This window comes from Chiloscyllium plagiosum, unplaced genomic scaffold (genome assembly GCF_037043375.1).
Source record: "Chiloscyllium plagiosum isolate Xiang-an unplaced genomic scaffold, Cpla_swu_hap1 HiC_scaffold_45, whole genome shotgun sequence".
Lineage (NCBI taxonomy): Eukaryota > Metazoa > Chordata > Chondrichthyes > Orectolobiformes > Hemiscylliidae > Chiloscyllium > Chiloscyllium plagiosum.
This window is the reverse complement of record NW_028270183.1, coordinates 55684346-55972703: the sequence shown is the minus strand read 5'-3', so window position 1 is coordinate 55972703 and position 288358 is coordinate 55684346.

Here is a 288358-nt window from a genome sequence, read left to right as displayed (position 1 = left end):
CCTTCCCACTCTCCTTCCCCCCTCCTTCCCGCCGCCTTCTTCTCCCTCTCCTTTCCCGTCTCCTTCCCTCCATCACCTTCCCACTTATCCTTCCCTCTCTCCTTCCCCATCACATTCCGTCTCTCCTTCCCTCCGTCTGCTTCCCCCTCTCCTTCCCCCTCTCCTTTCCCACCTCATTCCCCCCTCCTTCCCTCCGTCTGCTTCCCCCTCTCCTTCCCTCCATCTCCTTCCCCCTCTCCTATCCCTCTCCTTCCCTCCATCTCCTTCCCCGTCTCCTCCTCCCTCTCCTTCCCTCCATATCCTTCCTCCTTTCCTCGCCCCATCCTCCCCCCTCTCCACCCCTCTCTCCTTCCCCCTCTCCTGCCCCTCTCCTCCCCCTCTCCTTCCCTCAGTCTCCTTACCCCTCTCCTCCCCACTCTCCTTCCATCCGTCTCCTTCCCTGTCTCCTCCCCCTCCTACCCCTCTTCTTCTCCCTATCCTTCCCTCCGCCTCCATCACCCTCTCCTTCCCTCCGTCTCCAACCCCATCTCTTTCCCCCTCTCCTTCCCTTCTCCTTCTACCTCTCCTCCACCCTCTACCTTCCCCCTCCTCCATACTCTCCTTCCCCCTCTCCTTCCCTCTGTCTCCTTAACCCTCTCTTACCCCCTCCCTTCCCTCCATCTCCTTCCACCTCTCCTTCCCTCCATCTCCTTCGCCTCTCCTTCCCACCATCTCCTTCCTCCTCTCGTTTCAACTCTCCATCCCTCCGTCACCTTCACCTCTCCTGCCCTCACCCCTGCCCACTCCTTCCCACTTCTCCTTCCCCTTCTCTCCTTACCTTCTCCTTCCCCTTATCCTTCGCCCGATTCATCCCCCTCACCTTCCCACTCTCCTTCCTCCCTCTCCTTCCTCCCCACTCCTCCCCACATCACCTTCCCCTTCTCCTTTCCCACCACTCCTTCCCCCTCACCTTCCCTGTCTCCTCCCCTGTCTCCTCCCCTGTCTCCTCACCACCTCGTTCGCTCACTCATTCCCTCCATTTCCGTCCCCTTCTCCTTACCGCTCTCCTTCCCCCTCTCATTCCCACTCTCCTTCCTTCCGTCTCCTTCCCACTTCTCCTTCCCCCTTCCCTCCGTCTTCTTCTCCATCTCCTTCCCCCTCTCCTTCCCACTCTCCTTACCCGTCTCCTTCCCTCCGTCACCTTCCCCCTCCTCCATCCCCCTCTCCATCCTCATTCTCTCATTCCCTCCGTCTCTCCTTCCTGTCTTTCCTCCCCTCTATCCTTCTCTCCTCTCTCCTACTCCCCTCTCTCCTTCTCTCCCAACTCCTTCACCCCGTAACCCCCACTCCTTCCCCCGTCTCCTTCCCCCACTACTTCACCCTACCCCTTCCCCCCAAACCCCTCGCCTTCCCCCATTCCTTCCCCTTCTCCTTCCCCATCTCCTCCACCATCTCCTTCCCCCTCTCCTCCCTCCTCTCCTTTCCGCCTCTTTCCCTCCGTTTCCTTCCCCCTCCCCTTCCCCCTCTCCTTCCCTCCGTCTCCTTTCCCCTCTTCTTCCCCCTCTCCTTCCCTCCGTCTCCTTCCCCTCTCCTCCCCCCACTCCTCTCCCCTCCTTCCCCGTCTCTTTCCCCACCTCTCCTTCCCCCTCTCCTTCCAACATCCTTCGCTCTCTCCTTCCCCCCTCCTTCCCCTACTTCCCCCTCTTCTTCACACCCTCTCCTTCCCCCACACTCCATCACCCCATTCCTTCCCCTTCTCCTTCCCCTTCTCCTTTTCCCTCTCCTTCTCCCTCTTCTTCCCAACTCTCCTTTACCCCTTTCCTTCCCCCTCCTCCATCCCCCTCTCCATCCCCACTCTCTCATTCCCTCCCTCTCTCCTTCCTGTCATTCCTCCCGTCTATCCTTCTCTCCTCTCTCATACTCCCGTCTCTCCTTCTCCCCCAACTCCTGCCCCCCTAAACTCCACTCCTTCCCCCGTCTCCTTCCCCCCACTCCTTCACCTTTCCCCTTCCCGCCAAACCCCACACCTACCCCCATTCCTTCCCACACTCCTTCCCCATCTCCTTCCGCCACTTCTCCCCAATCTCCTTCCCTGCTTCTCCTTCCCATTCTCCTAACCCCTCTCCTTCCCCCTCTCCTTCCCCTATCCTTCACTCCATCTCGTCCTGCTGATCTGATCAGCTTTATCCTGTTTTCCTGATCCTGCGCCTTCAATCACTGCATTTTTCAGATCCTCATTCAGAATTCCTGGAGCTCTGTAACTGGCCTGGAACAATGTGTTGAAAGTCCAATTGCAGTCCATACGGGGTACCTTTCCCACTGCCCTGCTCCCACGGCCTGCAATGCTGCAGGCTGAGCAGACAACCCGAAGCACAATGATGAGCTCCTTCCGGCCCACGGCCCTCTTTCTCACTGAATGAAGACAATCGCCTGAAGCAGAATCCAGCTTTTGTTTGAGCCTTAAATACCTGACTCTGTCTCACTGAGTGAAGATTGGACTCAGAAACAGAAATGAAATCAACTTCCTATCTGCATTGTGTCACTCATTAAGATCTCTGTGTATCTGAGTTCAGGTCATTTGATTGGAGACTGAGGATAGCAGGTCCCCAGTGAAATGTAAGGAATGGTGGAGGAGCTCACTGAGGGACATCTCTCAAAGTGAGAATCTGAAAGATGCTATTCCACATTGGAAGAGTTTAAGGGGAATTGATGGTTCAGAAAAATGTTATACGGATATTTGTAAAACTTAGGAACTCTGACTGTTTTGAGGCTGGAGTTTATTTTATCCTTGTATAGATTTGACACATTAATCCTCCCTTCTCAACACTACAGAAGCTGTTAGAACTGTTCAGGGTTACCAGCGGCTTCTGTAATTATTTTAGGTTCCTGACGGGAGCAGTCTCTCACTTTTCGAACAAAACAAACCCATCCTTGTGCTGCAACCAATATTTCAATAAGAAATGGGAAGCAGCAGAGGGGAAAGCTTCCGAGATGCCAAGCAATGCTGCCCGGTTCCATACTGCAACTCACAGAAACCATCGCCAGGAAAAGCAAGGATCAATCTGGCAGATTCGTTTTACCACAATGAAAGATTTATTTCTTCGATTTATCCCAATGCCTTACCCTTGCAAGGCTGTTTATAAACTACAACACTGCGATGGCTGGGAATCAAACCCGGGTCAACTGCTTCGAAGGCAGCTATGCTCACCACCATACCACCGTCACCCTGCTAGCGGCTCCCTCCCCATTCCCAAACACACTTAACAAGGTCGTGATCATTGCCAACTGGATTGGGGCTGAAATCCGAACAAGACATTGCTGGGGAAGCTAAGCAGGTCTGACAGCACCAGATTCAGAAGCCTTCAGTTCTGAAGAACAATCCCTGGATCTGAAAGGTTCCCTCCCCACAGATGCTGCCAGACATGCTGAGCTTCCCAGAAATTTCTGTGCTGTCTCTCAGATCTGCAGCATCTGCAGTTCTTTGTTGGAAATAAAGCAAACGTTGAACAACCGAAGGGGATATTGGGTCAGGTGATAGTCTCTCTCATCCATAGAGGCAGATGGGAAGGAGCATGGAATCATAGAATTCCTATAGTGTGGAAACCGGCCATTCGGCGCATCATGCAGCCCTCCAACCCCCCCCCCCCCCCCCCCCCCCCCGCTACCCTATCCCTGTAACCCCGCATTTCTCATGGGTAATCCACCTAAGCTACACATCTCTGGTCAGTATGGACAATTTAGCATGGTCAACCCACCCTAGCCTGCACATCTCAGGACTGTGGGAGGAAACTGGAGCGGATGGAGGGAACCCACACAGACCCGGGCAGAATATACAAACCCCACACAGACAGTCTTCAATCAGAGAGGCATCTGGGGAATTGGAGAGGTTTAGACAGGGAGTCCAGGCGGTTAGACTGGCGTGTGAATGATGGACCAAACAGCCTGATCTCAGTGCTGTAAAACCTCTACAGTAACATGACTCCCTACATGCAGCATTCATCACAGTTTGTATTGTGTGTTAATCCGTCCTGTTATTGACCTTTTTCTGAATGAAATGGATGGAGAAGGGTTGTTTGTGCATTCAGTCAGATCTGTGTATTGGTGGGTCAGGAGCATCATACTCAATAACAACAGGGGGAGGGCGGATTGAATTCCTGCCCCTTACAAATCCCATTGCAACATGCCATTTCCTCATGGATTTTATTTGGTTTAAGATGTTTTATTGTTAATACCAACACAATATATTGATGCTCTTCTGTGCATGTTATGAATTTGGACAGAGTGACACCTCATTTTTGTGTGAACAATCGGAATATCAAGGAGTCGGATTGGGGAATGTACCCAGTCACAGAAACAGGAACAGGGAGATGTCATTCCCTCTGAAATAAACACCGGCCATGCTAAGAAATCTGATAAGGTCACGCAGCATCTATCGGGAGAAGCGAAAGGTTAACCAGTGTGTTATGAGGGTGGGGGGGATTCGGCAGAGTGGAAGGATGTTAGAAAAGTAATGATTTCTGAACAATTAGAATGGGGGTAACGCTGAAGAAAGAAGGAGATGGTTTGTAATAGAGTGAGGCTGCAGAGATTTAATGATAAACGGTTTCATGAAACCAACTCCAAAGGGATTGGGAATTGATTCAGTAAACATCGAAGAGCTCAGGAAATGTGAGCAGGAGGAGACTTTAAAGCCTGTTTTAACTGTTCAGTCTGTTCTGGCAGTCAATCCAATCAGAGCTGGTTTGTGATTTCAAATCCGGTTTCCTGTCCACTCCCCATACCCCGTGACTCCATGAGACACTGGCAATCTGTCTCTTCCAATCTGAAATGTACTCAGTGTGGGAGCATCCACAATCCTCAGGGAGAGAGAATATTAAAAATCAGAGGCCTTAGAGTGAAGCGCTGTCTCCTCATCTCAGTCCCAAAAAACCCGCCCCTTATCCTGAGAGGGTGGCGATCAAAACCAGATGAACTGCAGATGCTGTAACATTAACGCTGATTTCCCTGTTCAGATGCTGCCAGACATGCTGAGCTTTTCCAGCAACTCCTGAGACTGTGTTATTCTGTTTCAGATTCCCAGACCCACAGGATTAATTTCTTAGCATCTTCCCTATCAAGCCTCTTCACAATCTGAGATATTCCAATGAAATCGCCTTTCAATTTTCTAGAATATAGACCCAATTTATTCAGAAGCTCAGCACTGGAGCACACGGGTCCCAAATGCTGAGCTTTATTTTGTGATTCAGTAATGTGTTTGGGTCATTGCCGCTGGGTCACCGCGGATTGCTCAGATATAATTGCTCTGGTGAAGGTGACGGTGAGTTATTGCCTTGAACTGCTGCCATTTATTTGGTGCAGATAAACCCACAATGATGTAAGGGAGGGAGTTCCAGGATTTCCAACTAATGGCACTTTTGGGGCTGAGATGTTTTTACAAGCCAGGGTGGGGAGTGGCTTGATGTGGAATTGCCAACTGGTGATGTTCCCGTGTATCTGCTGTGTTCAGTGTTCCACATGATAGTGCCGTGGGTCTGGAAGCCGCTCTGGAAGGAACCTTGGGGAATTTCTCCAGTGCATCTTGTCTGTGGTACACACTGCTGCTACCTGAGTGTCGGTGGTGGAGAAGGGGTGCTTGTGGCTGTGATGCTGAGCACGTTTATTCCACCTAATTATGGAGAACACAACTACTCTCCATCATCATCAGTCCATTTCACAGACGGACACCCAGTGATTACACGGATCTATTGTACCAGTCTGTTAATTGTACAAATGACCATGAGATTTTAAATAGAATCCCCTCTTCCCTGACAATGGGCTGAGGGACATCCCGTGACTGTTGCACTTTCTCATGGACATTCCATCTGTAAAAGCTGGGAATGAGCGGATGGGACACAGCCTGTGTTACAGATGGTTACACTCAGGGCACTGTCACTTTCTGCACACCGATTCGTGAGTTTTTTTGCACGTGTCTCTCTGAATGTGTGTGCGCATTATCGTGTGTGTTTCTGTCTCTGTGTTTCCGTCTGTATCTACCCATCTATCACTAAGTATCAGTGTCTGTGTGAGTATGTGTGTGTCTCATTGTGTGTATTAGTGAGTGTCTCCATTTTTATGTAAATTTGCGTCTGTATCTCTCTGCAGGGGCTCCGTCTTGTTTTGGGAGCTGTATGTATTGAAAAGGGCCTTAAACTCGCCTCTATCTGTATCTCTGTCTATTTCTCTTATTTTTAAAGTTAAACAATGCTTTTGGTCATGTTGATGCGCGCGCGTGTGTGTGTCTGTGTGTGTGTGATAGATGTCAATACATACAGATACTCAGAGACACACACAGAGATGTGCAGAGAAACATACAGCAGCACATAGAGAGAAAAATACAATCACACAGGGATACACGCACAAACACAGACAGATATTGGAGACAGCAAAGTGAAAACACTGACAGAATTCCTTGTTCCTAAAACTAAATGAGAAATTAAAAGTTTTTATCGTAATATTTGCCTTTACTCGAAAGTTGTCCATTATTTTAGCTGGATGGCTGTGCCTTTAACAAATTTGTGATGGAAATAAGAAAACGTGGGTTAGTTGACAGAGTGCGAGGTTATATTTGAAAGGTGAAAACAATTTGAATCAATGAACCACTTTTGGCCATCCCTGAGTTTTCCAGTCTTATCAAAATGGCCGCTGATGCTGGTGAATTGGGGCGAAGTGCTGTCTTGTTCCAGGATGCTGAGTTAGGAATTGTGAAACCTGGAGGATGTTGCTATTAGAAACAATACCAGTCATTGGAAAAAATCCTCTTTCATAGGAAAGGGGGCTTTGGGATTACTGTTGGCTCTTCAGCACTTTGAAGTCTATACAACAAAGAATAATGAAATACTAAATGACACTGATTGTAATCCACTGGCCTTCTTTAAAAAGTTTCAAATAAACAATGCAAGACTGTTCCGATTGAATCTTTTGTTGTCACCATTTTATGTAAACGTCATACACAGTACTGGATAACTTAATGTGAATTCAGATTGATTGCCCCAAGAGGCAGATGCTGGAATATGTAAGAGATTGAAGGAATGCTATGATTGCATAACATTGCAAGAAGGGAGAAAGAATAAATAAATTGCAGGTTTTAAAAATAAATGTGCATCATGTATTTTGCAAGTAAACGCATTTTTGAATTGGCATTTTAGTTTTCTCAGGGCGACTGCAAATCAAAACCATTTTTTAAAAAGCTTGAGTTTAATTCTGGACTAAAATGTGAAAAGAGCGACCTTACAAACAGACGATGAGTGAAAGATTGCTGCACGGTTTGACAGCAATTCACCTGAGAGTGACCCAATGATTGAAGTCTGGTTGGAGGTGAACGGAGTTATTCACAGATGGAACTTTCGTTTGAAAGAAGGAGCTGATTGATAATTGGCCACTAGTTCACATATGACAAAGGCTGCCTGATCGGTTCTCAGGCGGCTAAACAGCTTGGGACCCTGAACAAGATACAGAGAAGTCTTCAGCTGCTCAAGAGCTCTCTCTCTGTTCTCTGCAGTGAAAGGCAGTTTAATCCTGAAGAAACATGGTTTATTTTTGTTTCAGCTGTTTCTATGAGTTCTGCCTTTTTAATGAGTGTATTAGGGACTGTCTGTAAGTTTGAATGAGTCCTTCTACCTTTTGTAAATCAATCAGAGCCTGCAAGATGCAATGCAGAAATTTACCAAGGCTCCAAAGGAAGTACATTCCAAAGACATGACAACGAAGAAATGGAGGGGCTGGGGAAACAGGTGAATGGGAAGGTTATGACATGGAGCCGTTATCAAACTTGATCAAATGAAGAGTGCAGGATTAGGTATATCTAAAAGTAAGGTGTCAACCTGGTGAAGTTACAACACAGAAATACTTGCATGTCAGAAACCATGAGCAGCAACATAAGTGACTCCTGAACCCATGGATCAGACATAAGCTCTGCAGTCCTGCCACCTCCCATCATGAATGATGGGGACAATTTAATAAATCATTTCTTTCACTTGTATGTCGAGACTGAGGGTGATCGAATAGATCCTTATCAAATTATGACAGGCATGGATGTAATGGATAGTCAAAGTCTTTTACACAGGCTACAGGAGACATAGGTTTAAGGATTTATAGACCAGACCAGACCCAAACCTGTTGGTGAGGAGCTTTGATTTTATTTGATAATTATGATTGTGACATATACCGAGACACAGTGAATAGTATTGTTCTGTGTGATATTCAGTACAAATCATGCCTTATATAAGGACATCGGGTTAATATAGTGTTGTGGCCATAGAACAGGTGCAGAGAAGGATGAACTCTACTATATGACAGGCTCAGTCATACGTCTGATAACAGCAGGGAAGAAACTGCTCCTGAACCTATTGGCACATGTTTACAAACTTTTGTATCTTCTGTCCAATGGAAGAGGGTGGAAGAGAGTAATGGCGTGTGGGAGGGGCCTTTGATTATGATGGCTGCTTTCCTGAAGCAGTGGGAAGTCGAGACCGAGTCAGATGGAAGGAAATGTGATTTGGGTGATGGACTGGGTTGGGTTATGCCTCTCTCTAATTTCTTGCAGTACGGAAAGAGCAGGTACCATACCAAGGTGTGATGCATCTGAATAGGATGCTTTCTACAGTACAATATACAAATTGTTCAGAGTCATTGCCGAAATGCTAAACTTCCTTCACCTTCTGAGGAAGTAGAGGCGTTGATGAGCTTTCTTGGCTGTAGAGGTGACATGGATGGACTGATTGTTGGTAATAATAATTCCTCAGAACTTGAAGCTCTCAATCACCTCCACCTCAGCACCAATGACAGAGACAAGGGTATGTCCTTCAGTCCACTTCCTGAAGTCAATGACCAGTTCCTTTGTCTTGCTGACATTGATGGAGAGATTGTTGTCTTTACACCATGCCACTAAGCTGTCTTCCCTGTACTCTGTCCCACCTTTGTTTGAGATCCTACCCACAATGATGGTGTCATTAGCTAATCTGTAAATTGAGTTGGAGCTGAATCTGGCCATACAGACATGAGAGGGGAAGAAATTTAGAAGGGAGCTGAGTACACAGCCTTGCAGGGCACCAGTATTGCGGATTATTATAGAGGAGGTATTCTCAACCATCCTTATTGATTCTGATCAGCAGGTCAGAAAGTTGCGGATCCAGTTGCAGAGGTGAGGAAAGAGTCCCAGGGCTCAGACTGTGTCGCTGAGTCTTGTTGGCATTATGGTGATCAAGGCAGAGCTAAAGTCAATATATAGGAGTCTGACGTAGGTGTCCTTGTTATCCAGACGTTCCTGAGATGAATTAAGGGGTGGAAGATTGCATCTCCATGGATCTATTTCGATGGAAGGTGAATTATAGTAGACCACGGCATTCTGGGAGGCTGGAGTTAATGTGTGCCAATCCTAACCTCTCAAAGCACTTCATAGATGAGTTCAGCCATGACTGTACTAAATATCGGAGCGGGCTCGAGGGGCCGAATTCCTGACTGCGGCTCCTTTTTCTTGTGTATGGTTGTTTCTTACAGCACAGAGGGAGATATGTTACCGAATGGCCCTGGCAGTCAATGAAGATTCAAATACACAAGTGCGTCAGTGTGACACTTGATAAATGGCTGTTTTCTGGATAAAATGCTCGTGATTCCACACCAAAACTCTGACAGATTCTGAACAAGGCCACACACCTACAATTCAGTAGCCAATCTGTCATCTTACCTTTCGGATATTTCTGTCATTTTTAATGGTTGAAGTTTGGAAAGTCAGACAGACTGCTGACATTTTTAATTATCTCAGGGCACTGACTTTAAACAGATTCTTGAATCCATATGTTAATCAATTGAAACATTGTAACAGACTTCTCCATATCCTGCTTTTGCAGTTTAATTTGGAAATTAACATTTCCACAATGCAGGAATACATGAATGGAAAAGACTTTTCATTCATTTGCCCCTCTCCTGTGCTGACTGAATTCCAGACTCAAACTGAAGCCTTGTCTGTTCCTGCACCCAGTTTAACATTGTACCATTTAGTTTAGATTGTCCGTCCTAAACAATCTCGCTTAATTTCATCTACAGGATGCCGAGAGATGACAATGTGCAAAGTGTAAGGTGTGTTTTAATCTGCAAAGCAGGAGAAATGTTTTCAGAAGTGTCAGTCATTTAGCCATTTTAGATCTGTTCAAAGCAGCCATTTCATGTTAGCACAGCACTGACAGTGACTTGAAAAACAGGGAAAGGCAAGAGCGAGTGGGGAGTTGGGAGTCCATGTGCAAGTGAATGCATCGTAGATTCACAGAACTATAGCTGCACAGCTCGGGTTCAATGACCAGGGAAATGACTCAAGCCCAGGATGGTGTCACTAGGATTTAGAAAGATCTGAAATGATATAAGTTTGAAATTTATGACAGGAACTGTTGAGTTAGATAGGGAAAAATACTTTAGTTGCTTCTGGAGGCTCATTGTCTAGTAACCTAACAATAGACTGGAACCCATTGGAAACTCAGGCCGTGTTCAGCATGAGGTTAGGTTTTGTTTAAATCACCCGATACTGTCCCCATCAAACTCTCGCAGAAAAGGGTCCGCATGGGATTAGGTTCTGGATCAGTGGTTCTGGAAGAGCACAGCAATTCAGGCAGCATCCGAGGACAGGCAAAATCGACTTTTCGGGCAAAAACCCTTCATCAGGAATAAAGGCAGAGAGCCTGAAGCGTGGAGAGATAAGCTAGAGGAGGGTGGGGGTGGGGATAGAGTAGCATAGAGTACAATAGGTAAGTGGGGAGGAGATGAAGGTGATAGGTCAGGGAGGAGAGGGTGGAGTGGATAGGTGGAAAAGGAGCTGGGCAGGTCGGACAAGTCCGGACAAGTCATGGGGATCATGTTGCTGGAGGTTAGAAACTAGGATGAGGTGGGGGAAGGGGAAATGAGGAAGCTGTTGAAGTCCACATTGATGCCCTGGGGTTGAAGTGTTCCGGAGTGGAAGATGAGGCGTTCTTCTTCCATGCGTCTGGTGGTGAGGGAGTGGCGGTGGAGGAGGCCCAGCACCTCCATATCCTCGGCAGAGTGGGAGGGGGAGTTGAAATGTTGAGCCACGGGGCGGTGTGGTTGGTTGGTGCGGGTGTCCCAGAGATGTTTCCTGAAGCGCTCTGCTAGGAGGCGCCCAGTCTCCCCAATGTAGAGGAGACCGCATCGGGAGCAACGGATACAATAAATGATATTAGTGGATGTGCAGGTAAAACTTTGATGGATGTGGAAGGCTCCTTTAGGGCCTTGGATGGAGGTGAGGGAGGAGGTTTGGGCACAGGTTTTACTGTTCCAGCGGTGGCAGGGGAAAGTGCCAGGATGGGAGGGTGGGTCGTAGGGGGGCGTGGACCTGACCAGGTAGTCACGGAGGGAATGGTCTTTGCGGAAGGCGGAGAGGGGTGGGGAGGGAAATATATCCCTGGTGGTGGGGTCTGTTTGGAGGTGGCGGAAATGTCGGCGGATGATTTGGTTTATGCGAAGGTTGGTAGGGTGGAAGGTGAGCACCAGGGGCGTTCTGTCCTTGTTGCGGTTGGAGGGGTTGGGTCTGAGGGCGGAGGTGCGGGATGTGGACTATATGCGTTGGAGGGCATCTTTAACCACGTGGGAAGGGAAATTGCGGTCTCTAAAGAAGGAGGCCATCTGGTGTGTTCTATGGTGGAACTGCTCCTCGTGGGAGCAGATACAGCGGAGGCGGAGGAATTGGGAATACGGGATGGCATTTTTGCAAGAGGTAGGGTGGGAAGAGGTGTAATCCAGGTAGCTGTGGGAGTCGGTGGGTTTGTAGAAAATGTCAGTGTCAAGTCGGTCGTCACTGATGGAGATGGAGAGGTCCAGGAAGGGGAGGGAGGTGTCAGAGATGGTCCAGGTAAATTTAAGGTCAGGGTGGAATGTGTTGGTGAAGTTGATGAATTGCCCAACTTCCTCGCGGGAGCACGAGGTGGCGCCAATGCAGTCATCAATGTAGTGGAGGAAGAGGTGGGGAGTGGTGCCGGTGTAATTACGGAAGATCAACTGCTCTACGTAGCCAACAAAGAGACAGGCATAGCTGGGGTCCATACGTGTGCCCATGGCTACCCCTTTGGTCTGGAGGAAGTGGGAGGATTCAAAGGAGAAATTGTTAAGGGTGAGGACCAGTTCAGAGTAAAGCTTCCACTACACTGTCCCCATCAACCAATCCCAGGACAGATACAATATGGAGTATGATGAAGAGCAAAACTCTCTTTACATGGCCCCCATGAAACCCTTCCAGGATAGGGACCACAAGACCATAAGATAATAGGGCATCTGAGCGGAAGAAAGGCCATTCAGTTCATTGAGTCCATTCCGCCATTTAATCATGGCTGCTGGGCGTTTCAATTCCACTTACTCACACGCTCCCTGTGGCCCTTATTTCCTTGCGAGATAATTTCCATGTCTTCTTATTTTCATTCCAAATTGACTCCCTCTAATTTTAAAGCTGTCCCCATGGGTCCTAATCTCCCCGTCTAACTGAAACAACTTCCCAGCATCCACCCTTTCTTCGCCATGCATTATCTTGTAAGTTTATATTCGCTCTCCCCTCAACCTTCTAAACTCAAATGAATACAATCCCAGGATCCTCAGCCATTCGTATGTTAGGCCTACCATTCCAGGGATCATCCGTGTGAATCTCTGCTGGACATGCTCCAGTGCCAGTATGTCCTTCCCGAGATATGGGGCGCAAGATTGGACACAGTATTGTAAATGGGGCCTAACCAGAGCTTTATAAAGTCTCAGAAACATATTGCTGCTTTTACATTCCAACCCTCTTGAGATAAATGACATTATATTTGCTTTCTTAACCACAGACTCAACCTAGAAGTCAACCTTTACAGAATCCTGGACTAGCACTCCCAGATCCCTTTGTAGTTTGGCTTTACGACTTTTCTCACCGTTTCAAAAATAGTCCATGCCTGTATTCTGTTTTCCAAAGTGCAACACCTTACATTTGTTCACATTGAATTTAATTAGCCATTTCCTGGGCTACTCTCCTAAACTGCCTTATTCTTTCTGCAGCCTCCCCACCTCCTCAGTACTATCTGCTTGTCCACCTAACTTCGTATCATCGGCGATCTTTTCCAGAATACCCCCAGTCCCTTCATCCAGATAATTAATATAAAAAGCGAACAGCTGCAGTCCCAACACTGAACCCTGTTGGACACCACTTGTCACTAACTGTCATTCTGAAGAAGAACCTTTTATCCCACCTCTCTGCCTTCAACCAAACCTGAATCCATGCCAGTAACTCACCTCGAACACTATAGGCCTTTACCTTACTCAGCAGCCTCCCATGAGGCACCTTATCAATGACCTTTTGGTAGTCTAGATCGATAACAATCACAGAGACTACAAAAAATTTTCTCCATATCACCAAAGACTGATTGTCTTCCATCCACTGGTGTCCCGGTCTTGTGTGGGTCACAGATTGAGCTCTGAAACATCTCCAGGACGATCCCATCCTGTACCTGTGGCCGTGGCTCTGTATCAGTGTCTGTAAGTCTCCCTGTTTCTAAAAGTACCTCCATTCCCTACAAAGCCGGATAAATTCCAAAATAGTTCGATTCCCTGTAAAACATTTTGGGATACCCTTAAGATATAAAACAGAAAGTGCTTTTTACTGCCCACTCCTCCGTTTAAATGAGGATATTCAGTGTATTTCTGCTACATTTATATTGACTGTAAATCAGACAGAACTTAGAAGGGCTCATGACTGAAACGTCAATTCTCCTGTTCCTTGGATGCTGCCTGACCTGCTGCGCTTTTCCAGCAACACATTTTCAGCTCATTTACGCTGGGCCCCAATATTTTAAACCTAAACAAAACAGGAATTGCTGCAAATACTCCACGGGTTTGGCAGAGTCTGTGGGTGAGAAATCAGAGTTCATGTTTCAGCTCCAGTGCCCCTCTTCCAGGACAGAAATGTTACCTCTACTCCCTAAACTGGGAAACTTTATCTTTTTCTTTTGGTCCTCTTGACGTCTGCGAAATATTCTATCTTATCTGATCTCTCTGACCGATTTACATCTCTAGAACGGTTGCCTTTGGTCCTCCATGGTCATTTCTTTCCCATCACCCACGGGATTTTGAGCTTTTGTCGGATTTATGCAGTGATCAGTTCAATAATTCTGGAAACTGGATATTTCACCGCTCTTTTGAACTGAGCTCTGAACTTGGACAGAGTTGCCATATAAATAAGGGTGTTTGTACAGCAACTTACATTACGCAGCATGTATCCAATTTGTTCAAAGGTATCATAGTCATTACCGTTTAAGTACCGATCTGGGACATCAAGGATATATAAAACATATACCAGCCAGAGAAATATGAAATTTCCAGATATCGTGAAGAGTAAAATCACTGCCTTAATTCTACTCTTCATCTCGGGGTCAACCTGCTTCCCTTCCTTACTCTGACCCCGCAGTCCCTTACGGACTTGACTTGACTTAAATAAAATGCCTGCGATTGTCAGAACATTGAGGAACACAATGAAAAGGAATGGCCCCAATGGGGTTAGAGCCACAGCAAATGAGCGGAATCCAATCCAGCGAGAGTCAGTGAAGTAGCTTCGCTTATTCCTGCAGTAAAATGGTATCTTCCTGATTTTCTTTTGGGCTCAAATCTAAAATACCAAGGAACATTTTTTAAACAAAGCAAAATACCGGTTATTGAGAGAATTGCAGAGGTGTTTTTCCCAGTGCAATATTTAGTTTTCAGTTTGTTGCAATAAAAGATGACAAACCGATCGAAGGTAAATGCGACGGTGAACCAGACAGAACAGTCTTTGGACGCACGGATCAGGACATTGGTGATACTGCACACAGGAGTGATGTCGAGGAAACAAAATGGGTAATAATAAAAGCGAAGTTGCCTGAGTATGACCTCACTGATAATGACCAATAGGTCTGCTGCTGCCATGGCCACCAGATAGCGTGTTGTGCAGGTAGCAAGGCCACACTTTCCCTGGGATAGAATCATGATAGCCACGAAATTCACTGTCAGAAGGATAAAGGAAAAACGACTTAATATTAATGAGCACCCTTTTCTGTATAAGTTTACAAGCAATCTGCATTGTTGCTACAACAGAATAAAGATCAACCAGTCGTCACAAAAAATTGTGATGTAAATTGTCAAACTGTAACTTGCCAGTTTGTAGGTTAAATACAAACAGTCAAATGGCGCACAGCAGACGGAATCCAGGATACCAGTCATGAAAGTTGCCACCAAAACATGTAACATTCAGCAGGGAGAATTTACACCACATGCAGCAATGATTCCCTGAAGAACAGTCCACACAGCTGGAGAATATGAATTGGATGACTCCACATGATAGGAATGTACTAAAATTTAGTACAGTCTTTTCTTTTCATTCATGGGATGTGGGCATTTCTGGTGAGGTCAGCATCTATTACCCCTTGCTAAATGCGAAGGGACAATTCAGATTCAATTACTTTTCGGTGGAGTCAATTGTAGGCCATACCCTACCTTCTGAAAAGGGAAGTAACTCTCTTCAGTGAGTCCTTGGATTAATTTATGAGGAGGAAAAAAATCAACAGAGTGCTGAAATATCAAAACAGGGCAGATTTAAATCAATTGTCATGAAAGTGAAAAGCTGTATTGGGGAAGGGGGAGAAAGCTTTTTTTATGATCGGTTTGAGGGTAGATGCGGTTCAACAATAAAGGGATGATGATCCTAGGCAGTGATAATGCATGCTGTTAAAATGTGATTTCCAGGTGGAGGTAAATGCTTCATGTGCAAGCACAATGAAAGATGAGGGATTTGGGATTGTTGTAAATCTGGTCAAGTGCAAACCCCAATCACCTGAAAATATGATGAAAAATGACAGGATGATCCTGTTGGTTGAACCAGCATTGTGGTTGCATGGAAATAGAGGTAACAGTAACAAGATACCATTACAAACCCCGGCAAAACTGCACTAATTCAACACATACCATCCAGAAGATAACTGTAGTAAATTGCCACTGGATTGTTTACTTTCAATATGGATTCCTGCAAGCTTTTGAAAATTAATAACATGCTGTTCATCATTCAGTTCGAAATGTACAGGAAGTATACAAAGGCAAAATGTCGAGTTAAACTGGGTGTTGTTCAGAAGCTCGGCGGATTCCACAGAGCACCTTTAGTAAAATAAACTGTCCAGGCATACACTGTAAATTCAGTGTTCCAGAAGATTTCTTGTGGACAGGTATCTAAATTGAAAGAAACTACTACAGAGAGTTGTGAACACAGGCCAGATCATACACAAGCCAACCTTCCATCCATTGACTGAATGTACATTTCTTGTTGCCGGAGAAAGCCAGCCAACACAATTAAAGACCCTCCCACCCCGGTTAAACTCTCCTCCAACCTCTTCCGTCAGCCAGGAGATACAAAACCATAAACACACAGAACAATATATTCAAGACTTGCTTCGTCCCCATAGTTATTTGAATTCTGAATGGACCTCTCAAATTTTCAACCTAATGTTGATCTTGCTTCTTGTGTACCTTCCTTGCAGCTGTACCTCTGTATTCCTCACTCTGTTCAATCACCCGTTGGCCTTTGCGTCTTTCTATGAAACATTCGCTGGACTGCAAGCAAAACACGTTTTCCCCCCGCAATACAGAGGTAAATGTGACAATCTAATAGTAAATTATATCAAATCAACTCAGGGTTGAGAAAAAAGGTAAACGGCAGAGTTGGTGTAAGAGTAACCCCGTCTATCAGCAGAGCCAGTGGAATACCTTGTGAGGCAAGACACATTGCATGGTGTCTATAGCTGAACAGTGCGAAATACCTGAGGATGGCTTGCTCAATGTTTGGCGGTGGGTTGCTACAATTTCAAAGGGACTGGCATGGAATGCTGCATCACTGGGAAAGTTGCTGAACTGGCAGAGATGCTGCAAAAGCAAAAAGATACCCCGAAAAGTAACAGAGTTTGGGACAATTGCAGTCAGGTTCGCTGTTGGAGACAATGGCTCCGGGGGAAGTATAGGTTGAAAATACAATGGTCCAGTGGGAGTTGGAGACGGCTTGGAGACATAGAGACTTACAGCACAGAAAACAAAAATGCACTTTGTCCAGTAGAATCCATGAAACGATTGCCTCACAATTCTCATCCAATTTTCCAGCATTAGGTCCATAACCCGGGCATTCCAAGTGCACAAAGTTTGGGAGAAGATTTGTAGCTCGGGTGCTCGTTGTTGTGGTTCTGTTCGCCGAGCTGGGAATTTGTGTTGTAGACGTTTCGTCCCCTGTCTAGGTGACATCCTCAGTGCTTGGGAGCCTCCTGTGAAGCGCTTCTGTGCTGTTTCCTCCGGCATTTATAGTGGCCTGTCTCTGCCGCTTCCGGTTGTCAGTTCCAGCTATCCGCTGTAGTGGCTGCTAGTCTCATCCACAGACTCTATCAACAAACACCTGGACCCAATATACCGGCCACTACAGCGGACAGACGGAACTGACAACCGGAAGCGGCAGAGACAGGCCACTATAAATGCCGGAGGAAACAGCACTGAAGCGCTTCACAGGAGGGGCTCCCAAGCACTGAGGATGTCACCTAGACAGGGGACGAAACGTTTGCAAGACAAATTCCCAGCTCGGCGAACAGAACCACAACAATTCCAAGTGTACATTTAGAGAGTTCTATGCTATCGGGGATCTGCTTCTCCTACCCTTTCAGGAAGTAAGTTCCACATTGTCACAACACTTCCGGTGGAAAACTCAAACCAGACCACAAATGGGGAAAACATATTTCCTTCTGTGCTGTCTATGTCTCTTATAACAATATACTTTTAAATGATGCCCCCTACCAATCTCCCCTGCTCCAAGGAAAACAATCCCAGTCCATCCAGTCTTCCTTCATACCCAAAACATTACTACCTTGGAGTCTTCCTGGAAAGTCTCCACCTTCTTTCAGGCAATCAAAGCACTCCAACATTCTCGCTGTAGCCTAGACAATACTTTATACAGTGCCAACATATTGTCCTGATCCTAAACTCTATATCTTGCATTTAAAACCAAAAAATCCCAATACCTTCTCAACCATTTCATCGACCTGTCCTATTACTTTAAGGTCTTCATGTGCACCAAGATACCTCTGATTCAGTGTTTCCCACGTTTCTATATTCATAATGTACCCCTTGGGTTCTGTGTCCCGCCAAGTGCATCAGCTGACATTCATGGATTGAATTCCATTTTCCAACATTTTTTTGCATTCCCAGTGAACTTATCCTGGAAATCCCGTGATATGCAGAGTTCACAGCATTTCCGAGTACCACCTTTTATCGTTCATTGAACATGGAACTCTGTAATTTCCTTGTTTCCATCTTCAATACATCCGAATGCTCTGACATGGATTTACTTAAACGTTTCTGCTCTCGGTCTAATCACACTCGATCCTATTCTCACAGTTTAGAACTTTGATTTTCCCCTCATTCTTGTCTTTTTCCTTGTTAATCTTGAGTTATGATTACTGCCTGCAAAATGCTTCCTCACTGAGAGGTCAGCCCAGCTTCATTACCGAAAAATAAATCCAGGATCACTGTCAAAGTGGGGGAAGGTAAAGGAACAGTCTGGGATTAGCCAGGTGAAGCTATGAACTGTGTTGTAGGAAAGAGAGATTTAAAAATCCTCCAGTTTATCCAGCAGGCAGCAACAGAAGGATAAGTGATTACAACAGCTGCCAAATGTTCCAGACTCAGAGGATAAGCAGGAACACCCAGGATAAGAGACGGATTATGGGGTGGGGGAGATATGCCAATCAGAATGGCAGAGAACTGGAATCTAATAAATAATATCCAACATGAACATTCGGGGGGAAGCTATGGGAAATCGTCGAGGGCCATTTGACAGAAAATGATATGCTCTCTCAGGGAGAATAGCTCGTGACCATTGTGGGTTTAAGGAATGCTCAGGTTTGCTGTATATTTTACAGTCCAGCGGATAACCACGGTCAGAAAGGAAAGTAATCCTCAGCGTGTACCTTTGTACTCATTCGGAAAAAAAAAACTACTTGCAGGTGGGACACGGGAAGCGGAATGAGGAATGTCATGTAAATTCCAATGTTTAACAAGTCCGAGGGAACTGGTATTTATTTTTAATTCTATTTCGATCCTATATTTTGGAATCCAAGAATGTACACTTGACCATTGGACTTGTCTGTCCTCATAGGGACACACTCCATCCACAAACAGCAGACTCCACTGCAGATTACAGCTTTGAACCGAGACACGGATGGAACGAGCTGTGAGAGGGAGTGGTGATGGTGGGTAAAATTAAAACATTTGAAAGGCATGGGTATATGAACGGGAAGAATTTAGAAGGAAATGGGCCAAATGCTGGCAAACGGGATTAGGTTAATTTGCGATAGCTGTTCAGGATGGAGGATTTGACAAAGGGGCCGTTTCTGTGCTGCATGATTCTATAAGAAGAAAATCATTCCTCAAATCTTCATCACTCCCATAATTGGTAAGGTCAATCCGTGATCCTCAACAGTTACCCAAGCCGACAGTGGATTCTGAACATTCAACAGTCAGAGGTAACAGAATCTGAAAGCCACACGGTATAAAGGAGATTAACCAGCTGAAACCCCTTTTACTGTAGTGCTCCCTAAAGTAGGAAGGAGGAAATGTGCTGCTATCAATATAACTGCACAAACACAGATACACGCAGGAATGTGAGAACACTGGGTTTATGAGATCCACTGCACTGACTGACCAAGATCCATTGCAGTTCTATGTTTGCTGCCATTTCCAGTAACTACTTTCCTGAAGGTGGCCTCCAGTCTCAGATGCGATTCAGGAGTTCACTACATTTGACTAAGGGTGGTCATGTTGTAAAGCAATGAAACAACAGAATTTTTAAATATCTAATTTAACTCTATGACATTTCAACTAGGGAGTGGAGAAAACATTGAATATTACATCAGTATGCAAATCTCTTAATTAACAAGGAAAACCAAGAGAGATGTCATTCACAAATTGTAAATAAATATAAACACTTACCAGGAACACCAATGTTGGCAAGAATCATGTAGAAAACTTTCCTGGCTAATTGAATTGGCAGATGCATTTTCAATTTAGACTGGCAATCCTTTATCCTTGCAGATTAAAATGCAAGCATTAAACTCTGCGGTGTTACATTCTCTGCGTGTTTCCAATATATTCTGTGTGATCTCCACTTGGAGATTGTTGTTTCAGCTCTGATGATGACAACTTTATCATTCCCAGTTGGTCGAAGATGTTTATCGCTGAAATTAGATTGTGACAGGGAAGGGATGGCCTCATCTAGGGACGAATCATCATTGGAAACTGCGTTAATTAGAAAAACCCAGTAATTCTCGCCACTTTATGAACAGAGAGGCAGCTTGCTGTTGTAACAATGCTGCCTTCATATAAAGAGATTGCATTGCTTTCTAATGCATGAATGTTATTTTGATTGCTGCATCTATCTTGTATTCCTCTGCCTTAATGCACCGCTAACATCGAAATTTGCTTTCTAATTTGTGTTGGATTTTTGTCCAGCAGCTTGGTGTTGAGGGAATGTACCTCACATTGTCTCCATGACATCAGTCATGACTATTTATTATATGAATCCCTAACATTAGCGAGTCCTCCACCGTAGCTCTACCATGGGCTGTCATTACCCATGTCTCAGATAAGTCCCATCATCCTAGATTACTTGTAGGAATGTAGTTGACCTGTCATTGTACCATGTCCGTCCCCTCTCTGTGTTGGAGAAATTCAGGTCCCCTTATTGTCACCCTCCTGCCGTCGCATGGATTTGTTTTTCCCAGTTGCTGATGCAATACCGTTCTGGTATAATCTAGTTCCAAACCAGGCTCAGACGGATCATTTTAGCTCCTCACAAAGTATTCTATGCTTTTTTTTTGAAATCATCTCATTCTGCCATTTACTTATTTGACAATAACCTGAGTGTCCGTTTGCCTTCCTCCTCTCTGGGAGGGGGTTAGCTCAACTCCATTTTAGTGGGCCAGATAACCCACAATTTTGAGGGCACCTATTAAATAAAATCACTTCCAAACGAAACGGAAATGCCCAGCTTCTCCAAGCTATCAACATAGCTAACATCCGCATTCCTGGGACAATTCTTTTAAAGCTGTGCAGCGTTCACACATCCCTTGGAAAGTTCGGTGCTCAGGTCTATATGCGCCCCAGAAGGGCAGCATATTCCAAAGTACTTCAGGATCCCATTTCATAAGCAGTTTCTGACATCAGTATTGGCTCAGAAATGTTTGACAGGTCAGGTCATATTGGGACCACAGATGGAACCTCCATGTCCCAAACCAGAAGCTGAGAAACCAAAGAGAATCTGCTCCGGCCCAGGGAGAAGCGGATAGCATTGAACCACATTGGGAATGGGACAGTATGGAGACGCACTTGGTGCCCTGTACAACAGTGACAGAAATTAACTTGTTTCAGACTGGCAGATCAATTGAAATGTAAGGGACAGCCTTTGCACTGGCTCGGGTTCACACATAATTGTGGGCTTTCAAGATCGAGACACTGTCAGCGGGGAATGTGTCATTCTGCTGGAGTGGTTCCTCTCAAACTGCCACACACAGTGCACCACAATGTGCTATTTGATCTGTTCAGATCAGCGAACACCATCACTTCACTCTGACTCTGTGCCAAAATGCTCAATAGAACCCTACCTCTGTGTAATTGGCAGCTAACATTGCTATCAATCTGGCCAGAAACACCTCACCCTGGTGGAGACATTGTCATGATGTGTCTTTTGAAATTGCCCAGGTTCCTTCAGTTACAACTGTGTCTGCAGGAACAGGGAAATTACAGCCCGTTACAGCAGTTGAAGGGGAGGTGGAGATTTGGAACAATCCATCACAATTCAGAATCATAGAATGCTACAGCTGTTATAGTACTGAACAAACTAATACACACATTGTATTTGTGAGGGCTCTGTGCAATGATAACCAGGCTAATTTCACCACCTACCTTTCATTAAGTGTGCTCTAATTCCCGGTAATTCCCCATTATATTTCACTGAGTTAACCAGACGATGCTAAAAAAAGAGAATTCAAATGTCATTGTTGGACAGATTGTGGCACAAATCCTATTTCCTCATTAACAATTGGTTCCTTTGCCAGGTATCACCGGTCCATCCTTACTTTTTACTATGATCAATGTAACCTGTCAGTGTCCCTTGTTGAACACACTGTCAGAGAGAGCCAGGGACTTGAGACAGATGACAGCACGGAAAGCAGCCACGTGGCGTTTCGGGTTTGTCTCAGTGAAGCCCAATCAACGTTGCGCCTGAAGAAGCTTGAACCAGCTTAGATCATCCATCACAAGCACTCTCTCAATTGATCAATCTTTTTCCTTCAAAGAAATTCTCTCAAATTGAGCAAGGTACAACCTTCACTGAGAAACCCATGCTGACTCTCCTGGATTAATCACTCCCTGTTGAAATAACTATTTAGAGAATCTCTGAGAGTTTTGCCAGCTCTGGAAGTATAACAGCAGCTGGTATCCCATCCTCAAACGTTTGGAAAACCTCTGACAGATGGATCTCATTGACGTCATCTCGGGGTTATCCATTGAACATCGCTTCAAAGGTGCCACCATGCGATGGCTGAGTTCTGAACCCATCCAACTGCTTGTAAGGCAGCCATGCTGCCACTATACGCCCATCCCCCTCCCAGCTGGGTGCTTGCTATTCTCAAACATACTTAACAACACCGCCATCATCACCAATTGAATTGGGGCTGAATTAAAACTAGAAATAGCTGGTGAAGCTCAGCAAGACTGGCAGCATCAGCAAGAGAATCATTATCAGGGCAGAGCAGTAGTTATGAACTATATGGTCTTCAGTAAGGCATTCCACTAGGTTCCCCAATGGGAGACTAGTTAGCAAGGTTAGATCACATGGAATACAGGAAGAATTAGTCATTTGGATACAGCTCAAAGGTAGAAGATAGAGAATGGTGGTGGAGAGTTGTTATTTCTGTCCGGAGGCCTGTGACCAGTGTAGTGCCACAAGATCGGTGCTGGGTCCACTACATCTCGTCATTATATAAATGATTTGGATGTGAGCATGAGAGGCACAGTTAGTAAGTTTGCAGATGGCAACGAAATTGGAGGGGTAGTGGACAGCAAAGAAGGTTACCTCAGATTACAACAGGATCTTGATCAGATGTGCCAGTGGGCTGAGAAGTGGCAGATGGTGTTTAAGTTAGATTAGTGTGAGGTGCAGCATTTTGGGAAAGCAAATCTTAGCAGGACTTATACATTTAATGCTAAGATGCTGGGGGGTCTTGCTGAACAAAGGGACCTTGGAGAGCAGGTTCATAGCTCCTTGAAGGTGGAGTAGCAGTTAGATCGGATAGTGATGAAGACTTTTGGTATGCTTTTCTTTATTGGTCAGAGCATTGAATAGAGAAGTTGGGCTGTCATGTTGTGGCTGTACAGGACATTGGTTAGGCCACTGTTGGAATATTGCGTGCTGTTTTGGTCTCCTTCCTATCGGAAAGATGTTGTGAAACTTGAAAGGGTTCAGAAAAGATTTTCAAGGATGTTGTTAGGGTTGGAGGATTTGAGCTATAGGGAGAGAGGTTAAATAGGCAGCAGCTGTTTTCACTGCAGTGCCTGAGGCTGAGGGGTGACCTTACAGAGATTTATAAAATCACGAGGGGTATGCATAGGATAAATAAACAATGTATCTTCCCTGGTGTGGGGATGTCCAGAATTAGAGGGCATAGTTTTACGGTGAGATGGAATGAGCTCCCAGAGGAAGTGGTGGAGGCTAGTACAATCGCAACATTTAAGAGGCATTTGGATGGATATATGAATAGGAAGGGTTTGGAGGGATATGGATCTGGTGATGGCAGGTGGGACTAGATTGGTTGGGATATGTGGTCAACATGGACGGGTTGGACCGAAGGGTCTGTTTTCGTGCTGTACATCTCTATGACTCTATGGCAAGGGCAGCAGCTACTTAGGAACACCACCAGCTTCAAGTTGCCCTCCAAGACACTCACCACCCTCACTTGGAAATATACCGGTATTCCTTGACAGTTGTTGGGTCAAAATCCTGGAAATCCCTCCCTATCGACACTGTGGGTGAACTCACAGCAAGTGGACTGCAGCGATTCAAGAAGGCAGCTCAACACCACCTTCTCAAGAGCAAATATGGATGGGCTATCAAGGCTGGCCAAGCCAGAGATGGCCAAGTCCCACAAATGAATTTTAAAAACCCAGAGAATCTGACATGTTAGTGTGGGACCAATGTTCAATATTTTCAAACTGTAATGATATTGTCAGTCTCTCTTGCTTTTTCAGGTTTATATAGTCAACGTCAGTGCTGTGGTAACACAAACTGGCTGCCGGGAACACACGTAACATGTCTGCCTGACCCATTTGGCTATGGAATTATGTCAGCAAGGGAGAGGGAGGGTGTCAAAAGCCATTTCCATGTCTGCATCCTGTGTGGTTATGCCCTATCCCTAAATCAAGTGTTTATCAAATCCCACTCTGACCTGCTGGGAGTTCAAATTGTGTGTTGTCTACAAATAAAAGACAATACTGCATCTCCAAATAAACAAAGCTGTAGGATGTAACGTTGTGTGTTTGTTGGTGTCATTGTAGTTACACAGGATTGAAGATAAATTAGACAGTGCGAGATAGACAGCACTGTAACCAGCATGGGGATAGTGCCATTATAAAAGGAGTCGAGATTGTGGTGCTGGAAAAACACAGCAGCTCAGGCAGTATCCGAGGAGCAGGAAAATCGACGTTTCGGGCAAAAGCCCTTCATCATGAATCCCTCGACTTCAATCTCCAGCATCTGCAGTTCTCACTTCCGCCCTATTATAAAAGGATATTAATATCTTCAGTGAATGGGGAAAACAGAGGGGAACGGTGTTCAAAGTAGGCAAATGGGGAGTCACCTAAAGTAGTGAAGTTTATGACTTCAAGACGTAATGGTCGGCATGGACGGGTTGGAATGAATGGCCTGTTTCCATGCTGTACATCTCTATGACTCTATGACTATCAAAGGAAACTGATCACAGATCAATTAAAATGTCTCAGTGCAGACTAACAATAATCTGATACCTTTTCCTCACTGTCCCACACGGATTCCTGGTAAAATAGGGAACACATCATTTGTTGGTGGAACGAGCAGGTTAACTTCCTGTGATTTAACCTCTCTCCAATTCCCTTTCCAAGTTATCTCTGCCGAGTCAATGTTTAAATCTAACACTGACCTGATCTGATGCCATTTGGAAATCCGAATTTCCTTCTGTCCCTTCCTGCCTGGTGCTCACTGTGTGAGGGTCTGCCTGATTCTCTCCCATCTTTCAGAACACATGGAAACCTCCACATACAGGAGTTGAATCCTGTCTGGCTCAGCTCATTGTTAAGTTGGTCCATGGTGGGTACTTTCTCCCTTGATTTCTCTCCTCTCATGTCCGGTTGTTCTGTATATAAATAATCAACTCCCCTCAATTCTATTCCAGTCTATAACACACTCTCGGGTTTCTAGTATTCTGTGTATAAACCAGCCCGACCACTTTGACTACTTCCAGTCTGTCACTCTCTCTCGGGTCTCTGTTTTTTTATGCGCAAATCACCACAAAACCCTCAGTTAGATTCCAAACAGTGACTCAATCATGGCCTTCCATTGTTCGATATACAAACCATCCTGAATTCCTCAATAGTATTCCAATATGTAACTCACTCCCATGTATCTGTGGCAATTTATGTAGACCATCTCAAACCCCTTGAATAGATTCCAGCCTGTAAGTAACTCCTGGATATCAGTTATTCTACATATAACCCTCCTCAAAGCCCACAAGTAGATTCCAGTTTGCAACTCACAGTTGATAATCTGTTCTTTTTATAAATAAACCTCCTGATCCATCAATTCGATTCCAATCTGTAACTCACACTTGTTTATCGGTTATTCTAAATATAAACCACCCCAAAACCTTTGATTTGATTCCAGTCTGTAACACACTCCTGAGGATCTGTTATTCTACATATACACCACCCCGCATCCCTTGATAAAATTCCAATCTGTAACTGATTTCAATTTATCCATGGCTCTCTACATAAACCACCTCAAACCCTCAGTCAGACTTTGATCTGCAATTCATGGCTCGGTATGTTTTATTCTGTAGAAAAACTACCATGACCCAAATCGATTCGATTCCAATGTGGAACTCACTTCCATAAGTCTGTGCTTCCTTTTCTGAAACACCCCAAATGGTGCAAATGGGGGTAAGCATAGTGCAGGAAAACGGGTCAGCATGGACCAGTTGAATCGAAGGACCTGTTTCCGTGCTGTATGACTCTATAATTTCTATCATCTCGATAACTCACTCCTGAATAACTGTTACTCTGTATAAAAACCACATTGAACTGTTCAGTTCGATTCCAGTCTGTAACACAGTCCTGGGTACCTGACACACGGTGTATAAAGCATCCCGATACACTTGCAACTCATTCCCAGGCATCAGTTACTGGATGGATGAATCAACACCCAAAGCTCGATTAGATTCAAATCTGTAACTCACTCCCCTGTATCTGTCATTATGTATACAACGTCTACTCCCGAACCCCACATCACCCCATTCCCCACTCCCCACCCCAACACCAATTAGATTCTTGTCTGTAACTCTCTTCTGAACTCTACGTTATTCCATATATAAATCCTCCCGAACTCAATTAGATTCCTGTCTGCACTCAATCTCCAGTACCTGTTACTCTCTGTGTAAGTCCCCACGGAACCCTCAATTAGGTTCCATGCTGTAACTCACTCCTGGGTATGTGTTATTTGATATATAGACCTCCTGAACCTATACTGAGTGGAAGAGTGAGTGAGAACGAGTGAGAGAACGTAAGTGTGCATGTGTGTGGGTGTGTGAAAACGTGTGAGTATGGGAGCGTGTGAGTGTATGAGCATGTATGTGTGAGTGTTTTTGTGTTACTGTTTGTTTACGTATGTGTTAGCGCATGTATAGGTGTCAGCTCATGTGTGAGATTGTGTCTGTATGTGTGAGGGAGTTAGGAGTTCCAGCATAAAATCATTGACACTCAAACCTTTCACTCAAATGGACACACACACACACACACACACACACACACACACACAGACACACACACACACACAGACACATACACACACACGCATACACACAGAAATAGGCACATTTGATGGAAATATAGAGATAGAAGATGGACATGGAGAGTTATATCTGGGAGTCACACTAGAAGCAAGAATATTCTGAGACAGAACCTCAGCTAATAAACCCACGATCTGCCCAGTCCTCTTTGTCGGGCTGGTGGGGCGGGGGTCAGAGAATCTTACATGTCAGTGTGGGACCAATGTTCAATAATCACAAACTGTACTGATGTTGCTCCTCTCTCTTGCTTTTCCCTCTTTGTAACGTCCATGCTAGTGCTGTGCTTACATGAATTGTCTGCCGGGAACATACTGGTATAGATTGTGTATGGGAGAAAGTGATAGTGAGATTGAGTATGGGAGAGAGTGAGATTGTCTATGAGAGAGTTGGCAAGATTGAGTATGAGGAAGAGTGACATTGTGTTTGACAGAGAGAGACAGTGAGACTGTGCATGTGAGACAGAAATAGTTTCTGTATGAGAGGGAAACATGGTGAGACTGTGTATGAGAGAGGGTGAGAAACTGGTATAATGTATGAGACAGATGATGAGATTCTGCATGAGAAAGAAAAATAGTGAGATTGTGCATGAGAGAGATTATTGGGTTCTCAGTTAGTCCACATGTAAAGCACCCCAATCCCCTTGATTACATTCCAGTCTGTGCACCATTCATGAGTATCTGTTCTTCTATAAATGAACACTCCAAAACCCACGATAAAATTCCAATGTGTAACTAACTTTCAATCATCTGTTATTCTAAATATGAATCACCCCGATCATCTCTATAAGTTTCCAGTCAGTAACTCACTCCTGGGTATTTGTTATTCTATGTATAAACCTCCTCAAATCCTTCCACATATTCCAGCCTGTGTCTCACTCTCAAGTATCTGTGATTCGATATATAAAAAGCTCAAACTCCTCAATTAGATTCGCTGCCCAGTATTGGTTAGTCAGTATGTGAGCCACACATTCGACTATACCCCGATCTGTAACTCACTCACTGGCACCTGCTACTCTGTCGAGAAAGTAGCCCAAATCCCTCAGATGGATTTCAGTCTGAAACTCACTCCCTGTTGTGTTCTGAAATACATAAACTCGCTGACACCATCGATGAAATCCCAGTCTCTAACTCAGTATAAACTGAACGGGCGAATATTAAATTGGGAGCAGGAACAGAGAAAGCTGGAGTTTAATTTCCGCTACATTCTGTTTCTCCAGAAACATTAATTTGATGGAGTGCAGCGGTTCAATAAGGCAGCTCCCTCCCACCTTCTCAAGGGCAGATGGGAATGGGGGGATAAATGCTGGACCCAGCCAGTGATGCTCACATCCCTTTCCCTTCCTGATCACTCACTACCCCTGCAGACTGAGTCTGCAGACACAGCAAGGCTTCCTCACTTCCCCAGTCCCATGTCCTGGTAATAATTGGCAAATCATCCTAATATTTGATGACACCATTACGTTAGCTTTCTGTGATTTCTGTACACGGATCCAGAAAATAATGTGTAATACTGGAGTACAAGAGGACATGACCCACGAATGCAGGGCCCCGGTCATTCCCTCTCCCTCTCTCTCTGTCTCTCTCTCCCACACACATAAACACACATGCACACATACAGAGTTACTGAGGGGCAAGAAATAACAGAGGAAAATTAGCATTTTCAAATATTAAAGCTCCGTTAAACAATCCCGGGAGTGGTTGATCGAGACAGCGTGGAGAGAGAGAGAGCTTGACTCAGTATCTAACCCGGTGCTGGCCCTGCCCTTGGAGGGGTTGATGGGGATACAGTAAAGGCAGCTTCATTGTGTATCTAACCCCATCCTTTCCCTGCCCTGAGAGTGTTTGATGGGGACAGTTTGTAGCATAGGAACAGGAGCAGGCCATTCAGCCCCTCGACCCTGTTCCATCAGTCAATGGCATCATGGTTGATGTGTGGCCTAACTCCACATTCCTTCCTTTGGCCCATATCCCTCAATGTCTTCACTGATTTAACCTGAACAAGTGATGCAGCTTTGCCCATTTACCCAGTCTATCAATATCCCTTTGTAATGTTAAGGTACCATCTGCACTGTCTACAATGCTGCCTAACTTTGTACCTCACCCCGTGCTGTCCCTATCCTGTGTGTGTTCGGGAGGTACAGTGCAGATGGATCTTTATTCTGTATCTAGCCCCATGTTATACCTGTCCTGGGAGTATTTGATGTGGACAATATGGAGGGAGATTTACTCTATATATAGCCCCATGTTGTCCCTGTCCTGGGAGTGTTCGATGTGGACAATATGGAAAGATCTTGACTCTGTATCGAACCCCATTCTCCCCAGACTCTGGGAGATTCAGGTGGAGAAATTGCCGCTGAACACATAATCTGTATCTAGCCCAGTGATGGAACTGCCCTGAGTGTGTTTGATGTGAACAGGATGGGGGAAGTGGGAGATTTGATCAGTAACTATCGCCACACTGAACATGGCCTGGGAATGTGAAAAGCTGCAGTGTATAGGGAGGTTTACTCTCATCTAACTGTATTCTCTACCTGACCTGGAGATTTAAATGGGTACAGTTTAAATAATGCTTTACTTTGTCTGAACCCTGTACTCCCGCTGCCCGGGACAGTTTGCTGGGAACACTGCTTAACCTCTGCGATATGGATCCTATGAAGACTGATGGGAGACAGCGTAAATGGAATTGTCAGGGTTCAATTCCTTCACGTGGATGAGAGAAGGTCTCCAATTGGAATTGTGAGAAAAAGTCATGCCCTTGGGACTGAAGGGTCAGTAACAGAATGAAGAAACCATTGGCTCAGTGACAGCAGACAAGATAGAGGGTAATGAGGGTTTCAGGCTGGAGGCAGGTACAGGTACACGCAAAGGAATCTGAGACACAATTTTTATACACAGAAGGTTTTGGGTGTGCGGAATGATTTGCCAAAGTCTGGTATACTCACAACATTGTTGCCAGGGTTGGAGAGTTTAAGCTAAGGAGTGAGGCTGAACAGGCTGGGGCTGTTTTTCCTGGAGCGTCGGAGGTTGAGGGGTGACCTTATAGAGGTTGACAAAATTATGAGGAGGCTAAATAGACAAAGTCTTTTCCTTGGGGTCGGAGTGTCCAGAACTAGCGGGCATGGGTTTAGGGTGAGAGAGGAAAGATATAAAAGAGACCTAAGGGGCAACAGTTTCACCCAGGGGGTGGTACAGAATGAGCTGCCAGAGGAAATGGTGGAGGCTGGTACAATTGCAACATTTAAGAGGCATTTGGATGGGTATATGAATAGGAAGGGTTTGGTGGGATATGGGCCGGATACTGGCAGGTGGAGGTAGATTGGGTTGGGACATCTGTTCGGCATGGAGGTTTGTATCGCTCACTGATTTAACCTGAACAACTTTGCCCATTTACCCAGTCTGTCAATATCTCTTTGTAATGTCAGGGTCTGTTTCCATGCTGTAAATCTCTATGACTCTATTTAAAAGGCATCTGGATGGGATGTAGACAGGGAGGGTTTGAAGGGGTAAGGGACAAATGTTGGCAAATATAACTAGATTAATTTCAGTTATCTGGTCAGCAGGGACAAGCTGGAATGCAGGGTCTGTTTCTGTGCTCAGCACCTCCGAAATCCTGATGAAGGACTTTTGCCCGAAACGTCGATTTTCCTGCTCCTCGGATGTTACCTGATTTGATGTGCTTTTCCAGCAACACTCTGATCTAAGCTCTGAAATGCACTCTTTCAGAGTTCCATCAACCTCATGCCATGCAATTGAAGGCACTTCTACTGCCTTCCGAAGATACACAAAGCCAACACCCCAGGATGTCCCATCATATTAGGCAATGGGATCCATTGTGGGAACCTCACTGCCAATGTCAAATGCATCTAGAAAGCCATGAGCCGGGGTACCCCCAGCTTCTGCCACGACAGAACATTGGGACACAGGCAGATTTCAACCTCACACCTTCAAGGCTGAATCTGAGCTGAGGTGGCAACTAGTGGTAAAGATTTACCTGAGAATTTAGCTATTTTTACATACGTTTTATATATGAAAGAACAAAATCTAACATGGTATTTCTAAAAGTATACAGACTGAACAGACAATTCACTTTTATTTTTAAATATGTCATTTCAGTCGCATCACCCTGTAATCTTTTGCTATAAATTCTGTGTCGTATGATGTTAGGCTCCACAACCACCTGATGAAGGTACAGCGCTCCAAAAGCTAGTGCTATCAAATAAGCCTGTTGGACTATAACCTGATGTTGTGTGATTATTTAACTTTGTCCACCCCAGTCTAACACTGGCACCTCCAAATCTTTATTACATATTGTTTACACTAACTCACACGCAGTTCAGGTCAGTTTAGCACAATGACCCTGTTCCTCTTTTTGTGAGGTTCCCTGTGTATATTAACATGTATAATGGGCCCCGAGATGATGAATACATTTCCTTATCCTCTCAGTTTAAACAGTTGAACATATCAGTTTGAAGCCAATGGAAGAGGAGATTGTATTTTTTCTGTAAAATTTCAGTGCAGAACGTTCAGCCATAAACTGTTTTTGCAAAAGTGGGGATTGAATGCAATTCTCACTGAGCAACATTAATACAGCAAACACAATTCCGAGTTACTGTTATCAATTGGTTAAGGAGCTGGGATGAAAAAAAAACACTTGTGGTGTCGTGCCGTGACTCAGTTTGTTCACTTGTCGACATCATAAACAGCCCATCAAGATTTCACATCGTAGTGGTGCCTGTGTATTTTACCAAATGCATGGTTGTTTCAAAATCTCCCAAGTCAGTTTTGCCCGTCAGTCAACCATGCGTCCTGTTTGAGTGTCAGCCTGTTTTGGTGACCCTCGTCTGATAGGAGAAAGTGAGTACTGCAGATGCTGGAGATCAGAGCTGAAAATGTGTTGCTGGAAAAGCGCAGCAGGTCAGGCAGCATCCAAGGAGCAGGAGAATCGACTTTTCGGGCATGAGCCCTTCTTCAGGAATAATAAGGGCCTGAAGAAAGGCTCATGCCCGAAACGTCGATTCTCCTGCTCCTTCGATGCTGCCTGACCTGCTGCGCTTTTCCAGCAACACGTTTTCAGATTCGACCCTCGTCTGTTTCCTGGTTTCGATCCTCCAGTAGATATTGTTTCTTCCGAACTATTAATTCAATCTGGAGTTTCCTTCCTGCGTTTGACAAGAACTTCTGCTTGTACTCCTCCTTTATTACGCCTCGTTCATTTCCAGTTTGTTGGGAATAACGAGGTGGGCCAGGAGACATGGCAGGCTTGCCGGGGAATGTTGCAGTGATGGCGCAGACAGCAATAGCTGTTCACCCTAATTCTCTGCTGTCAACATTCATTCATTCCACACCAACAGGAAATACTTCATTGCACTCCTGTCGTTGTGGTTCGCACTGTGATTGCGGTTTCTTTTCTTATGGATTATGAATTATATTTAGAACTCGAAAGGATCATAATATTTGGAGGAAGGAATGACTCCTCACCTCAGGCATAAGTATCAGGCGCATTATTCGGAGAATGTGAGCCTAATCCCACACATGCTACCGAGAGGGCAGAAAGCCTGTTAGCTGGTCCACTCTCAATTTGTCTCCGAATGTCAGACTTTTCAAAGAGCAGAAATGGGAAATGAGGAATATGGGCAGACCGAGAGTTCGAGAATGTGAAAGAGGGTCAGGTGCATGCACAGAGAAAGAAAGACATATGGAGACGCATATTGAGGGAGATACTGAAAGAAACAATTCTCCAATCGACATGGCTGCTGACTGACAGAAACAAATAATAAAAAAAAGGTAACTATTAAGCACAGCCTTTCACCAGCTCCGAGCAACGGAAGGATTCTTACAGCCAACAAAGTCATTTTGAATTTTCAACATTGATGGTTGTAAGCTAATGAAAGATTTTGGTAAATATCCTGACAGGGAAAACTGATCATTTTACCAAAAATATAATACAGAAATGTCTAAGTAACCTCGCTCCGCCGATATGAAGCATTAACTCTGTTTCTCTCCACTGTCGTACTAAGTTTTTCTATCAAACATTGGTTTTGGTTCCGATTTCAAACATCTGCAGTCCTTTGTTTCATGTTATTCTTAACAACGTTTGAGACAAAACCAATGACCTGACGGCTTCAGAAAATCGGTCAGAAATACTGATAGCAAGATATCTTTGCAGAACGCAACGCCCATTCCCTGACCAGGAATCACCATTTCCCCTTCTGAGAGTGCACCAACTCCTAACCGTGAGATTAAAAGGGAAGGCAACAGAAGCTGTCGCATTTATTCTCAATGAAACCACTTATGCATTTCATTTTGCTTCATTTTCGCTGCACATTAGTTTCTCGTTGTCTTCGAGGTTTTTATTAACACAATAGGAAAATACCATTCGGCCCATCGTGCAGTATGGCTCATCAGATAGCCATCTGTTTTCGATCCAGTGTCCAGCTTTGACAGGATACCTTGTGTGTTCTGATGTTTTCAACGCAAAATTCAGAAAAATATTATCCCTGCGATCTTAAACGAGACAACAATGGGAGTGAGTTATATACCATCATACTGAAGTGAAATCCCCTCGAACAACACATTCACATTTTCACCCATAGAGTGAGTCACAGACACACGTGCCAGGAGGTGGGGGGGAGGAGGGCAGAGGTTTCGGGATTATACCAGCTCCTTGTGCTTCAGTACCGCTCTCCACCGACTTAAGACCAACCCCCACCCCTCCCCCTACACCCCCACCCCCCCACACACACAAGTTTCTCCGACAAAAGGCAGCTTTAGGAGCAACTAAAGTCAGTTTTACAGACAATGAGAGATGTTGCGTTGAGCTGGAATTTAAAATGGACAATTGCCTCACATGCAACTTTCAAATTTGAAAACACACTGATCCAAAGTCTGCAGCTCCTCAACATCTGTCGCACATTGAGGTGCATTACTACCAAATTCGGGACCCACTGATCCAATCCCTGCAGCACATTGCACACAAATCAGGAAGGATTCGAACCACCAAAAGTCAGAGGCATTATCCATTACGTCACTGGCCCAACGGCAGCCGGAGGTACGACAAGTAGTCGATATGAAATTGAAACATGGACATCTGGGGAAACAGTATTCACAAGGTGAACAATCAGAAAAAATAATTATCGTCACTGTTTCACATCGGATGTCCCACTTCGTGAAGCAATGTCTTTCAATAGCCAAGGAAACATATTTGCCCTCAGGTACCTGCTTCCGGGTCGCCTGAGCCTCTGCTGGAAGTTGCCATCATTTTATTCACAGTCACTCCGCGATTTTTTGATTTACTCCAGTGAAATATCTTTTCAAAACTTGCGTCATGATCCTTTCCAGTCAAGACCCTGAGCCAGTCCAGAGAGAAACCTCTGTTGGTTTGAATCCCGCGATGGAGAATCAGACGAGATGAACAGCGCCTTTTAGTGGTGGAATCCCTTCAGTGCAATCTCACGCCTCAAAACCTGTTCTGTACATTCCTGCATTACACCTACTGACCAACATCAGATCACCACAGGTCCACTTTCTTTACTTTGAAACCCAAGGCGATCATATGTGGCTTTGCAAAATTGAAGAGAGAAACGTTGTTGCCGAAGGTGGTAATGAAGGGATGGACAGGCACAAGGGTGTGTACAATTCAGGTCGCTTTGGATACTGTCAGCATTACCGGGGGCCCGTGCTGAGGAGTCAAAGTTTGTATCGTCCAGACATGGATATAGTTCCTATTCAGGGAATGAAGGTTTAATTCTCTTCATGTGAATTGTCTGACTTAAAACGCATTCCTCGTTCCACACAGAAGACATACCGGGATCCCTCCAGAATCAGCCCAGTGATTGCTTGAACCATGTAGAAGGGCAATGACAGCGGACAGATACGATAGTGACCCCTTCAAATCTCCCTCCAATCATTTCACCTTCCTGATTGGAAATATGTTGTGTTCCTTCAGTGTCTCTTGGTGTAAATCCAGGAAATCCCGCGCTTGCAACATAATGGCTGTACCTCCGTGTGAAGGAGTTCAATGGTTCACAAAAGCAACTCATCTCCTCCATCTCTGTGGGATTTAGGGATGGACAGCGAGTCCTATTCCATTAAGTGATATCTTTATCCCAGGAATGCATTCTTAAATGTGGTAGGTTCCAATCGGTAGTAAGTTGGGAAGTGGAGCAGGGAAGTGAAATTGACGTGAATAACAATGATGACTGGGAGGCATGAGGCAGGAAGTGAGTCTGCATCTGGTGGTGCAAGGCTCAGTGTCACTGCTAATGGGTTAGCCTTTACTGCAAACTGTTTACATTGGCTCACACACCATTCCTGGTCAATTCATGGCAATGACACTGTTCCTCTTCGTGTGAGATTCCCTCTTGTGTATTAAAGCCGTCAATACGCCCCAAGAGGATGAAAAATGTTCCCTTTGTCCTGTCAGCTTAAACAGATACAAATATCTGTTTGAAACCAATGCAAGAGAAGATTGCCCTTTTATGTGCCTTTGCATTGAAGAACGATCAATCGTGAAATGTCTGGTTTTGCAAAAGAAGGGTTTGATTGCAAATCACACTGAGTAATATTGATACAGAAATGTATTTCCGAGTTACTGTGCTCATATGGTTAATGAACTGCACATATGGACGTTGCTTAGTTATTTAAAACCCCTCCTTGGTAAGCAGCTGACCATAGAGTCCAATCACAGTTGCGCCCGCTTGTTGTATTGAAAGTTCGTAGGTTCACCTTTTATAAAGTGTCGTGTTGCTGATGAAGCGACTCAGCATCCTGTTTGAGTTCGAGCCTGTTATGGTTTGGCAAACCCACTCCTTTTTCCTGGTTTAGTTCCAGCAGTGCATGTGTTCCTTCCTAACCAATACGTCAACCTAGAGTTTCTTACTGCTGTTCCAAAAACACTCCTTCTTCTCCTTCACTTTTATTCTCTCTCCTTCATTCCAAGTTTGGTGGGAATAACGAGGTGAGGCAGAAGACACTGCAGAAAGGCCGTGGAATGTTGTGGTCATGGCATAGAAACCACGAGTGGATCACCCTTATTCTCTGCTGTCGCCATTCATTCATTTTAGGGCATCATTAATGTTTCCACTTTCTCCTATAGTTAGTTTATTTTCCTTTGGATAAGAAATGCAACTTTAATTTCGAAAGGGTTACAATATTTTGAGGAAGAAATGGCCCCTTGTATCACATCCAAGTGCCAGACGTATTATCCGTAGAATGTGAGCCATGTTGTGCAGTCTCCTGCCAGGTTCCAGAAAACCTCTCAGCAGCTCCATTCTCAAACTATCCCCGAACGTCAGGCTTTTCATAGAGTAGGAATGGGAAATGAGGGATATTGGCAAATAAAGGGTCAAAGAATATGAAAAAGGGTGAGGTAGATACACAGAGATAAAGACAGGAAATTAGAGGCCCATCTGGAGGTAGACACTGAACGAATCAGATCTCGGGTCGACATGGCTGCTAACTGGCAAAAAATAAAAGATTTTGATAACAATCCTCATTCGACAGATAAAACAGACTATTATCCCGGCACTGTGGTCTAGAAATGAAGAACTAATCTGGTTCTGACGTTGTGTATCATTGTCTCTGTTTCTCTCCACAGATGTTGCCTGGACTATTCAGTTTGCACGTCAATTCTTGTTTTTGGTTCAGATTTCCAACATCTGCATCTCTTGGTTTTCTGTTCAACTTTAAAACCGTTGGAAAAATGGTCAGAAATAATCATACCACGATGTGTGTGCAGAACAAAGCACGCATTCCTTGACCGGGAATAGAACCCGTGTCCCGGCGGCGATAGCGCCAAATGCTGGCTACTAGACTACAAGGGAAGGCAGAAGGCGCCCTTACATTTATCCAGAAAACTGAATTAGTGACTGTTTGAGAGCAGGAGTCAAGCAGTTCATCTGAGGTTGTAAATCTTCTCATTCCTGTTGTTGACTGAATGAGCGGTAACCATGCCTTCTGCTTGGAAACTCGAATATGTGAACTGCTCCAAATCATGACTGAGGTTTTCTGGTTTTGGTTCACGCAGGTTTAGAAATGCTAGGGTCCAAATGAGGCGTTTCAGAGCCTACTTTGGGATACATTTGACAGAGATGACATCAGGTAACCGGTGTTCGCTGTGACCCGAGCAAATGAGAGCTTACCTTGTCACTGAACCAGGATGCCTTCACATGTAAAGCAAATGCGATAGTTTTGGTGCAGAAAGGATCAGTCCTGGTAACTGTACCCTTAAAATGGACGGCAGGAGAAGATCTACAATTCGACTCATATCGTCGACCCAGGAGGAGAGAAACTTAGTTGAGAATGTGGTGCTGGAAAAGCACATCTGGTCAGGCAGCATCCGAGCAGCAGGAGAACCGCCGTTTGTTTTCGGAGCGTTTCATCATCTCCAGCCCTCACTTTATCCGAGGAGAGAAACTGAACAAAGTTTGACACAGCAATTAATCGGAATGGTATTCCTTTTCACCATGGCAGCAGATGTGGGCTAGCAAATTCAAAGCCAGGTTTGCTGATGACAACAACCAGCAGGAACGCTCCATTCCCACCAATCTACCTGTCCCAAGGGAACAAAGTAGCTCCTGTCTGGTTTGAACTAGAGATGTTTCGGGTGTGACCCAAATGGAACAACGAGGTCACAACCGAGCCACCGAGCCAGCTGCTCTTTATCCAACACTGACATTTCCGTTCCGAATAGACCAATGTTGGCCAGGGATATTAGCATGATTGAAAAAAAAAAGATATCACGTGAAAATGCTCAGGAAATACTGACAAACAGGTTACCAGGTTTGCCGAGTTTGGAATGTAGGGCGAGGCTGAATAGGCGCAGGCAATTTTCCTTGTAGCGCCGAGACAGAGGAATGTTCATAACTGCACTCTTAAACAGGATGGCCAGCAGGGCTGTAGACATCGCCACATATTCACAGCCACAGCGCAGTGACATTTGAAAAGAAATTCACGCAGCAGTTATTTGGAATGATACTTCTTTTCACCACTAGAGTAGTGCTGGGCGAGTAAATGCAAAACAAGGTTTGCTGATGAGGCTGCAATAAAGCCCCATCGATCACCATCTGGAAAACTGTCGCCCTTAAAGCGGGAACAACAATATTTCAGCTCAGCTCTGAACGAGGCCACTTTCTGCAGAAACTGATGCTTCTACTCTCGAGAAAGGTATCAGGGCCCGCCGACTGCATTCTTCAAAATAGTGATTATCTGTGCTGGAAACATCCACCTATATTCTGAACAGGAAGAATGTGTACCGAATAAAACCGTACACGGCAATTAATTGGACTTGCATTCCCTTTCACGACAACGGCAGGAATGGGCAGTGACATACAGAGTAAGGTTTACTGACCAGGTCAGAAAGCAATTACCTCCACCTATGTTCACACACAAGCCAATCGTTCTTCCTGCCGGATATTTGAAGCACCGATCCTTCCCATGGGAGGTGAAGGTGATTACTGCTCCGCCGCAGAAACACAGTGGGGCCAGAGACCTGATCGAGCTGTCCCCCAGCGGCGATTGCGTGTTCAGAACAGATTGGGTTTGTCGTGCGGGACTGAAACTCAGCTCGGTCACCCAGAGGCACAGTGTAACAGCCGCCAGCAGATGTGGAGGGGTTTGGGGCGGATGCAGACCCTGTCTGGGAAAAAAGACTGGGTCCTAAATTTAGGGGGAATGAGTGTTACAGGGAGAAGACTGGAGAATGGGATTGAGAACGGTAATAGCCATGATCGAATGGCAGAGCAGACTATGGGCTGAAAGCTCTAACCGTCATCCTATACCTTCCGGTCTCTGGGCATCTGGTATCTAAGGAAATAGAAACAGAGTTAATTGTTCATTTTCAAGTTCTTCGGTCATAAATGGGCAAAGTGAGAGATGGGACAGATCTGATACAAATTTAAAAGCTGGGAAAATGGTTGGAGAGGAAAATAAAATAAAAGAGAAGCTGAGTATAAAGTTGGAAGTCAGAAGATAGTAAATAAAAAGGAAGAGTTCACTAATACAGAGGGAGATGGACATGCAAAAAGAAATGTCACTAGTCCCGAAGTCTTAACACTTTTCCTTTCCATAATGCGCGCAGACCTGCTGAGATTTTCCAGCAATTTCATTTGTTGGTTCCGAAACAGAAGATGGGAGTGATCCTGGACCAATCCCCTCACATGCTCTGGGGATGTGAGACTTACCCGTTCACCCAGATCACTTCTGTCCCACTGTTAAACCTCACAATCCTGCCCCACTCCCACCCCTGTTACTGACAATAAACTGTTCATTACCGTCAACCCCCATGAGCACATAAGATCATTTTCCGTGTGAATTGTGAAACGTTCAGGGCGAGTTCCCTTCGGTTTCCATCAGAACGGTCTGAATCACTTCATTTTGGTTCAGGACCATTTTACATTGAGCGGTCACTGTCAGACCCCGCCCCCCCCCCCCAACAAGTAGCCATTCGCGTTCTGTGTCTCTGAGCACTCTGTTTGGTGGACGTTTGGAGTGGAATCTGACGTTTTGAAAGGGACACAATTCATCGTATATTCGACCGCACTGATAAACTTGTCACTGGCACTTCCACGAAAGTGGAGACAGATTTCACTCAGAAACCGCCGTGTGATCAAACGCAGTCGGATCGACGTGTCAAAAACGACCCCTGCACTGGGTTGCAATCCTGCAAGTGGAGCAGAGGGCTGGATTTCTTTAAAGGAGTGAAAGGGCCCATCGTGAGGCTTGAACCTACGGCCCTGAGATTAAGCATCTCATGCTCTACCGACTAAAGTAGCTGGGCCTGGCTGACGATTGATTAGTGTGTCATTTCATACTGAGCATATTTCACCTGGCATTGCAATTTGCAAGGATCCAGTTCATTCCTCCCAATCACAAATGTCATCTTTCACACTTTCCATTTCTCAGCTAGTATTCCTTCAGAACATTATTATCTATTTAGCACTTTTCTCTGGATTTAAGGTGCAATATAAATATTTTCATATTATTATCCTCATCTTTAGGTGGCCGGAGTGATTCCCAGTCACTCTGGCAGACGGTAAATCAATTGGGAAATTCCCTAAGGAAACCCAATCATTCCTGTTTCGGATGTAAGCAATCCCACCTGCTGACGAGACAGAGTCCTCACAGTCAGCACTTTCTCTGTCCTTCCTGCCAACAACTATCCCCACTTCTTATTTGCGAGACAGGAGTTTTGTTTATGAAACATTCCAAGGACAGGATCAATCTTCTGAAGCCGTTCCCAATTTAAAGTGGAATTGTTTTCCTTCTCACACGGGAAGAGCCGTTCCTGGGGAAGGATTTTCCATGTGCTGTGTCCCAGGGCTGAGCAGGAAGCCGCTGATTGAAGCTGCAGTAGCCGCTTTCTGTTGGCAGCGGGGCCTTGGAGAGATTGGGGCCACATCCAGCTGCGGAGTTCTCGTGGTTGCAGTGTCGGTACATGGTTGGTCTCAATGATGGAACTGAAATCATTGAGGCTCGGTGCTAAGGGCAGGCTCGAACCACCAAACTTTCAGCCAAACGCGCTGAGTATTTGATACACAGAAACTGGCACCAAAGTTTCCACATATTCATCGTAAAGCAGTGCAGATGAGGGGGCTCCGACAGCAAAGGGTCCCACTGTTTTCAGAGTCAGTCTGGATTAGAGGCCTGACCGGTTGCAAACACAACAACGAAAACGTACAGGGCCTGCTCAGTTCCTCAGCCTGCAGGAAAACAGCCGCGATATTGGTAGCAATGGGATTCGAACCCACAACCCAATAGAGACAGGCGCTTAAACGCAGGGCCGTAGACCTCTCAGCCACGCCACCCTACAGGCAAGGAGCGCTCAAAATTGTCATTACTAATGTTTCAGCGTCGCTTCACTTCAGGCACTAACAGATCGTGCATTCAGTAACCAACGTGGTGCAATTTAGAAAGTATTTGAAAGGGTTTGCAAGTTTTGCACTGTTTGGACAATAGCACGAAGCTGAATAGGCTTCGACAGTTTTCCCTGGGGATTCAGGGCTGAGGAATGGCCTTACAGAATTTTATAAAGTCATGAGGCAGACGGTCAGAGAAAAGAGTCAGGGAGTAATTTTTACATAAATTCATACAGCTTTTGAGCTCAAGATTTCGACATGAATGCATGCAGTTTTTGAGAAAAGTACAATGTAACTCTCCAAGTACAAATTCACCCACAAAATATGTGTGCATGTGGGTCTTTGTCTGTCTGTGTGTGTGTGTCTGTCTGGGGTGGGGGTTGTGAGTGTGAGAAAGTGTGTGTGTGTGTGTCTGTGTGTGTAGTGAGTTCAGAGTGTCTTAAGTCTGTGAGGGGATGCATGTGTGAGTGTGGGAGTGTGTGTTTCTATAAAGCTGTGCGAGGGAGTCTGTGTGCGCGTCTGTGTGTACCTGTGTCCGCGAGTGTGTGTGTGTGTGTGTGTAGGAATATCTGTGTGTGTGCAGTGCAATGGTGATCACCTGTAATGTGACATGAACCCAAGGTCCCGGTTGAGGCCCTCCCAATGGGTACCGAACTTAGCTATCAGCCTCTGCTCGGCCACTTTTCTCTGCTGCCTGTCCCGAAGTCCACCTTGGAGGATGGTCACGCGAAGGTCCGAGGCTGAATGTCCCTGACCGTTGAAGTGTTCCCCAACTGGGAGGGAACCCTCCTGTTGTGCGGTGCCCATTCATCTGTTGACGTAGCCTTTGCTGGGTTTCCCCAATGTACCATGCCTCCGGGCATTCTTGCCTGCAACGTATAAGATAGAAAACATTGGCTGAGTCACATGAGTACCTGCCAGGCAAAAGGTGGGAGGTGATCCAATGCGTAATAGTGCTATCCATGTCCACAATCAGACACGTCTTGCCGCATGAATTTATGTAAAACTCCATTATCTCTCTTTTTAGATTAGAATCAATCTAAACATCATGGCATAGACAGATAACACAGGGGTGGATTCTGGATCAGTGGTGCTGGAAGAGCACAGCAGTTCAGTCAGCATCCAAGGAGCATCGGGCAAATACCCTTCATCAGGATTAAAGGCAGTGAGACTGAAGAGTGGAGAGATAAACTAGAGGAGGGTGGGGGTTGGGAGAAAGTAGCATAGAGTACAGTGGGTGAGTGGGGGAGGGGATGAAGGTGATAGGTCAGGGAGGAGAGGGTGGAGTGGATAGGTGGAAAAAGAGACAGGCAGGTAGGACAAGTCCGGACAACTCATGGGTATAGTGCTGAGCTGGAAGTTTGGAACTAGGGTGAGGTGGGGAAGGGGAAATGAGGAAACTGTTGAAGTCCACATTGATGCCCTGGGGTTGAAGAGTTCCGAAGCGGAAGATGAGGCATTCATCCTCCAGGCGTCTGGTGGTGAGGGAGGTGCGGTGAAGGAGGCCCAGGACCTCCATGTCTTCGGCAGAGTGGGAGGGGGAGTTGAAATGTTGGGCCACAGGGCGGTTGGTTGATTGGTGCGGGTGTCCCGGAGATGTTGCATAAAGTGCTCTGCTAGGAGGCAACCAGTCTCCCCAATGTAGAGGAGACCGCATCGGGAGCAACGGATACAATAAATGTTATTAGTGGATGTTCAAGTAAAACTTTGGTGGATGTGGAAAGCTCCTTTAAAGGTTGGATAGAGATGAGGGAGGAGGTGTGGGCACAGGTTTTACAGTTCTTGCGGTGGCAGGGGAAGTGCCAGGATGGGAGGGGGGCGTGGACCTGACCAGGTAGTCACGGAGGGAACGGTCTTTGCAGAAGGCGGAATGGGGTGGTGAGGGAAAAATATCCCTGGTGGTGGGGTCTTTTTTGAGTTGGCGGAAATGTCGGCGGATGATTTGGTTTATGTGAAGGTTGGTAGGGTGGAAGGTGAGCACCAGGGTTGTTCTGTCCTTGTTACCGTTGGAGGGGTGGGGTCTGAGGGCGGAGGTGCGGGATGTGGACGAGATGCGTTGGAGGGCATCTTTAACCACGTGGAAAGAGAAATTTCAGTCTTGAAAGAAGGAGGCCATCTGGTGTGTTCTATGGTGGAACTGGTCCTTCTGGGAGCAGATACGGCGGAGGTGGAGGAATTGGGAATACGGGATGGCATTTTTGCAAGAGGTAGCGTGGGGCACTGACTCTGGGCTGGCTGGTTAAATGAATAGATATAATCAGGAGATTTAGCACCTGTTCAGTTTAGGGCATTGACACTGTGCCTTCTGGTTAAATGTATAAATCCAGTATATTTAGCGACTCCTCAGTTTTGGGCACTCTCTCAGTTCTGGCTGATTAAATAAATATATATATCCAGGAGATTTAGAGTCTCCTCAGTTTCGGGCACAGACTCGGTGCTGGCTGTTTAAATATATATATATAACCAGGAGACTGAGAGTCTCCAAAGTTTATGGCACTGACTGTGGGCTGTTGGCTTAAAAAAATACATATAACTAGAAGATTTACAGTCTCCCCAGTTTAGGGTTCAGATTATGTGCTGGATAGATTAATATATATAGAGAGAGAGCCGGGTGATTTCGAGTCTCCTCAGTTTAGGGCATTGCCGTTTTGCTGTCTGTTTAAATACATTTTTCCAGGATATTTAGAGTCTCTTCAGTTTCGAGCACTGACTCTGGGCTGGCTGTGTCAATATACATAACCAGGAGATGTAGAGAATCCTCACTTTATGTCACTGACTCTGTGCTGGCTGGTTAAATATATGCATGTCACCAGGAGATTTAAATTCTGTTCAATTTAGGGCACGGACTCTGTGCTGGCTGGTTAAATATCTGCATGTAACCAGGCGATTTAAATTCTGTTCAATTTAGGGCACGGACTCTGTGCTGGCTGGTTAAATGTATATGGCCAGGTGGGTTAAAGTTGTTGTGGTTCTGTTCGCCGAGCCGGTGTACTGCAGTGTGTTGTGGCCCTTTTGAATAGTGTCCTGATGCAGCTTCGTTTGTGTGTGTTGGTGTCGTTACTTTCATAGTTTAGGACTTGGTCTGTGTGTGTGGCTTTCCTGTATATTCTTCTGGCCACAACACACTGCAGTACACCAGAACTGCAAAAAGAAGAAGAGGAACACCTATACAAGGTATTCGCCAAAAATGGATACCCACGCAACTTCATCAGCAGATGCCTAATAGAAAGACCACGGAACGAAGGCATACCACAACCAAAAGGACTAGCCACACTACCATACATTAGGAGCATCTCGGAACTGACTACCAGACTACTGAGACCCCTAGGACTCATAACGGCACACAAACCAACAGCCACGCTCAGACAACAACTCACCAGAACAAAGGAGCCGATACCCAACATGAACAAGACGAATGTCGTGTACAAAATACCATGCAAGGACTGCACTAAACACTATATAGGACAAACAGGAAGACAGCTAACAATCCGCATACATAAACATCAACTAGCCACGAAACGACACGACCAGCTATCCTTAGTAGCCACACACGCAGACAACAAGCAACATGAATTCGACTGGGACAGCACAACTATCATAGGGCAAGCCAGTCAGAGAACAGCCAGGGAATTCCTAGAAGCATGGCATTCATCCACAAACTCCATCAACAAACACATCGACCTGGACCCAATATACCAACCGCTACGGCGGACAGCTGAAACTGACTACCGGAAGTGGCAGGGACAGACCACTATAAACACCGGAGGAAACATCAAAGAAGCGCTTCGCAGGAGGCTCCCAAGCACTGATGATGTCGCCTAGCCAGGGGACGAAACGTTTGCAACAAAAACTTCCAGCTCGGCGAACAGAACCACAACAACGAGCACCCGAGCTACAAATCTTCGCACAAACTTTGAGGGTTAGAGTCTCCTCAGTTTGCGATACTGACTCTGGGCTGGCTGGTTAAACAAATAGTTATAACCAGGAGATTTAGTGTCTGTTCAGTTTAGGGCAATGGCTCTGTGCCTGCTGTTTAAATATATATAATCAGGATATTTAGGGTGTCCCCAGTTTTGGGCACTGGCTCTCAACTCTATGATTAAATAAACATACATAACGAGGAGATTCAGAATCGCCTCAGTTAATGCACTGATTGCGGTCTGGCGGATTAAATAACTAGATATAACTAGATTTAGAGTCGCCTCAGTTTCCGGTTCAGACTATGTGCTGAATTTATAAATACACATAAATTACCAGGAGATTTTAAGTCTCCTCAGTTAAGGGCACTGACTCTGTGCCATCGGTTTAAATATATATATAACCTGGAAATTTAGAGTCTCCTCAGTTTGAGCACTGACTCTGTGTTAGCTGGTTAAACAGAAATATACAACCTGGAGATTTAGAGTCTCCTCTGGTGAGAGCACTGACTCTGTGCTGTCTGTTTAAATATATATAACCACGAGATTCAGATTCTCCTCAGTCAAGGCAGAGACTCTGTGCAGGGTGGTTAAATAAACATGCATATCCAGGAGATTTAAATTCTCCACGCGTTCGGGCACTCTCATTGTGCTGGCTGGTTACATAAACATATATATAATCAGGAGATTTAGGATCTCCTCAGTTTAGGCACTGACTCTGTGCTGACTGGTTTAATATATATAACCAGGGGATTTAGTGTCTGCTCATTTTCGGGCACTGACTCTGTGCTGTGTATTAAAATATACATACCCAGGAGATTTAGAGTCTACTCAGTTATGGGCACAGCCAGCACATTTTCTGAACCCTAAAATGAGGAGACTCTAAATGTCCTGGTTTCATATATTTATTTAACCAGCCAAAACAGAGTCAGCACTGACTTTTTGCTGGCTGACTAATTTCAAAACAACAGGAGATTTAGAGTGTCCTCAGTAAAGGGCACTGTCTGTGTGCTGTCTGTTTAAATATATATAACCAGAAATTTAGAGTCTCCTCATTTTAAGGCACTGACTCTGTGCTTGCTGATTGATTACCAGGAGATTTAGAGTCTCCTCATTTCAAGGAACTGACTCTGTGCTGTCTGTTTAAATATATATAAAGGCGCTTTAGTGTCTCCGCAGTTAAGGCACTGACTCTGTGCTGGCTGGTTAATTATATATTACCAAGAGATTTAGAGTCTCCTCAGTTTCGGGCACTGATTTTCTCGTTTATATATATGTATTTTTTTCATCCATCACATAGTCTGAGCCCTAAACTGAGGTGACTCGAAATCTCCTGGTTATATATTTATTTAACCCACCAGTCTCAGTCAGTGCCCGAAACAAAGGGGACTCTAAATATCCTGGTTAGATGTTTTTACTTAACCAGCCAGCCCAGAGTCAGTGCCCTACAATAAGCAACCTCTAAATCTCCTGGTTCTGTATATTTATCTAGTCAGCCAGCACAGTCAGTGCACCAAAATGAGGAGACTCAATCTCCTGGTTGTATATATTTAACTAGCAAACACAGTCAGTTCCCTAACCTGAGGAGACACTAAATCTCCTGATTATATATTTATTTAACCAGGCAGCATAGAGTCAGTAACCCTAAACTGAGGAGACTCTGAATCTTCTGATTTCATATATTCATGTATTTATCTCTTCAGCACATAGTCTGAGCCCTAAACTGAGGAAATTGTAAATCTCCGAGTTATATAAATTTATTAAACCGGCCAGCTCACAATCAGTTACCTAATCTGAGGAGTCTATAAATATCCTGGTTATATATATTTAACCAGACATCACCGAATCAGTGCCCTTAACTGAGGAGTCACTAAATCTCCTGGTTACATATAACCACCTAGCACAGAGTCAGTGCCCGAAAATGAGCAGACTCTAAATGCCCTGATTACATAGAACATAGAACATAGAAGAATACAGCGCAGTACAGGCCCTTCGGCCCTCGATGTTGCGCCGATCTAAGCCCACATAACCTACACTAGCCTACTATCCTCCATATGCCTATCCAATGCCCGCTTAAATGCCCATAATGAGGGAGAGTCCACCACTGCTACTGGCAGGGCATTCCATGAACTCACGACTCGCTGAGTAAAGAACCTACCCCTAACATCTTTCCTATACCTACTCCCCCTTAATTTAAAGCTATGCCCCCTTGTAATAGCTGACTCCATACGTGGAAAAAGATTCTCACTGTCGACCCTATCTAAACCCCTAATTATCTTATACACCTCTATCAAGTCACCCCTAAACCTTCTTTTCTCCAATGAAAACAACCCCAAGTGCCTCAGCCTTTCCTCATACGATCTTTCCACCATACCAGGCAACATCCTGGTAAACCTCCTCTGCACCCGTTCCAGTGCCTCCACATCCTTCCTTTAGTATGGCGACCAAAACTGCACACAATACTCCAGATGCGGCCGCACCAGAGTCTTATACAACTGCAACATGACCTCAGTACTCCGGAACTCAGTTCCTCTACCAATAAAAGCCAGTACGCCATATGCCTTCTTCACCACACTATTTACCTGGGTGGCAACTTTCAAAGATTTGTGTACATGGACACCAAGATCCCTCTGCTGATCCACACTACCAAGTATCCGACCGTTAGCCCAGTACCCCATCTTTTTATTACTCTTACCAAAGTGAATCACCTCACGCTTAGCTACATTGAACTCCATTTGCCACCTTTCTGCCCAGTTCTGCAGCTTATCTATATCCCGCTGTAACCTGCCACATCCTTCCTCACTGTCTCAACTCCTCCGACTTTCGTATCATCCGCAAACTTGCTCACCCAACCTTCTAACCCCTCTCCAGGTCATTTATAAAAATGACAAACAGAAATGGTCCCAAAACAGATCCTTGTGGAACACCGCTAGTGACGGCACTCCAAGATGAACCTTTGCCATCAATTACTACCCTCTGTCTTCTTCCAGCCAGCCAACTCCTAATCCAAACCTCCAACTCACCCTCAATGCCATACCTCCGTATTTTTTGCAGTAGTCTACCATGGGGAACCTTATCAAACGCCTTACTAAAATCCATATACACCACATCTACTGCTTTCCCCTCGTCCACCTCCTTAGTCACATTCTCAAAGAATTCAATAAGGTTTGTGAGGCACGACCTGCCCTTGACAAAACCATGATGACTATCCTTGATCACATTATTCCTATCCAGATGTTCATAAATCCTATCCCTTACAATTCTCTCTAAGATTTTGCCCACAACAGAAGTGAGACTCACCGGCCTATAGTTACTAGGGTTATCCCTACTCCCCTTCTTGAACAAGGGAACCACATTTGCTAGCCTCCAATCTTCTGGCACTACTCCTGTAGACTACGAGGACATAAAAATCAAGGCCAATGGCTCTGCAATCTCCTCCCTTGCTTCCCAGAGAATCCTGGGATAAATGCCATCAGGCCCAGGGGACTTATCTATTTTCACCCTTTACATAATTTCCAACACCTCTTCTCTACATACCTCAAAGCCATCCATTCTATTTAATTTTGACTCAGTACTCACATTGACAACAATGTCCTGTTCCTGATTGAATACTGACGAAAAGTATTCATTCAGTGTCTCCCCAATCTCTTCAGCCTCTACACGCAACTTCCCACTACTATCCTTGACTGGACCTATTCCTACCCTAGTCATTCTTTTATTCCTGACATACCTGTAGAAAGCCTTAGGGTTTTCCCTAATCCTATCAATTAAGGACCTTTCATGTGCCCTCCTTGCTGCTCTTAGCTCTCTCTTCAGGTCCTTCCTGGCTACCTTATAACTCTCAATCGCCCCAATTGAACCTTCACGCCTCATCTTTACATAGGCCGCCCTCTTCCATTTAACAAGGGATTCCAATTCCTTATTAAACCACGGCTCCCTCACACGACCCTTTCCTCCCTGCCTGACGGGCACATACTTATCAAGGACATCAATAGTTGCTCCTTGAACAAGCTCCATACATCAATTACACCCTTGCCTTGAAGCTTACTTTTCCAGGCCACACATCCTAAGTCATGCCTCACAGCATCATAATTTCCCTGCCCCCATCTATAACTCTTGCCCTGTAGTGCACACTTATCCCTCTCCATCACTGGAGTAAAAGTCACCGAATTGTGGTCACTGTCCCCAAAGTGCTCACCTACCTCTAATTCTAACACCTGGCCTGGTTCATTACCCAGAACCAAATCCAGTATGGCCTCACCTCTTGTTGGCCTATCTACATATTGTGTCAGGAAACATATATTTATTTAACTCACCAGCAGAAATTCAGTGCACGAAACTTAGAAGACTTTAAATCTTCTGGTTATATACATTAAACCAGCCAACACACTGTCAGTGCCCTAAACTAGAGACTCTACATCTCCTGGTTGTAACTATTTATTTAACCAGCCAGCACAGAGTATGTGCCCCAAACTAAGGAGACTCGAAATATTCTCGTTCTGAAACATTTAATCAGCCACAATACAATCAGTGCCCCAAACTGAGGAGACTCTTAATCTCCTGGTTATTAAAACCTGGTTATCCATCTTGCACGTAATCTGAGCCCTAAAGTGAGGAGAATCTAAATCTCCTGGTCCTATATATTTATTTAACCAGCCAGCACAGGGTCAGTGCCCTAAATTGTGGAGCATTTAAATCTCCTGGATGTACATGTTTATTTAACCATCCGGCATAGAGTCAGTGCCCGAGACTGAGGAGATTCTGAATCTCGTGGTTTGACATATTTATTTAACTAGACAGTAGAAAGTTCGTGCCCTGAACTGAGGAGACTCTAAACCACCTCGTTATATCTAGTTTTTTAACCAGCCATCCCAGAGTGAGTGCCCCAAACTGAGGAGAGTCTAAATATCCTGGTTATACAAATATGAACCAGCCACCACACAGTCAATGCCCTCAACTGAGGAGACCTAAAAAGTCCTGGTTATTTCCAATTAACCAGCCAGCACAGAGTCAGTGCCCAAAACTGAGGAGACTCTAAATACTCTGATTATAAAAGTTTTAACCAGCCACAACACAGTCAGTTCCAGAAAATGAGGAGACTCTAAATCTCCTGGTTATGTATATTTAAATACACAGCACATAGTCAGTGCCTTAGAATGAGCAGACACTAAAACCCCTGGTGAAATATATTTATTTAATCAGCCATCATAGAATCAGTACCCTAAACTGACGAGACTCTAAATCTCCTGATTCTATATAATTATATAACCAGCCAACCCAGTGTCAGTGCTCTAATCTGAGGAGTCTATAAATATCCTTGTTATATATATTTAACCAGACATCACAGAATCAGTGCCCTTAACTGAGGAGACTCTAAATCTCCTGGTTACATATATTTATTTAACTCACCTGCAGAAAGTCAGTGCCCTAAACTGAGAAGACTCAATCTCGTGATTTTATATACATTAAACCAGCCAACGCACAGTCAGTGCCCGAAACTAGAGATTCTAAATCTCCTAGTTGTATCTATTTATTTAACCAGTCAGCACAGAGTCTGTGCCCTAAACTGAGGAGACTCTAAATTTTTTAGTTATATCTGTTTTTTTTAAACCAGCCAGTCCAGTGTCAGTGCCCCAAACTGAAGAGACTCTAAATTTCCTGGATATATAGATTTAAATACTCAGCACAGAGTCAGTGCCCTAGAATGAGCAGATTCTAAATCTCCTAATTATATATATTTATTTAACCAGCCAGCACAATGTCGGTGCCCTAAACTGTGAAGAATTTAAATCTCCTGGATATACATGTTTATTTAACCATCCAGCACAGAGTCAGTGTCCTTGACTGAGGAGACACTAAAAGTCCTGGTTTCATATATCTATTTAACCAGAGTGTAGATTTGCTCGCTGAGCTGTAGATTTGATATCCAGACGTTTCATTACCTGGCTAGGCAATATCATCAGTGGTGACCTCCAAGTGAAGCGAAGCTGTTGTCTCCTGCTTTCTATTTATATCTTTCTCCTTGATAGGGTTCCTGGGGTTTGTGATGATGTCATTTCCTGTTCATTTTCTGTGGGTTTGATAGATGGCATCTAGAGCTATGTTCATGGCATTGTGGTTGGAGTGCCAGGCCTCTAGAAAGTCTCTGGCATGTCTTGACCTCGCCTGTCCCAGGATAGATGTGTTGTCCCAGTCGAAATGGTGGTTTTTTTTCATCCGTGTGTTGGGTTACAAGGGAGAGATGGTCGTGTCTTTTTGTGGCTAGCTGGTGTTCGTGTATCCTGGTGGCTAACTTTCTTCCTGTTTGTCCAACGTAGTGTTTGTGGCAGTCCTTGCATGGGATATTGTAGACGACGTTGGTTTTGTCCATGGGTTGTACTGGGTCTTTTAAGTTTGTTCGTTTTTGTTTGAGAGTGTTGGTGGGATTGTGTGCTACCAGGATTCCGAGGGGTCTTCGTAGTCTGGCTGTCATTTATTTAACCAGGCAGCACAGAGTCAGTGCCCTAAACTGAGGAGACTCTCAATCTCCAGGTTGTATATATTTAAACAGCAGCTGAGAGTCAATGCCCTTAACTGAGGAGACTCTAAACTCCTGTTTATATATACGTATTTATCTGTACAGCACATAGTCTGAGCCCTGAACTGAGGAAACTGTAAATCTACTAGATATATAAATTTATTTAATCTGCCAGCCCACAGTTAGTGCCCTAATCTGAGGAGTCTATAGATATTCTGGTTATATATATTTAACCAGACATCACAGAATCAGTGCCCTAATCTGAGGAGAGTCTAAATCTCCTGGTTACATATAACCAGCCAGCACAGCGTCAGTGCCCTAAAATGAGCAGTCTGTAAATGTCCTGGTTACATATACTTATTTAACTCACCAGCAGAAAGTCAGTGCCCTAAACTAGAGACTCTAAATTTCCTGGTTATATACATTAAATCAGCCAACACACAGTCAGTGCCCTAAACTGAGGATACTCTAAATATTCTTGTAAAAATTTAATCAGCCACCATACAGTCACTGACCTAAACTGAGGAGAACCTAAATCTCCTAGTTAGGTATAATTATTTAACCAGCCAGCACAGTGTCAGTGCACTAAATTACGGAGAATTTAAATCTCCAGGATATACATGTTCATTTAACCATCCGGCATAGAGTCAGTGCTCTAGACTGAGGAGAATATGAAACCCGTGGTTTTGCATATTTATTTAACCAGCCAGTAGAAAGTCAGTGCCTTAAACTGAGGGGACTCTAAATACTCTGGTTATAAAAGTTTTAACCAGCCACCGCACAGTCAGTTCCTGAAAATGAGAAAACTCTAAATCTCCTGGTTATATTTAATTAACCAGCTTGTTATATGCAAGGTTTGTGAAGGTTTGTAGCTCAGGTTGAGTTAAGGACGTAGGTTTGCTCGCTGAGCTGTAGGTTTGAGGCAGCTGTAGGGCTACGAGAGAGAGAGGGTCGTGTCTTTTTGTGGCTAGATGGTGTTCGTGTATCCTGGTGGCTAATTTTCTTCCTGTTTGTCCAAAGTAGTGATTGTGGCAGTCCTTGCATGGAATTTTGTAGTTGACGTTGCTTTTGTCCATGGGTGGTACTGGGTCTTTTAAGTTTGTTAGTTTTTGTTTGAGAGTGTTGGTGGGTTTGTGTGCTACTAGGATTCCGATGGGTCTTAGTAGTCTGGCTGTCATTTCTGAAACTTCTTTGATGTATAGTAAGGTGGTTAGGGTTTCTGGCTGTGTTTGGTCTGCTTGTCGTGGTTTGATCTTGAGGAATCTGTGCACTGTATTTTTTGAGTATCCGTTCTTCTTGAATACGTTGTATAGGTGGTTCTCCTCTGTTTTCCGAAGTTTGTCTGTGCTGCAGTGTGTGGGGGCTCTTTGGAATAGTGTTCTGATACAGCTTTGTTTGTGTGTGTTGGGATGGTTGCTGGTGCAGTTAAGTATTTGTTCTGTGTTTGTCGGTTTTCTGTATACACAGGTTTGTAGTTCTCCGTTGTCCGTTTCTGGACGTCACAGTCTAAAGAAGAGTCTCCTCAGTTTAGCCCACTGACTGTGTGGTGGCTGGTTAAATAAATGGATACATCCAGGAGATTTGGGGTCACTTCAGCTGAGGGCATTGACTCTGTGCTGGTTGGTTAAAGATATATAACCTGGGGATTTGGACACTGCTCATGTTAGGGCACTGTTTCTATGCTGGCTGATTAAATAAATATACATAACCAGGAGATTTAAAGCCTGCTCATTCTTGGGCACTGACTCTGTGCTGGTTGGTAAAATAAATATATATAACTAGGAGATTTAGAGTCTCCTCTGTTTGGGGCACTGACGTTTTGCTGGCTAGTTAAATAAATATATATAACCAGGAGATTCAGAATCTCTTCAGTCTAGGGTACTGACTCTGTGCTGGCCAGTTTAATAAATATATTTAAAAAACTGGAGATTTAGAGTCTGTTCTGTTTAGAGCACCGACTGTGTGATGGCTGATTAAACATATATCACCAAAGATTTAGAGTCTGCTCATTATGGGGGACTGAGACTGTGCTGGCTAGTTAAATAAATACATATAAACAGGAGATTTAGAGTCTCTCAGGTTAGGGCATTGACTTTCTGCTGGCTTGTTAAATAAATATATATAACCAATAGATTCAGATTCTCCTCCGGTTAGGGCACTGACTCGGTGTTGGCTGGTTAAATGTTTGGAAGCAGGAGAATTGCAATCTCCTCAGTTTAGGGCACTGATTTTTGCTGAATGGTTAAATAAATATATATAACCAGACAATTTAGGGTCTCCTCAGTTTAGGGCACTGACTTTCTGCTGGCTGGTTAAATAAATATATATAACCAGACGATTTAGGGTCTTCTCAGTTTAGCGCACTAACTCTGTGCTGGCTGATTAAACAAATAAATATAACCAGCACATTTAAACTCTGCTCATTATAGGGCATTGACCCTGTGCTGGCCGGTTAAAAATTGAAATATAACCAAGATATTCAGAATCTCCTCAGTTTGGGGCACTGACTCTGTGCTCGCAGGTTAATTATATATAACCAGGAGATTTAGAGTCTCCTCATTTTCAGGCCCCGACTCTGTGCGAGATGGTTAATTAAATATAACCTGGAGATGTAGAGACTCCTCATTTTAAGGCAGTGACTGTGTGGTGGCTGGTTAAAACTTTTATAACCAGGATATTTAGTGTCTCCTCCGTTTGGGGCACTGACTCTGGGCTGGCTGGTTAAATGAATAGATATAACCAGGAGATTTAGAACCTGTTCAGTTTAGGGCCCTGACTCTGTGCCTTCTGGTTAAATATATAAAACCAATATATTTAGCATCTCCTCAGTTTTGGGCACTCTCTCAGGTCTGGTTGATTAAATAAATATATATCCAGGAGATTTAGAGTCTCCCCAGTTTAGGGCACAGACTCGGTGCTGGCTGTTTAAATATATATAACCAGAAGACTGAGAGTCTCCTCAGTTTATGACACTGACTATGGGCTGGCGGCTTAATTAAATATATATCACTAGGAGATTTACAGTCTCCCCGTTTAGGGTTCAGACTATGTGCTGGATGATTAATACATATATATATTTCGAGTCTCCTCAGTTTAAGGCATTGTCTGTTTTCTGTCTGTTTAAATACATATATCCAGGATATTTAGAGTCTCCTGTTTCGAGCACTGACTCTGGGCTGGCTGGGTCAATATACATAGCCAGGAGATGTAGAGAATCCTCACTTTAGGGCACTGACTCTGTGCTGGCTGGTTAAATATATGCATGTAACCAGGAGATTTAAATTCTGTTCAATTTAGGGCACTGACTCTGTGCTGGCTGGTTAAATAAATAGATATAACCAGGAGATTTAGTGTCTCTTCAATTTAGGGCAATGGCTCTGTGCCTGCTGTTTATTTAGGGTTTCCCCAGTTTTGGGCACTGGCTCTCAACGCTACGATTAAATAAACATATAGAATGAGGAGATTCAGAATCTCCTCAGTTAATGTACCAGGAGATTTAGATTCTCCTCATTTGGGGCACTGATTGCGGGGGCTGGTGGATTAAATAAATAGATATAACCAGGAGACTTAGAGTTGCCACAGTTTAGAGCTCAGATTATGTGCTGAATTAATAAATACATATAAATTACCAGGAGATTTAAAGTCTCCTCAGTTAAGGGCACTGACTCTGTGCTGTCGGTTTAAATATATATAAATAAAACCTGGAAATTTAGAGTCTCCTCAGTTAAGGGCACTGACACTGTCGGGCTATTTAAATATATATATAAACACGAGATTCAGATTGTCCTCAGTCAAGGCAGAGACTCTGTGCAGGGTGGTTAAATAAACATGCATATCCAGGAGATTTAAATTCTCCACACGTTAGGGCACTGACTCTGTGCTGGCTGGTTAAATAAACATATATAATCAGGAGATTTAGAGTCTCCTCAGTTTAGGGCACTGACCCTGTGCTGGCTGATTGAATCAATATACATAACCAGGGGATGTAGAGTCTACTCAGTTATGGGCACAGCCAGCGCATTGTCTGAACCCTAAAATGAGCAGACTTTCTACCCCCTGGTTATATATTGATTTACCAAGCCAGTCCAGAGTCAGTGCCCCAACCTGAGGAGACTCTAAATGTCTTGGTTGCATATATTTATTTAACCAGCCAACACAGAGTCAGCATTGACTTTATGCTGGCTGACTAATTTCAAAACAACAGGAGATTTAAAGTGTCCTCAGTCAGGGGCACTGTCTGTGTGCTGTCTGTTTAAATATATATAACCAGAAATTTAGAGTCTCCTCGGTTTCGGGCACTGGCTCTGTGCTGTCTGGTTAATTTGTATAACCAGGAGATTTAGATTCTCCTCAGTTTCGGGCACTGACTTTCTCCTGGTTATATATATGTATTTATTCATCCATCACATAGTCTGAGCCCTAAACTGAGGTGACTCGAAATCTCCTGGTTATATATTTATTTAACCCACCAGTCTCAGTCAGTGCCCAAAGTAAGAAGACTCTAAATATCCTGGTTATCTGTTTTTACTTAACCAGCCAGCCTAGAGTCAGTGCCCTACAATAAGCAGTCTCTAAATCTCCTGGTTATGTATATTTATTTAGTCAGCCAGAACAGAGTCAGTACCCCAAAATGAGGAGACTCTAAATCTCCTGGTTGTATATATTTAACCAGCCAATACAGTCAGTGCCCTAACCTGAGGAGACACTAAATCTCCTGATAATCTATATATTTTTTAACCAGGCAGCATTGATTCAGTGCCCTAAACTGAGGAGATTCTAAATCGCCATGCATTTATCTTTACAGCACATAGTCTGAGCACTAAACTGAGGAAACAGATATAACCAGGTGGTTTAGAGTCTCCTCAGTTTAGGGCACTGATTGTCTGCTGGCTGGTTAAATAAATATTTATAAACAGGAGATTTAAAGTGTACTCGTTTTAGGGCACTGACTCTGTGCTGTCTGGTTTGATATACACAACCAGAAGATTTAGAGTCTCCTTAGGTAAGAGCGCTCACTCCGGGCTGGATAATTAAGTATATGTAATTAGGAGATTTAGAGTCTTCTCAGATTAGGGCACTGACTCTGTGCTGGCTGGTTAAATATATATAACCAGGTAATTTGGAGTCTCCTCAGCTTAGGTCATTGATTCTGTGCCCTAAATATATATATTTAACCAGCCAGCACAGAGTCAGTGCCCTAAACTGAGGAGACTGTAAATCTCCTGGTTTATATTCATCCATCGAACACATTATCTGAGCCCTCGAATGAGCAGACTCTGAATCTCCTGGTTATATTTATTTATCCAGCCAGCACAGTCAGTGCTCTAAACTGAGGAGAGTCTCAATCTCCTGCTTGTGTATATTTATTTAACCAGCCAACCCAGAGTCAGTGCCCTAAACTGTGGAGACTCAAAATCTCCTGATTATGCATATTCATTTAACCCGCCAGCCCAGAGTCAGTGCTCTTAGGTGAGGTGACTCTAAATCTCCTGGTTTAGGGCACCGACTCTGGGCTGGCGGGTTAAGATTTAGAGTCTCCGCAGTTGAAGGCTCATTCTATGTACTGGATAGATAAATACATATTAATAACCAGGAGATTTAGAGTCTCCTCAGTTTAGCGGACTGACTGTGTGGTGGCTGGTTAAATAAATGGAGAAATAGGGTCACTTCAGCTTAGGCCATTGACTCTGTGCTGGCTGGTTAAAGATATATAACCAGGGGATTTGGAGACTGCTCATGTTAGGGCACTGATTCTATGCTGGCTGATTAAATAAATATACATAACCAGGAGATTTAAAGCCTGCTCATCCTTGGGCACTGACTCTCTGTTGGCTGGTAAAATAAATATATATAACCAGGAGATTTAGAGTCTCCTCTCTTTGAGGCACAGACGTTTTGCTGGCTAGTTGAATAAATATCTATAACCATTAGATTCAGATTCTCCTCAGTTTAGGGCACTGACTCGTTGTTGGCTGGTTAAATATATAGATGCAGGAGAATTACACTCTCCTCAGTTTAGGGCATTGACTTTCTGCTGGCTGGTTAAATACAGAAATATGACCAGGAGATCTAGAGTCTCCTCAGTTAAGGGCATTAACTCTGTGCTGTCTGTTTAAATATATATAACGAGGAAATTTAGAGTCTCCTCAGTTTAGGGCACTGAGTCTGTGCTGACTGATTAAATAAATATATGTAACGAGGAGATTTAGAATCTCCTCAGTTAATGAAATGACTCTGCGCTATCTGGTTAAATATATAGATTATCCTCATTTTGGGGCACTGATTGTGGGCTGGCGGGTTAAATAAATAGATATAACTAGGAGATTTAGAGTCGCATCAGTTTCGGGCTCAGATTATGTGCTGGATCGATAAATATATATATTAGAATCTCCTCGGTTTGGGGCACTGACTCTGTGCTGTCTTTTTAAATATGTATAACCGGTATATTTAGAGTCTCTTCAGTTTCGGGCACTGACGTTTGGCTGGCTAGTTAAATAAGCATATTTAACTAGGAGACTCAGAATGTTCTCAGTCTAGGGCACTGACTCTGTGCTGGATGGATCAATAAATATCACCACAAATTTCGAGTCTGCTCATTACAGGGCACTGAGACTGTGCTGGCAAGTTACATAAATATATAAACAGGAGATTTAGAGAATGTTTAGGGCATTGACTGTGCTGGCTGGTTAAATACAGAAACATAAACAGGAGATTAAGAGTCTGCTCATTCTATGGCACTGACTCTGTGCTGTGTATTTAAATATACATAACTAGGAGATTTAGAGTCTCCTCAGTTTAGGGCACTGACTGTGTGGTGTCTGGTTCAAATTTGTACAACCAGGATATTTAGACTCTCCTCAGTTTGGGGCACTGACTCTGGGATGGATTCTTAAAAAAATAGATATAACTAGGTGATTTACAGGCTCCTCAGTTCAGGGAACTGACTTTCTACTGCCTAGTTAAATAAATATGTAAAACTACGAGATTCTGATTCTCCTCAGTTTAGAGCACTGACTCTGTGCCGGATGGTTAAATAAACATGTACGTCCAGGTGATTTAAATTCTCCACAGTTTAGGGCACTGACTCTGTGCTGGCTTGTTTAATACATATAACCAGGAGATTTAGAGTCTGGTCATTTTCGGGCACTGACTCTGTGCTGTGTATTTAAATATACATAACCAGGAGAGTTCGCGTCTACTCAGTTATGGGCACAGCCAGCACATTTTCTGAACCCTAAAATGAGTAGACTCTATATCTCCTGGTTATATATCGATTTACCCAGCCAGTCCAGAGTCAGTGCGCCAAACTGAGGAAACTCTAAATGTCCTGGTTACATATATCTATTTAACCAGCCAAGACAGAGTCAGCACTGACTTTATGCTGGCTGACTAATTTCAAAACAACAGGAGATTTAGAGTGTCCTCAGTAAAGGGCACTGACTCTGTGCTTGTGGGTTAATTAAATATATATATATATAACTAAGAAATTTAGAATCTCCTCAGTTTAGGGCTCAGACTACGTGCTGGATGGATAAATACATATAAATTACCAGGAGTTTTAGAGTCTCCACATTTTAATGCACTGAATCTATGCTGGCTGTTTGATTACCAGGAGATTTAGAGTCTCCTCATTTCAAGGAACTGACTGAGTGCTGTTTGTTTAAATATATATAACCAGGCGATTTAGAGTCTCCTCACTTAAGGCACTGACTCTTTGCTGTCTGGTTAATTATATATAACCAGGAGATTTTGAGTCTCCTAAGTTTCGGGCACTGACTTTCTCCTGGTTTATATATATATATGTATTTATTCATCCATCTCATAGTCTGAGCCCTAAACTGAGGTGACTCTAAATCTCCTGGTTATATATTTATTTAACCCACCAGTCTCAGTTAGTCCCCGAAACTAACAGCACAGAGTCAGTTCCTTGAAATGAGGAGACTCTAAATCTCCTGATAATCAAACAGCCAGCACAGAGTCAGTGCCTTAAAATGAGGAGACTCTAAATTTCTGGTTATACATATTTAAACAGACAGCACACAGACAGTGCCCTTTACTGAGGACACTCTAAATCTCCTGTTGTTTTGAAATTAGTCAGCCAGCATAAAGTCAGTGCTGACTCTGTTTTGGCTGGTTAAATAAATATATGAATCCAGGACATTTAGAGTCTCCTCATTTTAGGGTTCAGAAAATGTGCTGGCTGTGCCCATAACTGAGTAGACTCTAAATCTCCTGGGTATGTATATTTTAATACACAGCACAGAGTCAGTGCCCGAAAATGAGCAGAACTAAATCCCCTGGTTATATATATTAAACCAGTCAGCACAGAGTCAGTGCCTAAACTGAGGAGATCCTAAATCTCCTGATTATATATATGTTTATGTAACCAGCCAGCACAATGAGAGTGCCCGAACGCGTGGAGAATTTAAATCTCCTGGATATGCATGTTTATTTAACCACCCTGCACAGAGTCTCTGCCTTGACTGAGGAGAATCTGAATCTCGTGTTTATATATATATTTAAACAGACAGCACAGTGTCAGTGCCCATAACTGAGGAGACTCTAAATCTCCAGGTTGTATATTTCTGTTTAACCAGCTAACACAGAGTCAGTGCTCAAACTGAGGAGACTCTAAATTTCCAGGTTATATATATATTTAAACCGATGGCACAGAGTCAGTGCCCTTAACTGAGGAGACTTAAAATCTCCTGGTAATTTATGTGTATTTATAAATTCAGCACATAGTCTGAACCGGAAACTGAGGCGACTCTAAATCTAGTTATATCTAATTATTTAATCCGCCAGACCGCAATCAGTGCATTAACTGAGGCGATTCTGAATCTCCTCGTTATATACGATTATTGAATCATAGAGTTGAGAGCCATTGCCCAAAACTGGGGAAACCCTAAATATCCTGATTATATATATTTAAACAGCAGGCACAGAGCCATTGCCCTAAACTGAACAGACACTAAATCTCCTGGTTATAACTATTTGTTTAACCAGCCAGCCCAGAGTCAGTATCGCAAACTGAGGAGACTCTAACCCTCCTGGCTATATACATTTAACCAGCCAGCACAGAGTCAGTGCCCTAAATTGAACAGAATTTAAATCTCCTGGTTACATGCAGATATTTAACCAGCCAGCACAGAGTCAGTGACCTAAAGTGAGGATTCTCTACATCTCCTGGTTATGTATATTGACCCAGCCAGCCCAGAGTCAGTGCTCGAAAATGAAGAGACTCTAAATATCCTGGAAAAATGTATTTAAACAGACAGCAAAACGGCAATGCCCTAAACTGAGGAGACTCGAAATCTCCCGGCTCTCTCTCTATATATATTAATCTATCCAGCACATAATCTGAACCCTAAACTGGGGAGACTGTAAATCTCCTAGTTATATGTATTTTTTTAAGCCAACAGCCCACAGTCAGTGCCATAAACTTTGGAGACTCTCAGTCTCCTGGTTATATATATATATTTAAACAGCCAGCACCGATCTGTGCCCTAACCTGAGTAGACTCTAAATCTCCTGGATATATATATATATTTATTTAATCAGCCAGAACTGAGAGAGTGCCCAAAACTGAGGAGATGCTAAATATACTGGATTTATACATTTAACCAGAAGGCACAGTGTCAATGCCCTAAACTGAACAGGTGCTAAATCTCCTGATTATATCTATTCATTTAACCAGCCAGCCCAGAGTCAGTGCCCCAAACTGTGGAAGCTGTAAATATCCTGGTTATAAAAGATTTAACCAACCACCACACACTCAGTGCCTTAAAATGAGGAGTCTCCACATCCCCAGGTTATATTTAATTAACCATCTCGCACAGAGTCGGGGCCTGAAAATGAGCTCCTGTGAGGAGGTTGAGCAATTCATCAATTTCACCAATACATTCCACCCTAGCCTTAAATTTACCTGGACCATCTCTGACACCTCCCTCCCCTTCCTGGACCTCTCCATCTCCATTAATGACGACCGACTTGACACTGACATTTTTTACAAACCCACCGACTCCCATAGCTCCCTGGATTACACCTCTTCCCACGCTACCTCTCGCAAAAATGCCATGCCGTATTCCCAATTCCTCCGCCCCCGCTGTATCTGCTCCCAGAAGAACCAGTTCCACCATAGAGCACACCAGATGGCCTCCTTCTTTAGAGACTGCAATTTCCCTTTCCACGTGGTTAAAGATGCCCTCCAACGCATCTCGTCCACATCCCGCACCTCCGCCCTCAGACCCCACCCCTCCAACGGTAACAAGGACAGAACAACCCTGGTGCTCACCTTCCACCCTACCAACCTTCACATAAACTAAATCATCCGCCAACATTTCCGCCAACTCAAAAAAGACCCCACCACCAGGGATATTTTTCCCTCACCACCCCATTCCGCCTTCTGCAAAGACCGTTCCCTTCGTGACTAACTGGTCAGGTCCACGCCCCCCTCCCATCCTGGCACTTCCCCTGCCACCGCAAGAACTGTAAAACCTGTGCCCACACCTCCTCCCTCACCTCTATTCAAGCCTTTAAAGGAGCGTTCCACATCCACCAAAGTTTTACTTGCTCATCCACTAATATCATTTATTGTATCCGTTGCTCCCGATGCGGTCTCCTCTACATTGGGGAGACTGGGCGACTCCTAGCAGAGCGCTTTATGCAACATCTCCGGGACACCCGCACCAATCAACCAACCGCCCTGTGGCCCAACATTTCAACTCCCCCTCCCACTCTGCCGAAGACATGGAGGACCTGGGCCTCCTTCACCGCACCTCCCTCACCACCAGACGCCTGAGGATGAATGCCTCATTTTCGCCTCGGAACACTTCAACCCCAGGGCATCAATGTGGACTTCAACAGTTTCCTCATTTCCCCTTCACCCACCTCACCCGAGTTCCAAACTTCCAGCTCAGCACTGTACCCATGAGTTGTCCGGACTTTTCCTACCTGCCTGTCTCTTTTTCCACCTATCCACTCCACCCTCTCCTCCCTGACCTATCACCTTCATCCCCTCCCCCACTCACCCACTGTACTCTATGCTACTTTCTCCCAACCCCCACCCTCCTCTAGTTTATCTCTCCACTCTTCACTCTCACTGCCTTTAATCCTGATGAAGGGTTTTTGCCCGAAACGTCGATTTTACTGCTCCTTGGATGCTGCCTGAACTGCTGTGCTCTTCCAGCACCACTGATCCAGAATCCACCTCTGTGTTCTCTGTCTATGCCATGATGTTTAGATTGATTCTAATCTAAAAAGAGAGATAATGGAGTTTTACATAAATTCATGCGGCAAGACGTGTCTGATTGTGGACATGGATACCACTATTACGCATTGGATCACCTCCCACCTTTTGCCTGGCAGGTACTCATGTGATTCAGCCAACGTTGTCTATCTTATACGTTGCAGGCCAGAATGCCCGGAGGCATGGTACATTGGGGAAACCGAGCAAAGGCTACGACAACAGATGAATGGGCACCGCACAACAGGAGGGTTCCCTCCCAGTTGGGGCAGCAGAGAAAAGTGGCCAAGCAGAGGCTGATAGCTAAGTTCGGTACCCATTGGGAGGGCCTCAACCGGGACCTTGGGTTCATGTCACATTACAGGTGATCACCATTGCACTGCACACACACAGATATTCCTACACACACACACACTCGCGGACACAGGTACACACAGACGCGCACACAGACTCCCTCGCACAGCTTTATAGACACACACACTCCCATACTCACACATGCACCCCCTCACAGACTTAAGACACTCTGAACTCACTACACACACAGACACACACACACACACACTTTCTCACACTCACAACCCCCACCTCAGACAGACACACACACACAGACAGACAAAGACCCACATGCACACATATTTTGTGGGTGAATTCGTACTTGGAGAGTTACATTGTACTTTGCTCAAAAACTGCATGCATTCATGTCGAAATCTTGGGCTCAAAAACTGTATGAATTTATGTAAAGATTACTCCCTGACTCTTTTCTCTGACCGTCTGCCTCATGACTTTATAAAATTCTGTAAGGCCATTCCTCAGCCCTGAATCCCCAGGGAAAACTGTCGAAGCCTATTCAGCTTCGTGCTATTGTCCAAACAGTGCAAAACTTGCAAACCCTTTCAAATACTTTCTAAATTGCACCACGTTGGTTACTGAATGCACGATCTGTTAGTGCCTGAAGTGAAGCGACGCTGAAACATTAGTAATGACAATTTTGAGCGCTCCTTGCCTGTAGGGTGGCGTGGCCGAGAGGTCTACGGCCCTGGGTTTAAGCGCCTGTCTCTATTGGGTTGTGGGTTCGAATCCCATTGCTACCAATATCGCGGCTGTTCTCCTGCAGGCTGAGGAACTGAGTAGGCCCTGTACGTTTTCGTTGTTGTGTTTGCAGCCGGTCAGGCCTCTAATCCAGACTGACTCTGAAAACAGTGGGACCCTTTGCTGTCGGAGCCCCCTCATCTGCACTGCTTTACGATGAATATGTGGAAACTTTGGTGCCAGTTTCTGTGTATCAAATACTCAGCGCGTTTGGCTGAAAGTTTGGTGGTTCGAGCCTGCCCTTAGCACCGAGCCTCAATGATTTCAGTTCCATCATTGAGACCAACCAAGTACCGACACTGCAACCACGAGAACTCAGCAGAGTCCGCAGCTGGATGTGGCCCCAATCTCTCCAAGGCCCCGCTGCCAACAGAAAGCGGCTACTGCAGCTTCAATCAGCGGCTTCCTGCTCAGCCCTGGGACACAGCACATGGAAAATCCTTCCCCAGGAACGGCTCTTCCCGTGTGAGAGGGAAAACAATTCCACTTTAAATTGGGAACGGCTTCAGAAGATTTATCCTGTCCTTGTAATGTTTCATAAACAAAACTCCTGTCTCGCAAATAAGAAGTGCGGAAAGTTGTTGGCAGGAAGGATAGAGAAAGTGCTGACTGTGAGGACTCTGTCTCGTCAGCAGGTGGGATTGCTTACACCCGAAACAGGAATGATTGCGTTTCCTTAGGGAATTTCCCAATTGATTTACCGTCTGCCAGAGTGACTGGGAATCACTCCGACCACCTAAAGATGAGGATAAAAATGTGAAAATATTTATATTGAATCTTAAATCCAGAGACAAGTGCTAAATCGATGATAATGTTCTGAAGGAATACTAGCTGAGAAATGGAATGTGTGAAAGATGACATTTGTGATTGGGAGGAATGAACTGGAAAGAGAGAAAGAGAGACACAGAGAGAGGGGCACAGAGAGAGCGAGAGAAGGACAGAGAGAGAGCGAGACAGAGAGAGAGACTGAGGAACAGAGAGACTGAGGGACTGAGAGAGAGCAAGGGAGGGACAGAGAAAGAGGGAGAGAGACAGAGGGGCACACACATAGAGAGAGGTACAGACAGACAGCGAGAGGGACAGAAAGACAGAGAGAGAGATGGGGATACACACACAGAGATAGAGAGAGACAGAGAGACTGAAGGACAGAGAGACTGAGGGACAGAGAGAGGAACAGAGAGAGAGAGGGGACAAAGTGAGAGGGACAGAGAGACAGAGAAAGACGGACAGAGACAGAGAGAAGGACACAGAGAGAGAGAGAGAGAGAGAGCGAGAGAGGAACAGAGAGAGATGGACAGATATACAGAGAATGGGACAGAAAGACAGAGAGAGAGGGACAGAAATACAGAGAGAGAGAGTGAGAGAGAGACTGAGGGACAGAGCGAGGGACAGTGAGAGAGCGAGGGAGAGGGACAGAGAGACAGACAGAGAGAGGGACGGAAAGGCAGAGAGAGAGAGGGACAGTGACACACAGAGGGAGAGAGCAACAGAGAGAGATAGAGGGACAGAGAGAGAGACAGGTGGACAGAGAGACAGAGAGAGAGGGTCACAGAGAGAGGTGAACACAGAGATAGAGAGGGACATGGAGAGAAACAGAGAGAGAGGGACAGAGAGAGAAACAGAGAGAGAGGGACAGAGAGAGAGGGACAGTGAGAGAGGGATAGAGAGAGAGGGACAGAGAGAGAGGGGGACACAGTGAGAGAAAGTGGGACAGAAAGATAGATAGAGAGAGAGAGGGGGACTGAGAGACACAGAGAGGGACATTGAGAGAGGGACAGAGAGAGAGGGACACAGTGAGAGAGTGGGATATAGAAAGAGAGAGAGGGACAGAGAAAGAGAGAGGGACAGAGAGACACAGAGAGAGAGGTGGATAGAGAGACACATAGAGAGAGAGGGACAGAGAGAGAGGGATAGAGACAGAGAGATAGGGACGGAGAGACAGAGGGACACAGAGACAGAGTGAGAGAGGAAGAGAGAGACAAAGGGACAGAGACACAGAGAGAGGAACAGAAAGAGAGGGGCACAGTGTGAGAGAGGGACAAAGAGAGAGGGGGACATAGAGGGAGAGAGAGACAGAGAGAGAGGGACAGTGAGAGAGAGGGACACAGTGAGACAGAGAGGGACATAGAAAGAGAGTGGGACAGAGAGACACAGAAAGAGATGGACAGTTAGACAGAAGGACAGAGAGAGAGAGAGGGACAGAGAGACCAAGGGACAGAGAGACCGAGGGACAGAGAGAGAGGGGGGTAGAGAGAGAGGGCGGCACTGTGAGACAGAGAGAGAGAGACGGACAGAGGGGCAGAGAGAGAGATGGATAGAGAGACAGAGAGAGAGAGGGACAGCGGTATAGAGGTAAACAAAGAGAGGGAGGGACAGAGAGACAGTGAGAGAGAGACAGAAAGAGAGACAGACAGAGAGAGAGAGGGACAGAGAGAGAGGGACAGAGCAAGTGAGAGAGAGGGGGATGGAGAGACAGAGGAACAGAGAGAGAGGAACAGAGAGAGAGAGGGACAAAGATCGAGAGAGGGACAGGGACAGAGAAACAGAGAGAGAGGGACAGAGAGACAGAGAGGGAGAGAGCAACACGCATAGAGAGAGGGGGAGACAGAGAGCGCTGAGACAAAGAGGCAGAGAGAGGGGACAGAGAGAAACAGAGAGGGACAGAGAGAAAGGGACAGAGGGACTGAGGGACAGAGAGAGAGAGAGAGAGAGAGAGAGAGAGACAGAGACAGAGACAGAGAGAGAGGGACAGAGAGACCGAGGGACAGAGAGAGAGAGAGAGAGGGACAGAGAGAGAGAGGGACAGAGAGACAGAGAAAGAGGGGGACAGCGGGACAGAGGGGCACAAAGAGAGATAGGGACCGCGAGACAGAGAGAGAGGGAGCGCGAGACAGAGGGACAGAGGGACAGTGAGACACAAAGAGAGAGAGGGACACAGTGGCAGTGAGAGAGGAACAGAGAGACAAAGGGACACAGAGAGAGAGATACAGAGAGAGAGAGGGTCAGAGAGACCGAGGGACAGAGAGAGAGAGAGAGGGACAGAGAGAGAGAGACAGAGAGAGAGGGACAGAAGGACAAAGAGAGAGAGAGGAACAGAGAGACAGTGAGAGAGGGACAGAGAGGGGGGGGGGGGGCAGAGAGAGAGGGACGAAGTGAGAGAGGGAAAAGGAGAGACAAAGGGACACAGAGAGAGAGATACAGAGAGAGAGAGGGTCAAAGAGACCGAGGGACAGAGAGAGAGAGGGACAGAGAGACAGTGAGAGAGGGACAGAGAGAGGAGGGGGGGGGGGGGGAGAGAGAGAGAGGGACGCAGTGAGAGAGGGAAAAAGAGAGAGAAAGGGACAGAGAGAGAGAGGGTCACAGAGAGAGAGGGGCAGAGAGAGAGAGACAGAGTGAGAGGGACACAGAGAGAGATAGAGAGAGTGACACAGAGAGGGACAGAGAAACACAGAGATAGAGGGACAGAGAGAGAGAGCGAGAGAGAGAGGGACAGGGAGACACAGCGAGAGAGGGACACAGAGAGAGAGGGGCACAGAGATGGTGAGGTACAGAGAGAGAGAAAGGGACAGAGAGAGGGACAGAGACTGAGAGGGACAGGGAGAGAGGGACACAGAGACATAGGGAGGACAGAGAGAGGGACACAGAGAGGGTGAGGGACAGAGAGAGGGACAGAGAGAGAGAGGAACACAGTTAGAGAGGAACATAGAGAGAGAAGGGGACGGAGAGAGGGACAGAGAGTGAGAGGGACATGGGGAGAGGGACACAGAGACAGAGAGAGGACAGAGAGAGACACACAGAGAGAGGGACAGAGAGAGCGCGACAGAGCGAGAGGGACAAAGAGAGAGAGGGACATAGAGAGAGAGAGAGACAGAGAGAGGGACAGAGCGACAGGACAGAGAGAGAGAGAAGGACACAGTGAGAGAGAGGGACATAGAAAGAGAGAGAGGGACAAGAGACAAAGAAAGAGAGGGAAAGCGAGGCTGAGAGAGAAGAATGACAGACGGACAGAGAGAGAGAGGGACAGAGGGACAGAGAGAGAGGGACAAAGAGAGAGAGGGACAGAGGGACAGTGAGACAGAGAGGGACAGAGAGACCGAGGGACAGAGAGAGAGAGAGGGACAGAGAGAAAGAGAGAGGGACAGAGGGACAGAGAGAGAGGGACAAATAGACAGAGGGACAGAGAGACAGTGAGACAGAGAGGGACTGAGAGACCGAGGGACAGAGAGAGAGAGAGGGACAGAGGGACAGAGAGAGGGAGGAACAGAGAAACAGAGAGAGAGGGAAGGAAGGACAGATCGATAGAGAGACAGAGAGGGACAGAGAGACAGAGTGGGAGAGAGCAACACACCGAGAGACAGGGAGACAGAGAGGGAGGGGACAGAGAGGCAGAGAGAGAGAGAGGGACAGAGAGAAAGAGAGAGGGACAGAGAGGCAGAGACAGAGGGACAGAAACAGAGAGAAGGACACACAGAGAGAGAGAGAGAGACAGAGAGAGAGGGACAGAGAGAGAAAGACAGAGAGACTGAGTGAGAAAGAGAGAGAGAGGGGATAGAGAGGCAGCGGGACAGAAAGAGAGGAACAGAGAGACAGAGGGACAGAGAGCCAGAGAAAGAGAGAGGGACAGTGAGAACGAGAGAGGGACAGAGAGACAGAGAGAGAGGGGCAGAGAGACTGAGGGACAGAGAGAGAGGGGGGGGGGACGAGAGACAGAGAGAGAGAGGGACGAGAGACAGTGAGAGAGGGAAGAGGGACAGAGAGAGAGGGACAGAGAGACAGAGAGAGAGAGGGACAGAGGGACACAAGGAGAGAGAGGGACAGAGAGACAGAGGAACACAAAGAGAAAGAGAGGGACAGAGAGACAGAGGGGCAGAGGGACAGTAAGACACAGAGAGGTAGGGACAGAGAGACAGAGTGAGAGAGGGACAGTGAGACAGAGGGACAGAGAGAGAGAGAGAGAGAGAGAGGGACAGAGAGACCGAGGGACAGAGAGAGAGAGGAGGACCAAGAAACAGTCAGAGAGATCTACAGAGGGTCAGAGTGAGAGAAGGGCAGAGAGTTGAGAGAGAGAGGGATAACGGGACAGTGGGAAACAAAGAGAGAGAGGGACAGAGAGACATAGAGGGAGAGAGCAACACACATAGAGAAAGGGGGAAACAGAGAGGGAGGGGACAGAGAGGCAGAGAGAGGGGACAGAGAGAAAGAGAGAGGGACAGAAGAAAGGGACAGATAGACTGAGGGACAGAGAGAGAGAGACAGAGACAGAGAAAAAGACAGAGAGACAGAGAGAAAGACAGAGAGAGAGAGGGACAGAGAGACCGAGGGACAGAGAGAGAGAGAGAGAGGGACCAGGGGTGAGGGTGGGGGGGACGAGAGACAGAGAGAGAAATGGATAGAGGGACAGAGAGAGAGAGGGACAGAGAGACAGAGAAAGAGGGGGACAGCGGGACAGAGGGGCACAAAGAGAGAGGGAAAGCAAGACAGAGGAACAGAGGGACAGTGAGAACAAAGTGAGCGAGGGACACAGTGAAGTGAGAGAGGGACAGAGAGACAGAGGGACACTGAGAGAGAGATACAGAGAGAGAGAGGGTGAGAGAGACCGAGGGACAGAGAGAGAGAGGGGGGAACAGAGAGAGAGACAGAGAGAGAGGGACAGAAGGACAAAGAGAGAGAGAGGGACAGAGAGACCGAGGGACAGAGAGAGAGGAGGACCAAGAAACAGTCAGAGAGATCTACAGAGGGTCAGAGTGAGAGAAGGGCAGAGAGTTGAGAGAGAGAGATAACGGGACAGTGGGTAACAAAGAGAGAGAGGGACAGAGAGACATAGAGGGAGAGAGCAACACACATAGAGAAAGGGGGAGACAGAGAGGGAGCGGACAGAGAGGCAGAGAGAGGGGACAGAGAGAAAGAGAGAGGGACAGAGAGAAATGGACAGATAGACTGAGGGACAGAGAGAGAGAGAGAGACAGAGACAGAGAAAAAGACAGAGAGACAGAGAGAAAGACAGAGAGAGAGAGGGACAGAGAGACCGAGGGACAGAGAGAGAGAAAGAGGGACCAGGGGTGAGGGTGGGGGGGGGGGGGGACGAGAGACAGAGAGAGAAATGGATAGAGGGACAGAGAGAGAGAGGGACAGAGAGACAGAGAAAGAGGGGGACAGCGAGACAGAGGGGCACAAAGAGAGAGGGAAAGCAAGACAGAGGGACAGAGGGACAGTGAGAACAAAGTGAGCGAGGGACACAGTGAAGTGAGAGAGGGACAGAGAGACAGAGGGACACTGAGAGAGAGATACAGAGAGAGAGAGGGTCAGAGAGACCGAGGGACAGAGAGAGAGGGGGGAACAGAGAGAGTGACAGAGAGAGAGAGGGTCAGAAGGACAAAGAGAGAGAGGGACAGAGAGAGAGAGGGGGACAGAGAGAGAGGGACGCAGTGAGAGAGAGAAAAAGCGAGAGAAAGGGACAGCGAGAGAGAGGGTCACAGATAGAGAGGGGCAGAGAGAGAGAGAGACAGATTGAGAGGGACTCAGAAAGAGATAGAGAGAGTGACACAGAGAGGGACAGAGAAACACAGAGATAGAGGGACAGAGAGAGGGAGCGAGAGAGAGAGAGAGACAGGGAGACACAGCGAGAGAGTGACAGAGATAGAGGGGCACAGAGACGGTGAGCGACAGAGAGAGAGAAAACGACAGAGAGATGGACAGAGAGTGAGAGGAACAGGGAGAAAGGGACACAGAGACAGAGAGAGGACAGAGAGAGGGACACAGAGAGGGTGAGGGACAGAGAGAGAGGGACAGAGAGAGAGGGACACAGTGAGAGAGGAAAACAGAGAGAGAAGGGGACAGAGAGAGGGACAGAGAGTAAGAGGGACATGGAGAGAGGGACACAGAGACAGAGAGAGGACAGAGAGAGGGACAGAGAGAGCGGGACAGAGCGAGAGGGACAAAGAGAGAGAGGGACATAGAGAGAGAGAGACAGAGAGAGGGACAGAGCAGGAGGACAGAGAGAGAGAGGGACACAGTGAGAGAGAGAGGGTCATAGAAAGAGGGGGAAAGCGAGACTGATAGAGAAGAATGACAGACGGACAGAGAGAGAGAGAGAGAGAGAGAGGGACAGAGTGATAGAGAGAGAAGGACAAAGAGAGAGAGGGACAGAGGGACAGTGAGACAGAGAGGGACAGAGAGACCGAGGGACAGAGCGAGAGAGGGACAAAGGGACAGAGGGAGAGAGGGACAGAGAAACAGAGAGAGAGGGAGAAGGACAGAGCGACAGAGACACAGAGAGGGACAGAGACAGAGTGGGAGAGAGCAACACACCGAGAGAGACTGAAACAGAGAGGGAGGGGACAGAGAGGCAGAGAGGCAGAGAGACAGAGAGAGAGGGACAGAGAGAAAGAGAGAGGGACGAGAGACAGTGAGAGAGAGGGACAGAGGGACAGAGAGAGGGACAGAGAGAGAGAGGGACAGAGGGACAGAGGGACACAAGGAGAGAGAGGGAAAGAGACACAGAGGAACACAAAGAGAAAGAGAGGGACAGAGAGACAGAGGGGCAGAGGGACAGTAAGACACAGAGAGATAGGGACAGAGAGACAGAGTGAGAGAGGGACAGTGAGTCAGAGGGACAGAGAGAGAGAGAGAGAGAGAGAGAGAGAGACAGAGAGAGAGAGACAGAGAGACTGAGGGACAGAGAGGGGGACCGAGAAACAGTCGGAGAGACCTACAGAGGGTCAGAGTGAGAGAAGGGCAGAGAGACCTAGAGAGAGAGGGATAGCGGGACAGTGGGAAACAAAGAGACAGAGGGACAGAGAGACATAGAGGGAGAGAGCAACACACATAGAGAGAGGGGGAGACAGAGAGGGAGGGGACAGAGAGGCAGAGAGAGGGGACAGAGAGAAAGAGAGAGGGACAGAGAGAAAGGGACAGATAGACTGAGGGACAGAGAGGGGGAGAGAGAGAGAGACAGAGAGAAAGACAGAGAGACAGAGAGAAAGACAGAGAGAGAGGGGGGGACAGAGAGACCGAGGGACAGAGAGGCAGAGAGGGACCAGGGGTGGGGGTGGGGGGGACGAGAGACAGAGAGTGAAATGGATAGAGGGACAGAGAGAGAGAGAGGGACAGAGGGACACAAGGAGAGAGAGGGACAGAGAGACAGAGGAACACAAAGAGAAAGAGAGGGACAGAGAGACAGAGGGGCAGAGGGACAGTAAGACACAGAGAGGTAGGGACAGAGAGACAGAGTGAGAGAGGGACAGTGAGACAGAGGGACAGAGAGAGAGAGAGAGAGAGAGAGAGAGGGACAGAGAGACCGAGGGACAGAGAGAGAGAGGAGGACCAAGAAACAGTCAGAGAGATCTACAGAGGGTCAGAGTGAGAGAAGGGCAGAGAGTTGAGAGAGAGAGGGATAACGGGACAGTGGGAAACAAAGAGAGAGAGGGACAGAGAGACATAGAGGGAGAGAGCAACACACATAGAGAAAGGGGGAAACAGAGAGGGAGGGGACAGAGAGGCAGAGAGAGGGGACAGAGAGAAAGAGAGAGGGACAGAAGAAAGGGACAGATAGACTGAGGGACAGAGAGAGAGAGACAGAGACAGAGAAAAAGACAGAGAGACAGAGAGAAAGACAGAGAGAGAGAGGGACAGAGAGACCGAGGGACAGAGAGAGAGAGAGAGGGTCATAGAAAGAGGGGGAAAGCGAGACTGATAGAGAAGAATGACAGACGGACAGAGAGAGAGAGAGAGAGAGAGAGAGGGACAGAGTGATAGAGAGAGAAGGACAAAGAGAGAGAGGGACAAAGGGACAGAGGGAGAGAGGGACAGAGAAACAGAGAGAGAGGGAGAAGGACAGAGCGACAGAGACACAGAGAGGGACAGAGAGACAGAGTGGGAGAGAGCAACACACCGAGAGAGACTGAAACAGAGAGGGAGGGGACAGAGAGGCAGAGAGGCAGAGAGACAGAGAGAGAGGGACAGAGAGAAAGAGAGAGGGACGAGAGACAGTGAGAGAGAGGGACAGAGGGACAGAGAGAGGGACAGAGAGAGAGAGGGACAGAGGGACAGAGGGACACAAGGAGAGAGAGGGAAAGAGACACAGAGGAACACAAAGAGAAAGAGAGGGACAGAGAGACAGAGGGGCAGAGGGACAGTAAGACACAGAGAGATAGGGACAGAGAGACAGAGTGAGAGAGGGACAGTGAGTCAGAGGGACAGAGAGAGAGAGAGAGAGAGAGAGAGAGAGAGACAGAGAGAGAGAGACAGAGAGACTGAGGGACAGAGAGGGGGACCGAGAAACAGTCGGAGAGACCTACAGAGGGTCAGAGTGAGAGAAGGGCAGAGAGACCTAGAGAGAGAGGGATAGCGGGACAGTGGGAAACAAAGAGACAGAGGGACAGAGAGACATAGAGGGAGAGAGCAACACACATAGAGAGAGGGGGAGACAGAGAGGGAGGGGACAGAGAGGCAGAGAGAGGGGACAGAGAGAAAGAGAGAGGGACAGAGAGAAAGGGACAGATAGACTGAGGGACAGAGAGGGGGAGAGAGAGAGAGACAGAGAGAAAGACAGAGAGACAGAGAGAAAGACAGAGAGAGAGGGGGGGACAGAGAGACCGAGGGACAGAGAGGCAGAGAGGGACCAGGGGTGGGGGTGGGGGGGACGAGAGACAGAGAGTGAAATGGATAGAGGGACAGAGAGAGAGAGAGGGACAGAGAGACAGAGAAAGAGGGGGACAGCGGGACAGAGGGGCACAAAGAGAGAGGGAAAGCAAGACAGAGGGACAGAGGGACAGTGAGAACAAAGTGAGCGAGGGACATAGTGACAGTGAGAGAGGGACGGAGAGACAGAGGGACACTGAGAGAGAGATACAGAGAGAGAGGGTCAGAGAGACCGAGGGACAGAGAGAGAGGGGGCAACAGAGAGAGAGACAGAGAGAGAGGGGGACAGAAGGACAAAGAGAGAGAGAGGACAGAGAGACTGTGAGAGAGGGACAGAGAGAGAGAGGGGGACAGAGAGAGAGAGGGACGCAGTGAGAGAGGGAAAAAGTGAGAGAAAGGGACAGAGAGAGAGAGGGTCACAGATAGAGAGGGGCAGAGAGAGTGAGACAGACTGAGAGGAACACAGAGAGAGATAGAGAGAGTGACACAGAGAGGGACAGAGAAACACAGAGATAGAGGGACAGAGAGAGGGAGCGAGAGATAGAGAGTGACAGGGAGACACAGCGAGAGAGTGACAGAGATAGAGGGGCACAGAGACGGTGAGGGACAGAGAGAGAGAAAGGGACAGAGAGAGGGACAGAGAGTGAGAGGAACAGGGAGAAAAGGACACCGAGACAGAGAGAGGACAGAGAGAGGGACACCGAGAGGGTGAGGGACAGAGAGGGACAGAGAGAGAGGGACTCAGTGAGAGAGGAAAACAGAGAGAGAAGGGGACAGAGAGAGGGACAGAGAGTGAGAGGGACATGGAGAGAGTGACACAGAGACAGAGAGAGGGCAGAGAGAGGGACAGAGAGAGAGAGGGACATAGAGAGAGAGAGAGACCGAGAGAGGGACAGAGCAGGAGGACAGAGAGAGAGAGGGACACAGTGAGAGAGAGAGGGTCATAGAAATAGAGGGGAGGACCGTAAGACACACAGAGAGAGGGGGACAAGAGACACAGAAAGAGGGGGAAAGCGAGGCTGAGAGAGAAGAATGACAGACGGACAGAGAGAGAGAGAGAGAGAGACGGACAGAGGGACAGAGAGAGAAGCACAAAGAGAGAGAGGGACAGAGGGACAGTGAGACAGAGAGGGACAGAGAGACCGAGGGATAGATAGAGAGAGAGGGACAAAGGGACAGAGAGAGAGGGGGACAAAGAAACAGAGAGAGAGAGGGAGAAGGACAGAGCGAAAGAGAGACAGAGAGGGACAGAGAGACAGAGTGGGAGAGAGCAACACACCGAGAGAGAGTGAAACAGAGAGGGAGGGGACAGAGAGGCAGAGAGAGAGAGAGAGAGGGACAGAGAGAAAGAGAGAGGGACGGAGAGGCAGAGAGAGAGAGGGACAGAAAATGAGAGAAGGACACACAGAGAGGCAGAGAGGGACAGAGAGAGAGAGGGACAGAGAGAGAGAGGGGGGGAATAGAGAGGCAGAGGGACAGAAAGAGAGGAACAGAGAGACAGAGGGACAGAGAGCCAGAGAGAGAGGGACAGTGAGAACGAGAGAGGGACAGAGAGACAGAGAGAGAGGGGCAGAGAGACTGAGGGACAGAGAGAGAGGGACAGAGAGAGAGGGGGGAACGAGAGACAGAGAGAGAGAGACGGACGAGAGACAGTGTGAGAGAGGGATAGAGGGACAGAGAGAGGGACAGAGAGAGAGGGACAGAGGGACACAATGAGAGAGAGGGCAGAGAGACAGAGAGAGAGAGGGAAAGAGACACAGAGGAACACAAAGAGAAAGAGAGGTACAGAGAGACAGAGGGGCAGAGGGACAGTAAGACACAGAGAGATATGGATAGGGAGACAGAGTGAGAGAGGGACAGTGAGACAGATAGACAGAGAGAGAGAGAGAGAGACAGACAGAGAGAAAGGGACAGAGAGACCGAGAGACAGAGAGAGAGAGGGGGGCCGAGAAACAGTCAGATAGACAGACAGAGGGGCAGAGAGAGAGAGGGGGCAGAGAGTCCGAGAGAGAGGGGTCAGGGAGAGAGAGGGAAAGAGTGCGCGAGGGATAGAGAGAGAGGGACAGAGCAACTGAGAGAGAGAGAGAGGGGATAGAGAGACAGAGGGACAGAGAGAGAGGAACAGAGAGAGAGAGGGACACAGATCGAGAGAGGGAGAGGGACAAATAGACCGAGAGAGAGAGGGACTGCGGGACAGCGGGACAAAAAAAGAGAGAGGGGGACAAAGAGACAGAGTGAGAGAGGGACAGAGACAAAGAGGGACATAGAGAGAGGGGGGCAGAGAGTGAGAGACAGAGAGCGGGAGGGACACAGAGAGAGAAGAGGGAATAGAGAGACTGAGAGAGAGAGGGAATAGAGAGACAGAGGGACAGAGAGAGAGAAGAACAGAGAGAGGCGCACAGAGTGAGAGAGGGAGAGGTACAGAGAGACAGAGAGGGAGAGAGCAACACACAGAGAGAGAGGGAGACAGCGAGGTTGGGGACAGGGGGGCAGAGAGAGAGAGGGACAGAGAGAAAGAGAGAGGGACAGAGAGACAGAGAGAGGGGCAGAGAGACAGATCGACAGAGAGAGAGGGACAGAGAGAGACGGAGAGCGGGACAAACGGATACAAACAGAGAGAGGGGGACAGAGAGAGATAGAGAGGGAAAGCGAGACAGAAGGATAGTGAGACACAGAGAGTGGGACAGAGTGACAGAGTGGGAGAGGAGCAGAGAGACAGAGGGACAGAGAGACAGAGTGGGAGAGGAGCAGAGAGACAGAGGGACAGAGAGAGAGAGGGACAGAGAGACAGAGAGAGAGGGACAGATGGACACAAAGAGAGAGAGAGAGATAGCGGGACAGAGAGGGAGAGAGGGACAGAGAGACAAAGGGGCAGAGGGATAGTAAGACACAGAGAGAGTGGGACCGAGAGACAGATCGGGAGAGGGCAGAGAGACAGAGGGACACAGAGAGAGAGAAAGAGATGGAGAGAGGGGCAGAGGGACAGAGGGACAGTGAGAGTGAGAGCGACAGTGAGAAAGAGAGAGGGACAGAGAGACAGAGAGAGAGGGACAGAGAGACAGAGAGGGAGGGGACAGAGAGGCAGAGAGAGAGAGAGACAGTGAGAAAGAGAGAGGGACAGAGAGACAGAGAGAGGGTGACAGGGAGGGGGGGGGGGGTAACGAGAGACAGAGAGAGAGGGACCGAGGGACAGAGAGAGAGGGTCAGAGAGACAGTGTGAGAGAGGGACAGAGAGAGAGAGAGACAGAGACAGAGAGAGACAGAGAAAGAGGGACAGAGATACCGAGGGACAAAGAGAGAGGGGGACCGAGAAACAGACAGCGGGACAGAGAGAGGGGCAGAGAGAGAGGGGGGCAGAGAGTCCGAGAGAGAGGGATAGCGGGACAGAGGGAAACAAAGAGAGAGATAGAGAGACAGAGGGACAGAGTGAGAGAGGGACAGAGGCACAGAGGGAAAGAGAGAGAGAGGGACAGAGAGAGAGGGGGCAAGAGTGTGCGAGGGACAGAGAGACAGAGGGACAGAGAGAGAGGGACAGAGCAACTGAGACAGAGGGGGGATAGAGAGACAGAAGGACAGAGAGCAAGGAACAGAGAGAGAGAGGGACACAGATCGAGAGAGGGAGAGGGACAGAGAGACCGAGAGAGAGAGAGGGACAGAGACAAAGAGGGACAGAGAGAGAGAGGGACATAGAGAGATGGACAGAGAGAGAGGGACAGAGAGACTGAGAGAGAGGGGGGGGATAGAGAGGCAGAGGGACAGAGAGAGAGGAGCAGAGAGACAGAGGGACAGAGAGCCAGAGAGAGAGAGAGGGACGGTGAGAACGAGAGAGGGACAGAGAGACAGGGAGAGAGGGGCAGAGAGACTGAGGGACAGAGAGAGAGAGGGACAGAGAGAGAGGGGGGAACGAGAGACAGAGAGAGAGGGACGAGAGACAGTGAGAGAGAGGAACAGAGAGAGAGGGACAGAGAGAGAGAGGGACAGAGGGACACAAGGAGAGAGAGGGACAGAGAGACAGAGAGAGAGAGGGAAAGAGACACAGAGGAACACAAAGAGAAAGAGAGGGACAGAGAGACAGAGGGGTAGAGGGACAGTAAGACACAGAGAGATAGGGACAGAGAGACAGAGTGAGAGAGGGACAGTGAGACAGATAGACAGAGAGAGAGAGAGAGAGAGAGGGACAGAGAGACCGAGGGACAGAGAGAGAGTGGGACCGAGAAACAGTCAGAGAGATAGACAGAGGGGCAGAGAGAAAGAGGGGCAGAGAGTCCGAGAGAGAGAGGGATAGCGGGACAGAGGGAAACAAAGAGAGAGAGGGACAGAGAGACAGAGTGATAGAGGGACAGAGACACAGAGGGAAAGAGAGAGAAGGGTCAGGGAGAGAGAGGGAAAGAGTGCGCGAGGGACAAAGAGAGAGAGGGACAGAGCGAGAGGGACAGAGCAACTGAGAGAGAGAGAGAGGGATAGAGCGACAGAGGGACAGAGAGAGAGGAACAGAGAGAGAGAGGGACACAGATCGAGAGAGGGAGAGGGACAGAAGGACCGAGAGAGCGAGGGTCAGCGGGACAGCGGGACAAAAAAAGAGAGAGCGGGACATAGAGACAGAGTGAGAGAGGGACAGAGACAAAGAGGGACATAGAGAGAGAGGGACAGAGAGAGAGAGACAGAGAGCGCGAGGGACACAGAGAGAGGGACAGAGAGACTGAGAGAGAGAGGGAATAGAGAGACAGAGGGACAGAGAGAGAGGAACAGAGAGAGGCGCACAGAGTGAGAGAGCGAGAGGCACAGAGAGACAGAGAGGGAGAGAGCAACACACAGAGAGAGAGGGAGACAGCTAGGGAGGGGACAGACGGACAGAGAGAGAGAGGGACAGAGAGAAAGAGAGAGGGGCAGAGAGACAGATCGACAGAGAGAGAGGGACAGAGAGAGACGGACAGCGGGACAGACGGATACAAACAGAGAGAGGGGGACAGAAGAGATAGAGATAGAGGGAAAGCGAGACAGAAGGACAGTGAGACACAGAGAGTGGGACAGAGTGGGAGAGGAGCAGAGAGACAGAGGGACAGAGAGACAGAGTGGGAGAGGAGCAGAGAGACAGAGGGACAGAGAGATAGAGTGGGAGAGGAGCAGAGAGATAGAGGGACAGAGAGAGAGGAACAGAGAGAGGCGCCCAGAGTGAGAGAGAGAGAGGTTCAGAGAGACAGAGAGGGAGAGAGCAACACACAGAGAGAGAGGGAGACAGCGAGGGAGGGGACAGAGGGGCAGAGAATGAAAGGGACAGAGTGAAAGACAGAGGGACAGAGAGACAGAGAGAGGGGCAGAGAGACAGATCGACAGAGAGAGGGGGACAGAGAGAGACGGACAGCGGGACAGACGGATACAAACAGCAAGAGGGGGACAGAGAGAGATAGAGAGAGAGGGGAAGCGAGACAGAGGGACAGTGAGACACAGAGAGTGGGACAGAGAGTCAGAGTGAGAGAGGAACAGAGAGACAGAGGGACAGAGAGACAGAGAGAGAGGGACAGATGGACACAAAGAGAGAGAGAGAGAGAGACAGAGATATAGCGGGACAGAGAGGGAGAGAGGGACAGATAGACAAAGGGGCAGAGGGATAGTAAGACACAGAGAGAGTGGGACAGAGAGACAGATTGGGAGAGGGACAGAGAGACAGAGGGACACAGAGAGAGACAAAGAGATGGAGAGAGGGGCAGAGAGACAGAAGGACAGAGAGAGTGAGAGCGACAGTGAGAGAGAGAGAGGGACAGAGAGACAGAGTGAGAGAGGGACAGAGACACAGAGGGAAAGAGAGAAGGGTCAGGGAGAGAGAGGGAAAGAGTGCGCGAGAGACAAAGAGAGAGAGGGACAGAGAGAGAGGGACAGAGCAACTGAGAGAGAGAGAGAGGGATAGAGCGACAGAGGGACAGAGAGAGAGGAACAGAGAGAGAGAGGGACACAGATCGAGAGAGGGAGAGGGACAGAAGGACCGAGAGAGCGAGGGTCAGCGGGACAGCGGGACAAAAAAAGAGAGAGAGGGACATAGAGACAGAGTGAGAGAGGGACAGAGACAAAGAGGGACATAGAGAGAGAGGGGCAGAGAGAGAGAGACAGAGAGCGCGAGGGACACAGAGAGAGGGACAGAGAGACTGAGAGAGAGAGAGAGGGAATAGAGAGACAGAGGGACAGAGAGAGAGGAACAGAGAGAGGCGCACAGAGTGAGAGAGCGAGAGGTACAGAGAGACAGAGAGGGAGAGAGCAACACACACAGAGAGAGGGAGACAGCGAGGGAGGGGACAGACGGACAGAGAGAGAGAGGGACAGAGAGAAAGAGAGAGGGGCAGAGAGACAGATCGACAGAGAGAGAGGGACAGAGAGAGACGGACAGCGGGACAGACGGATACAAACAGAGAGAGGGGGACAGAGAGAGATAGAGATAGAGGGAAAGCGAGACAGAAGGACAGTGGGACACAGAGAGTGGGACAGAGAGACAGAGTGGGAGAGGAGCAGAGAGACAGAGGGACAGAGAGACAGAGTGGGAGAGGAGCAGAGAGACAGAGGGACAGAGAGACAGAGTGGGAGAGGAGCAGAGAGATAGAGGGACAGAGAGAGAGGAACAGAGAGAGGCGCCCAGAGTGAGAGAGAGAGAGGTTCAGAGAGACAGAGAGGGAGAGAGCAACACACAGAGAGAGAGGGAGACAGCGAGGGAGGGGACAGAGGGTCAGAGAATGAAAGGGATAGAGTGAAAGAGAGAGGGACAGAGAGACAGAGAGAGGGGCAGAGAGACAGAGGGACAGAGAGCCAGAGAGAGAGGGACAGATGGACACAAAGAGAGAGAGAGAGAGACAGAGAGATAGCGGGACAGAGAGGGAGAGAGGGACAGATAGACAAAGGGGCAGAGGGATAGTAAGACACAGAGAGAGTGGGACAGAGAGACAGATTGGGAGAGGGACAGAGAGACAGAGGGACACAGAGAGAGACAAAGAGATGGAGAGAGGGGCAGAGAGACAGAAGGACAGAGAGAGTGAGAGCGACAGTGAGAAAGAGAGAGGGACGGAGAGACAGAGAGAGAGGGACAGAGAGACAGAGAGGGAGGGGACAGAGAGGCAGAGAGAGAGAGAGAGACAGTGAGAATGAGAGAGGGACAGAGAGACAGAGAGAGAGGGACAGGGAGAGAGGGGGTGGGGGACGAGAGACAGAGAGAGAGGGACCGAGGGACAGAGAGAGAGGGTCAGAGAGACAGTGAGAGAGAGGGACAGAAGGACACAAGGAGAGAGAGGGATAGAGAGACAGACAGAGAGAGGGAAAGAGACACGGAGGGACACAAAGAGAAAGAGAGGGACAGAGAGAGAGGGTCAGAGAGAGACGGACAGCGGGACAGACGGATACAAACAGCAAGAGGGGGACAGAGAGAGATAGAGAGAGAGGGGAAGCGAGACAGAGGGACAGTGACACACAGAGAGTGGGTCAGAGAGTCAGAGTGAGAGAGGAGCAGAGAGACAAAGGGACAGAGAGACAGAGAGAGAGGGACAGATGTACACAAAGAGAGAGAGAGAGAGACAGAGAGATAGCGGGACAGAGAGGGAGAGAGGGACAGATAGACAAAGGGGTAGAGGGATAGTAAGACACAGAGAGAGTGGGACAGAGAGACAGATTGGGAGAGGGACAGAGAGACAGAGGGACACAGAGAGAGACAAAGAGATGGAGAGAGGGGAAGAGAGACAGAAGGACAGAGAGAGTGAGAGCGACAGTGAGAAAGAGAGAGGGACAGAGAGACAGAGTGAGAGAGGGACAGAGAGACAAATCGATAGAGAGAGAGGGACAGAGAGAGAGACGGACAGCGGGACAGATGGATACAAACAGAGAGTGGGTGACAGAGAGCTAGAGAAAGAGGGGAAGCGAGACAGAGGGACAGTGAGACACAGAGAGTGCGACAGAGAGACAGAGTGGGAGAGGAGCATAGAGACAGAGGGACAGAGAGAGAGGGACAGAGAAAGAGGGACAGAGAGAGATGGGGGGGAACGAGAGACGGAGAGAGAGAAGGACCAACAGACAGTGAGAGAGAGGGACAGAGGGACACAAGGAGAGAGAGGGAAAGAGACACAGAGGGACACAAAGAGAAAGAGAGGGACAGAGAGACAGAGGGGCAGAGGAACAGTAAGACACAGAGAGATAGGGACAGCGAGACAGAGAGAGAGGGAAAGCAAGACAGAGGGACAGAGAGACAGTGAGACACAAAGAGAGCGAGGGACATAGTGACAGTGAGAGAGGGACAGAGAGAGACATAGGGACACAGAGAGAGATACAGAGAGAGAGAGGGTCAGAGAGACCGTGGGACAGAGAGAGAGAGTAACAGAGAGAGAGAGAGACAGAGAGAGAGAGGGACAGAAGGAGAAAGTGAGAGAGAGGGACAAACAGACAGTGAGAGAGGGACAGAGAGAGAGGGGAGGGACTGAGAGAGAGGGACGCAGTGAGAGAGGGAAAAAGAGAGAGAAAGGGACAGAGAGAAAGAGAGGGTCACGGAGAGAGAGGGGCAGCGATAGAGAGTGACAGAGTGAGAGGGACACAGAGAGAGATAGAGAGAGTGACACAGAGAGAGACAGAGAAACACAGAGATAGAGGGACAGAGAGAGAGAGCGAGAGAGAGAGGGACAGGGAGACACAGCGAGAGAGGGACACAGAGAGAGAGGGGCACAGAGACGGTGAGGGACAGAGAGAGAGAAAGGGACAGAGAGAGGGACAGAGAGTGAGAGGGACAGGGAGAGAGGGACACAAAGACAGAGAGAGGACAGAGAGAGGGACACAGAGAGGGTGAGGGACAGAGAGAGAGGGACAGAGAGAGAGAGGGACACAGTGAGAGAGGAAAACAGAGAGAGAAGGGGACAGAGAGAGGGACAGAGAGTGAGAGGTACATGGAGAGAGGGACACAGAGACAGAAAGAGGACAGAGAGAGACACACACAGAGAGGGACAGAGAGAGCGGGACAGAGCGAGAGGGACAAAGAGACAGAGGGACATAGAGAGAGAGAGACAGAGAGAGGGACAGAGCGAGAGGACAGAGACAGAGAGAGGGACACAATGAGAGAGAGAGGGACATTGAAAAAGAGGGAGGGACCGTGAGACACACAGAGAGAGGGGGACAAGAGACACAGAAAGAGAGGGAAAGCGAGGCTGAGAGAGAAGAATGACAGATGGACAGAGAGAGAGAGAGAGAGGGGGGGGACAGAGGGGCAGAGAGAGAGGGACAAAGAGACAGAGGGACAGAGAGAGAGGGAGAAGGACAGAGCGACAGAGAGACAGAGAAGGACAGAGAGACAGAGTGGGAGAGAGCAACACACCGAGAAAGAGGGAGACAGAGAGGGAGGGGACAGAGAGGCAGAGAGAGAGAGAGAGGGACAGAGAGAAAGAGAGAGGGACGGAGAGGCAGAGAGAGGGTCAGAAACAGAGAGAAGGACAGAGAGAGAGAGAGAGAGGGACAGAGAGAGAGAGGGACAGAGAGACTGAGAGAGAGAGGGGGGCATAGAGAGGCAGAGGGACAGAGAGGGAGGAACAGAGAGACAGAGGGACAGAGAGGCAGAGAGAGAGAGAGGGACAGTGAGAACGAGAGAGGGACAGAGAGACAGAGAGAGAGGGGCAGAGAGACTGAGGGACAGAGAGAGGGGGACAAAGAGATAGGGGGGAATGAGAGACAGAGAGAGAGGGACGAGAGACAGTGTGAGAGGGACAGAGGGACAGAGAGAGAGGGACAGAGAGAGAGAGAGGGCCAGAGGGACAGAGGAACACAAAGAAAAGAGAGGGACAGAGAGACAGAGGGGCAGAGGGACAGTAAGACACAGAGAGATATGGATAGGGAGACAGAGTGAGAGAGGGACAGTGAGACAGATAGACAGAGAGAGAGAGAGAGAGAGAGAGAGATAAAGGGACAGAGAGACCGAGAGACAGAGAGAGAGAGGGGGGCCGAGAAACAGTCAGAGAGACAGACAGAGGGGCAGAGAGAGAGAGGGGCAGAGAGTCCGAGAGAGAGAGGGCTAGCAGGACAGAGGGAAACAAAGAGAGAGAGGGACAGAGAGACAGAGTAAGAGAGGGACAGAGACACAGAGGGAAAGAGAAAGAGGGGTCAGGGAGAGAATGGGAAAGAGTGCGCGAGGGACAGAGAGAGGGGGACAGAGAGTGATGGACAGAGCAACTGAGAGAGAGAGAGGGGATAGAGAGAAAGAGGGACATAGAGAGCGGAACAGAGAGAGAGGGACACAGATCGAGAGTGGGAGAGGGACAGAGAGACCGAGAGAGAGAGGGACTGCGGGACAAAAAAAGAGAGAGAGGGACAAAGAGACAGTGTGAGAGAGGGACAGAGACAAAGAGGGACAGAGAGAGAGAGGGACAGAGAGAGAGAGGGACAGAGAGCGCGAGAGACACAGAGAGAGGGACAGAGAGACCGAGAGAGAGAGAGGGAATAGAGAGACAGATGGACAGAGAGAAGAAGAACAGAGAGAGAGGCGCACAGAGTGAGAGAGGGAGAGGTACAGAGAGGGAGAGAGCAACGCACAGAGAGAGAGGGAGACAGCGAGGGAGGGGGCAGAGGGGCAGAGAGAGAGGGACAGAGAGAAAGATAGAGGGACAGAGAGACAGAGAGAGGGGCAGAGAGACAGATCGACAGAGAGAGGGGGACAGAGAGAGACGGACAGCGGGACAGACGGATACAAACAGAGAGAGGGGGATAGAGAGAAAGAGAGGGGGGGAAGCGAGACAGAGGGACAGTGAGACACAGAGAGTGGGACAGAGAGACAGAGTGGGAGAGGAGCAGAGGGACAGAGAGACAGAGGGACAGAGAGAGAGGGACCGAGGGACAGAGAGACAGAGGGACAGAGAGAGAGGGACCGAGGGACAGAGAGAGAGAGGGACAGAGAGATAGAGAGACAGGGACAGATAGACACAAAGAGAGAGAGAGACAGAGAGATAGCTGGACAGAGAGTCAGAGAGGGACAGAGAGACAGATTGGGAGAGGGACAGAGAGACAGAGGGACAGAGAGAGAGAGAAAGAGACAGAGAGAGGGGCAGAGAGACAGAGGGACAGAGAGAGTGAGAGGGATAGTGAGAAAGAGAGAGGGACAGAGAGACAGAGAGAGAGGGGGACAGAGAGACAGTGAGGGAGGGGAAAGAGAGGCAGAGAGAGGGAGACGGACAGTGAGAAAGAGAGAGGGACAGAGAGACAGAGAGAGGGTGACAGGGAGAGAGGGGGGGGAACGAGAGACAGAGAGAGACAGAGAGAGAGGGACCGAGGGACAGAGAGAGAGGGTCAAAGAGACAGTGAGAGAGAGAGACAGAGGAACCCAAGGAGAGAGAGGGACAGAGAAAAAGAGAGAGAGAGGGAAAGAAACACAGAGGGACACAAAGAGAAAGAGAGGGACAGAGAGAGAGGGACAGAGAGACAGAGGGGCAGAGGGACAGTAAGACACATAGAGAGAGGGACAGAGAGACTGAGTGAGAGTGGGACAATGAGATGAGGGACAGAGAGAGAGAGAGAGAGGGGGGGGACAGAGATACCGAGGGAAAGAGAGAGAGAAAGGGACCGAGAAACAGATAGAGAGACAGACAGAGGGGCAGAGAGAGAGAGGGGCAGAGAGTCTTAGAGAGAGAGGGATAGCGGGACAAAGGGAAACGAAGAGAGAGAGGATCAGAGAGAAAGAGAGAGGGACAGAGAGACAGAGAGAGGGACCGAGAGACAGAGAGGGGCAGAGAGACAGGTCGACAGAGAGAGAGGGACAGAGAGAGATGGACAGCGGGACAGATGGATACAAACAGAGAAAGGGTGACAGAGAGAGATAGAGAGAGAAGGGAAGCGAGACAGAGGGCCAGTGAGACACAGAGAGTGGGGCAGATACACAGAGTGGGAGAGGAGCAGAGAGACAGAGGGACAGAGAGAGGGGGACAGAGAGAGACGGACAGCGGGACAGACGGATACAAACAGAGAGAGGGGGATAGAGAGAAAGAGAGAGGGGGGAAGCGAGACAGAGGGACAGTGAGACACAGAGAGTGGGACAGAGAGACAGAGTGGGAGAGGAGCAGAGGGACAGAGAGACAGAGGGACAGGGAGAGAGGGACCGAGGGACAGAGAGAGAGAGGGACAGAGAGATAGAGAGACAGGGACAGATAGACACAAAGAGAGAGAGAGACAGAGAGATAGCAGGACAGAGAGTCAGAGAGGGACAGAGACTCAGTTTGGGAGAGGGACAGAGAGACAGAGGGACAGAGAGAGAGAGAAAGAGACAGAGAGAGGGGCAGAGAGACAGAGGGACAGAGAGAGTGAGAGGGATAGTGAGAAAGAGAGAGGGACAGAGAGACAGAGAGAGAGGGGCAGAGAGAGAGAGTGAGGGAGGGGAAAGAGAGGCAGAGAGAGAGAGAGAGGGACAGTGAGAAAGAGAGAGGGACAGAGAGACAGAGAGAGGGTGACAGGGAGAGAGGGGGGGGGTACGAGAGACAGAGAGAGAGGGACCGAGGGACAGAGAGAGAGGGTCAGAGAGACAGTGAGAGAGAGGGACAGAGGAACACAAGGAGAGAGAGGGACAGAGAAAAGAGAGAGAGAGGGAAAGAAACACAGAGGGACACAAAGAGAAAGAGAGGGACAGAGAGAGAGGGACAGAGAGACAGAGGGGCAGAGGGACAGTAAGACACAGAGAGAGAGGGACAGAGAGACTGAGTGAGAGTGGGACAGTGAGATGAGGGACAGAGAGAGAGAGAGAGGGGGGGGACAGAGAGACCGAGGGAAAGAGAGAGAGAAAGGGACCGAGAAACAGACAGAGAGACTGACAAAGGGGCAGAGAGAGAGAGGGGCAGAGAGTCTTAGAGAGAGAGGGATAGCGGGACAAAGGGAAACGAAGAGAGAGAGGGTCAGAGAGAAAGAGAGAGGGACAGAGAGACAGAGAGAGGGACCGAGAGACAGAGAGGGGCAGAGAGACAGGTCGACAGAGAGAGAGGGACAGAGAGAGATGGACAGCGGGACAGATGGATACAAACAGAGAAAGGGTGACAGAGAGAGATAGAGAGAGAGGGGAAGCGAGACAGAGGGCCAGTGAGACACAGAGAGTGGGGCAGATACACAGAGTGGGAGAGGAGCAGAGAGACAGAGGGACAGAGAGAGAGGGACAGAGAGGGAGGGACCAAGAGACAGTGAGAGAAAGGGATAGAGGGACAGAGAGAGAGGGACAGAGGGACACAAGGAGAGAGAGGGATAGAGAGGGAGAGGGAAAGAGACACAGAGGGACACAAAGCGAAAGAGAGGGACAGAGAGACAGAGGGGTAGAGAGACAGAGGGGCAGAGGGACAGTAAGACACAGAGAGATAGGGACAGAGAGACAGAGTGAGAGAGGGACAGTGAGACAGAGGGACAGAGAGAGAGACAGAGAAAGAGGGACAGAGATACCGAGGGACAAAGAGAGAGGGGGACCGAGAAACAGACAGCGGGACAGAGAGAGGGGCAGAGAGAGAGGGGCAGAGAGTCCGAGAGAGAGGGATAGCGGGACAGAGGGAAACAAAGAGAGAGAGAGACAGAGAGACAGAGTGAGAGAGGGACAGTGAGACAGAGGGACAGAGAGAGAGAGAGACAGAGACAGAGAGAGACAGAGAAAGAGGGCCAGAGATACCGAAGGACAAAGAGAGAGGGGGACCGAGAAACAGACAGCGGGACAGAGAGAGGGGCAGAGAGAGAGAGGGACAGAGGGACACAAGGAGAGAGAGGGATAGTGAGAGAGAGGGAAAGAGACACAGAGGGACACAAAGAGAAAGAGAGGGACAGAGAGACAGAGGGGTAGAGAGACAGAGGGGCAGAGGGACAGTAAGACACAGAGAGATAGGGACAGAGAGACAGAGTGAGAGAGGGACAGTGAGACCGAGGGACAGAGAGAGAGAGACATAGACAGAGAGAGACAGAGAAAGAGGGACAGAGATACCGAGGGACAAAGAGAGAGGGGGACCGAGAAACAGACAGCGGGACAGAGAGAGGGGCAGAGAGAGAGAGGGGCAGAGAGTCCGAGAGAGGGGGATAGCGGGACAGAGGGAAACAAAGAGAGAGAGAGAGAGACAGAGGGACAGAGTGAGAGAGGGACAGAGGCACAGAGGGAAAGAGAGAGAGAGGGACAGAGAGAGAGTGGGCAAGAGTGTGCGAGGGACAGAGAGACAGAGGGACAGAGAGAGAGGGACAGAGCAACTGAGACAGAGGGGAGATAGAGAGACAGAGGGACAGAGAGTAAGGAACAGAGAGAGAGAGGGACACAGATCGAGAGAGGGAGAGGGACAGGGAGACCGAGAGAGAGAGGGACAGAGACAAAGAGGGACAGAGAGAGAGAGGGACAGAGAGAGAGAGGGAAAGAGAGCGCGAGGGACAGAGAGAGAGGGATAGAGAGAGAGAGGGACAGAGAGACTGAGAGAGAGAGAGGGAGTAGAGAGACAGAGGGACAGAGAGAGAGGAACAGTGAGAGAGGCGCACAGAGAGAGAGGGAGAGGGAGAGGGACAGAGAGACAGGGAGGGAGAAAGCAACAGAGAGAGAGAGAGACAGCGAAGGAGGGGACAGAGAGGCAGAGAGAGAGAGGGACACAGAGAAAGAGAGAGGGACACAGAGACAGAGAGAGGCAGAGAGACAGATCGACAGAGAGAGAGGGACAGAGAGAGAGACGGACAGCGGGACAGACGGATACAAGCAGAGAGAGGGGTACAGAGAGAGATAGAGAGAGAGGGAAAGCGAGACAGAGGGACAGTGAGACACAGTGAGAGAGAGAGGGAAAGCGAAACAGAGGGACAGTGAGACACAGACAGTGGGACAGAGAGACAGACTGGGAGAGGAGCAAAGAGACAGAGGGACCGAGGGACAGAGAGAGAGGGACAGAGAGACAGAGAGAGAGGGACAGATGGATACAAAGAAAGAGAGGGACAGAGAGATAGCGCGACAGAGAGGAAGAGAGGCACAGAGAGACAGAGGGGCAGAGGGATAGCAAGACACAGAGAGAGTGGGACAGAGAGACAGAGGGACAAAGAGAGAGAGGGACAGTGAGAAAGAGAGAGTGACAGAGAGACAGACAGAGAGAGAGAGCGACAGAGAGACAGTGAGGGAAGTGACAGAGAGGCAGAGAGGGAGAGAGGGACAGAGCGACAGAGGGTCAGAGGGATAGTAAGACACAGAGAGAGTATGACAGAGAGACAGATTGGGAGAGGGACAGAGAGACAGAGGGACAGAGAGAGAGAGAGAGAAAGAGACAGAGAGATGGGCAGAGAGACAGAGGGACAGAGAGAGTGAGGGGCAGTGAGAGAGGGACAGTGAGAAAGAGAGAGGGACAGAGAGACAGAGAGAGAGAGAGGGACAGTGAGAAAGAGAGAGGGACAGAGAGGCAGAGAGAGAGGGACAGAGAGGGGGGAACGAGAGACAGAGAGAGAGGGACTGAGGTACAGAGAGAGGGTCAGAGAGAGAGAGGGACAGTGGGACACAAGGAGAGAGAGGGACAGAGAGACAGAGAGAGAGGGAAAGAGACACAGAGGGACAGAAAGAGAAAGAGAGGGACAGAGAGAGGGACAGAGAGACAGAGGGGCAGAGGGACAGTAAGACACACAGAGAGAGGGACAGAGAGACAGAGTGAGAGAGAGACAGTGAGACAGAAGGACAGAGAGAGAGACAGATAGAGAGACAGAGAGAGAGGGACAGAGAGACCGAGGGACAGAGAGAAAGAGGAGGACCGAGAAACAGACAGAGAGACAGACAGAGGGGCAGAGAGAGAGAGGGGCAGAGAGTCCGAGAGAGAGAGAGAGAGGGATAGCGGGTCAGAGGGAAAATAAGAGAGAGAGGGACAGAGACACAGAGGGAAAGAGAGAGAGAGGGACAGAGAGAGAGAGAGAGAGGGAAAGAGTGCGCGAGGAACAGAGAGAGAGCGGGACAGAGAGAGAGGGACAGAGCAACTGAGAGAGAGAGAGAGGGATAGAGAGACAGTAGGACAGAGAGAGAGGAACAGAGAGAGAGGGACACAGATCGAGAGAGGGAGAGGGACAGAGAGACCGAGAGAGAGAGGGACAGTGGGACAAAAAAAGAGAGAGAGGGACAAAGTGACAGAGTGAGAGAGGGACAGAGACACAGAGGGACAGAGAGAGGGAGGGATAGAGAGAGAGGGGGACAGAGAGCACGAGGGACAGAGAGAGAGGAACAGAGAGAGAGGGACAGAGAGACTGAGAGAGAGAGGGAATAGAGAGACAGAGGGACAGAGAGAGAGGAACACAGAGAGAGGCGCACAAAGAGAGAGAGGGAGAGAGACAGAGAGACAGAGAGGGAGAGAGCAACACAGAGAGAGAGAGTGAGACAGCTAGGGAGGGGACAGAGAGGCAGAGAGAGAGAGAGGGACAGAGAGAAAGAGAGAGGGACAGAGAGACTGAGAGAGGGACAGAGAGACAGAGAGAGGGGCAGAGAGATAGATCGACAGAGAGAGAGGGACAGAGAGAGACGGACAGCGGGTCAGACGGATACAAACAGAGAGAGGGGAACAGAGAGAGATAGAGAGGGGACAGAGAGGCAGAGAGAGAGAGAGGGACAGAGAGAAAGAGAGAGGGACAGAGAGACTGAGAGAGGGACAGAGAGACAGAGAGAGGGGCAGAGAGATAGATCGACAGAGAGAGAGGGACAGAGAGAGACGGACAGCGGGTCAGACGGATACAAACAGAGAGAGGGGAACAGAGAGAGATAGAGAGAGAGGGGAAGCGAGACAGTGGGACAGTGAGACACAGAGAGTGGGACAGAGAGACAGAGTGGGAGAGGAGCAGAGAGACAGAGGGACAGAGAGAGAGAGCGACAGAGAGACCGAGTGAGAGAGGGGCAGAGAGACGGAGGGACAGAGAGATAGCGGGACACAGAGGATGAGAGGGACAGAGAGACAGAGGGGCAGAGGGATAGTAAGACACAGAGAGAGTGTGACACAGAGACAGATTGGGAGAGGGACAGAGAGACAGAGGGACAGAGAGAGAGAGGGACAGTGAGAAAGAGAAAGTGACAGAGAGACAGAGAGAGAGTGGGAGCGACAGAGAGACAGAGAGGGAAGTGACAGAGAGGCAGAGAGGGAGAGAGGGACAGAGCGACAGAGGGGCAGAGGGATAGTAAGACACAGAGAGAGTATGACAGAGAGACAGATTGGGAGAGGGACAGAGAGACAGAGGGACACAGAGAGAGAGAAAGAGACAGAGAGATGGGCAGAGAGACAGAGGGACAGAGAGAGTGAAGGACAGAGAGAGAGGGACAGTGAGAAAGAGAGAGGGACAGAGAGACAGAGAGAGAGAGAAAGGGACAGAGAGACAGAGAGGGAGGGGACAGAGAGGCAGAGAGAGAGAGAGGGACAGTGAGAAAGAGAGAGGGACAGAGAGGCAGAGAGAGAGGGACAGAGAGGGGGGAACGAGAGACAGAGAGAGAGGGTTTGAGGTACAGAGAGAGAGAGGGTCAGAGAGAGAGAGAGGGACAGTGGGACACAAGGAGAGAGAGGGACAGAGAGACAGAGAGAGAGGGAAAGAGACACAGAGGGACAGAAAGAGAAAGAGAGGGACAGAGAGAGGGACAGAGAGACAGAGGGGCAGAGGGACAATAAGACACAGAGAGAGAGGGACAGAGAGACAGAGTGAGAGAGGGACAGTGAGACAGATGGACTGAGAGAGAGACAGATAGACAGAGAGAGAGGGACAGAGAGACCGAGGGACAGAGAGAAAGAGGAGGACCGAGAAACAGGCAGAGAGACAGACAGAGGGGCAGAGAGAGAGAGGGGCAGAGAGTCCGAGAGAGAGAGGGATAGCGGGACAGAGGAAAATAAGAGAGAGAGGGACAGAGACACAGAGGGAAAGCGAGAGAGAGGGACAGAGAGAGAGAGGGAAAGAGTGCGCGAGGAACAGAGAGAGAGAGAGGGACAGAGAGAGAGGGACAGAGCAACTGAGAGAGAGAGAGAGGGATAGAGAGACAGAAGGACAGAGAGAGAGGAACAGAGAGAGAGGGACACAGATCGAGAGAGGGAGAGGGACAGAGAGACCGAGAGAGGGACAGCAGGACGATAAAAGAGAGAGAGGGACAAAGTGACAGAGTGAGAGAGGGACTGAGACACAGAGGGACAGAGAGAGGGAGGGATAGAGAGAGAGGGGGACAGAGAGCACGAGTGACAGAGAGAGAGGAACAGAGAGAGAGGGACAGAGAAACTGAGAGAGAGAGGGAATAGAGAGACAGAGGGACAGAGAGAGAGGAACACAGAGAGAGGCGCACAGAGAGAGAGAGAGAGAGACAGAGAGGGAGAGAGCAACACAGAGAGAGAGAGGGAGACAGCTAGGGGGGCACAGAGAGGCAGAGAGAGAGAGAAGGACAGAGAGAAAGAGAGAGGGACAGAGAGACTGAGAGATTGACAGAGAGACAGAGAGAGAGGCAGAGAGATAGATCGACAGAGAGAGAGACAGAGAGAGATGGACAGCGGGTCAGACGGATACAGAGAGAGGGGGACAGAGAGAAATAGAGAGAGGGGAAGCGAGACAGTGGGACAGTGAGACACAGAGAGTGGGACAGAGAGACAGAGTGGGAGAGGAGCAGAGAGACAGAGGGACAGCGAGAGAGGGACAGAGAGACAGAGTGAGAGAGGGGCAGATAGACAGAGGGACAGAGATAGAGAGGGACAGAGAGGGAGAGAGGGACAGAGAGACAGATGGGCAGAGGGATAGTAAGACACAGTGAGAGTGGGACAGAGAGGCAGATTGGGAGAGGGACAGAGAGACAGAGGGACACACAGAGAGAGAAAGAGACAGAGAGAGGGGCTGGAGGGACAGAGGGACAGAGAGAGTGAGGGACAGAGAGAGAGAGGGACAGAGGGACAGAGAAAGAGAGGGACAGAGAGACTGAGGGGCAGAGGGATAGTAAGACACAGTGAGAGTGGGACAGAGAGGCAGATTGGGAGAGGGAGAGAGACAGAGGGACACACAGAGAGAGAAAGAGACAGAGAGAGGGGCTGGAGAGACAGAGGGACAGAGAGAGTGAGGGACAGAAAGAGAGAGGGACAGAGGGACAGAGAAAGAGAGGGACAGAGAGACAGAGGGGCAGAGGGACAGTAAGACACAGAGAGAGGGGCATAGAGACAGAGTGAGAGAGGGACAGTGAGACAGAGGGACAGAGAGAGGGAGAGAGAGAGACAGAGTGAGAGGGAAAGAGAGACCGAGGGAAAGACAGACCGAGGGACAGGGGGAGGACAGCGGTACAGAGCGAAAAAAAAGAGAGACAGAGGGACAGAGAGGCAGAATGAGAGAGGGACAGAGGCACAGAGGGACAGAGATAGAGAGGGACAGAGAGAGAGGGACAGAGCAACTGAGAGAGAGAGGATATCGAGAGACAGATGGACACAGAGAGAGGAACAGAGAGAGAGAGAGGGACACAGAGAGACAGAGAGGGAGCGAAAAACACACATAGACAGAGAGGGAGGGGACAGAGAGGCAGAGAGAGGGGACAGAGAGAAAGAGAGAGGGACAGAGAGAAAGAGAGAGGGACAGAGAGACAGAGAGAGAAGGACAGATAGACTGAGGGACATAGAGAGAGAGAGAGAGAGAGAGAGGGGCAGAGAGGGTGGGGGGAACGAGAGACAGAGAGAGAGACGTACAGAGGGATAGAGAGAGAGAGGGACCCACCAACTGAGAGAGAAGGGATAGAGAGACATTAGGACAGAGAGAGAGGAACAGAGAGAGAGGGACAGAGAGACTGAGAGAGAGACAGGCAATAGAGAGACAGAGGGACAGAGAGAGAGGAACACAGAGAGAGGCGCACAGAGAGAGAGAGGGAGAGAGCAACACAGAGAGAGAGAGGGAGACAGCTAGGGAGGGGACAGAGAGGCAGAGAGAGAGAGAGGGACCGAGAGAAAGAGAGAGGGACAGAAGACTGAGAGAGGGACAGAGAGACAGAGAGAGGGGCAGAGAGAGTGAGGGACAGAGAGAGAGAGGGACAGAGAGAGGGACAGAGAGAGAGACAGAGAGCGAGGGGACAGAGCGAGAGGGACAGAGAGAGAGAGAGGGACACAGTGTGAGAGAGGGACATTATAAAGAGAGGAAGGGACAGAGAGACACAGAGAGAGAGGGAGACAGAGAGACACAGAAAGAAAGAAGAATGAGAGAGGGACACACAGAGAGAGGGACACATAGACAGAGAGGGACAGAGAGTCAGAGGGACAGAGGAACAGTGAGTCAGAGAGGGCGAGAGGGACAAAGAGACAGAGTGAGGGAGGGACAATGAGACAGAGGGACAGAGAGAGAGAGTGAGAGACGCAGAGAGAGTGACAGAGAGACCGAGGGATATGGAGAGAAAGAGGGACAGAGGGACAGCGAGCGAGACGGACCGAGAGACAGAGAGAGTGAGGGAGAAGGACTGTGTGGAGTTTGCACGTTCTCCCCGTGTCTGCGTGGGTTTCCTCCGTGTGCTCCGGTTTCCTCCCACAGTCCAAAAATGTGCAGGTCAGGTGAATTGGCCATGCTAAATTGCCCGTAGTGTTAGGTGAAGGGTTAATGTAGGTGTATGGTTCTGGGTGGTATACGCTTCGGCGGGTCGATGTGGACTTGTTGGGCCGAAGGGCCTGTTTCCTCACTGTAAATAATCTAAAGGACAGAGAGACAGAGTGAGAGAGGGCCAGTGAGACAGAGGGACAGAGAGAGAGACAGATAGAGAGACAGAGAGAGAGGGATAGAGAGACCGAGGGACAGAATGAAAGAGGGGGACCGAGAAACAGACAGAGAGACAGACAGAGGGGCAGAGAGAGAGAGGGGCAGAGAGTCCGAGAGAGAGAGGGATAGCGGGACAGAGGGAAAATAAGAGAGAGAGGGACAGAGACACAGAGGGAAAGAGAGAGATAGGGACAGAGAGAGAGAGGGAAAGAGTGCGCGAGGAACAGAGAGAGAGAGGGACAGAGAGAGAGGAACAGAGAAACTGAGAGAGAGAGAGAGGGATAGAGTGACAGAAGGACAGAGAGAGAGGAACAGAGAGAGAGGGACACAGATCGAGAGAGGGAGAGGGACAGAGAGACCGAGATAGAGAGGGACAGCGGGACAAAAAAAGAGAGAGAGGGACAAAGAGACAGAGTGAGAGAGGGACAGAGACACAGAAGGACAGAGAGAGGGAGGGATAAAGAGAGAGGAGGAGAGAGAGCGCGAGGGACAGAGAGAGAGGAACAGAGAGAGAGGGACAGAGAGACTGAGAGAGAGACAGGCAATAGAGAGACAGAGGGACAGAGAGAGAGGAGCACAGAGAGAGGCGCACAGAGAGAGAGAGAGAGGGAGAGGGACAGAGAGACAGAGAGGGAGAGAGCAACACAGAGAGAGAGAGGGAGACAGCTAGGGAGGGGACAGAGAGGCAGAGAGAGAGAGGGACAGAGAGAAAGAGAGAGGGACAGAAGACTGAGAGAGGGACAGAGAGACAGAAAGAGGGGCAGAGAGACAGATCGACAGAGAGAGCGGGACAGAGAGAGACGTACAGCGGGTCAGACGGATACAAACAGAGAGAGGGGGACAGAGAGAGATAGAGAGAGAGTGGAAGCGAGACAGAGGGACAGTGAGACAGAGAGTGGGGCAGAGAGACAGAGTGGGAGAGGATCAGAAAGACAGAGGGACAGAGAGAGAGAGGGACAGAAAGACAGAGTGAGAGAGGGGCAGAGAGACAGAGGGACAGAGATAGAGAGGGACAGAGAGGGATAGAGGGACAGAGAGACAGATGGGCAGAGGGATAGTAAGACACAGTGAGAGTGGCAGGTTGGGAGAGGGACAGAGACACAGAGGGACACACAGAGAGAGAAAGAGACAGAGAGAGGGGCTGGAGAGACAGAGGGACAGAGAGAGTGAGGGACAGAGAGAGAGAGGGACCGAGAGACAGAGAGAGAGAGGGACAGAGGGACAGAGAAAGAGAGGGACAGAGAGACAGAGGGGCAGAGAGACAGTAAGACACAGAGAGAGAGGCAGAGAGACAGAGTGAGAGAGGGACAGTGAGACAGAGGGACAGAGAGAGGGAGAGAGAGAGAGACAGAGTGAGAGGGAAAGAGAGTCCGAGGGACAGACAGACCGAGGGACAGGGAGGGACAGCGGTACAGAGGGAAACAAAGAGAGACAGAGGGACAGAGATGCAGAGTGAGAGAGGGACAGAGGCACAGAGGGACAGAGATAGAGAGGGACAGAGAGAGAGGGACAGAGCAACTGAGAGAGAGAGTGTATCGAGAGACAGATGGACACAAAGAGAGGAACAGAGAGAGAGAGAGAGGGACACAGAGAGACAGAGAGGGAGAGAAAAACACACATAGACAGAGAGGGAGGGGACAGAGAGGCAGAGAGGGAGGGGACAGAGAGAAAGAGAGAGGGACAGATAGACTGAGGGACATAGAGAGAGCGAGAGAAAGAGAGAGAGACAGAGAGAGAGGGACAGAGAGGATTTTGGGAACGAGAGACAGAGAGAGAGACGGACAGAGGGACAGAGAGAGAGAGGGACAGAGCAACTGAGAGAGAGAGGAGAGAGAGAGACATTTGGACAGAGAGAGAGGAACAGAGAGAGAGGGACACAGATCGAGAGAGGCAGAGGGACAGAGAGACACAGAGAGAGAGAGGGACAGAGAGACAGAGAGGGAGAGAAAAACACACATAGACAGAGAGGGAGACAGAGAGGGAGGGGACAGAGAGGCAGAGAGAAAGGGGACACAGAGAAAGAGAAAGGGACAGAGGGACAGAGAGAGAGGGACAGATTGACTGAGGGACATAGAGAGAGAGAGAGAGAAAGAGAGAGAGAGAGGGACATAGAGACCGAGGGACAGAGAGAGAGAGGGACGGGGGGGGGGGGGGGGGGGGGTGGAGGATTGGACGAGAGACAGAAGAGAGACGAACAGAGGGACAGAGAGAGATAAATGGACAGAGAGAGAGAGAGAGCGAAAGCGAGACAGAGGGACAGTGAGACACAGAGAGAGGGGGACAGAATACAGTGAGAGAGGGGCAGAGAGACCGAGGGACAGAGAGAGAGAGAGAGGGACAAAGAGAGAGAGAGAAGGACTCAGAGAGAGAGGGACAGAGTGAGAGAGGGAGAGAGAAACAGAGGGACACAAAGAGAGAGAGGGACAGAGAAATATAGCGACTGAGAGAGAGGGACACAGAGAGGCTGAGGGACAGAGGGAGAGGGACAGAAAGAGAGGGACGCAGTGAGAGAGGGAACGAGAGAGAGATAGGGACAGAGAGAGAGTGTCACAGAGAGAGCGGGACAGAGAGAGACAGAGTGAGAGAGACAGAGAGAGGGATAGAGAGAGGGACACAGAGAGGGACAGTGAGTGAGAGGGACAGACAGAGAGGGGCAGAGGCAGAGAGAGGGACAGAGAAACACAGAGTTAGAGGGACAGAGGGAGAGCGAGAGAGAGAGGGACAGGGAGATACAGCGAGGGTGAGGGACAGAGAGAGAGGGACACAGAGCGGGTGAGGGACAGAGAGTTGACAGAGGATCAGTGAGTCACAGAGAGCGAGAGGGACAAAGAGACAGAGTGAGGGAGGGACAATGAGACAGAGGGAGAGAGAGAGAGAGTGAGAGACACAGAGAGAGGGACAGAGAGACCGAGGGATATAGAGAGAAAGAGGGACAGAGGGACAGCGAGCGAGAGGGACCGAGAGACAGAGAGAGAGAGGGAGAAGGACTGTGTGGAGTTTGCACGTTCTCCCCGTGTCTGCGTGGGTTTCCTCCAGGTGCTCCGGTTTCCTCCCACAGTCCAAAGATGTGCAGGTCAGGTGAATTGGCCGTGCTAAATTGCCCGTAGTGCTAGGTGAAGGGGTAAATGTAGGAGTATGGTTCTGGGTGGTATACGCTTCGGCGGGTCGATGTGGACTTGTTGGGCCGAAGGGCCTGTTTCCTCACTGTAAATAATCTAAAGGACAGAGAGACAGAGAGGGACAGAGAGACTGAGAGAGAGGGAGTGGATAGAGAGGCAGAGGGACAGAGAGAGAGGAACAGAGATAGAGAGAGAGAGGGACACAGAGAGAGAGAGACAGGAACAGAGAGACTGAGAGAGAGGGACAGAGGGACAGAGAGAGAGAGGGACAGAGAGAGAGGGATAGCAAGACAGAGGGACACAAAGACACAAAGAGAGAGAGTGGCAAAGAGAGAGTGAGAGAGGGACAGAGAGACAATGAGAGAGAGAGACAGCGGGACAGAGGGACAGAGAGAGAGAGAGAGAGACAGAGAGAGAGGGGCAGAGAGACAGAATTGGAAATGTGTTGCTGGAAAAGCGCAGCAGGTCAGGCGGCATCCAGGGAACAGGAGAATCGACGGAATCCTGAAGAAGGGCTTGTGCCCGAAACGTCTATTCTCCTGTTCCCTGGATGCTGCCTGACCTGCTGCGCTTTTCCAGCAACACATTTCCAGCTCTGATCTCCAGCATCTGCAGACCTCACTTTCTCCTCTCCAGAGAGACAGAGGGACAGAGAGATGTGTGGGGAGGGGGATGGGTGGGAGGGGGGACACAGAGAGAGAGGGACCGAGAGGGAGAGAGACAGAGAGTGGGACAGAGAGAAAGAGAGAGAGAGGGACAGAGGGACACAAAGAGAGAGAGGGACAGAGAGAAAGAGAGAGGTGCAGTGAGACACAGAGAGAGAGAGGGACAGAGAGACCGAGGTACAGAGAGAGAGAGAGGGAGAGAGGGACAGAGAGAGAGGGACGCAGTGAGAGAGGGAAAGAGAGAGAGATAGGGACAGCGAGAGAGCGTGTCACAGAGAGAGCGGGACAGAGAGAGAGAGACAGAGTGAGAGAGACAGAGATAGGGATAGAGAGAGGGACACAGAGGGAGAGTGAGTGAGAGGGACAGACAGAGAGGGGCAGAGACAGAGAGAGGGACAGAGAAACACAGAGATAGAGGGACAGAGGGAGAGCGAGAGAGAGAGGGACAGGGAGATACAGCGAGGGTGAGGGACAGAGAGAGAGGGACACAGCGCGGGTGAGGGACAGAGAGAGAGGGACAGAGAGAGAGAGAAAGGGATAAAGAGAGGGACAGAGAGTGAGAGGGACAGAGAGTGAGGGACACAGAGACAGAGGGAGGACTGCGAGAGAGACCGAGAGAGTGGGACAGAGAGAGCGGGATAGAGAGAGAGGGACACAGAGTGTGTGAGGGACAGAGAGAGAGGGCCAGACGGAGAGAGGGACACAGTGAGAGAGTGACAGAGAGAGAGAAAGGGACAGAGAGAGGGACAGAGAGTGAGAGGTTCAGGGAGATGGACAAAGAGACAGAGAGAGGACAGAGAGAGTGAGAAACAGAAAGAGAGGAACAGAGTAAGCGGGACAGAGAGAGAGGGACAAAGAGAGCGAGGGACATAGAGAGAGAGTGACAGAGAGGGAGAGGGACAGAGAGAGAGAGGGACACAGTGAGAGAGAGGGACATTAAAAAGAGAGGGAGGGACAGCGAGACACAGAGAGACAGAGAGGGACAGAGAGACTGAGAGAGAGAGGGAGTGGATAGAGAGGCAGAGGGACAGAGAGAGAGGAGCAGAGAGAGAGAGAGGGACACAGAGAGAGAGACGGGAACAGAGAGACTGAGAGAGAGGGACAGAGGGACAGAGAGAGGGACAGAGAGAGAAAGAGAGTGGATAAAGAGGCAGAGGGACAGAGAGAGAGGAACAGAGAGAGAGGGGGACACAGAGAGAGAGAGAGAGGGACAGAGAGAGAGGGACAAAGAGAGCGAGGGTCATAGAGAGAGAGAGACAGAGAGAGGGACAGAGAGAGAGACAGAGAGGGAGGGGACAGAGCGAGAGGGACAGAGAGAGAGGGACACAGTGAGAGAGAGGGACATTAAAAAGAGAGGGAGGGACAGAGAGACACAGAGAGAGTGGGAGACAGAGAGACACAGAAAAAAAGAAGAATGAGAGAGGGACACAGAGAGAGAAGGACAGAGGGACACATAGTCAGAGAGGGACAGAGAGTCAGAGGGACAGAGGAACAGTGAGTCAGAGAGAGCGAGAGGGACAAAGAGACAGAGTGAGGGAGGGACAATGAGACAGAGGGACAGAGAGAGAGAGTGAGAGACACAGAGAGAGGGACAGAGAGACCGAGGGATATAGAGAGAAAGAGGGACAGAGGGACAGCGAGCGAGAGGGACCGAGAGACAGAGAGAGAGAGGGAGAAGGACTGTGTGGAGTTTGCACGTTCTCCCCGTGTCTGCGTGGGTTTCCTCCAGGTGCTCCGGTTTCCTCCCACAGTCCAAAGATGTGCAGGTCAGGTGAATTGGCCGTGCTAAATTGCCCGTAGTGTTAGGTGAAGGGGTAAATGTAGGAGTATGGTTCTGGGTGGTATACGCTTCGGCGGGTCGATGTGGACTTGTTGGGCCGAAGGGCCTGTTTCCTCACTGTAAATAATCTAAAGGACAGAGAGACAGAGAGGGACACAGAGACTGAGAGAGAGAGGGAGTGGATAGAGAGGCAGAGGGACAGAGAGAGAGTAACAGAGAGAGAGAGAGGGACACAGAGAAAGAGACGGGAACAGAGAGACTGAGAGAGAGGGACAGAGGGACAGAGAGAGAGAGAGAGAGATAGAGGGAGTGGATAAAGAGGCAGAGGGACAGAGAGAGAGAGGGACACAGAGAGAGAGAGACAGGAACAGAGAGACTGAGAGAGAGGGACAGAGGGACAGAGAGAGAGGGACAGAGAGAGAGGGATAGCAGGACAGAGGGACTCAAAGACACAAAGAGAGAGAGTGACAAAGAGAGAGTGAGAGAGGGACAAAGAGACAATGAGAGAGAGAGACAGCGGGACAGAGGGACACAGAGAGAGAGAGACAGAGAGAGAGGGGCAGAGAGACAGAGGTGGAAATGTGTTGCTGGAAAAGCGCAGCAGGTCAGGCAGCATCCAGGGAACAGGAGAATCGACGTTTCGGGCATAAGCCCTTCTTCAGGATTCCTGAAGAAGGGCTTAAACCCGAAACGTCGATTCTCCTGTTCCCTGGATGCTGCCTGACCTGCTGCGCTTTTCCAGCAACACATTTCCAGCTCTGATCTCCAGCATCTGCAGACCTCACTTTCTCCTCTCCAGAGAGACAGAGGGACAGAGAGAGGGGGACACAGAGAGAGAGGGACCGAGAGACTGTGAGAGACGGACAGAGGGAGAGAGACAGAGAGTGGGACAGAGAGAAAGAGAGAGAGAGGGACAGAGGGACACAAAGAGAGAGAGGGACAGAGAGAAAGAGAGAGGTGCAGTGAGACAGAGAGAGAGAGGGGCAGAGAGACCGAGGTACAGAGAGAGAGAGGGAGAGAGGGACAGAGAGAGGGGGGAACGAGAGACAGAGAGAGAGAAGGACAGAGGGACAGAGAGAGAGAGGGACAGAGAGACAGAGGGACAGAGAGAGAGTGGGGAAACGAGAGACTGAGAGAGAGGGACAGAGGGACAGAGAGAGAGAGGGACAGCGGGACAGAGGTGCACAAAGACAGAGAGAGGGACAAAGAGGGAGTGAGAGAGGGACAGAGACAAAGAGGGACAGAGACTCACAGAGAGAGAGGGACAGAGAGAGAGAGGGACAGAGAGAAGGACAGAGAGCCTGAGAGAGCGAGGGGGGGTGATTGAGAGACAGATGGAGCGAGAGAGTGGAAAAGAGAGAGAGAGAGAGAGAGACAGAGTGAGAGAGGGAGAGGGACAGAGAGACAGAGAGGGAGAGAGCAACACAGAGAGAGAGGGAGAGAGAGGGGAAGGGAACAGAGAAGCAGAGAGAGCGAGGCACAGAGAGAAAGAGAGAGGGACAGAGAGACAGAGACAGAGAGGGGGGCAGAGAGACCGAGGGACAGAGAGAGAGAGAGAGAGGGGGACAGAGAGAGGGGGGGAACGAGAGACAGAGAGAGAGACGGCCAGAGGGACAGAGAGAGAAAGGGACAGAGAGAGAGAGAGGGACGCATTGAGAGAGGGAAAGAGAGAGAGAAAGAGACAGATAGAGAATGTGTCACAGAGGAGAGCGGGACAGAGAGAGAGACAGAGTGAGAGAGACAGAGAGAGCGATAGAGAGAGGGACACAGAGAGGGACAGTGAGTTAGAGGGACAGACAGAGAGGAGCAGAGACAGAGAGAGGGACAGAGAAACACAGAGATAGGGGACAGAGAGAGGGACACAGAGCGGGTGAGGGACAGAGTGAGGGACAGAGAGAAGGAAAGGGACAAAGAGAGGAACAGAGAGTGAGAGGGACAGGGAAATAGGGACACAGAGACAGAAAGAGGACAGAGAGAGAGAGAGAGAGGGGGACACAGAGAGAGAGGGACAAAGAGATCGAGAGACATAGAGAGAGAGGGACAGAGAGAGAGACAGAGAGGGACAGAGCGAGAGGTACAGTGAGAGAGTGGGACACAGTGAGAGAGAGAGGGACATAGAAAGAGAGGGAGGGACATAGAGACACTGAGAGTGGGAGAGAGAGACACACAGAAAGAGAGGGACAGCGAGACTGAGAGAGAAGAATGTCAGAGGGACACAGAGAGAGAGAGGGACAGAGGGATACAGAGAGAGTGGGACAGAGAGACAGAGTGAGGGAGGGACAGTAAGACAGAGGGACAGAGAGAGAGAGAGAGTGCGAGAGACAGAGAGAGAGGGACAGAGAGACCGAGGGACAGAGAGAGAGAGGGACAGAGGGACAGAGAGAGAAAGAGGGAGAAGGACAGAGAGACTGAGAGACAGAGAGGGACAGAGAGACTGAGAGAGGGAGAGAGGCAGAGGGACATAGAGAGAGGAACAGACGGAGGGGCACAGAGAGAGGGAGAGGGACAGAGAGACAGAGAGACAAAGGGACAGAGAGAGGGACAGAGTGACCGACGGAGAAAGAGAAAGAGGGACAGAGAGAGAGAGGGGAACTGAGAGACTGAGACAGAGGGACAGAGGGACAGAGAGCGCGAGGGACAGAGAAAGAAAGGGACAGAGAGAGAGGGACAGAGAGCCTGAGAGAGAGGGGATAGAGAGACAGAGGGCGAGAGAGAGAGAGGAACTGAGAGAGAGAGAGAGACACTCACAGAGTAAGAGAGGATGAGAGGCAGAGAGAGATAAGGACACAGTGAGAGAGAGAGAGGGACATAGAACGAGAGGGAGGGACAGAGAGACACAGAGAGAGTGGGGGATAGAGAGACACAGAAAGAGAGGGACAGCGAGCCTGAGAGAGAAGAATGACAGAGGGACACAGACAGAGAGGGACAGAGGGACAGAGAGTGAGAGGGACAGAGAGACAAAGGGACAGAGGTACAGTGAGACACACAGAGAGAGAGAGAGGGACAAAGAGACAGAGTGAGGGAGGGACAGTCAGACAGAGGGAGAGAGCGAGAGAGAGTGAGAGAGACAGAGGGAGAGGGACAGAGAGAATGAGAGTGAGGTGGGCAGAGATACAGAGGGAGAGAGGGACACAAAGAGAGAGAGAGAGACTGAGAGACAGAGTGAGAGAGGGACAAGGACACAGAGGGGCACAAAGAGAGAAGAGGGACAGAGAGAAAGAGAGAGGGGGAACGAGAGACAGAGAGAGAGACGGACAGAGGGACAGAGAGACAGTGAGGGAGAGGGACAGAGGGACAGAGGGACAAAAAGAGAGAGAGGGACAGAGAGACAGAGAGAGAGAGGGAAAGCGAGACAGAGGGACAGAGGGACAGTGAGACACAAAGAGAGTGAGGGACAGAGAGACTGGGAGAGGGACAGAGAGACAGAGGGACACAGAGAGAGAGAGAGACAGAGGGGCAGAGGGAGCGAGGGACACAGAGAGAGAGGGACAGAGAGAGAGAGAGACAGAATGAGAGGGGCAGAGAGACAGAGGAACAGAGGGAGAGAGGGACACAGACAGAGAGGGGCAGAGAGACAGAGGGACAAAGAGAGAGAGGGACACAGAGAGAGAGAGGGACAGAGCGAGAGAGGGACGCAATGTGAGAGGGACGGAGAGAGATAGGTAGAGAGAGTGACAGAGAGAGAGGGACAGAGAGAGAGGGACAGAGAGAAAGAGTGGGACAAAGAGAGTTGGACAGAGAGAGGGACAAAGAGAGAGAGGGACATAGAGAAAGACAGAGAGAGCGAGAGAGACACAGTGAGAGAGAGAACGACATCGAAAGAGAGAGAGGGACAGAGAGACACAGAGAGAGGGAGGAAGAGAGACACAGAGAGAGGGACAGAGAGACTGACAGAGAGAGAGCGAGCGGGACACATTGAGAGAGAGAGAGGGACATCGAAAGAGAGAGAGAGAGGAACAGAGGGACAGAGAAAGAGCGACAGAGTGACAGAGGGGCAGAGAGTTACAGAGAGAGAGAGAGAGACAGAGAGACAGAGTGAGTGAGGGACAGAGAGAGAGGGGCAGAGAGAGAGGGAAAGAGAGACAGAGAGATAGAGGGACAGAGAAACTGAGAGAGAGAGAAGAACAGAGAGACTGAAAGAGAGAGAGGGGGACAGAGAGGCAAAGGCACAGAGAGAGAGGAACAGTGCGAGATAGGGACACAGATTAAGAGAAGTAGAGGGACAGAGACAGAGAGAGAGGGACAGAGAGACAGAGAGGGAGAGAGCAACTGAGAGAGAGAGAGGGAGACAGAGAGAGAGGGGGGCAGAGAGACAGAAAGACATAGAGGGCCAGAGAGAGAGGGACACAGAGAGAGAGAGGGACAGAGAGACAGAGAGAGAGAGAGGGACAGAGAGAGGGAGGGACAGAGAGAAAGAGAGAGAGACAGAGAGACTGAGAGAGAGGGGGGGGGGGAATACAGAGACAGGGGACAGAGAGAGAGGAACAGAGAGAATGGGGGAGAGGGACAGCGAGACAGAAAGAGAGAGGCAGAGAGTCAATAAGGGAGAGAGCAACAGAGAGAGAGAGAGATTGAGCCAGAGAGGGACAGAGAGACTGAGAGAGAGAGCAGGGGGTGGCACAGAGAGACAGAGGCACAGAGGGAGAGTGGGACAGAGAGACAGAGTGAGAGAGGGACAGAGAGAGCGGGACAGAGAGGGAGAGGGACAGAGAGAGAGGGACAGAGGGATTGAGAGAGAGAGGGACAGAGAGAGAGGGTCAGAGAGCCCAAGGGACAGAGAGAGAGAGGGAAAGAGAGACAGAGAGATAGAGGGACAGAGAGACTGAGAGAGAGAGAGAACGACAGAGAGACTGAGAGAGAGAGAGAGAGAGAGAGAGAGGGACAGTGAGCCCGAGGGACAGAAAGAGAGAGGGACAGAGAGCGAGAGGGACAGAGAGAGAGTGACAGAGAGACAGACGGTGAGATGGACAGAGAGACTGAGAGAGAGAGAGAGAGGACAGAGAGACTGAGAGAGTGGGACAGAGAGAGAGACAGGGACACAGAGACAGAGAGAGGGACAGAGAGAAGGGGAGAGAGAGAGACAGAGTGGGAAGGACAGAGAGATAGAGGGACAGAGAGAGAGGGACGGAGAGAGCGGGAGGGATAACGAGAGAGGGATACAGGCAGAGAGGGACTGAGAGAGAGAGGGGGACCGAGAGACAGAGAGAGACGGACGGAGGGACAGAGAAAGAGAGGCGCAGGAAGAGAGAGGAACCGAGAGAGAGAGTGACACAGAGTGAGAAGGAGAGGGACAGAGAGAGAGATCGAGGGACGGAGAGAGAGGGACACAGAGAGAGAGAGGGGGGCAGAGATACAGGGAGAGAGAGAGGGACAGAGAGAGAGTGGGACAAAGGGAGAGGGGACAGAGAGACAGAGAGAGACGGACAGAGGGACAGAGAGAGAGAGGTACAGAAAGACAGAGAGAGAGAGAGGGACAGAGAGACAGATGGACGGAGGGACAGAGAGAGACAGATAGACAGAGTGAGATAGGGACAGAGAGACAGAGGGACAGACAGAGAGAGAGAGAAAGAGGGAGACCGAGGGACAGAAAGAGAGGGACAAAGATAGAGGGGCAGAGAGACATAGACAGAGAGGCACAGAGGGACACAGCGGGAGAGTGGGACAGAGAGACAGAGTGAGAGAGGGACAGAGAGCCCGAGGGACAGAGAGAGAGAGGTACAGAGAGAGAGGGACCGAGTGACTGAGAGAAAGAGGGATAGAGAGAGGGATAGAGAGCCAGAGGGACAAAGAGAGGGACAGAAATAGCGGGACAGAGACTGAGAGAGAGACGGACAGAGAGAGAGGAACAGAGAGCCCGACGAACAGATTGCGAGAGGGACAGAGAGAGGGGTGCAGAGAGACTGAGAGAGAGGGACAGCGAGACTGAGAGAGAGGGAGAGAGGAACAGAGAGACTGATAAAGAGAGAGAGAAGGACAGATAGACCGAGAGAGAGGGGAGGGGACAGAGAGACAGAGGCAGAGAGAAAGAGATGAACAGAGAGAGAGAGGTACACAGAGTCAGAGAAGGAGAGAGACAGAGAGAGGGAGACAGAGAGACACAGAGACAGAGGAACAGAGAGAGAGCGAGAGATAGAGCGTTAGAAAGACAGGGAGAGAGCGAGTCAGAGCGAGTGAGGGACACAGAGAGGGTGAGGGATACAATGTGAGAGACAGAGAGAGTGAGGGATACGATGTGAGAGAAACACAGAGAGAGAGAGGGACTGAGAGAGTGGGACAGAGAGAGAGACAGGGACACAGAGACAGAGAGAGGGACAGAGAGAGGGGGGAGAGAGAGAGACAGAGTGGGAGGGACAGAGAGATAGAGGGACAGAGAGAGAGGGACGGAGAGAGCCGGCGGGATAACGAGAGAGGGCTACAGGCAGAGAGTAACAGAGAGAGAGGGGGGCCGAGAGACAGAGAGAGACGGACGGAGGGACAGAGAGAGGGACAGAGAGAAAAATTCAGAGAGAGACAGCGGGAAAGAGGGACACAAAGAGAGAGAAGGACAGAGAGACAGAGTGAGAGAGGACAGAGAGACAGAGGGGCAGAGAGAGACAGAGAGAGATAGAGAGGGAGACAGAGAGAGGGATAGAGAGCGCGAGGGACAGAGAGAGAGGGACAGAGAGGGGGGCAGAGAGAAGAGATAGAGAGGGACAGAGAGAAGAGATAGAGAGGGGACAGAGGGACAGAGAGTGAGAGAGGGACAGAGAGACAGAGAGAGAGGGACAGAGAGAGGGATAGACAGACAGAGGGACAGAGAGAGGGGCAGAGAGACAGAGGGAGAGAGAGGGAAAGAGAGAGAGGGACACAGAAAGTGCGAGAGAGGGACAGAGATGGAGAGGGACAGAGAGACAGAGAGAAGGACAGAGAGAGAGGCAGAGTTGGAGGGACAGAGAGACAGAGGGACAGAAAGAGAGGGACGGAGAGAGCGGGAGGGACACAGTGACAGAGAGAGCGACATAGAAAGAGAGAGTGGGACAGAGGGACAGAGAGAGAGGGACAGAGAGACAGATGGACAGAGGGACAGAGAGATTCAGAGAGAGACAGAGATAGGGACAGGGAGACAGAGGGACAGAGAGAGAGAGAGACCGAGGGACAGAGAGACAGAGGGACAGAGAGAGAGAGGGACCGAGGGATAGAGAAAGAGGGACAGAGAGACAGAGACAGAGAGGCACAGACGGACACAGCGGGAGCGTGGGACAGAGAGACCGAGTGAGAAACAGACAGAGAGCCCGAGGGACAGAGAGAGAGAGGGACAGAGAGAGAGGGGGACAGAGAGAGAGGGACAGAGAGACTGAGAGAGAGTGGGACAGAGAGAGAGGGACAGAGAGCCTGAGGGACAGAGAGAGAGAGGGACAGAAATAGCGGGACAGAGAGACTGAGAGAGAGTGAGGGACAGAGTGAGACAGACAGAGAGCCCGAGGAAGAGAGAGCGACAGAAATAGCGGGACAGAGAGACTGAGAGAGAGAGGGGGACAGAGAGAGAAGGACAGAGAGACCGAGACAGAGAGAGGGATAGAGAGACTGAGAAAGAGAGATAGAAGGACAGAGAGACTCAGAGAGAGGGGAGGAAACAGAGAGACAGAGGCAGAGAGAAAGAAATGAACAGAGAGAGAGAGGGACACAGAGTGAGAGAAGGAGAGGGACAGAGAGAGAGAGACAGAGAGACAGAGAGATAGAGGAACAGAGAGAGAGCGAGAGATAGAGCGTTAGAAAGACAGAGAGAGGGACAGAGCGAGAGAGGGATACAGAGAGGGTGAGGGACAGAGAGAGAGAGGGACAGACAGAGTGGGGGACACGATGTGAGAGAGACAGAGAGAGAGAGGGACTGAGAGAGAGGGACAGAGAGCGAGCCAGGGACACAGAGTCGGAGAGAGGGACAGAGAGAGGGGGGAGAGAGAGAGACAGAGTGGGAGAGACAGAGAGATAGAGGGACAGAGAGAGACGGACAGAGAGAGCGGGAGGGACACATTGAGAGAGAGAGCGACACAGAAAGAGAGAGAGGGACAGAAGGACAGAGAGAGAGGGACAGAGAGACAGATGGACAGAGGGACAGAGAGACACAGAGAGAGACATAGTGACAAAGTGAAATAGGGACAGAAAGAGAGAGAGAGAGTGAGTGAGAGAGAGAGAGAAACCGAGGGACAGAGACACAGAGGGACAGAGAGAGATAGAGAGTGAGTGAGAGAGGGAGACCGAGGGACAGAGAGAGAGGGACAGAGAGAGAGGGGCAGAGAGACATAGACAGAGAGGCACAGAGGGACACAGAGGGAGAGTGGGACAGACAGACAGATTGAGAGAGGGACAGAGATACCGAGGGACAGGGAGAGATCGGGACAGAGAGAGAGGGACAGAGAGACTGAGAGAGACAGTGGGACAGAGAGAGAGGGACAGAGAGCCCGAGTGACAGAGAGAGAGAGGGACAGAAATAGCGGGACAGAGAGACTGAGAGAGAGAGGGACAGAGAGACCGAGAGAGAGAGGGACAGAGAGAATGAGAAAGAAAGAGATAAGGACAGAGATACTGAGAAAGAGGGGGGTTAGAGAGACAGAGGCAGAGAGAAAGAGATGAACAGAGAGAGAGAGGGGGACACAGAGTGAGAGAAGGAGAGGGACAGAGAGAGAGAGACCGAGAGACACAGAGATAGAGGGATAGAGAGAGAGAGAGAGATAGAGCGACAGAGAGACAGAGGGACAGAGCGAGAGATGGACACAGAGAGGGTGAGGGACAGAGAGAGAGGCACAGAGAGAGTGAGGGACAAAATGTGAGAGAGACAGAGAGAGGGACTGAGAGAGAGGGAGAGAGAGAGACAGAGAGAGATAGAGGGACAGGGAGAAAGAGGGACAGAGAGTGAGGGGCGGAGAGATCGGGAGGAACACAATGAGAAAGAGAGCGACATAGAAAGAGAGAGAGAGGGACAGAGGGACAGAGAAACACAGAGAGAGACAGAGAGACAGAGTGAGATAGGGACAGAGAGACAGAGAAACAGAGAGAGAGAGAGTGTGTGAGAGAGAGCGAGGGACAGAGAGAGAGGGACACAGAGAGAGAGGAACACAGAGACATTGACAGAGAGGCACAGAGGGACACAGCGGGAGAGTGGGACAGAGAGACAGAGTGAGAGAGGAACAGACAGCCTGAGAGACAGAGAGAGAGATAGACAGAGAGAGAGGGACAGAGAGACTGAGAGAGAGGGACAGAGAGAGAGGGATAGAGAGCCCGAGGGACAGAGAGAGAGAGGGACAGAGAGAGCGGGACAGAGAGACTGAGAGAGAGAGAGGGATAGAGGGAGAGAGGGATAGAGAGCCGGAGGGACAGAGAGAGAGAGGGACAGAGAGAGAGGGACAGAGAGACTGAGAAAGAGAGTGGGACAGCGAGAGAGGGACAGAAAGCCCGAGGGACAGAGAGAGGCGTGGACATAAATAGCGGGACAGAGAGACTGAGAGAGAGAGACGGACAGAGAGAGAGGGACAGAGAGCCCGAGGAACAAAGAGGGACAGAGAGAGGGGGACAGAGAGACTGTGAGAGAGAGGGACAGAGAGACTGAGAGAGTGAGAGGGACAGAGAGATTGAGAGAGATAGAGAGAAGGACAGAGAGACTGAGAGAGGGGGTGACAGAGAGACAGAGGCAGAGAGAAAGAGACGAACAGAGAGAGAGAGGGACACAGAGTGAGAGAAGGAGAGGGACAGAGAGAGAGACGAAGACACACAGAGTTAGAGGGACAGAGAGAGAGCGAACGATAGAGCGACAGAGAGACAGAGGGACAGAGTGAGATAGGGACAGAGAGACAGAGGGACAGAGAGAGAGAGAGACCGAGTGACAGAGAAAGAGGAACAGAGAGCTAGAGGGACAGAGAGACTGACAGAGTGAGAGGGACAGAGAGACTGAGAGAGATAGAGAGAAGGACCGAGAGACTGATAGAGAGGGGGTGGACAGAGTGACAGAGGCACAGAGAGAGAGGAACAGAGAGAGAGAGACAGAGTGAGAGAACTAGAGGGACAGAGAGAGAGAGAGACACACAGAGATAGAGGGACAGAGAGAGAGCGCGAGATAGAGCGACAGAGAGACAGAGAGATTGAGGGACACATAGTGGGTGAGGGAGTGAGAGAGAGGGACAGAGAGTGAGGGACACAATGTGAGAGGGACAGAGAGAGAGACAGGGGCACAGAGACAGAGAGAGGGACAGAGCGAGACAGAGAGGCAGGGACACAGAGAGAGGTACAGATAGAGAGGGACAGAGAGAGAGAGTGGGACAAAGAGAGAGGGACTCAGAGAGAAAAGGACAGAGAGTGACGGACACAGAGAGCGAGAGGGACAGAGTGAGAAAGAGCGACATATAAAGAGAGAGAGAAAACAGAGGGACAGAGAGACTGGGAGACAGAGAGAGAGAGGGGTACAGAGAGACAGAGAGACAGGGAGAGAGACCGAGGGACATGGAGAGAGGCACACCGAGAGACAGAGTTAGAGAGGGAAAGAGAGAGAGAGAGGGAGAAGGAAAGAGTGACAGGGTGGGATAGAGCAACACAGAGGGAGAGGGAGACAGAGATGGAGGGTACAGAGAGGCAGAGAGTGAGAGGGACACAGAGAAAGAGAGAGGGACAGAGACAGAGAGAGAGACAGAGAGGGACAGAGAGAGTTTAGATTAGATTAGATTACGTATAGTGTGGAAACAGGCCCTTCGGCTCAACAAGTCCACACCGTCCCACCGAAGCGCAACCCACCCATGCCCCTACATTTACCCCTTACCTAACTCCAGGGGCAATTTAGCATGGCCAATTCACCTGACCTGCACATCCTTGGACTGTGGGAGGAAACCGGAGCACCAGGAGGAAACCCACGCAGACACGGGGAGAACGTGCAAACTCCACACAGTCAGTCGCCTGAGGCGGGTATTGAACCCGGGTCTCTGGCGCTGTGAAGCAGCAGTGCTAACCACTGTGCCACCGTGCCGCCCAGAGAGGGGGGGCTACCGAGAGACAGAGGGAGAGGGACAGAGTGACAGAGTGAGAGAGGGATAGAGAGACAGAGGGACAGAGAGAGGGGAAGATAGACAGAGAGAGAGGGACACTGTGAGAGAGAGAGGGACATAGAAAGAGAGAGATGGACAAAGAGATAGAGAGAGAGGGGGACAGAGAGACACAGAAAGAGAGGAACAGAGAGTCCGAGAGAGAAGGAGGGACAGAGGGACACAGAGAGAGACAGAGAGGGACAGAGGGACAGAGAAAGAGGGGGACAGAGAGACAGAGTGACAGAGGGACAGTGAGACACAGAGAGAGAGAGGGACAGAGAGACAGAGTGAGAGAGGGACAGTGAGACAGAGGGACAGCGAGAGAGACAGAGAGAGAGGTACAGAGAGACCGATGTGTGCGAGATATGCGGCTGTCCAGCCCCATCTCCGGCACTTTGATTTCCCTTCCCAGGAACAAAGACACGGAGGAGTCTGTCCAAAACTTTTCATTCAACTTGGCAAAGTCGGGTGTGAGAAAAGATGGTACACACACACCCCTTAATAATAATCTCCACACATTATATACACGTAAATGTGGGCTGGGTCTCCTACTGCTGTCTTGACCAATGAGTGCTAGGGTTCCCCACTGTTTTCCTTATTTGGGTTCTGGTGCCTGCGATTATCTTGTTACTCACTTGGCCAATCAGTGTTCGAGTTCCCCGTTCTTTCCTTATATGTATGATGTTGTACAACTGTGGTTAAGGGCGGTCTCTCAGCTATCGAGGAAAGCTGTTACAATTGTTTCATTCATAAAAACATGGGGGAGGTCCGGCACCGGTTTCGAGTGTCTGCTTGTGTTTACTATAAGGCACTTGTGTTTACTATAAGGTAGAAAAGACTAAAATGCAGCTAACCGTTTAAAAATTACACTACCCCCTACAGATGGACAGACAGAGAGAGAGGGACATAGAGAGAGAGAGAGAGAGAGACCGAGAGACAGGGAGAGAGACGAATAGAGGGACAGAGAGAGAGAGAGAGAGAGAGACAGAGAGACCGAGAGAGACGGAGGACATAGAGAGAGAGGGACATAGAGACAGAGTGGGAGCGAGCAAAACACAGAGAGGGAGGGGACAGAGAGGCAGAGAAAAAGAGGGACAGAGAGAAAGAGAGAAAGGGACAGAGACAGAGAGACGGACAGAGAGAGAGAGAGAGAGAGAGCGAGAAAGGGACAGAGACAGACAGAATGACACAGAGAGAGAGAGGGACAGAGAGAGAGAGCGAAGAACATAGAGAGACGGACAGAGAGACCGAGGGAGAGAGGGAGAGAGGAACAGAGAGGGGGGGCTACCGAGAGACAGAGAGAGAGGGACCGAGAGACAGAGAGAGGGGGAGAGGGACAGAGGGAGAGAGGGTCAGAGAGACAGAGAGAGAGGGGGACAAGAGGGACACAGAGGGAGAAATGGACAGAGAGACAGAGTGAGAGAATGACAGAGAGAGAGAGAGAGGGACAGAGGGGCAGAGAGAGAGGGAGAGAGAGAGACAGAGACTGAGAGAGAGAGACAGAGAGGGAGGGAGAGAGAGCGGGAGGGACACAGTGCGAGAGAGAGCGACATAGAAAGAGAGAGGGACAGAGGGACAGAGAGAGAGGGACAGAGAGACAGATGGACAGAGGGACAGAGAGACACAGAGAGAGACAGATGGACAGAGGGACAGAGAGAAACAGAGAGAGACAGAGAGACAGGGTGAGATAGGGACAGAGAGAGAGAGAGAGTGAGAGAGAGAGAGACCGAGGAACAGAGAGACAGAGGGAAAGAGAGAGAGGACCGAGGGATAGAGAGAGAGGGACAGAGGGGCAGAGAGAGAGAGGGAGAGAGAGACAGAGACAAGGAGGCACAGAGGGACACAGCGGGAGAGTGGGACAGAGAGACAGAGAGAGGGAGAGAGGGACAGAGGGAGAGAGGGTCAGAGAGACAGAGAGAGAGGGGGTCAAGAGGGACACAGAGGAAGAAATGGACAGAGAGACAGAGTGAGAGAATGACAGAGAGAGAGAGGGACAGAGGGGCAGAGAGAGAGAGAGGGGGAGAGAGAGAGAGACAGAGACTGAGAGAGAGAGCCCGAGGGACAGAGAGAGGGAGGGACAGAATTAGCGGGACAGAGAGACTGAGAGAGAGTGAGAGGGACACAGAGAGAGGGACAGAGAGCCCGAGGGACAGAGAGAGAGAGAGAGAGGGACACAGTGAGAGAGAGAGAGACATAGAAAGAGAGAGGGACAGATGGACTGACAGAGGGGGACAGAGAGACAGAGGGACAGAGTGAGAGAGAGAGACCGAGGGACATATAAAGAGGGACAGAGAGAGAGAGGGACCGAGAGACAGAGAGAGGGGGGGGGACAAGAGGGACACAGAGGAAGAAATGGACAGAGAGACAGAGTGAGCGAATGACAGAGAGAGAGAGGGACAGAGGGGCAGAGAGAGAGAGGGAGAGAGAGAGAGAGAGAGAGAGACAGAGACTGAGAGAGAGAGACAGAGAGGGAGGGAGAGAGAGAGGGGGGACAGAGAGAGGCACAGAGAGAGAGGAAGACAGAGATAGAAAGACACAGAGTGAGAGAAGGAGCGGGACAGAGAAACAGAGGGACAGAGTGAGAGAGAGAGACCGAGGGACATATAAAGAGGGACAGAGAGAGAGAGGGACCGAGAGACAGAGAGAGAGGGGGACAAGAGGGACACAGAGGAAGAAATGGACAGAGAGACAGAGTGAGAGAATGACAGAGAGAGAGAGGGACAGAGGGGCAGAGAGAGAGAGGGAGAGAGAGAGAGAGAGAGACAGAGACTGAGCGAGAGAGACAGAGAGGGAGGGAGAGAGAGAGGGGGGACAGAGAGAGGCACAGAGAGAGAGGAAGACAGAGAGGGACACAGAGTGAGAGAAGCAGCAGTACAGAGAGACAGAGAGAGGGACAGAGAGGGAGAGAGCAACAGAGAGAGAGAGAGGGAGACAGAAAGACAGAGGGACAGAGAGAGAGGGGACAGCGAGACAGAGGGACAGAGAGAGGAACAAAGAGAGAGAGGGACAGAGAGGAAGAGAGAGGGACAGAGAGACAGAGAGAGAGGGACAGAGGGAGAGAGGGATAGAGAGATAAAGGGACAGAGAGAAAGGGACAGAGTGAGCGAGTGTGACACAGTGAGAGAGAGAGCGACACAGAAAGAGAGAGAGGGACAGAGAGAGGGGGGAAGAGAGATAGAGAGAGGGACAGAGACACTAAGAGAGAGAGAGGGGGGGACAGAGACACAGAGAGGGAGAGAGCAACAGAGAGAGAGAGGGGAGCGACACAGAGGGGGGGGGCAGAGCGACAGAGAGTGAGAGGAACAGAGAGAGAGGGGGACAGGGAGAGAGAGAGACAGAGAGACAGAAAGACAAAGAGAGAGGGACAGAAAGACAGAGAAAGGTGGACAAAGATACAGAGAGAGGGACAGAAGAAAGAGAGAAGCATTGAGAGATAGAGAGAGTGCGTGAGGGAGAGAGGGACAGAGAGAGAGTGTCATAGACAGAGAGGGGGACACAGAGAGAGAGAAGGAACGAGAGAGAGAGGGACAGAGAGACAGAGAGAGGGACAGAGAGAGGGATCTGAGAGAGTGGGACACAGTGAGAGAGAGAGGAGGAAATGGAAAGAGAGTGTGCGACATAGAAAGAGAGAGGGACAGAGAGACAGAGAGAGAGAGAGGGACAGAGAAAGAGAGAGCGGGACAGAGAGACACACAGAGAGAGGACAGAGAGATTGGGACAGAGAAAGGGACAGAGAGAGAGGGAGGAACAGAGAAAGAGAGGGACACAGTGAGAGAAAGAGGGACAGAGAGACAAATAGAGAGAGAGGGGGACAGAGACACAGAGAGGAACAGAGAGAGAGAGAGAGACAGAGAGACAGTGAGAGCGGCGGACATAGAAAGAGAGAGTGGGTCAAAGAAAGAGAGAGAGGTACAGAGAGAGAGGGATAGAGAGACAGAGGGTCAGAGAGACAGAGTGTGAGAGGAACAGAGAGACAGAGGGACAACAACACAGAGAGAGAGGGACACAGAGTGAGAGAAGGAGCGTGACAGAGAGACAGTGAGAGAGGGACAGAGACAGAGAGAGGGAGAGGAACAGAGACACAGAGAGAGAGAGGGCACCACAGAGAGAGAGCGGGGGGAGGGGGGAACAGAGAGAGAGAGGGACACGCGTAGAGAGAGAGAGGAACAGAGAGACAGAGAGAGAGGAACAGTGAGAGAGAAGGGGGGACAGAGAGAGAGGGACACACACACACACAGAGAAAGAGGGACAGCGAGAGAGAGAGAGGGACAGAGAGACAGAGACAGAGAGAGAGAGGGATAGAGAGAGAGGGACAGAGACACAGAGAGGGAGGGACAGAGACAGAGAGAATTACACAGAGCGAAAGAGAGAGACAGAGAGTGAGGGCGACACAGAGATGGGGGGAGAGAGAGAGAGAGCGAGGGAGGGACAGAATGAGAGGGACAGAATGAGAGGGACAGAGAGACAAAGGGACAGAGAGAGAGACAGAGAGAGAGAGACTGAGGGATAGAGAGACTGAGGAACAGAGAGAGAGTGAGAGAGAGGGACAGAGAGAGACGCAGAGAGAGGGGCACAGAGAGAGCGAGAGAAGGACAGAGAGAGAACGAGACAGAGAGAGAGACTGAGGGACAGAGAGACCGAGGGACTGAGAGAGAGCAAGGGAGGGACAGAGAGAGAGGGACAGAGACAGAGGGATACACACATAGAGAGAGCAACACACAGACAGAGAGAGGGACAGAAAAACAGAGAGAGAGATGGCGATACACACACAGAGATGGAGATAGACAGAGAGACTGAGGGACAGAGAGACTGAGGGACAGAGAGAGGAACAGATAGAGGGGGGGGGCAAAGAGAGAGGGATAGAGAGACAGAGAAAGAGGGACAGAGACAGAGAGAAGGACAGAGAGAGAGAGAAAGACAGAGAGAGAGGGGACAGCGAGATAGAACGAGGGAGGGACAGAGGGAGAGGGACATATATACAGAGAGAGGGACAGAAAGACAGAGAGAGAGGGACAGAAAGACAGAGAGAGTGAGAAAGAGATTGAGGGACAGAGTGAGGGAGAGTGAGAGAGCGAGGGAGAGGGGCAGAGAGACAGACAGAGAGAGGGACGGAAAGGCAGAGAGAGAGAGGGACAGAGACACAGAGAGGGAGAGAGCAACAGAGAGAGATTGAGGGACAGAGAGAGAGAGAGGTGGGGGGGGGGCCAGAGAGACAGAGAGAGAGAAGGACAGATAGACAGAGAAAGAGGGTCACAGAGAGAGGGGGGACAGAGAGAGAAAGTCAGAGAGAGTGAGGGGTCACAGAGAGAGGGGCAGAGAGAGAGGGGGACAGAGAGAGAGGGACAGAGACAGAGGGAAACACACATAGAGAGAGGTACAGACAGACAGAGAGAGGGACAGAAAGACAGAGAGCGAGATGGGGATACACATACAGAGATAGAAAGAGACAGAGAGACTGAGGGACAGAGAGACTGATGGACAGAGAGAGGAACAGAGAGAGAGAGAGAGAGGGACAGAGAGAGAGAGAGGGACAGAGAGACAGAGAGAGAGAGACAGAGACAGAGAGAAGGACACAGAGCGAAAAAGAGAGACAGAGAGAGAGAGGGCGACACAGAGATGGGGAGAGAGAGAGAGAGAGAGAGAGAGAGAGGGAGGGACAGAATGACAGGGACAGAGAGAAAGAGGGACAGAGAGAGAGGGACAGAGGGAGAGGAACAGCGAGAGAGAAGGACACAGAGCGAAAAAGAGAGACAGAGAGAGAGAGGGCGACACAGAGATGGGGAGAGGGAGAGAGAGAGAGAGAGAGAGAGGGACAGAATGACAGGGACAGAGAGAAAGAGAGACAGAGAGAGAGGGACAGAGAGCCCGAGGGACAGAGACACAGAGAGAGAGGGACAGAGACAGAGAGAAGGACACAGAGCGAAAGAGAGAGACAGAGAGAGGGCTACACAGAGATGGGGAGAGAGAGAGAGAGAGGGGGAGGGACAGAATAACAAGGACAGAGAGAAAGAGGGACAGAGAGAGAGAGGGACAGAGAGAGAGACAGAGAGAGAGACTGAGGGATAGAAAAACTGAGGAACAGAGAGAGAGGGACAGAGGGAGAGAGGGACAGAGAGACAGAGAGAGAGGGGGACAGAGGGACACAGAGGGAGAAATGGACAGAGAGACAGAGTGAGAGAATGACAGAGAGAGAGGGACAGAGGGGCAGAGAGAGAGAGGGAGAGAGAGAGACAGAGACTGAGAGAGAGACAGAGAGTGAGGGAGAGAGAGAGAGAAGTACATGGAGACTGAGAGAGAGGGGGGACAGAGAGAGGCACAGAGAGAGAGGAAGACAGAGAGAGAAAGACACAGAGTGAGAGAAGGAGCGGTACAGAGAGACAGAGAAGGGAGAGAGAGACAGGGGGGGGGGAGAGCAACACAGAGAGAGAGGGAGACAGAGAACGAGGGAACAGAGATACAGAGAGAGGGGGGACAGAGAGAGAGGGATAAGGAGAGAGAGGGGAAGAGCGGCAAAGAGAAAAATAGAGACAGAGAGGGAGAGAGGAACAGAGAGACCGAGGGACACAGAGAAAGGGAATAGAGAGACAGAGGGACAGAGAGAGAGAGAGTAACAGAGAGAGAGAGAAGGAAAGAGAGACAGAGAGGGATAGAGCAACACAGAGAGTGAGGGAGACAGAGATGGAGGGTACAGAGAGGCAGAGAGAGAGAGAGATAGAGGGACAGAGAGACAGAGAGAGTGGGACAGAGAGAGAGGGACAGAGGGACAGAGAGAGAGCGACAGAGACAGAGACAAGGACACAGTGAGAGAGAGAGGGACAGAGTGAGAGAGCGAGAGAGGTACAGAGTGAGAGGGACAGAGAGACACAGAGAGAGAGGGACAGAGAGACAAAGCGATTGAGGAACAGAGAGAGAGCGAGAGAAAGAGAGGGACAGAGAGAGAGGGATAGTGAGAGATAGAGGGACAGAGAGACAGAGAGAGTGGGACCGAGAGAGAGGGACAGAGACAGAGACAAGGACACAGTGAGAGAGAGAGTGACAGAGGGAGAGCGACAGAGTGAGAGGGACAGAGAGAAAGACAGAGAGACAAAGAGTTTGAGGAACAGAGAGAGAGCGAGAGATAGAGCGACAGAGAGACACCGAGAGAAGGGATAGAGAGAGAGAGAGAGGGACACAGAGAGGGTGAGGGACAGAGAAACTGAGGGAGAGAAAGAGGGACACAATGTGAGAGGGACAGAGAGACAGAGAGAGGGACAGAAAGAGAGGGACAGAGAGAGTGACAGAGAGAGAGAGAGCAGGACAAAGAGAGAGGGACTCAGGGAGAGAGGGACAGAGAGAGCGAGGGGTCAGAGAGAGACAGAGAGAGCGAGACGGACACAGCGAGAGAGAGAACGACATAGAAAGTGAGAGTGGGTCAGAGTGGGGAAGAGAGACACAGAGAGAGAAATATAGAGCGACTGAGAGAGAGAGCGAGAGGGACACATTGAGAGAGAGGCCGACTTAGAAGTAGAGGAGGGACAGAAGGACAGAGATACAGAGGGACAGAGGGACAGAGAGACACAGAGAGAGTGTGGAAGACAGACATAGATAGAGAGGTACAGAGAGACTGAGAGAGAGAGCGAGAGGGACACAGCGAGAGAGAGAGAGAGAGCGACATGGAAAGAGAGGGGGGACAGAGAGAGAAAGAGAGAGCGAGACGGACACAGCGAGAGAGAGAACGACATAGAAAGTGAGAGTGGGTCAGAGTGGGGAAGAGAGACACAGAGAGAGAAATACAGAGAGACTGAGAGAGAGAGCGAGAGGGACACATTGAGAGAGAGAGAGCGACATAGAAGGAGAGGAGGGACAGAAGGACAGAGAGACAGAGGGACAGAGAGACACAGAGAGAGAGGGGGCAGAGAGAGAGAGTGATAGAGGGACCGAGAGACAGAGGGACAGAGAGAGAGCGATAGAGAGGTACAGAGCGACCGAAGGACAGAGAGAGAGGGACAGAGAGAGAGGGACAGAGACAGAGAGAGTAGGACAGAGAGACTGAGAGAGAGAAACAGAGAGAGAGAGACCGAGAGGGAGAGAGAGAGAGAGAGAAGTACAGAGAGAGGCACAGAGAGAGAGGAATACAGCGAGAGAAGCACACAGAGTGAGAGAAGGAGCGGTACAGAGATACAGAGAGAGAGGGACAGAGAGACAGAGATGGAGAGAGCAACACAGCGAGAGAGGGAGACAGAGAGAGGGGGCAGAAAGACAGAGAGAGGGGACAGAGAGCGAGAGAGGTACAGAGAGAGAATGCGACCGAGAGAGAGGGAATAGAGAGACAGAGGGACAGAGAGAGGAACAAAGAGAGAGAGGGACAGAGATGAATGGGGGACAGAGAGAGGGATAGAGAGACAGAGAGGGAGAGAGCAACACAGAGAGAGAGAGGGAGACAGAGAGAGGGGGGTCAGAAAGACAGACAGAGAGAGGGGCAGAGAGAGAGAGAGGGACAGAGGGACAGAGAGAGAGGGGATAGAGAGACAGAGGGGGAGAGAGGGGAACAAAGTGAGAGAGGGATAGCGAGAGAGAGAGGTAGAGAGAGGAAAAGAGAGGGACAGAGAGGAAAAGAAAGGGACAGACAGAGACGGACTCAGAGGGAGAGAGGGAGAGAGACAGAGAGAGAGGGCGACAGAGAGATGACGAGAGAGCGCGCGAGGGAGGGAATGAGAGAGAGAAAGTGAGAGAGGAACAGAGAGAGAGGGACAAAGAGAGAGCGCGAGAAGGATACAGAGAGCGAGATAGAGACAGAGAGAGAGGGCGACAGAGAGATGGAAAGAGAGCGAGGGAGGGACAGATTGAGAGGGAGAGAGAGACAGAGGGACAGAGAGAGAGGGGGACAGAGAGAGTGCGGGTCAGATTGAGGGATAGATAGACTGAGGGACAGAGAGTGAGAGCGAGGGATGGACAGAGAGGGCGAGTGAGAGTGAGAGAAGGACAGACAGAGAGAGAGGGACAGACTGAGAGAGGGACACAGAGAGAGCGAGAGAAGGACAGAGAGAGAGCGAGACAGAGAGAGAGACTGAGGGACAGAGAGACTGAGAAACACAGAGAGAGCAAGGGAGGGGCAGAGAGAGGGACAGAGGGAGAGAGAGATTGAGAGAGAGACAGCGAGAGAGACACAGTGAGAGAGAGAGAGAGAGCGACATAGAAAGAGAGGGGGGACAGAGGGACAGAGAGACAGAGGGACGGAGGGACAGAGAGACAGAGAGAGAGAGAGGGGCAGAGAGACATAGTGATAGAGGGACCGAGAGACAGAGGGACAGAGAGAGAGAGAGAGAGGGACAGAGAGGCCGAGGGACAGAGAGAGAGGGACAGAGAGACAGAGAGAGAGTAGGAAAGAGAGACTGAGAGAGCGAGAGAGAGAGAGAGAGAGAGAGAGAGAGAGACCCAGAGAGTGAGAGAGTGAGAGAGAGAGAGAAGTACAGAGAGACTGAGAGAGAAAGAGGAGTGTCAGAGAGAGGCAGAGAGAGAGAGAGGAATACTGCGAGAGAGGGACTCAGAGTGAGAGAAGGAGCGGTACAGAGAGACAGAGAGAGGGACAGAGAGTGAAAGGAACAGAGAGAGAGGGGGACAGAGAGAGAGAAAGAGAGACAGAAAGACAGAGAGAGAGGGACAGAAAAGCAGAGAGAGGTGGGCAAAGATACAGAGAGAGGGACAGAAGAGAGAAGCATAGAGAGAGAGAGAGAGAGGGAGTGAGGGAGTGAGGGACAGTGAGAGAGAGTGTCACAGAGAGAGAGGAGGACGCAGAGAGAGGAACAGAGGGAGAGGGGGACAGAGAGAGAGGGACAGAGAGAGAGAGGGACAGAGAGACAGAGAGAGGGACAGAGAGAGAGGGTTCTGAGAGAGAGAGGGACACAGTGAGAGAGAGGAGGAAATAAAAAGAGAGTGTGGGACATAGAAAGAGAGAGGGACAGAGAGACACAGAGAGAGAGAGAGGGACAGAGAAAGAGAGAGAGGGACAGAGAGACACACAGAGAGAGGGGCAGAGCGACACATAGAGAGAGAGGGACAAAGAGAGAGGGACAGAGTCAGAGTGAGAAAGGATCAGAGAGAGAGAGGGACACAGAGAGAGGAACCGAGAGAGAGCGGGGACAGAGAGAGAAGGACAGAGAGAAAGAGAGGACAGAGAGAGAGATACAGAGAGAGAGAGTGGCAGAGAGAGAGGGGACAAAGAGAGAGATACAGAGAGAGAGTGACAGAGAGAGAGGGACAGAGAGAGGAACAGAGAGAGGGAGGAACAGAGAAAGCGAGGGACACAGTGAGAGTGAGAGGGACAGAGAGACAAACAGAGAGAGAGGGGGACAGAGACACAGAGAGAGAGGAACACAGAGAGAGAGACAGAGAGAGGGACACAGAGTGAGAGCGGCGGACATAGAAAGAGAGAGTGGGTCAAAGAAAGAGAGAGAGCGAAAGAGAGAGAGAGGGACAGAGAGTCACATAGAGAGAGAGGTACAGAGAGAGACAGAGAGACAGAGGGTCAGAGAGACAGAGTGCGAGAGGAACAGAGAGACAGAGGGACAGAGAGAGAGAGTCACAGAGAGAGAGGGGGACACAGAGAGAGGAACAGAGAGAGAGGGGGACAGAGAGAGGGACAGAGAGAGAGAGGGTCAGAGAGACAGAGAGAGGGACAGAGAGAGAGGGTTCTGAGAGAGAGGGACACAGTGAGAGAGAGGAGGAAATAGAAAGAGAGTGTGGGACATAGAAAGAGAGAGAGGGACAGAGAGACACAGAGAGAGAGGGACAGAGAAAGAGAGAGAGGGACAGAGAGACACACAGAGAGAGGGACAGAGAGGGACATAGAGAGAGAGGGACAAAGAGAGAGGGACAGAGACAGAGGGAGAAAGGGTCAGAGAGAGAGAGGGACACGGTGAGAATACGAGGGACAGAGAGACAAACAGAGAGAGAGGGGGACAGATACACAGAGAGAGAGGAGCACAGAGAGAGAGAGACAGAGAGACAGAGAGAGGGACACAGAGTGAGAGCAGCGGACATAGAAAGAGAGAGTGGGTCAAAGAAAGAGAGAGAGGGGCAGAGAGAGAGGGACAGAGAATCACATAGAGAGAGAGGTACAGAGAGAGAGGGACAGAGAGACAGAGGGTCAGAGAGACAGAGTGCGAGACGAACAGAGAGACAGAGGGACAGAGACAGAGGGGCTCAGAGTGAGAGAAGGAGCGGGACAGAGAGACAGTGAGAGAGAGACAGAGACAGAGAGAGGGAGAGTGACAGAGACACAGAGAGGGAGAGGGCACTACAGAGAGAGTGGCGGGGGGCGCAGAGAGAGAGAGGGACACACGCAGAGAGAGAGAGAGAGAGAGAGGAACAGCGAGAGAGAGAGGGACAGAGAGGGAGAGACAGAGAGAGAGACAGAGAGACAGAGAGAGAGAGGGACAGAGAGAGAGGAACAGCGAGAGAGAGGGGGGACAGAGAGAGAGGGACACACACACAGAGAAAGAGGGACAGCGAGAGAGAGGGACAGAGAGACAGAGAGAGAGAGGGACAGAGAGAGAGGGACAGAGACACAGAGAGGGAGGGACAGAGACAGAGAGAAGGACACAGAGCGAAAGGAAGAGACAGAGAGAGAGGGAGACACAGAGATGGGGGGAGAGAGAGAGTGAGAGAGCGAGGGAGGGACAGAATGAGAGGGACAGAGAGACAGAGGGACAGAGAGAGAGGGACAGAGAGAGAGACTGAGGGATAGAGAGACTGAGGAACAGAGAGAGAGAGTGAGAAAGAGAGAGAGGGACAGATATACAGAGAGAGGGACAGAAAGACAGAGAGACAGAGGGACAAAGACAGAGAGAGAGAGAGTGAGAGAGAGACTGAGGGACAGTGAGAGAGCGAGGGAGAGGGACAGAGAGACAGACAGAGAGAGGGACGGAAAGGCAGAGAGAGAGAGAGGGACAGAGACACAGAGAGGGAGAGAGCAACAGAGAGAGAGCGAGAGGGACAGAGAGAGAGAGAGGGACAGAGAGACAGGGAAAGAGAGAAGTACAGAAAGACAGAGAAAGACGGTCACAGAGAGAGGGGGGACAGAGAGAGAAAGTCAGAGAGAGAGGGGGAGTCACAGAGAGAGGCGCAGTGAGAGAGGGGGACAGAGAGAGAGAGGGACAGAGACAGAGGAACACACACATAGAGAGAGCTACAGACAGACAGAGAGAGGGACAGAAAGATAGAGAGAGAGATGTGGATACACACACAGAGATAGAGAGAGACAGAGAGACTGACGGACAGAGAAACTGAGGGACAGAGAGAGGAACAGAGAGAGCGAGGGGGCGACAAAGAGAGAGGGACAGAGAGACAGAAGGAGGGACAGAGACAGAGAGAAGGACACAGAGAGAGAAAGACAGAGAGACAGGGGACAGCGAGAGAGCGAGAGAGGGACAGAGAGAGAGGGACAGCTATATAGAGTGAGGGACAGAAAGACATAGAGAGAGTGAGAGAGAGACTGAGGGATAGAGTGAGGGACCGTGAAAGAGCGAGGGAGAGGGACAGAGAGATAGACAGAGAGAGTGACGGAAAGTCAGACAGAGAGGGGTACAGAGACACAGAGGGAGAGAGCTACAGAGAGAGAGAGGGACAGAGAAAGAGATAGGGACAGAGAGACAGAGAGAGAGGGACAGAAAGACAGAGAGAGAGTGTCACAGAGAGAGAGGGGGACACAGGGAGAGGAACAGAGAGAGAGGGGAACTGAGAGAGAGGGACAGAGAGAGAGAAACAGAGAGAGAGTGACAGAGAGAGGGACAGAGAGAGAGGGACAGAGAGACAGAGAGAGGGACAGAGAGAGAGGGTTCTGAGAGAGAGGGACACAGTGAGAGAGAGGAGGAAATAGAAAGAGAGTGTGGGACATAGAAAGAGAGAGAGGGACAGAGAGACAGAGAGAGGGGGGCTCAGAAAAAGAGAGAGAGGGACAGAGAGACACACAGAGAGAGGGACAGAGAGACACATAGAGAGAGAGGGACACAGAGAGAGGGACAGAGAGAGGGGGGACAGAGAGAGAGAGGGACAGAGAGAGAGGGGGGACAGAGAGAGAGAGAGACAGAGAGAGAGAGTGACAGAGAGAGAGGGAGGAACAGAGAATGAGAGGGACACAGTCAGAGAAAGAGGGACAGAGAGACACACAGAGAGAGGGGCAGAGAAAGAGAGAGAGGGACAGAGCGAGAGAGGGGACAGAGAGAGAGGGAGGAACAGAGAAAGAGAGGGACACAGTGAGAGAAAGAGGGACAGCGAGACAAATAGTGAGGGGGGGACAGAGACACAGAGAGAGAGGAAAAGAGAGAGAGAGACAGAGAGACAGAGAGAGAGGGACAGAGAGAGAGGGACTCAGTGTGAGAGCGGCGGACATAGAAAGAGAGAGTGGGACAAAGAAAGAGAGAGAGGGACAGAGAGAGAGGGACAGAGAGACACATAGAGAGAGAGGGATAGAGAGAGAGGGTCAGAGAGACAGAGGGTCAGAGAGACAGAGTGTGAGAGGAACAGAGAGACAGAGGCACAACAACACAGAGAGAGGGACACAGAGTGAGAGAAGGAGCGGGACAGAGAGACATTGAGAGAGGGACAGAGAAAGAGAGCGGGAGAGGGACAGAGACACAGAGAGGGAGAGGGCACCACAGAGAGCGCGGGGGGGGGGGGGGGGGGAGAGTGAGGGACACACGCAGAGAGAGAGAGAGGAACAGCGAGAGAGAGGGACAGAGAGAGAGGGACAGAGAGACAGAGAGAGAGGGACAGAGAGAGAGGAACAGCGGGGGGGGGGCGCAGAGAGAGAGGGACACACTCACACACAAAAAAAGGGACAGCGAGAGAGAGGGGGACAGAGAGAGAGAGACAGAGAGAGAGGGGGACAGAGACACAGAGAAGGAGGGACAGAGACAGAGAGAAGGACACAGAGCGAAAGAGAGAGACAGAGAGAGAGGGCGACACAGAGATGGGGAGAGAGAGAGAGAGCGAGGGAGGGACAGAATGAGAGGGACAGAGAGACAGAGGGACAGACAGACTGAGGAACAGAGAGAGAGAGTGAGAGAGGGACACAGAAAGTGAGAGAGGGACAGAGAGAGACACAGAGAGAGGGGCACAGAGAGAGCGAGAGAAGGACAGAGAGAGAGCGAGACAGAGAGAGAGACTGAGGGACTGAGAGAGAGCAAGGGAGGGACAGAGAGAGAGGGACAGAGACAGAGGGATACAAACATAGAGAGAGTAACAGACAGACAGAGAGAGGGACAGAAAGGCAGAGAGAGAAAAATGGGGATACACACACAGAGATGGAGATAGACAGTGAGACTGAGGGACCGAGAGACTGAGGGACAAAGAGAGGAACGGGGGGGGGCGGGGGGGGACAAAGAGAGAGGGATAGAGAGACAGAGAAAGAGGGACAGAGACAGAGAGAAGGACAGAGAAAGAGAGAAAGACAGAGAGAGGGGACAACGAGAGAGAGCGAGTGAGGGACAGAGAGAGAGGGACAGATATACAGAGAGAGGGACAGAAAGACAGAGAGAGGGACAGAAAGACAGAGAGAGTGAGAGAATGAGAGAGAGACTGAGGGACAGAGTGAGGGACAGTAAGAGAGCGAGGGAGAGGGACAGAGAGACAGACAGAGAGAGGGACGGAAAGGCAGAGAGAGAGAGAGAGAGGGACAGAGACACAGAGAGGGAGAGAGCAACAGAGAGAGAGGGACAGAGAGAGAGAGAGAGAGAGGGAGGGACAGAGAGACAGAGAGAGAGAAGGACAGAAAGACAGAGAAAGAGGGTCACAGAGAGAGGGGGACAGAGAGAGAAAATCAGAGAGAGAGAGGGGGTCACAGAGAGAGGGGCAGAGAGAGAGGGACAGAGAGAGAGAGGGGGTCACAGAGAGAGGGGCAGAGAGAGAGGGACAGAGAGAGAGAGGGACAGAGACAGAGGGACACACAGATAGAGAGATGTACAGACAGACAGAGAGAGGGACAGAAAGACAGAGGGACAGAGAGAGGAACAGAGAGAGGGGGGGACAAAGAGAGAGGGACAGAGAGACAGAAAGAGGGACAGAGACAGAGAGAAGGACACAGAGAGAGAGAAAGACAAAGAGAGAGGGGACAGCGAGAGAGAGCGAGAGAGGGACAGAGAGAGAGGGACAGATATACAGAGAGAGGAACAGAAAGAGATAGAGAGAGAGTGAGAGAGAGACTGAGGGACAGAGTGAGGGCCAGTAAGAGAGCGAGGGAGAGGGACAGAGAGACAGACAGAGAGAGGGAAGCAAAGTCAGAGAGAGATAGGGACAGACACAGAGAGGGAGAGAGCAACAGAGAGAGAGGGACAGAGAGAGAGAGAGAGGGACAGAGAGACAGAGAGAGAGAGGGCAGAAAGACAGAGAGAGAGAGACAGAAGGACATAGAGAGAGGGTCACAGAGAGAGAGGGGGAGAGAGATAGAAAGTCAGAGAGAGAGGGACAGAGAGAGAGGGGGACACAGTGAGAGAAAGTGGGACAGAAAGGGAGAGATAGAGAGAGAGGGGGGACAGAGAGACCCAGTGAGAGAGGAACAGAGAGAGAGAGAGAGGGACAGAGAGAGGGACAGAGAGAGAAGGACACAATGAGAGAGTGGGACATAGAGAGAGGGACAGAGAGACACAGAGGGAGAGGGGATACAGAGAGACACATAGAGAGAGAGGGACAGAGAGAGAGGGATAGAGACAGAGAGAGAGAGAGGGCCGGAGAGACAGAGGGGCACAGAGACAGAGTGAGAGAGGAACAGAAAGACAGAGGAACCGAGACACAGAGAGAGGCACAGAGAGAGAGAGGGACACAGAGTGAGAGAAGGAGCGGGACAGAGAGACAGAGAGAGGGACAGAGACAGAGAGAGGGAGAGAGCAACAGAGAGAGAGAGGGGGACAGAGAGAGAGGGGGACAGAAGAAAGAGTGAAGGATAGAGAGATAGAGAGATAGAGAGAGAGGGAGGGTGGGAGTGAGGGACAGAGAGAGAGAGTGCCACAGAGAGAGAGGGGGACACAGAGAGAGGAACAGAGAGAGAGGGGGACCGAGAGAGAGAGAGGGACAGAGAGAGAGAGAAACAGAGAGAGAGGGACTGAGAGAGAGGGACAGAGAGAGAGGGACACAGTGAGAGGACGGGGGCATAGACAGACAGTGTGGGACATAGAAAGAGAGCGAGGGATAGAGAGACACACAGAGAGAGGGACAGAGAGAGGGACAGAGAGAGATGGACACAGTGAGAGAGAGGGGGACATAGAAAGAGAGAGTGGGAAAAAGAAAGAGAGAGAGGGATAGAGAGACACATAGAGAGAGAGGGACAGAGAGAGAGGGACAGAGAGACATAGGAACAGAGAGACAGAGTGAGAGAGGAACAGAGAGTAAACAACACAGAGAGAGAGGGACACACAGTGAGAGAAGGAGCGGGATAGAGAGACAGTGAGAGAGGGACAGAGACACAGAGAGAGAGAGGGCACCACAGAGATAGGGAGGTGGGACAGAGAGAGGGAGAGAAGGGCAGAGAGACTGAGAGAGGGCGGGACAGAGGAACACATAGAGAGAGAGGGACAGAGAGAGAGGGACAGAGAGACATAGGGACAGAGAGACAGAGTGAGAGAGGAACAGAGAGAAAACAACACAGAGAGAGAGGGAGGGACAGAGAGACAGAGAGAGAGAAGGACAGAAAGACAGAGAAAGAGGGTCACAGAGAGAGGGGGACAGAGAGAGAAACTCAGAGAGAGCGAGGGGGTCACAGAGAGAGGGGCAGAGAAAGAGGGACAGAGAGAGAGAGGGACAGAGACAGAGGGACACACAGATATAGAGATGTACAGACAGACAGAGAGAGGGACAGAAAGACAGAGGGACAGAGAGAGGAACAGAGAGAGAGGGGGGACAAAGCGAGAGGGACAGAGAGACAGAAAGAGGGACAGAAACAGAGAGAAGGACACAGAGAGAGAGAAAGACAGAGAGAGGGGACAGCGAGAGAGAGCGAGAGAGGGACAGAGAGAGAGGGACAGATATACAGAGAGAGGGACAGAAAGAGATAGAGAGAGAGTGAGAGAGAGACTGAGGGACAGAGTGAGGGCCAGTAAGAGAGCGAGGGAGAGGGACAGAGAGACAGACAGAGAGAGGGACGGAAAGTCAGAGAGAGATAGAGACAGACACAGAGAGGGAGAGAGCAACAGAGAGAGAGGGACAGAGAGAGAGAAAGAGAGAGAGAGGGGGACAGAGAGACAGAGAGAGAGAGGGCAGAAAGACAGAGAGAGAGAGGGACAGAAGGACATAGAGAGAGGGTCACACAGAGAGAGGGGAGAGAGATAGAAAGTCAGAGAGAGAGAGAGGGACAGAGAGAGAGGGGGGGACACAGTGAGAGAAAGTGGGACAGAAAGGGAGAGATAGAGAGAGAGGGGGGACAGAGAGACCCAGTGAGAGAGGAACAGAGAGAGAGAGAGAGGGACAGAGAGAGGGACAGAGAGAGAAGGACACAAAGAGAGAGTGGGACATAGAGAGAGGGACAGAGAGACACAGAGGGAGAGGGGATACAGAGAGACACACAGAGAGAGAGGGACACAGTAAGAGAACGGCGGCATAGACAGAGAGTGTGGGACATAGAAAGAGAGCGAGGGATAGTGAGACACACAGAGAGAGGGACAGAGAGATGGACAGAGAGAGGGGGACACAGTGAGAGAGAGGGGGACATAGAAAGAGAGAGTGGGAAAAAGAAAGAGAGTGAGAGACAGAGAGACACATAGAGAGAGAGGGACAGAGAGAGGGACAGAGAGACATAGGGACAGAGAGACAGAGTGAGAGAGGAACAGAGAGAAAACAACACAGAGAGAGAGGGAGGGACAGAGAGACAGAGAGAGAGAAGGACAGAAAGACAGAGAAAGAGGGTCACAGAGAGAGGGGGACAGAGAGAGAAACTCAGAGAGAGCGAGGGGGTCACAGAGAGAGGGGCAGAGAAAGAGGGACAGAGAGAGAGAGGGACAGAGACAGAGGGACACACAGATAGAGAGATGTACAGACAGACAGAGAGAGGGACAGAAAGACAGAGGGACAGAGAGAGGAACAGAGAGAGAGGGGGGACAAAGCGAGAGGGACAGAGAGACAGAAAGAGGGACAGAGACAGAGAGAAGGACACAGAGAGAGAGAAAGACAGAGAGAGAGGGGACAGCGAGAGAGAGCGAGAGAGGGACAGAGAGAGAGAGTGACAGATATACAGAGAGAGGGACAGAAAGAGATAGAGAGAGAGTGAGAGAGAGACTGAGGGACAGAGTGAGGGCCAGTAAGAGAGCGAGGGAGAGGGACAGAGAGACAGACAGAGAGAGGGACGGAAAGTCAGAGAGAGATAGGGACAGACACAGAGAGGGAGAGAGCAACAGAGAGAGAGGGACAGAGAGAGAGAAAGAGAGAGAGGGGGGACAGAGAGACAGAGAGAGAGGGCAGAAAGACAGAGAGAGAGAGGGACAGAAGGACATAGAGAGAGGGTCACACAGAGAGAGGGGAGAGAGATAGAAAGTCAGAGAGAGAGAGGGACAGAAAGAGAGAGGGGGACACAGTGAGAGAAAGTGGGACAGAAAGGGAGAGATAGAGAGACTGGGGGGACAGAGAGACCCAGTGAGAGAGGAACAGAGAGAGAGAGAGGGACAGAGAGAGGGACAGAGAGAGAAGGACACAATGAGAGAGTGGGACATAGAGAGAGGGACAGAGAGACACAGAGGGAGAGGGGATACAGAGAGACACATAGAGAGAGAGGGACAGAGAGAGAGGGATAGAGACAGAGAGAGAGAGAGGGCCGGAGAGACAGAGGGGCACAGAGACAGAGTGAGAGAGGAACAGAAAGACAGAGGAACCGAGACACAGAGAGAGGCACAGAGAGAGAGAGGGACACAGAGAGAGAGAGAAGGAGCGGGACAGAGAGACAGAGAGAGGGACAGAGACACAGAGAGGGAGAGAGCAACAGAGAGAGAGAGGGGGACAGAGAGAGAGGGGGACAGAAGAAAGATTGAAGGATAGAGATATAGAGAGATAGAGAGAGAGGGAGGGTGGGAGTGAGGGACAGAGAGAGAGAGAGTGCCACAGAGAGAGAGGGGGACACAGAGAGAGTAACAGAGAGAGAGGGGGACCGAGAGAGAGAGAGGGACAGAGAGAGAGAGAGAGAGAAACAGAGAGAGAGGGACAGAGTGAGTGTACAGAGAGAGAGGGATAGAGAGAGAGAGAGAAACAGTGAGAGAGGGATAGAGAGAGAGGGACAGAGAGAGAGGGACACAGTGAGAGAACGGGGGACATAGAAAGAGAGAGTGGGAAAAAGAAAGAGAGAGAGGGACAGAGAGACACATAGAGAGAGAGGGACAGAGAGAGAGGGACAGAGAGACATAGGGACAGAGAGACAGAGTGAGAGAGGAACAGAGAGAAAACAACACAGAGAGAGGGACACACAGTGAGAGAAGGAGCGGGATAGAGAGACAGTGAGAGAGGGACAGAGACACAGAGAGAGAGAGGGCACCACAGAGATAGAGAGGTGGGACAGAGAGAGGGAGAGAAGGGCAGAGAGACTGACAGAGAGCGGGACAGAGAGACAGGGGCATCTAGAAAGAGATGAACACAGGGAGAGAGAGGGACACAGAGTGAGAGAAGGAGAGGGACAGAGAGAGAGAGAGAGAGAGAGACAGAGATAGAGGGACAGAGAGAGAGCGAGAGAGAGAGGGACAGAGAGACAGAGAGAGAGAGGGACAGAGCGAGAGAGGGACACAGAGAGTGTGAGGGACAGAGGGAGAGAGACAGTGAGAGAGGGACAGAGAGAGAGACAGCTACACAGAGACAGAGAGAGGGACAGATAGAGAGGGGGGAGTTAGAGACAGAGTGGGAGGGACAGAGAGATAGAGGGACAGAGAGAGATGGACGGAGAGTGCGGGAGGGACACAGTGAGAGCGAGAGCGACATAGAGAGAGAGAGATGGACAGAGAGCGGGACAGAGAGACTGAGAGAGAGAGAGAGAGAGAGGGATAGAGAGAGAGGGATGGAGAGCCCGAGGAACAGAGAGCGAGAGGGACAGAGAGAGGGGGGCAGAGAGACTGTGAGAGAGAGGGACAGAGAGACTGAGAGAGAGAGAGGGACAGAGAGACTGAGAGAGAGGGGGTGGACAGAGAGACAGAGGCACAGAGAGAGAGGAACAGAGGGAGAGAGAGGGACCCAGAGTGAGAGAAGGAGAGGGATAGAGAGAGAGAGACAGAGAGACACAGAGACAGAGGGACAGAGAGAGCGAGAGATAGAGCGACAGAGAGACAGAGAGAGAGGGGGACAGAGGGTGAGGGACGGAGAGAGAGGGACAGAGAGAGTGAGGGACACAATATGAGAGAGTCCGAGAGAGAGGGGGACTGAGAGAGAGGGACACAGAGAGAGACAGGGACACAGAGACAGAGAGAGGAACAGAGATAGACAGAGAGCAGGCACACAGAGAGAGGGACAAAGAGAGAGGGACAGAGAGAGAGAGTGGAACAAAGACAGAGGGACAGAGAGAGAGGGACAGAGAGAGGGGGGAACAGAGAGAAATACACAGAGAAATGGACAGAGAGCGAGTGGGACAGAGTGTGAGAGAGAGCCACATAAAAAGAGGGATAGAAAACAGAGGGAAAGAGAGAGGGGGCAGAGAGGCAGAGGGAATGAGGGACGGGGAGACAGAGAGAGAGACGGGTACAGAGAGACAGAGTGAGAGAGGGACAGAGAGACAGGGACACAGAGAGAGAGAGAGAGAGAGAGAGAGGGACAGAGAGACAGAGAGAGAGAGGGCAGAAAGACAGAGAGAGAGAGGGACAGAAGGACATAGAGAGAGGGTCACAGAGAGAGAGGGGGAGAGAGTTAGAAAGTCAGAGAGAGAGGGACAGAGAGAAAGGGGGACACAGTGAGAGAAAGTGGGACAGAAAGGGAGAGATAGAGAGAGAGGGGGGACAGAGAGACCCAGTGAGAGAGGAACAGAGAGAGAGAGAGAGGGACAGAGAGAGGGACAGAGAGAAAAGGACACAATGCGAGAGTGGGACATAGAGAGAGGGACAGAGAGACACAGAGGGAGAGGGGATACAGAGAGACACATAGAGAGAGAGGGACAGAGAGACACAGAGGGAGAGGGGATACAGAGAGACACATAGAGAGAGAGGGACAGAGAGAGAGGGATAGAGACAGAGAGAGAGAGAGGGCCGGAGAGAGAGAGGGGCACAGAGACAGAGTGAGAGAGGAACAGAAAGACAGAGGGACCGAGACACAGAGAGAGGCACAGAGAGAGAGAGGGACACAGAGTGAGAGAAGGAGCGGGACAGAGAGACAGAGAGAGGGACAGAGACACAGAGAGGGAGAGAGCAACAGAGAGAGAGAGGTGGACAGAGAGAGAGGGGGGCAGAAGAAAGAGTTAAGGATAGAGAGATAGAGAGAGAGGGATGGTGGGAGTGAGGGACAGAGAGAGAGAGTGCCACAGAGCGTGAGGGGGACACAGAGAGAGGAACAGAGAGAGAGAGGGACAGAGAGAGAGAGAGGGACAGAGAGAGAGAGAGAAACAGAGAGAGAGGGACAGAGTGAGTGTACAGAGAGAGAGAGGGATAGAGAGAGAGAGAGAGAAACAGAGAGAGAGGGACAGAGAGAGAGGGACAGAGAGAGAGGGACACAGTGAGAGAACGGGGGCATAGACAGAGAGTGTGGGACATAGAAAGAGAGCGAGGGATAGAGAGACACACAGAGAGAATGGGACAGAGAGAGGGACATAGAGAGAGGGACACAGTGAGAGAGAGGGGGACATAGAAAGAGAGAGTGGGAAAAAGAAAGTGAGAGAGGGACAGAGAGACACATAGAGAGAGAGGGACAGAGAGAGAGGGACAGAGAGACATAGGGACAGAGAGACAGAGTGAGAGAGGAACAGAGAGAAAACAACATAGAGAGAGAGGGAGGGACAGAGAGACAGAGAGAGAGAAGGACAGAAAGACAGAGAAAGAGGGTCACAGAGAGAGGGGGACAGAGCGAGAAACTCAGAGAGAGAGAGGGGGTCACAGAGAGAGGGGCAGAGAGAGAGGGACAGAGAGAGAGAGGGACAGAGACAGAGGGACACACAGATAGAGAGATGTACAGACAGACAGAGAGAGGGACAGAAAGACAGAGGGACAGAGAGAGGAACAATGAGAGAGGGGGGACAAAGAGAGAGGGACAGAGAGACAGAAAGATGGACAGAGACAGAGAGAAAGACACAGAGAGAGAGAAAGACAGAGAGAGAGGGGACAGCGAGAGAGAGCGAGAGAGGGACAGAGAGAGAGGGACAGATATACAGAGAGAGGGACAGAAAGTGATAGAGTGAGAGTGAGAGAGAGACTGAGGGACAGAGTGAGGGCCAGTAAGAGAGCGAGGGAGAGGGACAGAGAGACAGACAGAGAGAGGGACGGAAAGTCAGAGAGAGATAGGGACAGACACAGAGAGGGAGAGAGCAACAGAGAGAGAGGGACAGAGAGAGAGAGAGAGAGAGAGAGAGGGACAGAGAGACAGAGAGAGAGAGGGCAGAAAGACAGAGAGAGAGAGGGACAGAAGGACATAGAGAGAGGGTCACAGAGAGAGAGGGGAGAGAGATAGAAAGTCAGAGAGAGAGAGGGACAGAGAGAGAGGAGGACAGTGAGAGAAAGTGGGACAGAAAGGGAGAGATAGAGAGAGAGGGTGGACAGAGAGACCCAGTGAGAGAGGAACAGAGAGAGAGGGGGACAGAGAGAGGGACAGAGAGAGAAGGACACAATGAGAGAGTGGGACATAGAGAGAGGGACAGAGAGACACAGAGGGAGAGGGGATACAGAGAGACACATAGAGAGAGAGGGACAGAGAGAGAGGGATAGAGACAGAGAGAGAGAGGGGGCCGGTGAGACAGAGAGCAACAGAGAGAGAGGGGGACAGAGAGAGAGGGGGACAGAAGAAAGAGTGAAGGATAGAGAGATAGAGAGAGAGGGATGGTGGGAGTGAGGGACAGAGAGAGAGAGTGCCACAGAGAGAGAGGGGGACACAGACAGAGGAACAGAGAGAGAGGGACAGAGAGAGAGAGAGAAACAGAGAGAGAGGGACAGAGTGAGTGTACAGAGAGAGAGAGGGATAGAGAGAGAGAGAGAAACAGAGAGAGAGGGACAGAGAGACAGGGACAGAGAGAGAGTGACACAGTGAGAGAACGGGGGCATAGACAGAGAGTGTGGGACATAGAAAGAGAGCGAGGGATAGAGAGACACACAGAGAGAGGGACAGAGAGAGGGACAGAGAGAGAGGGACACAGTGAGAGAGAGGGGGACATAGAAAGAGAGAGTGGGAAAAAGAAAGAGAGAGAGGGACAGAGATCACACAGAGAGAGAGGGACAGAGAGAGAGGGACAGAGAGACATAGGGACAGAGAGACAGAGTGAGAGAGGAACAGAGAGAAAACAACACACAGAGAGAAAGGGACACAGAGTGGGAGAAGGAGAGGGACAGAGAGAGAGAGAGAGAGAGAGAGACAGAGATAGAGGGACAGAGAGAGAGCGAGAGAGAGAGGGACAGAGAGACAGAGAGAGAAAGGGACAGAACGAGAGAGGGACACAGAGAGGGTGAGGGACAGAGGGAGAGAGACAGTGAGAGAGGGACAGAGAGAGAGACAGGGACACAGAGACAGAGAGAGGGATAGATAGAGAGGGGGGAGTTAGAGACAGAGTGGGAGGGACAGAGAGATAGAGGGACAGAGAGAGATGGACGGAGAGTGCGGGAGGGACACAGTGAGAGCGAGAGCGACATAGAGAGAGAGATGGACAGAGAGCGGGACAGAGAGACTGAGAGAGAGAGAGAGGGATAGAGAGAGAGGGATGGAGAGCCCGAGGAACAGAGAGCGAGAGGGACAGAGAGACGGGGGCAGAGAGACTGTGAGAGAGAGGGACAGAGAGACTGAGACAGAGAGAGGGACAGAGAGACTGAGAGAGAGGGGGTGGACAGAGAGACAGAGGCACAGAGAGAGAGGAACAGAGGGAGAGAGAGGGACCCAGAGTGAGAGAAGGAGAGGGATAGAGAGAGAGAGACAGAGAGACACAGAGACAGAGGGACAGAGAGAGCGAGAGATAGAGCGACAGAGAGACAGAGAGAGAGGGGGACAGAGGGTGAGGGACGGAGAGAGAGGGACAGAGAGAGTGAGGGACACAATATGAGAGAGTCCGAGAGAGAGAGGGACTGAGAGAGAGGGACACAGAGAGAGACAGGGACACAGAGACAGAGATAGACAGAGAGGCAGGCACACAGAGAGAGGGACAAAGAGAGAGGGACAGAGAGAGGGAGTGGAACAAAGACAGAGGGACAGAGAGAGAGGGACAGAGAGAGGGGCGAACAGAGAGAAATACACAGAGAAATGGACAGAGAGCGAGAGGGACAGAGTGAGAGAGAGAGCCACATAAAAAGAGGGATAGAAAACAGAGGGAAAGAGAGAGGGGGCAGAGAGGTAGAGGGAATGAGGGACAGGGAGACAGAGAGAGAGACGGGTACAGAGAGACAGAGTGAGAGAGGGACAGAGAGACAGAGGGACAGAGAGACCGGGAGAGAGAGACCGAGGGACATGGAGAGAAGGACAGAGAGAGAGAGTGACCGAGAGACAGAGAGACAGAGGGACAGAGTTACATAGACAGAGAGGCACAGAGGGACAGAGGGAGAGACGGAAGAGAGACAGAGAGTGGGACAGAAAAAGAGGGACACTGTGAGAGCGAGAGGGAAATAGAAAGAGAGAGATGGACAAAGAGACAGAGAGAGAGGGGGGACAGAGAGACCGAGAGAGAAGAGAGGCAGAGGGACACAGAGAGAGAGAGGGACAGAGGGACACAGAGAGTGTGGGACAGAGGGACAGAGGGACAGTGAGACAGAGGGACAGAGAGAGAGAGAGGGACAGAGAGAGAGGGAGAAGGACATAGAGAGAGAGGGACAAGTCACAGAGTGGGAGCGAGCAAAACACAGAGAGAGAGGGAGACAGAGAGGGAGGGGTCAGAGAGCCAGAGAAAGCGAGGGACCGAGAGAAAGAGAGGAGGACAGAGAGACACAGAGTGAGAGATGGAAGAGAGACAGAGAGAGAGAGGGACTGAGAGAGAGGGACAGAGAGAAAGACAGGGACACAGAGAGAGGGACAGAGAGAGACAGACAGAGAGAGAGAGTGGGACAAAGACAGAGGGACACAGGGAGAGAGGGACAGAGAGAGGGGGGAACAGAGAGAAATACACAGAGAAATGGACAGAGAGAGAGGGACAGAGAGTGACAGACACAGAGAGCGAGAGGGACAAAGTGAGAGAGAGAGCGACATAAAACGAGGGCTAGAAAACAGGGGGAAAGAGAGACGGGGCAGAGAGGCAGTGGGACTGAGGGACAGGGAGACAGAGAGAGAGGGGTACAGAGAGATAGAGTGCGAGAGGGACAGAGAGACAGAGGTACAGAGAGACAGGGAGAGAGGGGGGGCAGAGAGACACAGAAAGAAAGGGACAGAGAGACCGAGAGAGAAGAGGGGCAGAGGGACACAGAGAGAGAGAGAGGGACAGAGGGACACAGAGAGTGGGGGTCAGAGAGACAGAGGGACAGAGGGACAGTGAGACAGAGGGACAGAGAGAGAGAGGGACAGAGAGAAAGAGAGAGAGGGGGACTGAGAGATTGAGAGAGACGGACAGAGGGACAGAGAGAGAGAGGGAGAGAGAGAGAGAGAGAGAGAAGTACCCAGAGAGAGAGAGGGACATAGACACAGAGTGGGAGCGAGCAAAACACAGAGAGAGAGGGAGACAGAGAGCCAGAGAAAGAGAGGGACAGAGAGAAAGAGAGAGGCACAGAGAGACAGAGAGAGAGGGACAGAGACAGAGCGAAGGACACACACAGAGAGAGAGCGAAAGAGTGACAGAGACAGAGAGAAGGACACAGAGAGAGCGAGAGGGACAGAGGGAGAGAGCGAGGTACATAGAAAGGCGGACAGAGAGACCGAGGGACAGAGGGAGAGAGGGACAGAGATTGGTGGCGTACCGAGAGACAGGGGGAGAGAGGGACAGAGAGACAGAGGGGGACAGAGGGACACAGAGGGAGAGATGGACAGAGAGACAGAGTGAGAGAGGGACAGAGAGACAGTGACAGAGAGAGAGAGAGAGGAACAGAGAGACTTAGAGAGAGAGAGAGGGACAGAGAGACTGACAGAGAGAGAGAGAGACTGAGAGAGAGGGAGAAAGAGAGAGAAGTACAGGGAGACTGAGAGAGAGGGGGACAGAGAGAGGCACAGAGAGAGAGGAAGACAGAGAGAAAGACACAGTGAGAGAAGGAGCGGTACAGAGAGACAGAGAGAGGGACACAGAGACAGAGAGGGAGAGAGCAACACATACAGAGAGAGGGAGAGAGAGAGGGGAGACAGAGAGAGACAGAGAGAGGGGCGACAGAGAGAGGGGGATAAAGAGATAGAGCGGAGCAGAGAGACAAAGCGACAAAGAGGGACAGAGAGGGAGAAAGGGACAGAGAGACAGAGGGACAGAGAGAGAGAGTAACAGAGAAAGAGAAGGAAAGAGAGAGGGAGGGAGAGAGCAACACAGAGAGAGAGGGAGACAGAGATGTAGGGTACAGAGAGGCAGAGAGTGAGAGGGACAGAGAGAAAGAGAGAGGGACAGAGAGAGAGGGACACAGTAAGAGAGAGAGGGACATAGAGAGAGAGAGAGAGAGAGAGAGACGGAGAGAGTGGGACAGAGAGAGAGGGACACTGTGAGAGAGAGAGGGACACAGAAAGAGAGAGATGGACAAAGAGACGGGGGGGGGGGGCAGAGAGACACAGAAAGAGAGGGACAGAGAGACCGAGAAAGAAGAGGGACAGAGGGACACAGAGAGAGGGGGACAGAGAGACAGAGGGACACAGAGAGAGAGAGAGGGACAGAGGGACACAGAGAGTGGGGGACAGAGGGACAGTGAGACAGAGGGACAGAGAGAGAGAGAGGGACAGAGAGAGAGGGAGAAGGACATAGAGAGAGAGGGACAAGACACCGAGTGGGAGCGAGCAAAACACAGAGAGAGAGGGAGACAGAGAGGGAGGGGACAGAGAGCCAGAGAAAGCGAGGGACCGAGAGAAAGAGAGGAGGACAGAGAGACACAGAGGGAGAGATGGACAGAGAGACAGAGAGAGAGAGGGACTGAGAGAGAGGGACAGAGAGAAAGACAGGGACACAGAGAGAGGGACAGAGAGAGAGGGACAGAGAGAGAGGAGGGACAGAGAGAGAGGGATAGAGAGACAGAGGGACAGAGAGAGGGACTGAGAGACAGAGAGGGAGAGAGCAACACAGAGAGAGAGGGAGACAGAGAGAGGGGGGTCAGAAAGACAGAGAGCGAGGGGCAGAGAGAGAGGGACAGAGAGACAGAGGGACAGAGAGAGAGGGGATAGAGAGACAGAGGAAGAGAGAGGAACAAAGTGAGAGAGGGATAGAGAGATAGAGGTATAGAGAGGAAAAGAGAGGACAGAGAGAGAGAGGGACACAGAGAGACGGACTCAGAGGGAGAGGGAGAGAGATTCAGAGAGAGAGGGACAAAGAGACAGAGACAGAGACAGAGAGAAGGACACAAAGAACGAGAGAGAGACAGAGAGAGAGGGCGACAGAGAGATGGCGAGAGAGAGCGCAAGGGAGGGACAGAGAGAGTGAGAGAGGGACAGAGAGAGAGAGAGGGACAGAGAAACAGAGAGAGAGGAACAGAGAGAGAGGGACAAAGAGAGAGAGGGACACAGAGAGAGCGCGAGAAGGACACAGAGAGCGAGAGAGAGACAGAGAGAGAGGGCGACAGAGAGATGGAAAGAGAGCGAGGGAGGGACAGAGTGAGAGGGACAGAGAGACAGAGGGATAGAGAGAGAGGGGCACAGAGAGAGTGCGGGTCAGATTGAGGGATAGATAGACTGAGGGATAGAGAGTGAGAGCGAGGGATGGACAGAGAGAGAGAGTGAGAGAAGGACAGAGAGAGAGGGACTGACTGAGAGAGGGACACAGGGAGAGCGAGAGAAGGACAGAGAGAGAGCGAGACAGAGAGAGAGACTGAGGGACAGAGAGACTGAGAGACAGAGAGAGAGAGAGCAAGGGAGGGACAGAGAGAGGGACAAAGGGAGAGAGAGACTGAGTGAGAGACAGCGAGAGGGACACAGTGAGAGAGAGAGAGCGATATAGAAAGAGAGGGGGTACAAAGGGACAGAGGGATAGAGAGACACAGAGAGAGAGAGGGGCAGAGAGACATAGTGATAGAGGGACCGAGAGACAGAGGGACAGACAGAGAGAGAGAGAGAGAGAGAGAGAGAGAGAGGGACAGAGAGACCGAGGGACAGAGAGAGAGGAACAGAGAGACAGAGCGGGAGTAGGACAGAGAGACTGAGAGAGCGAGAGAGAGAGAGAGACCGAGAGAGAGAGAGAGAGAGAGAAGTACAGAGAGACTGAGAGAGAAAGAGGGTTGACAGAGAGAGGCAGAGAGAGGAATACAGCGAGAGAGGGACACAGAGTGAGGGAAGGAGCGGTACAGAGAGACAGAGAGAGGGACAGAGAGACAGAGAGGGAGGGAGACAGAGAGAGAGGAGGCAGAAAGACAGAGAGAGAGGGGGACAGAGAAAGAGAGGGACACAGTGAGAGAAAGAGGGACAGAGTGAGAGAGGGAGAGAGAGAGGGGGACAGAGAGCGAGAGGGACAGAGAGAGAGGGACAGAGAGACCATGGGACAGAGAGAGAGGGATGAGTGACTGAGAGAGAGAGAGAGACTGAGAGAGAGGGAGAGAGAGAGAGCGAGAGTGGGACAGAGAGCGAGGGACAGAGAGGGACAGAGGGACAGAGAGAGAGAGAGAGAGAGAGAGAGACCGAGGGACCTAGAGAGAGGGAAACAGAGAGAGAGGGACTGAGAGGCCGAGGGACAGAGAGAGTGATGGAGAGACAGAGAAGGGGACAGAGAGAGAGAGAGGGACAGAGAGAGACAGGGACAGAGTGTCTGAGAGAGGGAGAGACTGAGAGAGGGGTAGAGAGAGAGAGAAGTATAGAAAGACTGAGAGAGGGGGGGACAGAGAGAGGCACAGAAAGAGAGCAGCACAGAGAGAGAGGGACACAGAGTGAGAGAAGGAGCGGTACAGAGAGACAGAGAGAGGGACAGAGAGGGAGAGAGCAACAGAGAGAGAGGGAGACAGAAAGACAGAGGGACAGAGAGAGAGGGGATAGAGAGACAGAGGGACAGAGAGAGGAACAAAGAGAGAGAGAGGGACAGAGAGGAAGAGAGAGGGACAGAGAGACAGAGAGAGAGGGACAGAGGGAGAGAGGGATAGAGAGATAAAGGGACAGAGAGAAAGGGACAGAGTGAGCGAGTGTGACACAGTGAGAGAGAGAGCGACACAGAAAGAGAGAGGGACAGAGAGAGGGGGGAAGAGAGATAGAGAGAGAGGGACAGAGACACTAAGAGAGAGAGGGGGGGGACAGAGACACAGAGAGGGAGAGAGCAACAGAGAGAGAGAGGGAGACAGAAAGACAGAGGGACAGAGAGAGAGGGGATAGAGAGACAGAGGGACAGAGAGAGGAACAAAGAGAGAGAGAGGGACAGAGAGGAAGAGAGAGGGACAGAGAGACAGAGAGAGAGGGACAGAGGGAGAGAGGGATAGAGAGATAAAGGGACAGAGAGAAAGGGACAGAGTGAGCGAGTGTGACACAGTGAGAGAGAGAGCGACACAGAAAGAGAGAGAGGGACAGAGAGAGGGGGGAAGAGAGATAGAGAGAGAGGGACAGAGACACTAAGAGAGAGAGAGAGGGGGACAGAGACACAGAGAGGGAGAGAGCAACAGAGAGAGAGAGAGGAGCGACACGGGGGGGGCGGACAGGGAGAGCTAGAGAGACAGAGAGACAGAAAGACAGAGAGAGAGGGACAGAAAGACAGAGAAAGGTGGACAAAGATACAGAGAGAGGGACAGAAGAAAGAGAGAAGCATTGAGAGATAGAGAGAGTGCGTGAGGGAGAGAGGAACAGAGAGAGAGTGTCACAGACAGAGAGGGGGACACAGAGAGAGAGAAGGAACGAGAGACAGAGGGACAGAGAGACAGAGAGAGGGACAGAGAGAGGGATCTGAGAGAGTGGGACACAGTGAGAGAGAGAGGAGGAAATGGAAAGAGAGTGTGCGACATAGAAAGAGAGAGAGGGACAGAGAGACAGAGAGAGAGAGAGGGACAGAGAAAGAGAGAGCGGGACAGAGAGACACACAGAGAGAGGACAGAGAGAGAGGGACAGAGAGAGGGACAGAGAGAGAGGGAGGAACAGAGAAAGAGAGGGACACAGTGAGAGAAAGAGGGACAGAGAGACAAATAGAGAGAGAGGGGGACAGAGACACAGAGAGGAACAGAGAGAGAGAGAGACAGAGAGACAGTGAGAGCGGCGGACATAGAAAGAGAGAGTGGGTCAAAGAAAGAGAGAGAGGTACAGAGAGAGAGGGATAGAGAGACAGAGGGTCAGAGAGACAGAGTGTGAGAGGAACAGAGAGACAGAGGGACAACAACACAGAGAGAGAGGGACACAGAGTGAGAGAAGGAGCGGGACAGAGAGACAGTGAGAGAGGGACAGAGACAGAGAGAGGGAGAGGGACAGAGACACAGAGAGAGAGAGGGCACCACAGAGAGAGCGGGGGGAGGGGGGAACAGAGAGAGAGAGGGACACACGTAGAGAGAGAGAGGAACAGAGAGACAGAGAGAGAGGAACAGTGAGAGAGAAGGGGGGACAGAGAGAGAGGGACACACACACACACAGAGAAAGAGGGACAGCGAGAGAGAGAGAGGGTCAGAGAGACAGAGACAGAGAGAGAGGGGGATAGAGAGAGAGGGACAGAGACACAGAGAGGGAGGGACAGAGACAGAGAGAATTACACAGAGCGAAAGAGAGAGACAGAGAGTGAGGGCGACACAGAGATGGGGGGAGAGACAGAGAGAGCGAGGGAGGGACAGAATGAGAGGGACAGAGAGACAGAGGGACAGAGAGAGGGACAGAGAGAGAGAGAGACAGAGAGACAGTGAGAGCGGCGGACATAGAAAGAGAGAGTGGGTCAAAGAAAGAGAGAGAGGTACAGAGAGAGAGGGATAGAGAGACAGAGGGTCAGAGAGACAGAGTGTGAGAGGAACAGAGAGACAGAGGGACAACAACACAGAGAGAGAGGGACACAGAGTGAGAGAAGGAGCGGGACAGCGAGACAGTGAGAGAGGGACAGAGACAGAGAGAGGGAGAGGGACAGAGACACAGAGAGAGAGAGGGCACCACAGAGAGAGCGGGGGGAGGGGGGAACAGAGAGAGAGAGGGACACACGTAGAGAGAGAGAGGAACAGAGAGACAGAGAGAGAGGAACAGTGAGAGAGAAGGGGGGACAGAGAGAGAGGGACACACACACACACAGAGAAAGAGGGACAGCGAGAGAGAGAGAGGGTCAGAGAGACAGAGACAGAGAGAGGGGGGATAGAGAGAGAGGGACAGAAACACAGAGAGGGAGGGAGAGAGACAGAGAGAATTACACAGAGCGAAAGAGAGAGACAGAGAGTGAGGGCGACACAGAGATGGGGGGAGAGACAGAGAAAGCGAGGGAGGGACAGAATGAGAGGGACAGAGAGACAGAGGGACAGAGAGAGGGACAGAGAGAGAGACAGAGAGAGAGAGAGACTGAGGGATAGAGAGACTGAGGAACAGAGAGAGAGTGAGAGAGATGGACAGAGAGGGACGCAGAGAGAGGGGCACAGAGAGAGCGAGAGAAGGACAGAGAGAGAACGAGACAGAGAGAGAGACTGAGCGACAGAGAGACCGAGGGACTGAGAGAGAGCAAGGGAGGGACAGAGAGAGAGGGACAGAGACAGAGGGATACACACATAGAGAGAGCAACACACAGACAGAGAGAGGGACAGAAAAACAGAGAGAGAGATGGCGATACACACACAGAGATGGAGATAGACAGAGAGACTGAGGGACAGAGAGACTGAGGGACAGAGAGAGGAACAGATAGAGGGGGGGCAAAGAGAGAGGGATAGAGAGACAGAGAAAGAGGGACAGAGACAGAGAGAAGGACAGAGAGAGAGAGAAAGACAGAGAGAGAGGGGACAGCGAGCTAGAACGAGGGAGGGACAGAGGGAGAGGGACATATATACAGAGAGAGGGACAGAAAGACAGAGAGAGAGGGACAGAAAGACAGAGAGAGTGAGAAAGAGATTGAGGGACAGAGTGAGGGAGAGTGAGAGAGCGAGGGAGAGGGGCAGAGAGACAGACAGAGAGAGGGACGGAAAGGCAGAGAGAGAGAGGGACAGAGACACAGAGAGGGAGAGAGCAACAGAGAGAGATTGAGGGACAGAGAGAGAGAGAGGTGGGGGGGCAGAGAGACAGAGAGAGAAAAAGACAGATAGACAGAGAAAGAGGGTCACAGAGAGAGGGGGGGCAGAGAGAGAAAGTCAGAGAGAGTGAGGGGTCACAGAGAGAGGGGCAGAGAGAGAGGGGGACAGAGAGAGAGGGACAGAGACAGAGGGAAACACACATAGAGAGAGGTACAGACAGACAGAGAGAGGGGCAGAAATACAGAGAGCGAGATGGGGATACACATAGAGAGATAGAAAGAGATAGAGAGACTGAGGGACAGAGAGACTGAGGGACAGAGAGAGGAACAGAGAGAGAGAGAGAGAGAGGGACAGAGAGAGAGAGGGACAGAGAGACAGAGAGAGAGGGACAGAAAGACAGAGAGAGAGAGACAGAGACAGAGAGAAGGACACAGAGCGAAAAAGAGAGACAGAGAGAGAGAGGGCGACACAGAGATGGGGAGAGAGAGAGAGAGAGAGAGAGAGGGAGGGACAGAATGACAGGGACAGAGAGAAAGAGGGACAGAGAGAGAGGGACAGAGGGAGAGGAACAGCGAGAGAGAAGGACACAGAGCGAAAAAGAGAGACAGAGAGAGAGAGGGCGACACAGAGATGGGGAGAGAGAGAGAGAGAGAGAGAGAGAGAGAGAGAGGGAGGGACAGAATGACAGGGACAGAGAGAAAGAGAGACAGAGAGAGAGGGACAGAGAGCCCGAGGGACAGAGACACAGAGAGAGAGAGGGACAGAGACAGAGAGAAGGACACAGAGCGAAAGAGAGAGACAGAGAGAGGGCGACACAGAGATGGGGAGAGAGAGAGAGAGGGGGAGGGACAGAATAACAAGGACAGAGAGAAAGAGGGACAGAGAGAGAGAGGGACAGAGAGAGAGACAGAGAGAGAGACTGAGGGATAGAAAAACTGAGGAACAGAGAGAGAGGGACAGAGGGAGAGAGGGACAGAGAGACAGAGAGAGAGGGGGACAGAGGGACACGGAGGGAGAAATGGACAGAGAGACAGAGTGAGAGAATGACAGAGAGAGAGGGACAGAGGGGCAGAGAGAGAGAGGGAGAGAGAGAGACAGAGACTGAGAGAGAGACAGAGAGTGAGGGAGAGAGAGAGAAGTACAGGGAGACTGAGAGAGAGGGGGGACAGAGAGAGGCACAGAGATAGAGGAAGACAGAGAGAGAAAGACACAGAGTGAGAGAAGGAGCGGTACAGAGAGACAGAGAAGGGACAGAGAGACAGAGGGGGGGGGGAGAGCAACACAGAGAGAGAGGGAGACAGAGAACGAGGGAACAGAGATACAGAGAGAGGGGGGACAGAGAGAGAGGGATAAGGAGAGAGAGGGGAAGAGCGGCAAAGAGAAAAATAGAGACAGAGAGGGAGAGAGGAACAGAGAAACCGAGGGACACAGAGAAAGGGAATAGAGAGACAGAGGGACAGAGAGAGAGAGTAACAGAGAGAGAGAGAAGGAAAGAGAGACAGAGAGGGATAGAGCAACACAGAGAGTGAGGGAGACAGAGATGGAGGGTACAGAGAGGCAGAGAGAGAGAGATAGAGGGACAGAGAAACAGAGAGAGTGGGACAGAGAGAGAGGGACAGAGGGACAGAGAGAGAGCGACAGAGACAGAGACAAGGACACAGTGAGAGAGAGAGGGACAGAGTGAGAGAGTGAGAGAGATACAGAGTGAGAGGGACAGAGAGACACAGAGAGAGAGGGACAGAGAGACAAAGCGATTGAGGAACAGAGAGAGAGCGAGAGAAAGAGAGGGACAGAGTGAGAGGGATAGTGAGAGATAGAGGGACAGAGGGACAGAGAGACTGGGACCGAGAGAGAGGGACAGAGACAGAGACAAGGACACAGTGAGAGAGAGGGACAGAGGGAGAGCGACAGAGTGAGAGGGACAGAGAGAAAGACAGAGAGACAAAGAGTTTGAGGAACAGAGAGAGAGCGAGAGATAGAGCGACAGAGAGACACCGAGAGAAGGGATAGAGAGAGAGAGAGAGGGACACAGAGAGGGTGAGGGACAGAGAAACTGAGGGAGAGAAAGAGGGACACAATGTGAGAGGGACAGAGAGACAGAGAGAGGGACAGAAAGAGAGGGACAGAGAGAGTGACAGAGAGAGAGAGAGAGAGCAGGACAAAGAGAGAGGGACTCAGGGAGAGAGGGACAGAGAGAGCGAGGGGTCAGAGAGAGACAGAGAGAGCGAGACGGACACAGCGAGAGAGAGAACGACATAGAAAGTGAGAGTGGGTCAGAGTGGGGAAGAGAGACACAGAGAGAGAAATATAGAGCGACTGAGAGAGAGAGCGAGAGGGACACATTGAGAGAGAGAGACCGACTTAGAAGGAGAGGAGGGACAGAAGGACAGAGAGACAGAGGGACAGAGAGACACAGAGAGAGAGGGGGCAGAGAGACAGAGTGATAGAGGGACCGACAGACAGAGGGACAGAGAGAGAGCGATAGAGAGGTACAGAGCGACCGAAGGACAGAGAGAGAGGGACAGAGAGAGAGGGACAGAGACAGAGAGAGTAGGACAGAGAGACTGAGAGAGAGAAACTGAGAGAGAGAGAGACCGAGAGAGGGAGAGAGAGAGAGAGAGAGAAGTACAGAGAGACTGAGAGAGAGAGGGGTGACAGAGAGAGGCACAGAGAGAGAGGAATGCAGCGAGAGAAGCACACAGAGTGAGAGAAGGAGCAGTACAGAGATACAGAGAGAGAGGGACAGAGAGACACAGAGAGAGTGGGGAAGACAGACACAGATAGAGAGGTACAGAGAGACTGAGAGAGAGAGCGAGAGGGACACAGCGAGAGAGAGAGAGAGAGCGACATGGAAAGAGAGGGGGGACAGAGAGAGACAGAGAGCGAGACGGACACAGCGAGAGAGAGAACGACATAGAAAGTGAGAGTGTGTCAGAGTGGGGAAGAGAGACACAGAGAGAGAAACACAGAGCGACTGAGAGAGCGAGCGAGAGGGACACATTGAGAGAGAGAGAGCGACATAGAAGGAGAGGAGGGACAGAAGGACAGAGAGACAGAGGGACAGAGAGACACAGAGAGAGAGGGGGCAGAGAGACAGAGTGATAGTGGGACCGAGAGACAGAGGGACAGAGAGAGAGAGATAGAGAGGTACAGAGCGACCGAAGGACAGAGAGAGAGGGACAGAGAGAGACGGACAGAGACAGAGAGAGTAGGACAGAGAGACTGAGAGAGAGAAACTGAGAGAGAGAGAGACCGAGAGAGAGAGAGAGAGAGAAGTACAGAGAGACTGAGAGAGAGAGGGGTGACAGAGAGAGGCACAGAGAGAGAGAGAGGAATACAGCGAGAGAAGCACACAGAGTGAGAGAAGGAGCAGTACAGAGATACAGAGAGAGAGGGACAGAGAGACAGAGATGGAGAGAGCAACACAGCGAGAGAGGGAGACAGAGAGAGGGGGCAGAAAGACAGAGAGAGGGGACAGAGAGCGAGAGAGGTACAGAGAGAGAATGCGACAGAGAGAGAGGGAATAGAGAGACAGAGGGACAGAGAGACGAACAAAGAGAGAGAGAGGGACAGAGAGAGAGTGGGGGACAGAGAGAGGGATAGAGAGACAGAGAGGGAGAGAGCAACACAGAGAGAGAGAGGGAGACAGAGAGAGGGGGGTCAGAAAGACAGAGAGAGAGAGGGGCAAAGAGAGAGAGAGGGACAGAGAGACAGAGGGACAGAGAGAGAGCGATAGAGAGGTACAGAGCGACCGAAGGACAGAGAGAGAGGGACAGAGAGAGAGGGACAGAGACAGAGAGAGTAGGACAGAGAGACAGAGAGTGAAACTGAGACAGAGAGAGACCGAGAGAGGGAGAGAGAGAGAGAGAGAAGTACAGAGAGACTGAGAGAGAGAGGGGTGACAGAGAGAGGCACAGAGAGAGAGGAATACAGCGAGAGAAGCACACAGAGTGAGAGAAGGAGCGGTACAGAGATACAGAGAGAGAGGGACAGAGAGACAGAGATGGAGAGAGCAACACAGCAAGAGAGGGAGACAGAGAGAGGGGGCAGAAAGACAGAGAGAGGGGACAGAGAGCGAGAGAGGTACAGAGAGAGAATGCGACAGAGAGAGAGGGAATAGAGAGACAGAGGGACAGAGAGAGGAACAAAGAGAGAGAGGGACAGAGAGAGAGTGGGGGACAGAGAGAGGGATAGAGAGACAGAGAGGAAGAGAGCAACACAGAGAGAGAGAGAGGGAGACAGAGAGAGGGGGGTCAGAAAGACAGAGAGAGAGAGGGGCAGAGAGAGAGAGAGAGGGACAGAGAGACAGAGGGACAGAGAGAGAGGGGATAGAGAGACAGAGGGGGAGAGAGAGGAACAAAGTGAGAGAGGGATAGCGAGAGAGAGAGGTAGAGAGAGGAAAAGAGAGGGACAGAGAGGAAAAGAAAGGGACAGACAGAGACGGACTCAGAGGGAGAGAGGGAGAGAGACAGAGAGAGAGGGCGACAGAGAGATGACGAGAGAGCGCGCGAGGGAGGGACAGAGAGAGAGAAAGTGAGAGAGGAACAGAGAGAGAGGGACAAAGAGAGAGAGGGACACAGAGAGAGCGCGAGAAGGATACAGAGAGCGAGATAGAGACAGAGAGAGAGGGCGACAGAGAGATGGAAAGAGAGCGAGGGAGGGACAGAGTGAGAGGGACAGAGAGACAGAGGGACAGAGAGAGAGGGGGACAGAGAGAGTGCGGGTCAGATTGAGGGATAGGTAGACTGAGGGACAGAGAGTGAGAGCGAGGGATGGACAGAGAGGGCGAGTGAGAGTGAGAGAAGGACAGACAGAGAGGGACAGACTGAGAGAGGGACACAGAGAGAGCGAGAGAAGGACAGAGAGAGAGCGAGACAGAGAGAGAGACTGAGGGACAGAGAGACTGAGAGACACAGAGAGAGCAAGGGAGGGACAGAGAGAGGGACAGAGGGAGAGAGAGAGAGAGCGAGAGAGACACAGTGAGAGAGAGAGAGAGCGACATAGAAAGAGAGGGGGGACAGAGGGACAGAGAGGCAGAGGGACAGAGTGACAGAGAGACACAGAGAGAGAGGGGGGCAGAGAGACATAGTGATAGAGGGACCGAGTGACAGAGGGACAGAGAGAGAGAGGGACAGAGAGACCGAGGGACAGAGAGAGAGGGACAGAGAGACAGAGAGAGAGTAGTAAAGAGAGACTGAGAGAGCGAGAGAGAGAGAGAGAGAGAGAGAGAGAGACCCAGAGAGAGTGAGAGAGAGAGAGAGAAGTACAGAGAGACTGAGAGAGAAAGAGGGGTGTCAAAGAGAGGCAGAGAGAGAGAGGAATACTGCGAGAGAGGGACACAGAGTGAGAGATGGAGCGGTACAGAGAGACAGAGAGAGGGACAGAGAAACAGACAGGGAGAGAGCAACACAGAGAGAGAGGGAGACAGAGAAGGAGAGGGACACAGTGAGAGGAAGAGGGTCAGAGATGCCGAGGGACAGAGCGAGAGAGGAGGAGAGAGAGAGAGGGACAGAGAGAGAGAGGGACAGAGAGAGAGGGACAGAGAGCCCGAGGGACAGAGAGAGAGCGTTGAGTGACTGAGAGAGAGAGAGAGAGAGAGAGAAAGACTGAGAGAGAGGGAGAGAGAGAGCGCGACAGTGGGACAGAGAGAGAGAGACAGAGAGACAGAGGGACAGTGGGACAGAGAGAGAGAGAGAGAGACCGAGGGATATCGAGAGAGGGACACAGAGAGAGAGGGACCGAGAGACAGAGGTAGAGAGGGACTAGGGACACAGAGTGAGAGAGGACGAGAGAGGCCGAGGGACAGAGAGAGAGATGGAGAGAGAGAAGGGGACAGAGAGAGAGAAAGATGGACAAAGAGAGAGAGGGACAGAGTGTCTGAGAGAGAGAGACTGAGAGAGGGGGGGAGAGAGTGAGAAGTATAGAGAGACTGAGAGAGGGGGGACAGAGAGAGGCACAGAAAGAGAGGAGCACAGAGAGAGAGGGACACAGAGTGAGAGAAGGAGCGTTACAGAGAGACAGAGAGAGAGAGGGACAGAGAGGGAGAAAACAACAGAGAGAGAGAGAGGGAGACAGAAAGACAGAGGGAGAGGGGATAGAGAGACAGAGGGACAGAGAGAGGAACAAAGAGAGAGAGGGACAGAGAGAGAGGGACAGAGAGGAAGAGAGAGGGACAAAGAGACAGAGAGAGAGGGACAGAGGGAGAGAGGGATAGAGAGATAGAGGGACAGAGAGAGAGGGACAGAGTAGGCGAGTGTGACACAGTGAGAGAGAGAGCGACACAGAAAGAGGGAGAGGGACAGAGAGAGGGGGAAGAGAGACAGAGAGAGAGGGACACTAAGAGAGAGAGGAACAGAGACACAGAGAGGGAGAGAGCAACAGGGAGAAAAAGGGGGCGACAGAGAGAGGGGGGGGGCAGAGCGACAGAGAGTGAAAGGAACAGAGAGAGAGGGGGACAGAGAGAGAGAAAGAGAGACAGAAAGACAGAGAGAGAGGGACAGAAAAGCAGAGAGAGGTGGACAAAGATACAGAGAGAGGGACAGAAGAAAGAGAGAAGCATAGAGAGAGAGAGAGAGAGGGAGTGAGGGAGTGAGGGACAGTGAGAGAGAGTGTCACAGAGAGAGAGGAGGACGCAGAGAGAGGAACAGAGGGAGAGGGGGACAGAGAGAGAGGGACAGAGAGAGAGAGGGACAGAGAGACAGAGAGAGGGACAGAGAGAGAGGGTTCTGAGAGAGAGATGGACACAGTGAGAGAGAGGAGGAAATAAAAAGAGAGTGTGGGACATAGAAAGAGAGAGGGACAGAGAGACACACAGAGAGAGAGAGGGACAGAGAAAGAGAGAGAGGGACAGAGAGACACACAGAGAGAGGGGCAGAGCGACACATAGAGAGAGAGGGACAAAGAGAGAGGGACAGAGTCAGAGTGAGAAAGGGTCAGAGAGAGAGAGGGACACAGAGTGAGGAACCGAGAGAGAGCGGGGACAGAGAGAGGGACAGAGAGAGAGAGAGAGGGGACAGAGAGAGAGATACAGAGAGAGAGAGTGACAGAGAGAGAGGGGACAAAGAGAGAGATACAGAGAGAGAGGGACAGAGAGAGAGGGACAGAGAGAGGAACAGAGAGAGGGAGGAACAGAGAAAGCGAGGGACACAGTGAGAGTGAGAGGGACAGAGAGACAAACAGAGAGAGAGGGGGACAGAGACACAGTGAGAGAGGAACACATAGAGAGAGACAGAGAGACAGAGAGAGGGACACAGAGTGAGAGCGGCGGACATAGAAAGAGAGAGTGGGTCAAAGAAAGAGAGAGAGCGACAGAGAGAGAGAGGGACAGAGAGTCACATAGAGAGAGAGGTACAGAGAGAGAGGGACAGAGAGACAGAGGGTCAGAGAGACAGAGTGCGAGAGGAACAGAGAGACAGAGGGACAGAGAGAGAGAGTCACAGAGAGAGAGGGGGACACAGAGAGAGGAACAGAGAGAGAGGGGGACAGAGAGAGGGACAGAGAGAGAGAGGGACAGAGAGACAGAGAGAGGGACAGAGAGAGAGAGTTCTGAGAGAGAGGGATACAGTGAGAGAAAGGAGGAAATAGAAAGAGAGTGTGGGACATAGAAAGAGAGAGAGGGACAGAGAGACACAGAGAGAGAGGGACAGAGAAAGAGAGAGAGGCACAGAGAGACACACAGAGAGAGGGACAGAGAGGGACATAGAGAGAGAGGGACAAAGAGAGAGGGACAGAGACAGAGAGAGAAAGGGTCAGAGAGAGAGAGGGACACGGTGAGAGTACGAGGGACAGAGAGACAAACAGAGAGAGAGGGGGACAGATACACAGAGAGAGAGGAACACAGAGAGAGAGACAGAGAGACAGAGAGAGGGACACAGAGTGAGAGCAGCGGACATAGAAAGAGAGAGTGGGTCAAAGAAAGAGAGAGAGGGGCAGAGAGAGAGGGACAGAGAATCACATAGAGAGAGAGGTACAGAGAGAGAGGGACAGAGAGACAGAGGGTCAGAGAGACAGAGTGCGAGACGAACAGAGAGACAGAGGGACAGAGACAGAGGGGCTCAGAGTGAGAGAAGGAGCGGGACAGAGAGACAGTGAGAGAGAGACAGAGACAGAGAGAGGGAGAGTGACAGAGACACAGAGAGGGAGAGGGCACTACAGAGAGAGTGGCGGGGGGGGGGGGGCGCAGAGAGAGAGAGGGACACACGCAGAGAGAGAGAGAGAGGAACAGCGAGAGAGAGAGGGACAGAGAGGAAGAGACAGAGAGACAGAGAGAGAGAGGGACAGAGAGAGAGGAACAGCGAGAGAGAGGGGGACAGAGAGAGAGGGACACACACACAGAGAAAGAGGGACAGCGAGAGAGAGGGACAGAGAGACAGAGAGAGAGGGGGACAGAGAAAGAGAGAGAGGCACAGAGAGACACACAGAGAGAGGGACAGAGAGGGACATAGAGAGAGAGGGACAAAGAGAGAGGGACAGAGACAGAGAGAGAAAGGGTCAGAGAGAGAGAGGGACACGGTGAGAGTACGAGGGACAGAGAGACAAACAGAGAGAGAGGGGGACAGATACACAGAGAGAGAGGAACACAGAGAGAGAGACAGAGAGACAGAGAGAGGGACACAGAGTGAGAGCAGCGGACATAGAAAGAGAGAGTGGGTCAAAGAAAGAGAGAGAGGGGCAGAGAGAGAGGGACAGAGAATCACATAGAGAGAGAGGTACAGAGAGAGAGGGACAGAGAGACAGAGGGTCAGAGAGACAGAGTGCGAGACGAACAGAGAGACAGAGGGACAGAGACAGAGGAGCTCGGAGTGAGAGAAGGAGCGGGACAGAGAGACAGTGAGAGAGAGACAGAGACAGAGAGAGGGAGAGTGACAGAGACACAGAGAGGGAGAGGGCACTACAGAGAGAGTGGCGGGGGGGGGCGCAGAGAGAGAGAGGGACACACGCAGAGAGAGAGAGAGAGGAACAGCGAGAGAGAGAGGGACAGAGAGGAAGAGACAGAGAGACAGAGAGAGAGAGGGACAGAGAGAGAGGAACAGCGAGAGAGAGGGGGACAGAGAGAGAGGGACACACACACAGAGAAAGAGGGACAGCGAGAGAGAGGGACAGAGAGACAGAGAGAGAGAGGGACAGAGAGAGAGGGACAGAGACACAGAGAGGGAGGGACAGAGACAGAGAGAAGGACACAGAGCGAAAGGGAGAGACAGAGAGAGAGGGCGACACAGAGATGGGGGAGAGAGAGAGTGAGAGAGCGAGGGAGGGACAGAATGAGAGGGACAGAGAGACAGAGGGACAGAGAGAGAGGGACAGAGAGAGAGACTGAGGGATAGAGAGACTGAGGAACAGAGAGAGAGAGTGAGAAAGAGAGAGAGTAACAGACAGACAAGAGAGGGACAGAAAAACAGAGAGAGAGAGATGGGGATACACACACAGAGCTGGAGATAGACAGTGAGACTGAGGGACAGAGAGACTGAGGGACAGATAAAGGAACAGAGAGAGAGGGGGGACAAAGAGAGAGGGATAGAGAGACAGAGAAAGACAGACAGAGACAGAGAGAAGGACAGAGAGAGAGAGAAAGACAGAGAGAGAGGGGACAGCGAGAGAGAGCGAGGGAGGGACAGAGAGAGAGGGACAGATATACAGAGAGAGGGACAGAAAGACAGAGAGACAGAGGGACAAAGACAGAGAGAGAGAGAGTGAGAGAGAGACTGAGGGACAGTGAGAGAGCGAGGGAGAGGGACAGAGAGACAGACAGAGAGAGGGACGGAAAGGCAGAGAGAGAGAGAGGGACAGAGACACAGAGAGGGAGAGAGCAACAGAGAGAGAGCGAGAGGGACAGAGAGAGAGAGAGGGACAGAGAGACAGGGAAAGAGAGAAGGACAGAAAGACAGAGAAAGACGGTCACAGAGAGAGGGGGGACAGAGAGAGAAAGTCAGAGAGAGAGGGGGAGTCACAGAGAGAGGCGCAGTGAGAGAGGGGGACAGAGAGAGAGAGGGACAGAGACAGAGGAACACACACATAGAGAGAGCTACAGACAGACAGAGAGAGGGACAGAAAGATAGAGAGAGAGATGTGGATACACACACAGAGATAGAGAGAGACAGAGAGACTGACGGACAGAGAAACTGAGGGACAGAGAGAGGAACAGAGAGAGCGAGGGGGCGACAAAGAGAGAGGGACAGAGAGACAGAAGGAGGGACAGAGACAGAAAGAAGGACACAGAGAGAGAAAGACAGAGAGACAGGGGACAGCGAGAGAGCGAGAGAGGGACAGAGAGAGAGGGACAGCTATATAGAGTGAGGGACAGAAAGACATAGAGAGAGTGAGAGAGAGACTGAGGGATAGAGTGAGGGACCGTGAAAGAGCGAGGGAGAGGGACAGAGAGATAGACAGAGAGAGGGACGGAAAGTCAGAGAGAGAGGGGTACAGAGACACAGAGAGGGAGAGAGCTACAGAGAGAGAGAGGGACAGAGAAAGAGATAGGGACAGAGACAGAGAGAGAGGGACAGAAAGACAGAGAGAGAGTGTAAAAGAGAGAGAGGGGGACACAGGGAGAGGAACAGAGAGAGAGGGGAACTGAGAGAGAGAGGGACAGAGAGAGAGAAACAGAGAGAGAGTGACAGAGAGAGGGACAGAGAGAGAGAGGGACAGAGAGACAGAGAGAGGGACAGAGAGAGAGGGTTCTGAGAGAGAGGGACAGAGAGAGAGGGGGGACAGAGAGAGATACAGAGAGAGAGAGTGACAGAGAGAGAGAGGGAGGAACAGAGAATGAGAGGGACACAGTCAGAGAAAGAGGGACAGAGAGACACACAGAGAGAGGGGCAGAGAAAGAGAGAGAGGGACAGAGCGAGAGAGGGGACAGAGAGAGAGGGAGGAACAGAGAAAGAGAGGGACACAGTGAGAGAAAGAGGGACAGCGAGACAAATAGAGAGGGGGGACAGAGACACAGAGAGAGAGGAAAAGAGAGAGAGAGACAGAGAGACAGAGAGAGAGGGACAGAGAGAGAGGGACTCAGTGTGAGAGCGGCGGACATAGAAAGAGAGAGTGGGACAAAGAAAGAGAGAGAGGGGCAGAGAGAGAGGGACAGAGAGACACATAGAGAGAGAGGGACAGAGAGAGAGGGTCAGAGAGACAGAAGGTCAGAGAGACAGAGTGTGAGAGGAACAGAGAGACAGAGGCACAACAACACAGAGAGAGGGACACAGAGTGAGAGAAGGAGCGGGACAGAGAGACATTGAGAGAGGGACAGAGAAAGAGAGCGGGAGAGGGACAGAGACACAGAGAGGGAGAGGGCACCACAGAGAGCGCGGGGGGGGGGGGTGAGGGACACACGCAGAGAGAGAGAGAGAGGAAAAGCGAGAGAGAGGGACAGAGAGAGAGGGACAGAGAGACAGAGAGAGAGGGACAGAGAGAGAGGAACAGCGGGGGTGGGGGGCAGAGAGAGAGGGACACACACACACACAGAAAGAGGGACAGCGAGAGAGAGGGGGACAGAGAGAGAGACAGAGAGAGAGGGGGACAGAGACACAGAGAAGGAGGGACAGAGACAGAGAGAAGGACACAGAGCGAAAGAGAGAGACAGAGAGAGAGGGCGACACAGAGATGGGGAGAGAGAGAGAGAGAGAGCGAGGGAGGGACAGAATGAGAAGGACAGAGAGACAGAGGGACAGAGAGACTGAGGAACAGAGAGAGAGAGAGTGAGAGAGGGACACAGAAAGTGAGAGAGGGACAGAGAGAGACACAGAGAGAGGGGCACAGAGAGAGCGAGAGAACGACAGAGAGAGAGCGAGACAGAGAGAGAGACTGAGGGACTGAGAGAGAGCAAGGGAGGGACAGAGAGAGAGGGACAGAGACAGAGGGATACAAACATAGAGAGAGTAACAGACAGACAGAGAGAGGGACAGAAAGGCAGAGAGAGAGAAATGGGGATACACACACACAGATGGAGATAGACAGTGAGAGTGAGGGACCGAGAGACTGAGGGACAAAGAGAGGAACGGGGGGCGGGGGGGGGACAAAGAGAGAGGGATAGAGAGACAGAGAAAGAGGGACAGAGACAGAGCGAAGGACAGAGAAAGAGAGAAAGACAGAGAGAGGGGACAGCGAGAGAGAGCGGTTGAGGGACAGAGAGAGAGGGACAGATATACAGAGAGAGGGACAGAAAGACAGAGAGAGGGACAGAAAGACAGAGAGAGTGAGAGAATGAGAGAGAGACTGAGGGACAGAGTGAGGGACAGTAAGAGAGCGAGGGAGAGGGACAGAGAGACAGACAGAGAGAGGGACGGAAAGGCAGAGAGAGAGAGAGAGGGACAGAGACACAGAGAGGGAGAGAGCAACAGAGAGAGAGAGGGACAGAGAGAGAGAGAGAGAGAGAGAGAGGGAGGGACAGAGAGACAGAGAGAGAGAAGTACAGAAAGACAGAGAAAGAGGGTCACAGAGAGAGGGGGACAGAGAGAGAAACTCAGAGAGAGAGGGGGTCATAGAGAGAGGGGCAGAGAGAGAGGGACAGAGAGAGAGAGGGACAGAGACAGAGGGACACACAGATAGAGAGATGTACAGACAGACAGAGAGAAGGACAGAAAGACAGAGGGACAGAGAGAGGAACAGAGAGGGGGGGGCACAAAGAGAGAGGGACAGAGAGACAGAAAGAGGGACAGAGACAGAGAGAAGGACACAGAGAGAGAGAAAGACAGAGAAAGAGGGGACAGCGAGAGAGAGCGAGAGAGGGACAGAGAGAGAGGGACAGATATACAGAGAGAGGGACAGAAAGAGATAGAGAGAGAGTGAGAGAGGGACTGAGGGACAGAGTGAGGGCCAGTAAGAGAGCGAGGGAGAGGGACAGAGAGACAGACAGAGAGAGGGACGGAAAGTCAGAGAGAGATAGGGACAGACACAGAGAGGGAGAGAGCAACAGAGAGAGGGACAGAGAGAGAGAGAGAGAGGGACAGAGAGACAGAGAGAGAGAGGGCAGAAAGACAGAGAGAGAGAGGGACAGAAGGACATAGAGAGAGGGTCACAGAGAGAGAGGGGGAGAGAGATAGAAAGTCAGAGAGAGAGGGACAGAGAGAGGGAGACACAGTGAGAGAAAGTGGGACAGAAAGGGAGAGATAGAGAGAGTGGGGGGACAGAGAGACCCAGTGAGAGAGGAACAGAGAGAGAGAGAGAGGGACAGAGAGAGGGACAGAGAGAGAAGGACACAATGAGAGAGTGGGACATAGAGAGAGGGACAGAGAGACACAGAGGGAGAGGGGATACAGAGAGACACAAAGAGAGAGAGGGACAGAGAGAGAGGGATAGAGTTAGAGAGAGAGAGAGGGCCGGAGAGACAGAGGGGCACAGAGACAGAGTGAGAGAGGAACAGAAAGACAGAGGGACCGAGACACAGAGAGAGGCACAGAGAGAGAGAGGGACACAGAGTGAGAGAAGGAGTGGGACAAAGAGACAGAGAGAGGGACAGAGACACAGAGAGGGAGAGAGCAACAGAGAGAGAGAGGGGGACAGAGAGAGAGGGGGACAGAAGAAAGAGTGAAGGATAGAGAGATAGAGAGATAGAGAGAGAGGGAGGGTGGGAGTGAGGGACAGAGAGAGAGAGTGCCACAGAGAGAGAGGGGGACACAGAGAGAGGAACAGAGAGAGAGGGGGACCGAGAGAGAGAGAGGGACAGAGAGAGAGAGAAACAGAGAGAGAGGGACAGAGAGAGAGGGACAGAGAGAGAGGGACACAGTGAGAGGACGGGGGCATAGACAGAGAGTGTGGGACATAGAAAGAGAGCGAGGAATAGAGAGACACACAGAGAGACGGACAGAGAGAGGGACAGAGAGAGAGGGACACAGTGAGAGAGAGGGGGACATAGAAAGAGAGAGTGGGAAAAAGAAAGAGAGAGAGGGACAGAGAGACACATAGAGAGAGAGGGACAGAGAGAGAGGGACAGAGAGACATAGGGACAGAGAGACAGAGTGAGAGAGGAACAGAGAGAAAACAACACAGAGAGAGAGGGACACACAGTGAGAGAAGGAGCGGAATAGAGAGACAGTGAGAGAGGGACAGAGACACAGAGAGAGAGAGGGCACCACAGAGATAGGGAGGTGGGACAGAGAGAGTGAGAGAAGGGCAGAGAGACTGAGAGAGGGCGGGACAGAGAGACAGAGGCAGCTAGAAAGAGATGAACACAGGGAGAGAGAGGGACACAGAGTGAGAGAAGGAGAGGGACAGAGAGAGAGACAGAGATAGAGGGACAGAGAGAGAGCGAGAGAGAGAGGGACAGAGAGACAGAGAGAGAGAGGGACAGAGCGAGAGAGGGACACAGAGAGGGTGAGGGACAGAGGGAGAGAGACAGTGAGAGAGGGACAGAGAGAGAGACAGGGACACAGAGTCAGAGAGAGGGACAGATAGAGAGGGGGGAGTTAGAGACAGAATGGGAGGGACAGAGAGATAGAGGGACAGAGAGAGATGGACGGAGAGTGCGGGAGGGACACAGTGAGAGCGAGAGCGACATAGAGAGAGAGAGATGGACAGAGAGCGGGACAGAGAGACTGAGAGAGAGAGAGAGAGAGAGAGGGATAGAGAGAGAGGGATGGAGAGCCCGAGGAACAGAGAGTGAGAGGGACAGAGAGAGGGGGGCAGAGAGACTGTGAGAGAGAGGGACAGAGAGACTGAGAGAGAGAGAGGGACAGAGAGACTGAGAGAGAGAAGGTGGACAGAGAGACAGAGGCACAGAGAGAGAGGAACAGAGGGAGAGAGAGGGACCCAGAGTGAGAGAAGGAGAGGGATAGAGAGAGAGAGACAGAGAGACACAGAGACAGAGGGACAGAGAGAGCAAGAGAGAGAGCGACAGAGAGACAGAGAGAGAGGGGTACAGAGGGTGAGGGACGGAGAGAGAGGGACAGAGAGAGTGAGGGACACAATATGAGAGAGTCCGAGAGAGAGAGGGACTGAGAGAGATGGACACAGAGAGAGACAGGGACACAGAGACAGAGATAGATAGAGAGGCATGCACACAGAGAGAGGGACAAAGAGAGAGGGACAGAGAGAGAGAGTGGAACAAAGACAGAGGGACAGAGAGAGAGGGACAGAGAGAGGGGGGAACAGAGAGAAATACACAGAGAAATGGACAGAGAGCGAGAGGGACAGAGTGAGAGAGAGAGCCACATAAAAAGAGGGATAGAAAACAGAGGGAAAGAGAGAGGGGGCAGAGAGGCAGAGGGAATGAGGGACAGGGAGACAGAGAGAGAGACGGGTACAGAGAGACAGAGTGAGAGAGGGACAGAGAGACAGAGGTACAGAGAGACCGGGAGAGAGAGACCGAGGGACATGGAGAGAGGGACCGAGAGAGAGAGTGACCGAGAGACAGAGAGACAGAGGGACAGAGTTACATAGACAGAGAGGCACAGAGGGACAGAGAGAGAGAGACGAAAGAGAGACAGAGAGTGGGACAGAAAAAGAGGGACACTGTGAGAGCGAGAGGGACATAGAAAGAGAGAGATGGACAAAGAGACAGAGAGAGAGGGGGGACAGAGAGACACAGACAGAGAGGGACAGAGAGACCGAGAGAGAAGAGAGGCAGAGGGACACAGAGAGAGAGAGGGACAGAGGGACACAGAGAGTGGGGTTCAGAGGGGCAGAGAGACAGTGAGACAGAGGGACAGAGAGAGAGAGAGAGAGACAGGGAGAGAGGGAGAAGGACATAGAGAGAGAGGGACAAGACACAGAGTGGGAGCGAGCAAAACACAGAGAGAGATGGAGACAGAGAGGGAGGGGACAGAGAGCCAGAGAAAGCGAGGGACCGAGAGAAAGAGAGGAGGACAGAGAGACACAGAGGGAGAGATGGACAGAGAGACAGAGAGAGAGAGGGACTGAGAGAGAGGGACAGAGAGACAGAGAGAGAGAAGTACAGAAAGACAGAGAAAGAGGGTCACAGAGAGAGGGGGACAGAGAGAGAAACTCAGAGAGAGAGAGGGGGTCATAGAGAGAGGGGACAGAGAGAGAGGGACAGAGAGAGAGAGGGACAGAGACAGAGGGACACACAGATAGAGAGATGTACAGACAGACAGAGAGAAGGACAGAAAGACAGAGGGACAGAGAGAGGAACAGAGAGGGGGGGGCACAAAGAGAGAGGGACAGAGAGACAGAAAGAGGGACAGAGACAGAGAGAAGGACACAGAGAGAGAGAAAGACAGAGAAAGAGGGGACAGCGAGAGAGAGCGAGAGAGGGACAGAGAGAGAGGGACAGATATACAGAGAGAGGGACAGAAAGAGATAGAGAGAGAGTGAGAGAGGGACTGAGGGACAGAGTGAGGGCCAGTAAGAGAGCGAGGGAGAGGGACAGAGAGACAGACAGAGAGAGGGACAGAAAGTCAGAGAGAGATAGGGACAGACACAGAGAGGGAGAGAGCAACAGAGAGAGGGACAGAGAGAGAGAGAGAGAGGGACAGAGAGACAGAGAGAGAGAGGGCAGAAAGACAGAGAGAGAGAGGGACAGAAGGACATAGAGAGAGGGTCACAGAGAGAGAGGGGGAGAGAGATAGAAAGTCAGAGAGAGAGGGACAGAGAGAGAGGGAGACACAGTGAGAGAAAGTGGGACAGAAAGGGAGAGATAGAGAGAGTGGGGGGACAGAGAGACCCAGTGAGAGAGGAACAGAGAGAGAGAGAGAGAGGGACAGAGAGAGGGACAGAGAGAGAAGGACACAATGAGAGAGTGGGACATAGAGAGAGGGACAGAGAGACACAGAGGGAGAGGGGATACAGAGAGACACATAGAGAGAGAGGGACAGAGAGAGAGGGATAGAGACAGAGAGAGAGAGAGGGCCGGAGAGACAGAGGGGCACAGAGACAGAGTGAGAGAGGAACAGAAAGACAGAGGGACCGAGACACAGAGAGAGGCACAGAGAGAGAGAGGGACACAGAGTGAGAGAAGGAGTGGGACAAAGAGACAGAGAGAGGGACAGAGACACAGAGAGGGAGAGAGCAACAGAGAGAGAGAGGGGGACAGAGAGAGAGGGGGACAGAAGAAAGAGTGAAGGATAGAGAGATAGAGAGATAGAGAGAGAGGGAGGGTGGGAGTGAGGGACAGAGAGAGAGAGTGCCACAGAGAGAGAGGGGGACACAGAGAGAGGAACAGAGAGAGAGGGGGACCGAGAGAGAGAGAGGGACAGAGAGAGAGAGAAACAGAGAGAGAGGGACAGAGAGAGAGGGACAGAGAGAGAGGGACACAGTGAGAGGACGGGGGCATAGACAGAGAGTGTGGGACATAGAAAGAGAGCGAGGAATAGAGAGACACACAGAGAGACGGACAGAGAGAGGGACAGAGAGAGAGGGACACAGTGAGAGAGAGGGGGACATAGAAAGAGAGAGTGGGAAAAAGAAAGAGAGAGAGGGACAGAGAGACACATAGAGAGAGAGGGACAGAGAGAGAGGGACAGAGAGACATAGGGACAGAGAGACAGAGTGAGAGAGGAACAGAGAGAAAACAACACAGAGAGAGAGGGACACACAGTGAGAGAAGGAGCGGAATAGAGAGACAGTGAGAGAGGGACAGAGACACAGAGAGAGAGAGGGCACCACAGAGATAGGGAGGTGGGACAGAGAGAGTGAGAGAAGGGCAGAGAGACTGAGAGAGGGCGGGACAGAGAGACAGAGGCAGCTAGAAAGAGATGAACACAGGGAGAGAGAGGGACACAGAGTGAGAGAAGGAGAGGGACAGAGAGAGAGACAGAGATAGAGGGACAGAGAGAGAGCGAGAGAGAGAGGGACAGAGAGACAGAGAGAGAGAGGGACAGAGCGAGAGAGGGACACAGAGAGGGTGAGGGACAGAGGGAGAGAGACAGTGAGAGAGGGACAGAGAGAGAGACAGGGACACAGAGTCAGAGAGAGGGACAGATAGAGAGGGGGGAGTTAGAGACAGAATGGGAGGGACAGAGAGATAGAGGGACAGAGAGAGATGGACGGAGAGTGCGGGAGGGACACAGTGAGAGCGAGAGCGACATAGAGAGAGAGAGATGGACAGAGAGCGGGACAGAGAGACTGAGAGAGAGAGAGAGAGAGAGGGATAGAGAGAGAGGGATGGAGAGCCCGAGGAACAGAGAGCGAGAGGGACAGAGAGAGGGGGGCAGAGAGACTGTGAGAGAGAGGGACAGAGAGACTGAGAGAGAGAGAGGGACAGAGAGACTGAGAGAGAGAAGGTGGACAGAGAGACAGAGGCACAGAGAGAGAGGAACAGAGGGAGAGAGAGGGACCCAGAGTGAGAGAAGGAGAGGGATAGAGAGAGAGAGACAGAGAGACACAGAGACAGAGGGACAGAGAGAGCAAGAGAGAGAGCGACAGAGAGACAGAGAGAGAGGGGTACAGAGGGTGAGGGACGGAGAGAGAGGGACAGAGAGAGTGAGGGACACAATATGAGAGAGTCCGAGAGAGAGAGGGACTGAGAGAGATGGACACAGAGAGAGACAGGGACACAGAGACAGAGATAGATAGAGAGGCATGCACACAGAGAGAGGGACAAAGAGAGAGGGACAGAGAGAGAGAGTGGAACAAAGACAGAGGGACAGAGAGAGAGGGACAGAGAGAGGGGGGAACAGAGAGAAATACACAGAGAAATGGACAGAGAGCGAGAGGGACAGAGTGAGAGAGAGAGCCACATAAAAAGAGGGATAGAAAACAGAGGGAAAGAGAGAGGGGGCAGAGAGGCAGAGGGAATGAGGGACAGGGAGACAGAGAGAGAGACGGGTACAGAGAGACAGAGTGAGAGAGGGACAGAGAGACAGAGGTACAGAGAGACCGGGAGAGAGAGACCGAGGGACATGGAGAGAGGGACCGAGAGAGAGAGTGACCGAGAGACAGAGAGACAGAGAGACAGAGGGACAGAGTTACATAGACAGAGAGGCACAGAGGGACAGAGAGAGAGAGACGAAAGAGAGACAGAGAGTGGGACAGAAAAAGAGGGACACTGTGAGAGCGAGAGGGACATAGAAAGAGAGAGATGGACAAAGAGACAGAGAGAGAGGGGGGGCAGAGAGACACAGACAGAGAGGGACAGAGAGACCGAGAGAGAAGAGAGGCAGAGGGACACAGAGAGAGAGAGGGACAGAGGGACACAGAGAGTGGGGTTCAGAGGGGCAGAGAGACAGTGAGACAGAGGGACAGAGAGAGAGAGAGAGAGACAGGGAGAGAGGGAGAAGGACATAGAGAGAGAGGGACAAGACACAGAGTGGGAGCGAGCAAAACACAGAGAGAGATGGAGACAGAGAGGGAGGGGACAGAGAGCCAGAGAAAGCGAGGGACCGAGAGAAAGAGAGGAGGACAGAGAGACACAGAGGGAGAGATGGACAGAGAGACAGAGAGAGAGAGGGACTGAGAGAGAGGGACAGAGAGACAGAGAGAGAGAAGTACAGAAAGACAGAGAAAGAGGGTCACAGAGAGAGGGGGACAGAGAGAGAAACTCAGAGAGAGAGAGGGGGTCATAGAGAGAGGGGCAGAGAGAGAGGGACAGAGAGAGAGAGGGACAGAGACAGAGGGACACACAGATAGAGAGATGTGCAGACAGACAGAGAGAAGGACAGAAAGACAGAGGGACAGAGAGAGGAACAGAGAGGGGGGGGGCACAAAGAGAGAGGGACAGAGAGACAGAAAGAGGGACAGAGACAGAGAGAAGGACACAGAGAGAGAGAAAGACAGAGAAAGAGGGGACAGCGAGAGAGAGCGAGAGAGGGACAGAGAGAGAGGGACAGATATACAGAGAGAGGGACAGAAAGAGATAGAGAGAGAGTGAGAGAGGGACTGAGGGACAGAGTGAGGGCCAGTAAGAGAGCGAGGGAGAGGGACAGAGAGACAGACAGAGAGAGGGACAGAAAGTCAGAGAGAGATAGGGACAGACACAGAGAGGGAGAGAGCAACAGAGAGAGGGACAGAGAGAGAGAGAGAGAGGGACAGAGAGACAGAGAGAGAGAGGGCAGAAAGACAGAGAGAGAGAGGGACAGAAGGACATAGAGAGAGGGTCACAGAGAGAGAGGGGGAGAGAGATAGAAAGTCAGAGAGAGGGACAGAGAGAGAGGGAGACACAGTGAGAGAAAGTGGGACAGAAAGGGAGAGATAGAGAGAGTGGGGGGACAGAGAGACCCAGTGAGAGAGGAACAGAGAGAGAGAGAGAGGGACAGAGAGAGGGACAGAGAGAGAAGGACACAATGAGAGAGTGGGACATAGAGAGAGGGACAGAGAGACACAGAGGGAGAGGGGATACAGAGAGACACATAGAGAGAGAGGGACAGAGAGAGAGGGATAGAGACAGAGAGAGAGAGAGGGCCGGAGAGACAGAGGGGCACAGAGACAGAGTGAGAGAGGAACAGAAAGACAGAGGGACCGAGACACAGAGAGAGGCACAGAGAGAGAGAGGGACACAGAGTGAGAGAAGGAGTGGGACAAAGAGACAGAGAGAGGGACAGAGACACAGAGAGGGAGAGAGCAACAGAGAGAGAGAGGGGGACAGAGAGAGAGGGGGACAGAAGAAAGAGTGAAGGATAGAGAGATAGAGAGATAGAGAGAGAGGGAGGGTGGGAGTGAGGGACAGAGAGAGAGAGTGCCACAGAGAGAGAGGGGGACACAGAGAGAGGAACAGAGAGAGAGGGGGACCGAGAGAGAGAGGGACAGAGAGAGAGAGAAACAGAGAGAGAGGGACAGAGAGAGAGGGACAGAGAGAGAGGGACACAGTGAGAGGACGGGGGCATAGACAGAGAGTGTGGGACATAGAAAGAGAGCGAGGAATAGAGAGACACACAGAGAGACGGACAGAGAGAGGGACAGAGAGAGAGGGACACAGTGAGAGAGAGGGGGACATAGAAAGAGAGAGTGGGAAAAAGAAAGAGAGAGAGGGACAGAGAGACACATAGAGAGAGAGGGACAGAGAGAGAGGGACAGAGAGACATAGGGACAGAGAGACAGAGTGAGAGAGGAACAGAGAGAAAACAACACAGAGAGAGAGGGACACACAGTGAGAGAAGGAGCGGAATAGAGAGACAGTGAGAGAGGGACAGAGACACAGAGAGAGAGAGGGCACCACAGAGATAGGGAGGTGGGACAGAGAGAGTGAGAGAAGGGCAGAGAGACTGAGAGAGGGCGGGACAGAGAGACAGAGGCAGCTAGAAAGAGATGAACACAGGGAGAGAGAGGGACACAGAGTGAGAGAAGGAGAGGGACAGAGAGAGAGACAGAGATAGAGGGACAGAGAGAGAGCGAGAGAGAGAGGGACAGAGAGACAGAGAGAGAGAGGGACAGAGCGAGAGAGGGACACAGAGAGGGTGAGGGACAGAGGGAGAGAGACAGTGAGAGAGGGACAGAGAGAGAGACAGGGACACAGAGTCAGAGAGAGGGACAGATAGAGAGGGGGGAGTTAGAGACAGAATGGGAGGGACAGAGAGATAGAGGGACAGAGAGAGATGGACGGAGAGTGCGGGAGGGACACAGTGAGAGCGAGAGCGACATAGAGAGAGAGAGATGGACAGAGAGCGGGACAGAGAGACTGAGAGAAAGAGAGAGAGAGAGAGGGATAGAGAGAGAGGGATGGAGAGCCCGAGGAACAGAGAGCGAGAGGGACAGAGAGAGGGGGGCAGAGAGACTGTGAGAGAGAGGGACAGAGAGACTGAGAGAGAGAGAGGGACAGAGAGACTGAGAGAGAGAAGGTGGACAGAGAGACAGAGGCACAGAGAGAGAGGAACAGAGGGAGAGAGAGGGACCCAGAGTGAGAGAAGGAGAGGGATAGAGAGAGAGAGACAGAGAGACACAGAGACAGAGGGACAGAGAGAGCAAGAGAGAGAGCGACAGAGAGACAGAGAGAGAGGGGTACAGAGGGTGAGGGACGGAGAGAGAGGGACAGAGAGAGTGAGGGACACAATATGAGAGAGTCCGAGAGAGAGAGGGACTGAGAGAGATGGACACAGAGAGAGACAGGGACACAGAGACAGAGATAGATAGAGAGGCATGCACACAGAGAGAGGGACAAAGAGAGAGGGACAGAGAGAGAGAGTGGAACAAAGACAGAGGGACAGAGAGAGAGGGACAGAGAGAGGGGGGAACAGAGAGAAATACACAGAGAAATGGACAGAGAGCGAGAGGGACAGAGTGAGAGAGAGAGCCACATAAAAAGAGGGATAGAAAACAGAGGGAAAGAGAGAGGGGGCAGAGAGGCAGAGGGAATGAGGGACAGGGAGACAGAGAGAGAGACGGGTACAGAGAGACAGAGTGAGAGAGGGACAGAGAGACAGAGGTACAGAGAGACCGGGAGAGAGAGACCGAGGGACATGGAGAGAGGGACCGAGAGAGAGAGTGACCGAGAGACAGAGAGACAGAGGGACAGAGTTACATAGACAGAGAGGCACAGAGGGACAGAGAGAGAGAGACGAAAGAGAGACAGAGAGTGGGACAGAAAAAGAGGGACACTGTGAGAGCGAGAGGGACATAGAAAGAGAGAGATGGACAAAGAGACAGAGAGAGAGGGGGGACAGAGAGACACAGACAGAGAGGGACAGAGAGACCGAGAGAGAAGAGAGGCAGAGGGACACAGAGAGAGAGAGGGACAGAGGGACACAGAGAGTGGGGTTCAGAGGGGCAGAGAGACAGTGAGACAGAGGGACAGAGAGAGAGAGAGAGAGACAGGGAGAGAGGGAGAAGGACATAGAGAGAGAGGGACAAGACACAGAGTGGGAGCGAGCAAAACACAGAGAGAGATGGAGACAGAGAGGGAGGGGACAGAGAGCCAGAGAAAGCGAGGGACCGAGAGAAAGAGAGGAGGACAGAGAGACACAGAGGGAGAGATGGACAGAGAGACAGAGAGAGAGAGGGACTGAGAGAGAGGGACAGAGAGACAGAGAGAGAGAAGTACAGAAAGACAGAGAAAGAGGGTCACAGAGAGAGGGGGACAGAGAGAGAAACTCAGAGAGAGAGAGGGGGTCATAGAGAGAGGGGACAGAGAGAGAGGGACAGAGAGAGAGAGGGACAGAGACAGAGGGACACACAGATAGAGAGATGTACAGACAGACAGAGAGAAGGACAGAAAGACAGAGGGACAGAGAGAGGAACAGAGAGGGGGGGGCACAAAGAGAGAGGGACAGAGAGACAGAAAGAGGGACAGAGACAGAGAGAAGGACACAGAGAGAGAGAAAGACAGAGAAAGAGGGGACAGCGAGAGAGAGCGAGAGAGGGACAGAGAGAGAGGGACAGATATACAGAGAGAGGGACAGAAAGAGATAGAGAGAGAGTGAGAGAGGGACTGAGGGACAGAGTGAGGGCCAGTAAGAGAGCGAGGGAGAGGGACAGAGAGACAGACAGAGAGAGGGACAGAAAGTCAGAGAGAGATAGGGACAGACACAGAGAGGGAGAGAGCAACAGAGAGAGGGACAGAGAGAGAGAGAGAGAGGGACAGAGAGACAGAGAGAGAGAGGGCAGAAAGACAGAGAGAGAGAGGGACAGAAGGACATAGAGAGAGGGTCACAGAGAGAGAGGGGGAGAGAGATAGAAAGTCAGAGAGAGAGGGACAGAGAGAGGGAGACACAGTGAGAGAAAGTGGGACAGAAAGGGAGAGATAGAGAGAGTGGGGGGACAGAGAGACCCAGTGAGAGAGGAACAGAGAGAGAGAGAGAGGGACAGAGAGAGGGACAGAGAGAGAAGGACACAATGAGAGAGTGGGACATAGAGAGAGGGACAGAGAGACACAGAGGGAGAGGGGATACAGAGAGACACAAAGAGAGAGAGGGACAGAGAGAGAGGGATAGAGTTAGAGAGAGAGAGAGGGCCGGAGAGACAGAGGGGCACAGAGACAGAGTGAGAGAGGAACAGAAAGACAGAGGGACCGAGACACAGAGAGAGGCACAGAGAGAGAGAGGGACACAGAGTGAGAGAAGGAGTGGGACAAAGAGACAGAGAGAGGGACAGAGACACAGAGAGGGAGAGAGCAACAGAGAGAGAGAGGGGGACAGAGAGAGAGGGGGACAGAAGAAAGAGTGAAGGATAGAGAGATAGAGAGATAGAGAGAGAGGGAGGGTGGGAGTGAGGGACAGAGAGAGAGAGTGCCACAGAGAGAGAGGGGGACACAGAGAGAGGAACAGAGAGAGAGGGGGACCGAGAGAGAGAGAGGGACAGAGAGAGAGAGAAACAGAGAGAGAGGGACAGAGAGAGAGGGACAGAGAGAGAGGGACACAGTGAGAGGACGGGGGCATAGACAGAGAGTGTGGGACATAGAAAGAGAGCGAGGAATAGAGAGACACACAGAGAGACGGACAGAGAGAGGGACAGAGAGAGAGGGACACAGTGAGAGAGAGGGGGACATAGAAAGAGAGAGTGGGAAAAAGAAAGAGAGAGAGGGACAGAGAGACACATAGAGAGAGAGGGACAGAGAGAGAGGGACAGAGAGACATAGGGACAGAGAGACAGAGTGAGAGAGGAACAGAGAGAAAACAACACAGAGAGAGAGGGACACACAGTGAGAGAAGGAGCGGAATAGAGAGACAGTGAGAGAGGGACAGAGACACAGAGAGAGAGAGGGCACCACAGAGATAGGGAGGTGGGACAGAGAGAGTGAGAGAAGGGCAGAGAGACTGAGAGAGGGCGGGACAGAGAGACAGAGGCAGCTAGAAAGAGATGAACACAGGGAGAGAGAGGGACACAGAGTGAGAGAAGGAGAGGGACAGAGAGAGAGACAGAGATAGAGGGACAGAGAGAGAGCGAGAGAGAGAGGGACAGAGAGACAGAGAGAGAGAGGGACAGAGCGAGAGAGGGACACAGAGAGGGTGAGGGACAGAGGGAGAGAGACAGTGAGAGAGGGACAGAGAGAGAGACAGGGACACAGAGTCAGAGAGAGGGACAGATAGAGAGGGGGGAGTTAGAGACAGAATGGGAGGGACAGAGAGATAGAGGGACAGAGAGAGATGGACGGAGAGTGCGGGAGGGACACAGTGAGAGCGAGAGCGACATAGAGAGAGAGAGATGGACAGAGAGCGGGACAGAGAGACTGAGAGAGAGAGAGAGAGAGAGAGGGATAGAGAGAGAGGGATGGAGAGCCCGAGGAACAGAGAGTGAGAGGGACAGAGAGAGGGGGGCAGAGAGACTGTGAGAGAGAGGGACAGAGAGACTGAGAGAGAGAGAGGGACAGAGAGACTGAGAGAGAGAAGGTGGACAGAGAGACAGAGGCACAGAGAGAGAGGAACAGAGGGAGAGAGAGGGACCCAGAGTGAGAGAAGGAGAGGGATAGAGAGAGAGAGACAGAGAGACACAGAGACAGAGGGACAGAGAGAGCAAGAGAGAGAGCGACAGAGAGACAGAGAGAGAGGGGTACAGAGGGTGAGGGACGGAGAGAGAGGGACAGAGAGAGTGAGGGACACAATATGAGAGAGTCCGAGAGAGAGAGGGACTGAGAGAGATGGACACAGAGAGAGACAGGGACACAGAGACAGAGATAGATAGAGAGGCATGCACACAGAGAGAGGGACAAAGAGAGAGGGACAGAGAGAGAGAGTGGAACAAAGACAGAGGGACAGAGAGAGAGGGACAGAGAGAGGGGGGAACAGAGAGAAATACACAGAGAAATGGACAGAGAGCGAGAGGGACAGAGTGAGAGAGAGAGCCACATAAAAAGAGGGATAGAAAACAGAGGGAAAGAGAGAGGGGGCAGAGAGGCAGAGGGAATGAGGGACAGGGAGACAGAGAGAGAGACGGGTACAGAGAGACAGAGTGAGAGAGGGACAGAGAGACAGAGGTACAGAGAGACCGGGAGAGAGAGACCGAGGGACATGGAGAGAGGGACCGAGAGAGAGAGTGACCGAGAGACAGAGAGACAGAGGGACAGAGTTACATAGACAGAGAGGCACAGAGGGACAGAGAGAGAGAGACGAAAGAGAGACAGAGAGTGGGACAGAAAAAGAGGGACACTGTGAGAGCGAGAGGGACATAGAAAGAGAGAGATGGACAAAGAGACAGAGAGAGAGGGGGGACAGAGAGACACAGACAGAGAGGGACAGAGAGACCGAGAGAGAAGAGAGGCAGAGGGACACAGAGAGAGAGAGGGACAGAGGGACACAGAGAGTGGGGTTCAGAGGGGCAGAGAGACAGTGAGACAGAGGGACAGAGAGAGAGAGAGAGAGACAGGGAGAGAGGGAGAAGGACATAGAGAGAGAGGGACAAGACACAGAGTGGGAGCGAGCAAAACACAGAGAGAGATGGAGACAGAGAGGGAGGGGACAGAGAGCCAGAGAAAGCGAGGGACCGAGAGAAAGAGAGGAGGACAGAGAGACACAGAGGGAGAGATGGACAGAGAGACAGAGAGAGAGAGGGACTGAGAGAGAGGGACAGAGAGACAGAGAGAGAGAAGTACAGAAAGACAGAGAAAGAGGGTCACAGAGAGAGGGGGACAGAGAGAGAAACTCAGAGAGAGAGAGGGGGTCATAGAGAGAGGGGACAGAGAGAGAGGGACAGAGAGAGAGAGGGACAGAGACAGAGGGACACACAGATAGAGAGATGTACAGACAGACAGAGAGAAGGACAGAAAGACAGAGGGACAGAGAGAGGAACAGAGAGGGGGGGGCACAAAGAGAGAGGGACAGAGAGACAGAAAGAGGGACAGAGACAGAGAGAAGGACACAGAGAGAGAGAAAGACAGAGAAAGAGGGGACAGCGAGAGAGAGCGAGAGAGGGACAGAGAGAGAGGGACAGATATACAGAGAGAGGGACAGAAAGAGATAGAGAGAGAGTGAGAGAGGGACTGAGGGACAGAGTGAGGGCCAGTAAGAGAGCGAGGGAGAGGGACAGAGAGACAGACAGAGAGAGGGACAGAAAGTCAGAGAGAGATAGGGACAGACACAGAGAGGGAGAGAGCAACAGAGAGAGGGACAGAGAGAGAGAGAGAGAGGGACAGAGAGACAGAGAGAGAGAGGGCAGAAAGACAGAGAGAGAGAGGGACAGAAGGACATAGAGAGAGGGTCACAGAGAGAGAGGGGGAGAGAGATAGAAAGTCAGAGAGAGAGGGACAGAGAGAGAGGGAGACACAGTGAGAGAAAGTGGGACAGAAAGGGAGAGATAGAGAGAGTGGGGGGACAGAGAGACCCAGTGAGAGAGGAACAGAGAGAGAGAGAGAGAGGGACAGAGAGAGGGACAGAGAGAGAAGGACACAATGAGAGAGTGGGACATAGAGAGAGGGACAGAGAGACACAGAGGGAGAGGGGATACAGAGAGACACATAGAGAGAGAGGGACAGAGAGAGAGGGATAGAGACAGAGAGAGAGAGAGGGCCGGAGAGACAGAGGGGCACAGAGACAGAGTGAGAGAGGAACAGAAAGACAGAGGGACCGAGACACAGAGAGAGGCACAGAGAGAGAGAGGGACACAGAGTGAGAGAAGGAGTGGGACAAAGAGACAGAGAGAGGGACAGAGACACAGAGAGGGAGAGAGCAACAGAGAGAGAGAGGGGGACAGAGAGAGAGGGGGACAGAAGAAAGAGTGAAGGATAGAGAGATAGAGAGATAGAGAGAGAGGGAGGGTGGGAGTGAGGGACAGAGAGAGAGAGTGCCACAGAGAGAGAGGGGGACACAGAGAGAGGAACAGAGAGAGAGGGGGACCGAGAGAGAGAGAGGGACAGAGAGAGAGAGAAACAGAGAGAGAGGGACAGAGAGAGAGGGACAGAGAGAGAGGGACACAGTGAGAGGACGGGGGCATAGACAGAGAGTGTGGGACATAGAAAGAGAGCGAGGAATAGAGAGACACACAGAGAGACGGACAGAGAGAGGGACAGAGAGAGAGGGACACAGTGAGAGAGAGGGGGACATAGAAAGAGAGAGTGGGAAAAAGAAAGAGAGAGAGGGACAGAGAGACACATAGAGAGAGAGGGACAGAGAGAGAGGGACAGAGAGACATAGGGACAGAGAGACAGAGTGAGAGAGGAACAGAGAGAAAACAACACAGAGAGAGAGGGACACACAGTGAGAGAAGGAGCGGAATAGAGAGACAGTGAGAGAGGGACAGAGACACAGAGAGAGAGAGGGCACCACAGAGATAGGGAGGTGGGACAGAGAGAGTGAGAGAAGGGCAGAGAGACTGAGAGAGGGCGGGACAGAGAGACAGAGGCAGCTAGAAAGAGATGAACACAGGGAGAGAGAGGGACACAGAGTGAGAGAAGGAGAGGGACAGAGAGAGAGACAGAGATAGAGGGACAGAGAGAGAGCGAGAGAGAGAGGGACAGAGAGACAGAGAGAGAGAGGGACAGAGCGAGAGAGGGACACAGAGAGGGTGAGGGACAGAGGGAGAGAGACAGTGAGAGAGGGACAGAGAGAGAGACAGGGACACAGAGTCAGAGAGAGGGACAGATAGAGAGGGGGGAGTTAGAGACAGAATGGGAGGGACAGAGAGATAGAGGGACAGAGAGAGATGGACGGAGAGTGCGGGAGGGACACAGTGAGAGCGAGAGCGACATAGAGAGAGAGAGATGGACAGAGAGCGGGACAGAGAGACTGAGAGAGAGAGAGAGAGAGAGGGATAGAGAGAGAGGGATGGAGAGCCCGAGGAACAGAGAGCGAGAGGGACAGAGAGAGGGGGGCAGAGAGACTGTGAGAGAGAGGGACAGAGAGACTGAGAGAGAGAGAGGGACAGAGAGACTGAGAGAGAGAAGGTGGACAGAGAGACAGAGGCACAGAGAGAGAGGAACAGAGGGAGAGAGAGGGACCCAGAGTGAGAGAAGGAGAGGGATAGAGAGAGAGAGACAGAGAGACACAGAGACAGAGGGACAGAGAGAGCAAGAGAGAGAGCGACAGAGAGACAGAGAGAGAGGGGTACAGAGGGTGAGGGACGGAGAGAGAGGGACAGAGAGAGTGAGGGACACAATATGAGAGAGTCCGAGAGAGAGAGGGACTGAGAGAGATGGACACAGAGAGAGACAGGGACACAGAGACAGAGATAGATAGAGAGGCATGCACACAGAGAGAGGGACAAAGAGAGAGGGACAGAGAGAGAGAGTGGAACAAAGACAGAGGGACAGAGAGAGAGGGACAGAGAGAGGGGGGAACAGAGAGAAATACACAGAGAAATGGACAGAGAGCGAGAGGGACAGAGTGAGAGAGAGAGCCACATAAAAAGAGGGATAGAAAACAGAGGGAAAGAGAGAGGGGGCAGAGAGGCAGAGGGAATGAGGGACAGGGAGACAGAGAGAGAGACGGGTACAGAGAGACAGAGTGAGAGAGGGACAGAGAGACAGAGGTACAGAGAGACCGGGAGAGAGAGACCGAGGGACATGGAGAGAGGGACCGAGAGAGAGAGTGACCGAGAGACAGAGAGACAGAGAGACAGAGGGACAGAGTTACATAGACAGAGAGGCACAGAGGGACAGAGAGAGAGAGACGAAAGAGAGACAGAGAGTGGGACAGAAAAAGAGGGACACTGTGAGAGCGAGAGGGACATAGAAAGAGAGAGATGGACAAAGAGACAGAGAGAGAGGGGGGACAGAGAGACACAGACAGAGAGGGACAGAGAGACCGAGAGAGAAGAGAGGCAGAGGGACACAGAGAGAGAGAGGGACAGAGGGACACAGAGAGTGGGGTTCAGAGGGGCAGAGAGACAGTGAGACAGAGGGACAGAGAGAGAGAGAGAGAGACAGGGAGAGAGGGAGAAGGACATAGAGAGAGAGGGACAAGACACAGAGTGGGAGCGAGCAAAACACAGAGAGAGATGGAGACAGAGAGGGAGGGGACAGAGAGCCAGAGAAAGCGAGGGACCGAGAGAAAGAGAGGAGGACAGAGAGACACAGAGGGAGAGATGGACAGAGAGACAGAGAGAGAGAGGGACTGAGAGAGAGGGACAGAGAGACAGAGAGAGAGAAGTACAGAAAGACAGAGAAAGAGGGTCACAGAGAGAGGGGGACAGAGAGAGAAACTCAGAGAGAGAGAGGGGGTCATAGAGAGAGGGGCAGAGAGAGAGGGACAGAGAGAGAGAGGGACAGAGACAGAGGGACACACAGATAGAGAGATGTGCAGACAGACAGAGAGAAGGACAGAAAGACAGAGGGACAGAGAGAGGAACAGAGGGGGGGGGGCACAAAGAGAGAGGGACAGAGAGACAGAAAGAGGGACAGAGACAGAGAGAAGGACACAGAGAGAGAGAAAGACAGAGAAAGAGGGGACAGCGAGAGAGAGCGAGAGAGGGACAGAGAGAGAGGGACAGATATACAGAGAGAGGGACAGAAAGAGATAGAGAGAGAGTGAGAGAGGGACTGAGGGACAGAGTGAGGGCCAGTAAGAGAGCGAGGGAGAGGGACAGAGAGACAGACAGAGAGAGGGACAGAAAGTCAGAGAGAGATAGGGACAGACACAGAGAGGGAGAGAGCAACAGAGAGAGGGACAGAGAGAGAGAGAGAGAGAGGGACAGAGAGACAGAGAGAGAGAGGGCAGAAAGACAGAGAGAGAGAGGGACAGAAGGACATAGAGAGAGGGTCACAGAGAGAGAGGGGGAGAGAGATAGAAAGTCAGAGAGAGGGACAGAGAGAGAGGGAGACACAGTGAGAGAAAGTGGGACAGAAAGGGAGAGATAGAGAGAGTGGGGGGACAGAGAGACCCAGTGAGAGAGGAACAGAGAGAGAGAGAGAGGGACAGAGAGAGGGACAGAGAGAGAAGGACACAATGAGAGAGTGGGACATAGAGAGAGGGACAGAGAGACACAGAGGGAGAGGGGATACAGAGAGACACATAGAGAGAGAGGGACAGAGAGAGAGGGATAGAGACAGAGAGAGAGAGAGGGCCGGAGAGACAGAGGGGCACAGAGACAGAGTGAGAGAGGAACAGAAAGACAGAGGGACCGAGACACAGAGAGAGGCACAGAGAGAGAGAGGGACACAGAGTGAGAGAAGGAGTGGGACAAAGAGACAGAGAGAGGGACAGAGACACAGAGAGGGAGAGAGCAACAGAGAGAGAGAGGGGGACAGAGAGAGAGGGGGACAGAAGAAAGAGTGAAGGATAGAGAGATAGAGAGATAGAGAGAGAGGGAGGGTGGGAGTGAGGGACAGAGAGAGAGAGTGCCACAGAGAGAGAGGGGGACACAGAGAGAGGAACAGAGAGAGAGGGGGACCGAGAGAGAGAGGGACAGAGAGAGAGAGAAACAGAGAGAGAGGGACAGAGAGAGAGGGACAGAGAGAGAGGGACACAGTGAGAGGACGGGGGCATAGACAGAGAGTGTGGGACATAGAAAGAGAGCGAGGAATAGAGAGACACACAGAGAGACGGACAGAGAGAGGGACAGAGAGAGAGGGACACAGTGAGAGAGAGGGGGACATAGAAAGAGAGAGTGGGAAAAAGAAAGAGAGAGAGGGACAGAGAGACACATAGAGAGAGAGGGACAGAGAGAGAGGGACAGAGAGACATAGGGACAGAGAGACAGAGTGAGAGAGGAACAGAGAGAAAACAACACAGAGAGAGAGGGACACACAGTGAGAGAAGGAGCGGAATAGAGAGACAGTGAGAGAGGGACAGAGACACAGAGAGAAAGAGGGCACCACAGAGATAGGGAGGTGGGACAGAGAGAGTGAGAGAAGGGCAGAGAGACTGAGAGAGGGCGGGACAGAGAGACAGAGGCAGCTAGAAAGAGATGAACACAGGGAGAGAGAGGGACACAGAGTGAGAGAAGGAGAGGGACAGAGAGAGAGACAGAGATAGAGGGACAGAGAGAGAGCGAGAGAGAGAGGGACAGAGAGACAGAGAGAGAGAGGGACAGAGCGAGAGAGGGACACAGAGAGGGTGAGGGACAGAGGGAGAGAGACAGTGAGAGAGGGACAGAGAGAGAGACAGGGACACAGAGTCAGAGAGAGGGACAGATAGAGAGGGGGGAGTTAGAGACAGAATGGGAGGGACAGAGAGATAGAGGGACAGAGAGAGATGGACGGAGAGTGCGGGAGGGACACAGTGAGAGCGAGAGCGACATAGAGAGAGAGAGATGGACAGAGAGCGGGACAGAGAGACTGAGAGAAAGAGAGAGAGAGAGAGGGATAGAGAGAGAGGGATGGAGAGCCCGAGGAACAGAGAGCGAGAGGGACAGAGAGAGGGGGGCAGAGAGACTGTGAGAGAGAGGGACAGAGAGACTGAGAGAGAGAGAGGGACAGAGAGACTGAGAGAGAGAAGGTGGACAGAGAGACAGAGGCACAGAGAGAGAGGAACAGAGGGAGAGAGAGGGACCCAGAGTGAGAGAAGGAGAGGGATAGAGAGAGAGAGACAGAGAGACACAGAGACAGAGGGACAGAGAGAGCAAGAGAGAGAGCGACAGAGAGACAGAGAGAGAGGGGTACAGAGGGTGAGGGACGGAGAGAGAGGGACAGAGAGAGTGAGGGACACAATATGAGAGAGTCCGAGAGAGAGAGGGACTGAGAGAGATGGACACAGAGAGAGACAGGGACACAGAGACAGAGATAGATAGAGAGGCATGCACACAGAGAGAGGGACAAAGAGAGAGGGACAGAGAGAGAGAGTGGAACAAAGACAGAGGGACAGAGAGAGAGGGACAGAGAGAGGGGGGAACAGAGAGAAATACACAGAGAAATGGACAGAGAGCGAGAGGGACAGAGTGAGAGAGAGAGCCACATAAAAAGAGGGATAGAAAACAGAGGGAAAGAGAGAGGGGGCAGAGAGGCAGAGGGAATGAGGGACAGGGAGACAGAGAGAGAGACGGGTACAGAGAGACAGAGTGAGAGAGGGACAGAGAGACAGAGGTACAGAGAGACCGGGAGAGAGAGACCGAGGGACATGGAGAGAGGGACCGAGAGAGAGAGTGACCGAGAGACAGAGAGACAGAGGGACAGAGTTACATAGACAGAGAGGCACAGAGGGACAGAGAGAGAGAGACGAAAGAGAGACAGAGAGTGGGACAGAAAAAGAGGGACACTGTGAGAGCGAGAGGGACATAGAAAGAGAGAGATGGACAAAGAGACAGAGAGAGAGGGGGGACAGAGAGACACAGACAGAGAGGGACAGAGAGACCGAGAGAGAAGAGAGGCAGAGGGACACAGAGAGAGAGAGGGACAGAGGGACACAGAGAGTGGGGTTCAGAGGGGCAGAGAGACAGTGAGACAGAGGGACAGAGAGAGAGAGAGAGAGACAGGGAGAGAGGGAGAAGGACATAGAGAGAGAGGGACAAGACACAGAGTGGGAGCGAGCAAAACACAGAGAGAGATGGAGACAGAGAGGGAGGGGACAGAGAGCCAGAGAAAGCGAGGGACCGAGAGAAAGAGAGGAGGACAGAGAGACACAGAGGGAGAGATGGACAGAGAGACAGAGAGAGAGAGGGACTGAGAGAGAGGGACAGAGAGACAGAGAGAGAGAAGTACAGAAAGACAGAGAAAGAGGGTCACAGAGAGAGGGGGACAGAGAGAGAAACTCAGAGAGAGAGAGGGGGTCATAGAGAGAGGGGACAGAGAGAGAGGGACAGAGAGAGAGAGGGACAGAGACAGAGGGACACACAGATAGAGAGATGTACAGACAGACAGAGAGAAGGACAGAAAGACAGAGGGACAGAGAGAGGAACAGAGAGGGGGGGGCACAAAGAGAGAGGGACAGAGAGACAGAAAGAGGGACAGAGACAGAGAGAAGGACACAGAGAGAGAGAAAGACAGAGAAAGAGGGGACAGCGAGAGAGAGCGAGAGAGGGACAGAGAGAGAGGGACAGATATACAGAGAGAGGGACAGAAAGAGATAGAGAGAGAGTGAGAGAGGGACTGAGGGACAGAGTGAGGGCCAGTAAGAGAGCGAGGGAGAGGGACAGAGAGACAGACAGAGAGAGGGACAGAAAGTCAGAGAGAGATAGGGACAGACACAGAGAGGGAGAGAGCAACAGAGAGAGGGACAGAGAGAGAGAGAGAGAGGGACAGAGAGACAGAGAGAGAGAGGGCAGAAAGACAGAGAGAGAGAGGGACAGAAGGACATAGAGAGAGGGTCACAGAGAGAGAGGGGGAGAGAGATAGAAAGTCAGAGAGAGAGGGACAGAGAGAGGGAGACACAGTGAGAGAAAGTGGGACAGAAAGGGAGAGATAGAGAGAGTGGGGGGACAGAGAGACCCAGTGAGAGAGGAACAGAGAGAGAGAGAGAGGGACAGAGAGAGGGACAGAGAGAGAAGGACACAATGAGAGAGTGGGACATAGAGAGAGGGACAGAGAGACACAGAGGGAGAGGGGATACAGAGAGACACAAAGAGAGAGAGGGACAGAGAGAGAGGGATAGAGTTAGAGAGAGAGAGAGGGCCGGAGAGACAGAGGGGCACAGAGACAGAGTGAGAGAGGAACAGAAAGACAGAGGGACCGAGACACAGAGAGAGGCACAGAGAGAGAGAGGGACACAGAGTGAGAGAAGGAGTGGGACAAAGAGACAGAGAGAGGGACAGAGACACAGAGAGGGAGAGAGCAACAGAGAGAGAGAGGGGGACAGAGAGAGAGGGGGACAGAAGAAAGAGTGAAGGATAGAGAGATAGAGAGATAGAGAGAGAGGGAGGGTGGGAGTGAGGGACAGAGAGAGAGAGTGCCACAGAGAGAGAGGGGGACACAGAGAGAGGAACAGAGAGAGAGGGGGACCGAGAGAGAGAGAGGGACAGAGAGAGAGAGAAACAGAGAGAGAGGGACAGAGAGAGAGGGACAGAGAGAGAGGGACACAGTGAGAGGACGGGGGCATAGACAGAGAGTGTGGGACATAGAAAGAGAGCGAGGAATAGAGAGACACACAGAGAGACGGACAGAGAGAGGGACAGAGAGAGAGGGACACAGTGAGAGAGAGGGGGACATAGAAAGAGAGAGTGGGAAAAAGAAAGAGAGAGAGGGACAGAGAGACACATAGAGAGAGAGGGACAGAGAGAGAGGGACAGAGAGACATAGGGACAGAGAGACAGAGTGAGAGAGGAACAGAGAGAAAACAACACAGAGAGAGAGGGACACACAGTGAGAGAAGGAGCGGAATAGAGAGACAGTGAGAGAGGGACAGAGACACAGAGAGAGAGAGGGCACCACAGAGATAGGGAGGTGGGACAGAGAGAGTGAGAGAAGGGCAGAGAGACTGAGAGAGGGCGGGACAGAGAGACAGAGGCAGCTAGAAAGAGATGAACACAGGGAGAGAGAGGGACACAGAGTGAGAGAAGGAGAGGGACAGAGAGAGAGACAGAGATAGAGGGACAGAGAGAGAGCGAGAGAGAGAGGGACAGAGAGACAGAGAGAGAGAGGGACAGAGCGAGAGAGGGACACAGAGAGGGTGAGGGACAGAGGGAGAGAGACAGTGAGAGAGGGACAGAGAGAGAGACAGGGACACAGAGTCAGAGAGAGGGACAGATAGAGAGGGGGGAGTTAGAGACAGAATGGGAGGGACAGAGAGATAGAGGGACAGAGAGAGATGGACGGAGAGTGCGGGAGGGACACAGTGAGAGCGAGAGCGACATAGAGAGAGAGAGATGGACAGAGAGCGGGACAGAGAGACTGAGAGAGAGAGAGAGAGAGAGAGGGATAGAGAGAGAGGGATGGAGAGCCCGAGGAACAGAGAGTGAGAGGGACAGAGAGAGGGGGGCAGAGAGACTGTGAGAGAGAGGGACAGAGAGACTGAGAGAGAGAGAGGGACAGAGAGACTGAGAGAGAGAAGGTGGACAGAGAGACAGAGGCACAGAGAGAGAGGAACAGAGGGAGAGAGAGGGACCCAGAGTGAGAGAAGGAGAGGGATAGAGAGAGAGAGACAGAGAGACACAGAGACAGAGGGACAGAGAGAGCAAGAGAGAGAGCGACAGAGAGACAGAGAGAGAGGGGTACAGAGGGTGAGGGACGGAGAGAGAGGGACAGAGAGAGTGAGGGACACAATATGAGAGAGTCCGAGAGAGAGAGGGACTGAGAGAGATGGACACAGAGAGAGACAGGGACACAGAGACAGAGATAGATAGAGAGGCATGCACACAGAGAGAGGGACAAAGAGAGAGGGACAGAGAGAGAGAGTGGAACAAAGACAGAGGGACAGAGAGAGAGGGACAGAGAGAGGGGGGAACAGAGAGAAATACACAGAGAAATGGACAGAGAGCGAGAGGGACAGAGTGAGAGAGAGAGCCACATAAAAAGAGGGATAGAAAACAGAGGGAAAGAGAGAGGGGGCAGAGAGGCAGAGGGAATGAGGGACAGGGAGACAGAGAGAGAGACGGGTACAGAGAGACAGAGTGAGAGAGGGACAGAGAGACAGAGGTACAGAGAGACCGGGAGAGAGAGACCGAGGGACATGGAGAGAGGGACCGAGAGAGAGAGTGACCGAGAGACAGAGAGACAGAGGGACAGAGTTACATAGACAGAGAGGCACAGAGGGACAGAGAGAGAGAGACGAAAGAGAGACAGAGAGTGGGACAGAAAAAGAGGGACACTGTGAGAGCGAGAGGGACATAGAAAGAGAGAGATGGACAAAGAGACAGAGAGAGAGGGGGGACAGAGAGACACAGACAGAGAGGGACAGAGAGACCGAGAGAGAAGAGAGGCAGAGGGACACAGAGAGAGAGAGGGACAGAGGGACACAGAGAGTGGGGTTCAGAGGGGCAGAGAGACAGTGAGACAGAGGGACAGAGAGAGAGAGAGAGAGACAGGGAGAGAGGGAGAAGGACATAGAGAGAGAGGGACAAGACACAGAGTGGGAGCGAGCAAAACACAGAGAGAGATGGAGACAGAGAGGGAGGGGACAGAGAGCCAGAGAAAGCGAGGGACCGAGAGAAAGAGAGGAGGACAGAGAGACACAGAGGGAGAGATGGACAGAGAGACAGAGAGAGAGAGGGACTGAGAGAGAGGGACAGAGAGAAAGACAGGGACACAGAGAGAGGGACAGAGAGAGAGGGACAGAGAGAGAGAGTGGGACAAAGACAGAGGGACACAGGGAGAGAGGGACAGAGAGAGGGGGGAACAGAGAGAAATACACAGAGAAATGGACAGAGAGAGAGGGACAGAGAGTGACAGACACAGAGAGCGAGAGGGACAGAGTGAGAGAGAGAGCGACATAAAAAGAGAGCGAGAAAACAGAGGGAAAGAGAGACAGGGGCAGAGAGGCAGTGGGACTGAGGGACAGGGAGACAGAGAGAGAGGGGTACAGAGAGATAGAGTGCGAGAGGGACAGAGAGACAGAGGGACAGAGAGACAGGGAGAGAGGGGGGACAGAGAGACACAGAAAGAAAGGGACAGAGAGACCGAGAGAGAAGAGGGGCAGAGGGACACAGAGAGAGAGAGGGACAGAGGGACACAGAGAGTAGGGGGTCAGAGAGACAGAGGGACAGAGGGACAGTGAGACAGAGGGACAGAGAGAGAGACGGACAGAGGGACAGAGAGAGAGAGGGAGAGAGAGAGAGAGAGAGAGAGAGAAGTACCCAGAGAGAGAGAGGGACATAGACACAGAGTGGGAGCGAGCAAAACACAGAGAGAGAGGGAGACAGAGAGCCAGAGAAAGAGAGGGACAGAGAGAAAGAGAGAGGCACAGAGAGACAGAGAGAGAGGGACAGAGACAGAGCGAAGGACACAGAGAGAGAGAGAGCGAAAGAGTGACAGAGACAGAGAGAAGGACACAGAGAGAGCGAGAGGGACAGAGGGAGAGAGCGAGGTACATAGAAAGGCGGACAGAGAGACCGAGGGACAGAGGGAGAGAGGGACAGAGATTGGTGGGGTACCGAGAGACAGAGGGAGAGAGGGACAGAGAGACAGAGGGGGACAGAGGGACACAGAGGGAGAGATGGACAGAGAGACAGAGTGAGAGAGGGACAGAGAGACAGTGACAGAGAGAGAGAGAGAGGAACAGAGAGACTGAGAGAGAGAGAGGGACAGAGAGACTGACAGAGAGAGAGAGAGAGAGACTGAGAGAGAGGGAGAAAGAGAGAGAAGTACAGGGAGACTGAGAGAGAGGGGGACAGAGAGAGGCACAGAGAGAGAGGAAGACAGAGAGAAAGACACAGTGAGAGAAGGAGCGGTACAGAGAGACAGAGAGAGGGACACAGAGACAGAGAGGGAGAGAGCAACACATACAGAGAGAGGGAGAGAGAGAGGGGAGACAGAGAGAGGGGCGACAGAGAGAGAGAGAGGGATAAAGAGAGAGAGAGCGGGGCAGAGAGACAAAGCGACAAAGAGGGACAGAGAGGGAGAAAGGGACAGAGAGACAGAGGGACAGAGAGAGAGAGTAACAGAGAGAGAGAAGGAAAGAGAGAGAGAGGGAGGGAGAGAGCAACACAGAGAGAGAGGGAGACAGAGATGGAGGGTACAGAGAGGCAGAGAGTGAGAGGGACAGAGAGAAAGAGAGAGGGACAGAGAGAGAGGGACACAGTAAGAGAGAGAGGGACATAGAGAGAGAGAGAGAGAGACGGAGAGAGTGGGACAGAGAGAGAGGGACACTGTGAGAGAGAGAGGGACACAGAAAGAGAGAGATGGACCAAGAGACAGAGAGGGGGGGGGGACAGAGAGACACAGAAAGAGAGGGACAGAGAGACCTAGAAAGAAGAGGGACAGAGGGACACAGAGAGAGGGGGACAGAGAGACAGAGGGACAGAGGGACAGTGAAACACAGAGAGAGAGAGGGACAGAGAAACAGAGTGAGAGAGGGACCGTGAGACAGAGGGACAGAGAGGGATAGACAGAGAGAGGGACAGAGAGACCGAGGGACACAGAGAGAGAGGGATAGAGAGATGGGGGGGGGGGCGAGAGATAGAGAGAGAGACGGACAGAGGGACAGAGAGAGAGAGAGAGAGTGAGAAGGATATAGAGAGAGAGGGACATAGAGACAGAGTGGGAGTGAGCAAAACACAGAGAGATGGGGAGACAGAGAGGGAAGGGACAGAGAGGCAGAGAAAGAGAGAAGGACAGAGAGAAAGAGAGAAGGACAGAGAGACAGAGAGAGAGGGACAGAGACATAGAGAAGGACACAGAGACAGAGAGAGCGAGAGAGGGACAGAGGCGGAGAGAATGACACAGAGAGAGAGAGGGTGACAGAGAGAGAGAGGGACAGAGAGGGGTGGGGTACCGAGAGACAGAGAGAGAGGGACAGAGAGACAGAGTGAGAGAGGGACAGAGAGACAAAGAGATAGAGAGAGAGAGAGAGGTAGACAGTGAGAGGGGGATAGAGAGCGCGGGGGACAGAGAGAGAGAGGGACAGAATGAGAGGGACAGAGAGAAAGAGAGTGTGGGTCAGAGGGACTGAGAGAGAGAGAGAGAGCGGGAACAGAGAGACAGAGGGACAAGAGAGAGAGGGACACAGAGAGAGAGAGGGACAGAGAGACAGAGGGACAGAGAGAGAGAGGGACAGAGAGAGGAACAAAGAGAGGGGGATAGAGAGACAGAGAGAGAGTGAGGGACAGAGAGACTGAGAGAGAGAGGGAAAGAGAGACTGGGAGATAGAGAGAGAAGGATAGAGAGACTGAGTGAGATGCGGTGGGCACAGAGAGAGAGAGACGAACAGAGAGAGAGGAACACAGAGTGAGAGAAGGAGAGTGACAGAGAGACAGAGTGAGAAAGGGACAGAGGGACAAAGACATAGAGAGAGAGGGAGACAGTGAGAGGGGGACAGAGGGCGCGAGGGATAGAGAGAGAGGGACAGAATGAGAGGGACAGAGAGAAAGAGAGTGTGAGTCAGAGGGACTGAGTGAGAGAGAGAGAGCGGGGATAGAGAGACAGAGGGACAAGAGAGAGAGGGACAGAGAGAGAGAGAGGGATAGGGACAGAGACACCGAGAGAGAGGGGGACAGAGAGACAGAGCGGGAGAGAGCAAAACAAAGAGAGAGAGGGAGACAGAGAGGGAGGGGATAGAGAGGCAGAGAGTGAGAGGGACAGAGAGAAAGAGAGAGGGACAGAGAGACAGAGAGATGGACAGAGAGAGAGGGGGGGACACAGAGAGAGCAAGAGAGGGACAGAGATAGAGAGGGACAGAGAGACAGAGAGATGGACAGAGACAGAGAGAAGGACACAGAGAGAGCGAGAGGGACAAAGAGAGAGAGAGCGAGGGAGGTACAGAGTGAGTGGGACAGAGAGACAGAGGGACACAGAGAGAGAGACAGAGAGACACAGAGATAGAGGGACAGAGAGAGAGGGGCACACAGAGAGGGTGAGGGACAGAGGGAGAGGGACATAGAGCAAGAGAGGGACAGTGTGAGAGGGACAGAGAGAGAGGGATAGGGCGAGACGGACAGAGAGAGGGACAGAGAGAGAGGGACAGAGAGAGCGGGACAAAGAGAGAGGGACACAGGGAGAGAGAGACAGAGAGAGAAGGGGGAGAGAGAGAGTGGGGGGGAGAGAGATAGAGGGACAGAGAGAGAGGGATCGAGAGAGCGGGCGGGACACAGTGAGAGAGAGAGCGACATAGAAAGAGACAGGGGGCAGGGGGACAGAGAGAGAGAGGGACAGAAAGACACAGAGAGAGACAGAGACAGAGTGAGATATCGACAGAGAGACAGAGGGATAGAGAGAGAGAGCGAGTGAGAGAGAGAGACAGATCGAGGGACAGAGAGACAGAGGGGCAGAGAGAGAGAGAGTGAAAGAGAGAGAGGGATAGAGAGCCCGAGGGACAGAGAGAGAGAGGGACAGAGAGAGCGGGACAGAGAGACTGAGAGAGAGGGATAGAGAGAGAGGGACAGAGAGGGAGAGGGACAGAGGGAGGTGGGCAGAGAGACTGAGAGAGAGACAGAGACAGAGTGAGATAGGGACAGAGAGACAGAGGAATAGAGAGAGAGAGAGCGAGTGAGAGGGAGAGACAGATCGAGGGACAGAGAGACAGAGGGACAGAGAGAGAGGACCGAGGGATACAGAGAGAGGGACAGAGGGACAGAAAGATAGAGGGACAGAGAGACAGAGAGGCACAGAGGGACACAGCGGGAGAGTGGGACAGAGAGACAGATTGAGAGAGGGACAGAGAGCCCGAGGGACAGAGAGAGAGAGGGACAGAGAGAGAGGCACAGAGAGACTGAGAGAGAGTGGGACAGAGAGAGAGGGACCGCGAGCACGAGGAACAGAGAGCGAGAGAGACAGAGACCGGGGGGCAGAGAGACTGAGAGAGAGCGGGACAGAGAGACTGAGAGAGGGAGGGGGGACAGAGAGACAGAGGCACAGAGAGAGTGAGGAACAGAGAGAGAGAGGGACACAGAGTGAGAGAAGGAGAGGGACAGAGAGAGACGGAGACACAGAGATAGAGGGACAGAGAGAGAGCGAGAGATAGAGCGACAGAGAGACAGAGAGAGAGAGGGAGAGAGAGAGAGGGACAGAGAGAGTGAGGGACACAATGTGACCGAGACAGAGAGAGAGAGAGACTGAGAGAGAGGGACAGAGAGACACAGAGAGAGACAGAGATAGGGACAGAAAGACAGAGTGACAGAGAGAGAGGGAGAGCGAGTGTGTGAGAGTGAGAGACCGAGGGACAGAGAGAGGGACAGAGAGAGAGGGGGACAGAGAGACATAGACAGAGAGGCACAGAGGGACACAGCAAGAGAGTGGGACAGAGAGACAGAGTGAGAGAGGGAGAGAGCGCCTAGGGACAGAGAGAGAGGGACATAGAGAGAGGGACAGAGAGAGAGGGACAGAGGGACTGAGAGAGAGAGTGAAAGAGAGAGAGGGATAGAGAGCCGGAGGGACAGAGAGAGAGAGGGACAGAGAGAGCGGGACAGAGAGACTGAGAGAGAGAGAGGGATAGAGAGAGAGGGACAGAGAGGGAGAGGGACAGAGAGAGGTGGGCAGAGAGACTGAGAGAGAGACAGAGACAGAGTGAGATAGGGACAGGGAGACAGAGGGATAGAGAGAGAGTGAGTGAGAGAGAAAGAGAGATCGAGGGACAGAGAGACAGAGGGACAGAGAGAGAGAGGACCGAGGGATACAGAGAGAGGGACAGAGGGACAGAAAGAGAGAGGGACAGAGAGACAGAGAGGCACAGAGGGACACAGCGGGAGAGTGGGACAGAGAGACAGATTGAGAGGGACAGAGAGCCAGAGGGACAGAGAGAGTGAGATGGGGACAAAAATAGCGGGACAGAGAGACTGAGAGAGAGAGAGGGACAGAGAGAGAGGGACCGCGAGCCCGAGGAACAGAGAGGGAGAGGGACAGAGACCGGGGGGCAGAGAGACTGAGAGAGAGGGGGACAGAGAGACTGAGAGAGGGAGGGGGGGGGGGTGTGACAGAGAGACAGAGGCACAGAGAGAGTGAGGAACAGAGAGTGAGGGACACAGAGTGAGAGAAGTTGAGGGACAGAGAGAGACAGAGACACAGAGATAGAGGGACAGAGAGAGAGCGAGAGATAGAGCGACAGAGAGACAGAGAGAGAGAGGGAGGGAGAGAGAGTGGGACAGAGAGAGTGAGGGACACAATGTGACCGAGACAGAGAGAGAGAGAGACTGCGAGAGAGGGACAGAGAGACTGAGAGAGAGAGAGAGGGATAGAGAGAGAGGGACAGAGAGGGAGAGGAACAGAGAGAGGTGGGCAGAGAGACTGAGAGAGAGAGGGACAGAAAGGCTGAGAGAGAGAGAAGGACAGAGAGACAGAGAGAGGGGTGTGGACAGAGAGACAGCGGCACAGAGAGAGAGGGAAACACAGAGAGAGGGACACAGAGTGAGAGAACGAGAGGGACAGAGAGAGAGAGACAGAGAAACACAGAGATAGAGGGACAGAGAGAGAGCGAGAGATAGAGCGACAGAGAGACAGAGAGAGAGAGGGACAGTGAGAGAGAGGGAAACAGAGAGGGTGAAGGACAGAAACAGAGGGACAGAGAGAGTGAGGGACACAATGTGAGAGGGTCAGAGAGAGAGAGGGACTGAGAGAGAGACAGAGACACAGAGACAGAGAGACGGACAGAGAGAGACAGAGAGTCAGGGACACAGAGAGTGGGACAGAGAGAGAGAGGGACAGAAAGAGAGAGTGGGACAAAGAGAGAGGGACTCAGGGAGAGAGGGACAGAGCCAGGGGGAGCAGAGAGAAATACACAGAGAAAAGGACAGAGTGAGAGAGACAGAGAGTGACGGACACAGAGAGCGAGAGGGACAGTGTGAGAAAGAGAGCGACATAGAAAGAGAGAGAGAAAACAGAGGGACAGAGAGAAAGGGGAAGAGAGGCAGAGTGACCGAGGGACAGGGAGACACAGAGAGAGAGGGGGACAGAGAGACAGAGTGAGAGACGGACAGAGAGACATAGGGACAGAGAGACAGGGAGAGAGAGACCGAGGGACATGGAGAGAGTGATCGACAGACAGAGAGAGAGGGACAGAGAGAGAGAGAGAGAGAGAGAGAGAGAGAGAGAGAGAGAGGATAGAGAGAGAGGGACAGAGAGACAGACAGAGAGAAGGACGGAAAGGCAGAGAGAGAGGGACAGAAAGTCAGAGAGAGAGTGAGACAGAGAGACTGAGGGACAGAGATAGGGACTGAGCGGGCGAAGGAGTTACAGAGAGACTGGGCCAGAGAGACAGAGGGACACAGAGAGAGAGAAGGGACAGACAGACAGAGAGAGACAGAAAGACAGAGAGAGCGGAACAGAAAGACTGAGAGATAGAGACTGAGGGACAGAGAGACTGAGGGAGTGGGAGATAACAAGGGAGGGACAGAGAGAGAGGAACGGAGACAGAGGGTCACACACATAGAGAGAGTTGCAGATAGACAGAGAGATGGACAGAAAGACAGAGAGAAAGATAGGGATACATACAGAGATAGAGAGAGACAGAGAAACAGAGGGACAGAGAGACTGAGGGACAGAGAGAGGGACAGTGAGAGAGCGAGGGAGAGGGACAGAGAGACAGACAGAGAGATGGACGGAAAGGCAGAGAGAGAGGGGGACAGAATGTCAGAGAGAGTGAGACAGAGAGACTGAGGGACAGAGAGAGGGACTGAGCGGGCGAGGGAGTTACAGAGAGAGTGGGCCAGAGAGACAGAGGGACACAGAGAGAGAGAAGGGACAGACAGACAGAGAGGGACAGAAAGACAGAGAGAGCGGAACAGAAAGACTGAGAGATTGAGACTGAGGGACAGTGAGAGAGGGGCACAGACAGACAGAGAGAGGGACAGAAAGACAGAGAGAGAGAGAGACAGAAAGACAGAGAGTTGGACAAAGAGACAGAGAGAGAGGGACAGAAGAAAGAGAGAATGATAGAGAGACAGGGAGAGAGGGAGGGAGAGAGAGAGAGGGACAGAGAGAGAGAGAGTCACAGAGAGAGCGAGAGGGACAGAAAGAGAGAGGGTCAGAGAGAGAGGGGGCTCACAGATAGAGAGGGACAGAGTGAGAGAGGGTCACAGAGGGTGAGGGACAGAGAGAGAGGGACAGAGAGACAGAGAGAGACAGCGAGAGAGGGACAGAGAGAAACAGAAGGACACAGTGAGAGAGAGAGAGGGGGACATAGAAATAGAGTGTGGGACATAGAAAGAGAGAGTGACAGAGAGACACAGAGAGAGAGGGGGACAAAGAAAGAGAGAGAGGGACAGAGACAGACAGACAGAGAGAGGGGGACATTGAGACACATAGAGAGAGGCGGACAGAGAGAGAGGGGGACACAGTGAGAGAAAGAAGAACAGAAAGAGAGATAGAGAGAGGGGGAACAGATAAACACAGAGAGAGAGGAACAGAGAGAGAGATAGAGAGACAGAGAGAAGGACAGAGAGAGAGGAACAGAGAGAGAGGGACACAGTGAGAGAGTGGGACATTGAAAGAGAGAGGGGGACAGAGAAAGAGAGAGGCACAGAGAGACACAGAGAGAGAGAGGGACAGAGAGAGAGGGGGATATAGACAGAGAGAGAGGGACGGAGAGACAGAGGGACAGAGAGACAGAGTGAGAGAGGAACAGAGAGAGAAAGAGAGAGAGATGGAACAGTGAAACACAGAGAGAGAGGAACAGAGAGAGAAAGAGATAGAGAGACAGAGGGAGGGACAGAGAGAGAGGGACAGAGAGAGAGGGACAGAGAGAGAGGGACACAGTGAGAGAGTGGGACATAGAAATAGAGAGGGGGACAGAGAAAGAGAGATAGGAACAGAGACACAGAGAGAGGGGGACAGAGAGACACATAGAGAGAGAGAGGGACAGAGAGAGAGACGGATAGAGACAGAGAGAGAGGGACAGAGAGACAGAGTGAGAGAGGAACAGAGAAGACAGAGGGATAGAGACACAGAGAGAGGAATAGACAGAGAGGGACACAGAGTGAGAGAAGGAACGGGACAGAGAGACAGAGAGTTAGGGACAGAGACACAGAGAGCAACAGAGAGAGAGAGAGGGGACAGAGAGAGAGGGGGCGGAGAGACAGAGAGAGAGGAACAGAGAGAGAGAGGGACAGAGAGAGAGAGAGGTACAGAGCGACAGAGAGAGAGAGGGACAGAAAGACAGAGAGATGGACAAAGAGATAGAGAGAGAGGGACAGAAGAAAGAGAGAAGGATAGAGAGCCAGAGAGAGAAATAGATTAGATTACTTACAGTGTGGAAACAGGCCCTTCGGCCCAACAAGTCCACACCGACCCGCCGAAGCGTAACCCACCCATACCCCTACATTTGCCCCTTTACCTAACACTACGGACAATTTAGCATGGCCAATTCACCTGACTTGCACATCTTTGGACTGTGGGAGGAAACCGGAGCCCCCGGAGGAAACCCACGCAGACACGGGGAGAACGTGCAAACTCGACACAGTCAGTCGCCTGAGTCGGGAATTGAACCCGGGTCTCTGGCGCTGCGAGGCAGCAGTGGTAACCACTGTGCCACCGTGCCGCCCACCTGCCACCGTGCTGCCCACCAAATGGAGGGAGGGAGAGAGGGACAGAGAGAGAGTGTGTCACAGAGAGAGATGGGGACACAGAGAGAGGAACAGAGAGAGGGGGGGACACAGAGAGAGAGGGACAGAGAGAGAGAAACAGAGAGAGAAGGACAGAGAGAGAGGGACAGAGAGAGAGGGACAGAGAGACAGAGAGAGGGACAGGGAGAGAGGGACACAGTGAGAGAAAAGGGGGCATTGAAAGAGAGTGTGGGTCATAGAAAGAGAGAGGGACAGAGAGACACAGACAGAGAGGGACAGAGAGAGAGAGAGGGACAGAGAGACACAGAGAGACACATAGAGAGAGGGACAGAGAGAGAGGGACAGAGAGAGAGAGAGGGTCAGAGAGAGAGGGACACAGAGAGAGGAACAGAGAGAGAGGGGGTCAGAGAGAGAGGGACAGAGAGAGAAACAGAGAGAGAGGGACAGAGTGACAGGAACAGAGAAGAGAGGGACAGGGAGAGGGACACAGTGAGAGAAAGAGGGACAGAGAGACATAGTGAGAGAGAGAGTGGGGAAGAGAGACTCAGAGAGAGTGAAACAGAGAGAGAGAGAGAGAGACAGATAGATGGATAGAGAGAGGGGTCATAGAAAGTGCGAGAGGGACATAGAAAGAGAGAGCGCGTCAGAGAGACACACACACACACACACAGAGGGACAGAGAGACACATAGAGAGAGAGGGGCAGAGAGAGAGGGATAGAGACAGAGAGAGAGGATCATAGAGACAGAGGGTCAGAGACACAGAGAGAGAGAGACTGACAGAGAGAGAGGGACAGAGAGACAGAGATGCTGAGAGAGTGAGGGGGACAGAGAGACTGAGAGAGAGAGAGAGGGCGGACAGTGAGACTGAGGGACAGAGAGAGAGAGGGACAGAGACAGAGAGAGGGAGAGGGACAGAGAGAGAGGGAGAGAGATCGACAGCGAGCCAGAGGGACAGAGAGACAGAGAGGGAGAGAGCGAAACAGAGAGAGAGTGAGAGAGGGACAGAGAGACACACAGAGAGAGGAACAGAGAGACAGGGACAGAGAGAATGAGGGACACAGAGATAGAGGGGTTCAGAGAGCAAGAGGGACAGAGAGAGAGAGGGGGGACAGATAGAGAGATACAGAGAGAGAGTGACCGAGAGAGAGGGACAGAGAGAGGGACAAAGAATGAGAGAGGGGCAGAGAAAGAGAGGGACACAGTGAGAGAAAGTGAGACAGAGCGACAAATAGAGAGAGAGGGGGACAGACAGACGCACAGAGAGAGAGGAACAGAGAGAGACAGAGAGACAGAGAGAGGGACAGAGAGAGGGAGGCATAGAAAAAGAGAGAGACTGGGGGACACAGAGAGAGGGACACAAAGAGAGTGAGGGACAGAGTGAGCGGCAGAGAGACCGAGGGACACACAGAGAGAGGGTCACAGACAGAGAGAGGAACACAGAGAGACAGAAGGACAGAGAGAGGGACAGAGAGAGAGAAAGAGAGAGAGGGACAGAGAGAGACAGAAGGACAGAGAGAGGGACAGAGAGAGAGAAAGAGAGAGAGGGACAGAGAGAGAGAGCGACAGAGAGAGAGTGAGAGGGACACAGTGAGACAGAAGGACAGAGAAAGAGGAACAGAGAGAGGGGGACAGGGAGAGTGAGGGACAGGCAAAGAGACAGAGGGACAGAGAGGGATCGAGAGAAGGACACAGAGAGAGACTGTCAGAGAGAGGGACAGAGAGACAGAGGGTCAGAGAGAGGGGATAGAGAGAGAAAGAGAGAGAGAGAGAGACAGGGAGAGAGTGTGACACAGAGAGAGAGAGGATCACAGAGAGAGAGAGGGTCAGAGAGAGAGAGGGACAGAGAGAGTGAGGGACACACAGAGAGAGAGGGACACAGACAGAGTGAGAGACAGAGAGAGAGAGGGACACAGAGAGTGTGAGGGACACAGAGAGACAGAGGGATAGAGAGAGGGACAGAGAGAGAGAGACAGAGAGAGTGAGGGACAGACACAGAGAGAGAGGGGGACAGAGAGAGAGAGGGACACAGAGAGAGTGAGGGACACAGAGAGACAGAGGGACAGAGAGAGGGACAGAGACAGAGGGACAGAGAGAGTGAAGGACAGACACAGAGAGAGAGGGACAGAGGGATCGAGAGATGGACACAGAGAGAGGGACAGAGAGAGGGACAGAGAGACAGAGGGATAGAGAGAGGGAATAGAGAGAGAAAGAGAGAGAGGGACACAGAGAGAGAGGGACAGAGAGAGAGGAGATCACAGTGAGAGAGGGTCAGAGAGAGAAACACAGAGAGAGTGAGGGACACAGAGAGAGTGAGGGACAGAGAGAGAGCGAGGGGGACACAGACAGATAGGGACACAGAGAGGGAGAGGGACACAGGGAAACTGACGGACACAGAGAGAGTGGCGCAGAGAGAGTGATGGACACAAAGAGAGAGGGAGGGACAGAGAGAGAGAGGGATACAGACAGATAGGGACACAGAGCGGGAGAGGGACGCAGAGAGAGTGAGAGGGACAGAGAGAAAGGGACAGAGAGAGAGGGGACAGAGAGAGAGCGACAGAGAGACCGAGGGGGACAGAGAGAGAGAGAGAGAGAGAGAGAGAGAGACGCAGAGAGAGAGAGAGGGGGACAGAGAGGGAGACAGTGAGACAGAGAGAGAGGGGGCCAGAGAGACAGAGGAACCGATAGAGAGGGAGACAGAGATAGTGAGGGGCACACAGAGAGAGGGACACACACACAGAGAGGAACACAGAGAGAGAGGGTCAGTGAGTGGGACAGAGAGACAGAGGGACACAGAGAGAGAGGGACGCAGAGAGAGTGATGTACAGAGAGAGAGAGGGACACAGAGATAGTGAGGGACACAGAGAATGTGAGGGACACTGAGAGAGATGGACAGGGAGAGTGAGGGACATAGAGAGAGGGGGCAGAGGGAGTGAAGGTCAGAGAGAGAGGGGGCACAGAGACATAGGGACACAGAGATGGAGAGGGACGGAGAGAGAGTGAGAGGGTCAGAGAGAGAGGGACAGAGAGAGAGGGGGGACAGAGAGAGAGAGAGCGACAGAGAGACCGAGGGGCAGAGAGAGAGAGAGAGAGAGAGACTCAGAGAGAGTGAAACAGAGAGAGAGAGAGACAGACAGATAGATGGATAGAGAGAGGGGTCATAGAAAGTGCGAGAGGGACATAGAAAGAGAGAGCGCGTCAGAGAGACACACACACACACAGAGAGGGACAGAGAGACACATAGAGAGAGAGGGGCAGAGAGAGAGGGATAGAGACAGAGAGAGAGGATCATAGAGACAGAGGGTCAGAGACACACAGAGAGAGAGACTGACAGAGAGAGAGGGACAGAGAGACAGAGATGCTGAGAGAGTGAGGGGGACAGAGAGACTGAGAGAGAGAGAGAGGGCGGACAGTGAGACAGAGGGACAGAGAGAGAGAGGGACAGAGACAGAGAGAGGGAGAGGGATAGAGAGAGAGGGAGAGAGATCGACAGCGAGCCAGAGGGACAGAGAGACAGAGAGGGAGAGAGCGAAACAGAGAGAGAGTGAGAGAGGGAGAGAGAGACACACAGAGAGAGGAACAGAGAGACAGGGACAGAGAGAATGAGGGACACAGAGATAGAGGGGTTCAGAGAGCGAGAGGGACAGAGAGAGAGGGACAGATAGAGAGATACAGAGAGAGAGTGACCGAGAGAGAGGGACAGAGAGAGGGACAAAGAATGAGAGAGGGGCAGAGAAAGAGAGGGACACAGTGAGAGAAAGTGAGACAGAGCGACAAATAGAGAGAGAGGGGGACAGACAGACACACAGAGAGAGAGGAACAGAGAGAGACAGAGAGACAGAGAGAGGGACAGAGAGAGGGAGGCATAGAAAGAGAGAGAGTGACACAGAGAGAGAGGGACAGAGAGACACATAGAGAAAGAGGGACGGAGAGAGAGAGACATTGACAGAGAGAGAGAGAGGGACAGAGAGACTGGGGGACACAGAGAGAGGGACACAAAGAGAGTGAGGGACAGAGTGAGCGGCAGAGAGACCGAGGGACACACAGAGAGAGGGTCACAGACAGAGAGAGGGACACAGAGAGACAGAAGGACAGAGAGAGGGACAGAGAGAGAGAAAGAGAGAGAGGGACAGAGAGAGACAGGACAGAGAGAGGGACAGAGAGAGAGAAAGAGAGAGAGGGACAGAGAGAGAGAGCGACAGAGAGAGAGTGAGAGGGACACAGTGAGACAGAAGGACAGAGAAAGAGGAACAGAGAGAGGGGGACAGGGAGAGTGAGGGACAGGCACAGAGACAGAGGGACAGAGAGGGATCGAGAGAGGGACACAGAGAGAGACTGTCAGAGAGAGGGACAGAGAGACAGAGGGTCAGAGAGAGGGGATAGAGAGAGAAAGAGAGAGAGAGAGAGACAGGGAGAGAGTGTGACACAGAGAGAGAGAGGATCACAGAGAGAGAGAGGGTCAGAGAGAGAGAGGGACAGAGAGAGTGAGGGACACACAGAGAGAGAGGGACACAGACAGAGTGAGAGACAGAGAGAGAGAGGGACACAGAGAGTGTGAGGGACACAGAGAGACAGAGGGATAGAGAGAGGGACAGAGAGAGAGAGACAGAGAGAGTGAGGGACAGACACAGAGAGAGAGAGGGACAGAGAGAGAGAGGGACACAGAGAGAGTGAGGGACACAGAGAGACAGAGGGACAGAGAGAGGGACAGAGACAGAGGGACAGAGAGAGTGAAGGACAGACACAGAGAGAGAGGGACAGAGGGATCGAGAGATGGACACAGAGAGAGGGACAGAGAGAGGGACAGAGAGACAGAGGGATAGAGAGAGGGAATAGAGAGAGAAAGAGAGAGAGGGACACAGAGAGAGAGGGACAGAGAGAGAGGGGATCACAGTGAGAGAGAGGGTCAGAGAGAGAAACACAGAGAGAGTGAGGGACACAGAGAGAGTGAGGGACAGAGAGAGAGAGCGAGGGGGACACAGACAGATAGGGACACAGAGAGGGAGAGGGACACAGGGAAACTTACGGACACAGAGAGAGGGGCGCAGAGAGAGTGATGGACACAAAGAGAGAGGGAGGGACAGAGAGAGAGAGGGATACAGACAGATAGGGACACAGAGCGGGAGAGGGACGCAGAGAGAGTGAGAGGGACAGAGAGAAAGGGACAGAGAGAGAGGGGACAGAGAGAGAGCGACAGAGAGACCGAGGGGGACAGAGAGAGAGAGAGAGAGAGAGAGAGAGAGAGAGAGAGAGAGAGAGAGAGAGAGAGATAGACGCAGAGAGAGAGAGGGGGGGACAGAGAGGGAGACAGTGAGACAGAGAGAGAGGGGGCCAGAGAGACAGAGGAACCGATAGAGAGGGAGACAGAGATAGTGAGGGGCACACAGAGAGAGGGACACACACACAGAGAGGAACACAGAGAGAGAGGGTCAGTGAGTGGGACAGAGAGACAGAGGGACACAGAGAGAGAGGGACGCAGAGAGAGTGATGTACAGAGAGAGAGAGGGACACAGAGATAGTGAGGGACACCGAGAATGTGAGGGACACTGAGAGAGATGGACAGGGAGAGTGAGGGACATAGAGAGAGGGGGCAGAGGGAGTGAAGGTCAGAGAGAGAGGGGGCACAGAGACATAGGGACACAGAGATGGAGAGGGACGGAGAGAGAGTGAGAGGGACAGAGAGAGAGGGACAGAGAGAGAGGGGGGACAGAGAGAGAGAGAGCGACAGAGAGACCGAGCGACAGAGAGAGAGAGAGAGAGACGCAGAGAGAGATGGACAGATAGGGAGACAGAGGGACAGAGAGAGAGGGGGGCCAGAGAGACAGAGGGACAGATATAGAGGGAGACAGAGATAGTGACGGACACACAGAGAGAGGGACACACAGAGAGAGAGGGACACAGGGAGAGAGGGACAGAGAGAGGGACAGGGAGTGAGAGCGACAGAGAGAGAGTGAGAGGGACACAGAGAGACAGAAGGACAGAGAGAGGGACAGAGAGAGAAGGACAGGGAGATGAGGGACAGACATAGAGACAGAGGGACAGAGATGGATCGAGAGAGGGACACTGAGAGACTGTCAGAGAGAGGGACAGAGAGACAGAGAGACAGAGAGAGGGGATAGAGAGAGAAAGAGAGAGAGGGACACAGAGAGAGAGGGGCAGAGAGAGAGAGGATCACAGAGACAGGGAGAGTCAGAGAGAGAGGGACACAGACAGAGTGATGGACAGTGAGAGACAGAGGGACAGAGAGAGGAACAGAGAGAGAGGGACAGAGAGAGTGAGACACAGACACAGAGAGAGAGGGACAGAGAGGGATCGAGAGATGGACAGAGAGAGAGGGACAGAGAGACAGAGGGACCGAGAGAGGGAATAGAGAGAGAAAGAGAGAGAGGGACAGAGAGAGAGACACAGAGAGAGAGAGAGGGTCAGAGAGAGAGAGAGAGTCAGAGAGAGATGGACAGAGGGATTGAGGGACACAGAGAGAGTTAGGGACACAGAGAGAGAGAGAGGGACGCAGAGAGAGTGATGGCCAGAGAGAGACGGACACAGGGAGAGGGGCAGAGAGATAGGAACACAGAGAGGGAGACGGACGCAGAGAGAGTGAGAGGGACAGAGAGAGAGGGACAGAAAGAGTGAGGGACACAGAGTGAGAGAGGGACAGAGAGAGGGGGAAAGAGAGAGAGCGACAGAGAGACCGAGGGACAGAGAGAGAGACAGAGAGCGAGGGTCAGAGAGGGGGCCAGAGGGACCGAGAGAGAGAGGGCCACGGAGACAGAGAGTGAGGGACACACAGAGAGAGGAACACAGACAGAGAGAGAGAGACAGAGGGACAGAGGGTCAGAGAGAGGGGGATAGAGAGAGAAAGAGAGCGGGACAGTGAGAGAGAGGAACAGAGAGAGAGAGGGAGAGGGACACAGAGAGACAGAGGGACAGAGAGAAGGGATAGAGAGAGAAAGAGAGAGAGGGAAACAGAGAGAGAGAGAGCCAGAGAGACTGAGGCGCAGAGAGACTGTGGGGCAGAGAGAGGGACAGAGAGAGGGGGGGTAAAGAGACACAGAGTGAAGGACAGAGAGAGAGAGAGTGTGTGTGGGTGCAAGAAAGAGTGTGTGTCTGTGTGTAAGAGAAAGAGAGTGCATGTGTGCGAGAGTGTGTGGGTGCAAGATAGCGTGAGTGTGTGTGTAAGAGAAGAGAGTGCATGTGTGCGAGAGTGTGTGGGTGAAAGAAAGAGTGATTGTGTGCATGTGTAAGAGAAAGAGAGTGCATATGTGCGAGAGTGTGTGGGGGTGCAAGAAAGAGTGAGTGTGTGTGTAAGAGAAAGAGAGTGTGAAGAGAGGAAGTGTCTGTGTGTATGTGAAAGAGTGATTGCAAGCGAGTGTGTATGTGCATGTGAGAGAGTGTGTGTGGACAAGGGAACGAGAGTGAGTGCGCATGTGAGAGCGAGGGCATGTGTGAGAGAAAGAGTGTCTGCGATGGAAGAGTGTGCACGAGACAATGTGTGTGTGGGCAAGAGAAAGCGTGTACACATGTGAGAAAGAGTGTGAGAGTATGAGAGTGTGTGTGTGTCCGAGAGAGAAAGAGAGCGCATGCATGTGAGAGCGTGTATGTGCGTGCGAAAGAGTGTCTGCATGTGAGAGGAAGGGTTTGTGTTCACACTTTCTGTGTGAGTGTGAGCCTGAGAGATGGGGGATGGAGAGAGAGATTGTGGGTGTGTGAGAGAGACTGTGTGTGTGAGAGAGGGGGAAAGACACTATGAGGCTGCACAAGAGAAATACCGATTGTGTGTGTGAGAAAAAGTATGTGTGTGTGACAGAAAAGTGTGTTAGAGTGTGTGTGAGAGACTTTGCGAGTGTGTGTGAGAGACATAGTTTTAGAGAGAGAGAGAGAGAGCGTGGGAAAGTGAGAATATATGAGATGGTGAATTTGAGTGTGTGGGGGTGGGGGTGTCAGAAAGTGTGTATGAGAGTGTGTGTGTAAGAGTGTGTGTAACTGAGAGAGTATGTAGAAGCGAGTGTGTGAGAGAGAGAGTAGAGAGAGAGAATGAGTGACTGAAAGTGTGCATGTGTTTTGTGTCTGTCTGTGTCTCTGTGTGTGTCTGTCTGTTTGTGTGTGTCTGTGTCTGTGTGTCTGTGTCTGTCTGTCCGTGTCTTGTCTGTGTGTGTGTGTTTGTATGTGCGTCTGTGTCTGTGTGTGTGCGCGTGTGTGTCTGTGTGTGTGTATTTGTGTGTGTCTGTGTGCGTGTGCGTGTCTGTGTGTGTCTGTGTCTGTGTGCATGTGTGTGCCTGTAAGTGTGTCTGTGTGTGTGCCTATGTCAATGTGTGTGTGTCTGTGTGTGTATCTGTGAGCGTGTGTGTCTGTGTGTGTGTGTCTGTCCGTGTCTTGTCTGTGTGTGTGTCTCCATGTCTGTGTCTCTGTGAGTGTGTGTCTGTGTCTGTGTCTGTGTGTGTCTGTGTGTGTCTGTGTGTGGTCTGTGTGTGTCTGTGTCTTTGTGTGTGTCACTGGATGTAGAGCAGGGCAGGATGAGACACAGAGAGAGAGAGCGAGAGAGAGAAACACGCACAGGGACAGAAAGAGAGAGACAGAGAGAGAGAGACAGAGACACAGAGAAGAGAGAGACACAGGGACAGAGAGAGAAAGAGACACAGAGAGAGAGAGAGTGTGGGACACACAAGGACAGAGAGAAAGCGAGAGAGACAGAGAGAGAGGAACAGAGAGAAAGAGACACAGAGAAAGAGAGTGACAGAGAGAGACACACACACACAGACAGTCAGACAGGGACAGAGACAGAGATTAATTCTGGGAATCACACATACAGCAGGAAAATCCCAATAAATCCTCAGCAAATATCCCCCTCTCCATTCCCAGCCCTGTGTGTGTGTGTCAGGAATCGACCTACAGTCAGGCTCTGAGACGCTAATGTGGGAGTAATCTTTAATATTTTCAAACTGCACTGACACAACTAATAAGGCTTCAAAAAAAAAAAGAGTTGTAGCAACTGGGAAAGATGACAATTTGTTGTCCCAGCATTAACATCTCATTAGGCAGCAAGATCCCACAAGGCTCCTGTCCTGGGAATTAACATGTCAATCAGACAGAGCCCTCCCCAGGGAGCAGACTGACAGACGATGCGATGTGTCAGAGAGGGCAGGGGTGGGCTCCACTAACCCCTCACTCAGAATAAATGTGCGCAAAGAATTGGTCAGATTCATTCTCAAACCCTGTTCTCTCTCTGTATGGGGAGTGAGCAGCTCTCCCTGTCTGGCTGTGACTGTGTGACAGTGTGTGTGTGTGTGTGTGTGTGTTTAATAATGTTTTCAACCTCTGGTTAATTGTTTTCTTATGATTTTTTTGTATTTGGAAATTGCTGTGAGGTTATGAAATGCATTGGTGATGGGGGAAGGGAGTTGGTGGGATTGTGTTTACACCTGGATATTGCTGTGTAATTTTTGCATCACACTGCTCTCACTCCCCCGGACCCCCACCAACTCATCTCTTCTCTCTTTTTGAAGCCTGGGGTTAAAGTAACTGGGGCATTGGTGACACAAACAGGTGAAACCCCCAGGATCTGGGAGCCGGGACTCCCTCAGGAGGGAATTGCAACCCAAAATATCTGACCCTCCGGAAAGAATTATCACGCTATCAGAGGAAAGTGGATCACAGAGAGGGCAGGATGATCGAATTCGACACGGAGAGAAAGAGAGTGAGAGAAAGAAATGCAAAATGGTGAGAGCAAGAGAAACAGGAGAGAGAGAGAGAGAGGCAGTGTGAGATTGTGAAATAGCTGCAATATTTGATTCTCGGGTGACAGGAAGTAATTAAACAGGAAATAAAAATGATGATCAGATTATCGAGCTTCTGCAGCACTGTAACTTGTGGGATCTTGCTGTGCGTCAATTGCTCTAATGCCATCGTTGCAGGCAGTGAGTGGTTTTAATCAGCTAAACCGTCATTTCAAAAACTTTTCTACATGAAAACTTGACTCATCACCCGACGTGTTTGTGTTTGGATGTTGCTGAGAAATTGTCTGCCTCACTGAGAGGGGAAAAAAGGAATCTTGATGTGCTATCTCCCTGTGAAAGATTTTGCTGCTCAGCCTTCCCATTAATGCTGCCTCTTTCCTCCCAAAGGGATCTTCCTGGCCACTTATGGATTTGAAAAGAGTGTGTTTGGGAGCAGGAAACCTTCAAACAAGAGCTTTCTACAGAGGGCGGACACAGTCCTGAGGCCTGTCTGACAGGTTGCAGCCTGTTGGGCCCAGGTGAGTTTTGTCTGTGTATTACCCCGAGGTTTAATCTCCTCTCTCTGAGGAGGGAGGCTGGCATTTACAGGGACCTCTTGTTAACCGGGTCCTGTCGGATTGCGGCCTTGTCATTTTTGAACAGGTTTGAAGCCTGGGGCTAAGGTAACTGGGGCCTTGGGATTTGACACAAATACGTCAACCCTTGACCAGCATCACCCACGATGTGTGTGTGGTTAGATTGCTGCTTGTGGGATCTTGCTGTGCGTGCTTATTAATGTTTCAAATTGATTTTGTTTTTATTTCTCAGTGTGTTTCCCCACCCCCTGCTCCCGCAACCCAGGGGGTGAGGAGGACATTGGATCCAGGAGTTGATGCTCGGGAGGAGGCAGAGACAGAAAGAATTAAATTACTTCTGTCGCGAGGAATCATCAGACAGAGAGAGAGAGAGAATAATCAGAAACTGTCCTGTCTCCTTGTCATTCATTTACACACACACACACACACACACACACACACACAAACAAACACACACACACAAACAAACACACACACACACACACATACACATGCGTGGGGAAAAGAATGGTGGGGTTCAAGCCATCTCTGGGATTTTTACCACAAGGGGTTGTGTTCTTGTCTGGACTGGGGGAGACGAAGGGGGGAAAAGATGGAGGGGCAGCTGCTGCACAGTCTGATCCCACAGATGTCACTGCCTCCATCTCTCACTCCAGCTCCAGGGACAGAGAGAGGGGTGGCCGGAGAATAGGGGTGTGAAGAGGGTGGGAGACTGAGAGAGACAGAGAGTAGTGAAAGAGACCGCTGACTGTCCCAGTGGAAGGTTCGTTGGTTTAAAATGGATTTGAGACCTGGGGTTAAAGGAACCGGGGCCTTGAGATTGTGACACAAACTGCTTACACCCCCAGGGTCTGGGAGGAAGGACTCCCGGAGGAGGGAATTAATACCTTAACATGACAAACTCTCTTCAAAGCCCCATTCTAATGTCAGAGACATGTGCATAGGCCAGGGGGGAAAATGTGAGAAATCTGAGAGACAGAGAGAAAGATCTTCGAGATGGAGACAGCGAGAGGGGGGAACACAGAGGACGAGATTTCAGAGATAGAAGAGGAGAGGGGATGAACAGAGACATCTCGGAGATGGAGAGAGTAAGAGGGGGAACAGAGAGAGGGAGGGAAGAGAGATCAGAGATGGGGACAGCGAGAGGGTGGAACAGAGAGAGAGAGAGAGAGAGAGAGAGAGAGAACAGAGAGAGATCTCAGATGGAGAGAGCACAAGACGGGGATCAGAGAGTGCAGGGCACAGAGAAGGAAGGGAGAAATGTTTGGAATTTGTTCAACAGGAGGATTGCTCCCTCTTGTCCAGGAGACAGAATCAAACCCTTAACCAGCATCAGGGAAACACACGATCTGTCTGTGGTTACACTGCTGCTCGTGGGATCTTGCTGTGTGTGTTTCAAGCAAGCATCTGGTTAAAAACTCAATGGTGAGTTTTATATTCGATAATGGAGATGCCGATGTTGGACTGGGACAACACCAGGTTATAGTGCAACAGGATTCTCGAAAGCTAGTGTTGTGTGATGTTTAACGTTATATATCGACATATATATATAGACAGAGAGGGGAGGAGGGGCTTATGTGTTTTGGGGGGTGTTTATGTGAGGGTCCAGCTGTAGGTGGATGGAGAAAGAAAGCTGCATTAAAAAAAGATATTCTTTTTAACCCGTCATTCAATCCCGGGGAAAGTCGAGGGGGGATTTCGGGGGGGGGGGAGGTGGGGGGGGGGGTGGAATGTCAAGGGGGACTGTCAAGGAGGGGGTCTATCAGGGGGGAAGTGACGAGGGGGGTACTGTCGGAGGGGACTGTCGGGGGGGTGACGGTCGAGGGGGGTGACTGTCGAGGGGGAGAATGTTGAGGGGGGAATGTAGAGGGGGGAATGTGGGGGGGGGGAAGTGGAGGGGGGAATGTCGAAGGGGGTGACTGTCGGGGAGAATGTCGAGGTGGGAATGTCGAGTGTGGGAAATGTCGATGGGTGGGACTGTCGAGAGGGTGACTGTCGCGGGGGACTGTCGAAGGGGGTGACTGTCGGGGAGAATGTCGAGGCGGGAATGTCGAGTGGGGGGGAATGTCGGGTGGGGAATGTCGGGGGGAATGTCGGGTGGGGGAATGTCGGGTGGGGGAATGTCGGGCGGGGATGTCGAAGGGGGGAAGTCGAGGGGGGAGGTCGGGGTGAATTCGAGGGAGAGAGAGAGAGAAAAGGGACAGAGAGAGAAAGAGAAAAGGGACAGAGAATGAAAGAGAAAAGGGACAGAGAGATAAAAGGGACTGAGAAAGAGAGAGAGAAAGAGAGAAGAAACAGAGAGAGAAAAGCGACAGAGAGAAAGAGAAAAGGGACAGAGAGAGAAAAGCGACTGAGAGAGAGAGAAAGAGAGAAAAGGAACAGAGAGAGTGAGAAAAGGGACAGAGAGCGAGAAAAAGGACAGAGAGAGAGAAAAAAAAGGGACAGAGAGAGAGTTGCTCCCCTATAAATGGCTTTTAACCCCATCCCCATTCTATTCCCTGAGTAACAGACAGTGGATTCCACGCAATGTACATAGAACATAAAACATAGAAGAATACAGCGCAGGACAGGCCCTTCGGCCCTCGATGTTGCGCCGATCCAAGCCCACCGAACCTACACTAGCCCACTATCCTCCATATGCCTATCCAATGCCCGCTTAAATGCCCATAATGAGGGAGAGTCCACCACTGCTACTGGCAGGGCATTCCATGAACTCACGACTCGCTGAGTAAAGAACATACCCCTAACATCTGTCCTATACCTACCCCGCCTTAATTTGCAGCTATGCCCCCTTGTAATAGCTGACTCCATACGTGGAAAAAGATTCTCACTGTCGACCCTATCTAAACCCCTAATCATCTTATACACCTCTATCAAGTCACCCCTAAACCTTCTTTTCTCCAATGAAAACAACCCCAAGTGCCTCAGCCTTTCCTCATACGATCTTTCTACCATACCAGGCAACATCCTGGTAAACCTCCTCTGGACCCGTTCCAGTGCCTCCACATCCTTCCTATAGTATGGCGACCAAAACTGCACACAATACTCCAGATGCGGCCGCACCAGAGTCTTATACAACTGCAACATGACCTCAGTACTCCGGAACTCAATTCCTCTGCCAATAAAAACCAGTACGCCATATGCCTTCTTCACCACACTATTTACCTGGGTGGCAACTTTCAAAGATTTGTATACATGGACACCAAGATCCCTCTGCTCATCCACACTACCAAGTATCCGACCGTTAGCCCAGTACCCCATCTTTTTATTACTCTTACCAAAGTGAATCACCTCACACTTAGCTACATTGAACTCCATTTGCCACCTTTCTGCCCAGTTCTGCAGCTTATCTATATCCCGCTGTAACCTGCCACATCCTTCCTCACTGTCTACAACTCCTCCGACTTTCGTATCATCCGCAAACTTGCTCACCCAACCTTCTAACCCCTCCTCCAGGTCATTTATAAAAATGACAAACAGAAATGGTCCCAAAACAGATCCTTGCGGAACACCGCTAGTGACGGCACTCCAAGATGAACCTTTGCCATCAACTACTACTCTCTGTCTTCTTCCAGCCAGCCAACTCCTAATCCAAACTCCAACTCACCCTCAATGCCATACCTCTGTATTTTGTGAAGTAGTCTACCATGGGGAACCTTATCAAAAGCCTTACTAAAATCCATATACACCACATCTACTGCTTTCCCCTCGTCCATCTCCTTAGTCACCTTCTCAAAGAATTCAATAAGGTTTGTGAGGCACGACCTGCCCTTCACAAAACCATGCTGACTATCCTTGATCACATTATTCCTATCCAGATGTTCATAAATCCTATCCCTTACAATTCTCTCTAAGATTTTGCCCACAACAGAAGTGAGACTCACCGGCCTATAGTTACTAGGGTTATCCCTACTCCCCTTCTTGAAAAAGGGAACCACATTTGCTCGCCTCCAATCTTCTGGCACTACTCCTGTAGACAACGAGGACATAAAAATCAAGGCCAATGGCTCTGCAATCTCTTCCCTTGCTTCCCAGAGAATCCTAGGATAAATGCTATCAGGCCCACGGGACGTGTCTATTTTCACCCTTTTCCAGAATTTCCAACACCTCTTCTCTCCATACCTCAAAGCCATCCATTCTACTTAATTGTGACTCAGTACTCACATTGACAACAATGTCCTGTTCCTGATTGAATACTGACGAAAAGTATTCATTCAGTGTCTCCCCAATCTCTTCAGCATCCACACGCAACTTCCCACTACTATCCTTGACTGGACCTATTCCTACCCTAGTCATTCTTTTATTCCTGACATACCTATAGAAAGCCTTCGGGTTTTCCCTAATCCTACCAACTAAGGACCTTTCATGACCCCTCCTTGCTGCTCTTAGCTCTCTCTTCAGGTCCTTCCTGGCTACCTTATAACTCTCAATCTCCCCAATTGAACCTTCACGCCTCATCTTTACATAGGCCGCCCTCTTCCATTTAACAAGGGATTCCAATTCCTTATTAAACCAAGGCTCCGTCACACGACCCTTTCCTCCCTGCCTGACGGGCACATACTTATCAAGGACACTCACTAGTTGCTCCTTGAACAAGCTCCACATATCAATTACACCCTTGCCTTGAAGCTTACTTTTCCAGGCCACACATCCTAAGTCATGCCTCACAGCATCATAATTTCCCTGCCCCCAGCTATAACTCTTGCCCTGTAGTGCACACTTATCCCTCTCCATCACTAGAGTAAAAGTCACCGAATTGTGGTCACTGTCCCCAAAGTGCTCACCTACCTCTAATTCTAACACCTGGCCTGGTTCATTACCCAGAACCAAATCCAGTATGGCCTCACCTCTTGTTGACCTATCTACATATTGTGTCAGGAAACCCTCCTGCACACATTGGACAAACACTGACCCATCTAACGAACTTGAGCTATAGCTTTCCCAATCAATATCAGGAAAGTTAAAGTCCCCCATAACAACCACCCTATTACTTTCACTCTTCTCTTGAATCATCCTCGCAATCCTTTCTTCTACGTTTCTAGGACTATTAGAAGGCCTGTAACAAAACTCCAACAGGGTGAGCTCACCGTTCCTATTCCTAACCTCAGCCCAAACTACCTCAGATGGCGAGTCTTCATCCATCGTCCTTTCCACAGCTGTAATACTATCTTTGACAAGCAATGCCACACCTCCCCCTCTTTTACCCCCACCTCTGACCCTACTAAAACATTTAAACCCTGGAACCTGCAACAGCCAAACCTGTCCCTATTCTACCCATGTCTCCGTAATAGCCACAACATCGAAGTCCCAGGTACCAACCCACGCTGCAAGTTCACCTACCTTATTTCGTATACTTCTTGCATTGAAGTATACACACTTCAAACCACTTTCCTGTTTACAGGCACCCTCCTTTGAAATTGATGCAATGTGTTCTTTTTGTGATATCCTGTTATACCAGTCTCAGCCACAGCCTACGGTTCCACAGAACCTGTTACCCCCTTGTAACGGCTCGTGTTCTCACACCCACTATGTCCCCGAGCAATGGCGTTTGGCCCAAGCTCCATACGGTTGCCCTAGCAATGGCCTGACATTCCGTCCCAATCTCTGTTCCCATACATCGGCCTGAAGATCGACAACCCTCTTCTGTTCCCGCAGCACCGAAGGATTCGAGGAAGACATCAAAACTGGGAGGCTATGCTCGCAAGATGGGGATGGAGTGAATGAGATTGGGGAAGGCAAGAACAGTGGAATTGAGTGTGTAAATGGGAAAAGGAGATAGAAATAGCAGTGCAGTGTGAGAGTGGGAGGGATGTACGGAGGGGGCAAGGTAAATTTTGCTGAGAGCCAAGTTGGAGTGGGAGACCCAGTAGGGAAAGTAAGGACAGAGGGAGTTAAACCCAGCTCCTGAGCTCAGGGTGCGGTGCCCTCATCTTCCCTGAGGACCAGGACTCGGGGCTGAGTCTGTCTCTCTCCAGCTCAGCTTCTCCAACACAAAGACACACAACAACATCGGTCACTCTGCTGCTCGGCACGCTTTAATCAACATTTTTATTGTTTACAAATGGAAGTGATGGATACACTCAGTGGGATGATGCCTTTTCTCACTGGCCCCTGAGTTGTGAGAAACATTGAAATGTTTCCCTGTAACCCCTTCTGTGGGATAAGGATGGACAAACCAGCGCTACCCTCAGTCTGTTATCATATCGACAGGCTACTCCTCGCTGAATCATTGAACTGAAATGAGAAAATCCCGGATGGTGTGATTAATGAGGGAATTTTATGGATGATGGATTTGGGTGAAGGGATATTTCAGCACATTCTTCAGCTGCTGCCTGAACTTAGTCTGGGTCACGGCATAAATCGCGGTGTTTGTGCAGCAACTGAGGAGCTGCAGCATGAAGCCCAATTCCTTCACAAAGGAATGGAGAAACAGAGACCGATATCCAATATCCCACATCCGTCTCCATATAGAATACAGCATGAACGTTGACCATAACAGGATGAAATTGGCCGAGATCACAAACAGTAAAATGATGGATTTTTTTCGGTTTCTCATTTCAGTGTCAGACTGAGCGTCCCCATTGGTGTGAGCGCGGAGTCTCCTGCGGGCTCTGCTGGTCACTAAAATGTGTCTGACGGTGAGAACATTGAGCAGCAGAATCAGGAGAAATGGGACACACGGGGTTAGGATGTTGTGGAGGAACTCGATTGTGGCCCAGACACTGGAGAATACAACAGCATCTGTTAGCATACAAAACCAGGGATTGTTCACCAGCCCATACCGAGCCGTGAGCATAAAATACCAGAAAATGTTCTTTAAACAGCTCAGCACAGTCACTGCTCCCAGAACAACAGCCGCTGTTTTCTCACTGCAATATTTACTTTTCAGCTTCTGGCAACAAATGGCCACAAACCGATCAAAGGTGAAAGTGACGGTGAACCAGACAGAGCAGTCAGTGGCTGCATAAAGCAGGACGGCATGGATATTACACACGGGGACGGACTCCCTCAGGAAATAAAACTGTTCATCATAAACAATGGGAATGTGTCTCAGGATCAGGTCGAGGATAATGACCAGGAGATCCGCTGCTGACATGGCCCCCAGGAAACGTCGAACACATGGAGACAATCCACAATCTTTATAAAGCAGGACGTAGATGGTCACTACGTTAACTGTGAGGAAGGAAAACAAACCCATTATTCATCAGCCTGGAGGCAAAGGGACCCATTTGATCGGGGACGCAGTGGGATTTTCAAATGTGTCCCTGTATTCAGGGATTTATTAAAATAATTGGAGCTGGAATAACAGATGGGGAGGTCTGAATTTCTGACAAAAATGTCAGTTTTGGGATGTTGGGGACAGAACGTTCCAGGGAATGTCACTTATAGAATGTTGGAGACAGCACGTTCCGGAGATCTCCTTCAACTGTCCATCAACTTTCCCCTCTATCCAGTCCACCAGCATGATGTACTGTGCACAGGCTACATATCTGTGCGGCACGGTGAGCTGAGCAGGCCACAGCAGGGCACTGGTGTGTGAACCTGAAACAAATATCCATCCAGCATAAGGAGCTACACAAACCACATCATTGCATTATCCATAAACCTCAACCGTACAGTGTGACCAGCACAGTGAACTGTGCAGTGATCACCCGTGAATTAATCTGAAAACCAGGAGCAGTTACCCTCCCAGCATGTAGAGCTCTGTACACCAACCCACTGCATTACTCAGTAACACTGTGTTAGATCTCTGCGCAGTATGGGGAAACTTGCAGCCCATGCTGGAAATGACAGGATGTGCAGCTCCCACCCATTTACAGCTCCATATCTTCATTGTACCATGACAAGAGCGTACTCTGGATGTGAACATCACTGCCAGAGCGAGATGGCAGGGGAATCAGTTTAAATATCACCACATGGGAGTGGTTTGGTGTATAGACAGATAGGGGAAGGCTGAGACATTGTCATGGAAGGATATGTTCCCAGGTTTCAGAATGTTGAAATGTAGACACTTCGATAGCATCCTGTAACATGAACCTGTCTTCCCAGGAAAGGTGGGAAAAAAGGATATTGGTGTGAGGCAAGATGAGCATTTGTTCTGCATCTTTGTTACTGGAATTGCTTTCAACCAAATCTATGACTCATTAGGCAGATTCTAACAATAATTTATCTTTGTTTGATTTTCCTTGAGTATGACTAAGGGATCTTCCACACGAGGCTGAGCTAGTTTCCTGGTGCTATCGTATCGGACTCACCTCATTAACGACCCAGCCCACCCCATGATGTCCATCTCATTCAATATCAGCCCGACTCTCCCACCCATCATGGCTGGAGGTACTCACTATCGCCTGGGTGCCCCTGGATATTCTGTGATCCCTGGCACTGGTGCCATCTTTAAAAGGCCAATGGGCACACGGTTGAGCTTTCTCAGTTCGGAGCTGCCCTGCACAATTTACCTCGAGCATGGCAGATCATGGGCAATTGCACCAAGGTTTGTCGACAGGGGCACGGAAGTCCTGGTGGATGGGCTAGTACAGAGGGGGTCCATTCTCTTTTCAGAGGAGGCCACGCCACCAGACCCACCGAGCATGGTCTGAGCTCAGTGCAGTATCTGCGGTCTGAAGAAATATCCAGCAATACAGGACAAGCATCAATAACCTTCCCGGTCTGTCAGGATAAGGGTCACCATATTCTCTCTGCTCCCTCACACACACTGTACATCTGTATAGCAGAGACCACCGAACAAGGCTCATGATCTACCACTCTCACTACTGCATGCAGCATCTTCGCCCCCCTTCCCTCCACTTTACCCCACTCCCCTACACTAATAATGCTGCATGGATACAACACTGTGGACTGACTCCACCCAGACACCTCAACATGACACCGTCCCCCACCTACACCAGCACTAACAGCAGTGCCACACACCCCCACCCTCACTCCAGCCCTCCCTTCCTCCCATTCCAGGAGAAACAGCCAGGAATAGGATAGAAAGGGCCAAGCTGGGTGTTGGAGTGCCCAATATCCGTTCCCTCACCCCCTCCCCCTGCCATGTGGGGAGGACTCTGGTACGAGCCGGAGAGGAATGGGACTCCTCGTGTGGAGATTCTGAAACATCCACGTCCCACCGACCGAGTAAGGAGCAATGTTCAGTGAAGGGCAATTCTCACTTTAAACCCACAGGCAGCTCCGTTTCCCCCCGGCACAACTTATAAGCCGTGGCCCTGATGCCATCTCCCTTTTGTGTCTAGCTGGTACAAATGGAATCCCCACGTCTTGGTGGGCAGGAGTGTGGGCTCACAACACATCGTCACCACCACCTTCCAGAAAGGGAGCACCGAGACTCTCTCCTACACCTCGTCCTGTAAACAGCTCAGATACTGAAACCAATCTGTGATATTTGCAGCTCTCCCCACTTGTCCTGACATCTTCAACAATCTATGATCATCTCCACCCAGGACCCTCTGCTCCTGCACCCCTTATTTAACGGTACGGCCTGTTTTAGATTGTCTTTCATTGTCTTCCCTACTACACACTGCTCTACACTGATCCCCAGCTGCCATACACCTGAACATTACACCAACGTGTGATTGTACTGTTAGAGTTCCACACTGTCCTCCATAGACTTTACAATTCTTCCAGGTTTGGTGCCATCTACAAACATTGAGATTGTCATAGCGTCACAGTTCCCATGCAAAAACTGAAATCCTGCGACACTCACTCGTGTGAGCAAGTGAAATACCGCTATATTCCCACGGATAGAGTCGAATAATGATATGCTGTCAATGGAGCAACAAAAGTCCTGATACAAACCAGACGGAGTGAATGAAATATTGACAAACCATAAAGAAGAGAATTCCGGATCGGCTCCAAGTTTCTGTATTGACATCAGGGTATTAATGTCATGAAGTCGAAAGTGTGTATGTACCTTTAAGAGAGAGGGAAAGCTGTTCTGAACTGAGAGCTTACAAGCACCTGTGATATGAGAAGATGGCAGAACCAGAGTGTGAAGGACAACTGAAAATATGTCACATTTGGCTGTGAAATAGATCTCTGAGGTGGTTGCTCCTTGGACAACAATTCGAATGTTACCAATCAGTTTAAATTATGCCACAGGATACTAAAACCAAATCAAGTTTGAATGTATCGGTTTTCGAAAGTTGAACCAATGAAATGATTCAACGTTATGCATATTAAAAATGCAGGCATTTAGAAAACTGCAGGCAGAGTAAATACCATCAACACAGATCCAAGAGATTAGGAAACACTCTCTATCAAAGGTACCTTTTCATATGGAACATATTCGCAGTAAAAAGAAAGAAGATGACCCAGGGAGATCTACGGCCACAAGAAGACACACAAACAACAGCTGTTGTGTGATTTTGAAATTAAATGAGGGCAATTTTAATAAGTGTCTTATTGAAACAGTGTATCATTATAGAGTTGGAGTGGGGTAATAAGCAGTAAAGAGAAAGGGGGTCTCAGAGTTCAGAATGCTTGATGTAATATGTTCACTTTCAGAGTTAAAAAATAAATTGATGTTATTATGTAAACAGTAGAAATTGGGACTTCTCTGTCACTCATAATTTAACAGTTTATGAGGCGAATTGAGCATTTCCTTATGTTTAGTTTATGTTACCAGATGAGCTTCACGCCGCGCCCTGACATTTCCCGTGTGTCTGTATCTGTGTGTCTCTGTGAGGGGCAGGTCTGGCAGTCTCTGTGGTGCTTAAAGTAATGCAATGCCACCCTCTGTTGGCCTGGCCACATCACTGTATCAGCATTGGCAGAGGGTGAAAACCAACAGGGATTAATTCAGAGAGGGCGAGGGAGAGGGCAGCTGCTCACAGCACCATCCAAACTGATGTCTTATCCATGTACTGATCTAAATGTCCTTTAAACGTTGTAACTGTTCCAGCTTTCATCACTTCTTCTGGAAGTTCATTCCACACATAAGCCAGATTCTGACTAAAATATTTACCTCTCATGACTTTTGTAAATCTTTTTCCTCACACCTTAAAATATCCCTCAGTTTTGAATCCCCAACTGGAGGAAAAAGACATCAGTCATTCAGCTTATCTGTACCCCTCATTATTTTATAAACCTCAGTAAAGTTAGCCCTTAATCTCATACTCTCCATTGAAAAGAGCTCCAGTCTATCCAGCAACTTCTTATAGCTCACTCCCTCCAAACCCAACAACATCCAGGTTAATGTTTGCTTAATCCTCTCCAACTTAATAATATCAAGGTCAGTAATATCAAAGTGAATAATCAAGGTATTTTCTATGGGTGGGGAGATCAAAACTAGACGGTACAGGTTTAAGGTGAGAGGGGAACATTTAAAAGTGACCTAAGGGGCAGCTTTTTCACCCAGAGGGTGGTGTGCCTATGGAATGATAGGGCAGGATGACCAGACTGGACACAGTATTCCAGAAGAGACCTCACCAATTTCCTGTACAACCTCAACATAACGTCCCAATTCCAATTATCAAAGGTCTGACCAATGAAGACAAGTGTGTTAAACACCTTCTTCACCATACTATCTATCGGAGATGCAAATTGTAAAGAATTATACCTGATGGCCTAGGTCTCTGTTCTCCAACACTGCCAAACGCCCTGCTTTTAATTGTATAGGTCATGCTCTTGTTTGATTTACCTCGCATTAATCCAGAATAAACTCCATCAGCCACCACTCAGCCCAGTGAGTGATATTACCACCTCCTCACTCTCCCCCTTTAAAACACCCTCCCCGTCTCCAGGAGGCCTGCACACTCCGGCCTTGAGTTTCACAAAGACCCTGAGCTTGGGTTGTCTTGTGTTGTTTGGGGGAGGGGGAACAGATTGCAGACACTGTCAATGGGGAGGAGAGGCTGGATAGTAATCAGCGGCCTAGTGTCATTTCATTGTTTTAGGAAGAGGGCAGTCACACGTTAGAGGTGGGTAAAAGTGATCGATGTTTTGGGACCAGAAATTATGCTTTTTCTTTGTCTGTGGTGTTCAGTGATAAAAATCTATTCGAGACCCTTCTTTGGACAGAGTGTGTCTGCAGGATCTCTTTCTGTAATATTGCAGACTACAAATAATAGCGATTAAAGACGTTCATAGTTAATTTCGATAGCACAGCACGTGCATTCAATTTCCTACGATTGAGACAAATATCTTGCATTTGTTTGACAATACGAAGTGTTTTGTGTAATTCAGTAATGGTAACCTGATTATAATAAATCCACACTGGTTTGAAAGCTGGCACTTAAAATATGACCCAAGTCTGGGTATGGTAGTCTAGTGGGTAGTGTCCCTAGCTCTGAACCAGAATTCTGGATTTGATTTTAATTCCTGAACTTGTGTCGTAGTGTTCCTAGCTCTGAACTAGTAGGACTGGATTCAAGTCCTGCCTGTTGCAGAGGTATGTCGCAGCATGTCAGAACAGGCTGATGAACAAACACACAGGAGAATAATGTTACAGCTTTATGGGTATTGTCCAGTGATGCCATTATCCCTACCTCCGAGCACAAAGGTCTCGGTGTAAATCCCATAGAAGTGTCTCATGATACATCTGAACAATCTGATTAAACTGGTTGTAGAATTGTGACCAGATGGAGAAAGAAGTGTCAGAATTGAATTTCAGAATTTAGGCCCGGCATGACTGAAAGCAAAGCTAGTCGTGTTGATTGGAGTCACATTTTGCAGCAGTAGAGGTTTATAAAATCAGAATGGTCATGGATAAGGTGAGTAGTTAGGGTTTTCCACAGGTTAGGAGCGTTCAAAACTAGAGGGCATTGGATGAAAGTGAGAGGGGAAAGGTTTTGAAGAGGCCTAAGAGGCACCTTTTCATGCAGAGGGTGGTGTGCATTATGGAATGAGCTGCCAGAGGAAGTGGTATAACTACAGCATGTAAAAGGCATCTGGATACTGACAGACCTGCCGAGCTTTTCCAGCAATTTCTGTATTTGTTAAAAAATGCATTCATTTTAACACAGGTATTCTAAATACATTAAATCTTTTATTTTTTAATGACGCAGGGACATATGAACATATTTTCAAATTGACCAAGAACATTTTCTGCTAAGGGTATGGCTCTGTGCGAGACGGCAACAAAGATGCATCTACGTGGAACAGGGAATGTGATGGAGGCATAGTTTGGACAATATACAAGGAGACCTCACATGATCAAGTTTGGGAGAGCATGACATTATCGTGTGATTCAACTCAGAGAGGGAGAAAATGTAATCTGCCTGTGAAGGAATGGCCTATTACACACACTCTCTCCCTCATTAGTCCTCATCACAGCAATGTTTGTGAGCTAACAATTAAACACCTATATGGTCATCATTACCATTCTCAGTTTTAAAGAGTTCATGCAATGTGGAAACAGGCCATTCTGCCCAACAAGTCCATACCAAACTTCCAAACAGTAACCTTGCAAAGGCCCCTTCCCCGAGATTTCCCTCTGACTAACGCGCCTAACCTAGAAATCCCTGAACAGTACAGAAAACTTAGCATGAACAATCCACCTAATATACACAGTTTAAGTTGTGGGAGGGAACTGGAGCAACTATTAGAAGCTCACGCAGACAAAGGGAGAATGTACAAACCCCACACAGATAGTCGCCCGAGTCTGGAATAGAACCCACGTTCCTAGTGCTGTGAGGCAGCAGTGCTAATCACTGAACCACTGTGCTACCCTTTTGGTGATTGCTGACCAGAATTCATTGGAATCTTCTCACTGCCTAATGCAAAGGGAATTCAGCCAAATCCAACTGTCCCAGGATGAAATCCCATTGCTAGCAGCTTGTGTGAGAAGAACATCTTCAGAAGCCAAATCACATTTTGGACAATCTCTCATTTTTTCCTTTTGTCATAAGTTACACTAATATTTGGACAAAGTTCTTTCAACTTCAAATTGCAGAGAGTGTGTGTGTGTGTGTGTGTGTGTGTGTGTGTGTGTGTGTGTGTGTGTGTGTGTGTGTGTGTGTGTGTGTGTGTGTGTGTGTGTGTGTGTGTGTGTGTGTGTGTGTGTGTGTGTGTGTGTGTGTGTGTGTGTGTGTGTGTGTGTCAGCATTTTAAACAGGGAAATACTGATTATATAATTGCAATACACAAACAGTTTGCCATTCATCTTTCCATCATAGTTTGAGTAACTTTGCTCTGAATCATAAACGTGCAATTTTAGCAGATTAAAGAAACTAGCCTGACTTGTTCCTAAAACTGACCCTGACCCAGTCTGAGACCGATATCATCGGCCATATCACCAACCTGGTTACATTTAACATTTGTTGTGAGCAGTGGAGGAGTGGGACGAGAAAAGGAAACAGTGAACCAAAAAGTCGGGGAACTATAGACGGGTGAGCCTGATGTCAGTGGTGGGTAAGTTGTTGGAGGGGATTCTGAGGGATAGTATTTACACACATTTGGAAAGTCAAGGGCTGATCGGGGTAGACAACGTGTATTTCTGCATGGGAAATCATGTGGTGTAGTAGATTATCTCAGAGTACAGCAAGTCCACAATTAGATAGGACAAAGGGGCAAGGAGTGACAGATGAAGTTTAATTTAGATAACTATAAGGTTTTGCATTTTAGGAAGAAATGATACACTTAATGGCAAAGTCCTAGGGAGTGTTATGGAAAAAGGGACCTAGGGCTGCAGGTACATTGTTCTTGAATGTGGAGTCGCAGGTAGACAGAGTGGTGCAGAACACATTTGGCACATTTGCCTTAATCAGTCAGAGCATTGAGTATAGGTGTTGTGGTGGCATTTTACATCTGTACACCATGTTAGGAAGGCCATACAACGCGGTTGTCTGCAGAAAAGATTTACACAGATGTCCCAGGACAGGAGGTTTGAGCTTCAATGAGAGGTTGATTAGGTTGAGTGTGTGTGTGTGTGTTTCTCCCTGTGGTGTCAGAGGCTGAAGGGTGACATTATAGATGTTTATAAAAATATCAGGGGCATGGATATTCTGAACAGCCACGTTCTGCTCTTCAGGGTAGAGGAGACCAGCTTCAGAGGCATAGGTTGAAGGGGAGAGTGCGAATGATTTAGAAGGGACCTGAAGATAAACTGTCTGTTCCAGATGCAATGTCAATGGTCAAACTACTCGGTGTGAAGAAAACACCATTTATTTAAACACGGAAGATAAAATGAAACCAAAGAAAGTGGAATTTAGAATAACGTAATTCTATTGGACAAGTTAACAGAATGATAGATCTAGGAACTATTACTAGATCTAGGAACTATGACCTGTTCCAATATAGGAAACTCCCATAAACACAGCCCTTGGTAAAAATGAATATTCAGACACAGAATGTCACAAACATTTCTTCAATCCAGGAATTAAAAACAGCAGGAAGAGAAAATTTAGAGAGAGTAGCAGCCCGGAGACATTCACTGAAGCTTCCAACTCTGTTGAGACCCCAATATGTTCTGATGCTGCTGAGAAACCAAACCCAGAGATCCTAATCTGCGAGAGTTAGCCACACCCATTCAAGCTGCATTAAAACAAACCCAAGGCCTCCCTCGCTGTTTACCCAGTGGTCCTAACTATCCAGCTTGGTAACAATCGTTCAATCTCTGTCTTAAAAGAAACCAGGACAAAATAACCTCTTAACTCTGCAGCATCATCACACTTGTCAGCACATCGAGCTGTCAAACAGGAACCAGGGGTAATCCAATCCGGCCCTTGGCCATGTCCAACTGGACAAGGAAGAAGTCATTCAGTCCTTTGAGTCAATTAAACAGAAACAGAATGAGTCCATTCAGCCCCTTGAGTCACTTACACAGGGTCAAGAGGAGGCCATTCAGCCCGGTGAGCCACTTATGCAGGAACAGTAGGAGGCTATTCAGTCAGTTGAGCCACTTATATAGGAACAGTCGGAGGCCATTCCCACATCAATGCACTTACACAGGGGCAGAATGGGGTAATTGATGCTGATCCTGATGAATGGCTTATGCCCGAAATGTCGACTCTCCTGCTGTGCTTTTCCAGTAAACCACTGTCGACTCTGATCTCCAGCATGGGCAGTCCTCACTGTCTCCTAATTGATGCTCTAACATGATGAACAATGGGCGCAGAGGCTGCACAGACAGATTGCTCCATGTTGTATCTCGTGGCGCCATCGCTTATGATGCACACGTGGGACTTTAACGTGCTTTACTCGCGGTGAGGAGGGAAGCCATATGTCTTGCGTGAAGTCTCAAGAAGGCATCTTCCATCTCCGAGGTGACAGCCTGGTGTTCTCTATGTCGGGCGGAAGCTGGTGAGAATGGCTACCTGTTTCAGATGGAAGGTATTGTGGCTGCTGTTGGGGATTGTGAACAACATAACGTTCAGTACGGGTTCACATGCCGATTAGATTAGATTACTTACAGTGTGGAAACAGGCCCTTCAGCCCAACAAGTCCACACCGACCCGCCGAAGCGCAACCCACACAGACCCATTCCCCTACATTTACCCCTTCACCTACCACTACCGGCAATTTAACTTGGACAAGTCAACGAACCTGCACATTTTTGGACTGTGGGAGGAAAGCGGAGCACCCGCAGGAAACCCACGCAGACACGGGGAGAATGTGCCAACTCCACACAGAGAGTCGCCTGAGGCCAGAATTAGATGCGGGTCTCTGTCACTGTGAGGCAGCAGTGCTAACCACTGTGGCACCGTGACGACTTCACATTAATGTGGGCAGAGTTAATTAAGGCATATAAACTATTAGGAAAGTCATGTTAGACTGATGAATGGAATATCTAAGTTCATATAATGCTGATCTTATTCATGTTGGTTCTGTCTAGTGCTTGTCCTGTGCAGTGTGAAGCGTATGCCTTACTCTGTCGAAGTCTATTTCCACCCTATGATCTGTCTGGCCATGCTGACTATGATCTGCCTCCACTGCTCATAAGTAAAGTGTTTCCCTGTACTAAGGTACATGTGGCAAAAAATCAAACCAATCAATCCCGGGTTAAGTGTGGAATTTCTCACCCTATCAATGTCTCTTTTGGAAATAAGTGATCCCTGCCACTCCCCGTGTTTCAGCATCGCCATTTCTTCGTCGCTCACAGCTCTACCGATTAAGCACTCAGCTTCTTCATTCCATCCTCATGTTACTATCATCCGTGTCTGTGGTAAGGAGATCATTCCATGCAATGGAGATCAAATCTATAGAGAGTGCCCCAAATGCTCCCTCAGCAAGGCTCTACAACAGCAGGAAGATGGCTTTACTTATGTACTCGAATTATCTTACAATGAAGGACAACATACCATTGACTGCAGCCATTACTTACACAGGGTTTGATTCGGAGCAGTCAGCATAAACTTGTGAGTGCGAGATCATGCTTCCCAAAATTGTTAGACCAGGAAGGTTGATGAGGACAGAGCGGTAGACCTAGTCTCTATGGATTTCAGTAAGGCCTTTGATAAGTTTCCACATGGCAGGCTGCTCAGGAAGGTTACATCACGTGGAATGCTGGGGGATCTGGCCAATTGGATACACAGTTGACTTGATGGTAGGAAGCAGGGGGTTTAGTGTAAAGATGTTGGTCAGACAGGAGGCTGGGTCCATGGCTGTTTATTATCTATTATTTGGTTGAGAATGTACAAGGAATGATTTGTAAGTGTGCAGATGACACTTAAGTAAGTTGGAGCATGATCAGTGAGGAAGTTTATCAGAATTGCAGCAGGACCTTAATCAGGTGGGGAAGTGGGTCGAGAAATGGCAAATGCAAGTTAAAATGGAAGTGTAATGCCTTGCATTTTGGAAACTCAAATCAAGGTAGAAGTTTCATGGTGAATGGGAGGGTCTTAAGGGGTGCAGTGGGCAGAGAGACCTTGGTATTCAGGTGCACGGTTCTCTAAGAGTGTAGTCACAGGTTGACAGGGCAGTGAAAAACGCTTTTGGCACATTGGCCTTCATCAGGCAGGATATTGAGTATAGAAGTTGGGAATTTATGTTGCAGTTACATAGGACTTTGGTAAGGCCGCACTTGGAGTATTGTGTTCAGTGTTTGTCACCTTGGAATAGGGAGGATGTTATGAAATTAGAAAGAGTGCAGAAGAAATTTGCAAGGACATTGCCAGGACCCAATGGTCTGAGTTCTGGGGAGAGGTTAGACAAGCTAGGATCTTTTCTTTAGAGTGTAGGAGACTGAGGGAGTCCTTATAGAGCTGTACAAGATCTCGAGCGGTATGGATAGGGTCAATGCTCTGCGTCTTTTTCCAAGTTTAGAGAATCGAGGACGAGAGGGGATCAGTTTAAGGTTAGAGGGGAAGGAATAAAAGGGAACCTGAGGGGCCACTTCTTTACACAAATGCTGGTACGTCGATGAGCTGCCTGCGGATGTGGTTGGGGGGGGGGGGGGGGTACATTAGCAACATTTCAAAAGCATTTGGATAAATATGTGGATAGGAAACGACTGGAAGGATATGGGTCAACTGCAGGGAAATGGGGTTAGCGTGGATGAACATTTACAAGGTAGAGTCGAACTCCTCTGTTAATTAAAACCAAACACCCAGAAAAGCTCGCCTCACGTCGTAATCTGTTAAAATATGAGTGACACAGATCTCCTACATTCCACTATTTAAACAAAAATTAACAAGTTTATTTCTTAACTTCAATAGTGAACACTAAACAACAACTATTCACAAATATAAGCCCCTCTTTTCTTAGCTACTTGCTATCTGACTCCAACTCTGTAAACATATGCTGTTCTAACAACCCATATATTAAACATTACAATCTCAATACCACACAGAATCCATCTTCCCCGCTGTGTTCATTCTTACAGCCGCTGATCTACCTGGGTCATGTTTCTTTTACTGCAAGTTGCTTTTACATGGACATGTATCTTTGATAGATGGCTAGTTAGCACTCCTGCTCTGCAGCAGTTACTCTGCTGCTGGATGGCAGTGGCTCTCCCTCTAATTCCAAAATGCTGGGTTTATATACTTCCTTTGATACAATAATTCTCATAATTTTATTGCTTTCCAGGTGTGCAAACAATAATATTCAAATTCCGTTGGCTTCTGGTATCCTGAGCGTTATTTAACGTCTTTGGTTGTATTCGAATTGTTGTCCAAACAGCAACCAAAACCGATGGATCAATTTCCCAGCTAATGGTGACATGTGGAACAGGCTGACCTTCACCTGGCATCTGTGGATGTACTTTCTATTCAGCAAAACCCGTTCTGTCTTAAAGGGACCTGACATACTTTCGGCTTCATACACTTACCACCTTCAGAGAAAAAAACATGAACCAGCAGAATGAAAAGGTGGCTTCATTTCTTTTCCTCTAATTCTTAATCCCATTATTATGAATTGCAAATGTATTACATATTAATTCTGCACACATATATAACATTGCAATAAGTCAAATCTTATCTCATCTTTTTCCTTTAAATCTGCGATAACACATCTGCTATCACATTTTAGGACCCACAGCGTGTACATTTTGTAAGTTTAAAATCGGTAAGACAAGACTCCAATGAAATAGTCTCACATTCTGGTCTTTAAATATTCCAAAAAATACGAGAGGTTTGTCGTTGTCCACAATCATCTCTGACAATTTGTTTGTCATATAAACATTAAAATGTTATCAGTCCAGTGCGAAACTTAATCATTCTTTTTCAATAATGGAGATGTATTTTTTTTCTGGTGGATATTGAGTTTTTTCGAGAAGTAGCCAATTGGCTGTTCAATTCCATCATCATCTTTCTGTATCAATACATCTCTGAGCCATATATCCCTAGTATCAAATACAATTTTCAAAGGGTTTCAAAATATTTGGTGCAGCTAAAACTAGTGCGTTGATTAAACCTGCTTTAAAATTCTCAAATGCCGCCTGGCATTGTTCTGTCCACCACAATTCTGTGTTCTTCTTTAACAAATCCATCAGTGGTGCCAATACGCTGCTGAAGTTTGCAACAAACTTCCGATAGAATCCACTCAGTTCCAAAAAATCGAAACACCTCTTTCTTCGAGGATGGTCGTGGAAATTCCTCAAAGCCTTTCGTCTTTGTGTTCCATGGGGTCAACTTTCCATGTCCAATGTAATGTCCCAAGAACGTCACCTCTGCCTTCACGAATACTGTTTTCTTTAAGTTTATTACCAAGTTTGCTTCTTGTAATCGTTCAACATGCTCTGCCAAGTGTAACATGTGAGCTTTCAATCACTTGCTAAAGATCACTACATCATGCAGATAAACTGCTCAATTTGTTCATCTGGCCACAGCTCTGTTCCTGAGTCTTGAATGTGTCTGGAACATTATTCATTCACATGACATTCTCTAACATTTTTGTCATATTCGGTATCTTTACCAGATAGTTTAACTGACTCAACATTTTTTAAATTTGAAAGGGGCCACTTTGAAGGGATTTCCTAACACTGGTGGCAATACTAATACGTCATCCCCACGGGAAATCGTCAAAGTTTCAGAGTTTTTCTCTGCCACCTCCATCACTCTATACTGTGCCCTCTTCAGGTGCTGTTTAGGTAACTCACCTACTCCATCCAATCTCTCCTTCACCTCAGATACATAATCCAAGTGTGAGATCTCCGACTTCAGTCCAGTCAATTTATATTTAATTAATTTCGAAGGGTCTCTCACTTCATGTTCGAATATTAACTCAAAGGAAGTAAAATGAGTAGATAAATTTGGGGCGTCTCTAATGGCAAACAATATAATGAGACGCTTTTATTCCAATCATTGGGGTAGTTCTGATAGTACACTGTTGATATTGCCTTCAGCATCTGATGCCAACTTTTCAAGGCTCCCTGGGATTCGGCAAGGGATGCACATGATTTAAACTGCTGTGTGCTGAAGCTATCCATGACGTCCTTAAACAGCTGCACGGTAAAATGAGATCCTTGGTCTGACTGAATCACACTGCACAGCCCACAGCGAGTAAAGAAAGCTACCAACTCCTCCACCTCCCTTTTTGCCTTAACACTTCGTAATGGAATTATCCCTGGAAATCGGGTAGACACATTCATTATGATCAGCAGATATTAGTTTCCAACTTTATTTTAGAAAGGGGAGCTCCACAATTAATCATAACCCACGTGAAAGGTTTCTTCGAATACAGGATTTGGAAACAAATGTGCTGGTTTTAATACTGCTTCTGACGTACCTATCATTTGGCGTGTATGACATGTGCAACAAAAAATAACCACGTCCTTGTGCATTACAGGCCATTAGAAATGCTTTAGCCTGAGTCTTCCGTAAATCAACTCCTTTGGCTTTTTCGTTCGGTTTTCCTTCCTGTTGTAACTTATGACAGTGGGATCTTGTTACTACACAGTCTGGAAAAATCTCTGCGTATTTTTCTTTTAATTGCCCACCACAAGGGGTGCCTCTCCCAACTTGGATCCAGCTAAATCATTCCCAAGAACAAACTGTATTCCTGGAACTGACACTCTGTCATTCACTCTCACGGTTACTTCCCCAATCTTGATTTGGCACTCCAACCAAATGTTACACGGGAAACGCTTAATTTCTGTCCCCATTCCACAAATTATCACGCTGTTAAGTAACATGTCAGAAAGAGTGAAAATACTTCCATCTCTTACTATTAGAGGCGTAGGGAAAGTGAGGATTGCAGATGCTGGAGATCAGAGTTGAAAAGTGTGGGGCTGAAAAAGTACAGCATGACGGCAGCATCCGAGGAGCAGGAGAGTTGCCGTTTCAGGCATACGTCCTTCATCAGGAAAGTGGGGGTAATGGACGGGGAAAGCGATTGAGAATTAAATAGAAGGGTGGAGTGGAACTCGATGGAAGGTAACTTGGAAGGCGATCAGTAGATGCAGGTGATATCTGATGGTGAATAGTCGGAGAGGAGGGTGAAGTGGATAGGCGGTTGCACAGCTGGAACCCTCACACTATACAGCATCAACGTTGACTTCATCAATTTCCAAATCTCCCTTCCCCCAGCCCCAACCCAGGTCCAACCGTTCAACTTAGCACTGCCCTCTTGAACTGTCCTAACTGTCCATTTTCATTCACATCTATCCACTCGACCTTCCCCTCCGACATATCACAATCACTCCCACCTCTATCTTCCTATTGCCCTCCCAGTGACTCTCCCGCCAGCCCAGCTTCTACCCTCCTATTTATCTTTCAGCCCCCTTGTCCCTCCACCACATTCCTGACGATGGGTTTATGCCTGATGTGTCGATTGTCCTGCTCTTCGAATGCTGCCTGGTCTGTTGTGCCTTTCCGGCCCCTTCCTTCTCAAATATTAGAGACTGAGCAGATACCGTATCTTGGAAAATTATAACGACTTGTCCTCCCCCCACGTCCGGTTTTCCTTAGTCAGTTTTATCTACGGAGGTGAATTCTTTATTGAGGTCAGGCACTGACTCCATACACAGCCCCTGCCTATCTGTGCACTCTCCTGCAGCTCCTCGGTTCCATTTGGGGTCTCCTTTACCAGGTTCACTCATGCCACTGGCTTAGCCTTTTTTACCACATCTTTTTCCCAAAGTGTCTTCCTTCAATGCCCAGCACTGTGTGTCCCAACTTCCTGCAGTGAACACTCCTTTTCACAGTGCCCTTCTTAAACCATTGGCACTGTAATTTTTATATGTTCCACTACGTTATTGTAAGAACACCTGAGGCCTTTCACTTCCTTTCAACCCCTTGGACTTGTTTTTTCACCTATGGTAAACTATTCCCAGTGTGCTTTACTCTATGCTTTGCAGTGTAGGATCTCCCCTTCTCCCAAGTTGTATCCCTCACAGGATGAAAATCCTCCCAGAAGCTAAATTTCATCTCATGCACCAATGCATATTTACCTGCCATTTCAGCCGTGCTTCTCACTTCTTGAACTTCCTGTTCATTCACATGAATTCTTACCATCTCTGGAAGTGAGACTTTAAACTCCTCCAGCAGAATAATCTCCCTTCGAGACTCACAGGTCAAAGCCAGCAACCATCTATCAAAATGACTGTGTTTAATTCTTTCAAACTCAATATAAGTCTGACTTGGTTCCGTCTCTATATTTCTGAACCGTTGTCTGTATTCTTCTAGTACCAATTCATAAGCAATCAAGATAGCCTGTTTGACATCTGCATAAACTCTTGATCTCTCATGTGACAGCACTGCACATACCACTCAAGCTGTACCCACCATCCTAGTCTGAACTAGCATTACCCAGAGGTTCACTGGACATGCCATCTGCCCAGCCAATTTTGCAAATGATATAAAAACGGTTTTAGCATTTTTCGCACCGAAATATGGCAATGTATTAACATTGTTGTATACATCCCTACGTTCTCCCTTCATCTTCATCCTGCTAATTTAACTTTCTTATCTAATTCCAAACTTCTGAATTTCAAATTCTCCCTCTCTTCCTTTTTCCTCTCTTTCTCTATCTTCTCTCTCTCTTTCTGTCTCTCTCTTTAACTTCTAACTCCCGTTGTCATATTTGCAATTTAAGTTTTTTTTAACTCGACTGCAATTTCCTGCTTCTCTGATACACCAAAGTGCTTGACCAACTCCATTATGATGATAGCTTTCCTTTTGTCTCTGGTGAAACCCAATTCTATTCTACATGTTAATTCTAAAAGTATGCCCTTCCCTTGTCTTTCTATACTTTCGTGGCAAATTTGGGGACCATCTTCAAACCTCAGAACCTCTTTAGTAATATTAAAAGCCATTTCTTTTAATTTAACCAACCACAAGGAAACAAAATTAAATGAATATTCTCACCTGTTTTATTTGAAGATCTAGGTCATTAACTGCCCAGTGTTGGAATCTGCTGGGATCTTTTGTACCCCATCTGTTCAAATCTGTCTAAATTCCATACGACAAGCCCTCAAACTGTTACGATGTCGATGTTGAACTCCCCTGTTAATTAAAACTGCACACCCAGAAAAGCTCACCTCACCTCGTAATCTGTTAAAACATGAGTGTCAAAGTAGTCGCAAATTCGACTATTAAGAGAAAATTAACAATTTATAAGTACGTATGTTAACTCGCTGAGCTTGAATGTTTGTTTTCAGATGTCTTGTCACCATGACTAGATAACATTATTAGTGAGAGTTTCTGGTGATGCACTGGTGGTATGTCTCGTCTTTCTATCTCTAGGTCTTGGTTTCTTAAGGTGCATGATGTCGTTTCCAGGTTTTTGTTCAAGGGAAGGTAGATAGGATCTAAATTGATGCGTCTGTTGATGTACTTCTGGCTAGAATGTCATGCCTCTAAGAACTTTCGTGCGTGGCTTTGTCCTAGGAAGTGTGTTGTCACAGTCAATGTGGTGTCCTTCTTTTTCTGTATGAATGGAAACTAGTGATAGTGGGTCATGTCTTTTGGTAGCCAGTTGGTGTTCATATATCCTGCTAGTACGACAACAGGACAGTGTGAAATGGAGGAAAAATGATTTTATATACACTGTTTAATCAGTGTGTGTTCAGATAAGTAACATTCTTCATATGTGTACAACACATTCTGAATGAACAACTGAGACAGTTAACGAAAAATGATGCACATGATGGGTAAAATTTTTAAAGCATTAAAACATTATTTGACCCTCATCTGAAGTGATACCTTCCCTTTCTCTCAACTTTCCCCCTTTTCTGGAATTCCCAACTCTAGTCTCTCATTCTTATCAGGACGTGTGTTATGAATTCTTGTTTCTGGTTTCTCAACTTATTTCAGTTAATCCCCTTTCTACCAGGAATTAAATATGTTGGCCTGCTGTGTCCTTTCCAAAGCTAGTGTCTGTCATATTATTGGAGAGAAAAGTTATGACATCAGACCCAGCGTTTGAACATATTGCTCTGTTGTACCTGCACGTACAAAGGACCACAGCACACAGGAATTGCCAAAGCATTGAGGGAACTATATCTACTTTTTTCGATAATATAGTTTTCTCATTTTCCACGTCTCTATATCTATATCCTCTCTCTCTCGTTCTCGCTTTGTATCTATTTAAGAAATCCACCAATTATTCTTCGTGGCCCATCTCTCAAAACTCATTCTTTCAGTTTATACGTAATGCTTTCTTCAAGATGTAATGTGGTTAGAATTAAGCAATGTAACTACAAAGACTCGTGGGAGGAGCTGGCCAGAGTAGTTTGGAAGGGGAGCTGAGCAGGAAAGACCATGGAGCAGCAGTAGCAGGAGTTTGTGGGGATAATCCGGAAGATAATACCAGAAATGCAACCCCAAGAAGATGAAACATACTCATGGGAGGACAAGGCAGCCATGAGTGACAAGGCATCAAACCAAAAGAGAAAGCATACAATGTGGTGAAGATGATTGGGAATCCAGAGAATTAACTGGATCTAAAACTACATAAGGCTGGCACCACTGACACTACAGAGCTCTTAATCATGGTCAGGGAGAGAAACAGAGGAAAAAATTCACTTTAAACACAGAAGATGGCGTTTCTCAAGGAAAAAGTTTCAGGTGAATTAAACATTTGAATTAAGATCAGTTAAATGCTTTTGAGGAACGGGTCAGATTGGAAGCAAGACCTGGGGAGACAGACCCGCAGCAGAATGAGAGTTTGAAAATTGAAGCATTTCCACGTCAGAAACCAGGTTATTTCACTGTGTGCAGGGCTGATGGGTGAATGGGTCTCAGTGAGAATTGGGGAACAGAACAGACAGCATTGCAGATATTGCAGCTCGAAACTGCGTATTCATGTAGTGCTGTAGACCACAGCAGCGGGAGAAGCAGACATGCATTCAACCACAATATGTAACCTTTTTCCAGGATAACACCTCAGTCTGCCATTACCATCAACAACATCTATGGCTTAGAGACGAGTGTGGGTGAACATGTCAGAATCAGAATCACATGAACCTTAAACTGATGCTAACTCATTAAAACTACCAGAGTTGACCAACAGATCTGAACGAAAACTTGCAGACCTGTCACATTCAGTCATAAATGATGATGGGCGATTAAACAAGTTACTGGAGTAGAGGGCTCCACAAACATTCCTTTCCTAAATAATGGAACAGACCTGCACATCAGTGTAAAAGAGCAGGATATTTTATCTGCACCATCCTCCGCCAGAAGTGTTGAGTCGATGATACATCTCACCCTCATCATGATGCCCACAAAATCACAGATGTCAGTTTTCAACTAATTCGATTTGCTGCATGTGAGATGAAGAAACAGCTAAATACAATTAATACGACAAAGGCAATGGGTCCTGACCCCATTCCTGCAATGGGACTGAAGCCTTGTGCTACACAACCACCCGTGTCCCTGGGGAAGCTGTTTCATTCTAGCTCCAACTCTGACATCTCCCTGGCAATGTGGAAAATTACTCAGCTCTGTCCAGTCCCCTAAGAGGGGATTAATTACAATCTGACTAATTATCAGCCCCTCAGTCCCATCACGACAGTCAAATTTGTGGGAGTTCTTTTTGACAGAGCTGTCAAGCAGCACAGAAATAACCTACGCAGTGTGGTTTCCGATAGGTCCCCATGTGGAGATAGTGTTGTGGAAATGTCACTGGATTACTAATCTAGACCGGGCTAATGCTCTGGCAGCGGGGGAAAGTTAAAAACAATTAATAAAATATCGAGATCTAAAATCTGGTGTCAGTAACAGTGACCTTGAAGCCAATATCGATTGTAAACAGAATTTCCTTCTCCAATGTACTTTTAGGAAGTGAATCTCCCGTGATTTCCTGGGCTGGCCTAAAACTGACTCCAAAGACTCTGACATATGATAAACATTTCAATGGTCTCTGAAACGGCCAAGCAAGGCACTCATTTGTATCAAACTACTCCGAGGTCTGAAAGGATGAAACCGGATAGAACATCCGTCCTCAGTATCAGTATCGGAAAGGGAATGGGAACACAGTCCTGTTGACTCTGCAGAGACCTCCTTCCTAAAATCTCAGAGCTTGTGACAACGTTTATCGAGGTTTCCCACAGACTGCACAGAATCAACGGGAAAAGAATAGGTCATACAACACATTGAGCCTCCCCCATTCTATTTCATGGAAAAAATCTCCTCGATGCACTTACTCCACATGATTTGCATATCTGTTAATGTGAGTAACCTTGGGAAGCTATTAAATTGGAAGTGCAGTAGTACGTTTGGTCCATCGAATTTGCTACCCAATTCAATGTAATGATGCTTGGCCCTTCATTTCCACACCGTACCCCTGCTCTCCCATCATCCCTTTACTGTCTCTAAATCCTTATAATCAGTGTCTCGGTTTCCAGGTGCGAGCGAAATCCCCAGGTTCACCAGTCTGTGAGTGCAGCCAGTTATTCTCATCTCAATGCAGTGTGACCTGCCTGTATCTAATACTGTGGCCCCTTGTTTTAGACGTCCCAGACAGGGGAACAATCATCTCTGCTTCCAATCTGTCTCACCCTGTCAGAGTTTTGTATATTTCACTGAGATCTCCACCAATTTACCTAAACCCCATTGAATACTGGCCCAGTCACCTCAACCTCTGTTCACACAACGAGCCTGTCATCCCAGAGATCAGTCTGGTCATCCTTCACTGCTCTCCCTCAATGTCAGTTTTGTCCTTTATTAGGTGAGGAGAACAAAACTGCACATAATGCTGCACAATGTTCGGGATGTTGTCTCACCAAGGCCCTGTACAGCTGCAGTAAGACACCCTTACTCCTGGAATCAAATCCCCCTGAAATGCAAGTCAACACATTATTTATCTTCTTCACTGCGTTCTGTTTCTGCAATATTGCTATCAGCGACTGGTGCACAAGATGCATATCCTTTTCAATGTTACAGCTCTCCACTTGGTGTGTCTGTGTACAATGGTCAGCGTGCCAATGCCATGCCCAGTATTGACTTCTGGTTGTAGGACTCAATGCGCCGCATGGGCCTCAGAAGTTTAAGCAGAAGGAAACAAAAAATAGGAGCAAACGTCCCTTTGTAGATCAACATGTTTACACCAATCCTTTTCAAATGGTAGGCTGCCAATTTATCGTTTCCACCACAGGGCACACTGTCACCTCTATCCACATCGTTCTCCATCTGTCACGTATTTACCCTTTCACTCGACTTGTCTTAGTTTTCCTGGTGCATTTTTACATCCTCCTCACCCACTCACAATCCCACATCCGCTAGTGCTGTCAGCAGGCTGGGATATATTGTATCTGATTCCCGCAACCAAATGTTTAAAAGGCATTGTGAATAGCTGGGCCCCAAGCACCAATCCCTGTGACACCTCAGCAACCGTCCGCTGTGAAGTTCTATTTGTGTATTTCGTCAATCTGGGTGTCACAGGCTGGGCCAGCATTTATTGCCTGCCCCTAGTTGCCCTTAAGAAGTTGGTGGTGAGCTGCATTGTTGAAAGCTGCAGTCCACCTGCTTGGTTGACTCCAATGTCATTAGGAAGGGAATCCCAGGATTCTGACCCAGCGACTGTGAAGGGGCGGTGATATATTTCCAAGTCAGGATGGTGAATGGTTTGGACGGGAACCTAAAGATGACGGTTTTTCCATACATCTGCAGCTTTGTGCTTCTAGATAGACGTGCTTGTGAGTTGGGAAGATGGTCTCTGAGGATCTTTGGTGAATTACGTAGATAGTAAAACACTGCTGCTGCTGCTGAGCGTTGATGGTGGAGCATTGTGGATGAAGGGACAGTCAAACTGGTTGTTTTGTCCTGGATGGTATAAAGCTTCTTGAGTGTTGTTGGGGCTGCAGTCATCCAGGCAAATTGGAAGTCTTCTATCGCACTTCTGATTAATGCATTGTAGATGATGGACAGACGTTTGGAAGTAAGGATGTAAGTTACTCGCCGCAGCATTCCCAGCTTCTGACCTGCTCTTGTAGTTACTATGCTTATGTGGTGAGTCTAGTGAGTTTCTGAGCAATGGTTACCCACCAGGACTTTGATATTGGGGTATTCACTGATAGTAACACCATTGAATTCGAAGGGGCAGGTTAGATTGTATTTTATTGGTGATGGTCACGGTCTGGCATTTGTGTGGCCTTGGATATTACTTACCACTTGTCAGCCTGGATACTGTGCAGATCTTGTCTCATTTGGACATGGTCTTCTTCAGTATCTGAGGACCCACAAAAGTTGCAGAACATTGTACAATCATTGACGAAAATCCCCTTTTCTGACCTTAAAATGGAGGGAAGGTAATTGATGAAGCAGCCGTGAAGAAGTTTTCAGCCAAGGCCACTGCTTTTCCTGGAGCTGCGTTGACTGACCTTTTTCAACAATGACCATCGTCCTACGTGTCAGGTATGATTCTAACCAGCGGGGTGTTTGCCCCGATACACATTGATTCCAATTTTGCTAAAGCCCCTTGATACCACACTTGGTCGAAGGCAGCCTTGATTCAATGGGCGATCACCCTCACCCCACCTCTGGAATTCAGCTCTTTTGTCCATGCTTGAACCAAGGTAATGAGGTCAGGAACTAAGTGACCCTGGGGAAGTCCAACCTGGGGATCATTGACCAGGGTATTGCTGAGCAAGTACTGCTTAAAAGCAGTGACTCCTTCCACCACTTTACTGATGATCGAGAGTAGACTGATGGGGTGGTGATTGGCCCGATTGGATTTGTTCTGCTTTTTATATACAGGAAATACTTGGAGTAATTTTCCACATAATCTGGAAAAGCCATTGTTGTAACTGTATTGAACCAGTTTGGCTAGGGGAGTGGCAAGTTATGGAACAAACGTTTTCGGTATTATGGCCAGACTTTTGTCAGAGTATGGACCCTTTGGAATATCCAGTATCTCCAAACGTTTCTGGATATCGCGTGGACTGAATCGAATTGGGTGATGACTGGTAACTGAATCGCTGCAGACCACTGGAGGTGGCTGAAATGGATCATCCACTTAGCACTTCTGACTGAAGATTGTTGCGAATGAATCAGCCTTATCTGATACACTGAAGTGCTGGGCTCTTCCATCATGGAGGAAAGGGTTATTTGTAGAATCTCTTCCTCCAGTGAATTATTTAATTGTCCCCAACGTTTCTCGTCTAAGTGTCAAAGGACTGCAGAGCTTAGATCTGATCATTTGCTTGTGGGATCACTTATCTCTGTCAATCACTTACTGATTATGCTGTTTAACACGCAAATAGTCCTGATTGGTGGCTTCACCAGGCTGACACCTCATTGTCAGGATGCCTGGTGCTGCTCCTGCCCTCCTGCACACTCCATTGAACCAATGTTGATGCTCTGGATTGATGGTAATTTTTGCGAGGAGGATATGCCAGGCCATGAGGTTGTGTGGCTGTACAATTCTGCTGCTATTGATGATCCACCACACCTTATGGACACCCAGACTTGAGCTGCTAGATCTGTTCGAATTCTGCCCTATTTAGCACCGTGATAGCACAACCTAAAATGGTGGAGGCTAGTTTCAATATGAAGGTGTAACTTTGTCTCCACAATGACTATGCGGTGGCCGCTCTTACTGATACTGTCATGGACAGATATTTCTGCAACTGGCAGATTAGTAAGGCTGTGGTCAAATATGTATTTTCCTCTTGTTGGTTCCTTCACCACCTGCCGCAGAACCAGTCTTGCAGTTATATCCTTTAGGATCCGGCCAGCTCGATCAGTAATGCTGCAGCTGAGATACTCTTGGAGGTGGACATTGAAATCCAACACCCAGAGTACATCTTGCGTCCGTGCTACCCTCAGTGCTTCCTCCAAGTGTTGATCAACATGGAGGAGTACTGATTCATCAGTTGAGAGAGGCAGGAAGTTTCCTTTCCCATGTGTAAACTAACGCCATGAGACTTCATGGGATACGGAGTCACTGTTGAGGACTCCCAGAGCAATTCCCTTCCAACTGTATCCCAAGGTGCCGCCACTTCTGCTGTATCTGTCCTGATGATGAGACAGGAGATATACGGGGAAGGTGGTGGGGTGTCTGGGATATAGTCATACTCACAGAATCATATCTTACAGACAATGTCAAGCTGTTGCTTCACGAGCCTGTTTATTTCAATTCACTGTTTCCTGCCAGCTGCCCCATTCTAGAATCATGTCTATATATTATCCTCAATCCACTAAGATTTAGACCACAAGACATTGGAGTGGAAGTAAGGCCATGCGGCCCATCGAGTCCACTTCGCCATTTAATCATGGCTGATGGACATTTCAACTCTACTTACCCGCATTCTCCTTAATTCCTTGTGACATCAAAAATTTATCAATCTCTGCCTTGAAGACATTTAGCGTCCGGGCCTCCACTGCACTCCGCAGCAAAGAATTCCACAGGTCCATCACTCTCTGGCTGAAAAAATGTCTCTGCATTTCTGTTATGAATTGTCCCCCTCTAATTCTAAGGGTGTGCCCACGGGTCCTAGTCTCCACGACTAACGTAACCACCCTTTCCAAGCCATGTATTATCTTGTAAGTTGCTATTAGATCTCCCCTTAACCTTCTAAACTCCAATGAATACAATCGTATCATCCTCAGCCGTTCCTCATATGTTAGACCTACCATTCCAGGGGTCATCCGTGTGAATCTCCGCTGGAAATGGTCCAGTGCCAGTATGTCCTTCCTGAGGTGTGGGGATCAAAACTGGACACAGTACTCCAGATGGGGCCTAACCAGAGCTTTATAAAGTCTCAGTAGCACATCGCTGCTTTTATATTCCAATCGTCTTGAGATAACTGACAACATTGCATTCGCTTTCTTAATCACAGACTCAATCTGCATGTTTTCCTTTAGAGAATCCTCGACTAGCACTCCCAGATCGTTTTGTACGTTGGCATTATGAATTTTCTCACCGTTTAGAAAGTAGTCCATGCTTGTATTCTTTTTTCCAAAGTGCAATACCTCGCATTTGCTCACATTGCATTTCATCAGCCATTTCCTGGACCACTCTCCCAAACTGTCTAGATCCTTCTGCAGCCTCCCCACTTCCTCAGTACTACCTGCCTGTCCATCCAACTTCGTATAATCGGCAAACTTCGCTAGAATGCCCCCAGTCCTTTCATCCAGGTCATTAATATATAACGTGAACAGCTGCGGCCCCAACACTGAACCCTGCGGGACACTGCTTGTCACCGGCTGCCATTCCGAAAAAAAGAACATTTTATCCAAGTCTCTGCCTTCTGTCAGACAGCCAATCCTCAATCCATGCCAATAGCTCATCTCGAACACCATGCGCCCTCACCTGACTCAGCAGACCCCCGTGTGGCACCTTATCAAAGGCCTTTTGCACGTCTAGATAGACCACATCCACTGGGTATCCCTGGTCTAACCTACTTGTCACCTCTTCAAAGAATTCTAACAGGTTTGTCAGGCACGACCTCACCTTACAAAATCCATGTTGACTTGTCCTAATCCGACCCTGCTCTTCCACGAATTAATCCTTAACGATGGATTCTGGAATTTTATCAACAACCGAGGTTAGGCTACATGGACCTATAATTTTCCATCTTTTGTCTTGATCCTTTCTTGAACAAGGGGGTTACAACAGCGATCTTCCAATCATCTGGACTTTCCCTGACTCCAGTGAGTTTTGAAAGATCTCAACCAACGCCTCCACTATTTCTTCAGCCACCTCCCTCAGAACTTTAGGATGTAGCCCATCGGGGCAAGGAGATTTATGAATTTTAAGACCTTTTAGCTTTTCTAGCACTTCCTCTTTTGTAATGGCAACCATACTCAACTCAACCCCCTGACTCCCTTTAATTGTTGGGATATTACTCATGTCTTCCACTGTGAAGACTGACGCAAAGTACTTATTAAGTTCTCCAGCTATGTCTTTATCTCCCATCACTAGCCTTCTAGCATCAGTTTGAAGTGGCCCAATGTCTACTTTTGCCTGTCGTTTGTTTCTTATGTATTGAACGAAACTTTTACTATCATTTCTAATATTACTGGCAAGCCTACCTTCATATTTGATCCTCTCCTTCCTTATTTCTCTCTTTGTTATCCTCCGTTTGTTTTTGTAGTCTTCCCAATTTTCTGATTTCCCAGTGCTCTTGGCCACTTTATGGGATCTCTCTGTTTCTCTGATACATTTCCTGACTTCCTTTGTAAACCATGGCTGTCTAATCCCTCCCCAGATAATCTTTCTTTTCTTGGGGATGAACCTCTGTATTGTGTCCTCAATTATACCCACAAACTCCTGCCATTTTTGCTCTCCTGTCTTTCCCGCTACGCTCTGCTTCCAGTCGACTTTCGTCAGTTCCTCTCTCAATCCCTCATAATTTCCTTTATTTAAGTGTAACACCATTACATCCGATTTTGCCTTCTTTCTTTCAAACTGCAGACTGAACTCTACCATATTATGATCGCTGCTTCCTAAGAGTTCACTAACTTTAAGATATAAAGTCTGGTTCATTGCATAGCACTAGGTCCAGAATAGCCTGATCCCTTGTGGGCTCCATGACAAGCTGTTCCAAAAAGCCATCCTGTAAGCATTCCATGAATTCCCTTTCTTTGGATCCACTGGCAACATTATTTACCCAGTCCACCTGCATATTGAAGTCCCCGATGATCACCATGACCTTGCCTTTCCGACATGCCTTCACTATTTCCCGGTACATGTTGCACCCCGGTCCTGACCACTGTTCAAAGGTCTGTACATAATTCCCATTTTTTTTGCCTTTGTCATTCCTCAATTCCACCGACACAGACTCCACATCATCCGACCCTACGTCCTTCAGTGCCATAGATTTAATTTTGTTCTTAACTAACAAGGCAACCCCGCCCCCCTGCCCACCTCCCTGTCTTTTCGAAAAGTTGTAAATCCTTGGATGTTTAACTGCCAGTCCTGAACCCCCTGCAACCACGTTTCTGTGATGCCTACCACATCATAATCATTCACGATGATCTGTGCCGTTAGTTCATCTACTTTGTTCCGAATGCTACGAGCATTCAGGTAAAGTGCCTTAATTCTAACTTCCTTATCATTAGAGATATTGGAAGTCATAAGATGTCCTAAGTTATCTTTCCTTTTTGCAGCATTTCTAGTCTGCCTCAAGCTGACATCCACCTGCACACATGCTATCCTGCTGCTGATCTTTCCATTTAACTCCATACTCCCTGTCGCTTTCACTTTCCCTTCCCCCCAATTCAGAAGTTTAAAGTCCTACTGACCACACTATTTATCCTCTTCGCTAGAATATTGGTAACAGATCGGTTCAGGTGGAGACCATTCCAAAGGTACAGATCCCGCAGGGTCCAAAACTGATGCCAATGCCTCATGAAATGGAATCCCTCTTTCCCACACCAATCCCTTAGCCATGTGTTTACCTCCATAATTTTCTTATCCCTATGCCAATTGGCACGTGGCTAGGACAGTAATCCGAAGATTATGATCCTTGAGGACCTGTACTTCAATTTCCTTCCTCGTGCTTGATCATCCCCAAGCAGGTCCTCCACCCCAGCTTTGACCATGTTCTTAGTCCCAACGTGGACCACAACAACCTGATCCTCCCCCTCCCGCTCCAACCTCCTTTCAAGCCGGTCGGAGATGTCCCACACCCGCAGATATCCTGCAGTTTGATATTTCAACCTGGACTTGGAGATTTACCAAAGTTTTTCTAAAAATCTACGTGTTTTACATCCATTGCTTCTCTTTCATTTGTCTCTCAGTCTGTTTCTCAAACGTAATTCCCATTTCATAAATCTATGTTAGTGTTGTCTATGACCATTACTTTCAGCCCCAATAATTTCTCCTAAAGCATTTACTTACTATGTTCTATGCTCCATGTACTCTATCATTTTCCCACACCAGACTTAATTTTCCTTGTATTGTTAGAAAGTTTTGTGAAGACAGAACTGAAGTAGTGGCTTCATAGTTATGCCATTTCCCTGTTCCCCATTCAGCATTCTCTGGTTTCAAACTGTAAGGGAACTGCACTTGTTTTCTCATATTTCTCACATTTACATGATTTAACAAGTTATTACAGTTCATTCTTATAACCCTTGTGAATATAGTCTTCCAAAACTCATCAATTCCTGCCTTAAACTGCTCAATAATTGACCTTCCACACCACACACCCAAAGGAGCATAGACTCTGTGCCAACAGAAGCACAGCACGATCTATATTAATCCCACTTTCCTACAGCAGGCCCATAGCCTGGAATGATATGACACTTCCAACTGCTTATCCAAGTACTTTATAACGATTGTGAGGTTACCGATGATAATTCCCCTCTCAGGAAGTAATCCCAGAACCCAACACCCTCAATGTGAAAAAAAAGTTTAAATTCTCTCTGAATCTCAAACCTTTTAAAAGTGCGCTCCTTTGTTCTTGACCTCTGACTAAAAGGAACAGTTGCTGTCTATCTACCATGTCAGTGTCGCTCATAATCTTATCCTTCTGAATCACGGACCCCTCTGCTTTCTCTGCTCCAAAGTCAACAACCCGAGTTTTTCCAGCCTCTCTCCATCGCTGATATGCTCCATCCCAGGGAATATCCTGGTGAATCTCCTCTGCACCCTCTCCAGTACAATCATTTCCTTCCTGGAATGTGGCTCCCAGAACTACACATAGTTCTCCATTTTGGCTGAACCAAAGCCCTGTATTGCTCTTATAATCCACGCCCTGATTCGGAAACAAAACACCCAACGTCCAATTCTTAATGAGCGCAGCAGGTCAGGCAGCATCCAAGGAGCAGGAGAATCGACGTTTCGGGCATGAGCCCTTCTTCATGCCCGAAACGTCAATTCTCCTGCTCCTTGGATGCTGCCTGACCTGCTGCGCTTTTCCAGCAACACATTTTCAGCTCTGATCTCCAGCATCTGCAATCTACCCAATTCTTAAATAGTCCATTAACCTGTCCAGTCACATTCAGGAATTTGTGGAGAAGCACATACTATGGTTCCCAGTGTGCTGCCATTCATTGAGTCCTGCCCTGCCTGGTTCCTTCTCCCAAAGTGCATCATCTCATATTTATCAGGGTTACATTCTATCTGCCGTTCATCTGCCCATCCGACCATTCCATCTGCATCTTCCTGGAAATTAAGGCCTTCCTCCTCACTGCTAACCACCCAGCCAATCTTTATGTCAAACATATACTTTCTCATCACACCTCCCCCACTCTCCACATAGCCCCCACCACATTCACATGTACATTTTTTAATGAATAACACAAAAAATAAGGGGCACCGCGCTGATCCCTGTGGTACACCGGGGATACTGGTCACCAGTCACACAAACAGCCTTCTACCACCACCCTCTGCCTCCTGACACTAAGACAATTTTCGGTTTAACTTGTTAAGTTTTGCGTCATATTGTGAGATTTTACTTTATTTTTCAGTTTCCCAGATGGAAATTTGTCAAAGGCCTTCCTAAAAAACAAAACAATCGACCTCCTCAAACTAATTGAATCAAACTCATTGGATGTGACTTCCTTCTGATGAAGTCATGATGATTATCTCCAGTAGTTTCCTTAACGGTGATCTAATACACGCTCGTCTATAGTTACCTGGTCTATCTCTCCCACCCTTACTATGTAGTGGAATCGTATTAGCAGTGCTCCTGTTCTCCGGCACCTCCCCTATGGTCAGATTCTAATTAAAATATTCATTCAGGGTCTTTCCTCCCTTGATCCCAACAGCCGCCTGTGATACAACTCATTCAGACTTGGAGATTGGTCCAAATTTATACAGAACAAAACCTCAAATGCCTGCTCATATTTTACATCCATCTGTTCAAGAGCTTCCCCGTCCATCTTCTTGAATTCTGTACCTGCCTCCTCCTTCTCCCAAGTAAAATGAATGTGAAGTTCTCATGTAACAATCCATCAATGTTCTCCAGCTTGACACACAGATTGCCCCTTTGGTTTCTAATGGACACTGTTTGCTGATTATTCTGTTCTATTTGTCAGTGTAGAATATCGTGGGATTCTTCCTGATCTCGCCTACTTGTACTTCTCCATGTCCCTCTGTTCTTCAGTCCCCTCTATGTTTCTAAGTTTCACTGCAATTACCTCTCATGTTTTGAAACTTGAGATCACAAGCTGTGTTTCCACATCAGACAATCTTGCCACTTAGGGATTAATCTTGATACTACCTTTTGCAGTTCCTCTGAACTCAGTATATTCTTTCTGAGATTGGGACTCCGAACGATACACAATGCTCTACGTTTAGTCTCATGAACACTCGATGCAAATGGTGCACGACATCCTCTACATTCCAATTACATTCACGTGAATGTAAACCTAACTTTTACTTTCACATTTGCATATATTCTTCCCAATATCTCTCGCTTTAACTTTTCTTATGAGTTTACTGTGTGAGTTCTTTGAAAACAAAAGCTCATAAATATCCAATTATACGTTATACATTTGTTCTTTATTGCCTAAGACTCCAAGAATCATCTTCAAACCATTCCAAAAATATGTTTGCCACTTCTGCTTTTCCTTTCATCGGTACATTCTCACACTCCCCAGTTATGTTATTCCCTTCTAAATATCTAGTAGCATGTTCTTTGTAATCGAGTTCAACAGATACCTGACTGTGGATGACAAGATAACTGGTCTGTAGTTCACCATTCTCCAAATTCATCCTTTCCTAAAATGTTGGATAATATTTATAACCTTTGCCTGAACCAGATTAGCTAAATGCCTTTCGGGAATGTGTCGGAAAATAAAGTGAAATTCCGCGATGCAATCGACATGTCTATTGCTGCTTCCTCTGAAGTTCTCGTATGAAGTACATCTAGACTGACAGATTTATAAATACTCAATCCAGATTTTTTTTTTCCAAAGATAACCTCAACACTGATAAGAATGATTTTAGACTTTACTTACACAAGTCCCATGGTCACTTGGTATTTCTGTAAGAATGTCTGGACATTCTTCCATGAAGATAGCCACAAAAAAACTGCTTCTTTTCCCTGCGATTTTTCTGTTCTCTGCAATAAATTACCCTGAACGCACACCAACTGTTCCATATTTGACCTTGTTTTTATTTTTTTTTCAGACATTTATAGTCGATTTTTAGCAGTCTTCATGTTTTTCTTTCGTTTGCACGCTTTTTCTCTTTTTGATTTTCTTGTCAGTTTCTTGGTCATCCTTTGCTGGGTCCTACATTTCTCTGAATCCACTGGCTTACTGCAACACTTGGCATTTTTCTAAGCTGCCTCCTTTCATCTAATAGGTAGATGAAGGTGGGTTTAAAAGTGATAGTCGGAGAGGAGGGTGGACCAGATTGACAGGAAGGAAAGTGGGCACATGGGAACATTCAAAATGGCGGTGCTGAATTGGAAGGTTGGAGTGGGATAAGGTGGAATTCGGGGAAATGGGGAAATCGGGAAATCCACTATGATCCCCTGTGGTTGGAGGGACCCAAGACAGAAGAGGATGCTTTCTTCCTCAAGACTTCTGGATCAGGCCTCGGGCCCTCATGTCCTTGGCAGAGTGGGAAGGGGAGTTAAAGTACTCAGCCACAAGGCGATGGAGTTGTTCAATGTGGCTGTCCCAGAGATGTTCTCTGAAATGATCTACAAGTTGACCTCCTGCCTCGCCAATGTAGTGAAAACACGTTGGGTTTAATGGATGCAGTAGATGAGTCGTTCTATCTCCCTTCGTCACCTATTACTTTCAACCCCACCTTCAGCTACCTATCGCAATCCCTGCTAACCTCCCCCCTGCCACACCCCCTTCTGATTTATCTCTCAGCCCCCTTGGCCCATAAGCTTCATTTCTGATGAAGGGTTTATGCTCGAAACATCGATTTATCTGCTCTTATTATGCGGCTTAACTGTGCTTTTCCAGCACCACATTCTTCGACTCTCATCTCCAGTATCTGTAGTCCCCACTTTCTCCTCACACTTTCATGGCTTGCATGACTCAGATTTATAACGGTTACTTCAAATAAAACAAAAAACTGTCCTGTACTCAATCAGGATAAAAGAAAATCAATACATTGTGGTCACTGTTCCCAAAAGGTCCTTTCCAGCAAAAGTTTCAATTAGCTCTTTTGATCACTCAACAGCAATTCCTAAATAACCTGATCTCGAGCTCAGTGCTCGACATAATGTTCATGTAAACCTCCTCACACGTGGTCATGAAATCCATTTTCCCTGCATTCGCATTCAATTGGGTTAACACAGTTTAGATATAATTTAAACATATATTATTACTGCAGTACCCACAAATGTGTATATCTCATTTCCTGTTTTATAACATGCCCAGCATTTGTATTGCAGCTTTCACTTTGATATATAACTCCCATCAATGTTTGCTCCTCCTTGCTGTTTTAACGCTCCACCTTACTAGATTCTGTGGAATCTGAGCGACGTGAGCTCTGGGGAGATTAATGGTAGAGATCATCTTGCCACATCATTTATGATCTTCTCAAACTTTAATTTCTCCAGATCTCCCGTTATGTTGATGGAGTAGAGAAGGACAATGATCTTCCAACAATGCTCTATATTCCCCCAGAGAGCTGAGACTGCTATAACCTGGGTGGGAACCTTACAACAGGCTGGTAAAGTGCTGTTGCTGCTGTACAGGGTCTTAGTGAGATCACATCTGGAGTCCTGTGTGTAGATTTAGCCTCTTCAACGAAAGGATGATCAGGTTGACCCAGTAGCCAGTGGAGTTTCCAAAAATTAAGGATGATCTTATTTGAACATAGATGACAGAAGGAGTCAACAAGTGAAGCGAATTACACAGATAGTGGAGGAATCCATTCCGTTCTCCAGCCTGTTACACAGGAACAACAGAAGGATATTCAGGCCTTCGAATCTGTTACAACAAAACAGGACGAGGCTATTCAGTCCCTGGAGCCTGTTATACATTTACAGAAGGAGGCCAATCAGCCCTCGAGCCTATAACAGTAGGTCATGCTGCACCAGTATCCCGTTAAACAGCAACAGGATCAGCTCATTCGACCGCCTCAAGTCTGTAACATAGGAACTGGAAGAGGTCACAGAGTGACTGAAGATTGTTGCACTGGGATAACAGGAGGCCATTCAGACCCACCAAGCCTATTGCAAGGGAATTGGATAAGGAAAAAAAAACTATCTGAGACTTCTTTCATGAAAAAGGAAGAGATAAATTAGACATGTGTCTGTTTAATGGGAACAAGAGAAGACCAATCACTCCCTCAGTCCCATCTCCGGGATACATGAGGAGACCGTTCAGCATTTCCATCTGTTATGGAGAAGTATGAGAAGACCCATCAGCCCCTCAAAATGTTAGACAGCAACAGGAAGATTCCATAATCACCCAATCCTCCAAAGCATCAAAAGGAGGAGGTCATTCTGGCCTTGGAGATGACAACATGGGAACACGAGAAAGACGTCAGCTCATCGGGTTTGTACACCAGCAGGATGATGAGTCCATTCAGCCACAGATGGCTCTTACACCGCAACCGGAGCAGATCTCTTAAAAACGTTTGCCCATTAAATAGGAATTCAAAGAAAACGTAAAGGCTTTCGAAAGGGAAGAACTTATAATAATGGCATACATTAGGGACTAAAGTGTAACAATAATATATTGTAATTTAAAGCAAATTGTTCGAGTCCAGTGATCAGGACATTTGCAAAGTTAAACCACAAACCGTCAGAGTCATCATGGTTTTACGAAAGCGAAATCGTGTTTGAATTGTTTGCTTGAGTTATTTGAAGGTGTCACAAACAAGGTGGATCGTGGGAATCCTGGAGATGAAACATATCTGGTCTTCCTGAAGGCAATGGATACGTTGCTTCTCCAAAGAGTAAGTGGTAAGACCAGACAATATGGGTTTAGGAGTAATTTATTAGCTTGGATGAAAGATTGGTTAACCAACAAAATGGAGTCAGATGGAAAAAATGTGTCATTTTCTTTTGGCAAATGCAATTTGTGGGGTGCCATTGATTTCAGTTCTCATGCCTCAACCATTTGCGATCGATGGTAGTACTGTACTCGGTTGATGGGATAGAAAATGCGATGCCACATTTTCAGATGACACTAACATTCGTAGGAAATTACTTCGGAATGATGATGCAAGAGATTTAAAACTATATGGATAGGTTGGATGAATGGGTCAACATTTGGCATGGAAAATTAAAGTGAATAAATATGGGGAGATTCAAGTTGGCCAGTATAATAGAAAGACAAATTATTATCTAAATGGAGAGAACGTTCAAAGTGTTTAGGTGCAGAGGGATCTGTGTGTCTGCTTGCATATCACAGAAAACCTGCCTGCGGGCACTCCAAGTAATGAGAAATGCAAGCATAATTTCAGCGTTTATTTGTAAATGTATAGAGCAGAAAGGTAGAGAGTGTTGGTGCAGCTATGCAAGGTATTTGTGAGGCTGCAACTAGAGTACAGTTTGGGTGTCCTGCAGAATGAGGTATTTGCATTGGAGGCAATTTAGAAGGGCTTCATTAGATTGATTCCATATTTGAAATGCTTGTCTTATGAAGAGAAATTGAGCTGTTTAGGCCTATACTCTCGAGTTTTTAAGAATGAAAGGAGATCTCATTGAGGTATGCAAAATGCTAAAAGTAATTGAATATGTAGATGTGGCGTGGATTCTTTTTTCATGTGGCGCAAGCGACAACAAGAGACTGGAGTTTTGGGATGAAGATATGGCAGGAAAGTGGAAAAGAGGCCGTGTTGATATCAGCCCCGTCGAAGGGTTGGATTCTTCACAGATGGTCCTTGTTCTTATTCAACCTTTCGACTGTGTTGCACAGGAATGGAAGAGGACTGGGTATCATACAGAAAGCAGGCACTAAGGATAAATCCGTCTCAATCAGTTAGACAGAACGTAACCAGTAGGGTCACACAGTGACCAGCGCTGGGTTCTCAACTGTCAACAATCTATATTAATGATCAGGAGGATGGAACAGATATACAGATTCTGAGTTTTGTGATCTTAAGCAAGAGATTAAATTATCAAGAGAGGGTGGAAAGTCTGCAAATAGATTCAGAAAGGTAAAGGCAATAGATAATAGTTTGGCAGGTGGAATTTAACATGATATAACCTGTCATTTCATTTACCGGAATAATGGAAAGCACTATGTTACTGAAATGGAGAGGGATTACAGGTCTTAATGATACTGTGCATTGGGGGTTCACTCAGATCCGTTCAGAAACGGGAGTTTTGTTCCATCCCTGATCGTCTGCTCCCAGACACTCCAAGTGACCCTATTGCTCTCCGTGCACATGGAATACCTTGATGTGGTTGATTGGTGGTGGGGATGGTGTTTTGAAACGTGCATCAAGGGGACGTCCTTTATCCAAGATATATGAATTTCTTTCTACGTGGAGACCCCATGACGATGGAAATGGCTGACAGCTTTTGTATGAAGAGGCCGTGACTGATTAGATTAGATTAGATTACAGTGTGGAAACAGGCCCTTCGGCCCAACAAGTCCACACCGACCCGCCGAAGCGAAACCCATCCATACCCCTACATTTACCCCTTACCTAACACTACGGGCAATTTAGTATGGCCAATTCACCTGACCCTGCACATCTTTGGACTGTGGGAGGAAACCGGAGCACCCGGAGGAAACCCACGCAGACACGGGGAGAACGTGCAAACTCCACACAGTCAATCGCCTGAGGCGGGAATTGAACCCGGGTCTCTGGCGCTGTGAGGCAGCAGTGCTAACCACTGTGCCATCGTGCCACCCACAAACTGCTGCCAGGACAGTGGGTATTGACCAACATGATGTACTGTGCCTGGGTACACTGTAACATTAATAGAGAGAGGGAGCTCCTTCAGTTCCTCTACCTCTCCCCATTGACATGGATACTCTGCAGATGCCATGTACACCATCAGGAATCCCACTATACTGAATACACCCGGCAGCTCCCTGATGTGGGAGAAACAATGTATTTACCTCATCCATCATATATATATCGTCCATCACCGAATGGTGACATTGATGTTGAGATACTGGGAAATGATGGATATATTATCTAGTCCTGCCTGGAAAGTTCTGGACCATAGAAGCTGAATGAAACAGTGACCCTAACAGCCACTGACAGCACCATCCTCCTCCTGGTGTGAAGCTGCAGGTCGTGTTGAAGGAGGTGACAACATTCTATGACCAGCTCATTGTTCAGTCAGGGCCCCTCACACACTGCTCCTGGGTAAAGTGGAGCTTGAGAAGCTGTTCCTGGAAAATCCGGGTGGATTCAGCAGATCCCTTTCCCCACACACACTCACTGCGTGGTTTCAGAGCTTCCCCTCTCTGCAGCCTCTGCTCCATTTGTTATTCATGTTGCAGGCTCAGATGCTGTAGCTACAGTCCCCATGCTCCATCCAGAGTTGGGTCACCAAATCCTCAGGTCTCCCTGAATGTCTGAGGCAACTTCCAGCACAACCTCCAGCAAAACATCCCCTGCCCCTCCACTAAAGTTTCAATTACAGGAGTCAGTCAGAAATACCTCGGTACAAATGTTGTGGACCAGACAGATCCCCGCAAAATATTTTAAGAAGGCCGTTTAGACCCAAACCTTTCCTTTTTTGAATATAGATTGGGTGTGTGCCTTACAGATATGTTGTGACTGGTCAAACCATTCGACATTAACCAAAATATAATCTATTCAAATGTTTCAGTTAAAATACAATCAAAAAAAAGAATATTTTGGGATAGCTTATGTGTTGGAACACTTACACAAACAATAGATACCGTACCTTCTTGGTTTACATCGCTTGGCACAAAGATATATTCAAATACAGATACTTACAGCAGTTTTCCAATCCAGGAGGAAACAACATGAACGGAGATCTCAGAGAGAAAAGCAGCTGGGGATCATGTATTGAAACTTCCAACCCTTCTAGGATCCCCAGCAGCTTCTGAATGCTGCAACTAAAATCAAAATGAGGAAACCCGGTCTGGGAGGGTTGGCCACTGCCCTTCCATTGTTAACACCGTTTTAATGAAACCAAAAATCTCAGTTATTTACTTAAACTGTTTTCAGACAGCAGTTCTTCACCTCTGCCTTTAAAACTTCTCTTAAAAAAAAACAAGAGAAAATAACCTTTTTACAGTGATAGCATTCGCACAACTCCATCTTTAATACAATAATCCATCAATATATAAAGGTGGATTCATTTTAGACCTCCTAATCTTCCACTATTAATAGACTGAAATGCATATACATTACATTGACCGTGTGCATACAAATGTCCACAACTAGTTTCGATTTCAGACATTTAACCCCGCCACAGAATGCCTTTGTCTTTCTTCATCCAAGTCTCCACAACGTGTCAAAACTTAGGTTTTCTCGCCCTGTCATCTGTATAATGTCAAACTGAATGGCAGCAATAATAAGCTCAATCGAAACAGACTGGTATTTTTCTCCCTAAACTGCTCCAAAAACTTTAAGTGGTCACGATCAGTGATATAGATTTGTCTCATGTATGTTATTCGCAATTTAACTGCTGAAATGTTGTAACGGCAACACCAAGCTCAAGGCCTCCTTCCCCAATGTGGAATAAATCTGTTGATGTTTCCAGTGGACACTCCAATCACACGTTACATAATGAAGCACTCCTCATCTCCTCAATACTCCCTCTGAATGACATGTCTCCTCAAGTCTCAACATAAAAGAATTACATGCTTCTGTACCTCTTAATGCTCTAACCTCTTTACCTGCTACTCCTGGCCTATGCCAGTAAACCTTACTCTCACAGGTATATGTTTTAAGAAGATCTCGCACATTCTTCTCAATCTCTCACAGAAACCAATTTTTGATTTCTGAACTCTATCATCATCATCAACCATTTCAGCTTCTAAGCTTGTCATTGTAACTCTCTGCTCTTCCACACGAGTTCTCACAACTGCAGGAAGTGAATTGTTAAAATTCTCCAAAATAAGAATCTCTCTAAGAGTGCTATAGGTTTGCTCTGTTTTTAATACCCTTACCCACTTTTCAAAATGACTTTGTTTGATCCTTTCAAACTCAATGTGCGTTTAACCAGGGACCCTTTTTTAGATGCTGTCTGTCGGCATCTGGCCCAAGCTCATATGCACTTCAGACGGCTTTCTTCACCACCCCATACTAGCCAGATACCGTCTCCGATAGGGATGCAAATACTTATCAGCTTTGTTTGGATAAACTAAATCCACATGGTCACTGGTCACTGCATTTGTTTAGCCACATTCTCAAATGAAATTCAAAAGGCTTCCCCATACTTCTCATCAAATTTAGATAATGCCTGGATGCATTTAAACAGAACCCCATTAGGCCGTTGGTTACAATAGGGTTGTTCAACCTCACAATCCTCCTCATCCCGCCGACCGTCTACCTTCATCTCCGCCTTCTATGTCAACTTTCCTCTCTAATTACTAACTGTTTAAGTTGAAACTCTCTGCTTTTCTTCTCTCCTTTTCTCTCTTTCTTCTTCATTTCCTTTTCTTCTATTTCTACTTTTCATCATAATTCAAACTGTTTCAATTCTTTCTCATGTTCAAAGTGCCTCATTTGAAATTGAATTCCAGCCATTTCCAAAGAGTCTAATGGCAGTTCTACCAAATGTAATTGCCGAGCTATCGCTGTAATTATCTCTCATTTTCTCACAGACAAACGCAACCCCAACTCCAGCTTGTCTGCCAATTCCTACAGCTTTGCCTTCGTTATCTTTTGTAAAATCCCCAAATTCACTTCTTCCACACCCAGCGAACTCTTAGTGAGTGAAAGAATCTTTATACACAAAACACTGTTTAAACCAACCGAATTCAACATCCGCAACAAAAGACACTAACAGCGACCATACACGACCTTTGAACGCAATCGTCTCCCGGTGCAAAATCTCCAGCGTCTGCATGAGCTTATTCCAGATTCTCTGGTTTCCTCCCACAATCCAAAGATGTGCATGTCAGATGAATTGCCCATGCTAAATTGTTCACAGTTTTCAGGGATGTGTGGGTGAGGTGCCTTAGTCGGGGTAAATGTGTAATAATAGGGTAAAGGAATGGGTCTGGGTAGGTTACTCCTCGGACGGTCGGTGTGGACTTGTTGGGTCGAATGGCCCATTTGCACATTGTAGGGATTGTAATTCTAAACCCAGTTTAGTATTATCGATTTAGAATCGGAGAAGGGCCCCCAGTTTACGATAGACCAACCAAACAGCCTCAAACTATTTTCAGAGTGTAGCTTGGATGCCAAACCTTTCTTATTTTAAAGGTAGATGCGAAGTGGGCGTTCCAGATGTGATGCTACTAGTCAAATCACTCACCATTATGCAAAACACAATATATTTAAACACTCTAATGAAAATCCATTCAAAATGACGAGGAATTTAGAATAATTTAACTATTGGAAACCTTAACTGAATAATGGATACAGTACCTTCTACAGATGAACTGTTCCAATATACTAACGTCCCATAAACACACCCCTTGTCAAAAAGGAACATTCAGACATACATTCTCTAATACAGTTCTCCAATCCAGGAGGAATCAGCATCAAGTCAGGTTTCAGAGAGAGTAGCAGCTGGGGATAAGTTACTAGGCCGCTGTTACTGCTATTTATTAAAAAACTCTAAAAGCCTCGTAAGTTATTTACTTGAGCCGTTTTCAGCAGGCAATTTGGCCTTTAAGATCTTTTATTTTAAAAAAAGGAGAAAATAGCATTTTCTTTTAAGTGACAGCATTGTCACACAATTTAGATGCCTGGTCCTTTACTCTAGGGGTTTCCTCGTGCTCCCGATTGCAAGGTCACCTGAGAGGGACAAATTCAGGTACAGACCAAGTTACAAGGATGTGTCTCATAACTTTTGAAACACACCTGTCCGTGGACCATCACATGGGACATACCGGGAAGTGAACAATAGCCTGACACACACCATTTCACTGTTTCTCATCTTCACAATGCCAGCACTCGATACACGAATGAGCCAAAAGCAAAGGCCAGGGAAAGATACAGAGAGACATAAAGATTCACATTAAAGACAGAAACAGGCAGTTAATTAACTGAAAAATATTGTGTAAATATGGGGAAAAAGACAGGGCAGTGGGATTAACTGGAGAAGTGAGATCTTCGAGAGAAACTGACAAGAATGACAACATTGAATAGAGGCATTGTCAGATCAGAATGGTTTGTTACATCAAATTCTGAATCAGCTTCACAGAACACCACAAACAACATAAACTGGGACAAGATGACAGCTCAGCATGGAGAGGGGTATAGAGCATGCTAGTGTGTTGCTCAGTAAACTGCACTATCTGCCCAGCGTATAGCGTATTGTAAACTCTACTATCATATGCTAACCATACTCGCATCAGATTACTGCCTACAATGGGAAGATTTGCTGCGTGTGTGTGTTAATCAGACACTGAGGGAGAGTGCGTGTGTGTGCGCGATAGGCGTGGTTGAATGCGAAACTCATTGTTTGAGAAGGAACGCACATGGAGGAAATTGTTTTAAATAAGAAAAACTGGCAGGCTTTCTGTTAATCGACAGAGAGACAACGAGAGAAATTTCATGGACAGACACGGTAAAGTGTTTTAGAATGTCAAAATAAAGACATTGTCAGAAATAACAGCAATATACATCGGTGTGCACATGAATGACAGATGGATGGGAGTTTGGTGTGAGGTCGAATCAGATTTGCTTCGGCAGGTTTGAAGCCGGGAGCGTCAGCAGCAGATTATTGGCTTCATTAAGACTGTATTTCATAGCTCAAGGTTCAAACAGGAGATGGAATAAGCCAGTGAGATATATTCTGGAGTGGTGCGTATTTCAAGTTAGAAATGGTCAGGGTATGGTGTCAGGAATCAGCTCATGGACAAAGGGATCTCCCACAGTTATGACTTGTTTGCTTCAGCCGCAGATATTGGCCAGGGATGGGATGGAAACAGTGGAAGGAAGTGGAGTTTGTAACCAGAACAGTAGACAGTGACTTCCATGCTCTTAATATTTAAATAACAATGGCAATGATACAATAAATTGTAGTTCGCCGCTGAAACTGAGGAGGTCAACATAGAGACACATGGGAGACAGAGAGGGAGACAGTAATTGAACACATTCATTGCGGTAGTTAGTGGTGGTCTGTAGAGTGAATATATGGATTGAGAGTTTCAATAGGAACAATAATAGTGGCAAAAAGTATAGACTATATAAAAGAACAGTCATACAGACATAAACAGTTTATAGAACAAAAACATCTGGACAGTGACACTTACCAGGAACACCGACGATAGCCAGGAAAAGATAATAAAAATATTGAATAATGAGATGAGCGTAATAGATCAGCAATGATAATGACCACCAATAAAATGCAGAAAGATGCCAAACATAATTGGATAAACTCCTGTCTGTTGTTGGAACATGCCAGTCTAATGTTCCCAGATTCTGATACATTTTTGGAACATTCCCGTCTCATGTTCTCAGATTCCGATCCATTGTTGGAACATTCCAGTCTAATGTTCTCAGATTCTGATCTCTCCTTCCCCTTTCTCCAAATCTGCTGATCCCTGTCTGTGCTGTCGGTGATGTTCCGCTCATGTTCTGGGATAGCACTTTGAACGGTGCCCATTTATCATTTAAATATGGAAACCTTCCACTGGAATATTTAGAATCCATGGAGATTAGCATTAATCACAGTCACTGAACAAACTCTGGGAAACTGAACAAAGGCTACGACAACGGATGAATGGGCACCGCACAACAATCAACAGATAGGAGGGGTCCCTCCCAGTTGGGGAACACTTCAGTGGTCCAGCACCTTCAATCTTGTACCTTCTGATGACCGTCCTCCTAGGCGGACTTCAGGACATGCAGCCGCGAAACGTGGCCGAGCAGAGGCTGTTCGCAAATTTCGATACACATAGGAAGGGCCTCAACCGGGACCTTGGGTTCATGTCACATTAGAGGTGACCACCATTGCACTACACACACACACATACACACACAAACACTCCTATACACACACATACAAATGGACACACATGTACGCAGACACGCACACAGACACTCTCACACTCCCTTACAGATACACACACTCTCACACTCACACAGCAACCTCTCAGAGACTTAGACCACTCTACATTCATGCACAAACATATACACTCTCTCTCACTGATACTCAACACCCCCTACCCTGACACGCACACACACTCCCACACTCACATATGCACTCCCTCACAGACTTAAGACACTCTACATCACTACACACACATATGCATTCTCTCACACACTCACAACCCCCCAATCCAGACAGACACAGACACACACACACAAACCGACAAAGACCCACATGCACACATATATTTTGTGGGATGAATTTGTACTTGCAGAGTTACATTGTAATTTGCTCAAAAACTTCATGAATTCATGTAAAACTCTGAGCTCAAAAACTGCATGCATTCATGTAAAACTCTGTTATTTCACTTTTCAGATTAGAATCAATGTAAACATCATGGCATAGACAAAGAACACAGCGGGCTAACACCTTCAAGATATTGTCTAGCTAACACTCACTGTTGCAGCTAACCCGAGAATACAACATTTTAAAAAAAAAGGTTTCGTGATTTACACAAATGAAAGAAATGAAACTATCATGGTATTCGAACAGATGAAAGACTCAACAGATAATCAAGGTAGTTTTCAATGTTTAATTTCAGTTACATCACACTGTAAATTTTTGCTATAAATTCTGTTCCTTAGAAGTGTGTCCTCCACGATCATCTGATGAAGGAGCGGCGCTCCAAAAATTAGTGTGCTTCCAATAAAACCTGTTGGACTATAACCTGGTGTTTTGTAATTTTTAACTTTGTACATCCCAGTCCAACACCGGCATCTCCAAATCATGACTGAGCAAACAGGCTCAATTATCCGGTTCCACACATCACTTTTCATATAACTACAAAAGAGAACATTTACTGAGTTTCGATGGAATGGATGAGGGTTGCTGAGGGATTGATCATAAATCTTTAAATCTTTTTAAAACTTGGATATGAGAGTATTAACAGAACACTACAGGGGTTTATATATGTTCCACTCTGTTTATGAAAGAGGCTGTTAAAAAATAACAGATCGGCTGCATAAAGAAAATTCGGGTGGGCAAGTGTCTAGATTCCTTATTTACCAGTGTGAGGCTACTCCTGGTTTTAAGTGCCCTGCTAACAAATCCTATAATAACGTTGAGACAGAGCATTGAGACCGATGCTCAGCAACAGGCCGAAGCAATTCTGTCCCTATGGGCCTCTTGCAGAGGGATAAGAGAAGGCCATTAAGCCCATATTACCTGTTGCTACTTGAAAAGGTGGAAATCTAGAATATTGGCACATTTTGCCAACAAGGAGAAAGTGAGGACTGCAGATGCTGGAGATCAGAGCTGAAAAATGTGATGCCGGAAAAGTGCAGCAGGTCAGGCAGCATCCAAGGAGTAGGAAAACTGACGTTTTATTTTTTTTCCAGCAACACATTTTTCAGCACATTTTGCCAACAGAACCATTCAAAACAAAGAGATGTGGTGAACAAACGTGGTTGAACTTAAGGCGTGGATCTGTACCTGGGACTACGATGTTGTGGCCATCACAGAAACGTGGATAGAAGAGGGACAGGAATGGTTGTTGGAGGTTCCTGGTTACAGATGTTTCAGTAAGATTAGGGATGGTGGTAAACAAGGAGGGGGGGGGGGGGGTTGGTAATTAGAAATGGTATAACGGCTGCAGAAAGGCAGTTCGAGGCGGATCTGCCTTTGGAGGTAGTATGGGCTGAAGTCAGAAATAGGAAAGGAGCAGTCACCTTGTTGTGTGCTTACTTTCGGCCCCCCAATAGCAGCAGAGATGTGGAGAAACAGATTGGTAAACAGATTTTGGAAAGGTGCAGAAGCCACAGGGTAGTAGTCATGGGCGATTTCAACTTCCCAAATATTGATTGGAAGCTCTTTAGATCAAGTAGATTGGATAGGGCGGTGTTTGTGCAGTGTGTCCAGGAAGCTTTTCTAACTTAGTTTTTATGTTGACCGACCAGAGGGGAGGCCATATTGGATTTGGTACTCGTTAACGAACCGGGACAAGTGATGGGCTTGTTAGTGGGTGAACACTTTGGTGATGGTGACCACAATTCTGTGACTTTCACCTTGGTTATGGAGAGAGGTGTGTGCAACAGGGTAGGTTTTACAACTGGGGAAAGGGTAAATACGATGCTGTAAGACAGGATCTGAGGAGCATAAGTTGGGAGAATAGGCTGTAAGGGAAGGATGTCGTGGAAATGTGGAACTTTTTCAAGGAACAGATACGACGTGTCCTTGATATGTATGTACCTGTCAGGCAGGAAAGAGATGGTCGTGTGAGGGAACCTTGGTTGACGAGGAAGGTTGAATGTCTTGTAACGAGGAAGAAGGAGGCTTACATAAGGTTGAGGAAACAAGGTTCAGACAGAGCATTGGAGGGATACAGGACAGTCAGAAGGGAGCTGTAGAAAGGGATTAGGAGTGCTAAGAGAGGGCATGAAAAATCTTTGGCGGATAGGATCAAGGATAACCCTAAGGCATTTTATGCGTATGTGACAAACATGAGAATGACGAGAACGAGGGTAGGTCCGATCAAGGACAGTAGTGGGAGCCTGTGTCTTGAGTCGGAAGAGATAGGAGAGGTCTTGAGTGAGTACTTTTCTACAGTATTTACAAACGAGAGGGATCATATTGTTGAAGAGGAGAGTGCGAAACGGACTGGTAAGCTAGAAGAGATACTTGTTAGGAAGGAAGATGTGTTGGACATTTTGAACAACTTGAGGATAGACAAGTCCCCCGGGCCTGACGGGATATATCCTAGCATTATGTGGGAAGCAAGAGAGGAAATGGCAGGACCGTTGGCAATGATCTTTTTGTCTTCACTGTCAACCGGGGCGGTACCAGGGTACTGGAGAGTGGCGAATGTTGTGCCCCTGTTCAAAAAAGTGAATAGGGATAACCCCTGGAATTACAGGCCAGTAAGTCTTACTTCGGTGGTAGGCAAAGTAATGGAAAGGGTACTGAGGGATAGGATTTATGAGTATCTCGAAAGTCACTGCTTGATTAGCGACAACCAGCAAGGATTTGTGAAGTGTAGGTCATGCCTTACAAGTCTTATTGAATTCTTTGAGGAGGTGACCAAGCATGTGGATGAGGGTAGAGCAGTGGATGGAGTGTACATGGATTTTAGTAAGGCATTTGATAAGGTTCCCCATGGTAGGCTTATGTGGAAAGTCAGGAGGCATGGGATAGAGGGAAATTTGGCCAGTTGGATAGAAAACTGGCGAACCGGTCGAAGTCAGAGAGTAGTGGTAGATGGTAAATATTCAGCCTGGAGCCCAGTTACAAGTGGACTTCCGCAGGGATCAGTTCTGGGTCCTTGCTGTTTGTAATTTTGATTAATGACTTGGAAGAGGGAGTCGAAGGGTGGGTCAGTACATTTGCAGACGATTCGAAGATTGGTGGAGTTGTGGATAGTGAGGAGGGCTGTTGTCGGCTGCAAAGGGACTTACATATGATGCAGAACTGGGATGAGGAGTGGCAGATGGAGTTCAACCCTGTCAAGTGTGAGGTTGTCCATTTTGGAAGGAGCTGAAAATGTGTTGCTGGAAAAGCGCAGCAGGTCAGGCAGCATCCAAGGAACAGGAGAATCGACGTTTCGGGCATAAGCCCTTCTTCAGGAATGAGGAACGTGTGTCCAGCAGGCTAAGATAAAAGGTAGGGAGGAGGGACTTGGGGGATGGGCTTTGGAAATGCGATAGTTGGAGGGAGGTCAAGGTGAGGGTGATAGGCTGGAGTGGGGTGGGGGCGGAGAGGTCAGGAAGAAGATTGCAGCTTAGGAAGGCGGTGCTTAGTTCGAGACAAGGTGGGGGGAGTGGAAATGAGGAAACTGGAGAAATCTGAGTTCATCCCTTGTGGTTGGAGGGTTCCCAGGCAGAAGATGAAGCGCTCTTCCTCCAACCGTCGTGTTGCCATGGTCTGGCGATGGAGGAGTTCAAGGACCTGCGTGTCCTTGGTGGAGTGGGAGGGGGAGTTAAAGTGTTGGGCTCCGGGGTGGTTGGGTTGGTTGGTCCCGGTGTCCCAGAGGTGTTCTCTGAAACGTTCTGCAAGTAGGCGCCCTGTCTGCCCAATATAGAGGAGGTCACATCGGGTGCAGCGGATGCAATAGATGATGTGTGTGGAGGTGCAGGTGAATGTGTGGCGGATATGGACGTCTCCCTTGGCGCCTTGGAGTGAAGTAAGGGGGGAGGCATGGGCGCAAGTTTTGTATTTCTTGCGGTTGCAGGGCAAGGTGCCGGGAGTGGAGGTTGCGTTGGTGAGGTGTGTGGACCTGACGAGAGAGTCACGGAGGGAGTGGTCTTTTCGGAACGCTGATAGGGGAGGGGAGGGAAATATATCCCTGGTGGTGGGGTCCGTTTGGAGGTGGCGGAAATGACGGCGGATGATACGTTGTACATGGAGGTTGATGGGGTGGTAGGTGAGGACCAGTGGGGTTCTGTCCTGCTGGCGGTTGGAGGGGCGGGGCTCAAGGGCGGAGGAGCGGGAATTGGAAGAGAGGAGGGCATCGTCGACTCCGTCTGGCGGGAAATTGCGGTCCTTGAAGAAGGAGGCCATCTGGGTTGTACGGTTTTAGCCTGCTGGGCACACTTTCCTCATTCCTGAAGAAGGGCTTATGCCCGAAACGTCGATTCTTCTGTTCCTTGGACGCTGCCTGACCTGCTGCGCTTTTCCAGCAACACATTTTCAGCTCCGATCTTCAGCATCTGCAGCCCTCACTTTGTCCATTTTGGAAGGTCAAATAAGAATGCGGAATACAGGGTTAACGGTAGGGTTCTTAGTAACGTGGAGGAGCAGAGGGATCTTGGGGTCTATGTTCATAGATCTTTGAAAGTTGCCACTGAGGTGGATAGAGCTTGTAAGAAGGCCTGTGGTGAATTAGCGTTCATAAGCAGAGGGATTGAATTCAAGAGTCGTGAAGTGGTATTGCAGCTGCACAGGACCTTGTTTAGGCCACATTTGGAGTACTGTGTGCAGTTCTGGTCGCCTCATTTTAGGAAAGATGTAGAAGCTTTGGAGAGGGTGCAGAGAAGATTTACCAGGATGTTGCATGGAATGGAGAATAGGTCGTACGAGGATAGGTTGAGAGTGCCTTTTCTCATTGGAACGGCGAAGGATGAGGGGCGACTTGATAGAGGTTTATAAGATGATCAGAGGAAGAGATAGAGTAGACAGTCAGAAACCTTTTCCCCGGGTACAACAGAGTGTTACAAGGGGACATAAATTTAAGGTGAAGGGTGGAATGTATAGGGGGGATGTCAGGGGTAGGTTCTTTACCCAGAGCGTGGTGGGGGCATGGAATGCGCTGCCTGTGGGAGTGGCAGAGTCAGAATCATTGGTGACCTTTAAGCGGCAATTAGATAGATACATGGATGGGTGCTTAGGCTAGGACAAATGTTTGGCACAACATCGTGGGCCGAAGGGCCTGTTCTGTGCTGCATTGTTCTATGTTCTATGTTCTATGTCGCTGCAGTTATATGAGGTGTTACTGAGAGGGCACCTGGAGTACATTGTGTTGTTTGTGTTTCTGTAACTATGAAGGGATGGAACCTCCATCAGATACAGTTTAACGGCTGCGCGTAATCCATGGGTTGCTGTTTCATTTAATGTCTCGGATCTGTTACACAAGGATAGGAGGAGGCCATTCAGCCTTTCCAGTCTATTACAGAGGGCCACGAGGAGCCCATTAAGCCTCTAGAGCCTGTTACAGAGGGGCAGGAAGTGTTTCTTTAACTTTCCGTTACGCTTATATATTAGTTTTAAATTAGCTGTGGAATAGGAAACACCTGATGTAAACATTAAAGTTTTAAATTAGAACAAGGCCAATTTTGAAAGTGTTAGGCGAGCCCTGTGTAAGGCTAATTGGAATACCCTATTCACAAGTAAAAGGATGGTTGGAAATTCCAAGTCATCAAAACCTGGTTTCAGAGATTCCAGAGCCAACGTGTTCCTATTAGTGAGAGGGGCAAGGTTGGTGGATACAGGGAGTGCTGGATAGCTAGATATATTGATGCTCTGGTCAAGGTAAGGAAGGAGGCAAATGTCAGGTAAACAGAGCTAAGATCAAGTAAATCCCGAGAGGTGGAAAGGGTAGTAAGTGCATAGTCAATGCGAAAATCGGGCCAGAAAAATGTGGACATGAGATGGCTTTAGAAATTGGGTTAACAAGGCATTGAAGAAATTCTACAAATCCATTAATGGCAAAAGATTAACTCGGGAGAGAATAGGGCCCCTTAAAGTTGAGTAAGGCTACCTATGTGTGGAACCACAGGAGATTTGTGGGATACGAATCAAAACCTTCTCCTCAGTATTTAATGAGGAGGAGGTTACAAGAGCGAGAGAATGAATAAATATATAGTGATACATTGAAAAGTGTCTATATTACAAGGATGTCTATGACATTTTAAAACAATCAATTTGAACAAATCCCTGGGACCTGATCAGTTGTATCCCAAATGTTTGTGGGAAGCTAGGAAATAAGGTGGTCAGCATTTTGCTGATGTATTTGTATCAATAATTTCCACAGGTGAGGTGTCAAAAAACTGGAGGGCTGCTAACATAGTGTCATTATTTAAGAAAGTCAGGAAAAAAACAGGTAACTATAGATCGGTGAGCCTGACGTCAATGGTGACTAAATTGTTGGAGGGGATTTTGTGGGAGAGGATGTACATGCATTTGAAAAGACATGGACTGAAGAGGGCTTTGTACATTGGAGATCACGTCTCACCGACTCGGTGTAATCTTTTGAGGAAGTGATGAAGATGATTGATGAAGGCAGGCCATTGGATGTTGTCTTTATGGAATTCAGTAAGAAAACCAAAATGTTCTGCATGGTAAACTGGTTAGCAAGGTTAGACTGCCTGGAATCCAGGGAGAACTCGCGATTTAGATCTAAAATTTTCTTGAATATTGGAGACAGGGCGTGACAGTGGACATTTGTTCATTAAATTTTGAGACCTGTGTCCAGTGGAGTGCCGCAAAGATCAATAATGGTCCACTGCATTTTGTCACTGATACAAATCATTTGCATTTGCGTATATGAAGTATGGTCAGTAAGTTTGTAGATAATAACAAATTTGGTGGTATTGACGACAGTGAAGAATGATCTCTCAGATTATGATGGGACCTTGTTTTGGTGAACCGAGTGGCAGATAGAGTTTATTTTATTTAAATGTGAGATGTTGCATTTTGGCAAGACACATTAAGGCAAGACATATAGGTAGGGTCTTGTCGAAAGCTGCCAATCAAGGAGAACTCCATAGAAATTATCGAATCCCTACAGTTAGGAAACAGGCTTTTCGACCCAACGAGGCCACACCGACCCTCTAAATAATATCCCACTGGACAAACACCTGCCCTATCACTCTGAGCCTGCATTTCCCATTGCTAATCCAACTCCCCTACACACCTCTGGGTACGGTGCCCCATTTTAGCATGGCCAATCTACCCTTACCTGTATATCCTTATACTGTTGGAGTAAAATATAACACCCGGAGGAAACTCACGCAGACACGGAGAGAATGTAGAAACTCCACACAGCCAGTCATTCAAGGATGGAATTAAACCCAGGTCGGTGCCCTGTGAGGCAGCAAAGCGAGCCTTGTGGTGCAGGTTCTCCGTTCCTTGAAAGTGCCGTCACACGTAGACAGCGCAGTGAAGAACGAACTTGGTGATCTTCCCTTTATTGGAGCGTGCTTTGAGTCGAAGCATTTGCATGACAAAATCTGTACAGGACATAGGTTTGGCCACTTTTGTAATATTGCCTTTAATTCTGGTCTCCCTGATGTCGGAATGGCGTTGTCAAACTTGACAGAGTGCAGAAGAGATTTAAAAGAATGTTGCAGGTTTTGGAGGGTCAGAGTTACAAGAAGAGTTTGAATAGGCTGGGACTATTTTCAAGATTTGAGGCTGAGGGGGGACCTTAAAGGGAATTATAAAATCATGAGGGGCATAGATATGGTAAACAGTCAATGTCTGTTCCCAGGATAGACGAGTCCAAAATTAGAAGACAAAGGTTTAAGGTGAGAGGTGAAAGATTTTAAAAAGGGTCATGAGGGACAACGTTTTCACACAAAGACTGCTGTGCGTATGGGTTGAACAGCCAGAAGAGTTGGTGGAGGCAGGTACAGTTACAGCATTTAAAACGCATTTGGATGGATACATGCATGGGAAGTGTGTCGAGGGAGATGGGCCAATTGCTGGCAAGGGAGACGAGATTAATTTAGGATATTTAGCGGTATGGATGACCAGACCGAACAATCTTTTTCCGTGCTGTACATCTCTGAGAGTCTATTGACTCTTCAGTGTATAACACGGGAACAGGAGGAGGCGATTCAGCATCTGCTTGTTTGCTCCATTACTGAGAGTCAAATATAAAAATACATCATTCATATTTTGATGGTGTTTTACAGAAACAGAAGAATGGTCTTTCGTCAAGAAAAGCTGTAAAGAACGTGAAGAGGCCATTCAGTCCCTCACTTCCATTCCACATGAGCAGCAGGTGAGCACAGAGCTATTGGAGCCTGTTACCCAGGAGCAGGAGGAGGACATGTATATTTTACAAATTTGGGATCAGGAGGCAGTCATTCAACTGCTTGAAACTGGGGGCACAGGGACAGGAGACAGTCAATCAACTGTTCAAGACTGGGGTACAGGGAAATCTGGAGGCTAGTGAGGCCAGAAGATCCTGTTACACAGGAACAGGAGGAGGTGACTCAGTCCCCACCGGTATGCGACACTGGAAGAGAAGGGGAGTTGGCTTGGAACAAGTAGAAATATATGAATAAATTCCATTAGTGGTCCATTCAATCCTGCCCCACCATTCATTAAGACCACGGCTGATCTGATGGTGATTCACTCTTTCCATTTTACGGAGACTGTCCTCTCTGCAGCCTCTGCTCCATTTGTTGGTCATGTTGCCGACAGAGATGCTGTAACAACAGCCACTATGACTCATCCAGAGGGATGGGTCTAACCGGATGAGTCACAAGAATTAAAACACAAAATAAAGGCATTGCCAGATGTTTAGTTCTCTCACATTCGCAATCCAACTCACATAACCAGCCCGTCCATTACATATTCAGGATGGAACACTGTGCAGATCCGGCTAGTGTTCTGCTGAATGCAACCCAGCTATGTCCAGAGTGAAACTCTGTGCAGCCCACACCAATGCTGGATCTATAATCCTGGTCTAAATGTCCAGCGTGGGGGGATGTGCAGTCACACTGTTTCATTCATATATAAGCCCAGGCTGTTGCATTGCTCGGTAACACTATGTTACATCGTAGCTCAGTGTGGGGATACTTGCAGCTAATTTTGGAAGTGACAGGACGTGCAGCTTCCATCCATTTACAGCTCTTAAATTTACAATTTAAATACCAATAGTTCTGATTAAGGCGCGTATCACTCTAGTATTTAAAGATGAAATAACTGAGATAATAACAAATGAGATTTTGTAAATGATGCAAACAAGTAAGAGGGGGAAGGTGATGTTATAGTGGTTGTACTATAAGCCTTCAAATAATCAATGGTAATTAGAAGAACAAATATGCAGCTAGACTGGCGAGACTTGCAGGAGCAATAGGGTTGTCATAATGGGTGATTTTAATTATCCTAACATAGACAGGGACTTCCAGAGGGTTAAAAACCTAGATGGAACGTAATTTGTTAAGTGTGTTCAGGAAAGCTTCCACAAGCAACATGTAGAGGGTCCTACTCGGGAAGGGACAATCTCGACCCTACTGTTGGGAAATTGGGTTGGATAGGTGACGGAGGTAAAGTGGGGGAGCATTTTGGGAAAAGTGACCAGAGCGATATTAATGTTAAAATAGGTATGGTAGGGACAAAAGTGGTCCACAGATTAAAGTTCTATTTTGGGGCAAGGCGAAATTTGTTAGAAATAGACATGGTATTGCAGGGCTTGACTGGAGTCGTGTGTTTCCAGGTAAAAGGATCCTGGGCAAGTGGGAGGGATTCAAAAGTGAGATAGCTCGAGTTCAAGGTCAATATATTCCTGTGAGTGTAAAGGGAAAGTGAGGCTGGAACTGTACCCTGGATGACAAGAGATATTGAGGCTCTGACCAGAAAAAAAGGAGGCGTCGCTCAAGGACAGGCAGCTGGGACCAAGGGATTCTCTGGAGGTGCACAGGGGATGCAGGAGTTTACTGAAGAAGGAAATCTGCAGAGCTAAAGTGGGGTATGAGATAGCATTGCCTAAGCAGATTAGGGTGAATCCAAATTCAGTATAGTAAAGAAAAAGAACAACTAGTGAGAGATAGGACGCCTTAAAATCCAAAATGGGCATACATGCATAAAACCTCAAGGGATGGGTGAGGTCCTCAATTTCCCCTCTGCGTTGATCATGAAGAAAGACGTGAAGACTTGTGACCTTTAAGAGGTGAGTTACGATATCTTGGCATAGTCCATATCACAGTAGAGATGCTGTTGGACATAGTAGAATGCACAAAGTCAGATAAATCTCTTGGTCCTGACCAGATATAGCTAAGAGCAATGCACGTGGTGAGAGAAGATAGTTCAGGGGCAAGGTCCCGGAAGACTGGGCAGTAGCAAATATGCCGTTATTCAGAATGACTGCAAATAAAAGCCTGGGAAATATAAACCAGTAAGCTTCACATCTGTTTCGGAAACCACTTGAGAAGGTTCGGAGATATTATATATGCATGCATTTGGATAGACAGAGTTTGACTGAGAGCAGTCAGCATATCTTTGGGCGTGGCAGATCATGCCTGACAAATTTTGATAGAGATTTTTGAGGAAGTGACCAGGACGGTTGACGAGGGCAGGGTGGTGGACATAGACTATATGGTTTTCAGTAAGGCCTTTGATAATTTTCCACATGGTAGGCCGCTTGAATGGACTCCAATGTAAACTGGCAAGTTGGCGACACAATTGGCTTGACGTTATGAAGCAAATGGCTATGGTGGAGGGATGCATGTCGGACTGGAGGCCTGTGACTAATGGAGTGCCTCAGTGGTCGGTCCTGGGCCCATTACTGCTTGTTATCTATATCTATGATTTGGACCAAAGTGCACACCACAACGTTAGTAAGTTTGCAGATGACACTAAAATAGGAGGCATCGTTTACAGTGAGGAACGTTATCAGAAATTGCAGCAGTACCTTGATCAGCAGGGGAAGTGGGGTGAGAAGTAGATAATATAGATAAGTGTGACGTCTTGCATTTTGGAAAGTCAAATCTAATGAGGAGTTTAATGACGAATTCATTACACACGCCTTCAGGTGTGTAGTGGAACAAAAGAAGATCAGGTGCACGATTGTCTGAAATTTGAGTCACAGATACACAGGACAGTGAAGAAGGCTGTTGGCACATTGGCCTTCATCAGGGCATTGAGTATAGAAGTTGGGTGGGACGTTATGTTGCAGTTGTACAGGATGTTTGTTAGGCTGCAGTTGGACTAATGTGTTCAGTTTTGTTCACCTTGCTCTGGAAAGGATATTATTGAATGAGAAAGAATGTAGAACAAATTTCCAAAGATGTTTCCTGGGCCAAAGGCTCTAAGTTATAGGCAGAAGTTGGGCAGGTTAGAACTTATTCCTTTACAGCGTAGGAAACCGAGGGGGTTCTTATAGATGTGTAGCTCTTATAAAATCATGAGAGGCTTGCATGTAGCGAATACATCAATTTTTTTTCCCACGTTGGTGAATCGAGTACTAGAGGACACCCATTAATGTTTGGAAAGGATAACAAATGTAAAAAGGAAACTGAGGGGCAACTTTTTAACATAGAGTGCAGTACGCATATGGACTGAATTGTCAGTGGAAGTGATTGAGGTGGGTACAATCACAACATTGAAAAGGCATTTGGACAAATACACAGATAGGAAAGGATTAGAGGGATACAGAACATGGGCAGGGAAATGGGGTGAGTCTGGATGGACATTTTGGTTGCCATGGACCAGCTGAGCCAAATGGCCAGTCATAGTGGCAGTCTCGTGCAATATGACTGTAAATCAGTGTGTGTTTTGGGGTGAGACAGGGTGGGGGGGGGGGGGTGGTACACTGAGATAAAATGTCATGGAAGGATATGTTCACAGGTTCAGTATGTTGAAATGAATTCATTCAGATAGCATCATGCAACACGGGTCAGTATTTCAAAGAATTATGAGTGAATGGGATATTGCTATGAGTTCAGGCGATGGAGAGTTTTGGATGAACATTTGTTCTGCAGCTTTGTAACTGGGAGTGCGGACAGCAGAGTCTTCGCCTCACTGGGCTGAACCGAACAAAAAACTGTCTCAGTGACATTTTCATTGAGGGTGACAGAGGGGTTGTCTGCACGAGGCCGAGATAGTTTCATGTTGCTATCTTACCAAACTCATCTCATTAACTACCCATCCCACTCCATAGTGTCCCTCTCATACAATGCCAGCCCGATTCTCCCACCCATCATGTCTGGAGGTACTCACTGTCAGCCGGATGCCCCTGGATATTCCGTGATCCCTGACACTGGTGCCATCTTTAAAAAGGCCAATGGGCACACGGTGCGCTTTCTCAGTTTGGAGCTGCCCTGCACATTTTCCCCGAGCATGGCAGCTAAGGGGAAATTACACCACGGTTTGTCGACAGCAGTACGGAGGTCCTGATGGATGGGCTAGTGCAACGGGAAGCATGCTCTTCCCCTTCCCCCAGGGGGCCACACTACCAGACCCACCGAGCATGGTCTGAGATCACCACCCAGCTCAGTGCAGTTTCTGGGCTCTGAAGAAATGTCCAGCAAAACAGGACAAGCATCAGTAAGTTTCCCCACTCTGTCAGGATAAGGGTCACCATATTTTCTCTGCTCCCTCCCACTCACTGTATATCTGTTATAGCACCGACCCCCGAACAAGGCTCATGCTCCACCACTCACTACTGCATGCAGCACCTTCCCTCTCTTTCTCTTTTGCCTTTCTAATGCCCCCCACATAGTTATAGAATATTCTGGAGAATGTCAATTATGGAATGTTCCAGGTATTGTTCCAACTTATTCCCAGTTTCAGAAAAACGGATGTGCCCCAGTGCATAACACTTGATGGAGTAGAGACGTACATTTTTCAAATCACACACAATTAAAATCCATCATGAGGCCATTCAATACTTCAAATATGCTCCAACATTCAATACGTTTGGGGGTGATCTGATGGTTTTCTCAGCTCCATGTTACAGGAACTTTCAGTCATTCGACCCCCAGGCTCCTGTTACCGAACAGACGATTCTCAGACACTTCATTCCCCTGGTTTATTTTAGAATGTGTTCAAATGGCATTTCTCATGGGGACGGACTCTCCTTACAATATATTTCATCTGATTTATAAATTCATGTAACAGTCAGCATACTTTTCACAGACCAATCAAAAACATGCACTTATTTTATGGTTATCGATATCCAATCACAATTAGTCATTCTGGTTATTTCACTTGTCTCACCTTATTGTATTCAGCCAAAGACAGCTTCCAAACACTTGTCTCATTATAAAATATAATTTCTAGCAGAAAACATTTTTATCTCAAATACACATTTTTCCTTGTCATGAAAGTTTCTCCTGCCCTTTTTCTGTGACTGATTCTGTGTGTAACAGTTACACAGTCTCCCACCCAGTTGGCTGGATGGTTGGTTTGTGATGCAGAGGGAGACCACCAGCGCAGGTTCAATTCCGCACACTGACAGAGGTTACCATGAAGGTGATGCTCTTTCAACCTCACCCCATCACCCGTGTGGTGACCTTCAAAGTAAACCACCATGAGTGGTCTCTCTAATGAGAGTTATTTGGGACTCTAATCTATCAATGTTAGCATTTTAATTTTTAGCAAAACTTTTTATTGAAAAATATATTTTTATTATTATATTAAACCAATAACAAAACAACTCAAATAACTGAACAAAATTACACCCATGTGCATGTATATGCAAAATAAGTTAAAGTCTCCAAATTGAGAGAAGAAAAACAAAAATAAACAATAAATAATAAATAAGTAATACGGCTCAGCGTAACAAAATGATAGCTCTCGTTCTTTGAGAGCATTAACTGATACACATTCATACGTTCATAATTCTTAATATGTGATTCATTAGACAATATCCTCATGGCTATATAAAAGCCCTTTTTAGAGTGATAGATAAGCCTGTATCGCGGTAATCCAAAAACGGTTGCCATATCTTATATAAATCTCTGCTTTTCGGTGTAACATACTGGTAAGAACGTCCTCAGGGATATTCTCCATGACGAGCTCACAACCACACAACAGACCCGGGGGTTTATCAAACATCCAACACACCCGAATACTTTTTCCTTGCACAGGAAGTATGGTGGAGATACTAAAGGAGTATTGTGCATCAGTATTTACTGTGGAAAAGTATATGGAACATATAAAATGTAGGGAAATAAATAGTGACACCTCACAAAATGTCGATATTACAGAGGAGGAAGTGCTGGATGCCTTAAAACGGGTAAAGCTGTATAAATCCAAAGGAGCTGATCAGGTGTATCCGAGAACTCTGTGGGAAGCGAGAGAAGTGATTGCTGGGCCACTTGCTGAGATGTTTGTAATATGGATAGTCACAGGTGAGGTGCCGGAAGACTGGAGGTTGGCTAACGTTGTACCATTGTATAAGAAGGGTGTTGAGGACAAGCCAGCGAACTATAGACCAGTGAGCCTGACGTTGTTGGTGGGCATGTTGTTGGAGGGAATCGTGATGGACAGGATGTGCATGTATTTGGAAGGGCAAGGACTGATTAGGGATAGTCAACATGGCTTTATGGGTGAGAAATCATGCCTCACAAACTTGATTTAGTTTTTTGAGGAAGTAGCAAAGAGAATTGATGAGGGCAGAGGGGTAAATGTGATCTATATGGACTTCAGTAAGGGTTTTGATGAGGTTCCCCATGGGAGATTGAATGGCATGGTTAGATCTCATGGAATACAGGAGAACTAGCCATTTGGATACAGAACAGGCTCAAAGGTAGAAGACAGATGGTGGTGATGGAGGGTTGTTTTTCAGACTGGAGGCCTGTGACAAGTGCAGTGCCACAAGGATCGGTGCTGGATCCACTACTTTTTGTCATTGACATAAATGATTTGGATGCGAGCATAAGAGGTACAATGAGTAAGTTTGCAGATGACACCAAAATTGGAGGTGTTGTGGAGAGCGAAGAGAGTCACCTCAGATTGACCAAATCGCCAATGGGCTGAGAAGTGGAAGATGGAGTTTAATTCAGATAAAGGCGAGGTGGTGCATTTTAGGAAAGAAAATCTTAGCAGGACTTATACACTTAATGGTAAGGTCGCAGGGAGTGTTGCTGAACAAAGAGACCTTGCAGTGCATGTTCATAGCTCCTTGAAAGGGGAGTCGCAGGTAGAAGGTGTTTCCTTCATTGGTCAGAGTATTGAGTGCAGGAGTTACATAGAACATAGAAGAATACAGCGCAGTACAGGCCCTTCGGCCCTCGATATTGTGCCGATCCAAGCCCACCTAACCTATACTAACCCACTATCCTCCATATACCTATCCACTGCCCGCTTAAATGCCCATAAAGAGGGAGAGTCCACCACTGCTACTGGCAGGGTATTCCATGAACTTACGACTCGCTGAGTGAAGAACCTACCCCTAACTTCAGTCCTATATCTACCCCCCCTTAATTTAAAGCTATGCCCCCTTGTAATACCCGACTCCATACGCGGGAAAAGGTTCACACTGTCAACCCTATCTAACCCCCTAATCATCTTGTACACCTCAATCAAGTCACCCCTAAACCTTCTTTTCTCTAATGAAAACAGCCCCAAGTGTCTCAGTCTTTCCTCATACGATCTTCCTTCCATACCAGGCAACATCCTGGTAAACCTCCTCTGCACCCGTTCCAGTGCCTCCACATCCTTCCTATAGTATGGCGACCAAAACTGCACACAATATTCCAGATGCGGCCGCACCAGAGTCTTATACAACTGCAACATGACCTCAGGACTCCGGAACTCAATTCCTCTACCAATAAAAGCCAGTACGCCATATGCCTTCCGCACCGCACTATTTACCTGGGTGGCAACTTTCAGAGATCTGTGTACATGGACACCAAGATCCCTCTGCTCATCCACACTACCAAGTATCCGACCATTAGCCCAGTACCCCATCTTTTTGTTATTCTTCCCAAAGTGAATCACCTCACACTTAGCTACATTGAATTCCATTTGCCACCTTTCTGCCCAGCTCTGCAGCTTCTCTATTCCTGCTGTAACCTGACACATCCTTCCTCACTATCAACAACTCCTCCGACTTTCGTATCATCCGCAAACTTGCTCACCCAACCTTCTAACCCCTCTTCCAGGTCATTTATAAAAATGACAAACAGCAATGGTCCCAAAACAGATCCTTGCGGAACACCGCTAGTGACGGCACTCCATGAAGAAACTTTGCCATCAACTACTACCCTCTGTCTTCTTCCATCCAGCCTATTCCTAATCCAAACCTCCAACTCACCCTCAATGCCATATCTCCGTATTTTCTGCAGTAGCCTACCATGGGGAACCTTATCAAACGCCTTACTAAAATCCATATATACCACATCTACCGCTTTCCCCTCATCAACCTCCTTCGTCACCTTTTCAAAGAATTCAATAAGGTTTGTGAGGCACGACCTGCCCTTCACAAAACCATGCTGACTATCCTGTTGTACGATCATGTTGCATCTGTAAAGGACACTAGTTAGGTCAGCGTTGGAATATTGCGGAAAGATGTTGTGAAACTTGAAAGAGTTCAGAAAGATTTCAAGGATGTTGCCAGCGTTGGAGGATTTGAGCTATAGAGAGAGACTGAACAGACTGGGGCTGTTTTCCCTGGAGCGTCGGAGGCTGAGGGCTGACATTATAGAGGTTGACAAAATTATGAGGGGCATGGATACGGTAAGTAGGTAAAGTCTTTTCCCTGGGATCGGGGAGTCAGAACGAGAGGGGAGAGGTTTAGGGTGAGAGGGGAAAGATATAATAGAGAACTACTGGGCAACTATTTCACACAGAGAGTGGTACGTGTATGGAATGATCTGCCAGTTGATATCGGGGAGGTTGATACAAGTGCAACATTTAAGAGGCATTTGGATGGGTAAATGAATAAGAAGGGTTTGGATGGTTAAGGGCCAGGTGCTGGCAGGTGGGACGAGATTGGTTTGGGATATCTGGTCGGCTTGGAATGGTTGGACCAAAGGGTCTGTTTCCATGCTGTACATTTCTATGACTCTATGACTTATATTAATCTCTGTTTGATGATGCACCATACTGGTGAGAAAGTCCAAAGCGATATTCCCCATGATGAGCTTACAAACACCCAACAGACCGGGGGAGTTTTCAGACATCCAACACAACAGAATATTTTCCTAGCCCAGAAAGTAAGGATATTTTTTTCGCATATGCATCTACGTAAGATATTCTGGGCATGCCCAGGAAAGAGAAATCGGGTCCATCTCCAATTCGGTTCCCAAGACACACTCTACCACACCTAACACTGTGCTCCAATATATACAAAGCCTGCAGCAGGACCACATGCAATGAGTAAGAGTGCCTGTAGTCATTCTGCATTTAGGACATGCTGAAGACAATCCCACTTTGAATTTTGAGAGAACATCTGGTGTCAGATAGACGCTATAAAGAATTTTCAACTGAAGGGAATGGGTCCTATTACTGATCAAAATCCTACGAGCATTTTCACAAATATCCTTCCATGTCTCCGAAGAGATCTAAACCCCCAGCTCTCTCGCACAGACGTCATGAAGCTGCACAGTCTTGTCTGAGGGGCCACTATCCAACTAATGATAAAGGGTTCTGACAGAGATTGTATTCTTAACAATAAGCAACCGCTTCTCAATCGGATCTGTAAGAGTATGTCAAACGTTTTTTATTAATCAAATCTCTAATCTGGAAAAAAAACTGAAGATGTCTCTACGAGGTATTCCATACTTACGAGTTATTTGATCAAATGATATCATTGTTTCTCCCTCAAGTAACACGTGGTGGCTCAGCGGTTTGCACTGCTGACTCACAGCACCAGGGTCACGGGTTTGGTTCCTGTCTTGGCTTTGTGCAGTTAGTATATTCTCAATTGTGTCTGCGTAGGTTTACTCCCACATTCACAAAGATGTGCTGGTTAGATGAGTTGGCCATTGCTACATCGCTCATAGTGTTCCAAGATCTGTAAGTTGGGGCATTAGTCATGGCAAATATAGGATGGTAGGGGAATGGGTCTGGGTGGGTTACTCTTCAGAGGATCTAAGTGGACTTGCTGGGCCCAAGGACCTGTTTCCACACTGTAAGGATACTACTAATTCTAAATCACCCAAACAAAGTATCCCCCTCGCTGCCCACAATTTAAACCTGGAATCAATTTTCCCAGGTTGACAACCCGATATACCAATTATAGGAGTAAGAAACATGGTTTTTGCTGTATTGCCCTCGATCTGACGCATTGTCCTTCAAGTTTTAACAGTATTGATAATCATTAGTTTTTGACAATGCTTCACAAATGTTGTCATTTTATCTAAGAATAACAGACTAATAAGGGTTCACTTTGTCTGAGAGGGCTCAATGTCCAGCCGTATTGACGCCGAGTCCTCAGCGGCTCAGGCACTAACATAGGATGATAAAAGAGCTTAATTGATTGCTTTTAATCGGGGAGATTATACCACCCACAATCTGTGGGGCAGTTGCAATTTTGTTAGCTTGATAAAGAATCGCCTCTGGTACCAAATAAAAGAGCTAAACCAGCAATTATGTTTCCTAAATATCCGTCTGGGAAACATCAAAGAAAGCATTCGCACAGGGTGTAGGAAATGAGGAAGGACATTCAATTTAATAACAGCTATCCGACTTAGCCAGGATTTTGGAAATGCCTCCCATCTTTGAAGGATTTTTTAAATTTTGTCAAACAAATGGACTCAGTTCACGTTAAATAAATGATCAAAGACAGATGTAATGAATATACTGAAATAGGGAAACCACACCAGTGACCATTTAAAAGGAAACCAGGATTTGCCCTCAGTATCAGGTATTTCCCTAAGACCCCTCCCCCCCCCACCCCAGGCATGGCCTCCAACTTTGTAAAATTAATCTTATCACCCAGAAAGGCAACAAGCGAATTAATGCATTGCATCACATGAACGACCGAAATTGCGGGATTTGACAACAAAAATAAGACCCTCATCTGCACACAATGTAATCTTACCCAGAGAGAAGTGGGGGCATGGAATTCGCTGCCTGTGGGAATGGCAGAGTCAGAATCATTGGTGACCTTTAAGCAGCAATTGGATAGGTACATGGATGGGTGCTTAAGCTAGGACAAATATTCGGCACAACATCGTGGGCCGAAAGGCCTGTTCTGTGCTGTAATGTTCTATGTTCTATGATTTCTATCCCACTTCTGGGGCAGATGTGCTGACATCCATGCGGATGGCCTCCGCCAGTGGCTCAATCACCAACGTAACCAACAATGGTGAAAGGTGTCAATCTTGTCGGCTGCCTGGAGAAATATTAATATTACTGGTTGGCACACCATTAGTGAGAACAGCAGCCAGAGGATCACGGTAAAGGGCCCTCACCCACTTGATAAAAACTTTGCGTAGAGCAAACCGTTCTCATGTACAGAAGAGATCCGGCCACTCAACCCAATCAAATGCCTTCTCTCATCTAAAGTGATCAATAATCCCTGGACAGATTCTTGTTGACACTCTTGGATCATATTGAGTAACCTCTTTACAGTGTAGGAAGATCTGTGGCCCTTTATAAAGCCTGTTTGGTCCTCTTTGGCAATGGAAGGCAGCAAAGTTTCCAGCCTAAATGCACGAGTCTCAGACAGGATTTTGAAATCAACATTTAAAAGTGAGATCGGCGTGTAAGAAACACAATCCTCCAGGGAATTCCTTTCTTCAGCATCGGAGAGATATGAGCCTCTCTTAAGGATGGAGGGAGGGGTTAGTGACTGTATGAGTGACGGAACGTGTTAAACATCAGCCCTGAAAATAGGTTTATACATTTTTAAAATAAAATTCACTAGGAAATCCGTTAGGATCGTGAGCCTTTATATTCTGAAGCTGCTTCACACATTCCTGTACTGACATTGGTGCATTAAGACACAACACCTATTCAGGGGTTACTCCTGGAAGACCCAGGTTCTTGAAAAATGACTTCATCTTAATCCATCTATCCTCAAAATGTTCAGTCTGAAATAATTCGGAGAAAAATCTCGGACAGGCTGCATTAATCTTTTTGGAATCGAAGGTAAGGATCCCAATACATTCCCTAATTAAGGGAATGGCTTGAGAGGGGCGCTCGTTTTCCTGGCAAGATAGGCTAAATTCTTGCCTGGCTTATCACCACGTTCAAACACCCTTTGATTTGCAAAAGTAAGTACCTTCTTGGCTGTCTGTGTGAGCGTGGAATTCACAGTAGACCGAAGCATTGTGATCCTGTGCAACTTAGCCACTGAGGGTCAATCACAATATGCCCTCTCGGCGGCCCTCAGCTGTGCCTCAAACCAACGATCCTGCTCCCCCTTCTGCTGCATCATAAGGAATAATTATTCCCTTGGCATAAGCCTTAACAATTTCCCAGAGGATGGATGGGTTACTGGTTAAATCTTAATTAATGGCTAAGAAAGATCTGAATTCATTAGAGAAATACTCAATGATCTAACTAGCCTTATGAATAAAGGGATATATTCGCTGGTGTCTCGAATCTGTCATATTGCCCTTAATGTTAATCAATAAGTATGGTCAGAAATGGTAATATTCCCAATTATGCAGGATGCCACCGAATCGAAGCTTGTTGCAGGGATGGGTAAGAGATCAATCCTCGTGTGGCATTTCTGCGGGTTAAAGGAGAAAATAAAATCCCTACTTGTGAGGTAGACCTGCCTCCAGACATCCACCAGCTCTAGTTCTGCACATAAATCCACTAATTGATTGCATTACAACGAGAGTATTGGGGGACCTTTGGACATTCTGTCAACCGTGGGGTCCATAAGGCAGTTGAAATCACCTTATCCGATAATGTGCCATGATGCAAGATAACTGAATTTGGATAATGCATCTACCAGGACTTTAAGTGGGTGCCCCGGGTGCAGTGATGGGGGGTGGGGGGTCGCAATTACCATTCAAAATATTGGATTATTTACCATAATTCAAGACTTTGGGGATCATGATCCTCCCGTGACTTTCAAATACAATCTAGTAATTTAAAAGGAAGATTCTTCTTATCCAGTATGGCTTCTCCCCTACTCCTAGTATTAAAAGACGAGAAATAAATCCGATCAAACCCGCCCTGCTGTAATGTCAAATGTTCCTTGTCATCTCATGCAACAGGACAACATCCATCCTTTCTTTTTTTAAGACCAGAAAGTAAATCTTTCCTCTTGACTGGGCAATGGCTCCCCTTAATGTTCCAGGTACACTATTTAAGCATATCATTATCCAGAACACACCGCAGCAAGATTTGGGAGAGGAGGAGCTCGAATTACTGATAATTAATAAACAAGTCTCATAGAGCTTAAAATCTACACAAAATAAAACTACCACAACGGGCAAGCTCTCAAAACTTTCCAAAACTAAACATATAAAAAAACAAAAAACAAACAAAATCGATTGGGGAATTTAAAATGTCCACAAAATTTTCGCTTTCTCTGCAGAGTCAGACGAGTTCATGGATCCATTAAATGCAATACAGAGAACCGTTGGGTACCAGAGGGAATACTGCTTCCAGAATCCCCTTACTCTTCTCTTGATAGGTGTTAGACTTGGAAGTAGATGAGCACTTTGGTGATAGCGATCACAATGCTGTTATGTTTACTTTACTGATAGAAAGGGATAGGTGTATACCACTGGGCAAGAGCTACAGCTGGGGTGAAAGGCAATTACGGTGCAATTGGGCAAGATTTAGGAAGTATAGGATGGAGAAGGAAACTGCAGAGGATAGGCCCATTGGAAATGTGGAGCTTATTCAAGGAAAAGCTCCTGAGCGTCCTAGATAAGTATGTACCTGTCAGGCAGGGAGGAAGCTGTAGAACGAGGGAGCCGTGGTTCATGAAGCAAGTTGAATCTCTGGTCAAGAGGAAGAAAAAGGCTTATGTTCGGATAAGATGTCAAGGCTCAGTTAGGGCGCTTGAGGGTTACAAGGTAGCCAGGAAAGACATAAAGAGAGAGCAAAGAAGAGCCAGGAGGAGACATGAGAAGTTGTTGGCGGATAGGATCAGAGTAAACCCTATGGCTTTCTGGAGGTATTTAAGGAATAAAAGAATGACGAGAGTAAGATTAGGGCCAACCAAGGATAGTAGTGGGAAGTTGTGTGTTCAATCAGAGGAGATAGGGGAAACACTACATGAATATTTTTAAACAAGATTCACTCTAGAAAACGACAATGTTGTCGAGGAGATTACTGAGACAAAAGACTACAAGACAAGGTGTGATTGAGGTTCACAAGGAGGTGGTATTAGAAATCCTGCAGAGTGTTGAAATAGATAAGTCCCCTGGGCCAGATGGGATTTATCCTAGATTTCTGGGAAGCCAGGGAGGAGACTGCCGAGACTTTGGCATTGATCTTTGAATTGTAATTGTCTCCACGAATAGTGCCAGAAGACTGAAGGATAGCAAATGTGGTTCTTCTGTTCAAGAAGGGGAGTAGAGACAATCCTGGTAATTATAGACCAGTGAGCCTTACTTCAGATGTTGGGAAAGTGTTGGAAAAGGTTAGAAGAGATCGGATTTATAATCATCTGTAAAAGAATAATTTGATTAGGGATAGTTAGCACGGTTTTGTGAAGCGTAGGTCGTGCCTCACAAACCTTATTGAGTTATTTGAGAAGGTGACCAAACGGGTAGGTAAGAGTAACCCGGTTGATGTGATTTCAGAGAGGCGTTCAAAAAGGTTCGCCAAAGTAGGATATTGTACAAGATGCGGAGGAATGAGATTGTGGGAGATATAGCAGTTTGGATCAGTAAACAGCTTGCTGAAAGAAGACAGAGGGTGGTGGATGATGGGGAATGTTCAGCCTGGAGTCCAGTTACAAGTGGTGTACCACAAGGGTCTGTGTTGGGTCCACTGCTGTTCGTCATTTTTATTAAAGACCTGGATGAGGGCGTAGAAGGGTGGGTTAGTAAATTTGCAGATGACACTAAGGTTATTAAAAGAGATAGGATTTATAATCATCGAGAGAAGAATAATTTAATTCGGGATAGTCAGCATGGTTTTGTGAAGGGTAGGTCGTGCCTCACAAATCTTATTGAGTTCTTTGAGAAGGTGACCATACGGGTAGAAGTGATTAAACCGGTTGATATGGTGTATATGGATTTCAGCAAGGCGTTCGATAAGATTCCCCACAGTGGGCTATTGTACAAAATGCGGAAGAAGGGATCGTGGGAGATATAGCAGTTTGGATCAGAAATTGGCTTGCTGAAAGAAGACAGAGGGTGGTGGTTGATGGGAAATGTTCATCCTGCAGTCCAGTTACCAGTGGTGTACCGCAAGGGTCGGTATTGGGTCCACTGCTGTTCGTCATTTTTATAAACGATCTGGATGAGGGCATAGAAGGGTGGGTTGGTAAATTTGCAGACAACACTATGTTGGTGCAGTTGTGGTTAGTGACGAAGGGTGTTGTCGGTTACAGAGAGACATAGATAAACGGCAGAGCTGGGCTGAGAGGTGGCAAATGGAGTTTAATGTGGACAAGTGTGAGGTGATTCACTTTGGTCGGAGTAACAGGAATGCAAAGTACTGGGCTAATGGTAAGGTTCATGGGAGTGTAGATGAACAGAGAGTTGTTGATGTCCAGGTACTCAGATCCTTGAATGTTGCCACCCAAGTTGACAGGGTTGTTAAGAATGTATACAGTGTTTTAGTTTTTGTTAATAGAGGGATCGGTTCGGGAACCATGAGGTTGTGCAACAGCTGTACAAAACTCTAGTGCGGCCGCACTTGGAGTATTGTGTACAGTTCTGGTCACCGCATTATAAGAAGGATGTGGAAACTTTTTAAAGTGTGCAGAGAAGATTTGCTAGGATGTTGCCTGGTGTGGAGGAAAGGTCTTACGAGGAAAGGCTGAGGGACTTGAGGCTGTTTTCGTTAGGGAGAAAAACGTTGAGAGGTGATTTAATAGAGACATATAAGACAATCAGAGGGTTAGATCGGGTGGACAGGGAGACCTTTTTACCAAGAATGGTGACGGCGAAGGGGCATAGCTTTAAATTGACGGGTGATAGATATAGGATAGATATCAGAGGTAGTTTCTTTACTCAGAGAGTAGTAAGGGTATGGAATGCTTTCCCTGTAACGGTAGTAGATTCGACAAGTTTAAGTGCATTTAAGTCGTCATTGGAAAGGCAAATGGGGGTACATGGAATAGTGTACGTGGGATGGGCCTCAGATTGGTATGACAGTTCGGCGCAACATCGAGGGCCAAGGGGCCTGCACTGCGCTGTAATGTTCTGTGTTATATATCATCAAACGATTTTTTTTTTATGAATCACCGCTGCTGAAAAGTCCCGAAAGGGCATAATCCTGGAACCTTTGAATTAAAGCCATCGGAGCTTTCCCCTGAGTTCTGGAAGCTTCCATTAGTCTTTGTCTATCCCATAACTATGTAACCACAAAAGGATAGGGCGAGAGCGCTGGTCTGAGCCTGACCTGTGCACCGTAATCCGATGAACTGTCTCAGTCTTCGCCCGTCCCTCTTCAGTTTCGAAGTGAAGGAATCGCTGCAGCCAGTTCTCACAAAATATTCACTGGCTGACCACGTGCTGTCTGGGCCCGCAGACTGACCATGTGAACATTCTTCATCCTGCCCCTGTTGTCGAGTCGTCATCATGTTCAGTTAAGGTACGGACTTGTTTTTCAAGGGCTTGGATCCTCTCCTGAGAGGAATCGATCGCGGTCTCTGCCACTGCTGTTCGGAGCTTGACATCGTCTGTTCTGTTTCCAAGGCTGTCAAGTTGCTCCTCATGTTTTTGGAGCGCGTCTGAGAGTGGCAGTGGTTCTAGCCACGGTTGAACTTCTCTTTAATCATGCCTTCAATCATTTCAGGTAACTTGGTGAACTCAGTGACCAAGGCCTGGTGAGTAACTGGGTCGATTGAACGAGCAGAGTGGGTTGCAGTGGCGGCCTCGGGCATGCTCGATGCTTCTGACGGGTACACTATCCTATCCTGTGTTTTGTCATTTCCACTTGATAAACCGGGATCAATAAAGATTCTGTCACTCTTTTAGGGTTGAATTATAAGTAAATTGCAGGGAGGGAGTGGGTTAGGGAACCACTTTGCCCATGCTGTGATGCAGAGCCCAGCAAAGCAGACTTTCCGAATCGCCGCTATCTTGGATTTCCTCTTAACATTTTATTGATATTATCATTTTATTTTGCATTGTATTCCTGGATGTTCTGGAGCAGTGTGATTTTGTACCACTGTCAGCCTTTCCCCAACACTGCACATTCCTGCCATTCTCCGATAATCCTTGACTCCGTTATTATTTATGAACCTTCTGTCTGTGCCTCAAAAATATTCAATATCTCTGCCTCCAATGCTCTGCGGGGAGGAGAGTTCCAAATAGTCTCACCATTGTGAAAACAAAAAATAACCTCATCTGTGTGTGAGATTATTTTTGTGTCCTTACCTGAGAAAGGATATCATTAAATTGGAAGCAGTTCGGAGGCGTTTCACTTCATGTATTCCAGGAATGAGGGTCTTATATTATGAAGGTTTTAATCGGCTACTCTTGGAATGAGAGGTAATCTTATTGAAACATACAAAACCTAGAGAGAGTGGATCAGATAGAAACCCACTGTGTGTTTGTATAGTCCAAACTGTTTGTCATTTTTATCTCTAGAGTGTGGAAGTAGGACATTCCGTCCATCATGTCCACATTGACCCTCGGAACAGTACCGTCGCCCCAGATCTGCCCCCCTTCTCTAGCCATGTAACCCTGCAGTTCCCATGACTAACCTATCTAACTTACACATCCCTGGGCACTACGGGCAATTTAGCATGCCCAATCCGCTCTGAGCTGCATACCTTTGGACTATGGGTGGAATCTGGAAGGAAACCCACACAGACATGGGGCGAATGTTCAAAATCCACATCGAGATTGGCCCGAGTTGGAATTGAACACAGCTCCTTGATGATGGGAGGTAGTAGTGCAAACCACAGATCCACAACATGCATCCGTTAGTTCTATTAGTTATTTGTGGCTGATTAAAGAAATCTGTCTGACTTGTTCCTGTCACTAAACCTGACCCAGTCTGAGACCTTTATCATTGGCCATATCATCAACCTGGTTACATTTAAAATTTGTTGTGAGCAGTGGAGGAGTGCGACTAGAAAAGGAAACAGTGACACCCTCCAACCTCAGGAATATAGGAGAAATTCACAAAGTGGGAGTTCTCTTTCCCAAATGTTTGGGATGGCCAGACATTTATATTATAACGAGGCTGTCTTTGTCTAATTTTCGATAGACAGGTGAATTAGGGATAATAGTGTATGGAGAGAAAAGTGCAGCTGGGACCACAATGAGATGAGCCATGACCTCATTTACTGGTGGAGTAGTGTCAAAGGGCCGAATGGCCCTCTCGTATCCCTCAGCCGTATGTTCTGATGTTCCATTAAGCCCTTCTAACCTGCTACGTGGTGGCAGATCGTGGCCACTCCGATGGTTTGGTGTAGGTTGGGAGATTACTTGGAAAATCCAGGCTAGGTCAGGAAGTGGACCCCCTACACCAATCCCTGTTTCCAGGCTTCCCCTCTCTGTAACTTCTGCTCCAAATGTGGGTCATGTTGCAACCCCAGATACGTTGGGAATACATCCCCCATACCCCACCCAGGGTTAAATCAACAAATCCTCTGCTCTCCCTGAATGCAACATTTTACAACACGATTTCTAGGAAAATAACACGTTACTTTCCAAAAGTATAATGTGAAATGTATAAATAGGAACAGGAGCAGGTCATTCCGCCCATCAAGCTAGCCCTGTCATTTCATGAGAATATGGCTGATCTACTCCAGGGCTAAACTCCCCTTTCTTGCCGACTCCTTGTATCCCTCCACACCTCTCTGGGTCAGGGAATTCCAAACATTCACTACCTTCTGAGATAAGACATCGGTTTGCATCTCGGATTGAAATCGAAGTTCCTTATTCGGTATCTATATCCTCGAGTTCGACACTTTGGCCAGAATGGAAACAACTTCTCAATATCTACCTTTCTATATCTTGTATTTGTGTCACTCATCATTCATTTAAACCCCAATGAATAATCGCCTCACCATTTTAGAGATTCTCAATAACACAACCTTTTCATCCCAGGAACCTGTCTATTGTACCAACCTAGTTATTTGCTGCATCAGCTTGCTGACTTTATGTTTCATACACAGGAAGACTCCAATCCTTTTGTACTTCTCTTTTTCTGGAAGTCCTTTCTATTTAATAACAGCCTGCCTTTTGGTTGTCAATGTCATCCACAAACCCGGATGTATATTGCACTCAACTCCCTTCTTCAGGCTATCAGTACAGATTGTAAATAAGGGGCCATCGGACTAATAGCTGTGGCATGCCAGCAGATACACCTGAAGATGTTTAATCCTGACTCTCCGATTGCTATGAGCTAAGCAACCATCATTCTATGTTAATACATTATCCATCATCCTACGAGCTTCTGTCTTGTGTAAGAACTTATATTTGTGATACCTTGTGGAAAATCTGTGGAAAGCCTGGTGTCTACCAGATCCCCATTATCAAGTCCGTTTGTTACATTCTCAGACATCTCCAGAAATACTTTGCATGGTTTTACAGGGCAAAGTATATTTTCCCATTCACAAAACCACCCTGACTCTGCATGAAACTTTTCTAAATGTTCATGCTTGCCAGGTTTTCCTAATTAAGCTCGTCCCATTTTCTTTCATTTGGCCCATATGCCTCTAAATGTTTCCCATTCATATGTTTGTCCAAATGAGTTTTAAATGTGTTTGCTGTACATGCATCTATCACTCTTCCTCTGGCAGGTCATTCGATGCCCATACCACCCTCTGTGTAAAATGTTGCCCCTTCATTCCTTTTAAATCTTTTCTCTATCATCTTAACCTTATGCCTACTGTTGCTGAACTCACCCATGCCATTGGAAATATCTTGGCTATTCAATCTATCGATATCTCTCATGATTTTCGAAACTTTTACAGTGTCACCATTCAACCACCCACATTCCATCTGATAATAACTTCAAGAACAAGTATTTAAAGACAAATACTGCAAAATTAAACAATATTAAACATGACAGGTAAACAATACTTAGCCCAAACATCAATTGGTGATTTGTTTTTCTCCATATTACAATACTAAGGCAGCATGAAACGCTTACTAGTGTCAATAAGAAGTCAAGCACCTGAATTCCTTTGTCTAAAGGGGGTGATGATTTCGACAGTGAAAACGTATCTATGGCCAGATCTATATAATGCCACATAGTCAACATTCTCTCTCCTGGCCTCCCTATGAACTTGTTTGGTTGTGACTTCTTTGTCTTGCATTCAATAAAGAGAAACCCTTTCTCACATTCACAGCTTAATTTAAACCCATTTTACATCATCCACTCGTTCACTACTGCTAAACTCCCGTTTATCTTTGTCAAACCTCTTTTCCCTGTCACCCATCTCCCAGCTCTGTCAAGGGATTAAAAATCCCAGTCTCCAATCCTTTTCAGTTCTGAAGAAGTGTCACACTGGGCTTGAAATGCTTACGTTGTTTCTCGGTCTCTGCAGATGCTGACAGACCTGCTGAGTTTTTCCAGAAATGATTAGGCACAGAACACATTTTCACTGAAACAAATAACAATGGATACTGAAATAAAAATACAAAAATTGCTGGAGAAAGTGGGAGCTTTGTAGAGGGTCACTGGACCTGAAGGTTTAAGTCTGCATTCACTCCAGAAGATGCTGCAAAATTTTGGACAATTTTCAAAGAAGGATGTCAAAGGTGCTCAAAATCCTGTCCAACATGGAGCGCCGTACACTGGGGACTGAACAATAACGCATGGTGCACACATTCCTTGAGTCTGAAACTGCATAAGACTGACATCACTGACACTACAGAGCTTTTAATCATGGTCAGGGAGAAAAACAGACGGAAAAACATTCACTTCAAATACAGAAGTTGACATTGTGGAAAAGAAACGATTTAGATTATTACCTTAAATGGATAGAGTTAAAGTAGCAAATTGGAGGCGTGACACCAGGGAGATGCCATCAGCAGAATGAGAATATGAAAATGGAAGTGTTACCGCATCAGAAACCAGGTTAGGTCACTGAATACAGGGCTGATGCCAAGGTTGGAATCACGTGCACCTAAACCTGTTGACAATCCATTAAAGCGACCACCCGTGACTAGTTGCATTCTAAATAGCAGAATGAACTTCTGATGGAGAGGGGGAAATGGTCACAAGACTAACAGATCGGATCTAAGCTCTGTCGTCCTGCTAAATCCAAGCATAAATGTCGATGGACTATTTAACAATTTACTGGAGGAGAGGTCTCTACAAATATCCTCATCCTAAATATCGGAACAACTCTGTACATCAGTGAAAAAAAGTCAAGGGTGTGGTGTCTGCACTATCCTCAGCCAGAAGTGTTGAGTGGATGATCCAAGTCACACTCAACATGATGCCCACAGACTCACAGATGGTAGTCTTCCAGCAATTCTATCCGCTGCCTGTGACATGAAGAAACAGCTGAACACAATAGATACAAAAATGGCAGTGGGCCCTGACACCATTCCTGCAATAGGACTGAACACTTGTGCTGCACCGCAAGCCGTGTCGCTGGGGAAGCTGTTTCATTCCATCTCCAACTCTGACATCTCTCTGGCAATGCGGAAAATTACTCAGCTTTGTCCAGTCCCCAAAGAGGAGAATAGTTACAATTTGATTAATTACCACCCCCTCAGTACCATCACGATAGTCAAACTGGTAGGAATTCTTTTTGACAGAGCTGTCAAGTAGCACCGAAATAATCAGGTCAGTGTGTTTTCCGATAGTTACCCATGTGGAGATGTTATGGAAATACCATTGGATTACTAATCCAGACCACAATAATGCTCTGGCAGCTGGTGGAAGTTAAAACTAATTAATAAAATATCGAGACCAAAAATCTAGTGTATTTAAGAGTATTCTTGTGTCCAATGTCGATTGTAAACATCGATGTCCGACACCAATATACTTTCAGGAAGTGAATCTCCCGTGCATTCCTAAAATTGACTCCAGATGCACAGGCATGGTCTCTGAATCGGCCAAATAAGACACTCAATTGTATCAACCTGCTCTGAGATCTTAAAGGAGAAAATCGGATAGAACATCTGGCACCAGCCTCGTTATCAGAAAAGGGAATGGGAAACATAGTTCCTGTTGAAACTGCATAGACATCCTTCCTAACATCTGAGAGCTTGTGACAACATTTACACAGCGTTCCCAAAGACTTCACAGAAACATTGGGAAAGGTCGAGGTCGAGCTTTCCCTATGCTAGTTCATGGCCGAACATCTCCTAAATGCAGTTTCCCCATACAATGTTCATATCCCATAATATCTTTAAACATTGTGAAATATAAACCGAGAACAAATGTAGTGCTTTCGGCCCATCAAGTCTGCTCCTCTATTCAATATACACGCGGTTCTTTGATAACGCTTGTGTATTAAATACGATTTGACTGTTTTCTTTAAAGTGAACTATCATCCCTGCTTCCAATCTGTCTCATACTGTCAGAATTTGATATATTTCAATGATATCTCCACTCATTTTCCTAATACCTATGAAATACAGGCCCAGTCACCCCAATACTCTGGTCCCACAACAGGCCTGTCATCCCAGAGATCCGTCTGGTCATCCTTCACTGTTCTCCCTCAATGTCAGGTTTCTCCTTTACTAGGCAAGAAGACCAAAACTGTACACAATACTGCACAATGTTCGAGATGGGGTCCACTAAGGCCCTGCACAGCTGCAGTAAATGACCCTTACTCCTGTATTCATATCCCCCTGAAATGAAGGTGAATACACCATTTATCTGACTACCTGCTTTCTGCTCCTGCAATATTACTTTCATTGACTCGTGTACAGAGAGATGCAGATCGTTATCAATGTTACAGCTCCCCACTTGCTGGATCTATATACACTGTTCAGCGTGCCAATGCCATTCCCAGTATTAACTTCTGGCTTCAGAACTCACTGCCTTACATGGACACGGAGAGCTGCACAGAAATAAAACAAAAATGCAGCTAAAGTGGCTTTAAAGATCAACATTTTTCAACCACTCCCATTGCAAATGATAGGCTGCCATTCTATTATTCCCATCAAAGTGCACAACATCTCATGTCTCCCATTGCTCTCCATCTGCCACGTATTTGCCCAGTCATTCCAATTGTCTCAACTGCATGACCTCACACTCAGAATCGTCTCCAATACTTTGCCCAAAGCTGTAATTCCCATGATTATTCCTATTCCCTTTCCTGAACAAGGGATAAACGTTTGTCGCCCCCCAATGATCTGGCAGTACTTCAGTGGGCAGTGAGGATGCATAGATCATCGCCAAAGCGCCAATTCCTGTGATAACCTCGGGTGCTTCCTGCCTGACCCAGGGTATTTATCTATCCTTATATTTGTACTTCAATCAATCTGCACTTCACCTCACATTGTCTACTCCCTGCCCAACCAATTGACTGTTTGACTGATTTGCATTTCAGGGCTGCCCTCCCGAACAAATACAGTTCACAATAACCTGTGAATCACAGAATGGAAAAAATGCAAAGGCACTAATGACTTCCTGATGAAGGGCTTCTGCCCATAGTTTTCACTCTCCAGCTCCTCGGGATCCTGTTGGATAAAACAACGCCACACATTTCGACTCTGATCTCCAGCAACTGCAGTCCTAATTTATCCGTTATTGAGAGCTGACTCCTCTGCACACTGAACAGGGAATTAATCACCAGGATTTCCATTGTAATCTCCATTGTATGTGGAGCTAACTGCTCAGTACTAGAATGTTGCATTTGATGAAAACATTAATTGAAAAAGGAATTCAATTCCACAGTTCCAGAGTTACAGTTGTGTTTCATGGATTATGCAGCTTGATAATAAACAGTAAACGATTGATGAACTCCGAGTTACAGTGTATTCCACGCGTAAAATTCCAGGCTGATGTTCTTTAACTTACGGTTGGGAATATTATCAGATAGACAGATGTGATAATGGAACAAGGTGACATGTGGAATTGTTATATTTTTGCCATCACAGAGACGTGTCTGAGGAAGGTCAGGGCTGACAACTCAATATTCTGTGATACAAGAACAAGAGGCAGGACAGGAGAGGGGAAAAAGAGGAGGTGGGATTGCATTGTTAATTATGGTGTCAATGACTGCGGGAAGTAGGGACGATACCTTGGAAGAATCTTCTAATGACCCTTTGTGTGTAGAGCTCATGATCAAAACCATGACACACACACTGCTGGGGATATGTCATAGAACACCACATAAAAGAAAATACAGGACCAGATATAAATTCAATTTACTGAGATGTGTAAATATAACAATAGGATCATTATATTCAGCCATTTCATTTCCAAATATTCATTAGGGCAGTGATAACTTTTTAAGGCGGGGAAGATGTCTTGAAATTTAATCCAGAGAGGTTCTTATATCAACATGGAGCATATACAACAATGGGCGGTGTAGTGCTGGCAATCACTGTGGGAAACGAAGCCAGTTAGTTATTGCAGGCAGGATTGGGAAAGTATTGTAGTGACTGTTACTCATTCATTTTTAGCTTGTTAAGGAAAAGTCCAAAAGAAAAAGCTCCGAAAAATAAAAGATTTTTGGACTGCTGAGGCAGATTGTATTAAAAATAAGTCATGATCTGACCATAGTACAGTTACTTCTGGGTAAAACTGTTGCAGAAGAGCGTGGGGGTGGGGGTCACATTCTAAAAAAGGAATTGATGCCAGTGTCACCACAACATGTTACACTGAAGATGAAGTTTAGGGAAACAAGGCAGGAGAACCTTGAATGCCTACAAATATTCAGAATGGAACTAAAAATTATAGACATGCTTAAAACAGTTCTAAAGTGAGCAGGTCAATGGAGATCCCAGAAGAGTAGCGAACGTATAGGGATAAACTGAAGAAAGTAAGTAGAAGAGCAAAAATGGGAATGATAAAAACATTAGCTGGCAATATTTTCAAGAATTCAACGACATTTTATCTGTGTATTAACGGTAAGAGGGTAACAAGACAAAGAATGGGGCGTATTAGGGACCGAGGAAGCAGCCTGTGTACAAAGCCAGATAATATGTTAAACACGTACGACATATCGGTATTTGCTTTGGAGAAGCAGTTCCTGGATTCAATGTCAGTTCCTGACAGTGTGTCTTTGAGCAGATTGACACAGATGCTGAGAAAGAATTAGAAGTTGATGCAGTACTAAAGGTGGACTCATCCCTAGATCCAGATGTACTGCAAATTAGAATAACGTGGAAAATGAGGGAGGAGATTACAGGCTCTTAAATTTTGTGTTTTTTTTGTTTTGCCTCTGGCCACAGATGAGGTGTGATTGAACAGGACAAAATCTAATGAAAGTTCAACTCCTATGCAGAGTGCTAGAAAATATCCATGGGTACTAAAGACCAAGTCTCACATCAATGGGAAGGAAACCATTATGCAAAATTGTGAAGACTGTTTTGGCTGGATCACTAAATATCTTCAAGGCTGGGATGGACAGATTTTTAAACAAGGGTGACATCTGTTCTTATTAGAACGACAGCAAAGACCAGAGGAATGCGACAATGCCGATTGGCTGTCAGGGTGAAGATTTGCATCAGCGCAGTCAACACAACCAGAGGGAAGACCTTAGCAACACATCTTCCATAGCCACACATCAACCTGGTGTCAAGGAGTTCTTAAGGCCTAAATATTCCATCACTGATTCCCCTCCTTCCCTGGCAGGGGAGATAACATAATCAATAAGGTGGCTCTTCCCAAGACAAGTCTAGGATCAAGTGCCTGTTCTTATTAGAATGGCGAATTGTCAAAGCTAGTTGAGATCATCGCTGGATTGTGATTGGACGACCGTTTGGTTGTGCTGACCTGCTCTTGCTGGATCCTCATGCTGGTTTCAGTCCAACGCCATATCAGGGACCTGACAACCTAGGAGCTAACGCCTCAGCAACCGCTCACAGCCCAGGCCAGGGCATTCACAGCACAGTCAGGGTTACTGTAAAGAAGGTGGAGGAAGGTACACCGGTCGATCTGACTGTGTCCCTCAAGAAGATTCTGCTCGAGTGCTGCAGGTTTGACGCAGCAAACGTGTACTGCCTGCATGTTGGAAAGTTCTGGCGATGAGGCATTCTGCCAAATGGCTTTGACAGTCTGCTCAGGGAACCGCTCGACAGGATCTGCCCTCTCCTTTTCCCGAAGGGCCTCAAGGACACTACGTGCTGACCACTTCCTGATGGAAATGGCTTGGCTGGTGGTGAGAAGGGCTCTGCCTGTGAGATCATTTATGCACGCCCGGACTCTCTGCCCACCGCACGCTGCTCTCGAAGCGGCTGCGGGGGGGACGAGACTGTCACACACCTCCTTCTGGAATGTGCCTATGCAGAGGAAGTCTGGAGAGGAATGCAGTGGTGTCTGTCGAGGTTCGTCCCGAGCAGCGCCGTGACGCGGGACTCCGTGCTCTACGGCCTGTTCCCCGGGATGCACACCGAGACGAACATCAACTGTGCCTGGAGGATCATCAACTTGGTGAAGGACGCTCTCTGGGTGGTCCGAAACCTGTTGATCTTCCAGCTGAAGGAGTTGACCCCGACTGAGTGTTGCAGACTGGCACATTCCAAGGTCCAGGGCTACGTGTTGAGGGACGCACTGAAGCTTGGGGCAGCTGCCGCCAAGGCGCGGTGGGGAAAGACCACGTCTAACATCTGCCTGCCCAAGAAGAACAGGGGGCCCACGCAGTCATTTGGGCTCCGCTGGCGCCTCAGCTCAATGTAATCGCACCAACCTGTGAATAGGAATGATTACCCTGTTTCGATACGCAAAGAAATTGAATGTTTACAGAATGATGACATGTCCAATTGTATAGATTAAATATATATGAATAAAGTATATTTTTGAAATTAAAAAAACGTGTACTGCCTGCAGGATTTCCCTTGTGGAGGCTACTTCGATGTGACCTTCAGGAGCGTGAAGCATTGCGAGTAGCTCCTGAAGGTGTTTAAAGAGAAGGACTGGGGGGGCGCTCTGTTCTCCATCTAGTCGATCGTCCCGTTATATGTGCTTTTTGCGCAGAGGAGTAGGGTTGTTACAATTCATATGTACAACCCCACATCCCAGCAGCTGATGTTCTGGCCTTCCTGAGAAGATATATCCAGGTCGAGGGAGAAAACACTGATGTGGTCGACCATTTCGGAATCTTGACCAGCGTAACCCTGAGGGTCGATGCCAGTAGGAACATCCTCCACCCACGCTCCAGCTTTGCAATTCGAGGGAGCCGAGGTTACATGATGTATGCAGGGCAGCTGAAAGTGTGCCAAACCTGCAGAAGGTCAGGAAACATGGCGGCAGACTGTAGGGTGACTCTGCGAATATCCACTACAGAATTACCTTTAACAAATAAAAAGTTACGGTCTGGGCTACTTGCTTAAAAGATTTTGAGGGATCGGGCCTGGTCCATAACAGATTGGGGGCCCTTTGCAGGAGTTAGGCAACGAGTGGCAGATGTTAGTGTCTCTTATTTTGTGTGTTGATAAACAGAGCTTCAGATAGGAATGGCTCTTGCAGGAACCAAGGATGTTTTGGAGGTGGAAGAATCGATCTTGGGGATTTTACAAAATGCACATAAGTCCAAGCTGCGGGAATTAATAGACAAGCTGCAGTTGAAGCAGCCTCCTAATGTGAGGAAAAATGATATGATTGCAACAGTAGCTCTGCATTCAAACTTGCTGGAACCTCCGTTTTGATCTGTGCAGCTGATTAAACTTCCATCGCATATAAATCAGCTTTTGTTAGAAGCAGAAATGAAGCAGTTTGCGTTGCGACGAAAATTAGAAGAGAAAGAAAGAGGACGAATATGTTTAATCCACGAAAGAGAAAAAGAAAAAAAATATCAAATGTTTAGCAGGAGAAAAAGAAAAGAGACCGCGTTTGAGTTTCAGAGATAGACATTTAGAATGGAAAGTCAGCTTAAAAGGATGGAAATTAAGGCTGAAGGTACGCTTTGGGATCTGGGGAGTATGAGGATGCAAAGAAAATACACATGAACTTGTTCCAGAAGCCTATAGACAACATTTAGGAATCTAAGGAGTGGCCCAGGTCAAACGTATATTGAGTTTGAAAGGATCAAACAAAGTAATTTCGATAGATGGATAAGAACTTTAAAAATCAAGCAAACCTACGATGCACTTAGAGAGTAACTATTTTGGAGGAATTCCAAAATTCGCTGGCTGAAGTAATGCAAACTCCTGTGGAAGAGCAGAGAGGTAAAACAGCAAGGTTAGCACCTGAACTGGCTGAAGATTATGAATCGGTCCATAAAACAAAGTTTGGCTTCCAGACTCTATTTCAGTCCATGAGGGATGTAAACTGGGGCAAAGAGAAATCCTCACGTGGAAAGCGATATGTAGATCTCAGTGAAGATCATAAAAATAACTTACCATAGTGTAAAAAGGAAACCCGAAAAGAAGGCAAAGTAGTTAATAAACTCCGCTGTTTCCATGGCAATAAATTAGGTCACAGGACATCGCTCTGTTGCGCTAGAAAAAAAAGGACAGATGTAGAAAAACAGGATAAGGCTGGGAGTTTTGTTGGAGTGGCAACAGTGGAGGCGAGAAAGCTGGAACAGAGTGTACAAGCTGATCGGAGGTTGGTCAAGGAGGAGGTGCCGAATCTGCTTATAAAATATACCTTGATAGGGAATGTTTTTCACGTAGGCCAGAAGTAGCAGGTACAGAAGATGCAATATTAAGGGAGACAGGATCCTCTCAGTCTGTGATGCTGAAAGGCGTGGAGATATATACTTCTGATGGACTATTTCCGGAAAAGGTACTTTTAAAGGGAATTCACTGTGAGACAAAAAAAAAACACATAGTTATGTTAAGCGAGGATAGAGTGTTCAGTGAAGAGTGAAGAAATTGTGATAGGAGTACTGGACAAACTCTCAGCTCCAGAAATACAAATTGTCCTTGTAAAGCATGTAGCTGTTTCACCAGTAGGAGTGCTGCCTGCTTTGGTTAAAAGGCAGTGGAGACACAGGCAACTGAAGCATTGCCTTATCCTGGAATCTTTCCTGAATGTGGGGTAACAAGGTCCCAATATCACGAGTTCAAACAGGAGTGATGAAAAATGTAAAGATAAGTAAGGTGAAGTGGCATTTGGAGAGAATCAGATAATTGAGACAAACCAGGAGAAAATAGGTGATCATGCAAACATGTTTAGTTCAGCTGAACTAATTGAGGTACAGCAGAAAGATTAAATTCTTAAGTAGTTGTATCTAAAAGGCATATACATTAGGGATTCTGAATGTATCCCTGCGTGTTATTATCTTAAAAATGCTGTCTGCATGAGAAAATGGAAACTATCACAGATTCAATGAAATGAAAAATGTGCAGAAATTCATCAAATTGAATTGCAAATGGGGTACAGAAAGGAGGTGCAGCAAGTGAAGCACGAATTACCACGTGGAGGTCATTTAGGAGTGAGAAAAACACAGTCTGAAATAGAAGGCATTTTTACTGGCCTGAACTGCACCAGCATGTCGTTGAATTTTGGCAGACGTCAGGTAATTGGAAAACCACAGGTGTTAATAAACCTGCACCTTTAGTAACTATTCCTGCAGTTGAGGAACCCTTTACAAGAGTTTAATTGATTGGCTAGGTCACCTACATCAAACAAAAATAAAGTGAGAATCAGTATTTGTTAACAAAGTTGGATGTATCTACGAAATTTCCAGAGGCCATTGCATTATGCAACATAACAGCGAAAAGGATTGTTGAGGAAATACTCTTTTTTTAACTATATACGGACTACCAATAGAGATACAGTGCGATCAAAGTTTCAAATTCACATCCAAACCATTCAAGGAAGTTAAGGGCTGCTCTGAAATAAAGCAATTCAAATCTATTGTGAATAATCTAAAATCGCAGAGAGCACGAGAAAGGTGACATCAAACATTAACGATCATGTTGAATGCTTATGGTAAGTATTATCCAGCTGATTGGGGTAAGAGACTTCCATTTGTGTTTTTTTTTGTGATCAGAGATGCACAAAATGAATCGACCAAATTCTGTCCATCTTAATTACGTTATTAAGAGCCAGGACCGTTAAAATTGATTAAGGAGTAATGAGTAAATCAGAATTAAAAGGCCACACTATTGGACTATGTCTCAAATTTTCCAGAACGAATAAAAAGCGCTGGGGATTTGGCTAGATGGCATTTAAAAGTATTGCAGAATGCACATAAACAGGAAGTGGCCAAGAAATCAAAAATTTGCAGTTTTGCTATCGGGAATAAAGTATGTACGCTACTTCCGCTAATGCGTGAATCTTGAAAAGCAAGGACTGGTGAAACTTATCAAATGAGAAAGAATATTGAGTGATTTTAACTACTTGGTAGGGATTCCAGACAGAAAGAAATCTCACAGAGTATGTCATGTGAATATGCTCAAAAGGTATTTCGACAGGGAAGGAGAGCAACAGGAGAAGGTGTTACTGCTTACAATACAGAAGGAACACCCAAGTTCAGAGGATTCGGACATTCCTCAAATTAAAGTGGACAAGGAGGAAGTTGTCTAAAATTTGGATAAATTATTGGAGAGTACCCTTCTTGAGGAAAAAAAAACGAAATGATCTGGAAGAGTTATTAGTATTATATGGGGCGATATGCGGAAAATAAATGGGAAATACTACCTAATTGTGCATAATGTCGAGAAAGGACATGCTGTTCCGATTAAGCAGCATTCTTATAGGCATAATCCTCGGAAGTTGGCTCAAGTTCAGAAGGGTATTGAACACATGCTCTAAGATGCCATAATTGACCTGAGTTGCACTGACTAGAACTCACCCAACGTCATGGTACTGAATACAGATGGTACCCAACGGTTATGTTTGAATTATCGCAAAGTCAATGCTACTTAAAAAAAAAAGAGATGCATATCCAATTCCGCAGTTGAAAGGCTGCAGTGGGGAGCAAGGTGGGGCAAGCAACTTATATTTGGCATGAAAAACGTGCCGGCCACATTCCAGAGACTAACCAATAATTTGCCAGATTATCCAAAATGTGCTGTACACTGATGACCTGGCGAATGTTAGTCACTCATGGAAGCATTTTTCAGACTTGTTTAGTGTATTTTGGAAGGCAGGCTTGGTGGTAAACCGAGCGAAAAATCAATGCGCCAAAGCCCAAGTCAATGGTGCCGTGAGATGTAAAAGGGTAGGAATTTAGGAATTTGGGGAATTTCCCACACAGTCGACAAGAAGAGCTGTATTATGCTTCCTGTGATTGAGTGGAATTTATCAAACGTTTGTCCTTATTTTAGCAGTATGGCTGCTCCACTCACTGAAATGCTCAAGAAAGGCAAGACACGTCGGGAAAGACACTGTGAAAAGGCATTTGACAGCACGCAAAATGTGTTAACCACTGTCCGGTATCTGTTAGATCTGATTAAGCAGAGCCTTTCAAGGTGGCTATAAATGCGAGCGATGCAGGAAAACGATGAGAAGATAGAAAGACGTATTGGTATTTATCCAGCAAGTGTAACGTTTATTGGTAGAAATATTCAACAGCTGAGAAAGAGACTTTGAACTTCGTGTTGGCACGACTACATTTCAGTTTTTATATTACCAACAACCCATCTGAGACAACTGTAAGTACTGATCACAAGCCATTGAAGCTTTTGGAGAAATTTAAGGACAAAAATGCTAGTCTGTTTAGCTCGAACCTGTAGTTTTAGCCACTCAATTTCAAAATTGTGCATGTGGCATATCTTGAAAATATGATTGCCAAAGCATTGTCGAAACATGAATAACAGATCGACACACTCAGTGATAGGTGTATCACACACTTAATTTGGATGTGGCTCTGCAGGTTTGCATTTTTATACTAAGTGAATGCATATGTGTGCTTTAGTGTACTAACCACTATTTTTGGTGATTTTGAGAACTGAAGACATCTTTGGATGTTAATGATTCAGTTTTATATAGTCCGTTGGTTATGTTGTGCTTGAATTTGTTTTCAGAGAGGTTCTAACCGACCCAAGGTTCCAACATGTCTCAATTTTGAACCGCTCATTGGAGTCCTTTGGTTTATACCAAACTGGTAATACCTCAAGTAAAAGGCTTTCAAGTCTTAAAAAAACTGGTATACTCAAGGGGACGTGGCCAGTTCTCCACCTGCGCAGTTCAGTCAGTTCTAAGGTTATTTAAGTCAGAGTCTCTGTTGAAACTGGGCGCTCG